The 288,358-nt window shown below is 37.4% G+C and overlaps 12 protein-coding genes and 1 long non-coding RNA gene across 27 annotated transcripts; 7 read left to right on the top strand and 6 right to left on the bottom strand.

Annotated features, from left to right (window-relative positions):
• Positions 1 to 18,643: 18,643 nt before the first annotated feature.
• LOC6049208 (cleavage and polyadenylation specificity factor 73) lies at positions 18,644 to 28,122 on the bottom strand. The gene is made up of 4 exons (XM_001865975.2): positions 27,856 to 28,122; positions 26,337 to 27,790; positions 18,904 to 19,355; positions 18,644 to 18,844 (listed from the first exon to the last, which is right to left on the bottom strand). Exons 1-4 carry the CDS (start codon positions 27,924 to 27,926, stop codon positions 18,755 to 18,757), a joined length of 2,067 nt encoding a protein of 688 aa, XP_001866010.1. The 5' UTR covers positions 27,927 to 28,122; the 3' UTR covers positions 18,644 to 18,754.
• A 5,071-nt stretch (positions 28,123 to 33,193) lies between these two features.
• On the top strand, positions 33,194 to 35,571 carry LOC6049210 (ATP-dependent DNA helicase mph1). Its single transcript, XM_001865976.2, has 3 exons — positions 33,194 to 34,474; positions 34,540 to 34,663; positions 34,773 to 35,571. Exons 1-3 carry the CDS (start codon positions 33,311 to 33,313, stop codon positions 35,411 to 35,413), a joined length of 1,929 nt encoding a protein of 642 aa, XP_001866011.1. The 5' UTR covers positions 33,194 to 33,310; the 3' UTR covers positions 35,414 to 35,571.
• A 2,574-nt stretch (positions 35,572 to 38,145) lies between these two features.
• On the bottom strand, positions 38,146 to 41,322 carry LOC6049206 (cap-specific mRNA (nucleoside-2'-O-)-methyltransferase 1). Its single transcript, XM_038249246.1, has 2 exons — positions 39,601 to 41,322; positions 38,146 to 38,857 (listed from the first exon to the last, which is right to left on the bottom strand). Exons 1-2 carry the CDS (start codon positions 41,173 to 41,175, stop codon positions 38,330 to 38,332), a joined length of 2,103 nt encoding a protein of 700 aa, XP_038105174.1. The 5' UTR covers positions 41,176 to 41,322; the 3' UTR covers positions 38,146 to 38,329.
• Positions 41,323 to 45,361: 4,039 nt separating this feature from the next.
• On the bottom strand, positions 45,362 to 62,262 carry LOC119765349. The gene is made up of 3 exons (XM_038249066.1): positions 62,211 to 62,262; positions 59,730 to 62,154; positions 45,362 to 47,311 (listed from the first exon to the last, which is right to left on the bottom strand). The coding sequence occupies exons 2-3, from the start codon at positions 62,130 to 62,132 to the stop codon at positions 45,464 to 45,466; spliced, it is 4,251 nt and encodes a 1,416-aa protein (XP_038104994.1). The 5' UTR covers positions 62,133 to 62,154; positions 62,211 to 62,262; the 3' UTR covers positions 45,362 to 45,463.
• A 6,086-nt stretch (positions 62,263 to 68,348) lies between these two features.
• On the top strand, positions 68,349 to 69,314 carry LOC119765202. The gene is made up of 2 exons (XR_005276565.1): positions 68,349 to 68,619; positions 68,743 to 69,314. It is a non-coding gene; the product is annotated as an uncharacterized LOC119765202 (long non-coding RNA).
• Positions 69,315 to 73,142: 3,828 nt separating this feature from the next.
• On the top strand, positions 73,143 to 74,012 carry LOC6049213 (probable phosphomevalonate kinase). The gene is made up of 2 exons (XM_001865979.2): positions 73,143 to 73,302; positions 73,368 to 74,012. The coding sequence occupies exons 1-2, from the start codon at positions 73,220 to 73,222 to the stop codon at positions 73,843 to 73,845; spliced, it is 561 nt and encodes a 186-aa protein (XP_001866014.1). The 5' UTR covers positions 73,143 to 73,219; the 3' UTR covers positions 73,846 to 74,012.
• On the bottom strand, positions 73,915 to 81,797 carry LOC6049215 (E3 ubiquitin-protein ligase Hakai). The gene is made up of 2 exons (XM_038248246.1): positions 80,498 to 81,797; positions 73,915 to 74,355 (listed from the first exon to the last, which is right to left on the bottom strand). The coding sequence occupies exons 1-2, from the start codon at positions 81,471 to 81,473 to the stop codon at positions 74,180 to 74,182; spliced, it is 1,152 nt and encodes a 383-aa protein (XP_038104174.1). The 5' UTR covers positions 81,474 to 81,797; the 3' UTR covers positions 73,915 to 74,179.
• A 1,842-nt stretch (positions 81,798 to 83,639) lies between these two features.
• On the top strand, positions 83,640 to 89,163 carry LOC6049217 (splicing factor 3A subunit 1). Its single transcript, XM_001865982.2, has 3 exons — positions 83,640 to 83,865; positions 83,935 to 86,048; positions 88,926 to 89,163. The coding sequence occupies exons 1-3, from the start codon at positions 83,742 to 83,744 to the stop codon at positions 89,025 to 89,027; spliced, it is 2,340 nt and encodes a 779-aa protein (XP_001866017.1). The 5' UTR covers positions 83,640 to 83,741; the 3' UTR covers positions 89,028 to 89,163.
• Positions 89,083 to 96,088, bottom strand: LOC6049218 (xylulose kinase). Its single transcript, XM_001865983.2, has 3 exons — positions 95,701 to 96,088; positions 90,816 to 90,937; positions 89,083 to 90,757 (listed from the first exon to the last, which is right to left on the bottom strand). Exons 1-3 carry the CDS (start codon positions 95,749 to 95,751, stop codon positions 89,296 to 89,298), a joined length of 1,635 nt encoding a protein of 544 aa, XP_001866018.1. The 5' UTR covers positions 95,752 to 96,088; the 3' UTR covers positions 89,083 to 89,295.
• Positions 96,089 to 97,228: 1,140 nt separating this feature from the next.
• Positions 97,229 to 97,980, bottom strand: LOC6049219 (ubiquitin-like-conjugating enzyme ATG10). Its single transcript, XM_001865984.2, has 2 exons — positions 97,594 to 97,980; positions 97,229 to 97,535 (listed from the first exon to the last, which is right to left on the bottom strand). Exons 1-2 carry the CDS (start codon positions 97,925 to 97,927, stop codon positions 97,246 to 97,248), a joined length of 624 nt encoding a protein of 207 aa, XP_001866019.2. The 5' UTR covers positions 97,928 to 97,980; the 3' UTR covers positions 97,229 to 97,245.
• A 605-nt stretch (positions 97,981 to 98,585) lies between these two features.
• Positions 98,586 to 234,988, top strand: LOC6053284 (guanine nucleotide-releasing factor 2). 9 transcript variants are annotated; one of them, XM_038255692.1, is made up of 18 exons: positions 98,586 to 98,790; positions 99,046 to 99,538; positions 195,818 to 196,139; positions 203,347 to 203,594; positions 203,669 to 204,453; positions 208,047 to 208,651; positions 208,719 to 208,879; positions 211,988 to 212,011; positions 212,760 to 212,988; positions 216,900 to 217,680; positions 218,010 to 218,178; positions 226,592 to 226,615; positions 227,458 to 227,626; positions 227,688 to 228,056; positions 228,120 to 228,272; positions 228,332 to 228,457; positions 233,977 to 234,108; positions 234,179 to 234,988. In XM_038255692.1, exons 2-18 carry the CDS (start codon positions 99,448 to 99,450, stop codon positions 234,318 to 234,320), a joined length of 4,530 nt encoding a protein of 1,509 aa, XP_038111620.1. In that variant the 5' UTR covers positions 98,586 to 98,790; positions 99,046 to 99,447; the 3' UTR covers positions 234,321 to 234,988. The 9 variants fall into 9 exon arrangements, with proteins under 9 accessions (XP_038111620.1, XP_038111609.1, XP_038111600.1 ...); XM_038255681.1 differs by having other exon boundaries at positions 98,586 to 98,891; XM_038255672.1 differs by having other exon boundaries at positions 98,586 to 98,915.
• A 10,590-nt stretch (positions 234,989 to 245,578) lies between these two features.
• On the top strand, positions 245,579 to 246,167 carry LOC119765564 (UPF0729 protein AAEL015238). The gene has a single exon (XM_038249677.1). It carries the CDS (start codon positions 245,747 to 245,749, stop codon positions 246,038 to 246,040), a length of 294 nt encoding a protein of 97 aa, XP_038105605.1. The 5' UTR covers positions 245,579 to 245,746; the 3' UTR covers positions 246,041 to 246,167.
• A 10,750-nt stretch (positions 246,168 to 256,917) lies between these two features.
• LOC119767056 (protein Mo25) lies at positions 256,918 to 280,146 on the top strand. Of its 7 annotated transcripts, none has more exons than XM_038254658.1 (7): positions 256,918 to 256,996; positions 263,583 to 263,902; positions 271,343 to 271,459; positions 271,569 to 271,711; positions 271,777 to 272,110; positions 272,173 to 272,277; positions 275,884 to 276,066. In XM_038254658.1, exons 2-7 carry the CDS (start codon positions 263,774 to 263,776, stop codon positions 276,064 to 276,066), a joined length of 1,011 nt encoding a protein of 336 aa, XP_038110586.1. In that variant the 5' UTR covers positions 256,918 to 256,996; positions 263,583 to 263,773. The 7 variants fall into 7 exon arrangements, with proteins under 7 accessions (XP_038110586.1, XP_038110423.1, XP_038110527.1 ...); XM_038254495.1 differs by having other exon boundaries at positions 256,932 to 257,005; XM_038254599.1 differs by having other exon boundaries at positions 256,937 to 257,011.
• The last annotated feature ends 8,212 nt before the right edge of the window (positions 280,147 to 288,358 follow it).

Genomic DNA, 288,358 nt, shown 5'->3' with positions numbered 1-288,358 from the left:
TACGTGGTAAACAACAACACCAACAACCTCAACGTCGCAGGTCGAACAACTTTAGCGTTCGTCGTATGAACATGACGAATCACTTGGCTGGCGACGAAGTAGGCTTCAATTTGTTGTCGCCTCTCGTGATCGTCATGCAAAAAGGAGTAAACATATTCCTTGAGGGTGATTTCAAAAGGTCGTATGTGGACTTTAAAAAAAACGATGTTTTAATCTTAACTTTAATTTGAAAAGGTCCTATAAACGTAGGGAATTAAAAAAAACTCGACCTTCTTCAAAACTCACCCCAGTTATCAACTCAGAGAGGCTCGCATCGTTGTGGGTCAGCGATCTGCGCGAAGAACATTCGAGAGGTTGATTGGGCTGGGGCTGAAGTTTATGCTCTCGCCCGAGATCGCCGAGCTAAACTGGGCTGAGCATACTGCGCAGTAGATAAATGAATTGAACTTGAAGGACGACACGGTCAGGGCATACTTTGTTGTCAACAACAGGCTGTTTTTCGCGGAAATTTTTCGGGGGCTTGGCCTACTTGTAGCATAGACAAGGTAGATCTAAGTTGTTGGTAATTTATGAACAAGAAAATTAAAATTTTCATATTTAGAACTAAAACGTCAAAAAGGCCGAACTGTTTTCCTCGTAAGAACAAAATAACAACAATGCAGTACATTCATGTTGAAAAGAAGCCTCATTGCCATTTACAACAGGGGCAGAGACAACAGCGGACGTCATACCATGTGTGGTGGCAAAAAACCGCGCCAAAGCCAGTCGCTGACGTTCGATTGGAACTTCCACACTTTTTTTTTCCACTTCGTATGATAAGATTGGGAGCATTTCGCCGCTTGCGTGAAATTTTGTGACGCCAAACTGAAGCTGAACAGAAAAACATTCCATGACAAATCGTTGCAAATAGTCCCAATCGTGTTGTTTACTCAGTTTGGTTTGGTGGAAAATTTGGTAAATGAAATGGTTCGAGCCCCTGGATTGCAAAAATAATGATCAGTCTGAAAATAATGTCTTCCTTTTATTTTAGTAGTTTACTGGTTTGACCTTATTTTTCTAATGGTTCCCAAGATATCACAGTTCGAAAACAAAGGGTTTATGCAAAAATTACAAAAAAAAAGAAAAATTTTAGAGTGTTGCCAAAAGATAGGGGGTAATCCGATTTTGATGTAAGACAATTTTATTGCTTATTTGTTGGTTTCACTACCCCATGAATTGGTTTAGAAAAAAATGGTTGGTTTCAATTTTGCACTTTCTGTGTGCGATTGTGGTGAAATGACCCATATATAGCATTACTTTGACAGTTAATTAAATAAAGATGCACATTGATAAAAAAGACAGCTGAGCAATTCTTTATGAAATACACTGATTTCATGAGATAACAAATTTTGTATTTTATGCTAAGAAGATTATTCATGTGCCCATACAAAACTTAATACACATTTGGTAGCTATACATACAATAATTTTGTACTTTGTACAGACTCGATTATCCGAAGGCCTCGGAGCAATTTCTCTTCGGATAATCGAATCTTCAGATAATAGAATCACGAAAAAAATATTTTTTTCGTTGTTAATTTTGAATTGTCGATCTTAAGTATGACCCATAAACATCTCTAGAATCTGGGTGCTCCCTAGTAACATTTTTAAACTTACAGGTTTTATCATGGTTCTGGAAACCTTCATACGGCCTATATGGGCTTTTATGGCCTACTTAAAACCTAAAATGTTACTAGGGCTGAATAGTGGTAGGCAAAATAAATCACATACGATTATGAAACGTTTACGTAAAAAGGTTTTGGGTGACTTCGGACGCCTAGAAATGAGCAGAATCTTGTAACAGAGGCCACAAAAGACCCCGGGGTAATTAAAGTGGATTGCTTTGCTTTTTAACGATTAAAAAACAGCTCATTTCCCAGTAAGAAAAAAGTCATGCTTGTGCTTGAACAGCTTCCTACTTTGTAGATGTAAACAAAGTGGGATCATTCGAAAATCACGTTACGCATTCTCTCTACTCATCACCCAATCTAGAATGATTAAGAATTTTTAAATCCAAGATTGCGACCAAAATTGCGATGCTGAAATATGGCAAAATGCTTTTTATTTTTTAAGGGAAATCAAATTTTCAAATTTGACTAAAATGGGGTTGCAGAACTCGAATTTGATGTTAAAATTAAAAAAAAAATATGTACATGCAAAAAAATATTTTTGGTCATGACTCATGATTCGACTATTCGAAGTCCCATACAAACCTTCTGATAATAGAAACGCCGGATAATCGAGTCTGGACTGTATATGTTCGAAAATATGTACACTCAACCCGGGTGGTTGGTCACTTTTTCGTTTGACATCCCGTTGGTTGGTCAAAGTCAAACCAAAAAGTGACGAACTGCCACTTTTTACACGGCGCTCACGCACACCATCAAAACAAACGTTTGATAATGTGTGTGAACTCCGTGTAAATGGGGTGTCAAACTAATGGCCTATCTACAATCACTTAGCTTAGAAAATTTCACTTAGCTTAGGAATTTGAATCAATGGAAATGAATCTGAGTTTCTACAATGGAAAAGTAATCAAATTAGAAACTGACGTTTGGTTTGGAAAATTTCAAAATCTACGGTAAGTTGACGTTTCCATATCAAAGGTAAACAAACAACTGCATAGCAACGTATATCAGCCCAGCAAGTTTTCTAAGTTGATTGTGGATGACGAACGTAAGTTGCAGACTTTCATAAGTAACTACTTTACTTAGATGTTCTAAGCTAAGTGATTGTAGATAGGCCATAAAACGTGACCCCGTTCGTTTGACAACAGTTGGTGTCAAACCATCGGGGTTTGAGTGTACCTTAGGAAGGAAATTTCTGATCGATTCAATGTCTTCGAGCAAATTGTAAATTGTGTCTTACACTCTCATTGTGTCTGCCTCAACTTTTAAACTGAGTTTTTTGCAGTAAAATTTTAATAATTCCCAAAATCCGTGTTATTACATTTTCGATATTTTTTCATTATTTCACGGATCCGCCATCAAATAAGGCAACTTAAAAGTCATTTTTTTCGTTGTCTTATTTGTTCTACCGAGGGCTTTGGATCTAAGAGACTTTGAATAATCGAACTTCGGATCATCAAAATTTGTATAATCGAGTACGAGTAATTATTTTTACGATAGGCAAACATGAGAATGTAATTAGATCTAGAATTAGATTCATTTATCAACAGTTTTAAGCTAAATGTAAACTACTTTGACAATTGACAACTAGGCCGCCATCACAAGTCGATTTATTTAATCAAAAATCAAATATTGAATATAATCAAAAACAGTACTCTAGAATTAAACAGATGTTAAAATGTATTAAAACCACGATTAAAACGGTCTCATCTCGGCACACTCCCAGTTAAAAATCGCGAGTGTAAACGGAATAAATTGTTTGTAACCGTTTACAGCCACGTGAGGTAATCTTACATCATAAAAGATGATGCAATCGATACACCTACAAATTTTACACCTTCCAAACGGGGAAAAAAATATTGCGAAATTCGTAATTTTTCAAAAAAAAACAAATCTTGGAAACATAGAATGGTAAACATTTGTCCGGAAAATGCTCAAATTTTCACTTTTCTAAAAATCGCTAAATAAAACTGTTTATTTTTAACAGTTGGAAAACCCACTTTACCTTACCTAATCTACATACCTTGGTGAAAGTAAACAAAGCACCCCGACGGTTTGGCAACTAGGGTGGCAAATCAGCGAGGTTCAAGTGTATGTGGTCTCAATGTTCAAAATTAGAAAAAAAACAACATCAAAGTATTTCATATGAAATAAATAAAGAATTAATAAAGGTTTTAAAATGCTTTTTTAAATTGTATACATTCAATTGTACAAGGTTTTCTTAAGTAAAACAATTTCGTTACGTTTTTTACGCTTGCTTTCTTGAAACAAAAGAAAAAAGAAATTAGGATATGAAAATTAGTACTAATCGCGGCATGTTTTTTAAAGTTCCTGAAATTTGAATGAATCGAAATGTCACACTGAAAACAAAGCTGAAAATATTATGCATTTTGTCGCTTACGGAAACAATACTTCCTGTCGCGCCATTTGATATAGCTTGTTGATATTTATTTGCTTTAATCTTGTTTCTTCCACTATCAAACATGTTTATTTTTTCAGATTACTGATTCCATCGCTTTGTTTTTCCCAAGCGCAAGGATAACGACTTATACGTAAATATTTACGTCTGTAATATAGTTTGCGCTTATTTTTACATAACATGATTACTTGCATAAATGAAAACTCGATTTCTGTCAAAGAAAAAAATGGCAATTTAATTTCAGAAATATTTTGATGTCACATTTACCTTTATGGGCTCCTCAGTGCACGAAACAAAACAACTTTATTTTCCAACAGCGTGTAAAGGTTTTCGTCATCTGATTAGGCAAGTTTAGTCTAGTCGCGGCCAGAATTCCCAACCCGTGAACTTGCAACCAGCTGTCCAATTTGCATCATTCTTCAGACGTACGGGTCTGCTCGAACTTGAACTACTAAAGATCGACTCGAAACACTTTCACTATACATTGTGTCATGATCGCATGGTTGTCCGTTGGAGCTTATGTTAAGACAAAAAATCAGAGGTAGAATTTTTGAGACATGTTGACGATTTGTTTGGATCACCTAAAATGGGGGCTATTTCAACTTAAAAGTTAATAAATCTATTTCCGTATGTATTTTTTAAAATAAAATAATTGAAATTAATCTTTTAAAGGTCACATTTGCCATTCTTGATCGCACCTCATCCACTGACTGCATCAGGCGGCAAATTTACGCGAGCAAAAACAACCGAACCAGATTAACCGGGCTGACCGCGTGTTTGACTCTCGCGCGGTTGTTTACCAACAGCCACCGCGCCTTCCGACGAACCACTCGAATTCGGATTCGAACGACCTGAGGGCACGTGCCTCTCAGCAGAGCAACATTTTCTAACGCAACATCTGATTCTAGTTTCGCGAGACCGACCGTCACCCTTTTCGTCTTAAATTTTGTATGAGGCCATTCATAAACCACGTGGACACATTTTTTTTAGACATTTTTGCCCCCAAATGCCAAAGTCGTTGGTCCGTGTAGGGGTTTTCAAAATCTACGGTATGTTGACGTTTCTAGAGATCCCAAATAGGGTATTTAGGGTCTCTAGACGTATTTTTACCATTAGTGGACCCCCTATAGTAGAGTACCGTAATCTGGGGTGAATCGAGACTACAGTCTGAATAGGGACAGCAGTTTTAGAGCACTTAAAGCTTTTAAATTTGGAAATGGATGTACACATTTTGTTGGCCTGAGTCTTTTCTAATCGAAACCAACCAGAAAAATCAAAATATTGTGCTCCAACATGGTAAAAACGGCTGTACCAATTCGCCCCATGTGTCCCGATTGACCCCAGTTTAGGGTACTATAGTAGAGCCGTCAAGCATTTTTCACAATTTTTCAATATTTCAAGCACTATTTCATAACCCTTTGTACAAAACAGTTAAATGTGAAGCTTTTTGAACATTTCTGACGTTTCGCGTACACCACGTACGCACCATTTGATTTTGCTGGCTGACAAAATTTAACCTCACTTAATTTTTGTGTACGTAGGTACACGCAATACATGTGCACGTAGATAACTCTATTGTTTCATCTATTATTTGCTTTTGTGCAGAAAAATACACACCAATTTTTTTTTTTGATGAAATTCAGTAAAGTTTTACTGAATTTTCTTCCACTGAAATTTCAGTAAACGAGTCAGTAATTAAGATTTTACTGAATACTCAGTTACACGCAGAAAAATATTTTGTAAAATCAGCCTGTACGAGGTTTGAATCAACAAAATTTTTGTTGAATATAATCAACGCCGATTTTGCGTTGAAACAAACCTTGATTTTCTTAATTCCACAAAAATATTTTGTTGTTTTGAAAAAGTTGCATTGACGTTTAGCGTTGATTCTACAAAAATATTGATTTTCATATCAACAAAACATTTTGTTGATTCAAATATGCCTTATTTTTCTGCGTGTAATTAATATTTGTCACTTTGACAGATGAGCAATTCTCTGAGATTTCGGTCATTCGATTTTTTTTGTATTTTACAATCCGGCTGAAACTTTTTTGGTGCCTTCGGTATGCCCAAAGAAGCCATTTTGCATCATTAGTTCGTTCATATAATTTTCCATAAAAATTTGGCAGCTGTCCATACAAAAATGATAAGTGAAAATTCAAAAATTGTTTGATCGATTTGGTGTCATCGACAAAATTGTAGGTATGGATATGGACTACACTGAAAAAAAATGATACACGGTAAACAAAAATTGGTGATTTTTAATTTCACTTTTTGTCACTTAAATTTGATTTGCAAAAAAACACTATTTATAGTATTTAAAAAAAATTATATGTTTTAGAAGACATCAAATGCCAACTTTTCAGAAATTTCCAGAATGGGCAAAAAATCTTTGACCGAGTTACGATTTTTTAAATCAATACAGATTTTTTCAAAAAATCGAAATATTGGTCGCAAAAAAATTTCAACTTCATGTTTCGATGTAAAATCGAATTTGCAATCAAAAAGTACATAAGTGATTGTTTGATAAAGAGCACCGTTTTCAAGTAACAGCCATTTTTAGGTAACTTTTTTGAAAATAGTCGAAGTTATTGATCTTTTGAAAATAGTGCCCATGTTTGCACAACTTTGAAAAAATATTTTTGAAGAGCTGAGAAGATACGACCATTAGTTGCTGAGATATTGCCATGCAAAGGTTTAAAAACAGGAAAATTGATGTTTTCTAAGTCTCATCCAAACAACCGACCATTTTATATTCTCAGCAAATAATGGTCCGATTTATAATGTTAAAACATAAACAAACGTAAAAATTTCCGATCTTTTCGAAAACAAAATTTTCAAAAAATTAAAATCAAGACTAATATTTCAAAAGGGCGTAATACTGAATGTTTAGCCCTATTGAAATGTTAGTCTTGATTTTAATTTTTTACAAATTTTGTTTTCAAAAATTATTTTGCTGAAAATTCTGTAATTTTCTTGTGGCAGTTTGACAGAACATTTGCTGAAGATTCAGCAATGGTTGCTGGTATTTCAGCTTTCAAAATTTCGACGCTTTCGTGCTATCATGTCGCACCTGCCATTTCGACGTTCCGAGAAAAAACGCATTGTACGTGCGTCAAACGCATCCTGACCTGAAATCCCTTTGGCCTTTTTTCGCACTTACATCAATTTTCAGGGAGTGACAAGATAGCACGACAAGATTGAAACTACTTTTATATGAAAAGTGACAAAAATCCGCGAAGCTTTTTTGGTTTTTATTGCATATCTCAGGATTGAAATCGAATTTTGGGAATCTGTGAAGGTCAAAAGGTGAGGCATTGTGAGCTGCACAAAATGGCGTTCTTAACTCAATTTGGCCCAAAATGCACGTACGAAAAGTTAGCACGACGGCGATGATTTGATCTTGCTTGTCATTGAAAATGTTTCCAATACTGTTATTTATACAGTATGTAAAAAAAGTATTTACACCCCTTGGGCACTATGCACATTTTGTGATGAAACATGTAAACAATTCAATGTTGACATAAACCTAGTACTACGTTTTGTTCAGAAACTCATGCCGAACATTTTGCTGCAAAAAGCTCATGAAAAGATGTTTTCTATAAAAAGTTATATAACAAATACTATTACAAAAATAAAAAAGGTGCAAAAAAAGTTTGTACACCTTTCGAAAAATTAACATAAATAAAGTTATTTGTTGACAAATCACCATAAATTCAGTCTCCCAACTCCAAATATGCATCCTTGACTGATTAAAAAAATAATTTGGATTGAATATAAAGCTTACTAATTACTTAGTATAAAAGTTTATATAACTCTGGAAATTCTATATAAAACTTAATTTTGCAAACTTTCAATTTAACTAAATGTCAATATATTACCATAGAATTGCTAAATAAACATTTTGGAGTGGGTATAACACCGTTTTGGGGGTCTTTGTATCGCTAGAATAGATTTTTCGTTGGAATTTCGTACCAACCCGGAATTACGTCGTCGAAAAATCCGCCGGCATCGAACCGGTCCACAATTCACAAGTTAACCTATGTGGCATCGGAAAGGGCATAAAATTTCCGATCTTTTGATACCCAGACATCTAGGTTTTCTATAAAACCTACGTTTTTAAATACCTGGGCAAAAAGTAAGTTTGATCCACGAGAACAAAAATTACGAAATTCCATACATTTTTGGCAGATTGCTCAAACGAAACCATAACAACGTTTTTGCCTAGGTATTTAAAAACGTGGGTTTTATAGAAAACCTAGATGTCTGGGTATCAAAAGATCGGAAATTTTATGCCCTTTCCGATGCCACATAGGTTAACTTGTGAATTGTGGACCGGTTCGGATGCCGGCGGATTTTTCGACGACGTAATTCCGGGTTGGTACGAAATTCCAACGAAAAATCTATTCTAGCGATACAAAGACCCCCAAAACGGTGTTATACCCACTCCAAAATGTTTATTTAGCATATCTATGGCAATATATTGACATTTAGTTAAATTGAAAGTTTGCAAAATTAAGTTCAGATAAGTTTTATATAGAATTTCCAGAGTTATATAAACTTTTATACTAAGTAATTAGTAAACTTTATATTCAATCCAAATTATTTTTTAATCAGTCAAGGATGCCTATTTGGAGTTGGGAGACTGGATTTATGGTGATTTGTCAACAAATAACTTTATTCATGTTAATTTTTCGAAAGGTGTACAAACTTTTTTTGCACCTTTTTTATTTTCGTAATAGTATTTGTTATATAACTTTTTATAGAAATCATCTTTTCATGAGCTTTTTGTAGCAAAATGTTTGGCATGAGTTTCTAAACAAAACGTAGTACTAGGTTTATGTCAACATTGAATTGTTTACATGTTTCATCACAAAATGTGCATAGTGCCCAAGGGGTGTAAATACTTTTTTTACATACTGTACATCGATTTCATCAATCGTACCTACAAACCTAAAAAACAGGTTGTTAGCTTAATGGCATTTGTTTTTCACATTTTTCTTACCTGTGTTTCTAAAGATCACAATACAAAATAAAAAAAACAACACATTTGGAAGAGGACAAAATAAAAAATCTTGAAAACTTGCAAATTTCTCGAGAATTATTGTTTTCTTGTTTATCATCTAATGTACGCATCATCTCAATCTTATTTTGACCAAAATTTGAAACATAAATCCGTTAATCACATCGAACATCGTGAACATTTGGACCGCGTTAATTTCGCAGCAATAAAATACGATAAGACGTTACCCAAAATATCACGTGGATTTGCGTATCTTTCAAATTGCAAACCAGGAAAAATCTTCGATAGCGTAAACAAAATGCCCAAATTTCCAATCAAGATAAACAAATTTATCATCCAGCGGCAGCGTAAGTGGCGCAAAAAATGAAGTCAACTTCTTGCGAAGGTGTCACGCGATTGTCTCAGCTCTGGCTGACGCGTGTCACGACGACACGCCACGTCGGTCGGTCCCGACGTCCTAGAACTCTTGTTTACCGCGCGCTTTTTTCCGCAGTAGCATGATTGAGTTTTGGCGAACTTTTTTTTTTTTTTTTTGAACCATGGTCATGTGAGGAAAAATTACCAAACTCCTTCCCTCTTTCTTTGCTGTCCGATCGATAAGGTGATAAGATGTTAACGAGCCCCCACACACTGTGGTCGAAAATAAACGGCGGAAGTTTTCTTGTTGTTGTTGTACTACAGCTTAAGTATACCAGCTTAAGTGAGTGCGTAAAACCAAACTCTGATGGACAGGATGTTGACGTGGGGATGGAATTTTTCGGCAAATAACCTACCCTGAGGTTATTTGGACTAAAAATAAAAGATTTACAACTTAGAAAAGTACTATCAAGGTTCAATATTATAAAGAAAGAACAATTGACTAATTGTTTTTAAACTGTATTAATTAGGCATTGGTAATGCAGTTCAAAGAAGTTTGAGTCACACCCACGAGGCAGGCAATTCCCGAATCAATTAATTTGATACAGTTTTACGGAGAAAAACGCGGGTAAACCCAAAGGCCTTTCCGGTATTGCAAATAGTTCAATCACAGACAGCAGCTAGAACAAAATATTTTGAAAGTCGTGTGAAAAAAAGTGGCGGCTGATACACTAACGCCATCTCGTAGTCTATTGCCACTAACAAGAATAAGCCTGAATGTAGACTGCAGTGCATCACAGCTTTTGCAGGAGCTGCATTCTGATTCTCACCAACTTGATTTTGATGAAGCTATTTTTTTTAAATAAATTTAAATAAAAACTCTCTGATGTTTATACTTGAGAACAGCGCGGGAGAGTTGTCAAATCTCCTCTGCGACGACAGCGCCACAAACGGCATGCCATTCTCGATAAAACCGTTGAATGTTTTTACACAAGGTATTTTTAATCCTATCCAAACATGCTAAATATGATCAATGCAGAAAGATGCGTTTTAGATTTGTTTTTTCGGTTTTTTCAGTTGATTTGACCTTTTTTTTCATTAAAAATTTTATTTGTTTTTTAAAGTATTTGTTTTGCCCCCTAATTTTTCGGACCATTTTTGAAGGGGCTTTTTAAAAATACAGTCAAACCTCTTTTTACGCGACCACTTTTTGCGCGAATTTTTTTTTTACGCGGTTTTTTTTTACGCGAAGAATTCAAAATAACGCGAACTCAATTTACGCGAAAAATTCAAAATAACGCGGTCCGATTTTAAACTGTCGGAAGTCTTAACCATTATGGTCATATCTTCCTGTTCAACGGGGACCACAATCAGGGTTTTTACCATCAGTAGCTTCGGTATACTCTCTGCGATCTGTTAGAATGTACGAGGTCATCCAGGAACTCCCGGATGTCATGACCTGGATATCTACCGGATCAACGGGGGTCTGTATGGCTATATTAACCATCGGTATAGCTTCAGGTAGCTTCAGTGGACCACGATGGACACTCTGCGGCATGTTGGATTGTTTTGGGTCATCCAGGAACTCCCGGAAGTCATGGCCTTGATATCTACCTGATCAACGGGGGTCTGTATGGCTATATTAACCATCGGTATAGCTTCAGGTAGCTTCAGTGGACCACGATGGACACTCTGCGGCATGTTGGATTGTTTTGGGTCATCCAGGAACTCCCGGAAGTCATGGCCTTGATATCTACCTGATCAACGGGGGTCTGTATGGTTATATCAACCATCGGTGTAGCTTCAGATAGCTTCAGTGGACCACGATGGACACTCTGCGGCATGTTGGATTGTTTTAGGTCATCCAGGAACTCCCGGAAGTCATGGCCAGGATATCTACCTGATCAACGGGGGTATGTATGTCTATATTAACCATCGGTATAGCTTCAGGTAGCTTCAGTGAGCCACGATGGACTCACTGCGATCTGTTAGAATGTACGAGGTCATACAGGAACTCCCGGATGTCATGGCCTGGATATCTACCGGATCAACGGGGTTCTGTATGGCTATATTAACCAACGGTATAGCTTTAGGTAGCTTCAGTGGACCACGATGGACACTCTGCGGCATGTTGGATTGTTTTGGGGCCATCCAGGAACTCCCGGAAGTCCTGGCCTGGATATCTAACTGATCCAAGGTAGTATATATGGCTATATTATCCATCGGTATACCTGCAGGTAGCTTCAGTGGCCCTCGATGGAAAATTTGTGACATGTTAGATTGTGTTGAGACATCCAGGAACTCGTCCTCAAATGCGAATGCTAATTCTAATGGAACATTTATGCGCTGATCAGGAAAATATCCAGCCATGCCTTCTGGGAGATCCTGGATGACCTCGTACATTCTAACAGATCGCAGAGAGTCCATCGTGGCTCACTGAAGCTACCTGAAGCTGTACCGATGGTTAATTCACCCATATAGACCCCCGTTGATCCGGTAGATATCCTGGCCATGACTTCCGAGAGTTCCTGGATGACCCAAAACAATCCAATATGCCACAGAATGTCCATCGTGGTCCACTGAAGCTACCTGAAGCTATACCGATGGATAATATAGTTATATTGACCCCCGTTGATCAGGTAGATATCCAGGCCATAACTTCCGGGAGTTCTTGGATGACCTAGTACCAGGGTTGTTACGGACGGCGCGGATCGCGCGGATGGCGCGTTTCGCGCGGATAGCGCGGATTTGGCGCGGATTTGCTGGCTTAATTTGCTCAGGCGCGGATTTCGCGCGGATGACAATTTTGATAAATAAAATAATTAACTTTCAAGTTATAAAGAAAATTAATATCAGGAATTACTGTAATTTTTTTATGTGCAAAAACTTCAATTTCTTAGAAGTTGTTACTGAAACAAAATTGATTTTTTCCGGAAATGTTTGTTTGTAATTTTTTAATAAGAAACGTCGAAATAATCTACAAGAAGAGATAATTTTTGTTAAAGATTTTTTAAATAAATTTATTCTTACACTCAACTCATTATTAACATCTGATACGGGTTCTAAATATTCCATCTCTTATGAGTTTCAGGTTATGTTTTATTAACAATATGTATTGTTTATTTTATACTGGATACATTTTGATTTGATTCTTTTGAACCATATTTCAAGCTTTTCTATAGATATTCGGATTACACAAAAAAAAATATTGGGGGTGCTCTGGTGGACGTATTGTGGTCAAATCCCAAATATGAGCAATATTGGACGGAACAGAAGCTGGCTTTCCGCCTTTGATTTTAGTTAGGATTTAACCCGTAGAAAGGTTTTTTTTTAATTTACATATTTTTGGTGAAAAAATAAAAAGATCTAAATGTTCAAATATGAAAGCTCCAACATTCAAAATTAAAAGTTCAGAAGTTCTAAAATTCTATTTTTATAGTTGTTTAATCCAAAAATTGAAAAATTCTGAATTTTAAATAGCCAACAATAAAAAAATCAAAATTTCTAAATAAAAAAAAAAATCCAAAAAATCAGGAATTCAAAATATTTAAAAATCAAGAATAAATTCTCCAAATTTACAAATTTTTAAAATTGATAATAAAAACAATCAATGGAACAAAAACTTATAAATTCTTAAATAAAGTTCTTAAATTCTTAACCCTCTCCCGCCCATGGTTACTCCAGAGCACCAAAACTTTGAACTCAAATATCTCGGAACTGACACAACTTTTCATGGTGCTTTAAGTTGCAGGTGTTCATGTAGAATGTATTCTAACATCTCCCCAAATTTCATCAAATTTGGTTAAGCACAAGCAAAGTTACAATGTGAAATGTAAACAAAAATGGGCCAATTTTAGGGAAATAAAAAAGACCTGTTTTCAAAAGTCCGTAAAAATTACAAAACACAAAATTTTATGAAACAAAAAATGTTTTGCTCTAATTTGAACCTTGGACAAGAACCCCTGTGAATAACATTGTGAGTTTGGACCGGTTTTAAGTGTTTTTCAACCTTTTTCATTTGGTGCACCAGAGCACCACCTAGGCATATGAGCAACTAAATATTCAGGAGCACTTTTTTCTAAATTACAGAAAAAGCTTTTTTTATCAAAACAAAAGTTTATAATCGTTTTGACTATTCACAAACAAGACAAAACATTGTTATTAGACCGATAGTTTTATTATTTTCCTCATTTTTCATGAAAATGGTTGTTTGTGGGTTTTGAATGAGCCAATCAAAGAAACCTGAAAATGCAGAGATTTTAGAATTTGTAGTTAATACTTCAGAAATATGGTCTTACAGCAAAGAATGTTAACACATTTCGAAGCGTTTTCAAACAAATGAACCAATAGATTTGAAGAAAACGAGATTTTGTGGTTTAAAAAAAAGTTGCTCATCTTCCTGATGGTGCTCTGGTGCACCACTTCAAATTCTACTTTTTTGCCCCAATTCGATGTTTGTGGGTCAAAGTAAAGTATTTCCTGCATTATTGTACCAAAATTAAGCCATTTACTATTTTTACGATAAGCAAACAGCTCTGGGCGTTAGAGGGTTAAATTGTTAAATTCTTAAATTCTTAAATTCTTAAATTCTTAAATTCTTAAATTCTTAAATTCTTAAATTCTTAAATTCTTAAATTCTTAAATTCTTAAATTCTTAAATTCTTAAATTCTTAAATTCTTAAATTCTTAAATTCTTAAATTCTTAAATTCTTAAATTCTTAAATTCTTAAATTTAAATTCTTAAATTCTTAAATTCTTAAATTCTTAAATTCTTAAATTCTTAAATTCTTAAATTCTTAAATTCTTAAATTCTTAAATTCTTAAATTCTTAAATTCTTAAATTCTTAAATTCTTAAATTCTTAAATTTAAATTCTTAAATTCTTAAATTCTTAATTCTTAAATTCTTAAATTCTTAAATTCTTAAATTCTTAAATTCTTAAATTCTTAAATTCTTAAATTCTTAAATTCTTAAATTCTTAAATTCTTAAATTCTTAAATTCTTAATTCTTAAATTCTTAAATTCTTAAATTCTTAAATTCTTAAATTCTTAAATTCTTAAATTCTTAAATTCTTAAATTCTTAAATTCTTAAATTCTTAAATTCTTAAATTCTTAAATTCTTAAATTCTTTAATTCTTTAATTCTTTAATTCTTTAATTCTTAAATTCTTAAATTCTTAAATTCTTAAATTCTTAAATTCTTAAATTCTTAAATTCTTAAATTCTTAAATTCTTAAATTCTTAAATTCTTAAATTCTTAAATTCTTAAATTCTTAAATTCTTAAATTCTTAAATTCTTAAATTCTTGAATTCTTGAATTCTTAAATTCTTAAATTCTCAAACTCTGGATCTTAATAAAAGAACCGCAGAATTCTTAAATGCTACAATTTTTGTCACCATCATAGATTACAGAAAGTCTGATAACTTTGGAGCATTTTTTAAGTAATATTTTAGGATTGAGAATTTTTTAGAAGAATATAATACAAATTTCGTGTCGAGCACGAACTTCATGTTATTTATCTAATCCTTAGATTTATGAATTTTCAAATCTTTAATTTTATTCAATTTATTGATTTTTTAAATTTAAATTTTCAAATCCCTATTTGAATTTCTTTTTTGCTAAATTTATTGTTATGGCTTTTCTCTCTGGTTTAATTCATCCTAGCAAAAATAAATTTGATCATATAATTTTCAGCGTTTCAACATTCTGGGTCTTGAGATTAAGATAAAGCTATTCTGGATTTTAAATTCTATTTATTGAATACAACATAATTTTAACGTTTGTGGTTTTTGCGTTCCTTCCGACGGAACCCTTAATCATAAAACGATTTAAATTTTTGTTCTCAAATACATTCATAAAAATTAAATTGTTGTGAAACTCTGTTGTATATTTGTCGCGCAAAATTATTTTTCTTATTATGGCGCGGATTTCGCGCGGATTGGGATTTTGGGACGGCGCGGATTTGGCGCGGATTTTTTTTCGACTTCTCCGTAACAACCCTGCCTAGTACATTCTAACAAATCACAAGGTAACCATCGTAGGTCACGGAAGCTACCTGCAATTATTACGATGGTGGATACACTGGTACAGACCCTTGTTGAACAGATAGATGTTCAATTCATTAGTGCCGGAAGTTCTTGCATAACCCAGAACATCCCAACCTGCTGTAGAATATACAGCGCAGGTCACTGAAGCTATTTTGAATAACCTGGAATTACATTATTACTATTAAAAAAATATAATACTTTATAAAACTAAAAAATACTGAAAACTCTTTTTACGCGAAAAATTCAAAATAGCGCGAACTTTTTTTACGCGAGAACCAAAATTCGCGTAAAAAGAGGTTTGACCAAGGGGTAGGACAGTGAGTGAGTTTGAGAAATATTGAATAATTTTGAGTAAAATTGAGCCACTCGAGTTACTCAGAATTTCCTAATCTTCACGAACGACGTAACGGATTTTGACACTGACATTTGACAGCGATGACGATCGCCGTTGACAGATGCAAAAAAATAATCGGCGGAAAAAGTACTAAATAAGTAAACGAGACAAATAAGCGACTGAAAAATTCTGGTTCTGATGCTCAATCTATTTTTCTACCATGACTCGGAGAAGGATTAGTCTGTTCTGCTTGAGAACACCAAGGAAACACCGACTAGCCGATTCCGGCCATTCAGGCGGGTGGAAGCCGGTCTGCCTGCGGCTGTTGCTGCCGTGCCGGCCGTCATCGGTGCCACCACCACGCAGATGATCTCGGCCAATGACAGGAACGATGCGAAACCCAGACCATCGGATTGTAGGGCGAAGCAACCGATGGATTTTGAGGAGGCGCGCAAAGGACGGTGTTGAACGGTCGGCTGGTCTTCGATGCGATGGTCATCAATATAAGTTCTTTTTCTCTTTATAATCCGTTTGCTTCGACGGATGCTAAGGCAGGCTTTTTCGGGAGGAGGGTTCCGGTTGCCACATTAGGAGAATCGTTGGAACGAAGGAGGAAACGGGGAAATTGGTATTGATGAGAAGGAATATGAAAGTTGGATTTACTTTATTGCAGAAAATCGGACCCTGTGTCAAACATTTAAGATTTCGTGTCAGATTCCAGCGCCATGGACGTCAACGTGGCCAAAATCTCCGCTGGCCGCTGGCTCCGAAGTTTAAACTATTTTGTTTAAACCACACAATTTTTCAGCTGGGACCGTTCCGACGGCAGCGACAGTGGTATTTATAAAGAGTTGGTTAGAAGAGTCATCCGATGGAACCGTTTTATTCGTGCAGCAGTCTCGCAGCCTGAGATTGTGTTCGCACGGGTAACATTCTGCGGCACCGTAACCAGAAAATTTTTCTTCAACCTAATTGTCACGCTCATCTGTCAATCTATACACATTCAAATATTCCGTAACCTGTCTGAAAATCGTTCTAGAGGAAAATTGAGTAACTTTGAGTAACATTGAGTCATTGTGAGAAATTGAGTCACTCAGTTACTCTCTGTCCTACCCCTTGGGTTTGACTGTATTTGCAAGTGACCATCCATAAACCACGTGGACACTTTAGGGGGTATGGCGATTGTCCACGCTCCATACAAAAAAGTTTTTTTTGTATGGACAATTGTCCACGAAGGGGGGGGGGGTTTGAGATTCCCTAAAAAGTGTCCACGTGGTTTATGGATGGTCCCCAACGACCAAACTATGGACCAAAAAAAACCTCATTTTGAGCAATAATTCAGATGGAATAATCGCAAAAAAAACTTTTCCGCTTGCACACCTTCTTCACCCGCGAAAGAGAGAGGAGGAGCAACAAAAGCAAAAGAGCAAAAGAAAATCGCTCCTGAACTTTTCAATCAATCAGTACAAGATTTTTTGAGAATCTCTTTGTCCAGCACCACTGAAATTAATAGGGGGATGGCGTCGCTATTTTTAGACCACATTTTCCACTTTTTCTCATCGAAACCGACTACTTTATCGACTTCATTTTGCTGGGCGAGATAGGACGCCGTCTATTTTTAGACGATGACTCAGCACTTTTACACTCTTGCGCTTAAAAAAACCAGGTGGCAGCACGATGTAACGCCACGTCCCTATGTATTTAGTAATTTTTCGACAAGTGACGTTACAATAATCCAGGTGATGAGTTTTTGGTTTTCTTCTGCCATCCTTTCATGTGCGAGAGTTGATTTTTTCTCTTGATGTTGATACACATCAAGATTTTTCTTTTGATGAAGATTCTTCCAGCGCAGCGCTCAGTAAAGGCAAAATTTAGATCTTTGGAAAACGTAAAGGACATAGTCGAAACAATCGTTTAGCTCGATTTTGCCAAATGTGGATAACAGCTTTTTGTTTTAATTGTGGGCAGTATAAAAAAAATGTTTTTTTTTTGCATTTTAAGCCATTCTGAAACTGAGATTTCAATCTTTCCACAGCCTGCTGCCTAAGAATGAATCGTTTTTAATTCAACTAAAGTTAAATAAGACTCTTTTCTCGACAACAGCTATGTTGGACTAAAAATTAGAAAAAAAAATATCTCATTTAATTGAAATTATATAAAAATAACAAATCAAAAATTGTCTCGACAACAGCAGCATACCTTGAGAATTATATTTCACTTCGTTAAAATAACTGATTTCACATTACTCAAACGGGAACAGCCAGGTCATCAATGAAGTACGGTAAAAAAAATCTAAGTGTATGGCAACCCTGGTCGGCAGCATCAGAAATTTATTTGGGGAAACCGTGGAGATTCTCCCTTGTCCCTTTAAAAAAAAGTGGAGCTTCAACACTTCTCGTCTTTCAAATCCTTTTCCTTGTCCCTGGTGCGCGGTAGAGATGGAAACGACCGGCAATGGACGGCTGTCAGGAAAACTTAGAAATTAATTTTTATTTGTTTAATTTATTTTTTCATCCACTGTGGATATTTAGACTTTTTAGGTTTTTTTTTAACATGGCAAAATCCAGTCTGCAATCCGCTAAAATCCCCGTCTCCAAGCGAAGCGAATATTATCAGATACGACTACAGCGAATCAAAACAATACCTTCTACAGTCAGAATTTAATTCTCATTCCACATTGGCACGCTCCTTCCCTATTTCGACTGTGATGTTCTCTGGTCAAAGGATCATGTATTTACATAACATTTCAATTCTATACGCAGAGGGACCATTCGGAGTAATAAAGAAACAATCCACACATATTTAAAGAACAAAGTCTCATTTTATTGTTTATTGAATAATGTGTAGTGTTGTGTAAGAATGGTGTAACTCGGATATTCCTCAAGAGGCAAATTTGCGCCCGATCCTTTTAGGATACTTGTACTAAGTTCTGGTGCAGCTTGTTGACCGTTGTTTTCACCGTCTGGTAGAGCCCCTCGTCCTGATCGCACGTTACTTCCTGCAAATTGAAATACTTTTCAGTACAAATCACGCCAAACATCACGAAAAGATTCTTACCAGTGTGGTCAAATTGATGTCCACCTGCTTGCCGTGCACGGTCACGCTCAAACTGTCCCCCTTGAACAGCTTCGGCACCGAGTTCGCCCCGAACATGTCCTGCAGCGTCTCGATGAGGCACTCCTTAAAGTGCATCCGGTCGGGCTTGCTGGCCGTCGCCCCCTTTACCATGCTGCCGCTCAGCTCCGACTGCAGCAGACTGGCCAGCACCGTGTCCGCGTACATGTCGTTGACGGGCGTCGCCTGCCACTCCATGATGACGATCTTGCCGTCGAACGACACGTCCACGCAGTCAAACACCCGGAAGCGCTTCTCGCCGGCATCGGGGGCGTCCGTGGCGACGGTTCCCGGTCCGCCGACCCGGTCCAGCAGCATGCGCAGGCTCGCGATCGAACCCTGCCAGTGGATGCTCTGCCGCTGCGTCACCACCGACATGCTCATGTCGGTGTATTCTGAGGGGGAGAGAGATTGAGGTCAGGTTCATGAAACGATACTTTTTTTAATTACAATACAATCAAGCTAGATCTTTATTGCGGGTAGTAATTTAAATTTGACACTTGTCGATGCCTTCCAAGCAGTAATGCTATCAAAAGGACTTGAATAATCAAGCGTTTGATTATTTTTGTATTCTTCCTTTCGCCTACAAAGCAGCAATGTTGACCATTAAAAAACAAAAAAACAACACAAAATAATAGATTTTGAAAATCCTTCAAACATGCTAAACAAGATAAACATCAAACAAGAGGAGTCACGATTTTGTAGAGAAAAAGTCTCTGCAAAGTGAGCCGGGAACGAATATTTCTAATCGATTTGGTATTTTGGGAAAAGTTGTAGGTTATAAATATAAAAACCCATTTTTTTTTGAATAACCAAAAATGAAAACTTCACAACACGTTTCAGTAAAAAAGCATTCGCTGTTATTATATATTTAAATGTGAGTTTCGATTATCCGAAGTGAAATTTCGCCAAGGCCTTCGGATAATCGAATCTGGACTGTATGAAGAAACATTTCAGGAAAATAAATATTAATTCTTGAAAAAAAAGTCATGAGGGCTTTTGTTAATAATTTGATTTTGGTTAACCGCGGTGGATTTTCTTGAAATAATTCGAACTGTCAAAAATCCACCATTCGAACCACAAAAATCTGTGGTAGAAAAGTATCCACCGGTAGATGCTGTGGTGGATTTTTGACAGTTCGAATTATTTCAAGAAAATCCACCGCGGTTAACCAAATCAAATTAACAAAAGCCCTATGATGTTTTGAGGTTAGGTTCATATTTTTTTTTTTTTTTTTTGGGAGGGTGATCCAGCCGCACATCGTTGATGTCGAAACCTCTAAACTGGGCCCTCGTCCTGTCACGTCCGTCAGTAGTCTTGTCGTACATTACAACTAGAACCAGATCTGCCAATGAATTAGTACACTTCGACCAAATAAACACTGACGCTGTATGGATCTGACTCTAGAATAAATGCACAGTTGTGTGTTATTCATAAGTCCAAAATGTTCAATTATTCATATAAGTCCAAATATTCATTTGCAGATTACTACCTAACTTGAATTGAATACAAGATTTAAAGCAACCTATCCGAAAGCTACTCTTATCTCAAATCCCCGACATTTTAATTATTAACCAAAAAAAACGTTTGTTTTAAAACCTGTCTGGCTTCTTTAAAACAAAAAAAAAAATAATAACAGTTGATATTTTACAAGTCGTGAATTGAAAAAGAGACGACCATTTGTTCGTCAGAATTCCAGTAGATCCTCGATTCGCAACAATGGTCGATACAATCATAATCCGACAACCGTTAGTTCTACAGATCAACGAATTTAGTCCGATATCATTTCACTATTGATTGATCGAGACTCTATGGAAATTTTGACAAATCAGAATGGTTTTTATGCTACTTGAATGAAAATCACCGATTCTGATAGAATTACTAAATTCACTGTTATTAATTTTGTCCCTAAATAACTAAAGGCAAAGTATAAAAAAAGTTGATATTTATACTATAAACTAGGTTAAAATCCTAAATTCTACAAACACTATTTTTTTAAACCCGCATCCTAACCTGACACCCACATTAAGATAGGGAAAAATCACATATGTAGCGGTTCATTGTACAAATGTGATATTTCCACTATCAGAGAACCTCCTTGTCTCAATGACAGCTTACCGGCCATCGATTAAGCCCTGAGACTACGCCAAAGTGGGTTCTCGCAGCATGAAGTGGTGTCCATGTGTAAAAATGGAAGCTTCAGTAATATACTGAACACTTCGATTTTAATTCCACATCGAATCAAATCATACTCTTTGCCAAACAAGCATCAAACCTATGACACTCATTATGACAAAGCCCAGGGATGTTTTGAGGTTAGGTTCATATTGAAAAAAATAAATTATAAGTATCGAGAAATTAAAAGTCTGAGTGTGTGCATGCAACATGGAGTCAAACTTTTCGAAGTGCCATGGAAAACTTCACAGAAAGTTTAACTCCATGTTGCACGCACACATTCACACTTTTAATTTCTTGTTAAGGCTTTCCAGTCAGAAATTTACTAACACATTCAAAGAATGATTACATGGCAGCTGTGATTTTGTTTGCATCAGATCTGCTATCTCTTTCTAGCTAAGGTTTTGGTCATGCAACTTCTAGCTGTTTTTTAACTGACCGCCCGATATTTCATTGTTTGCATCAGGACACTGTGACTGTTGTTTTTTTTTCACTGGACCAAGAGAGTTTTATGACGTTTCGCGTACACACACTAGCGCACCATTTAATTTTGCTGGCCGGACAAAATTTAACCTCACTTTCTTTCGAATATGTACACGCTAGAAAGCCTTATGCACAAATTTTATAATGCCAAAATTCAAAAATTTTAAAAATCTTAATTCTGTGATTTTTTAAGCTAAATTAATTTTTAACTTTTAAATTCTAAAATTTGAAAAATTCTAGAGCTGAATTTCAGAATTTCAAAATTTCATTAGTTCTAAATATTTTAAAATCTCTTAGTTTTTTTTTAAATTTCTAAAATCTCTAAACTCTCCACAATCTCTAAAATCTTCAAAATCTCCAAAATTCTGAAATTCTAAAATCTAAAGACTATAAAAAATTCAAAAACCTGAAAGTTAAAAATAACAACCATCTAAAAATAAAATATTTTAAAATCTTAAAAATCTTAATGAAAAACCTCTAAATTTCAGAAATTTTAAATTTATGCATTTCAAAAATTATCAACTTCTAACAGTTAGAAATTCTATAATCCCAAATTTAAAAAATCATTTTTAAATCTCTAAACTCTCTAAAATCTTTAAAATCTTTAAAATTTCTAAAATTCTGAAAATAAAAAAAAATCAAAAAGTTAAATATAACAAAAATCTAAAAAAATAAAAATTCTTAAATCCTAAAAATCTAAATAAAAAACCCGATTTAATCCCACCAGGGGTGAGATAGAGCCTTTCTTACTAAAGAATATAACTTCTCTCAATTCACAACATCGACTTGATACAAAAAATCTTATGATTAAAGCAAGGTATTATTAATGATGTGTTTTCTAAAAGAAATTGAAAACACAATTTTCACCTATCGAATATTTTTAATCGTACAAATTCTTAGCTTCCAATGCGCAAGTGACGACACACACCGCGGTTTTGGTTTTCTAGTTTTGGTACGAGCCCAAAAACCGAACAAAGCAGGCGCAAAGCAAAACCGAGTTAACCGAACAGTGGAAAGCTTGCCATTCAGCGTCTACGAAAGTGAGAGAGTCAGAGATAGATATTTTTACAACCGCACCACTACACACTCAATCGCAATACCTTAGGTAGATAGCCATTGGCGTCGCGAGCATTGAAAACATTGAAAACGATATAAAGCTTAGAAGCTTCGAATGCTCCTATTGGAATCCAATGAACTCTGTTTAATAAAACGACACGACAAATGAAGCCTACTTAAAGGCGATTTTAGGAGCACACGGGAAACAAATTGATTGTACCCGGTTGAATGTCCTATGTCAAAAAAGTTTTTGCATAAACATTGGACAGTTATGCAAAAACGGACAGAGCAAAAGAAACCGAAAAGCTACGATATCTTACATGTTGAAGGAAACATCGGTAGACAAGCTACTACGAACGAGTATAAGTCGAGCCGAAACATATGCGCCAGCATTCTCGCGCCAGTATTCGAAGCTCAACTTGACGACTTGGCGACTTGGCGACGAAGCGTCGAAAATCGATGCAGTGTGATTTTTTAGCGATTTTTCGGTTTAAAATTCATGCTGAATCGACATATTTACGAAGCTGGAAATGACGTCCTGGCTTAAAGTAAAACCTATACCTTTCTTTAGTAAGAAAGGCAAAAATCTGTAAATTTCGAAAAAATTAATTCTATAAATTTGTAAGAGTATAAAATTCAAACATTTTTTAATTCTGAAATTCTAACAATCTCAAATTTTAAAAATCATCTCTAAAATCTCTAAAATCTCCAAAATCTTTAAAATCTCTAAAATTCTAAAATCCAAAAATTCCAAAATTCTGAATTTATAAAAATTTAAAAAAAATCAGAAAATTAAAAAGAGCAAAAATCTAAAATTAAAATATTCTAAAATCCTAAAAACCTAAATTAAAAAAAACTATAGTTTTCGAAAATTTTAATTTAATGAATTTCAAAAGTTATTAACTTCTAACATTTTTTAATTCTAAAATTCTAACACCCTCAAATTTTGAAAATCATCTCTAAAATCTCTGAAATCTCCAAAATCTTTAAAATCTCTATTATTCTAAAATCCTAAAATTCTAAATTTATGAAAATTTAAAAAAAAATCAGAAAGTTAAAAAGAGTTTGCTCTTCTAAAATCTAAAATTAAAATATTCTAAAATCCTAAAAACCTAAATTAAAAAAAAGCTATTGTTTTCGAAAATTTTAAATTAATGAATTTCAAAAGTTATTAACTTCTAACATTTTTTAATTCTAAAATTCTAACAATCACAAATTTTAAAAATCATCTCTAAAATCTCTGAAATCTCCAAAATCTTTAAAATCTCTAAAATTCTAAAATTCCGAAAATTAAAAAAAAATAAAAAAGGTAAAAAAACAAAAATTTAAAAAAATAAAAAATCTTAAATCCTAAAAAAAAATTGATACTTTTATTAAATTTATAAATTTGTAAAAGTATCAACTTCCAACATTTTTTAATTCTAAAATTCTAATAATCCCAAATTTTAAAAATCATGCATTGCAAAATTCGAAAGTTCAATAATTCGATGCCGGTGTGCTCTTTTGTACTAAGCTTGCTGGGATTCCTATCTAGATAGAACAAGAGAGAACACGGGCATCGAATTGATAAATTCAAAATTCCAAAATTAATGTGTAAAATTGTACTTTTTTAATTGCTATTTAAAACTTCAATAAATTTTTATTATATTTTCATGGTGCAGTAAAATTCTTCTCCGCTGTCAATTTTTTTTTAGATTCTTCGATTAGTAAACAAAAATTGAAATTCTGAATTTCAGAATAAAAGAATAATTCTAATTTTCTGAAATTCAGAAATCAATAATTTTCTACAATTTTGTATTTTTTTTTAGATTGTTTATGTTTTAGAAACCTAGAATTTTAGAATTTGTAAACTTACAAATTTTCGAATTCATCAATCAAAGTTTTTTTTTTATTTTGGAGTTTGTATTTTTTTTTTTTAACTATGAATTATGAATTTTAGGATGTTTAATCTTTGCAATTTAAGTTTTTTTTTTGGTTTTTGAATTCAAGAATTGTTTAACTTTCGAACCTGAGCGTTTGGTACGGTATGTCTACGCATCCTTACTCCCCTGCAGATTCTGTGAAATGTTATCCGTTCATAGAATCCTCTCTGCGGTAAACACAACGCAGTAGGGCTGGCCGCTTTAGTTTGTGTAATGCATTTTCGGGTGCCCTCGGATGTGCTGCAATTATTAATAATGACAAAAAAAGTGCAAGACTTTCCAGCATGCTTTCATCGGACTGGCTGCGTTTGTCTTAAATTAGATTAGATTACTCAAGAACTTTCGAATTTTTAAATTTTGCAATCACAATTTTTTTTTTTGGGTTTTTGTATATCACAATGTGGACAATTTCAAAAATTTCCAAATTAATCATTTTGAATTATAGGATTTTTAAACTTTTAGAATTCTAGAATTTGTGAACATTTGGGCTTTGCAATTTAAGTTTTTTCAATTTTTGAATTTAAAAATTTTACAAGTTTATAATTTCAAAAATAAATAAAATTTTTAAAATTGCGAAATTGTTAATTTCGAAACTATTTGAAATCATAAACTTGTAAAATTCTGAAACTAAAAATGAATTAATTGCAAATTTCTAAAATCCTAAAATTCTAATTCTTAATTTGGAAAAAAAATAATTTTGAAATTTCGTAAAAAGGGTCCTAATTTGGTCCTAATGCTCTATTTTTTTCAATGTAATTTTTTATGTACAACGGTAAAAATCATGACTAAAAACTATTTCAGATCACTTTTTTCATTGTAACGCAAAAAAAATAAATTGACAAGAATCCATTTTAAATCCTTTACGGTCGTACAAAGGGTCATTGTACCCAGAAAAACAAGCTTTATCGTTGTGAACAATAATATGACAAATTTATGCCTAATTTTAGAACCCAATTGTAAACTTTGAACATTTTGTATTTCATTTGAAACTCCAATTTAAAAAAAAACTTTAATTGCAAAATTATAAAATTGAAAAGTTTTCAAATTCTAAATTTCTAGATTTTTAAAGCTAAACTTTTAAATTTTAAACGAAACTTCGGATTGCTGAATTTCCAAATTTTAGAATGTTAGAATTATTGTTTTATTATAAAATTCAGAATTCCAAATTATTGTTTGATTTTATTTTATTAACTAACTTTCTTTTAATAATTTTTCAAGGGGAAGGGGATTAAATAATTTACATCTAATACATCAAAAAATAATAAAATAAATAAAAAAAAGCTTCAAGGAACATTTTAAACTAAAAGATTTTTTGGATTTTGGAGGAGATTTAGATTTTAGATTTTGAATCTTGACGTTTATGTTTTTTTTTTATGTTTGATGAATCAAATTTTCGAATTATTTAATTTGAATGCTGTAGATTTTTAAATTTATGAAGTTTTAAATAAAGGATTAAGATTTTTTTTCGCAGTTTTTAATTTTGTGATGCTTGAGTTGATTTTTTAAAGTTTTGGAAGTTTTTGGGCAGATTTTTGAAGAGGAAAGATCAAACTCGAAATGTAGACTATACATTGGATTAATTTAATATCTTGATAATTATCATTATTTTTATGGATTCCAAGCTAAACCCGTCAAACTTCGTCTTGTTTTTTTTTCGTTTCTGGACAAAAAAAAATTGTTGCGATTTCTGGGAAGGTCCGTACTAAGCTCAAATAGAATATTACAAAAATGACTACTCACTCGACAAATCGGACGCCGCCAGCAGGTGGTACTTAAAGTCCCGCTTCACCAGCACCCCGGACAGCTTCTGGCCCTCTTCGGGACTCTTGACTGCGAGATTGCCCATCACCTTGGCCGTCTTCTCACCGCGGAAGTACAGCTCGACGGCGTGCGTGTTGCGCGGATTGTGCAGCGTAATGTTCGCGTTCGGGTCGTTCTCGTACTCGCGTTGGAGCGCTGACTTCAGGCGGTTCATTTCGTTCTGCTCGCCGTGGACGAGGACGACGTGGGTTGGTTTCAGGAGGCGGATGAACTCGCTCGTTTGCTGGTAGTCGGTGTGGGCGGAGAAGGAGATGTAGTCGACGGACATGTTGAGCCGGAGCTTTTGGCCGGACATGCTGGTGATTTCCTCGGGCTCGGAGAGGACGGTTTTGGCGAGGGTTCCTTCGACGCAGTAACCGGCGATGATGACGCCGTTTTTCGGGTCGGAACACCAGGTTTCGAACAGTTCCCGGGAGAGGCCACTCTGCATCATACCGGGGGAGGCCATTACGACGCAGGGGCCGATGTCCTCGAAGTGGTCGATTCCTTTGAGGTTGGAAATGTGCCGGAACACGAACGGGTTGTTGACGGCGATCTGGCGGCGGATTTTGTCGTTCATGGCGTTGATGTAGGTCTGGTAGACGGCCATGCACTTCTTCGCGAGGGAAGAAGCGTAGTAGATGGGGATCTCCTGCAGTTCGGGGTTCTGGCTCCAGTACTCGTCCAGAATGAGCAGCAGCTCTTGGGCTCGCCCCAGGGCAAACACCGGAATGAGACAGCGGCCACCCTGCTGGACGATCTTCTGCACCAGCGAGGTGAACCGACTCTCGCGATCCTCGCGCTTCTCGTGGATGTGCGTCCCGTACGTTGACTCCGTGATCAGCACGTCCGGCTTCATCGTCGGAATCTCCGCCGCCATCAAGTGACGATCCTCCTGGCGGGAAAAGTCCCCCGTGTAAAGAATCTTCACCCCGGCTATCTCAATCATGAACATGGCCGCTCCCAGCACGTGCCCTGCGTTGTACGCCCAGAACCGCACCCCCATCACGTCCCGCTCCTCGTGGAAGTTGATCGTCTCGATCTTCTCCATGCTCGCCTCCAGGTCCGCCTCCGTGTACAGCATCTGCTCCGTGCTGATGTTGCTCACCTTGATGTAATCCGACAACATCCACCGGTAAATGGCCTTCGTGGCGTGGGTCATAAAGCAGCGACCCTTGAAGCTCGTTTTCTGCAAGAACCACGGCAGCGCCCCGCAGTGGTCCAGATGAAAGTGCGATATAAACAGCAAATCGACCTCGTCCGCCTCGATCAGATCCACAAACGGCAGCGCGTCCATCCCAGACAGCCCCGGATGGATGCCGCAGTCCAGCATGATCTTTTTGCCCTTGAACTCGAGCATGATGCAGGAGCGGCCCACCTCCTGGCCGGCACCCCTGCGAAAAAAATAAATCACACAATCAAAACTCCCAAAAAACCAGGAAACCCGGTTCCAACTTACAGTGGCCGGATCAGAAGTAGGTCATTCTCCTCCGCCGGAACCTGCCCGTCCGCTTTGCGTTTGCTGGCCATCGTGGGTGTGTTACTGATGCATTCACCGGGGTTACAGCTTGCTCACAAAGTTCCGCTTTGAAATAATTGAAAATTTCACCACTAAAAACTGAACTATTTTAGATAAAACGCGAATGCTGAAGAAAATGGATGCAAACTCTTGAGTCTCGCGTGTGCGTGTGTTGTTTTGATCGTTTTCTTCCTCGCGAGGGATGACAGCCGCGGCGGTCGCCGGTCGGAAAACAAAACAAACAGTCCTACACGGTCGAGGGAAGGGGCTCAAGATGTGAGTAAAACAAAAGTGTGACGGTTCGATAGGGTGACCGCAAGTTTTATTTTTGTGAGATGTTTTTTGCAAATATTTTGAAATTTCAGTCTGCTTGGGAATAGAGATATCTACGCCATTTTAAAAAAAACTCGGTCATTCCCACCGCTAGGGTAGCAAATTTGCCAACGAAACAAGTCCTCCGCGGGGGACAAATATGGGTTTCCGTCACGTTTCCGTTTTTTGTCCTCGTTTACCTTCAAAATCAATAATTATGCGTTGATTCATGCCTAGAAATCTAACCCAGCCACGGCGTTCTAGCAGGATTCTAGCAGAGTTCTAACAGAGGTGGATATTCTAACAGCATTCTAGCAGAAACGTTCTATGGTTCTAGCAGGATTCTGACAGAACCAGCTCTGCTCGAATATTTCGTGACTGGGAAAAGCTAGAAATGCTATACCTAAGAAATTAGGAAATTAGGGAATAAGGAAATTTGGAAATTATGATATTTATTAGCAAATTAGTAAAATAAAGAAAATCGACGCCAACATTTCAAAAAGCATCATGTACAAACCATGCGTTTTGAGAAAAACGCATTTGAAAGTTGAGCATCCATTTTCAATTCCCATTTTTATATAAAAGCAAAATAAGATGTTCTAATGATAACAAACGATGAAAAACGTTTTTTTTTTTTTTTTTTTTTTTTTACTTATTTTTATTAGGTCCTTTTAGGTGCTGTGACCAGGTTAGGACCGAGGAACGATAAAACAAAAAATAATAAAAAGAAGATGATCATTTTCCTGCTCCATGTGTCAACAAGTGTGCGATCACATCAATCTGTTCCTCGGGTGTCTTGCACTGCCTCAAGCGAACTCTATAATCTCGATAAATGGTCCACAGCTCGGACTCGCTGTACAGCTTCCGTTCGCCTGGTTGGTCCTTCGGGGTTGCACCGGCGCCGGCGCCAGTATTTTCTCGACTTCTTCCTGCGGGACGAGGATGCTTTTCTTCCGTCCCGATGGACGGCACCGCTCCAGGTAGCGGAGGAAAATCCGCCGCGTTGAACGCGGCTACAGCCGGAGTCTGTTTCTCCTTCTTCCATGCTGGCGGCTTCGGCTTGGACGCCTGCTGCCTCGACTGGATGAACTGCGCACGTTTGGGACAGCTGCGGTCCAGACCCTCGTGAGATCCAGAGCAGTTGACACACTTCTTGGCTTCCGTTTCTTCTGCTTTGCACTTTTCCGTGCTGTGGGCACCCCACAGCTGCTGCACCTGGGCTTGAGATGGCAGTTACTGGTTCCGTGACCGAACTGCAAGCAGTTCTTGCACTGGGTCACGTGCGGTTCTTTGCTCCGGTAGGCCACCCACCGGACGACGACTGGTCCCACTTTCTTTACCTTGCTACTCAACTCCTTCAGACTGGTGTGACCCTTTGGGAAGAGCACGATGAAAGGCGTCTCATCGATGGCGGGAAGCTGCTGCTTCCGCCTGATGGCGTGTACTGCCAAGACGTCCAGCTGATGTTCCGTCTTGAGCAGCTCCTTGACGTAATCCGGTTCCGCGTTCGGGAGACCTCGCATTACTACCCGGTGCGGTCTCGCACTGCGCTTTCCGTGCGTGTAGAACTGCACCTTGTTCTTCACCAGGTGGGCTTGCACCGTGTCGAAGTCGTCGCTCGAGAAGCACGTAATTTTTGTGCCGTACCGCGTCAGTTTGTGTTCCGGCTGGACATCACATGTCGACATCACCTTCGCAAGGCGGGCGAAGCTCGTTTCTTTCACCACCAGCGGCGGCTGCTTCTTCTCCCCGGCCGACTTGCCGGGTGCTGGTACCACGGGGGTGGTTTTTTCTGCTGCTGGGTTCGCATTGTTGTTGTTGTTGCTCTTCTCCGCTAGCGGGCTGAACTTGTTGTTGCTGAGCAGTTTCTCCACTTCCTGGCCATTGCCGTCGTTGATCTCCTCCTTAGCCTTCCTGCGCCGAACCTTGATCACGGGACGAAATTCGCCCCCGTCCTCTCCTCCTCCTTCGGAGTCTTCCACCTCCATGCCCGTCGCCGCCTGCGTTTTGGGTTGGAACCCGTCCGGTTTCTCCCACACACTTTTCTTCATGGCCGCGTTCCAGTAGAACGGCCTTCCATCCTCGGTCCTGTGCTCCGTCCACTCACTCTCCGCCGTCGCGGCCGCCGCCATGGCCGTCGGCGAAAGTTAGAAAAAACACCGTCAAAAACGCGCTAAGCTCCAATCAAAGGACACACGTTTGCTCTGGGCGAGCTGTCAAACTGGAATGGCGATGAAAAACGTGGATCGACAACGGACACCAGGTCGGAGGGCGGTTGGGAGGATGACCGGCAGCTATCGAGCTGCCTCCGTGCGCCGAGACTCCACAACATTATTTCCGTAATTTTGTTTGAGAAAAACAAACATAACTTCTTTTGAAATCACCAACGTCGATATCACCCTGCTGTCATTGAGGGGGGCGCTTTGTTATGATTCGTTTTTCTTCGCCGAATGTACATGGCGCTTTGTTCATGTTGCTTTTTTTTTCGTCACGAGGTTCATGTAGTCTTTTGTTTGACAGGTTGACAGGGCTATATAAACAGGGAAAGCTGATGGCAGAGATTTTGTTTATGTTACTTTATTTAAAATCATGATTAAACGGACTTTACTGAAGTAACTTTTGCTCATTTTTGGTGGTGGAGAGGTAGCTTATTAGGAGTACTTTCAGAATATGCAATAACTCAGAAAGTGTCAAAATGTACATGATGCCTTTTGAAATGTTACCGTCGAATTACCCCGTAAAAAAAATCCGACAATTCGCATAACTTAGTCGGGTCTAGTCGGGTGGTTTCGGCCGATTCGTTGGCCATCGAATCGGCCGACCGGGCAACAGACTTCTGTGTAATCTTTACATAAGCGTCTGGTGGAAAATCGGTTGTCGAAATCGGCCGACGGAATCGGTTATAAAAACAACCGATTTATACCGATTTAGTCTGTGAAAAAAAGAAAATCTGGCTCAACCCAATTTAGTCGGTCTATTCGTACGGCAACTAAAAATCTTACTCCTGACGCATTCCGACTAAATCGGCAACTGGTTGGTTGTTTTTGTTTACCCAATTTCGTAGGGTGTTTCGTCAGGTCGAGAACTGTCAAATTTTTTACGGGGTATGCGTTGATTCATGTCTAAGAATCTAGAAGCTAGAAATGCTCGTAGAAATGCTAAAAATTCATATTGTGGTTTCGGAAATAAATCAAATTTTCGCGATGACTTATCTGACACTACGCTTCGCAAACATATCAACTCTCGAGTCAACTCTATTTCTGAGTGCAACGCTAGGTGCAACGACTTTTTGTGTTGAACGTGAGGTTAAACGTCACTGAAAAAAAACTTTTTGTCACTCTGCAACCACTTTTTCTTTCCGCATTTTCTGTCAAACTTAATAGTACAAGTCCGGCAGATTCTCAATTTGGTTTGTTTTGATTGATGTTATTGTTTAGCCCTTTTGTTTTTTGCTTGTAAAAAACAACGTAGTTAAGGAAATTTGAGATGTTGAAGGGTGTTTTAACAGTTTTGTTCGCTTTACATATCAAGCAAAACAATGTAAATGGGCCAATGTCGAAGTGTAAACAAAGAGTCTATCCTGCTCACGTCAGCTGATGTTTACATTAGAAACGAGCAGGATAGACTCTTTGTTTACACTTCGACATTGGCCCATTTACATTGTTTTGCTAGATATGATTCTGATGAAAACTCAGTTTGTTTACATCTAAGGGTTTCGCACTTTTGAAAAGTTGTTACTGAATTATCGATTCCAGCACGAGCGATTTTGCCAATCGCGGCTAAATCGTGGGCTCATCTCGGGAGTATCATTCCCCTCGATTTTTCCCATAAATTACTGGCTACAAAATATTTACGACAAAGTTTGACTAGGTTTGACTATTTTTGCAATCCCTTAAAATTTAATTGCCATTGAAAATAAAATATATTGATTATTAATAGAGCCATCTACGTGCGCATGTATTGCGTACACTCAAACCCCGATGGTTGTCAAACGAACGGGGTCACTTTTTAGTTTGACACCTCTTTTACACGGAGTTCACACACACTACCAAACGTTTGTTTTGATAGTGTGCGTGAGCGCCGTGTAAAAAGTGACAGTTCGTCACATTTTAGTTTGACTTTGACCAATCAGCAGGGTACAAACTAAAAAAGTGTCACGAAAAGAAAGTGCGGTTAAATTTTGTCCGGCCAGCAGAATCAAATGGTGCGCTAGTGTGTGTACGCGAAACGTCATAAAGCTCTATTCACCCAATTTTGCGTGAAATGCACTAAAATCTGACAGATGCCCTATTTACTCATTTCTGAGAAGATTCGGTTTTGACGAAAACTGAATGATTTTGAACGTGCAGGTGGGATACAAAATTTTTGGTCTTGTGCACGTCTAGAGTCATGGCTTTCTACCTAAGGTACTCGCGATTGAGTGTGTAGTAGTGCGGTTGTCAAAATCGTTATCTCTGACTCTCTCACTCCACTGACACTGACATTGTTTATGTTTTGGTTTTCCTGGCACGGTCCATTGTTCGTTTGTTATTGTTTTGGTTTTAGTGGCACGGAGCCATGCACTCACACTAATGCAAAGCGAGATCGCGAGTACCTATGATATATAGCCTTGGTCTAGAGTTATCTACTTGCGCATTTATTGCGTGTTTGTACACGAAGGGTTTTTAGGTTAAACTTTTCATACGATTTTTTGAGTTCAGGTACTACAACCATAAAAATCGTCATATGGGTTGAACTGAAAAAATCGTATGAAAAGTGGGATTTGGAACTTAAAAAGTCATGATTTTTGGTAAGGATGTGGGAGGGGAGCCGATTAATTGTGCCAAAATGGTTGAACTCTCTTTGTTGTAATTCTGATTTTCAGTGTATACACGTATACGCATGTGTATGCATTTTGAGTTCGATATTTTCGATAACGGATCGATATTTCGACGTTTTTTTTTTGCGCGCGCCATCCATCTGTCAAAACAAAATCAAAACAAAACTGAAATTCCGGCACGTGTCCGCCCGCGGTCTGAGAAATTAAAACAGCCGATTGCGTTGCATTTTGTTCCGTTTGTGAAATCAACTACCGAGAGTAAACATGAGCTCGAATCCATCGCCGGAACAATCACTGGACAAGCAGCCCCCAGCGCCGCAACAACAACCAGTTCCGCCTGCCAACATTCACGCCGGCTTCGATCCGCACTCGGGCCAGAGCTGGCTGTTTCCGGTGGACTTTGTGACGCCGGACTATCTGCCGCTGATCGTGGAGAAGACGCTGTACCACAACTCGCTGGTGATCCTGCCGAACCGGTTCGAGGTTTCGTTCGTGGCGGCGGTCGTAATGCACAACGTTTACCGCTGGTACCCGTTCGGGAAGGTCGTGTTTATCTGTTCGAACCGGAAGGCCACCCAGGACCAGCGGGCGGCCTGCGATCGGTTGATGAAGTTCGTGCCGTCGGATGTGGTGGACATGGCGCTGAAGCCGCATGAACGGGTTCGGAACTGGGCCACGAAGAGGGCGTTTTTTATAACGTCGCACACGATGGCCGGGGAGATGGCCCGCCAGGAGGCGGAACGGGTTGCCATGCGGAAGATTAAGCTGGTTGTGATTGAGGACCCGCAGCTGGACGTGCGAGCGCACTCGGCGATCATTCAGAAGCTGACGGAGATGGGGGCTAACTTCCGGGTGCTTTGCGTGACGACTACGCACGGGAAAACGGTGGAACCGGCTCAGCTAAAGCAGTGGCACATTTCGAACATTGAACTGCAGTGGGGCAATCCGCAGGAGAAGCCTGACGAGTGGCTCATGAACAAGAAGGAGATCAGCAACATTGTGACGGTGCTCGGGACTGTGATGGACGGTTTGCTGGCCGAACTGCAGCTGCTGACCCAGCGGTACCTGGCCAACCTGCACGCCTGCAAGCAGATCGCCAACACGAGCCTCTTCGAGACCATCACGGCGGACCACATCCGGCAGGAACGAACCCGCTACGAGCTGTCCGTGCTGACCGGGGTGGTGCGGAAGAATCACTTCGAAGTCATGCGCAACTTCCACATGGCCGAGAAGCTGGTGCTGGCCCACCGGATCTTGGCCCGGGACGGTGTCGTTGCGCTGATGGACTACTTTCACCTGCAGAACGATGCGCTCGGTCAGGCGGACAGCGAGCTGACGGCGTTCCTGCACAAGGTCCGGCAGGGCGTCTACACCGCGCCGCATCCCAAGTTTACCACGTTGGACAACTTTTTGCGGGAGTTCTTCCAGGTATGGGTTTGTGGTGGCCCCATGAGACTTTCTAATGTTCTTGCTCTCAATCGTTTTCACAACAGCAACGCACGTCTGTGGTGGCGGCGGCCCTCCGAATCCTGATCGTGGTCGAACGCACCGACGCGGTCCTGCTCGTGAACCGCATCCTCAAGAACATTCCGGAATCGAAGCACCGCTGCCTGATTGGTAAGTGTTGCTAGGCTACAGAGAAAGAGACTGTTTATTACGTCCGACTTGTTGGGTGCTGGTAGTTGGCATGGCCTACTACAGTAAACTGATTACTCACACCTTCCAGACAGCAACTACGCCAGCTACGTGGACCAGTTCCGCACCGGCGAACTGAACGTGCTGGTCGTCCCGGTCGAGATCGAACCGTCCATCGAGCTGGGCCACACCGATCTGGTCGTGCTGTTCAACATCACCGATCACCCCCTGGAATTCCTCTGCCACATTGCGCGCACCCGGGGCGGCCAACCGGGCGCCATCGTGACGATGACCACCGAAGGCCCCGAACAGGAGGAAATCACCGAAATCATCAACAACCGGCGGATGCACTACTACGAAAACCGCGACATTCTCCCAATCGGCGTCGACCTGTCCGACAGCATGGTCCGCGGCTCACCGGCACTGATTCCGCCCGGCTTCCAGCCCAAGGGACGCCACGTGCTGTTCAACCGGCAGGCGACGACGGTCGTCGAGGCGACCTCTTCCTGCGCCTCCCCCTCCCCCACCCTGTTGCCCATCTCTCCGCAGCTGGTCGTGGCGGAGAAGCGGCGCGTGCTCGAAGTCCTTTCGGACAGTCCGGCCACGTACGACGCCATCAACGGGTGCACCTACTACCAGGTGATGCAAGTGCCCAGCCAGCCGTCGCTGGTGCGAACGCCCGGGGACAAACAGGAAGCCGAGGAGGCCAAGTCCCCGGGAGGGGGGCAGTGACTGTGTTTCTTTTTTGTTTCTGTTACTATTTTTTAGAGAAAAGTTTCCTGTTAAGTTTTTTTTTGCCGCCCAACCTGACTGTACTCCGAGTTTGGGAGTATTCGATGTCTAAAATTTAAATTAAATAGAAAACACCACGAAGGATGTTTGTTTCGAAACTGCTGACGAGTACTATTTTTTGGACGGTTGTGAAATAAAATAGTAGTTTTTCATGAATACAAGATTATTCTCTACCTTAATATCCGACTTCGTCTTCTTGTCGTACAAGCGGTATGCATTGGTGTCCTCCTCTTCGGTACGTTTGACAAGCCCGGCTTGCGACCTGACCACGCTTCTTCCGGAGTCACCTCGATCAGGCTATTGAATAGGTAGATCGCAACGCCACTGCTTCTCCTTTTTAGCGTCGACGGTCGTGCCTTGAGCTGGTTCAATCACGTCCCACAGGTGATCTGTCTTCAGGTACGTACGTACTTTACTTTGACTGCTCAGACAACCCCCGGATCATGAGCTGTCTCCAGATGCGTTGCCATCTAACTCGGTTTCAATTCCGCTGTAGATCACCCACACTTCCTAGATCTTCCTCCACTTGGTCTAACCTTAAGGTCTTGTGGAGTCCTCAGTAGCACAGTGTCTGTGTTAGTAGGCTCGACTACCGGTGATGATGCGGATCCGAATTTCTCTGCTGCAGCTGTTATCCGACGTTACAACGATCCGAGGTACACAAACTCCTCCACGATCTCGAACTCGTCCCCGTCGAACGAAACGCTCTGCCCTTTGCGAGCCCTTAGAGACACGGTTTCGCCCGACTTGTTTTTTTGCCTTTCTTACTAAAGAAAGGTATAGGTTTTACTTTATGGCCGGACATCATTTTCATCTTCCTAAATATGACGATTCAGCATGGATTTTAATCGAAAAAATCGCTAAAACATCATAATGCATCGATTTTCGACGCTTTATCGATTGACCTTGACAGAACTCGTCTATCTCCAACCTTGTCTCCAACCCTCGAATTTTGAGAAAATAGATTCCGTGGAGATCGAGTGATGTTCGTGTGTGGTAAAATTTTACCAAATTTTGATTCTTCTGAATGCAGATGAAAGCTAGTGTGCTGAACCTGGGCGAGTTGCTGTCAAATTTCGAAATATCAATCTGTTTTCGGATGTGATAAGGCTTCCCATCGAATTACACAGTTTCCAAATGAAAATATGGTCATATTTTTTTTTTATTTTCATATCTTTTATTTGTCTCAAAAATTGCATTTTCGAGCTCTACAACCTCCCAAATTTTCATCGAGATTCAAAATTTGAAAACCTCGAAATTATAACAATCAAAAACTCTATTTCTTTCAAAATTAAAAAAATCTAGAATGAAAAATTAAGAATTTAAGAGTTGAAGAATTTAAGAATTCGAGAATTTAAGAATTCAGGAAAAAAAATAAAACATTTGTACCCAATCTGGTACAAATTAATAATTTCCAAATTTCCTGACTTCCGTATTTCCAAATTTACTAATTTCCTTAACCTTCTAAACTCCTAATTTCCTAGTTTCCTAATTTCCTAACTTCCTTATTTCCTTACGTCCTAATTTCTTAACTTCTTAACTTCCTAATTTCCTAGTTTCCTGATATCCTAATTTCCCAATTTTCTAACTTCCTAACTTCCTTATATCTTAATTTCCTAACTTCCTTACTTCCTAATTTCAAATTTTTCTTATTTCCTAATTTCTTAATTTCCTTGTTTCCTTATTGCCTAATTTTCTTTATTTTACTATTTGTTTACTTATCATAATTTCCAAATTTCCTAATTCCCTGATTTCCTATTTTTTTTTTTTTAATTTCCTTATTTCATAATTAGATACTTTTTTAATTATAGTTTTTCTTGTTTAAGAATTTAAGAATTTCTAATGTTGTTTTTTTTTTAAGAAATGTTCAATTATTGATTTCTTAATTTTGTTTATAAGTTTTGTTAAAAGTTTTTGAATAAACATTTATAATCTATTTAATTTTAACTTTTGAATATTTTTAATCTTTTTATTTTTTCCACGAAACAACCTCAAGCGCGCACACCGTCAATCGCGCTCATACCGAACTGTCAACTTTTCTTGGGGGGGTCACGAAAAGAACGCGCAACATTTCTTGACCGCGTTCCTTCCGATCAGCATACCGTACTTATGGCTGGACATCTTCGTAAATATGACGATTCAGCATGAATTTTAATCGGAAAAATCGCTAAAAAATCACACTGCATCGATTTTCGACGCTTCGTCGCCAGGTTGTCAAGTTGAGTTTCGAATACTGGCGCGAGACTGCTGGCGCATATATGTTGTGGCTCGAGATATACTCGTTTGTAGTAGCTTGTCTACCGATGTTTCCTTCAACATGTAAGATATCGTAGCTTTTCGGTTTCTTTTGCCCTGTCCGTTTTTGCATGACTGTCCAACGTTTATGCAAAAACTTTTGTGGCATATGACATTTATCCTGCTAAAATCAAATTGTTTCTCATGTGCTCCTCTGTTTGTACGACTCCTCGTTCCCACGGGTGTTATGCAGCAGTCACTTGTCCCGCGCTGCTTTCTTCCCAAAATCGGTCGGTCTCGGTCGACGTATTCCAACAAAACTAAAATTAACAAACAAGTAAAAATCCATAGGTTGCTTGATCATCTACAATAGATTACAGGAGAAAACAATACACATCAAAAATAACAATTAGATTTCGGTTTCAAACTACAAATAATACGCAAAATACGTAGCGTAACGTGTCGTTTATTCCTCACGTTCTTAATAGTCATACAACAAAGAAAATTGGTCATATTGCTTTCGGAAATCAACAAATCGCGTACAATCGCGATAACTTAAGAATTCAACTCATGTTTGAAAATGATAAAAAAAAATAAAAAGATCTCGCTTCGTCATCCCCCCTAATCCGCGTCCTCGCTCTCGTCAATAAACTCCTCAAACTCCACCCGGTACACCAGGCCCGGTTCCCGCTCGACGTCCGCGTACTGTCCGGCGGAGTACAGCTGATTCGTCCGGCTCCAGATCCACACCTGCCGGCTCCGGAAGCTGCGCTCGAAGCTCAACACGCGACCCGCCTCCTGCGAGTGCCGCACGAAGAGCAGCGCGCGCGGAATGTAGAAGCGGTGGGTTTCACGCGGGTCGAACCGCTCGACGGCACACCCGATCACCTTGGTTCCGCTTTCGAGCGTGTAGATTGTGACGTTCGCGAAAAAGTGCTCCATCTCGGCGAGCGCGTACAGCTGCTTGGCCCGGACGGGGATCGGCCGGACCGGGTTGGTGCTGAGGTGGCACAGCGGCCGGTTCAGCGCGGTGGCGAACTTGGCGCAGAGGGCGCTGCGCTTGGCCAGCGGCAGGGCGCGGACGTCGACGCCGCCGAGGACGATGGCGTCGATGATGTGGAGCGCGTACACGCGTGTTTCGCGGTTGTTCTGTGGAGGGAACAAGTTTTGGTTGAAGTCCGTAATAGAAGAGAGAGAAATGGATTCTTTTTGTTTAAGATTAACCTGTTGGTGGGTGTCTTTGCTAGATTTGATTTTTTAAACTGATTATTAATATTTGCATTATCACCTAAACGGAAATGCAAATATGTCATTTTCACGTGTATCCAGGTTTTTAAGCGAAGATGGCTTTCGAATGGTGAACGCCCGAAATGTCAAAATCGCGCAGTAGCACCAACATTAGAAAAAAAATGTGGCTGTCATGCCATGGCACACTTTTTCCGTAATGTTGGTACCACTGCGTGATTTTGACATTTCGGGCGTTCACCATTCGAACGCCATCTTCGCTTAAAAACCTCGATACAAGTTTGTCCCCAGGACAAACAAACATACCGATTTAGTCAGACATCACTTTAACCAGGTGTGGCATCGGAAAGTTCATCTCTAATATGGGTTTTCCTAACACGGACGTAAACTTCAAGTATCTTAATTCGCCTCTTGTAATTTATAGATTATTTTGGAAAGAGGCAACAGTTTTGGAATCTTTTTGATTCATAAAGATGAAAGACGATACATCCCATCTTCTATTTCGGAACGTGCTATTCAAGTATCTAAAGTTCTTCGTCATGATGGTTTCCTTGTAGCATAAACCCTGCACCTTTTTTTTAGCAGAGACACCCACCAACACCTTCATCCTCCATTGCAGTGACACAAACCAAAGAAAATAAGACTACCTTGACTTGAATCTCCTCGACGATCTCCCCGTACAGCACCGTTCTCGGCGACAAAATCAGCTGGTACTCCTTGATTTGACGCCACTCGGACTTTTTCTTGTCGTAGAAGAACACATTTCCGTTGCCCTTGCTCACGAACATGGTGCGGATGTTCTTGCCCTTGTCGGCGGACACGTCCAGCGCCACGAAGCTCCAGTCTTGGGGCGATCCGAACGTCTGCCGCAGCGGACGACTGCCGTTCAGGATGTTTCCGGACGAGCGGAACAGTTCGAACGTTTTGGCGTCCACGAATTGGGCGGCGTATTCCGGGGCCGACTTGGTCCGGGCGTCCGCGGTCGGAGCGAGCGCCGATTTGTGGTCCAACTTCCAGAAGCGCCACAGCGTTTCCTGCACAAAGTCGTGGTCGATTGGTTTCGGGCGGTAGCCGGGCTGCAGGGCATCGATGAGCGCTTTCAGACCGTCGATCTGGCGGCTGGCCAGTTTGTCGTTGGAGTTTCGAATAAAGTGACAGAAATCCGCGTCGTTTTGGATGAGATCCTCCGCCACCAGCTGCAGGATGTCGTAGTCCTGGTTGGACTCGCACATGTCCTGGCTGTTCTCCCACATGACCTTGTTGACCGAAAACAGGAACTCGCCCATGTCCGGGCACTTGTTGAGGCGCTTCTGGCACACGACGTAACGCTCGGAATTGGCCGGCCGGGAAGTGCACGGTTTCAGAATCGAAACCCTCGCGTACATCCGGGTCAGGATGAAAATCAAACCCACGCTGAACGGCGTGTACAAATCGAACACCTTGATGATCGCATTTCCCCCGGGACGAATCACGGTCACGGCCAGCATGACCAGCACCAGGTACAGCTGCTTCGAGATGACCTCCTGGCAATTATTCTTCAACAGGAATCCTCCGTCGCACACGAACAGATGAACCCCGTCCTGCCCAGTGTGTGCCATCACGTAATCGATGAACCCCCGGATATTTCCCGGATCGAACAGATTCCCATCATCATTCGCGCCGTAAAACGGATCCAACGTCTCCGGCGAAACCGCCCGAAAGTACTCCGGCTGAAACTCGTAATCACCGTACGTGGTAAATCCGAACCCACGCGCCTTCCAGCCGCCGTTCCGCCACAGAATGTACTCGCTACATCCCCCGGGACCTCCGAAAACGTCCACAAAATACATCAGCTCCTCCTCCTCCTCACCCTTTTCCTCCCCAACCAACTTACACAACTCCCACCCGAAGGCCGCGTCCACGTTCGCAATCTTGACCGCGGCCCGGTTCATAAACTGCCCGGCCTTGAACTCGAAAAAGTTGCTCCGATTGCGCGCCGTCCGAACCTTCCGCGCGTCCTGCTCGTCCAGCGAGCTGCGCAGCGCGAAAACCTCCCGCACCAGCCGCTCGTCGCAGTAGGCCGTCTCGCGCGTCATGTCCCGCGAGTGGACGCCAAACTGCAGCCAGCTGGCGGCGTCCGGCACCGGAAGTGGTTCCGTGCTGGAGGAGGAGCAGTCCGCCTCGTACGTGTCGTAGCTCAGCTCCAGCTGGGTCACCCGGGATGTGACCTCTTCGGTTTCCATTGCTTCTGCGCACTGGGGGACACTCTTTTCGATTTCGTGGTGGACCACGGAGAGCAAAACTTACCGCAAACAAAACTTTTTTCTCACAAAATAATGCGCGTTGTGCGCTTTGCTTTTGTTCTTCGATGTTTTGACAGCTTTAACGGATTTGTATCGACTTTTTGCAGCTGTGTTGCCAGTTGCGTTGTTTGGCACACTGATAATCAACATTACACACTGTTCAGTTCACTTTTACACACTTGTATGGGATTTTTCAGTTCAAGTATGATTACACGAAAGTGTGTAATCATACTTGAACTGAAAAATCCCATGGATACAAGTGTGTAAAAGTGAACTGAAAAAAGTGTAATGCTGTTTACCAGTGCAGCGGGCTGTCGATAAAAGAAAATGTTACACACTCATTCTGTTTTAATGCATGCACTCAAAATCGGAAGTACCCCTCAAAATAGGGTCTCTACTCAAAAAGGGTTTGTTTTCTTGTTTTCCTTGTGTTGGTAGATAAAGGGTAGAATGAACCCTTTTTGACGATTACTTCTGATTTTGAGTGTATATTTTGCTTTCATTAGAGGTTTCTACGTGCGCATGTATTGCGTGTACGTACACGAACAAGATTGAGGTTAAATTTTGTCCGGCCAGCAAAATCCAATGGTGCGCTAGTGTGCGTATACGAAACGTCATAAAGCTCTATGAAAAATAAATTTTAAGGGATTGCAAAAATCCTAGTCAAACTTTGTCGAAAGTATTTTGTAGCCAGTAATTTATGGGATAAATCGAGGGGAATGACACACTCCCGAGATGAGCCCCCGATTTAGCCGCGATTCGCACAATCGCTCGTGCTGGAATCGATATTTATTCTGCATCATCGTCGGCTGCCACAGTGGAATTTTCAGCAGCACCAATTAAGAATGTCAAATTTGATGTCAAATCAGTTTTTAGGTTGATTTGTGTGGAATAAGACGTGTTGTTTTTTTTTTTTTGTTTTTATTATGAAAAGTCCCAGATCACAACAACTTGTGGTTCATAATCCGGACGACAAAAAGAACTCAAAAGTTGTAATTTTTCGCAATTTTCAGTGTAATGTATGGTGTGCTCTTCGGAAGAAACCGGTCAAGAAAAAATTCAAATGGGTGTAGAGAATAAGACGAGGATAGTCAATATAGCAAAATAACTAAATAAAACGAAATATTCGATGCAAAATAAATGCTACATATAAGCATGGCCGTTTGAAATGTTAGAGTCGATACTCGACGCTTGTTGATTGCTGAGTGAACTGGGCCAGCAACGTGTGAGTGACCGTTTGAGTGTGAGTGCCTCACGCTTGTCTGCTGCGCAACGCGAAGCGTCGTTGAGAAAAAAGAGCGACAAGCAAAGTCATCGATTGCTGCGATGCACACGAGAGAGTCGCTTGTGTGTGTGCGCTCTTGGAATGATCGTGGCCGAGCCAGGTCTTCAGTCTGGTTTGTAAATTTGCAGTGGATGGTCGTTTGACGAGTGGGTCTCGTGGCGCAGGGGTAGCGGCTTCGGCTGCCGATCCCGATGATGCTATGAGACGCGGGTTCGATTCCCGCCTTATCCACCGAGCTTCTATCGGATGGTGAAGTAAAACGTCGGTCCCGGTTTCTCCTGTCTCGTCAGAGGCGATGGAGCAGAAATCCCACGTTAGAGGAAGGCCATGCCCCGGGGGGCGTAGTGCCAATAGTTTCGTTTTTTCGGTCGTTTGACGACATTTCAGTTTCCATCTTCAAGATGGCTGAATAAAATAGAAAAAGGACTGTTTACTACAATGGGCAGCAATGGGAGCGAAAGCAAGCCAGAGAGGGTGAAGAAAAGCCCCAAGAAAACGTTCCCTCTCTTTTGTTCTGCCGTTCGTAAAGCTGTTTCTTGACCCCCTTTCTTTCGAAGAGCATACCGGCCCTAAGAACGGGCCTTGGCCGATCTTATGCACCAGGTTCCCGACGAACACGCACTGCCCTTACACCTACATCTCACCCTTGCTCTGAGTCAGTACGAGCAACACGCTAGAACACGTTTTGAGTGTTCGTGCCAGGCATGCACACCTTCTTTTCCGGTTACGCATTTTAACTCGGCCGGGGGTGGTACATTACGTAGGGTTTGATGTAAGTATAAGCGCCTAACCATTTATAGTGTGCCTATCAACTTTCATGTAAGCAAAAACTGTTTTATTTTTAGTTTGAATTTAAAAATTAATTGTTATTTATTGTGTTTTGTTTTCTCCTGAAATCTTTCCTAGTGTTGAATCGTGTTTATATGTTGCTATTTCTTTTGTCGTGGGGTTTTGTTACAATTTTTGGTCCCAAGCATTTTATAAAAGTTTTTCAAAAGTACAATAGTAATATTTGTGTTAATTCTTTGATCATTCCAACAATTGAGTAAGGGCTCGAACCTCACTTGTTTGAAGAAAAAGGTGAAGATTGAAAACAATGGACAGTGAAACAAATATACTATTTGAAGAATCAATAGTAAAAGAAAGATAGTAATTTATGAAGTAGATAAAGAAATTAACATTAGTTAATAAATAGAGGCAACAAACAAGCTTAGATTGTAAATGTTAAGTACAATTTATAGGGCAGATGAAAAATTATTCAAATAGATAAGTAAAGATAAACAAAATTGACATCGCTGCCAAATTAAGGGGTTACATACATGTAAATCGAAAAAACAGTCAGAGGTTGGTGTCAGCACACACTTAGTTTTATTTATAATCTGTTTTCAGAGCATTAAAATATGCATTTTCATCTATTATCAAAACAAATTTGAAGAAATTTGGCTGTATCATTTCCGAGATATAGGTATTTGAAGTTAGCAGTTTCAAAAAACGGGTGCCACGATATCTCAACACTGCATTGACCAAATCAGCTCAAAATTTTGGTAAAGACTCGTTACACCGGTCCTGTCCGAATTTCAAAAAGATTATTGTAGAAAAAGATAAAAATATTTTCGTGTTTTTCATATAAAAATCGTCAATTTTTGATTTTTGTATTTTTTAAAAAAGCAAAATTTTTAAATCGGGCTTCGTCATGCACACGGGATATATCTAGGGAGACTTCACCCTGAATTTCAGCCAATTTGGTCCATCCCATCTCGAGATATCGTGGCACCCATAAATCAAATCGGTGTTTCGAGAAAAACGCTCAGAAAGTTTGACAGTCCGCTTTGCGCACGGCAAAATGTTGAGCTCGTCTCTAACTCTGTTTAATCATGAAATATTGTCCGTTTCTCTGGAAGGTACACGCCGCGCGGCATTTCAGAATGTGCCGCAGACACTGTTGCCAGCGATTTTCTGCACTTTTGGTGCAATAAAAAAGATTCCCGGCAACAATGCCATGCAATTCGAAGAAGAAGATCAACAAAAATAAAACGCACAGTATGGGATTTGACAGCGCGCATTTGCCGAAAGTGCGGCGCGTCGTTTCGAGGCTGGTATGCCGCGTGTCCTTTTCGGGAATACGCTCAATATCTTCATGAAACTTTCAGGATTGATCTAAAATCATCTTTTTAGTGGATTCAATAAATTTTCTGTAATATGAAATTTTACGAGTTTCTACATGTAGCCCCTTAAGGGAAAACAGACAGTTGGTTACACTTACAGCAGCATCAATTAGTAAATAAGGTGCAAAAGCGTTGAGAAATAATAGAATCATGAAAGTAAAATCAAAAACAAATGGACGATAATAAACAGAAGGCGTGTTAGAGAATCAGTGAAACATGGTAGATGGTAGATAAAAACGGAAAGAAGAGAAACCCCGTTCTGCGATGCTCAGGTACATCCACAGCAGTTGACTCAACATACTGCGAATCAAAACAATACCGTCTACGATCACAAATTACTTCCCTGTCCCACATTGGCGCGCCCCTTTCTTTTAGCCGTCTCGATTCTGACCCGCGGCGGTCAAAGCTTTACGAGCTGTTTCCACAGGCCACCAGCTAGGTCATCATGAAAACCAAGCCAACGTGGAGGTAAGAAAATAGGACACTTGCAAGGAACCAGAGCTATACTGTCTTGACCAAGTATGATCTAACAGGACTACGGACGTAGTCAGTGACGCTCCTTCCAGGATGTTCCTCGCCTGAGCGTCAACTGAAGAGGTATCTTCAGCATCATTCGCCCTTGGCCTGCAAATTTGTTTGGTGTAATTTTTAAAAACAAAAACCATTTGAATAAAAATAAGTTTTTAGTCTGTTTTATTTAAATCAAATTATTCAATGATCAACATTTGTTTTGTTTTTATCTATTTTAGATAACATCGTTTTATAGGCTTTCACATCTTCACTCAAAGAACCCCTGCAGATACTGCATCGTGGTCCGATGGTCCTGTCCACGCTGCTCGATCCCCTTCGCAATGCTCCCACCTTCCCGCGCCACCAACTCCGCCCTAGCCACCTCCAACTCCGCGTACGTTTCCCCATCCAGCCCGTTCGCCCTTAAATCCTCCTCGCAAAGCACCAGCTCGTAACTTCCGCGGTTATCCTTCCGGGCGGTTCTCCCCCGGATCTGCCGCTCCTCCTTCACGTCCAGCGAGAAGAACGTCTGCACGACGTGCACGCCACCGGCCTTTTCCACCGCCACACTGGACCGGAAGTCGACGCCCCGTCCCATGGCTCGCGTGGCCAACGTGACCGTGCCGGGAACGCCCGCTTGACCGGTTATTTGCGCCTGCTGGGCGCTGTTTTCCGTGAGCACTTGAAGGCGTGCCAGTTGGCCGCTGAACTGGACGCGAAACTCCTCGAGCGTGGCTTCGTCGCGGAAGAAGACGAGGACGGAGCGGGAGGTTGATTCGCCGAGGGCCACCAGGACGTGCGTGAAGATCTTGGCCAGCCAGTGGGACTTGGTGGACAGTTTGGTGAAGTTGGTTGATGGGTCGTACGCGAGGCGGGAACAGCCGAAGAAGGACGGCATGAGCGAGGTGCGGTTGATGTCGTAGAGTTGGGAGATGGCGGCCTTTTCGTGCGGATGTAACGCGGTCAGGGTTCCGGTGACGCCCAGGATGAGCGGGTAGGCCTTGGGCAGCATCGCGTACGAGAGCGAACCGCAGGCGACGTTCAGGTAGCCGTAGTTGAATCCGCTCGGACTTACGAACGTGGTGTAGCTTCCTTGCTTGAGGCGGAAATAGTGGAAGACGCAGTAGTACTGGATGAACGTACGGTTCTCGTACTTTTCCTTAACTCTGTGCGTGATGACGCCTTCCGGGCTAAGCTTGTAGTCGCGGTGGTTGGCCGTGTTGGTTTCGACCTCGATGGCATTGGACGCCATCGTTTGCAGATGCTCGTCGAACAGTTCTTTGCAGGTGTACGAGCGTCGTACGTGTTTCGTACCGTCGTAGATTAGCAGGTCAAAGGGCGTAGCTTTGTTACGGAATTCAGCGAAATTGGCTCGTTCCGTGAAGAGGGGCGTTCCAATGAACCTTTGAATAGCGGCCGTTACTTTGTGCGTGTCTCGCAAGTCTCGGGCGTGCACTTCGTTCCAAATTCGCACCTGAATCTCGGCCAAACCCGGCACGTACAGAAAGGAGGCCGGGCAGTACACGTTGCCGTAGTACTCTTTGGTGAAGAAGACGTCCACTTCGTCCATCAGCAGAACCGAGTTTGCGCGAACCTGTGGCTTGGGCTTCTTCGGTCGTGAACCTCCGCCATCCGACAGGATCATTTCTTGAACGAAGGTTCGAAGCTCCATCCGCTTCCCATCAACCTCAGGCGCTACGACCGCGTTGGCCATATCTTCGAACGTTCCGTACTTGATGGCATCGCTCACACCCAAGAGCTTGTAAAACTCCTCAAACTCGCCCCCGTCCCGCTTGACCAGGTATTCGTTGTAGCAAGCGATCTGGACGTAATGCCCAGTCAGCGCAAGGACCGCCGCGATCAACGCCAGAATCAGCGACTTTCCCTGGCCGGTGAGAACCTGCGCCAGGTGTTTCGGAACTCCCTTCGCCACCCCGTCTGCGTCCACGCCGAGCAGCTTCAGCACGCACAGGATCTGGACGCAGTGCGGCTTGAAGAACTTGCCGGTGCTGGACACGTCGGTGGAGACCGCGATCGACCAAACGGCCGCCACTCGGGCGAGGATCTGGGGCAGCTCGGTCTGCTTGAACTGCACGGTCCAGTCGCGGAACAGGATCTTTGGGTGGATGAAAAAAAGAATAAGTATGAATTTAGTATGTTTTGTTTAAGTATTGGAAATTTAAGAGTATTTGGAATTTAAGAAATTTTACAAATCATATGTAACTTAGAATGTTTAGAATTTCAGGAATTTAAGATTTTTATGAAATCAAAAATGTTTAGGAATTCCTGAAAATTAAAAAAAAGTAATTTTAGCACCATTCCCAAAAAATAAAAATCTAGAATCCAAAAGTTTTTAAATCATAATAAACTTCTAAAATTCTTAAAATCTTTAAATTTCTTAAAAGTCCTAAAAAAATAAAAATAAACTTAAATTCTAAAGTAGGAAAACAGCATCCAATTCCAGCGTGCCTCTAATGTTGGCAGGTCAGAACTTTCCTAAAACTTTTAAAATTCTTTTAACTTCCAGTATTTAAAAAAAATAATTTCTAATATTTTAATAATTTCACCTTTTTTCAAATTATAAAATTGCCCAAAAAATCTGAAATTTTTATTATTTAAAATTTTCCAATATTTTAATCATAAAAAAAATAAAATTATAAAATTACCGATTTTTTTAAAATTCAAAAGTTTTTAAATTCCTGAAAATTAAAATCTGTAAAATTCTTAAAACTTTTTAAGTAAAAAAATAATCTAAGGTACATAAAAAGGCCTCTTAAAATTTATTAAAATTCCTGATATTTTTAAATTCTAACCTCCAGAAGTTCCTAAACTTCTAAAAATCTCTGAAATTCTTAAAAACAAAAAACTCAAATTTAAAAAATTCAGAAATTTATAAAGTTTTAAAAATACAAGAATTTTTTTTAAATTTTAGAATCAGAAAATTTTACGAATTTAAATTTTTAGAAATTCTTTGAATTTCTATTTTTTATTTATCAGCTTTTAATTTTCGTGAAATTCCAAAAAAAATCAAATTATTCGCTCTACAGCATTGCCTTGGCGTTCTCGATTGCGAGATTCCTACTCGAAACTTGATGTCCGAAGGCTTGATTGTTGAGGCAATTGCAAACCTCTTTTAAGACCCATGCTTCCATCCACCCGGGATTCGAACTGACGACCTTTGGATTGTTAGTCCAACTGCCTACCAGCGACTCCACCAGGACAGGACCCAGGGAGACGACTCCTACACCTGGACTGAGCTAACGCCTTTTTAGGTTAGTCCGGGGCCAACATTTACTTCCCGTCCGACGGAAGGCGTGATCAGACAAATCTCGTCTCAAAATTTGCCACCGGGACCTTCTGGGATCTAACCCAGGCCGACTGGGTGAGAGGCAATCACGCTTACCCCTACACCACGGTCCCGGCTCGTGAAATTCCATATTTTACAATTATTGAAAAAAAAAATCTAAATTTCTAAATACTTAAAATTTAAAAACAAAAGTCAAATTTCCAAAAACTCTTAAAGTTTATAAAATTTATTTTTTTTAAATCTAAAATCCAGTTTTTGAAATCCTGGAAATTCCTATAATTTTAAAATCTCTAAAGTTCCTTAAACTCTTAAAATTCATTAAATTCGAAAAATACAGAAATACTGGACATAATTGAAATTCCTGAATATCCAACAAATCCTGCAACTCTTTTATATTTTCCGATTATTGAGTAAAGTTAAGTTTAAGTTACTGTTTTTATTTTTCTAATATTCTAATAATTCCACTAATTTTTAAAATCATAAAGTTACAAAAACTCTTAAAATTTCTAAAATCTAAGAAATCTTTAGAACTTCAAAATCCAAGTTTTGAAATTCATAAAAAAATATAAATAATTTCGTATATGGCGTATAATTTCGTAGAAAAATACATAATTCCAAAAACTTTTAAAATTGAAAAAAAATTATCTAAAATAACAGAAATAATCGTAAATTTAAAAAAAAGTCCTAAAATAAACTGCCTATTAAATTTTTAAGTTCCTAAAATTCGTAAAACTCTTAAAATTCACAAAATTTATTTAAAAAAAAACTAAAATTCGTTAATTATCGAAATTTATAAAATTTCATTTTTTAACAACTATTGAACAAAATTCTTAGTTTCTAAATACATAAAATTTAAAAACAAAAGTCAAAAATTTAAAAAAAAAACTCTTATTTTTTTTAATTCTAAAATTTAGTTTTTGGAATCCTGGATATTCCTTTACTAAACCCAGATTTTTTTCAGATTTCAAGATTATCAAAATTAATAAAACTCTACAAATTAAAAAAAAAAATTGAAGCAAATCTAAAATTACTGGAATTGAAAAAAAATCTAAAAATACAGTAATTGACATTCCCTGAATTTCTGAATTCCAATAATTCCTAAAACTGTTCAAATTTCTTAAATCCCAAAAAAAAAAATCTAGATTGCAAAATTCCAGCAGTTTTTTTTCATTCTAATTTTTTTGAAATTCCTAGCATTTCTAGATTTTTTGAAATGTTATAAACTTTAACTGTTAATAAAATTCCATACTTTCCAACTTGGAACTTGGCCTTGGAAAAAAATCACATCGGGTAATCGAATCACCCCTAAACTACGCTAAAGTGATTTATCCAAGATGGCGGCTGTGTGATATGAGATTGCGCTGTTACTGTACTCGGCCCACTGTCAACCGTGAGTGCCGTGAGTGCCGTTGCGTACTTTGAGAATGGTGTTGACGGCGGGCCCTTCGATCTGTCAAACTCTCTCGCGTGGCAAACATTCTTTGCTGGGGGCTTCTCGTCGGAGCCGGACGCACAATTGGCGATCCTGCCAGGTTTTCACTGATTGTTTTCAGTTGGAAATAAATTTTCTTGGAAAACCTGTTTTTCTTCAGGTGAAGAAAACGGTTCTGCTCTACGAGAAGCCCCCAACAGTACAAAACAGTGTTAGTTTAAAGTGTTTTGAGCGTCCTTTGACGAGAGGTAACTGGAAAAAGGTTTATTCTTTTATTAAGGAAATGGTGAGTAGAGTGTTGATAGTGCATTTTAGAGCTGTGAAATAGCTCGAGTGCTAAACGGACCTCTGGTGAGAGGCCAGAGGTGGACACTCCTTGAGTGTGCATTCGGAACGGAATGCCGTCAAGGAGGGAACTGTTCCGAGATCAAACGGACCTCTGGTGAGACGCCAGGGGTGGACACTCCTTGAGTGTGCATTCCGGAAGGGAATGCCGTCAAGGAGGGAACTGCTCCGAGATTAAACGGACCTCTGGTGAGACGCCAGGGGTGGACACTCCTTGAGTGTGCATTCGGAACGGAATGCCGTCAAGGAGGGAACTGTTCCGAGATCAAACGGACCCCTGGTGAGACGCCAGGGGTGGACACTCCTTGAGTGTGCATTCCGGAAGGGAATGCCATCAAGGAGGGAACTGCTCCGAGATTAAACGGACCTCTGGTGAGACGCCAGGGGTGGACACTCCTTGAGTGTGCATTCGGAACGGAATGCCGTCAAGGAGGGAACTGTTCCGAGATCAAACGGACCCCTGGTGAGACGCCAGGGGTGGACACTCCTTGAGTGTGCATTCCGGAAGGGAATGCCGTCAAGGAGGGAACTGCTCCGAGATTAAACGGACCTCTGGTGAGACGCCAGGGGTGGACACTCCTTGAGTGTGCATTCGGAACGGAATGCCGTCAAGGAGGGAACTGTTCCGAGATCAAACGGACCCCTGGTGAGACGCCAGGGGTGGACACTCCTTGAGTGTGCATTCCGGAAGGGAATGCCGTCAAGGAGGGAACTGCTTCGAGATCAAACGGACCCCTGGTGAGACGCCAGGGGTGGACACTCCTTGAGTGTGCATTCCGGAAGGGAATGCCGTCAAAGAGGGAACTGCTCCGAGATTAAACGGACCTCTGGTGAGACGCCAGGGGTGGACACTCCTTGAGTGTGCATTCGGAACGGAATGCCGTCAAGGAGGGAACTGTTCCGAGATCAAACGGACCCCTGGTGAGACGCCAGGGGTGGACACTCCTTGAGTGTGCATTCCGGAAGAGAATGCCATCAAGGAGGGAACTGCTCCGAGATTAAACGGACCTCTGGTGAGACGCCAGGGGTGGACACTCCTTGAGTGTGCATTCCGGAAGGGAATGCCGTCAAGGAGGGAACTGCTCCGAGATTAAACGGACCTCTGGTGAGACGCCAGGGGTGGACACTCCTTGAGTGCGCATTCCGGAAGGGAATGCCGTCAAGGAGGGAACTGCTCCGAGATCAAACGGACCTCTGGTGAGACGCCAGGGGTGGACACTCCTTGAGTGTGCATTCCGGAAGGGAATGCCATCAAGGAGGGAACTGCTCCGAGATTAAACGGACCTCTGGTGAGACGCCAGGGGTGGACACTCCTTGAGTGTGCATTCGGAACGGAATGCCGTCAAGGAGGGAACTGTTCCGAGATCAAACGGACCCCTGGTGAGACGCCAGGGGTGGACACTCCTTGAGTGTGCATTCCGGAAGGGAATGCCGTCAAGGAGGGAACTGCTCCGAGATTAAACGGACCTCTGGTGAGACGCCAGGGGTGGACACTCCTTGAGTGTGCATTCCGGAAGGGAATGCCGTCAAAGAGGGAACTGCTCCGAGATTAAACGGACCTCTGGTGAGACGCCAGGGGTGGACACTCCTTGAGTGTGCATTCGGAACGGAATGCCGTCAAGGAGGGAACTGTTCCGAGATCAAACGGACCCCTGGTGAGACGCCAGGTGGACACTCCTTGAGTGTGCATTCCGGAAGGAATGCCGTCAAGGAGGAACTGCTCCGAGATTAAACGGACCTCTGGTGAGACGCCAGGGGTGGACACTCCTTGAGTGCGCATTCCGGAAGGGAATGCCGTCAAGGAGGGAACTGCTCCGAGATCAAACGGACCTCTGGTGAGACGCCAGGGGTGGACACTCCTTGAGTGTGCATTCGGAACGGAATGCCGTCAAGGAGGGAACTGTTCCGAGATCAAACGGACCCCTGGTGAGACGCCAGGGGTGGACACTCCTTGAGTGTGCATTCCGGAAGGGAATGCCGTCAAGGAGGGAACTGCTCCGAGATTAAACGGACCTCTGGTGAGACGCCAGGGGTGGACACTCCTTGAGTGCGCATTCCGGAAGGGAATGCCGTCAAGGAGGGAACTGCTCCGAGATCAAACGGACCCCTGGTGAGACGCCAGGGGTGGACACTCCTTGAGTGTGCATTCCGGAAGGGAATGCCGTCAAGGAGGGAACTGCTCCGAGACCAAACGGACCCCTGGTGAGACGCCAGGGGTGGACACTCCTTGAGTGTGCATTCCGGAAGGGAATGCCGTCAAAGAGGGAACTGCTCCGAGATTAAACGGACCTCTGGTGAGACGCCAGGGGTGGACACTCCTTGAGTGCGCATTCCGGAAGGGAATGCCGTCAAGGAGGGAACTGTTCCGAGATCAAACGGACCCCTGGTGAGACGCCAGGGGTGGACACTCCTTGAGTGTGCATTCCGGAAGGGAATGCCGTCAAGGAGGGAACTGCTCCGAGATTAAACGGACCTCTGGTGAGACGCCAGGGGTGGACACTCCTTGAGTGCGCATTCCGGAAGGGAATGCCGTCAAGGAGGGAACTGCTCCGAGATCAAACGGACCCCTGGTGAGACGCCAGGGGTGGACACTCCTTGAGTGTGCATTCCGGAAGGGAATGCCGTCAAGGAGGGAACTACTCCGAGACCAAACGGACCCCTGGTGAGACGCCAGGGGTGGACACTCCTTGAGTGTGCATTCCGGAAGGGAATGCCGTCAAAGAGGGAACTGCTCCGAGATCAAACGGACCCCTGGTGAGACGCCAGGGGTGGACACTCCTTGAGTGTGCATTCCGGAAGAGAATGCCATCAAGGAGGGAACTGCTCCGAGATTAAACGGACCTTTGTTGGGGCGTCAAAGGTAAACAGTCTTTGAGTGTGCATTCCGGAAGGAGATGCCGTCAAGGAGGGAACTGTTCCGTCTTGGTCGGACCGGAGGTAAGACCCCAGAGGTGAGTGAGCATTCCGGAAAGAAGTGCCATGTTAAATATAACCAGGTCGAGATCTTGTCGATGAGGTAGCGCGACGGAGATGTTCACGGATGCACTTGAAGCTTCTTCTGCCACTTGAAAAGGTTTCTGAGTACTTCGAAGAAGTTAACCTATTATTTAAGTTCTGCAACTTGTCTACAACTGCTTCAGCTGCTAGGGATCTGCTGCTTCTCTGGCTATCTGCTTTGTGGTCAAAAGCGGTGGTGAATACAATTGGTCGCCACTAATTCCGCCTGATACGAGGATTTCCAAACCAGTGTCAGAATGCATGAGGTCTGTCTATGCTAAGCATCAGGAACGTGAGCTTCGGAGTAGAATTGACCCGGTAGGCGGCATATTGGCTATACCCTTCTTCTCCTTCAAGGTCCAGTCGTGTCGAAATGGTTTTTGCCACAGTCCACCAGGGTGATGGTGGTTGGGCTAACTGTCTGTTGTTGAGCTGTTCCCCATCGTCGGTACTGTACTGCTTGACTGCGAACTGAGTTTACCAACTTGTTGTTTCCCACCATGATTATGTCATGCCTGAGATTCTGGAAACGATGACCTTCGGTGATGTGTGAATCCTAAGTGCATGCGTCTTCAGTGGTGACCTCAGGCGTGAACATGAGTTTTGTGCGGATGTTAACGTCTTTTGAAGAGCGCAAACCACCGATGAACTGGTCCGCCATGAGCTTGTTGAGTTCATATTCACGAGGATGCTTTGAGACCACGAAGTTGACTTGGGCTGTCCGTGAAGGAGTCTTCCAGTATTATTTCAAAATCCACTACTCCTCCTTTAAGGGTGTAAGTCTTGAGTTATCCTCGTCGCCATCTGTTACGTTCGGATTAGCAACGACTGAATTCCAAAAAGTGGGCTGAAAGCAAACCTTTTTGACTCGATTGGTTTCGTCGGGTATAGTAAATAATGTATTAAGTTTTACATCAGAGGCCAGGCAGGCCAACCTTGATGTATCATCTCCCATCTTAAATGATCCAGTAGGGTTTGCAACTCCAGTTCGGCTAGTTAAACCATTCTATTACAGCTGTAGTGGGGGGGAAACAGTTAGTGGAAGTAAGATTGAGAACGAAGTCGGTGGTGGTGATGTGCTGAAGTCTGCTACCTGTTGTAACAGCTGTTTCACGTGTGATCTGTTCAAGTGTCGGTGATCGTGGAGCAAGACGTTGTAGCTTGCCGGTCTGCTCGATCACATTGGCCGCTTCCCACCGCCATGAACTGGAACAATGAGCACTGCAAATACCGCATCACCGCGCTTGAAAGTTGGCTTGGTTGGGCAGTTCTTCTCCTCTTATGTGTTTAAGGTAGGAGAATATTGCTTGCTCGCTGACCGCCATTTGTTTCGAGTGGACCTTACCTTGTTGGCTTAGATCGTAGGAGGTTGGAACTGGGCTGGACCAGTTTTCGCTGAGGATACCACGAGTTGCCGAGTTCAACTATGGTTGCTTAGCAACGCGATTGTTGATCGGTTGGCTGGACGTTACTGCCACGTGTTTGACGGAAATCTTCTGAGACTTGGCCGGAGGCTGATTCTCTCCCTCCCTTGTGAGATCAGAATCAAAGAGACTGCTTGAGGGTGTTGTTGTCTGAAGGCGGCAGAAGGAAGCCCTCGTGGACACTGCTACCCGCGCGCTTCAAGCTTGAATGCTGCAAACAATATGATGTCCGCCTAGAAGATTTCCTGCTACTGGCTGTTTGGCATTAGAGAGTCAAAAAAAGGATAGAGAATGGATTGAGTGTTTGGAACGTTTCGGCGAGTTTGCAGTCGCGCGGAAGCTTGGGTAGGATGATGTTCCGGTACTGCTCCTAGCACCGGAAATCGAGATTCCTTACCAACAACCGTTCTCTCGCTCAAAAAGAGCTGCGTTTATTAGCGTGTGAAGTGAAGGGACTACAAACGACTTATAAAGTTTTACATCAATGGCCTGACCGCCTTTGGATGTAACATATCTTGCTTACTTTTTCTAAAGGTCCAATGTAGATATATTACAATAGGGAAATGGCATGTATTGCAACCGGGCTCCTAATGTTTACATCTCAACATAACCGATTGTCAAGGTTGACAGATTAGCCAATGTCGCTGGAAACCAAACACGCTGAAAACCAAGCACCCCTTTTCGCCCAGCAAAACGTGTTGCAAATTCGACACATACGTGGCCAGTGCCTATTTAATTTGCATCGATCAGTCTGTTTTTCTCTAGACAGTCTGTAATCAATACTTTGAAGTTTCAGTAGTGGAAAGCGGGATTGCCTCTTGCTTGGGTTCAATCTCAGTCGACATGGTTAGCGTTTCTTGGGACGAAATGCTTGATATTCCCTTCCGTCGCATGGAAAAGTCTATTTCGGTCCCGGTCTGAATGTTTGGTTGGGTGGTAAGGTCATGTTTCGCCTCCTTGAAGTCGGTAAAGTTTTTTTTGAACTCCTTTTTAGAACTCATTATCATATGAGCGTGGATATATTTTTTAAAAAGCAGAAGGGGGATGTGGGATATGAGATTGCGCTGTTACTGTACTCGGCCCACTGTCAACCGTGAGTGCCGTGAGTGCCGTTGCGTACTTTGAGAATGGTGTTGACGGCGGGCCCTTCGATCTGTCAAACTCTCTCGCGTGGCAAACATTCTTTGCTGGGGGCTTCTCGTCGGAGCCGGACGCACAGCGGCAAATATGGTGGAGATGGAATATTGAAAAAAAAAAAAATACTTTTTATTGTTTAATAGGCGATCAACTTTTCAAATTTAACTAAAATGGGGTCGCAGAACTCGAATTTGAAAAAAAAAAAACAAAAAAAAAAAGTTTTGTTCGTCATTCGATTGTCCGAAGTCCCATACAAACCTTCGGATAATCGAGGCTTCGGATGTCTGGACTGTATTGAACAAACTTCTAAATTCCTAAAATCTCAGAAATTCCAAAGGTTATGAAAATTCCTGAATTTTTAAAATTACCAATCCATAAAAACTTATTAAATTTCTCCAATTCCCAATTTTTTCTAATCTCTATAAGTTAAAAAAAAACTTTTTAAGTTCGCGTTTATTTAAATTATAAATAAGGCCGTTGCAAATATTTTTCAAAGTTTATGTTTTATTGGTCTGAAAAATCAGGAAAAAAATATTTTTCCAAAAAACTTTTATGAATCTAAAATGTATTTTTATGCATTGATAATCATATTTAGCATGTTTGGACATAAACTTCAAAAAATATTTGCAACGGCCTAACAGAAGCTTTTAAAATCCTTGCAATTCCTAAAATTGAAAAAAAAGTCGAAAATTTCAATACAAAATATCGATAATACATAATTCGAAAAAACAGAAATTATTGACATATTACCCTAAAGTAATTTCTTTTTTTTTTAATTTTTAATTTATTTCAGTATTTTAGAAATTTTATGAGTTTCTGAAATTTATAAGATTTTAGGAATTTTAAGAATTTCTACAATTTAAGAATTTGAAGATTTCACAAATTCCTAAAATTTTTGAAAGTCCAGAAATTCCAGAAATACATAAAAAAAGAAATATAGAATTATTATACAAATATAAGTATTTTTTAAATTCACGGAATTTTAAGAATTTCTGTAATTTTAGAAATTTATATAAATGTTTTTTTTTTGAGATTTTTTTGGATTTTATAGAATTTTAGGAATGCTAATTTTAGAAAATTTTAAGAATTTTAGATGTTTAAAAATTTGAGAAACTTTTGGATTTTTATGGGGATTTTTAAGATTTTTTGGAATAATACCAGAAGTTATAAGATATTCAGGAATTTTAAAATTCAAAAAAAAATCTGAATTCCAAAAGCATTTAAAATTCAAGCAATTTCTAAAATTCTCTAAGATTCCAAAAACTACAAAAAAAAACGTTACTTAATCCACCCTTAGGTGGTTGGCGCCTTTAAAGGGTGTTATCCAAAATGAAAAAAGTGCGTAAATAACACTTAAGTGCTTATAACTTTTGATAGGGTTGTCAGATTTTCAATGTTTTGGACGCATTGGAAAGCTCTTTTGAATACCTATCCAACGATAGGTCGCATGAGAGATCCGGACAACGTTTTTATCAACATATCTGAGATCCGGCCTCCAAAAAGCGTATAAATAACACTTAAGTGCTTATAACTTTTGATAGGATAGTCAGATCTTCAATGTCTTGGACGTGTTGGAAAGGTCTTTTAAATACCTTTCTGAAAATGTATAGCATGACGGGTTTTCTTTCAAAAACCACCCTTTTTACAATCTTCCGGACTTTTGCTAAAATCGTTTTTTTAGCATAACTTTTGAAGTACTTAACTAAACTGCATAATTTTTAATAGCGACTTATGGGAACTCAAGACGGATCGAATGACGCCAAAACGGACAAAATCGGTTCAGCCAATGTCGAGATAATCGAGTGACAATTTTTTGATCAACATCCCACCACACACACAGACATTTGCTCAGAATTTGATTCTGAGTCGATAGGTATACATGAAGGTGGGTCTAGGAGGTCTAATTGAGAAGTTCATTTTTCGAGTGATTTTATAGCCTTTCCTCAGTAACGTGAGGAAGGCAAAAACTAAAATTACTAAAAAATGTAGACAATAAAATATTTCTAAAATATAATAATTATTGCACGCAGAAAAATAAGGCATATTTGAATCAACAAAACGGTTTGTTGATTTGAAAATCAAGATTTTTGTTGAAACAACGCTAAACGTCAAAGCAACTTTTTCAAAACAACAAAAGATTTTTGTGGAATTGAGAAAATCAAGGTTTGTTTCAACGCAAAATCGGCGTTGATTATATTCAACAAAAAATTTGTTGAATCAAACCTCGTACAGGCTGATTCTACAAAATATTTTTCTACGTGTGATTTTTTTTTTATTTTAAATTTATATCGGATGAGGAAGTAAAATGTCGGTCCCGGCCTTGGTTGTCATTCCAGGTGTAGGAGTTGTCTCCATGCCATAAGTACAAACAACACACCAAACCAAGCCTACTCCGGTGGAATCGCTGGCGGCGGTTGGACTCGCAATCCAAAGGTCGTCAGTTCAAACACTGGGGTGGAAGGTTCCTTGGAGTAAAAAGAGGTTTGGGTGTTCTCCCCCTTCGGACTCCTAGGTTCGAGCAGAAACTTGCAATAGAGACCACAAAAGACCCGGGGGTCGTTAATGTGGATGGTTTGATTTTTAATTCGGGATTTTAGGAATTTTAGGAGTTTTAGAAATGTCTAAAATTTCAGGAATTTAATGATTTCAGAAATTCCTAAAAATTTGCAATTCCAGAAATTGTAAAAAAAAAGAAATATAAAGTTATAATACAAGTAGAAGAATTTAAATATTTTCTAAAATTCAAGGAATTTCGAAAATTTCTGTTACTTTTGATTTTTTGTTTGTTTTTGGAGCTTGTTAACTTTTGGAAATTTTAGGAATTTCAGATGTTTTAAAATTTTAGGACTTTTGTATTTTTATGGGGATTTTTTTAGATTTTTTCGGAATAATATCAGAACTTACAAGAATTTTCTGAATTCCAAAAGCATTTAAAATTCAAACAATTTCTAAAATTCTCTAAAATTCCAAAAACTAGAAAAAAACGAAAATTAAAAAAAAAACCGTGGTGTAGGGGTAAGCGTGATTGCCTCTCACCCAGTCTGCCTGGGTTCGATCCCAGACGGTCCCGGTGGCATTTTTCGAGTCGAGATTTGTCTGATCACGCCTTCCGTCGGACGGGAAGTAAATGTTGGCCCCGGACTTACCTAAAAAGGTTAGGTCGTTAGCTCAGTCCAGGTGTAGGAGTCGTCTCCCTGGGTCCTGTCCCGGTGGAGTCGCTGGTAGGCAGTTGGACTCACAATCCAAAGGTCGTCAGTTCGAATCCCGGGGTAGATGGAAGCTAAGGTGTAAAAAGAGGTTTGCAATTGCCTCAACAATCAAGCCTTCGAACACCTAGTTTCGAGTAGGAATCTCGCAATCGAGAACGCCAAGGCAATGCTGTAGAGCGAATAATTTGATTTTTTTGATTTAAAAAAAAATATATATAGATTATGAAATATTCTAAGAATACAGAAATTATTGACATTACCTTTAAGAAAGTTCTGGATTTTTTTTTTTAATTTAAATTTATATCGGGACTTAGGAATTTGATGCGTTTTAGAAATGTCTAAGATTTCAGAAATTTTAAGAATTTCTGGAATTTAGAAATTTAAAGATTTCAAAAATTCCTAAAATTTTTCCATTCCAGAAATTATAAAAATAAATAAATATAAAATTATAATACAAGTAGAAGAAATTATTTTTTTTTAAATTCACGAAATTTTGAAAATTTCCGATGCTTTTGATTTTTGTTTGTTTTTGGAGCTTGTTAACTTTTGGAAATTTTAGGAACCTTTGGATTTTTCTTTGGAAATTTCTAGTTTTTTTGGAATAATATCAGAAATCATAATAACTTGAGGATTTTAAAAATTTCGGATGCTTTGGAATTCTAAAACCAATCCCGTAACCGTACCTTCGGGTGGTCCCGCGGCGAGTTGCGTTCCGCCATGTACTGCACGAACCGATCGCAGTACCGCTGGTAGGCGCGCTGGATCGGCTCTTCCGCGGTGGTTCCTCCGTTCAACTTGCCAAACGCCCGCAACGCCTCCGGAAGGCTCATTTCGTTCTGCTTGCGCAGGTAGCAGAACGACTCCTTGATCAGGGAGACCCGTCGGAGGAAGCCGGACAGTGATTGACCGCCGGTCTCGATCAGACTGCTGAACGGTTTGGTGCTCTCCTCGAGGAACACCTCGAACGACACGTACTCGGCCTGCTCGCGTAGATAAATCAGTGAACTGCGCATGGAAGAGATGAGCGCGGCGGTGGATGTGAGCTGATCGGAGTCGGTCCAGCGGGCGCACTCGAGCTGGGCGCAGATGTAGCTGAGAAGGGTTGTGATCGCGTCGATCGTGTAGTGCCGCGGACAGGTCGATCCTTCCGCCATGAGGAACAGCATTTGTTGGAATTTTTGCGGGTTGGTAACGCGGTACGTTTGGTTCGCGGTTCCGCTCCACTTGTTCGCGATCGGTTCGACCAGTTTGAACTCGATCATGCCACTCATCGCCAGCCCCGGAACGGACTTGATCAGCCAGTCGAACGGGACGTCGGTTAACTCGAGAAGGAAGTCGTTCAACGATCGAAACAGCGAGACTAGCAGGTCGGCGCCGACGTTCTTGCTTAAAGCCACGATCACGATCTTCAGCAGGTCTTTCTTTATCCGTTCCATACCTTCGTTCTTGGGGGAAATTCGCTCCACGATCTGACTGCGATTCTTCCAATAGGCGCTGAACACATCGATCAGATCTCGGTAGTAGGTGGTGCACTCCGTCGATCGGAGCATCGTCCTGTTGATGAACTCGAGCTGAGCTTGCAGAATTTGCGCGTCTTCGCCGGAACGTGCCGAGGCCACCAGCGGAAACGTCTGCACGATAAAGCGGGCCGTGTTGAGCGTGATGACTCGAATTGTCTCCAGCTGGGCGTGACTTGCACCGGTCAGGAGCTGGACAAAGTTGCGTACGATTTGCTCGTACAGGGTCAGGTCCCAGTCGGCCGGCAGGGCGTCGTCCAGCAGACAAAACCACGCGTAAAACTCGTCGGCAATTTTGGACGGCTTTTCACCCAGCAATTTAAGCAACCTCCGCGGTTGATAGTCAAATGGTTCTACGTTTTCGACCACCGCCGGATCAAAATGCTTCAGCAGCCGAAAGATGAAGAGATGCTCCCGGTGAAGACACCTGGCAAGATCCGTTTTCAACAGCATTTCCGCGATTATAACCGGATGCCAGCCCTTGGAATCGCTCTCCAGCAAGCTGTAGCCGCCGAAGAGTTCCACCATCACCTCTTCCAACCCACGACACAGCGAGAAGAAGATCGGATTGACCGAGATGACGACCCCAGCATCATCCTCGATCGACTTCAAGCGATTGGTCCATCGCTCGGCCAGATCCTGCAGCGGCTGCCGGAAAATCTCCCCGCTCAGCGCCTTGTCCAGGTCGTAAAACATTTGCACCGCACCGGGATCGACTCGGAACAGCGTTCCCTGCGGGACGTCCTTCAGCCTGAGGCGCAGAAACTCCGGAGCCCTGTCCAGCAGGGCGGTCGCGTGCGTTTCCAACACCTTGGCGCACAGCAGTTGCAGCGTCGAGTTCAACTTGCACGTCGCGTCCTCACCCAGCTCGGTCGGGACGTTGTTCAACCAACGGTTACGCCGCTCGCAGGCCAGCTCGACCTGGAGCAGATTCCTCGCTTGCTCTCGCAGCTCTTCCGACACGCTCACATTTTTGCCAAGTTGCTGACAAAGTCCCACAAAGTCCAATTCCGACGATTTCCGAACAATTCCGTAAATCTCGCTCGTGTCCACCGTGACCGGTTGCTTCCGCAAACCATTAATCAGCTGCAGCAGCTCGGTTCGAGCGCGTTCGCGTGCCACCGTAACGTAATCCAGCAGCACTTGGACGATGCAGAGTTGTCTCAGCAGTGCCATCTTCGCCTGCCGGAAGCTCCGGGCCCGGCCCAGTGCCGCCAAATCCGCCAGCCCGACCTTGGCCACGAAGGTGTCGTCGATGGCCAGCAGGCAGCCCAGATTGTGCACCACGATCTCCATGTCGGCGTGGAAAATCCGCGCCGAACAGCCCAGCTGGCCGACCTTCCACGGGGCCAACGCCTCCACGGCAACGAACTCGTCCTGGCCGTTGGTGTGCCGCACCGTTACGCCCGAGTCGGGTGGTTCCACCTTCAGAACGACGTCCAGGGGGAAGTCTTTCGCTTCCAGGTAATCGTCTTCGATCAGCATCTCGTACTCTTCGACCTCCGCGGCGACCTCGGGTTTTGAGCGTTTTTGGGGCGGTGGTGACGAGGAGGGCCGTTCCGGGTGCATTTTGGAGTAATGCGTCGGTTTTCTGAAAATGTTTTGTGCTATTATTTGTCGGAATAAAGAAGTTTTGGAAGAACTTACCACAGTGATTCGAAAAAGTTGAGAAATTTATTTTAGTCATAAATTAAACGTGATTAAAAAAAAAGACGCACATTTGGCATTTGGTAAACAAAGAATTATTTACCTAGGCGTACACCCTTACCAAAAATCATGATTTTTTAAGTTCCAAATCCCACTTTTCATACGATTTTTTGAGTTCAGGTACTACAACCATAAAAATGGTTATATGGGTTGAACTGAAAAATTCGTATGAAAAGTGGGATTTGGAACTCAAAAAATCATGATTTTTGGTAAGAGTGTACACGATTTTTAAAAGATACCGATCAAAAACAAATCTTGCACGTTTATTCAAAATGGGAGCGCCCAAATCTGGGAGCGAGTTATTGCGCGTATTGAAAAAAAAATCATTTTTGGTTATTTTCTTGTAGGGGTCTCAAAGATATACGAGCGCGAACGTTTTTCAAATTCATCGCAGCAACCGTGTTGATTTTCATTTTCGATTGCTGTCAATTTACAAAGGTTTAGAAAATTATTTTCAGAAATTTTGCCGGATGCAACGGTTCCGTGGCCTTCGCGGCAGGCATCCGCATGGCGATCCTCGGTCTTCGTATCGGGTCGGATGGACGCACTGTGGGTGGTGATGGCTTTGTCGGGCTGAATTGTCCCTCGTTGGTGAATCGGCGGCACTTGCATCCGCCATTTGAGCCCATACCCGGACCACCCAATGCTAAGGCTGCCAATTCAACTCCGAAAATATCTGCCCGAAGAAGCCAGGAACGCAGTGCGTTCATCTAGCCAGGGGCGAAGCTAAAAAAAAACACCAAGCCCACCGCGAAGGCCATAGAAGCCATAGAACCGCTGCATTCAGCCTAGAAGACCGGCCAACCGGTGGCGTTCTTTTATAAGGCCGATGCAAATATTTAAAAAAGTTTTTGTCCCTCGGCCCTGGCCGAGGTCAAGGGGGGGCAAAAAAATAAAAAAATATAAAAATTTAAATAACAAGCCATAGTCTTCACATTTAAAGGAAAAAAGTGTTTTAAAATGCATTTTACACTAGTTCAGTTGTTTTGCAATCATTTGTTTTCAAAAAATCTAAGATCTGACAAAAACAAAAATTGTATCGAAAAAAAAGATTTTGCATCGAAAATTTTCAAAAAAATCTTAAGATTTTTTAATGCACCCAAACATGCTAAAAATGATTTTAAACGCAGAAGAATGTATTTTAATTTGATTTCAGCTGGTTGCACTTGAATTTTCATTGAAATTTTGAAGTTTATTGTAACAATATTTTTTTTGCCCCCTGATTTTTCGGGCCAATTTTGAAGGGGGGGGTGACAAAAACTTTTAAAAATATTTGTACCAGCCTAATGTAACACAGTAAGGGGGTGGGGTGAGGCCGGTTTGGTTAGGGGGTCGAAGACTTTGTTACACTTGAGAAACCGGATGTGGCCACCGGGGAACATGGAAAACTTGTCCAGAAGACGAAATTGCACTAGACTTGCTAGAGACACTCTATATTCAAATTCAAGAAGTTCTATACGTTGCATGACCAGTTTATACTGTTTCTAGGGCCACCCTAGGGGCAGGACACACCCAATCGATTATTTTTTCGCTAATCAATTAGCGCTGATTTGTTGTTGATTAGCTAATTAATTAGTGGCTATTTGACAGAGCATTCACACCTCGTACCAAATGATCTTGACGTGTGACCAAACTCCGTTCTGTCAGTTTAATGTTTTGATTTGTTTTCTCGATGACCGCTGACAAAATTTGTGTGCATTAACTGGTCAATCTGGCCAAGAACTCGTGTCCAGTCTACAGACTGTCGTGAAGGGACCCTCTGGATATCGAAAAGTCGGATGGTGAGTGGAACAGTTGAAATTTAATAAATAGAACAGTAAGGTTATGTTTACGATTCCAGATTCCTCCCAGCTGCGTCCGGGCAACGATCGACAAAAACTCGTTCGAGCTAGCAGCTCCGGCCAGATCGTCGTCACTAGTAGAACCAGCAGCAGTTCCGCGACAAAAGTGCCCCCCAAATATGCGGCAAATCGACACAACGATGACTTGGAACCAAGCTTGGAACTATTGCTGAATGTTTGTTCAATTCAACGAAAAGCAAGCCACTGTCCGCAGCATCCAAGGGCGCTCTCCTAACGTCTCACCGTCCCACCACTTCGTCCGTAAACCTAAGTGATTAAGATTTCGCCTCAAAAGTTGAAGCAATCAGCTAAAATCGGACAAGCCAAACTAGCTGTTAGATTCGGACGACGGGGAACCCACGATGCCCACTTCGACTCACCTGCGCCAGCGGCTGGTACCGAGGTTGTGGTGGTCCGTTAGGGATGTGTCACCAGCCGAACCGAAACAATCCTCGGAAGCCGCGGAGAAGAAACTACAAGATAGTTCCTATCGCCTAGCCAGTGAATCCTTATCGACGCAATCGGACATCTCCTCCGAGGCAGCAAGTGAGTCAGAAAAAAAATTGGCGGACCCGGAAAACTCTTCTCTGTGTACGGTCAGCGACGAAAAACTCGTGACGGTTAACAACGAGCTGCTCTACCTGAACTAGGTGGTGTCCGAGCAGGTTTCGGTCGAGGAAATTGTCCAGCTGTCAGCCGGCCTATGATGCCCAACATTCCAGGTGTCGTGAGTGAACATGAGGCGGTTGACGTGGAATGTGCCTGTCGGAGCGGTTTAACGAAATATTGATCTAGGGGAACCAGACTGTTCGTCGCACTGATTTCTTATAAGAATTTAAATATTTTCACTTGTTTTTAATTTTTCACAATAGTTCTGTAAAACTTTACTCGATGAAATTTAATAAAAACCGTTCTTTTGGTTGTGTTTTACTTAGGTGGGGTGGGGGTGGGGGCTGAATGCTTCCGTTGCGTTGATGATGACATTTTCGATAGGCTTAGCCGTTAGACAAAACGGAATCCGGTTGGCCACAACACCGCGGAACGGCAATATGACCACAGAAAGTGAAGCCGAAGCAGCCGAACACCAAACATTCGGAGTTTTAAGTTGGGATACGCGGATGAGCTTACGTTCTACAAGGTCAGCTTGGACAAGTTGATGGATTTGGTTTCTAATTGGCTGTATTATCCATGAGCAGCTGGAGCTCAAACTTTTCTTTGGCATTTTCATCAAATTGTTGAGAGATGTGGTGCTGGGGCGAGGGAACATTCGTGTAGAGGACGGAGCACCGATTGGCTCGAACGTGAAGGTGCTCACAAACGAGGTGAAAGATTACTACCTGCACCGTCATCTGCTGCAAATAATCTGTCTCCTTGTATCGACGCCGTCGAGGATCGCGTCAGCTACGCCCCCGAGAGGATCTTCATTGGAACGTGTCCTCCGACATAAACTGCTACTCAGAATGCTCAGGAATTGGCGTAAGCTCCTTTGTTCACGGCGACAGAATCTATTTTTAAAAATTTCCACGCCGCAACTTTACCGCCGGATCGGTTTGATTCCGCATAATCTGCTGCCCTGTAAATTCGTCGGTCGTTTGCACACCTCGATAACACCATCGTACTCCAATTGGCAATTCGTGGGCAATAGGTTCCAGAACCAGGTTGGCCACTTTGGACGGTTGCCTTACATTTGTCAAACGGCCGCAAGCACGATGAATTTTGCTATGTTGTGATGTTTTGACGTTTGCTCATCAGCCCAAGATAAAAGTGAAAAGGCAGGAATACACTAATCGATTAGCGATAATTCTAATCAACTAGCTGTAATTTTTAATCAACTAGCTGGTAATTTTTGGTTGATTAGGGCATGTGTCTCACCCCTAGGGCCACCGCACGGAGAAAAATGAGTTCTCAAAATCGTGAACAAGCGTTCATGAAATTCGGAACCACGAACAAAGTGTTCAAATTTCATGGTACGTTTTTCAAAATCGTACCATGGAAATTGAACACTTTGTTCGTGGTTCCGAATTTCATGAACGCTTGTTCACGATTTTGGGAACTCTTTTTTCTCCGTGCGGAGATCTTAAAACCCGTGTTGAAGTTCTATTCTTACGGATTTTTTTTTATTACATGAACTACAAATAGTACCGTAATCTGGGGTGAATCGGGACTACAGTCTGAATAGGGACAGCAGTTTTTAGAGCACTTAAAGCTTTTAAATTTGGAAATGGACGTACACATTATGTTGGCATGAGTCTGTTCTAACCGAAACCAACCAGAAAAATCAAAATATTGTGCTCCAACATGGATAAAACTGCTGTCCCAATTCGCCCCATGTGTCCCGATTGACCCCAGTTTACGGTAACTACAAATATGGATACACCAGCGATGAACCTTCAGTCGAGAACAGAACACTGATGAAGTCTGCAAGTAGTAGACGAAATACGTATCTGTCAAGATATTAAAAATATATAGCGGAATTAAAAGGAACAACTCGTCTCTTTGTAATCACAGTACATGAATCAGTTTTCGTAAAATTAAACTTGATGAAAATTCAACAAATCTGTATCTTCCGGTGGTCCGTTCTCTGGTTGGCTTTTGTAGTTGGCGTGGAACCATGTTTTTGTAAATGTTTGGGTCCATTTTCCCCGTCGTCTTGCGCCTTTTAGTGCCAACAAAATCAGGCGGCTTAACCTCAGGGCAGCAGGTTCTGCAACGAGGGGGAGCCGTCCCGGCAAAGCCAACAACGCCCGCCCGCAGTCCCTCCATTCGACGGTACGGTACAGTTTATCACGAAGTTTGCAGATTCCAGCAACGGTAGGGATGCCACTGAGCCGGCCGCGAAGATCAACTAAACTGAAATCGACAGCAAGCACCAACATTCCCTACGATTTTTTTCAGATTGACAATCAACATGTTTTTAATTTTTTTTGTCTAAGCCTACTCTCTTGCCTTTCCTATAGGTTTTTCCATTGCGACGTTATCTTTCTGCAGCGATTAATTGAAGCGCAGGATTCTAATTTTTCTTGAAATTATTAATATTATTGCGGGCGTTAATAATTAGAGTTCACGCGCGGTGGTATGACCGCAAGATAATGGTCGCATGACAGCCGCATGACAATCGCAGAACAAATTTCTGGCTGTTGTCAAAGGTTGCCTTGAGTTTTCAGCTGACTTTTTGGAAAATATTCAAAACAAACCAAGTTGACAGCCAAATCAATACAGAATTTCAGTTCAACTTGCTGCTTTTTACACTGCGGTAGTTAGGCGGCAATAATCATTCACAGCGATGGAGAAACGTGATTTTATCTCGCAATGTGCGCAATGTGCAATATCTACGTGCGCATGTATTGCGTGTACGTACACGAAAATAAAATGAGGTTGAATTTTGTCAGCCAGCAAAACCAAATGATGCACTTGTGAGCGTACGCGAAACGTCATAAAACTCTATCGAGAAATTAAAAGTGAGAGTGTGTGCAACATCATGGCAATGCCAACATGGAGTTAAACTTTCCGTGAAGTTGTTGTGAAGATTATATACCATAGCACTTTGAATAAGGCTTTCTAGGCCCAGTGAAAAAAATATAACTTAACTCAAAAATGACGAACTCCTCGTCACAGTGTCCTGATGCAAACAATGATCGAGCTGTAGCTGTCACAGCCCTGCGAAGTATGTTGGCTGACATATCGGGCAGTCAGTCAAAAAAACCAGCTAGAAGTCGCCTGACAAAAATTTTTTGCTAGAAAGAGATAGGAAACCTGATGCAAACAAACGTCCAGCTGTCATGTAAACATACTTTTAACGTGTTGGTAAATTTCTGACTAGAAAGCCTTATAGTTTAACTCCATGTTGCACGCACACACTCTCACTTTTAATTTCTGGATAGTTTTATCATAGAATCTTTCTCTATTCTATGATTCCAGATAATGTCCATTCCAGATAACGTCCATTCCGGAAAACGTCCATTCTGGGAAATGGAATTCCGGAAATGTTGAGATGAACAACTCTGTAGTCGTCATCCACACTGTAACTGAAAATCGCACTTTGCTGAGTTCGTTTTCGCACTTTTTCGCATTTTTTCATACGATTTTTTCAGTTCGACTGCGATTACACAAAAAAGTGTAATCGCAGTTGAACTGAAAAAATCGTATGAAAAAGTGCGAAAACGAACTCAGCAAAGTGCGATTTTCAGTTACAGTGCAGTCGACTTAGTCGGCCGAACCCAAGAGTGTGCCACTTCAGGTTTCGGGCGCGGGTCTGGCTCGGCGCCAGAACTTTTGAACCCCGAGCCAACAATTCTGCCAAATTTGAGTATCATTTGTTGAGAGTGTAACGTTAGACGTTTAGAAACGTCATGCTCATCTTGAAGTAGATTGTTTATCTTTTGAACAAATTTCTTTTGGTGGAATGAGCCATCAGAATTACCGATGGTGTTGGAGAAAATTATTTTTTGCGACCATCGTCCCAAGTCGGGCAACACTCGAACGGTTTCCGGTGGAGGACAATCCCTAAGGTAAGAATCCTGTAATTCTGGCTACAGTGGACTTCCACGGATTTGTGCTATCCACTGAAACTCCACTGCAGTTGTTTCCCGCTCAGAATCTGATGTCATCTTGCCTTTTTTCAAAACCCGAAGACAAATTTGTCTCCATATCTTACTCAGCTCCTGCAGCCAGTGGCCAGCAGTTGATTTTGCCGCCGATGTCCTACACTGATCCGGTGGCAGATTGTTCGATTAGCCGGGGTTCGTGGCAACTGCAACAACATAACTTTCGATGCTAATTACAGACATGATGATGCCAATCACGATCATTACCGCTTCTGAAATGCATTGCCTCCTCATCAGAAGGTGGCGTCAACTGATTTCCCGCAGAATCCGGTGCTGAAGACTATGTTCGGCGCTGCCAATCAACACCGGTGTGATTATGATCATGGCCAACAATTCGAATAAAGCCTTAATGGTCTAGATCTGCAGCTTCGCCAGCAACTGGGTGGTCGCTTCCAGCGGAATGTTCTGCACGGCTAGAGGATTCCTCTTTTTAACGCCAATGACCGTTTGCGGGGGATGATTCAAATGAGCCATTGCGTCCCACAAATGTGGCTCAAGAAAAGGCGTTTTATATTCGAATTAGATAAGGGTTTAGTTGGTCGACTCGTGTCGTCTTTTTATAACTGTAAATTTCAATAAAACAATCCCCAACATCCTCAACCATTTTATTCAGACTTATGACTAATTATTAGTCATTGCAATCCAGAATTAACAGTTTATAAGTTTGTATAAGTAATGTATAAGTGTTTTGGCTTGACTAACTACCATCTTTTGGTTTGATTTTCTTTCCATTACTATTACAAATTTCGTATTTTTGATTACTGATAACTTAGTTTACAAAGGTTCTATTCTTCTCCATCACTGGTCAAACTCGAGGTCAATCTTAGCACATTTCCGGTCGTTTAACCTCTGCAAGTGTCACTTCATCTCGAATCACCTTCGTTTTCTTCTACGGGTTTCCAAAAGCCGCGACCTTCTCCTTATCTCTTTCCCCTTGCCCTCACGTACTGGATTCTGGACCAGCCTCATTTTTCCGTTTTTGCTCCATCTTCGCCAGCGGATTTCGCTTCTACCGGTTCAACATCACCGAGACCGGAACATTCCCAAACCTGGGATTGAGACCTGCGAGCCATCATTGTAGCCACTTCGCCTGCCCCGGTTGTTCAAGTCCGGTAGATCAAGCGGAATTCCTCGGTCTCAGTCCAGGTCCATGAGCTCGCGGGACCGAGTTCCACACGCCGAGTTCCCAATGCCGCAGCCTTGCGAGTGATCACTTGGTATGGCTCTTCGGGTTCTTCGAATAAGCGGGCGCTTTTGGCTTGCCGCTGCAACCCGTCGCTCGAAAACGGGAGATGCAAACAGACTTGGGGGTACATCGGTTCGCGATCGGGAGGGAATACCGTTGAGTGGCCATCGAACGGTTCGGTAGCCTGAAACTGGACCACTTTTATTGCTGTTGTTGAAAACCACGTGCAAATTTTCGCAAGAAAAAAACTTGTTGGCCCGTGTTTTGTTTTCGTTGATTGACAGTGACAGCTAGCTGTGCGGTGCACGCTAAACTGATTTAACAAATTTGACTTCTTTTTAATCAAAGTTCCAGACAAGGTTCCAGACCGGTGCTGGCTCCGAGCTCGAGGTTTCAGCCCCGGCAGAACCGAAGTGTCACCCCCCTAGGCCGAACCCCTTATTTCGACCTCACGCGCAGCTGTCAGAGCTGCAAAACAACAACAAGTGTGTTACGACATCCGTTACAAAAGCACGCGGTTCAATCCAAGTTTTTAAGCGAAGATGGCGTTCAAATGGTGAACTCCCAAAATGTCAAAATCACGCAGTGGTACCAACATTGCAAAAAAGTGTGCCATGGCATGACTGCCACATTTGTTTTTCTAATGTTGGTGCTACTGCGCGATTTTGACATTTCGGACGTTCATCATTGGAACGCCATCTTCGCTTAAAAACCTGGATAAAGTCTCCGGTCTAGTTGAAGTAAACTTACGCGTTTTTCTCCGGAATATGTAAATCCGACCAACCTGCCACTTTGCTCATCAGGAAATTGTCATGGAATCGCTAACTTAAAACAAAAAGTAGCATTGAAAATAAACTAATAAGTTATAAATACTTATTAATTAAATTTTTATACAATACGTCATAAAAATGAGAAATGAATAAATAAACGAAATAAACAATCAATAACGTTAAATGAGACATTAGGTCTATTCCCGTACTGCAGAATTCTGCAATTCTGCACAAAAACGGCAGCAGAGCGTTCCCGTACTTTTCTGCAAGCTCTCTTTTCTCTTTCTTGTTGAAAAGTTACTGCAATTTGGTGTGATGGATGTTGAGTACACGCTTACATAAAATTTGCAAGTTGGGTGAAATTAAGCATTTTATTATTAGTTGTATTAATAAATTTTTTTGGGGTAGTTTTTTTTATGTCTGGTTTTATTGAAAACATTTTTTTATGTTAACGATTTCAGGCTTAGTTCATTCATGTTAATGATAAAGCGATTTTTTAAGTGTTTTTTTATCTGATAAAAACGACTAGTACTTCAACAAGACAAAATACACTATAAAAACAAATTGTTTTAAAATCTTTTAAAATACACATTTCTTTTGAGTTTAATAATTTCAAATAAATATTTGTACAGGAATAACTTTTGATCTTAAATTGATTTAGTATATATTTAGTAGTGTTAAAATAATAGGTAAATTTAATTGGCAAACAATTAATTGTACCTTTAACGGTGCTACCAATTTGTATTCTCAATGAACAAAAAAAAAAAAAAAAAAGATGTAATTTTGTCAAAACTAAAATTCTGAAACTCTGAAATTCTTGAATTCTTAAATTCTTAAATTCCTAATTTCTCAAATTATTAAATTCTTAAGTTCCTAAATTCTCAAATTCTTCGCAATCTTGAATCATAAAAAACACACATTTTTTGGAGTCATATTTTAGGTTAGAAACTTAAATTTAGAGGATCTAGAGATTGGAAATTTGGACTGTATCTATTTTATTTATGTTTGAGTTTTAAAATTTTTGTGTAACAGAATTTTTTAGTTTTACTTATTTTTGAAATTATAATTTCTTTAATTTTCAGTCTTATTATTTTTAACTGTTGCTTTTGAATTTTTGGTGTTCTGAACTCAGAAATATTCAAACTTTAGTTTTTTTTATTTCAATTTATTTTTCAACCTTTATTTTTAATCTTGAATTTTCAAAATTAAGATTCTTTTTAAACTATAAACATTTTGAAATATTTAGTTTACAATTATTTGAATGTTTAAGCTTTGAATTTGTGATTTATTGCTCTTTTTATATTTTTCTGATATAATTATTTGCATTTTAATTTTTTTCAAATATCTGATTTATGTTTTTTGAAAGTTTCTCAATTTGAAAATATTAGTTTTTTTTTATATTTTTAATCATGGATTTCTTAATTTCCAGATTTCTTAATTTAAGTTTAAAAAAAATAAGTTTTTGATTCATTTTTCAAATTTGTTCATTTTGCTGCGTCACCGTTGTTCTTTCATGTGACATCTAGTCATAATTTATTTATGTTATTATGAATAATCTTTCAAACATTCTGCAATTAAACCATGTGTTTTTGGTCCCTTCTATATAAATCCTATGTTTGTCTTTTCTTAATCATATTTATTAAACGTACCTGCCACTCTAATTTGTAAAATTGTTTACCTAATGTACAAAATTTAAGTTGTTTCTAATATTAATTTCTAGAGGTTAACTTCTTTTAATTACTTTTTTTGTGAACCATTTTTTTAATATGTTGAAATAATTTTAAAAAAAAACTTTAATACCCAATTTGAGTAAATCCACTCAACTGTGTACAATATTGCAGAAAAAGTACTGGAACGCGCTACCCAGGCAAAAGTTTTGCAGTTTCTCTCCTTGCAGAACTTCTGCAAAAGAGAGAGATGAAGAGAGCGAATTGAAACGTACGGGAACGTGCTGCAAAAAAGTGACTTATGCTGGCTGCAGAATTCTGCAGAAGCTGCAGAAATTCTGCAATTCTGCAAGTACGGGAATAGACCTATAGAGAGTTATCTACGTGCGCATGTATTGTGTGTACGTACACGAAAAAGATTGAGGTTAAATTTTGTACCCGCCAGCAAAACAAATGGGGTGCTAGTGTGCGTGAGAGCGGGCTTAGATAACTCTAGAGCTATCTAAGCCCGATCTCACACACACTAGCACACCATTTGTTTTGCTGGCTGGTACAAATTTTAACCTCACTTTTTTTTGTGTACGTACACGCAATACATGCGCACGTAGATAACTCTATTGAAGGAGTAGAAAATCATAAATAAAATACTAAACAAATTAAAATAAATACTAAAAAAATTAAACCGAAATAACTCTGAAAACAGTAAATGGGGCAGATTTGAGTAATTTGAAATTAGGGTGGAGGATTTGTTTTCTGGAGTAGATGAACCAGATGAACTCATGACCACGCAAGTATGTGTTCATCGCGCACTTTCTCCTGTGACACGCAGAGAAAATTTGCATTTCAAAACAGTAGAAATTCAGGGGAAATTCCTTACAATCATGTCCAACCCCCGAATCGTGCTGCTGTTCTCGGGCAAACGGAAATGTGGCAAAGATTACCTCACGGAACGGCTGCTGCAGAGGTAAGTCCTAGGTGTTTTCGATTGAGAGTTGGCAACGGTAGAATGATTGTGACGACACTTTCCAGACTGACCCCGGCCCGGGCCCAGATCGTGCGCATCTCGGAACCGATCAAGCGCTGCTGGGCGGACAAACTGGGGTTGGACCTGGGCGAGCTTCTCGGCGATGGTCCGTACAAGGAACGCTACCGCCGGGAGATGATCGAGTGGAGTGACGGGCGGCGGGCCGAGGATTACGGGTTCTTTTGCCGGGCGGCCTGTTCCGAGGGGGTTGTGGCTGCGCGGGAGGTTTGCATCGTGAGTGACGTGCGCCGCAAGACGGACGTTCGGTTCTTCCGGGAAACGTTTGGCGAGCGGGTGCGCACGGTACGGATTGTGGCCGGGGAGGAAACGCGGACCGAGCGCGGGTGGAAGTTCCAGCAGGGCGTGGACGACGTGCAGTCCGAGTGCGATCTGGACGACGTGACGGAGTGGGATCTGCTGGTGGAGAACGAGGCAGGGGCGGATGTGGAGGGAATTTTGGCGAGGATCGAAGCGTTGCTTTGAAGTTAGGACAGGAATTTGAGGTGGCGGTTCTTTCAAAGACTGAAATTTGAAAAGATTTCTATTTTTTTCTCGCTAGGTAGGTTAGACTTTTTCTAAAAATTGTATTTATTTTCCACGCTTCTCGTTTTATCTTATAACATAAATACTACAAACTGTATGCAAATGAATTTATTGTAGTCTTATTTATGAAGTTGTTACAATTGTTGTTTCCTACTAAAAACCACGATTTTAGTAGATCTCTCTCGCTCTCTAAGTCTGCTGCACTTGTTCTGTTAATTTTTTCTTAATAATATCGTCGTCTTGCTGTTTCGAAGAGCTACCAAAAACACACAATTTATCGGTAGTACTGCGACGATTGTTGTCCCCACGAGGAGGACAAGGAGGAGGTGCCGGCGGCTGAGGACGAGTTCGAGTGTTGCGGGGACGATTGCTGCTGGGAGTAGCTCGATCTGCTGCTGGACAGGTGCGCCGTCTGCGGGCTGATTGACATGTTGTGGATCAGTTGGGTGGCTGAAAAGGAAAAGGGAGGTGGCTTTGTTAGATTTCGTTTGTTTGTACATTGTAAGGAAACCTAATGTTTCCATCTCTGAATGTTAATATAACATTAAACTTCATTTACAAACTAAACAATTCAAAAACTCTCAAAATTGCTTCTCTTGAAAGCTTCGCGATTTCAAAATTTTGTAGCAAAAAAATTCAGTTAATTGAGGAAACATTATAATGAAATAAAAGTTTGTTTGTAATAGCCAATTACAAGTCTCAATTTGTAATTCAGAGTTACATCAATGTAACAAACGAAGGTGTTATTAAGGATTACGTAATCTTTAATTACAAATATTTGAACTTCTTTATTTGACCTCGTAGACCCACCTTCACGTATACCTATCGACTCAGAATCAAATTCTGAGCAAATGTCTCTGCTTGCGTATGTCTGTAAGTCCGTGCACCGAAAAAAATGCACTCGAATATCTCCGGACTGGCTGAATCGATTTGGACCGTTCTGGTCTCATTCGATCCGTCTTGGGGTCCCACAAGACCTTAAATTTTAGCTAAACTTGGGAAGATTGTAAAAATAGCTTCGTGCTATACATTTTTAGAAAGGTATTTGAAAGACCTTTTCAACGAGCCCAAATCGTTGAAGATCTGATAACCCTATCAAAAGTTATGACCACTTAAGTGTTATTTATACACTTTTTACTAGCCGGGACTCACATATTCTGATGAAAACGTTGTTCAGATCTACCATGCGACCTATCGTTAAGTGGGTAATCAAAAGATTTTTCCAAAGAGTTCAAAAGATTGAACATCTGACAACCCTATCAAAAGTTATAAGTACTTTAGTGTTTTTAATTCACTTTTTTGAGGCCGGATCTCAATTATTTTGAAAAAGCAAGTGTCATTAATACACTTTTCTGAAGCTGTGTAGTGTATTCACTTTATTAATGCGAGGAAGGCACTAACCGCCTAAAGGTGGATAAAGTAATATCATTATTTTTTAAAAATTTGCAGTCTGTTTTTACCTTTTTGAATTTTTAAAATTTGGATGTACCCCATTTGGCATAACGGGTTTTCAAGAAGGACGTTTGGTATAATGGACGTTGGGCATAGGTGTTACTAGATTTTATTTTTGTTTTATTTATTTCTCAATTTCACGAATAAAAATGTATTGTTATTAATTTAACTTTTTTTATATAACTTTAAGAGATTATTATTATTTAATTTTTTTTCGAAAAATTGGGTATCTCTATATTTTTTCCCCAATAGTAAATTGTTTCCTTTTTGAATAATTCACAAGAAATCTTTTTAATGAAATTTTGATATTTTATTGAAAATTTAATTGAAAGAAAGAAATATCTCTTGTTAGCTTTACATTTTTCCCCTTTCAATATAATTAGCAATAATATCTTTTTGAATAAAATTTTCCCTTCTTTTATATGAAATTCAACTTAAAGATGAAAAAACCTCTTCAAATCTTCGACAATTGAGCTGTTATATTTTTTTTTGTTTTGATCATTATTTAACTCGAAAAAGGAAAAATCTCTAAATAAATCCACATTTTTCCCTTCTTTATTTTCGAATTCAATCTAAAGAACACCCAGAACTGGGCAGCACTCGTCCGACACGAGAGTAGCGGTAAGATTTACAGATACAGAGAACACAGTTCTAGATGACCGAGAGAATTGTGCCCTCGAGTCCATGAAAAAAAAGTTCATCCTTCAAAACAAAATGTGTTGTCTACGGGAATTGAACCAGGGACCTTTAATAGAATAACTCAATGACTAAACTGCCTTGGCCATAACAGCTTGGTGACACAAGAGTAGTCAGATGTCGATGTATGACCCTTGTTGAAGATTTACTGTTTTAATTCATTAATGAAATTAATTGTTTTGCAGATTTCGATTTTACTTTTCTTTAAATATTTTACAATTAACTTTTTTCTGCAATTTTCTCTTTAAATGTTTCTATCATTTTCGCAATTTTTTTCTCTGTTGCTTTATTTTTTGCAATAAAGTTATTTATGCAATTTTCCCTTTTTGTATTTATTTAAAACTAATCTTAAAGAAGGGACCGTTGTTAAAAAAATATTGCTAATTAAATTGATTTTTTGAATAGAGGTAGGTGAAAAACATAAAACTAATGCGGTTGTCAAACATTTAAAGAGTGGCAAAATGTGAATCTCTAAAGAGACTTTTCCTTCTAAAAGTTCGCAATTCGCAATTTTCAGTGTAAGAACGGGCCTTGACCGATCTTATGCACTAGGTTCCCGACGAACACGCACTGCCCTTACACCTACATCTCACCCTTGCTCTGAGTCAGTACGAGTAGCACGCTAGAACACGCTTTGAGTGTTCGTGCCAGGCATGCACACCTTCTTTTCCGGTTACGCATTTTAACTCGGCCGGGGGTGGTACATTACGTAGGGTTTGATGTAAGTATAAGCGCCTAACCATTTAAAGTGTGCCTTCATTAAAGCAAAAACTGTTTTATTTTTAGTTTGAATTCAAAAACTTATTGTTATTTACTGTGTATTGTTTTCTCCTGAAAGCTTCCCTATTGTTGAGTCTGTTTATCTGTTGCTATTTCTTTTGTCGCGGTGTTTTGTTACAATTTTTTGGCCCTAAGCATGTTATAAAAGTTTACCAAAAATACAATAGTAATATTTGTGTTAGTTCTTTAACCTTTCCATAAATTGAGTAAGGGCTTCAACCTTGCTTAAGAAAAAGGTGAAGTTTTAAAACAATGGACAGTGAAGGAAATATACTATGTAAAGAATCAATAGTAAAAGGAAGATAGTAATTTATGAAGTAGATATAGAAATTAACAATAGTTAATAAAAAGAGGCAACAAACAAGCTTAGATTGTATTGAGGGCAATTTACAGGGAAGATGAGAAATTATTCAAATAGATAAATAAAAAAAAAAAGACACATTATAAACAAAATTGACATCACTGCCAAATTAAGGGAAAGCAGACAGTTTGTTGCAGCAGCATCAATTGGTAAAATAGAGTGGAAAAGCGTTGAGAAATAAGAGAATCATATGAATAAAATCGAAATCAAATGGAGGATAGTAAACAGAAGCCGCGTTAGAAAATCAGTGAAACAAAATAAACAGAAGATAGGTGGTAGCTGAGAATGAAGAGAAGAGAAACCCCGTTGTGCGATGTTTGAGGTACATCCACAGCAGTTGACTCAACATACTGCGAATCAAAACAATACCGTCTACAATCACAAATTACTTCCTTTTCCCACATTGTCGCGCCCCTTTCTTTTAGCCGTCTCGACTCTGACCCGCGGTGGTCAAAGGTTTACGATCCGTTTCCACAGGCCACCAGCTAGGTCATCATGAAAACCAAGCCAACGTGGAGGTAAGAAAATAGGACACTTGCAATGAACCAGAGCCATGCTGTTTTGTCCAAACAGCACTACGGATGTAGTTGGGCTCCTTCCGGGATGTTCCTCGCCTAGGTGTGTCAACCGACGAGTATCATCAGTATCATGCACCCTTGGCCTGTAATTTCAATATTTTCTTTATGTTTCCAAAACGTAAAAAAGTTTTTCAATTTTGGATTTTATTCGATATTTAGGTTTTCCGAAAACTGAAAAACAAGCTTTATCTATGGTAGGCAGGGTTGTTAAAATATCAAAATATCACCTCTCAGCAACTACAATTATCTCGCCTGAATATTCATGCCTCAAATACAACTGCTCTTCTCTCTTCATTGAAACTCTCAGCGCCGAACATAGCCGAACACGTTTTCGTGTTTACCCACTCGCGATTGACATTTTCCTTTTCTCTCTCATTCTCGCTTCCACGATCATCCTACCGCAACAGTGTTTAACCACAAAAGCCGCCACAAAACCAATTTTGCAAACGCAGTTTGAAGGGGCGTCATGCGTGGTCGGCTCCTAATCGCCATCTCGCGTTCTCTCATTGCAGTTTTCGGAGAGATTGAGAGACTCAGCGGTGAGAGCGCATAGTCGAGGAAAAGGGAAGGAGTGATAGAGAGAGAATGACATCACTGGGAATTACGAGACACAAGAAGAGATCTCACAAGCTATAGTGACGGCCGCTATACTCTCGGATATTTTTGGTGCAGAGATAATCTTTTGATAGCTTTTCTATCACTCTTTTGCAACACTGATGGTAGGTCATTTAGCCATACTCACAAAAAAAGGTCAAGGGCAACATTTGGAAAAAAAAATATTTTAAATTACTAAATGAATTTAGTTAAACCAGGGCTGTGGAGTCGGAGTCGGAGTCGGAGCCGGAGTCGATGGAGTCGGGTCTTTTTGGGGACCTGGAGTCGGAGTCGGAGTTATCAAAACTCGAACAGCTGGAGTCGGAGCCGGAGTCGGCTAAATTTTATGAGCTGGAGTCTGAGTCGGAGTCGGAGCCGGAAATTTCTGATAACCCGGAGTTGGAGTCGGAGTCGGAGTTATCTAAAATTCAACAATTATTTTCTTACCTGTTCAGTATTTGTTATAATGCAGGTTTCGCAGAACTTCTTATATTTTTAAGTTTTTTATTTAGGAGATTTATTAGATGCCATATTACAAAAAAAATGAGCATTTTTATTGTGGTTGGAATGCTCTTATTGTGTTATTTCACTTTGATCACTATATGATACCCTGTTAATCCTCTCTAACCCAAATTTGTAGTATCATAAAAAATTAAATTAATTAAAAAATAATAGACAGTATTAGTTTTGTACTCAGAAATATTCAATTGAGTCTTGACTGCATCCTTTTGCCTGAACCCTTTCAATTCAAATTTGACCAAAGGTGAAGATTCAAGAAGTATCGCGCGCCTTCTTATACATAGAAAATTTTAAAATTAAAATAAATCAAAAATTTCTGGGTTCAATATTTTCTAGGTCACGGATATTTAAAAAAAGCCCTTAAGCGTCCTTTCCACAAATATTTTTTTAAGGTAAATTGATTTGCGATAGTATTCTTCTCCAGCTATGGCGTGATGTCCATGTACGTCTTAAATAAAAATCAATGGAGCTTTAACAATAGTTTCGTTTAAAATTGTTATTTAAAAAACCAAGGTGACTTTGATTGTCACTGTGCTTCTTATAAATGTCAGCCTAAAAGTGAGCAAATTAAATTCCTGACTTTTTCCCGATTTTTGGTGGATTTTGGCAAATTCCCGACTTTTTCCCGACTTTCCCGATTTCCCGACTTGAGTGGCCACCCTGCACCCCGTTTGGAGGAACCTACTTCAAAAGTTTTGTCAAAGTCCGCAATATTGTAAAAGGGTGTTTTTCGGAAGAAACCACATTACGTTCTATATTTTGTTTTGGTATTTTAAAGATCTAAAAGATTGAAAATCTGACAGCTTTATCAAAAGTTGTGAGCCTTTAAGTATTATTTATAGCCGGAACCATAGTTCAGTTCAAATCGACAACCACAATCTTGAAAAACAATTCAAATACATATATATATATTAGGGTGTTTCATCCAAAACCAAAAGTTCTCAGAATCAGGCAAACCGAAGTCCCCCTAGTAGAGGATACCCATAGGGACTCTCATGCCAAATATCAGCCCATTTGGTTGAGAATTGGCCTGTCCCCAGCGGTTCAAAGTTTACATGTAAATTACTATGGGATTTTTGTGCTTTTCGTTCAATCGTTCCTACAGGTCTGGGGACAACATGGATTCACTCGGAATAAAGACAGGTGTGTAGGGGATGGTCCAATGAACACATTCCAGAAGAAATTAGGCTTGTCCATTCTGTCCCCAAGGTGCGCATTGGATCGACGTCCGGTGTCTCCAGAATCACACCTTGGGGACAGAATGGACAACCCCAAACCCTTCTTGAATGTGTTCATTGGACCATCCCCTACACACCTGTCTTTATTCCGAGTGAATCCATGTTGTCCCCAGACCTTTAGGAACGATTGAACGAAAAGCACAAAAATCCCATAGTAATTTCCATGTAAACTTTAAACCGCTGGGGACAGGCCAATTCATAACCAAATGGGCTGATATTTAGCATGAGAGTCCCTATGGGTATCCTCTACTAAGAAAACCTCGGTTTTCCTGGTTTGAGAACTATTGGTTTTGGATGAAACACCCTAATATATATAAAAAGATAAATATGTTTCAGTGAACCAAAAATGCAACGTCTGAGCCACTTCAACTCACCCGAACTGGACGACCCGTACGCGCTCGTAACGTAGTTCAACGGCAGCGGGCCCTGGTCCACGCCGCCCCGTCCTCCGGCGGTCGCCCGCGGTGAGTTCATCTGCTCGCACGAGTTTTTGCGCACCGGCGAACCGACGACGGCGGCCGCATTCTTCGCGTCCAGCACCTGCTGCGACTGCGGCCCGCCCTGGGACGACGCCTGGGGAATCTGCTGCGGCGGCGGTGGCGGAACCGGTTGCGGCGGAACGGTCACGTGACGATGGTTGATGTGCGCTTGCAGGTCCCGCTGGGAGAGGTACGTTCGGCGACATCCGCTGCTGCCGTAGCGGGTTCCACCGTGGGTGCACATGAAGACCGTTCCGAGGCCGGTTTGCTCGACGCGGACCGCCTTCTCCTTGCAGCGCGGACAGATCTTGAGGTTTTCGGAGCGGGCGCACCGCAGACAGAACACATGCTTGCACGGAATCATCCGGCCGTAGATCAGGATCGGCTTGTCGCACTGGTCACAGATGTAGATCATCGGATTGAGCACCTTCTCGCCGATCAGGTTGACCTTGTGGTCCCAGTTTAATCTCAACATTGGTTCCGGTGGACCGCGCGTGATCGTCGTAAACGTCGGTGCCTCAAGCTGGGAAATGTCCGCCTCCATGTCGATCACGATCGGGCCACTGCTGGCCACCGGCGCCGCCGTTGGTTCATCAACCGCCATCTCCTTGTCCGCCGGAGCGGGCTCGCCAACCCCCTCACCCTCCTGGCCCTTCGGAGGCGACGCAATCTCCGCCGGTTCTTCCAGCTCGCGTTCCGGCTCCGGCGAACCCACTTCCTCTTCCTCCTCGTCGGAGGAAATCACACGCGATGCGGCCTTCTTGCCACGACCCCGGCCCCGCCCGCCCCGAGTCCGACCGCGCGTTCCACCCCGGGAACCGCGCCCACGGCCGCGGCCCTTCGTTTTAGTGCTTCCGTCGTCCGAATCCATCTCGCGTTCCGGAGCTTGCCCTTTTCTTCCTTTTTACCCCCGTTCACTACCCGCCGAAGCCGCCACCGTCACCGTCGCTGGTTTGTATTTGCTTACAGCGTCCTCAGAATGCGCATTTTAACCGGAACTTTTACCGATCTCCCTGCGAAACGTCTGCGGCTGATGGACGACACAAAATTTAGCGCAGTTTAAAAACTTTTTCGGCGAAAAATACGCGAAAAACTGTTATTGTAAATACAAAATGACCGAACACCACGAAAGCATCTTTTTTTTTCGTCCTCCTTCTTCTGTTCCGCGAGAGGGGACCGGTTTGACAGCGCGACTGTCAGAAAATGCGCCGCGAGCTGACAGACGTTTTTCGCAAAGGGCCGATGTTTGGTGATCATGGTGTTCATTTAAATTCATTTTGGTTACACGGTTAGGCTAGTACACTGAGAATCAGCATTACACACTGTTCAGTTTTAGGATTTTTGGAGAAACTTGAAAAACCAAAATCCCTTGCTCTCAAATAAACGTGCAAGATTTGTTTTTTGAAAAATATCATGCTACATAAAATCTTCACTTGAAAAAGAAAGGAAAATCATTTGATTTTAATTGTTTTAAAACTTTTGAATCAAAACTAACATTTTCAAAGGGCCAAACATTCAATATTACTAGTCTTGATTTATTTTTTTCAAAATATTTCAAATAAGGCTTTCTAGTCAGAAATTTACCAACACATTCAAAGTATGTTTACATAACAGCTGGACGTTTGTTTGCATCAGGTTTCCTATCTCTTTCTAGCAAATTTTTTTTGTCTAGCGACTTCTAGCTGGTTTATTTGACTGACTGCCCAATATGTCAGCCAACATACTTCGCAGGGCTGTGACAGCTACACTGGTAAACAGCATTACCCACGGTTCAGTTCACTTTTACACACTTGTATGGGATTTTTCAGTTCAAGTATGATTACACGAAAGTGTGTTATCATACTTGAACTGAAAAATCCCATACAAGTGTGTAAAGGTGAACTGAACAGTGTGTAATGTTGATTATCAGTGTACAGCTCGATCATTGTTTGCATTAGGACACTGTGACGAGGAATTCGTCATTTTTGAGTTAAATTATATTTTTTCACTGGGCCTAGAAAGCCTTATGAGCAGCAGCGGTAGCGAAAGCAAGCCAGAGAGGGTGAAGAAAAGCCTCAAGAAAACGTTCCCTCTCTTTTGTTCTGCCGTTCGTAAAGCTGTTTCTTGACCCCTTTCCTTCCGAACTCCGTACTAGCCTTTACATAAAACATGAAACATTCCCCCTTTCTTTCTACCGGCCCTTAACATTGAACATCGGATCATTAGTTGCGGAGATATCTCGGGTAGGCGTGATTGCCTCTCACCCAGTCGGCCTGGATTCGTTCCCAGACGGTCCCGGTGGCATTTTTCGAGACGAGATATGTCTGACCATGCCTTCCGTCGGACGGGGAAGTAAATGTTGGCCCCAGTCTAACCTATAGAGGGTTAGGTCGATAGCTCAGTCCAGGTGTAGGATTCGTCTCCCTGTCTCGGTGGAGTCGCTGGTAGGCAGTTGGACTAAAAATCCAAAGGTCGTCAGTTCGAATCCCGAGATGGATGGAAGCTAAGGTGTAAAAAGAGGTTTGCAATTGCCTCAACAATCAAGCCTTCGGACACCTAATTTCGAGTAGGATTCTCGCAATCGAGAACGCCAAGGCAATGCTGTAGAGCTTATAATTTGATTTTGAACGCAACAGCAGCTGGCGCCTAGGCTGGCGCTCTGCATTTGAATTTTAAATGGGATTTAAATGGGGTCACCGGAGCGTTTATTTTTAACATTACTGGCGTGTAGGCCGGACTAGACTTTAAACAAGATCTCTTTTTATTTTTATTTATGATTTTATTGTTCCTGAATCGAGAAATTAAAAGTGCAACATGGAGTTTATCTTTCATCTAAGCTTCTGTGAAGTTTACCATGACAGTTGCGAAAGTTTAACTCCATGTTACCGGCTCACATCTTTCTTTTTTATTTCTCGATATTCAAAAGACTTTGAGTAATTTTTAACGGGCGTGTAGTACTTGATTTAGATTCGCTGCAGACAATTCACACTCAATGTACAGACAAATTTCGCGTTTACCTTCCCTCTCCTTTCCACCTTGACCCCGCTGTCAAATTTTAATTTTCAATCGACTCGAAGCGTCTTGTTTCTCTCATCCGCGGCTCGTGTTTTCCCTCGGAAACAAATTTATTTCAAGTTACTTTCGCACCCATTTCCGCACCATGACCGACGTGATCGCGAGCCAGGCTTCGCCGGAACCGGAGGACGCCGGCGGGGACAATCCTTCCGCACCGACGCTGTCGGGCCCGATCGTCGGCATCATCTACCCTCCGCCGGAGGTTCGAAGTGAGTTTTCGTGCGACGACGTTTGCAATCGTTCTGTTCGTGGCTTACTTTGGGTTTGTTTACTTGCAGATATCGTGGACAAAACGGCTAGTTTTGTGGCGCGGAACGGGCCCGAGTTTGAGAGTCGCATCCGGCAGAACGAGTTGGGCAATCCGAAGTTTAACTTTTTGAGCGCTGGGGATCCGTACCATGCGTACTACCAGCACAAGGTGCGGGAGATTCGGGAGGGGCGGAACGACGTTAGTACGGCGGTGGTTCCGAGCGGGATTCAGCAGCTGAAGAGTGCGGCCAGTGCGGCGGCCCAGCTGAAGCAGCAGGAGCTGTTGAAGGCGGTGCGGGAGGAGCAGTTTGTGCCGAAGGACGCGCCGGCGGAGTTTGAGTTCATTGCGGATCCGCCGTCGATTTCGGCGCTCGATTTGGACATTGTGAAGCTGACGGCGCAGTTTGTGGCGCGGAACGGGCGGTTGTTTTTGACGAATTTGATGAACCGGGAGCAGCGGAACTATCAGTTTGATTTTTTGAGACCGCAGCACTCGCTGTTTCAGTACTTTACCAAGTTGCTGGAGCAGTACACGAAGATCCTGGTGCCGCCGAAGGATCTGATGAACAAGCTGAAGATTGAGAGTACGTCGGGCAGGAGCAGCATGAACGTGGTCCTGGAGCAGGTCAAGTACCGGGCGAATTGGAACAAGCACCAGGAGATGCAGCGGCGTCGCGAGGAGGAGAAGGTCGAGCGGGAGCGGGTCGCGTACGCCCAGATTGATTGGCACGACTTTGTCGTGGTTGAGGTTGTAGACTATCAGCCGTACGAGTCGGGTAATTTCCCGCCGCCAACGACTCCGGACGAGGTCGGGGCGCGCGTTCTGATGGAGGAACGGCTGAACGAGGAAGATCACGACATTGAGATGCAGATCGAGAGTGACGATGAGGAAAGTGACGACGATCGCCCGAGCGGAAACGTCAAGCTGTCCAAGATGGAGAACCGTATTGGGCAGGGCTCGCGACGGGACAACAACCAAGTTCAGGACATGGACGAGTCGTCATCGTCGAGCGATGACGACGAATCGGAGCGACCTGGGCGTGGCAAGGCGGTTCCGCCGGCGCCGTTGCCTCCGCCGATCGCGCCGCCAACGCACGACAAGGTCATCGTCAAAAAGTACGATCCCAAGCAGGCCCAAAAGATCCAGAAACCCCCAGCTCCAGTCGGGGACGATTATCTTATTTCGCCCATCACCGGCGAGAAGATTCCGGCCTCGAAGGTGTCGGAGCATATGCGCATCGGTCTGCTGGATCCACGCTGGGTCGAGCAACGCGACAAACACATCGAGAAGGTCGCCCAGGAGAACGTCTACGCTCCGGGCGCCGCAATCGAGGCTAGCTTGAAGCAGCTCGCTGAACGTCGTACCGATATCTTCGGTGTCGGTGACGAAGAAGCCGCCATCGGTAAGAAACTGGGCGAGGAGGAAACCAAAAAGGACGATCGCGTCACCTGGGACGGGCACACGTCCAGCGTGGAAGCGGCCACTCGTGCCGCACGCGCCAACATCACGCTGGAAGCGCAGATCCATCAAATCCACAAGAGCAAGGGACTCATCACGGACGAAGAAAAGGAAAAGATCGGCCCAAAACCGATCCCCGGAACTGTGGCCCTCGCCCCACCAAAACCACCCTCCCAACAACCGCAACAACACCAACAATCCTCCCAACAACACGCTCCACCACCCCCAAAACCAATCCAACACCAGCAACCCCAACAACACCACCAACAACCCCCCGTCCCGATGATGATGCAGATGGGCATGGGAATGGGCCCGCCCCCGATGATGCCACCCCCGTTCAACGTCGGCTTCGGCGTCCCCCCGATGCCACCCCACCCATCAATGGCCCAAAACCCGAACCACCCGGAGCAACAACAACCGCCCAACATCGATCTGGACGCCGAACCGCCAAACAAAAAGTCCCGCGAGGATCACCTCATCGAGGAGTCCGTCTTCATGCAGCGCCACAAGGGCCCCGTCACGATCCAGGTGCAGTGCCCCAACCTCACCGAGAAGAGCGAGTGGAAGCTGAGCGGGCAGACCATCTCGATGCAGCTGCAGCTAACGGACAGCGTGACCGTGATGAAGGGCAAACTGCAGGCGGAAACGGGCATGCCACCGGCGAAGCAGAAGATCTTCTACGAGGTACGTTTTGTTGGTTGTTGGCTAATCGATGCACTTTTATTTTTCAAGCCTGGGGTTTGGAGCGGTCTAACGGTTGGAAGCTCGGAACGTGGAACTGCATGTCTCTCAATCTGTTGTACTAGTCCGGAATGTGGAACTGCAAGTCTCTCAAAAACTTCAGATTGTCAAAACAAAAGAGGAAATTCAGGACGGATAAATCGGCATCAGACCAGGCGATGTAAAAAGGACAACGATTGGAATCTCGGTACTTGGAACGTTCGAACTCCACACAGATCCAGCACGTGCTGGCCTTCTTGCCCGGAAGCTGCATAAGCTGAACATTCATGTGGCCGCCATCCAGGAAGTTCGAACGTTCGATCATGGAGAGCGAGAATTCACGGCGGCGGATCCTATCGTCAACACTTCTTTCAAGTACCACATCTACTACAGTGGCGGCGAAAAGGCGATGTACGGAGTCGGTTTCGTAGTGGAAGGTGGTCAATGACCGAAGCTGCGTGTTGAGAATAAAGGGCAAATTCTTCACCTACAGACTGATCAACCGCTACCGAGGCCAGGACTGTGACCGATGCAGTGAGTTGCGAAGAGTCGAGAAACGAACCAACCGCCGAAAAGAACGAAAGTACGTCGAAAGGGCACTGCCGAAGCGCAAGCACGATACAAAGCGAGCGATAATCGAAGGTTTTAAGCGACTGTCAACGGTGTAAGAAAACAAGCGACGAGGATGATGGATTAGCTGTAGAACCGCCTGCGTTGGAGGACGTGGCTAAAGCCTTAAATTAGCTCAAGAATGGGAAATCTGCCGGAAAGGACGGACTTCCGGCTGAACTTTTCAAGCACGGGAGCGCACGGATGATCGAGACTCGGCACCAAATCGTACAGCGCATTTGGTGCGAAGAACAGTGTCCGACCGATTGGTTAGACGGACTCATCACACCAATCTACAAGAAAGGGCAGACTCGATTGTGCCAACTATCGAGGCATCACAATCTTCAACTCAGTGTACAAAGTAATCTTTCAAATTCTGTGGAGCAAGCTGAGAACGATGACCAACCTGTTAATCAATTTCAAGGCGGCGTACGATTCAGTCAAAAGAAACGAACTTTGGAAGATTATCGTGCAAGCTGAAGAACAACAGGGCTTCCGGCAAGGATCGGTTACCCGGTGAGCTTTTTAAATTTAAAGGTAAGAAACTGGCGGGGCGCTTCACTGTGTGATCTCCAAGATCTGGGAGGAGGAGAAGCTACCGGAGGAATGGATGGATGGCGTCGTGTGCCCCATCTACAAAAAGGGCGATAAGCTAGACTGCGGCAACTACATCACGCTTATCAACGCGGCTTATAAAATCCTCTCCCAGATCCTCTGCCGTCGGCTGTCACCCCATGCAAGGAGGTTCGGTGGGGCCCTACCAAGCGGGCTTCACTGGAGCACGCGCTACCACTGACCAAATATTGTGCCTCCGACAAATCCGTGAGTACAACGTGCCCACACATCACATCTTCATCGATTTCAAGGCGGCCTATGATACAGTCGACCTCGAGCAACTATGGCAGATTATGCACGAGAACGGTTTCCCAGATAAACCGGCTAGGTTGATCAAGGCTACCTTGGATCGTGTGATGTGTCACGTGCGTGTTTCTGGGTGATTAGCGGAACCCTTTGGATCACGCCGAGGGCTGCGGCATGGTGTGCGCTATTCAACGTCGCTCTTCAGGGCATTATTTGAAGGGCGAGCATCGAAACGAGTGGCACGATTATGAACAAGTCTTACCAGCTGCTTGCTTTTGCTGATGACATCGACATTGTGGCAAGAAACCTAGAGACGGTGAAGGACGTCTACACCCGACTGAAGGTACAAGCAAGGCGTGTAGGACTTGGCATAAATACGACGAAGACGAAGTACATGAGAGGAGTGGGTTCGAAGGATGTCGGCCCCCCAAGTCTCACCCCTCTAACTGTGGGTGGTGATGAGTTGGAGGAGGTGAACGAGTTCGTGTCATTGGGGTCGCTGGTAATCGCCGAAAACGACACCAGCAAAGAGATCCGGACTCGTATTTTTGCTGGGAATCATACCTACCTGACGGAGAACTTTCACATCGGATCGAGTGCAACGCCGCACGAAGCTGAAGATGTACAAAACACCAGTTAGACCGGTAGTTCTCTATGGCCACGAGACCTGAACGATGCGGCAGGAGGGCGAACGTGTCCTTAGAGTTTTCGAACGGAAGGTGCTAGAACGATCTACGGTGGAGTGCACGTGTCTGACGGAGTGTGGTGAAGACTTATGAACCACGAACTGCACGCGTTTCTTGAAGAACCGACCATCGCCACCAGCCGCCAGCCAGCCTGTCAGACTGCTTTTTGACCGCGCCGAACCAGCTGGCGGAGCAGGCAGGAGAGCAGGGAAACTGCGCACAAGGTGGGGAGATCAAGTGAATGGTGATATCCGGAAAATCTGTAACCATGGAAATTGGAGAGTAGCAGCCCAAGACCGAGAAAGATGGAAGCGTCTTCTTGCTACAGCACGCGTACCTGGTGCGCTTTGCTGATTGGTATGTGTATGTGCAACGCTCGATAGAGCTTAATCAAAGTTGCGTAAAGCTAAAGAGACATCTGAGCGAGTCCAACGCCACTTCCTCCAAAGCCTTTAAAACATCAACAGAAGAAATAACGCAAAATAATGTTAGCATTTAGAACAGGAGAAGGATGAATGTTGCTGAAGGTTCCAGCTTTTGGCGAGAAGTTCAGTCACATAAATTGAGTCTCAATTTTGCATCCGTCCGCATACGCTAGTTTGTAAACAACGTTTTTAGCCGTTAATGAACAAAATATTGTTGCGATTATCGATTTACTATAAATTTGCACCGTTCTTTTTTGCAGGGCATGTTCTTCAAGGACAGCAACACCGTTGCCTATTACAACCTGCTGAGCGGAGCAACCGTGCATCTGCAGCTGAAGGAACGTGGTGGCCGCAAGAAGTAAAAGGTAAATCCCATTTTCCAAACTTATTTTCCTACACAATTCAAGCAAAAAAATGTTTAGGTGTATCGAAAGCATTTTATTACACAATTCTATCGTATCAAAAATATAACATGTCTAACAATTAATAAAAACACAACTAGTTACGAAGTTGTTTGTTACGAATAAAAGAAAGCCCGTAGTATTTAATGCTAAACCTGTCTGTATAGAGACAAAAAATAAAGAATATAAACTGGAATGTTCGTTGCAAGTCTACCCCCTTCCGTAAGCCTCAGTCCTGGTGCTCCTTCAGATATCCCACCATCTGGCGTTGCCGCTCGAGCATCCCATCGTAGATGTCGCTGCTGTCCTGGGCCGGATCGCAAACCCGCGTCACGCTGTGCTCCGGCAGCAGCTGCGTTACGTAATCGTAGTACGACCGCTGCAGGCCGCGCGACTTCTCCAGCACGTACTTGGCGCGGTAGGCCGCCCCGACGAGGGCCGCCTCCGTCGTCTGCTGGATGTAGACCGGGGCGTTGAACACGTCCGAGCAGACCTGCAGGATCGACCGGTTGGCGGAGGCGCCACCGGTGGCCAAGATCCGGGTGTTTTCCCCAAACGAGAAGCCCATTTCCGTTGCGAACGCCTTCCGGGTCAACATTTGACCCTCGACCAGGGCTCGGATTTCGGTTTGGGGCGCGCTGTACTTGAGCACTCCCCGAGCGGACTCGGATGACTCCAGACTGGAGGTTTTGTTCCAGCGGAGCGATCCCTTGACGGGCGGGATGATCTCCTTGGAGATGAAGTGCAGGGCCATGTTGCCGAAGTTGCCACGCGGAGTTGAATCGAGCAGTTCGCTGAAGTTTTCCCAGTTGTCGTTGGCTTCGGCACGCTTGAAGATGTCACGCACGAGGGAACCGTTCCGGAAGCAGAGCAACCCCATGAAACCATCCTCCGTCGGATGAACGAGAACGTGACCTTCCTGGAGATTCGGCGGTTCGTTGAGTTTCATCATGAGCGTGTCGCTGGTTCCCAGCGATAACGCTAGCCAGTCCTGGCCAATGGTCATTCCCGCCAGCGCGGACAGATTATCTCCAGTGAAAGCGACAACCTTGCAGCCCGTGTTGAAGTTGTACCGCTGGACGAAGAACTGCCCGATCGATCCAATCACCGAGTCCGCCCGCACCGGAGTTCCCAGCTTGGCGTCCAAATTGGGAGCACATGCCGTCAAACAAACATCGGACCACGCCCGCTGCCGAATGTCCAGCAGATTCATCCCCGACCCATCGGAAAAGTCAATCGGAGCAACATCCCCCAAAAAGATCGACGCCAAGAAGCTGCTCACCAGCGAAATCCGCTCCGTATTCCGGTACACATCCGGCCGCTGCTGGAACACCTTCCGAATCTGTGGTCCCGTAAACCGCTCGTAACACTTGGATCCCGTAATCTCCACCATCTTGTCCCGACCCCCAACAGCTTCCTCCATCTGCTCGCACTGCTCGCCCGTCGTCCCGTCCATCCAGATTGGCGTCCGGTGCACCGTAAACGCTGAATCGTCAATCTGCGTGTGCAGGAACTTGTCCGCGTCCAGATTCCGCAACGTTTGGAGTCCACTGCGTGACCAGTACAGCGAACCGTGCTGCTGGGCCGACCCGCTAACCGCCATCACCGTACTCAAGTCCCCGCCCTGAACCACCAACCGATCCAGCACCATGTCCAGCGCCTTCACCCACATCACCGGCTGGACGTAGAACCTGGAAGATCGAAATCATGTTAACCTCAAAATATCGCAGAAGAAACCACCAGTCTTACTCATTCTTGGCGGCGCCGGCGTTGACACCGCCGCTGGTGCGGAACTCTGGCAGGTCGGAGTCGAACTTGACCTCGGCGTGGGCCACATTCTCCAGCCGGGTGTTGAGCAGTACGGCTTTTAGCTGAAATGACAAGCAAGGGTTTAGTTTGTTGCGATGAATGTTCGCTGCGGTAGATGTAAGGAGGTGGGGCTGGCCACTGAGAATAGTGTTTAAGGGGAATCGCGACATTTTGGAATTTTTTTTACGGATATCTTTACAAAATATATAAAAGACAAAAGCGTTAAAATTTAGTATTACTATTAAGAAATTACTGTATAAATCAAGGTTAAAATCACCATCATTTTATTGTTTTTAGATTTCGTAGTTTGATAGTACTTTTTTTCTAGTGAAATTATTGAATTATCAGGAGACCTACAATTTTTTTCCCAGAATGTCCCTAGATTTTGATATACCGTTGGGATCGTTAGAATCATTAGCGGGCACAGGGTAGGGCAACATGGGGCAGCTGCCCCACCATCCTCAGAAATTTGGTCTTAATTTGGTCAGGGGGTTTTCTTAAACGACGTAATTGGCAAAACGTCCATATAATTGTCCCACCTTCCTCAAGATGCTGGGCACGCTAGTGGTTAGAATGCAACAAACGGTTTCAAAAATATGATAATGTTTTTTTAAAAGAAATATTGTGATTTTTTTCTCTCCAGAATTTGCAAATTGGATGAGTTTAGATATAATTTGTACTTATGCCTTTTTATATTGTACAGTCCCAACTTGATTATTTGAAGCCTCCGAAGATTTTTTTTTATTTTTTGAAGAAAAAATATCATGAAAAAAGAATTATGAAAGGCAGCGAAAATTTCCTACAATTTTCTCTCTTAAACTGCTGGCCTCACAAAAATTGATTAGCCTGTAATTTTCAACTGATGACATTTTGGAAACCTTTGTGATTTTTTTTGATCTTTTCATTAAAAATAATTTCAAAACTTTAAAATTTAACTCATTTTCATTGATTCACATTCTTTGTGAGGTTGTTTCTCAAAAACTATCTGTCCGATTTCCAAAGTCTCAATTGCTTATTTGCAACTTTTAGTGATAAAAAGTTAATTAAGCAAATTCGGGTTTTTTTCCGTGTACCCAGGGTTGTAAAAATATCACACTTTCAACTCTCAGCGACTACTACTATCCCGCCCAAAATCTCATCTCCCAACTTTCACTGCCCTTCTTTCCGTCACCAGATTCTCAGCATCAAGGACTCTCGGTCTCTATCTCGTGTTTACACAATCCCGCGTGACGTTCTCATTTTGTCTCTCACCAGATGTCACAATCATTTCCCCTCAACAGAGCGTAGCCACAAAAAAGAAAATTGCCAATGCAGTTTAACGGCGATTTACTGAGAAAACAAAAGAATCTTCCGGCGAGTGTATGTGCACGTGGAAAAGAAAATGAGTGATTGAAAGAGAATGCTCTTGCTGGCAATCACGGGATGAAAGAAGAGACTTGAACTGAAACAAGTTTTTTCAATTGGGTACTAAAGCCCTAAGTCAATTTTTATGTACAACGGTAAAGAACACGATTAAAAACCATTTCTGATCACTTTTTTTCATTTTAAAGCAAAATTTTTTTTGACAAGACAACATTTTTTCGATGGATCAACTATGGTCCCCTTGGAACGAACTGTCAAGTAGGAGCTTTCCTGTCAAGAAGGATCGCGAGGTTAATTTTTCAATATTGATTTAAAAATCCATTTTAAACTCTTTGTGGTCGTACAAAGGGTCGGTGTACTCAGAAAAATAAGCTTTATCGCTGGAAACAATAATATCAGCAATCTAAGCTTCATTTTAGGACCCAATTGCGCTTAAAGAAATTGTTGCGTTGGAAATTATTATTAAGAATTCCGAGGTGACTTTTAAGTGATAGTTTATTTTTTTGTTAAATTGGGTACAAAAGCCTTATGTCAATTTAAATGTACAACGGTAAAAAGCACGATTAAAAACCATTTCTGATCACTTTTTTTCATTTTAAGGCAAACAATATATTGGCAAGACAACATTTTTCGATGGATCAACTATGGTCCCCTTGGAACGAGCTATCAAGTAGGAGCTTTTCTGTCAAAAAGGACCGCGAGGTTAATTTTTCAAAATTGATTTAAAAATCCATTTTAAACTCTTTGTGGTCGTACAAAGGGTCATTGTACTCAGAAAAATAAACTTTATTGAGGTTTTGCAGCGCGCCTGTGTTTCAAATGTAGGTGGCGCCAAAATGAGGTTACTTGCCAAAAATCATATTCCTTTCTGACGGATTGAAGAACAAAATCGCTTATTTCTCATGATTCCCTGCATTAATGTTGATGAAAGTGGTTGCAAAAGACGAGGAAAAAATTTTACTTTAAAATAATGTACATCAAGTTTTGGGCGCGCAAAAAATTGTTTACTATTTCTTTAAAAAACATGTTTTGGAACACGAAAAAATTAGTTTCCCCGTATATATCAATGAAATAAACAGTTATATAGTTGATAACAAATGTGTTAATGTATATTCAACCATTTTGATTGATTTTTAACAGACTTTCTTGCCAAATAGTTAAAATTACTATCTTTTACTAAATTTACAGTTTTCTCATAGAAAAATCAAACAAATATTGGAAAGTTGTACTTCGAATTGTTGGAAATAATTTTCTCATCCGAATCCGGTATAAGTTTTATAAAAATGAAGGTTATAAAGGAAAAACACATTTTTTCAAAAAATCATATGTTAACGCTATTGGTTCATAGGTGACGACAGGTGTCTTTTAGCTTTGCTGCAAATCCTCTATCGCTGTAACCAATAATATCAGCAATCTAAGCTTCGTTTTAGGACCCAATTTAAGCTTAATTTTAGGACCCAATTAAGGGTTTAAGGGTTTAAATTTTATTTTTATCGAATTCCTTTGACAATTTTCTATCCAATGCAACCTGTACAAATTGTTTTGCACAAATAGTTACAATGTTATGATTAAAAGAAAAAAAAAGTTTTTTAGAAAATCACCATAAAAGAGGGCGGTACCAAAAATAGAGGGATGGTCCAATCAGCACCAAACTTGGGATTTCTGTTAAATATCGATTGATGAACGTTCCCTCCAAGTTTGGTCCAAATTGGTGAAGGTCGCGTCCAAAAGTGTACCCAGTTGACCTGGAATGACCCACATATGAATTTGAGGTAAAATTGTTTAAAAAAATTTGTCTGAAATTCGTTGAAATCAGTTTTTTTTTAAATTATCGATTCATATTGCATTTTAAACTTAATACGAAGCACGAATCGAAAGTTTTAACATTTTATATTAAATTTGTTCTGCTGAAAATGCCTACAAATTTGGATTTTTTTTATGAATTATGTTTCAAAATCAAATACGTATAATATTTATTATTTACAAATTTATGTTATCTTCTTCTAAAGGAAAATTGTCTAAAGAATCCGAAAATGCATTCCGTTTTCTGATTGAAATTCATGTTCACGGAGAAAATAATGACCCTTTGAGAATATTAAAATAACACTAGTTATCTATTTTTTTAAAGTTATGATTAACTAACTTTTTCAACTTTTAAAAATTTATGATAACTTTTTCTACAAGAACTCTACCACGGTCAGTATGATTCCATACGTATTTAATTTGTACTCTTCCTTTTGCGGAAAAATCTCAAACCTATCAAAGTCACCCCGGTTTCCGTTACCCATATTTTATGACCAGCCCGTAAAATTTTATGGAGACTTGAAGGAAAAAAAATAATGAAAAAAAAAAATGCTTCTTTACATCCAAATAAAAACATACAAAGAAAAGTCTATTTGAGAAATCGAACTCTGAAGAGAGCGAGCCATCACACATGACGAAATCCAGTCTGTAACCCGCTAAGGGTACCATCTCCATGCGAATGCGAATGCGAAATGTAAAAAGTGCCACTGTGCTGGTAAAAATAAGCTTAATCGCTGTGAACCCCTCTTTTGTGACAGAAAGTATCTTGCATGACAGGTCGTTCCAAGGGAAGCACAGTGGATCCATGGTAAAATATTGTCTTGTAAAATTGTTATTATCTTGTTATTAAAAATGATTTTAAGCGTGTTTGGTTCACGTTTGTTATGTTTTTTAAATCATAAATAACAGTTTTTGAATTATGTTCTATTTTCAAATATAAAAAAAGTCTTGTTATCTCATTTTATGGCTTCAATCAAGAACGGGCAATAAAGTACTTAACACATCACACACGCAATTAACTACCCATGACATCATACTTTCACCTTCACCGTGTAACGAGAGTCCACACTTGTCAAGCAGAACACCCGCCTACTACCATTTATTGATCCAACAGGTCGATCGGGGTAAAGAAATTTGCCTTCCCTGGAGGGGTTCGGCCGAGAAGTCGTTTGTTTAGCATTTTGCATTAATTTACTTCCTCTGGCGCTGCCTTCAAAAGCGGAATACAATGGGAAACGTTGATGGTATACAGGTAGATTCCTAATGAGAACGGTTTGAAGAGGTTTCGCTAGCAGAAAGAGTTCATGCTTCCCATTGTGTTGGAGTTCTGCAAACTCCGGTTGAGAATCTCTTCGTGACGATAGTTTATTGCCGCAGCAATTTAGAAATGTGTTTTAAATTTGAAGCCGCTACGTTTCACCGGCTTTGGTTTTATTAACATATTATACAAGATTCTGCCGTTGAACAGCATCAATTGCCACTCCTATGAGCCTGGCAATTCCCGGTGATAAGAACCTCGGTTTATAAACAAAACAGATTACGGCACAGCAAGCCGTGAGATAACACAAATGTTAAATTAAAGTCAAACCCGGTGAAGTGAACACGTAAACAGAAATTTCACTGCAAATCACTTTGCAAGTGACGTCGGAGGGCGCTTTACCTTTTGGGTACTTAGGTCAAACCCAAGATATGTCTCGTTTTCGGACTGCATGGCGATTGGCTGGAAGAGTAGCTGGCAGAGCTTCTGTTTCGGATAACTCAAAATCACAGACACCGGTTTCCTGCTTCGGAAGGTTGAAAATTTTCTAGCGTTTTCGGATAAGGCAATAAATCACAACAAAAACAACAACAACTTTTGCTTAACTGTTAAGATGACCGGCTATGTACTTTTGGTAAGCAAGTAACGGGGCTGACGACGGGGCTGTGACTTGGGACCACGCCACTTTGAGGGTCGAGGGTCCAGGCGCCTGGAGTGTTGTGGAGTGCCGCCGACGAAACGCGATGCTCGCTGGTGAGCAGAAGAACTTGTACTGACATTTCTTGTGCCGTGCGCTTGTGTTGCGGGTTTGTTTTGGCTGGAACGCGCCCTTTAGGCGGCCGGTGTTTTGGGTTTTGCATGATTTCTAACAAATGAAATTAGTTGTTAATATAATAATATTAAGAATAAAATTAATTTAATGTTTTTATTGTGTTCTGCAGATTTTGAATGACAATTAATTGTTTACCTTTTCTATTTCAGGTATTCCCTCGGGGGATTGACAAGGTTTGTTGGAGAACTTTGAACTGTTTAGGTTTTTATTAAATTTAATTTTCTCTTCACAGAACTTATCCAGAAATCAACGTCAAAAGTTGTGGAACCAGTGTGAAGCCTTTACAAGAATTCATTGCATGAATGCACAACACAGATCCAGAAATCAACGTCGAAAGTTGTGGAACCAGTGTGAAGCATTTACAAGAATTCTTTGCAGCAACCTGGAACTCATAAGCAAGTGTGAACCTAACCTAACAATAACTCATTGCATGACTGCACAACATAGATCCAGAAAAAACGTCAAAAGTTGCGGAACTCAGAAACGAGTGTGGACCTAACCTAACAAGAACTCATTGCATGACTGCTTAACACAGATCCAGAATTCAGCGTTAAAATGAACCATTGTGAAGCCTTTACAAGAATTCATTGCATGAATGCACAACACAGATCCAGAAATCAGCGTCGAAAGTTGTGGAACCAGTGTGAAGCCTTTACAAAAACTCATTGCAGCAACCTCAAAGGTTATGGAACTCATAAGCAAGTGTGAACCTAACCTAACAATAACTCATTGCATGACTGCACAACACAGATCCAGAAAGAAACGTCAAAAGTTGCGGAACTCAGAAACGAGTGTGGACCTAACCTAACAAGAACTCATTGCATGACTGAGCAACACAGATCCAGAATTCAGCGTCAAAATGAACCAGTGTGAAGCCTTTACAAGAACTTATTGCAACGACCTTAAAAATTATGGAACTCAGAATCGAGTGTGGACATAACCTAACAAGAACTCATAGCATGACTGCTCAACACAGATCCAGAAATCAACGTCGAATCTTGTGGAATTCAGAAGCGAGTGTGAACCTGACCTAACAAGATCTCATTGCACTACTGCATAACACAGATTCAGAAATCTACTAGGTACTGAAAGTCGACGTCGGTGTTAGGGAAACTTTATTCATTCTCTCCAGATTCATTCTGTTTGTCGCTCGTCAGCCCGTATCGCGGATCCAGCTCCAGGTTTACGTACGGCCCGTAAATCGACAGAAAGGAAACGATGGCGTTCTGACTGTCGGGCAGCGCCCGCAGCACGTTGGCCGTCTTGCACGGGTGCAGTCCCAGGAAGGGCTTGAACAGCGCCGGATGTTCCATCTGCGTGAGCGTCTGGCGCAACTGCTCACTGCTTTCGCCGGCAAGTTCCGTAAAGCCGGACCACGCTTCCTCTAGCCGCAACAGGGTCCCGTCTGTAAGATTAGGGCGTGTTAGATTCGGTTAGGATTTGTACCTCGAGTCGTTTATTACCCGACTTGAACACGTTAAAGTACAGCACCGGCACCTGATAGCTTATGCTGTACACCACGTGGTACTCGAACCGGTACAGGTCCGTCGTAACGGTGTCCACCTGCGCCGCAGACGGATCTTCCTCTAGTTCAACTTCTTCGAATTCTGCGAAATCATCGTCGACGTCGGTCGTTTCGGTTAGTCGCGTCAGCTGCTGTTGCACCGATTTTCGCAAATACGGGGGCCAGGTGGGGGATTGAACCAGCTCCCAGCTGTCCTGGTATTTGTTGGACAGCTCCAGGAACTGTTTCGCCGCGGTGGCGAAGGTCGCCTGCGTTAGCGTGCCGTCGGTCATCGTTGTTTGTTTACTTTTCTCGGTTGCGGGAGTGCCGGTTTGACAGCTGTTGTTGTGTTTTGATAGGAAGTCTGTGCAGGTTGTGTTCGGAGTGCTGCGAGTTTTCAGTAGTTTGCAGAGATTTGGATTTGTTTGTAAATGGCATTTGATAGATTGACTTATAATGCTTGTTGAGGGGTAAATTCGAGTGTTTATTTTTATTTTAGGTAAATGTCGAATAATTGTTAGTAACAATACAACAGTAGTGCGTATCCTAAGAAAGGTTTGTTAAGGGACCTCTACTATTTAGTTTCAATAGTTCTGTATACTTAACCAAAATTGCTGCATTAGGAACTTGTTGACGTTTCGCGTTGCTTCAAGGGACAAGTCGCTTCTCCGGTTTCTCTCGCTCTCCTTATTTGGTAGGTTTTCCTCTCTCTTGGTCGATTTTTTGCGTCATCGAGCTACCAGAACAAGTAAGAATGGGTGTTTATAAAACAGTTTTGTAAGAATAATAGTTCTTGAATTAAGTTTAGCTTTAAAAGTAATGTCAAGCATGTTTTAAGGATAGTTTTTATTAGGAATTCAGTCGTTGATGTTTCTTTCTTAGTAATTTATCAAAGTAGATAAATCCGTCGTTTAGAACCCACCTCGAGTAAACACCCGTCCTCTCTTGGCATAGTTTGTATTCGAGAAGATGAAAATAATTTACATACAAGATTTTTCGGTCGGTTCGCCAGGAAAAAGTTGAAAAGTCCTCCCAAAGTGCGGTCGCGTTCGGTTGAAAAGTGCGTCAAAATGATCGCCGGACTGGGCGGAAGTGCCACCAACTGGAGATCGCGCCGGATAGGCCCGGTTGGATGCTGAACGGGAATCGCTGTCTGGTTAGAATTCCAGCCAACAAAAAAAAAGTGGACCCCGAAACCCCTTGGCGGAGAAAAAGTGCGTGTGTGCGCGCGCCCTTCTCGGAGAGCTCCGGTCTGGAGTGAGTGTGTCTCGGTGTGTCAGGGTGTGTGTGTTGTGCCAGCTTAAAGTCATACACAGATATAGTGCTAGAATATCCACCGCTCCGGGTAGTGCACTTGCTTCCGAAAGGGGTTGGCCAGGGCGGAAGCTGAGATTTCCGTTTTTCTTTGCAGAAAAGGTCACACGGTCGTCCGCAGATTTATTGCACGGGAATAAAGCTCTCGAAAAGTCCAAGTCTTGTGAGAGTGTGAGTTTTGGGCAGGAAGCTTGGCTGGCGGCTTCTTCCCCGGGGGCCCTCAACGAGTTACGAGTCAGAGTCAGCGGGGGTGTGCGATGCCCAGATGTGAAGCAATGAATGGCGAACGACATGTGTAAGAGAGTTGTATGATTCGCAGAAAAGAGTGCTGAGAGTTTCCACAACGGAAGTGATAGTGAAGAAGTTTGTACCAAAAGTGAGAAAAAAGAAGAAGTCAAAGTTCTACTACATCCAGGAACGGATACACCTATGTAGCTAGAACGAGTATCGGCGTAGAATCAGCAAACCACTTTCAACACCGGATATAAAACCGACCGTCATGGCCACTCCAAAGGGTGAGCGGTCCAGCGCTCCGGCGTCGACGACCACGGGACCAGGCGGAACCACCCCCAGCAGCACCAACCTAAATGGTGAGTGATTTACAATCCTCTACATAAGTTTTGAAAATCTCAAGAGCGCCCCCTACTCGTTGTTTGGTAATCTCTACAGGCAAATCATCAGCTGCTACATAGATGCGGGCCGCGTCCACTTGAGAGAAGGTTCTAAAGTTCGGCTGTGCTGAAATTATGCTACTGTGAAACGTTGAGTTTTATGTTGATGGGTCAGTGTTGGGCAAACAAGCTTATCGCGCGTTGAGATATGTTTTAGTTATGATGCGCTAGACAGCGATGAGTTCTGGGGTTACGGATTTTGGTGATTTAGTTTTCAACCCACACATCAATTTTTTTCGCTTGAATTCAGTAAAGTTTTACTGAATTTTCATCAACTTCATTTTTAATAAACGATTCAGTAATTGAGATTTTACTGAATTCTCAGTTAACTGACATTTGCCACATTGACTGATAGTTTAATGTAATTTCAGTAAAATGGTATCCAAATAAAATGAAATTTCAGCAAAAGAAACGTCAAATTATTTTGACAGACCCTTTGCTGAGGATTCAGCAATCGCTGCTATTATTTCAGTAATAAAAATTTGATTTTGCGTGCCATAAAAAGTGTTTCCAGTACACAGCAAAAAATCCGATGGTAAAATCGCATGCAAAAGCATGCACATCACCTTCGTCAAAAAAGACACTTAATATTACACGCTGCATGTACAATTTTTGTATACACAAAAAAAAGTTGCAACCGATGAGACTCAAACCCAGCACCTACAGTAAGGACTGGCGTCTTAGTCCGCTCGGCCATCAGACCGATGAAAAATGGAAAGGATAAACGTATATGTGAGCTTGACATTTTGATCAAGTAGGTTTCCCATACTGATGGGCTACATATTTTAGGGTGTAATATTACACAGAATTTCATAAAATAATGCAAACTTTATTTTACACCCAGGCCTTTTACACGCAGCTGGATTACTACTTTATTTGCTGTGTACTGTTATTTATACATTTATTTCATCAATCTACACATTTGAAAGAGAATCTTCTCTCAGCAGCATCCAAACAATATGTCAAAAGTGACATTTCAGTTTGACAGATATGCAGTTACTGATTTTTCAGCAATGTTTTTTGTTCATTGCCGAATTTCAGCAAAAGTGATAATTACTGAATCGCATTCGCACCCGACTGACGACGTCCACAGGATGGCGAAGATGGAGTTGATCGACGATTGGCTCCAGCGAGTGCTACCGAAGTTCTGGATGGGGTGCGCCACCTCAGTCAATCCCCTCTCTGAAAAAAAAAATCAGGAATCTATAATTTAGAAATTATTTTATTGAAAAAAGCGTAAAATTTCGCTAAAGTTTCATTTAAAAAAAATTGTAAATCGAAACACCAGTTTCCAAGATATCGCTAGTTGAAACAACCAGCAGTTCGATTTACAAAGCCTTACATTGAAATTGTAGGACATTTTCTCAGTTTTTCGAAAATATTTTATAAAGTGTTTTAAAATTGCAAAAAAGATCGAAAAAATATCTTAAAATGGCTAATTTGAAAACCCAACAAATTTAAATTGGCATCTAGAAAAACTTTTTGAATTTTGATTGATGAGCAATTCTCTACGAAATCGGTCTTTTTTCTTCAATTTTAATTTTTGTATTTTTTAATCCGGCTGAAACTTTTTTGGTGCCTTCGGTATGCCCAAAGAAGCCATTTTGCATCATTAGTTTGTCCATATAATTTTCCATACAAATTCGGCAGCTGTCCATACAAAAATGATGTATGAAAATTCAAAAATCTGTATCTTTTGAAGGAATTTTTTGATCGATTTGATGTCTTCGGCAAAGTTGTAGGTATGGATACGGACTAATACACGGTAAAAAAAATTAGGTGATTTTTTTATTTAACTTTTTATCACTAAAACTTGATTTACAAAAAAACACTATTTTTAATTTTTTTTATTTTTTGATATGTTTTAGAAGACATAAAATGCCAACTTTTCAGAAATTTCCAGGTTGTGCAAAAAATCACTGACCGAGTTATGAATTTTTTAATCAATACTGATTTTTTCAAAAATCGAAATTTTGGTCGTAAAATTTTTCAACTTCATTTTCGATGTAAAATCAAATTTGCAATCAAAAAGTACTTTACTAAAATTTTGATAAAGTGCACCGTTTTCAAGTTATAGCCATATTTAAGTGACTTTTTGAAAATAGTCGCAGTTTTCATTTTTAAATTAGTGCACATGTTTGCCCAGTTTTGAAAAAATATTTTGAAAAGCTGAGAAAATTTTCTATATTTTGCTTATTCGGACTATGTTGATACGACCTTTAGTTGCTGAGATATTGCAATGCAAAGGTTTAAAAACAGGAAAATTGATGTTTTCTAAGTTTCACCCAAACAACCCACCATTTTCTATCGTCAATATCTCAGCAACTAATGGTCCGATTTTCAATGTTAATATATGAAACAATTGTGAAATTTTCCGATCTTTTCGAAAAAATATTTTGGAATTTTCAAATCAAGACAAACATTTTAAAAGGGCGTAATATTGAATGTTTGGCCTTTGTGAAATGTTAGTCTTGATTTGAAAATTCCAAAATATTTTTTCGAAGAGATCGGAAAATTTCACAAATGTTTCATATATTAACATTGAAAATCGGACCATTAGTTGCTGAGATATTGACGATAGAAAATGGTGGGTTGTTTGGGTGAAACTTAGAAAACATCAATTTCCTGTTTTTAAACCTTTGCATTGCAATATCTCAGCAACTAAAGGTCGTATCAACAATGTCCAAATAAGCAAAATATAGAGAATTTTCTCAGCTTTTCAAAAATTTTTTCAAAACTGGGCAAACATGTGCACTAATTTAAAAATGAAAACTGCGACTATTTTCAAAAAGTCACTTAAATATGGCTATAACTTGAAAACGGTGCACTTTATCAAAATTTCAGTAAAGTACTTTTGATTGCAAATTTGATTTTACATCGAAAAATGAAGTTGAAAATTTTACGACAAAATTTCGATTTTTGAAAAATCAGTATTGATTAAAAATTCATAACTCGGTCAGTGATTTTTGCACAACCTGAAATTTCTGAAAAGTTGGCATTTTATGCCTTCTAAAACATATCAAATAAAAAAATTAAAAATAGTGTTTTTTGTAAATCAAGTTTTAGTGATAAAAGTTAAAAAAAATCACCAAATTTTTTTACCGTGTATTATTTTTTCCAGTGTAGTCCGTATCCATACCTACAACTTTGCCGAAGACACCAAATCGATCAAAAATTCCTTCAAAAGATACAGATTTTGAATTTTCATACATCATTTTTGTATGGACAGCTGCCGAATTTGTATGGAAAATTATATGGACAAACTAATGATGCAAAATGGCTTCTTTGGGCATACCGAAGGCACCAAAAAAGTTTCAGTCGGATTAAAAAATACAAAAAAAATCGAATGACCGAAATCCTAGAGAACTGCTCTGATAATATTTTTTACACAATTTTTCCAAAAAATCATATCTCTGGTTCAAGGATTTTCAATTTCTAAAACTCTAAAGTAAAAGATATAACTCACAATCACATAAAAAAATAAACATTTTTTTTAGGAATTAAACTTTCAGTGACGTCATATAAAAACAATGGAAAATTTATTTGTCCGTATACCTATTTTTTCTGAAAAGTTCTAGTCAAAACCTGCAACTTTACAGAAGACACCAAATCGATCAGAAGATCCCTTCTAAAGATACCAATTTTCCATTACACAGGTGCCCATTTTGTATGACAAGTCCGACAAAAAGTATGGAATAACATTTTTCTTCAAAATGTCTTCTTTTGGCATAGAGCATAGTTTCATAAATCAAATTCTCTTTTCCTCGAAAATAATATTTTAATCTCTTAAAAAAATAAGTCAATGCGAAGTATTTTTTCAGATTTTTTTCCGACAATGGCGATGGCCAATGTCGAAGTGTAAACAAAGAGTCTATCCTGCTCACGACATTTGATTTTTACATTAGAAATGAGCAGAATATACCCTTTGTTTACACTTTGACATTGACCCATTTACATTTTTTTGATAGAAATATATTTTTTTCATAAAATCAGCAACACGGCCATATAAATTTTGACCGCCTTTTCATAGCACGAAAAAAGTATTTTTCATTTTCATCGGTATCTAAAACAAACTTAATAAATGTATTCTTACGGTGTATTTTTGGATATTAAGACCATTTACTATCTAAAAAATAGTTTATAATAAGACAATTTAAGTGCCTTAATTTAAAATAATCAAATAGTCGAAAATTATAAAAAAAATATTTTGAAAAAGAAAATCATTAAATTTTAGAGTTAAACAATTTTATAATTTAAGAATTTAAGAATTTTGGAGTATTAAAATATTAGATTTTTAGAATGTTAAAGTTTTAGAAACTTAGAATTTGAAAAACTTTTCTTGAATGGAATCACGAAAAAAGTGTGAAACCGCGTTCTTTCCAAGTTCCATACTCAGCTTATACAGTCCAGACTCGATTATCCGAAGTTTCGATTATTCGAAGTTTCGTTTATTCCAAGTTTGATTATCCGAAGATTTGTATGGGACTTAATCAAATCTTGTACAAACAAATGTTTTGGATTTTTTTTTATTTTCTTGCTTTTAACGCTTAATTCGAGATCTGCATCCACGTTTTAGCCAAATAGTGATTGTTTTTTTGAATTACAAACTGCATTTTCTCAAAATTTGCATAGTTTATGGGCTCAACAATCATATGTAAGAAACAAAAATGTGATTCGATTATGTAAAGTGATTTTTTCCAAGGCCTTTGGATAATCGAGTCTGGACTGTATTAAAAAAAAAACTTAGCTAAACAAACATTGAAGTGTGATTTTTTTTAAATGAAATTTATGCTGCAACCCTAAAAAGTAATGCTGATTTGACCATCAAAGATATTGGAATGGAACTATGGTAGGGCGAAAGGATACCTATGCTGCAAACAGTGCAAAGACAGTGAGTAAACGAGCAATTCTCTTTCCCACGTGATTTCTGCCCTTTTCTCTGCTCCGTTCCCGCTAGCTCAATTTACTCTTTCTTCGGAGCAAAGCAAAGAAAACGAGAAAGCATACGGAGGCAAGAGAGTTGCTCTCTTGCTCACTGTCTTGCCTTGCCACGAGACTTAGTCTGTAGTTGTCGGGCTTCGGGCAAAAATATACAATAACAAAAAAGGGCATTCTCTTAAAAAAAGTAAATAAAAGTCGACTCTACGTTAGTTGTTGGCTAGCCCTATGAGGCGCTTCGATCATGTAAATGTTCAACCTTGACGTAAGAACTACAAGTCACATTAGATAATGTGTACCATTTAGCAAAAACAGCGTTGTTTATTAAAACACACAACACACCCCCCAACATGACCAAGTGCAACGCATTTCCTTCTAATATAACTCTAAACAACAACAAAAAGAAACAAACGAAAGTAAAAAAATAACACAGGAAGAAAAAATGGATCACGAAAAAAGCCGCCGCCCCCGGGAATTCGCTCCGGTGAATGTGGTTCGGCGTTATGCGCACCGCTTTGATTCAATTTTCAACGTTTTTCTTTGGCTACGCACTGGTGGTTACTTTTTTTTGTTGGTCGTCGTTCAGTTAACTTGCTGCCACACAAAGTTACATGAAAGACTAAGCCCATAACACTTTGTTGGTTTCTTGGTTTGGACGAAAAATTGTTAGTTTAAGAGTTTAAGAATGCATGAATGCATGATTCATGGAAAGTTGCCCTAAAAATGGCAAACGTGACTAACCAGAACAAGACGACTGCATGTGGGATGATAGGTGGACCTGATACAAGCCCCAATATGGAGCAGGGAAAACACAACGACCAGAAACCCTACACCTGATTCGATGTCGTCGACCGAAACGAAGAAACAGGACACCTCTCTCCGGGAGGAGCTTGTTCAAACCATGAATCATCGTCGCAGTCTGAACAACCTCCGCACTTAATCCGCTAGGGTGTGTAATGACAACAGACTTGGTGGTACTTGGGCTGGACTAGACCGGTCAGGTCGACTTCCAACAGTGGAGAAGAAGAAGACGACGAGGACGACGCACTGATTCACGTGTAATCGGACCAGTTTAGCACACCTCTCCGTATCTCACCAGGGTGAGGCTCGGCGTGTGTGTGTGGGATGATAAATGGTGAGAGGATTCGGTTACCAGTTGATTGCGGTTTCATTCGTACTGAAGCTGAGCGGGGATCTGCTGTAATCAGTTGGTACCACTTTCATTGTTAAAGGCTTTTGAAGGAGATAACAGAGGAGGAGTTTTCATTTGTGTTTTCGCAAGCGACTTGGTCCAGGAACACATGTGAGCGCTAGGTGAACAATTCGATTATCTTTTACTCCGTAATCTGTACACCCACGTGCGTAAGTTTTTTTTGCACGAATTTTAATACTACAAATACCGGCGTATAGATAAAAAGGTTCCCTCTTCCCTCCCCAAGCGCCGGAAATTTGTAGCGGGTGTAGGGACACTTCGCATAGACGCCCTTGCTCCTATCACGTCACTGAGGGTATGGAGCGACGAGAAATTAATAAGCATGCCCCCTTAGTCGAACCTTCATTAGAGAAGCAGGCACTCCACAACTCACAGCGAACTACCGAGGGAACACCCTACCGCGTATACAATAAGATTGGCGTGGTTTGTATTCAATGAATTGTAAATATATCAGAATGAGTAAAAGAGTTACCTGTATTAAAAAGGAAAGGTCTCACCAAACAACGGAGTGTTCCGAAAATTTTCATATCTTCAATTTTGATGATCATGGAAAACATTGAAAAGCTTCATTCTTGAGTTGTTCCGACAGCTCCATGAACTTGTACAAGTTGGCCAGCTTCTACTGGGCCTCCTCGAGGGTCGAGACGATCTTGGACCAGAACTTGATGGCTATCCACGGTGCTCAAAATACCGTTATTATGAAAAAAAAAAATGCAATCCGAAATTTTGGAGTCTATCGATTCCTTACACCATACCGCATCTCTGTGCAAAAAATAAAAATATTCGCTGGTGTAGTTTTTGAGATACAGCCCTTTTAAGATGTTACATCCGATTTTCAATAAGAAAACCAAAACAATCAATACAATTTTAGCATTTCAAAGAATATGCATTTCGAGATAATGATATTTTTTGCTTCATTTGACTGTCAAGTATCTCTGGGCCAAGTTTCAGAAGGTTTGCTGATGTAGTTCTCGAGATACAGCCATTTAAAAATGTTATTTCCGATTTTTTCAAAGAAAATCCATAATATCAATACAATTTCAGCACTTTCATCAGCAAACCTTCTGAAACTTGGCCCAGAGATACTTGACAGTCATATGAAGCAAAAAACATCATTATCTCGAAATGCATATTCTTTGAAATGCTAAAATTGTATTGATTGTTTTGGTTTTCTTATTGAAAATCGGATGTAACATCTTAAAAGGGCTATATCTCGAAACAAAAATCAGCGAATGTTTTTATTTTTTGCACAGAGATGCGCTATGGTGTAAGGAATCAATAGACCCCAAAATCTCGGATTGCTTTTTTTTCATAATAACGGCATCCGGCAGAAAGCTGCTCTAAACGCGAACGTAGACAATCCCCTTCCGGCGCAGACAAAGTACTTTTCTTCTCTTCCAACGGGCGCGCACCGGGTTCCGCAACATCCACAAACCGTCCGAATTACTATGTTTTTACTCAAACAGATAGAAAGAAAAAAACCCGAAAATGTTCATAAAAATAACACGAGTCGAAAAATTTGCGTCCGACCGGCCGCGCAACCTACTTCGATCTTCGGAAGAACTCAAAGTATTGAAGTCTTCAAATAATGGAAAGGCTGATGCAAATATTTTCCATAGTTTTGTTTCCTTGACTCAAGCCAAAATTTCAAAATTTTAATTAAAAAAAGTGATAGAAAAATGCATTATATATTACACAGTAAAAAAATGATACTCGTACATGTTTGAAGGAGTACACCTTTTATGTCACAAAAAAAGCTTTAACATTACCTCTGATATGGAGTAAATTTACCTCTGGCATATGCAATGCAAAAAAAAACATGCAATTTCAAAAATGACATCAAACTGGGTACAATCATATCCAGCTTACCAAGTCCGCGCCTCAACTCGCACGGCCACCTCGACGCTAAGAATACAAAACTGCCCCCAACTTTCGACAATATGTTCTTTTGCACATTAGTTAGTCACTCACTTGAAAAATAATCCCAAAACATGTAAATAATTAGCAAGCGCCATAAAAAAAAACAAACGCGCCAAGCCTTTTGACGTTTGACTTTTGACTACCCATTCCAATCGAAGGCTGAAGAAAACCGAGCGAGATGCGAAGGCAAATAAAGAACAAAGGGGCGCCACCAACACCACCAGCAGCGCCTGTTGGAGTGAGCCAGTGATGCCAGGAAACTTTCGCTATAAACGCAACTTTTCGTAGTGTTTGTTTAAAATGTCATCACAGCGTCACAGCGCTGGAAGAAAGAAAAAATCAAGCTGAAAATAGGAAAATGGGCGTGGACCAATGCACTCGACTGATTAGAATGCATTTTGAAAATATTTTTTTTCAAATGCTTGTGAAAGCAATAGAATAACTTTTAGTAAAAGTGAAAATAAACAGAAATGTTTACAAAAAGTTGCTCTACTCGTTGGTGCACTTGGTATTAGTAAATATCAAGGAACACTCCAGATTATCCAGCATCACTCATACACGACCGCTTATAAAGCTTAAAATGGGTATATTTCCCCTACGGTACATAACGATGTACGAGATACGTGGAGGAGGTATATCGGCGTTAACCGTCCTATTGTTACAGTGTCAAGATGGTTTGCAATCATTAGTTTTCAAAATCTATGTTTTAACAAAAAAAAAAAAAAATCTCGCAAAAAAAAAATTAGATTCACTTATATTGTAAATACTTTTAAACAAACTTAAACATGTCGAAAATTTAAATAAACGCATGGGAATGCATTTGAAATTGTTTTTAGCTGGTTGCACTCAAAAACTCGTTAAAATTTTCAAGTATTTTGAAAAATATGTTTTTTTTTGTCATTATTCGGGCCTTTGACTAATACTTGCAACAGCCTAAGTTAGGGTAGCAACTCATGTCGGGAAAAAGTCGGGAATTCGCCAATATACGAGAAAGATCGGGAAAATGCCGGGAAAACTAATCAAAGATATTCATTTACTTATGACTATTTATGACTGCTATGTTTTATCACTTTGCTTATTAAATATTTGATAAATAAACCGATTTAATCAAAAGTTTGGCAGTGTTTTTTTTGTGATAAATATTTTCGAATTTAAAATGAAATTCATTCAATCCTTGCCAAAATAATTTTACAAATGTTTGATTTCATCAAAAGAATTCTGAGTATGAGTCAATTACTAGAGATTAAGATTAATTTCTAATTATCGATTTATCGAGAAAAAAAATTCAAATGACAAATAAAATTGCATTGCATGAGCAATTTTTGATTCGAAAATATTCTTCAGATAAGAATTGCCTAAGGTTCTGGAAAAGTCGTGAATTTTAAAATGCAAAAAAAAAGTGCATAACATAAAGTTTTCCATAGAACGAAACTTGCTCACGGTAAAAATAAATAAAAAACAACAAAAAAATGGCTGTAGAGGGTTCAAGGGATTTTATGTTTCAAATTTTAAGTCGACTCAAAAATACGGGTGAGCAGTTCTCTCAAATTTCGGTCATTCGATTTTTTTTTATATTATTTAATCCGACTGAAACTTTTTTGGTGCTTTCGGTATGCCCAAAGAAGCCATTTTGCATCATTAGTTTGTCCATATAATTTTCCATACAAATTTGGCAGCTGTTCATACAAAAATGAAGTATGAAAATTCAAAAATCTGTATCTTTTGAAGGAATTTTTTGATCGATTTGGTGTCTTCGGCAAAATTGTAGGTATGGATATGGACCACAGAAAAAAAATGATACACGGTAAAAAAAAATTTGGTGATTTTTTATTTAACTTTTTGTCACTAAAACTTGATTTGCAAAAAAACACTATTTTTAATTTTTATAATTTTTTGATATGTTTCAGAGGACATCAAATGCCAACTTTTCAGAAATTTCCAGGCTGTGCAAAAAATCTTTGAGCGAGTTAAGAATTTTTGAATCAATACTGATTTTTTCAAAAAATTGAAAAATTGGTCGCAAACATTTTTCAACTTTATTTTTCGATGTAAAATCAAATTTGCAATCAAGAAGTAATTTTGTGAAATTTTGATAAAGTGCACCGTTTTCAAGTTAAATCCATATTTAGGTGACTTTTTTGAAAAAAGTCGAAGTTTTTTAATTTTTTTTAAACTAGTGCTTACGATTTTCAATGTTAAAATATGAAACATTCGTGAAATTTTCCGATCTTATCGAAAAAAATATTTTCAAATTTTTTAAACCAAGACTAACATTTCAAAAGGGCCAAACATTTAATATTACGCTTTTTGAAATGGTTAGTCTTGGTTTAAAAATTTTGAAAATATTTTTTTCTAAAAGATCGGAAAATTTCACGAATGTTTCATAGTTTAACATTGAAAATCGGACCATAAGTTGCTGAGATATAGACATTAGAAAATGGTGTGTTGTTTGGGTGGGACTTAGAAAACATCAATTTTCCTGTTTTTAAACCTTTGCATGGCAATATCTCAGCAACTAAAGGTCGTATGAACAAAGTTCAAAAAAGTAAAATATAGAGAATTTTCTCAGCTTTTCAAAATTATTTTTTTCAATAGTGGGCAAACATGGGCATTAATTTAAAAAAATTTCAAACTTCGACTATTTAAAAAAAAAACTCACCTAAAAATGGATTCAACTTGAAAACGATGCACTTTATCAAAATTTCACTGAAGCACTTTTTGATTGCAAATTTGATTTAAGATCGAAAAATGAAGTTGAAAAATTATTGCGACCAATTTTTCGATTTTGTGAAAAAATCAGTATTGATTCAAAAATTCATAACTCGCTCGAAGATTTTTTGCACAACCTGGAAATTTCTGAAAAGTTGGCATTCGATGTCCTCTAAAACATATAAAAAAAAATTAAAAATAGTGTTTTTTTGCAAATCAAGTTTTAGTGACAAAAAGTTAAATAAAAAATCACTATATTTTTTTACCGTGTATCATTTTTTTTCATTATAGTCCATATCCATACCTACAACTTTGCCGAAGACACCAAATCGATCAAAAAATTCCTTCAAAAGATACAGATTTTTGAATTTTCATTCTTCATTTTTGTATGAACAGCTGCCAAATTTGTATGGAAAATTATATGGACAAACTTATTATGCAAAATGGCTTCTTTGGGCATATCGAAGGCACCAAAAAAGTTTCAGTCGGATTAAAAATTACAAAAATTAAAATTTAAGAAAAAATACCGATTTCGTAGAGAATCGCTATGTTTGGCCATTAGGGTGACCTACGTCGTTTTAGGGTGGTCCTAAAAAAGGGTAATTTTCGTCGGTTTTCGCATTAAAAAAACTTCCTAATCCGCTGCACTGAGGGCATTTATCATTTTGAAGACTCTCATTGAATCTGCCATTGAACGGTACAAACCCCTTTTCGAATACGATCGACCTGTCATTTTAACGCAACCGAAAAATACCCACGATATTTTCACCATTTCAACACGTTGTGATCTGAGCTTCTCGCGCCCAAACCTCTAAACTGACGTTGTTGACCTTCTTTCCGATATGCGCGCGCGACGACGACGACGACTTCAATCGCAAACGCAGCAACCGGTCAAACGCTGGTTGGCATGTGCGCGACGCGACGCACACTCTGGCGCGATGTTGACAAAGCTTACTAAATACCTCCCAATAGTAACGCAATACTGGCGGTGGCGATCGATTAGTCGTCTCAATGGGCGATTTGTTTACTAAACAAATTATGTTGCCACCACACCGGCCGAGACGGGCTTGGGAGATTTAAACGCGGTTTCACACCGAGTCGTGGTGGTTTCGAAAATTGCCTTTGAAAAGTGAACGAACAAAAGGTACGAACACCAATAACATAAATTTGCTTGCAGTAGCCTTCACAATCTACACTTTTTTTTTATTGAAAAGGGTTTTTTTTAATTAGCTTTTTCCTAATTATTGTTATTTTGATTTATAATCGACGGTGCCTTCCGAGGCACGTTGCTACTAGAATAGAATTGTTTCTTGATTATTTTGTTGAACTGATTTCATCTGGATTTTGACATTCCATGCTTATCTTAAGCTACACTTTTAATTGATTTTTGTTATTCGCCGACGTGCCACCCAAGCGACAATGTTATGCAGTGGACTATATTTTTCAAACCTTTTTTAATTCGTTTTGAAACGTATCTAAGATATCAGGAATCGCTCAAACCAATTCAACGCTTCAAATCAATTGCATTTCGTTTCCAATTACTACCGGTCAAAAAACGACAACAAAATCCTTAACTTGCCCCCTGCACTACGATTCATGATTTGATTGACAACGGCGAGCAGCGGCCTCTCCAATCAAGCTCAAGTTGTCGGTTAAGCTGATGGTTTGGTAACATTGTGTAACTTTTGCCTGACTATTTTCTTCCATTTCTTCCACTCCGAGCTGGTTCAGACACACTTTTATAGGTCAAGTTTGTACGAATAACAAGCGTCATCGCCATCCCGCCTGGTTTGGCCACGGTTGCAATTAGTAGAGTGAGTTCAGTTCTGGAAATAAAATTCCAATGCAGGACTTCGAAATCCGTTTTGCAGCCGTTCCCCATTCGTCAGCAATTTTTCACGTTCCGTTTCCGGTAGGAGGGGAAAAACGAAACGTGGGTGGCAAATGGTCGCAATTAGGATTTCATGTCAAATCCGTCATCGGTGGAACAGCAGCGCCATTCAGCACCTTTATATAGTATATATACTGTACAAAGTTGGATCAGGCCAGACAGGCATGCTCGGAATATGCTTGACAACGTCGTTTGCAACGGATTTATCCCATGATATGTGTATAGAGCGGCAAGAGGGTGCCGGGACCGTGTTGTCAGTCAGTCGACGACGACGACGCTTTTGTGTTCGATTTAGTTGTTCTGCTTCAAGCCGGGGAGGCGGCATTAGAGTGTGGCCAAAGAGTCAGATTACACAGTCCAACAAGATTTTGTCTCTGAGACGAGTATATGTGTTCCTAGTAGAATTTTGCCTGCTAAATCCGAATCCGGGTCCAGAATTGCTCCAATTGGTCCCAATTTTGAGATACACCCGTTTGAAATGTTAGTTTAGGCCAAAATTAGCTACTTTGTCGACTATTTTACAAAAGAACTATTGAATAAACAACTAAACCAATACATGTATCTTAAAGTTCACGTTTTCCCCTTTCTGAAACACCCCTGGTTTTTAAAATTTGATTGTTTCTACGCATATTTATAACCATTTTAAAATTATATTTTCAGTTGGTACTCATTCAAGTTTTTCCAACTTGCATGCAAGTCAAATTTTATTTTTAAAATGGCTATAAATATGCGTAAAAACAATCAAATTTTAAAAACCAGGGGTGTTTCAGAAAGGGAAAACGTGAACTTTAAGATACACGTATTGGTTTAGTTGTTTATTCAATAGTTCTTTGTAAAATAGTCGACAAAGTAGCTAATTTTGGCCTAAACTAACATTTCAAACGGGTGTATCTCAAAATTGGGACCATTTGGAGCAATTCTGGACCCGGATTCGGATTCAGCAGGAAAAATTCTACTAGGAACACATATTCTCGTCTCATAGACAAGAAATATTTGATTTTTTGTTGAACTGTGTTATTAAAAAGAAGTAAAAATTATAATAAATAACTACGACGAGTTTTCGAGTAAAGCATTTTTAAAATAAAAAAGACTATGAAATTTGAAGACTGGAAGACAATAGTTTTGAATTTAAATCAAAAGTGGTTAACATTTCTTGATTCGGTGGGGTTTCTTCGGTTGACACCGAATAGATGTTTTTATGCTCGTAAAATTTGCTTAGGGCAGATCCTGTCCACTTTCTTTGCTCAATTGGCTTTAAGGTCATAGACGGTGTCTTTCACTTTTGGGTCAATGACTGTCAATGATGGTTCTGAATTCAGGTTTCAGAAAAAGTAAATTGAAATGAAAAAAATATCACTAAATGTAAAATGCTTCTACAAACAACACAAAGAAATCGATTTTTTTACTGAAACATTCTGAATCACGATTTGAATGTTCCCTGGGCTTTGTCATAATGAGTGTCATAGGTTTGATGCTTGTTTGGCAAAGAGTATGATTTGATTCGATGTGGAATTAAAATCGAAGTGTTCAGTATATTGCTGAAGCTTCCATTTTTACACATGGACACCACTTCATGCTGCGAGAACCCACTTTGGCGTAGTCTCAGGGCTTAATCGATGGCCGGTAAGCTGTCATCGAGACAAGGAGGTTCTCTGATAGTGGAAATATCACATTTGTACAATGAACCGCTACATATGTGATTTTTCCCTATCTTAATGTGGGTGTCAGTTTAGGATGCGGGTTTAAAAAAATAGTGATTGTAGAATTTAGGATTTTAACTATAAATATCAACTTTTTATACTTTGCCTTTAGTTATTTAGGGACAAAATCGAATGTAGTAATTCTATCAGAATCGGTGATTTTCATTCAAGTAGCATAAAAACCATTCTAATTTGTCAAAATTTTCATAGAGTCTCGATCAATCAATAGTGAAATGATATCGGACTAAATTCGTTGATCTGTTGAACTAACGGTTGTCGGATTATGATTGTATCGACCATTGTTGCGAATCGAGGATCTACTGGAATTCTGACGAACAAATGGTCGTCTCTTTTTCAATTCACGACTTGTAAAATATCAACTGTTATTTTTTTTTTTTTTTTTTTTTTTTTAAAAGAAGCCAGACAGGTTTTAAAAGAAACGTTTTTTTTGGTTAATAATTAAAATGTCGGGGATTTGAGATAAGAGTAGCTTTCGGATAGGTTTCTTTAAATCTTGTATTCAATTCAAGTTAGGTAGTTATCCGCAAATGAATATTTGGACTTATATGAATAATTGAACATTTTGGACTTATGAATAACACACAACTGTGCATTTATTCTAGAGTCAGATCCATACAGCGTCAGTGTTTATTTGGTCGAAGTGTACTAATTCATTGGCAGATCTGATTCTAGTTGTAATGTACGACAAGACTACTGACGGACGTGACAGGACGAGGGCCCAGTTTAGAGGTTTCGACATCAACGATGTGCGGCTGGATCACCCTCCCAAAAAAAAAAAAAAAGAAACATTCTGAATCACGATTTGAATGTTTTTTTCTAAAACAAACATGGCCGCCAAATGGCCGAACGGGAATGATGCCTTTTAGAGCCTTAAGGATACGCCTTAATCAAGTGATATGACCATTGACATATTTTAAAATGAAATTAAATAGAAATTAAGATGTATGGTATTTTTTAAATTAACTATTTCCACCATTGACATATTTTAAAATGAAATTAAATAGAAATTAAGATGTATGGTATTTTTTAAATTAACTATTTCCAATAATGGTAATGTTATCATGAATTAAATCTAAAATTCGCATTTGAATGTATTGTACTTCCCGAAAAATAAAATTCTTCAAGAAAATTGAAGATGTCATATTGCAACTACAAATAAATACAAGATAGATTAGTTGACATTAACGTAATATTTGAATCGAATATAAGGCACTGCATAGTGCTCCAGCTAGCGAAACTAAAGGACGTATTAGACTACGACAAACAAACAAATTTTTTGACAGTTTGTCAGTTTGCCTGCTCTGTGTTTTTGCATGTTTTCGTTAGCAGAAATGTCAGCCTGCATACATTTGGGTTTGTTTGTGAGTTTGCCACAAATAAGTTTGTGTGTGTGGCAAACTGTCAAACACAAAAAAGTAAGTTTGTTTGTTTGCCACAGTCTAATAGCTCCTTAACCAGAACTTCTAAATTTTCAACAACCCTTCCGAAGATTGGTGATGGTTCCAAAACTGCAAAAGTTTTCGGAAAAAAAATATTCCTTCCACTCCATTTTGTGACCTGGACCACTGTGCAATGGTCATAACTCCTGATACTTTTACTGTACTTAATTAGAGTTCTTGCTCAATTTTCGTGTGGTATCGAGATAAGAACACAATCTGAAGAATAATTATATATTCTTGTTGAGGATACGCCCTATGCAAGTGCTACGATCATAATAATTTATTAAGGTTAAATTTAAACAAAATTGATTTTGAATGAGCGAAACTGAAGATTTATTTTAAAGGGATTGAGTTTTTTTTATTAAAGCTCAAAAAGTGCTCAGAACTGAATTGCCACGTAGAAAAAAAAACATTTTGAGGGTTTGTTCTAATGCTTTTGATAAAATTTGTCTTAGAAGGCGTAGACTGTGAGATAAAATGTTGATGTCTTCAGGAAAGTTACTCTGACTGGCAAGCCCCTCTGCTTTTAGAAAAGGAAAGAGTTCCCAAAAGTTAGATTTTCTTAAACACCCTAATCGTGAAACACCCTATTTTCAATCAAACCAAAAGTTGTAATCCTTCATTTGCAATAATCTTCCAAAGACAACAAAGTGCTCAAAATGATCTCAATTTTGAGATCTGGACCACTGTGCAGTGGTCGTAACACGTGCTTAGGGCAGATCCTGTAGCTTTTACTGCACTCAAGTAGATTACCTGCTCAATTCTAAATCTTTTTGTTAAGGATACGCCCTCTGCAAGCGCTATGTTCATAATGATTTATTTAGATTAAATAATGAAGGTAAAGCCATGATATTTTTTAAAAGTTCTGTTGTAGATAAGAGTAGATAAAGGCAAATTATTAAACTAAAATAAATCAATTAATTGCATAAATTTTCACCCCAAATTGGGAAACAAATAGTGTGTTCTCAAGCACGTCCAGATAATTTGTTGGTTGAGGCCCATAAAAGCAAGTACTCCGGCAAAGTTCAAGATGAAACAGAAGTTTTGAACCACCTTAACCGCCTAACGTACATTTGCGCGTTTGCCCCCGACGGAGGGGGCAGGGGGTCTGCCCCGAAGGTGCGCGGGGTGCAATGTTTGTTGTGTTGTTCATCGATTTTTACTCATCGCTGCTGTTGGGCTGCTGATGCGCCCCGACTTGTTACTATTATCCGGTCTGTTGTGTTGTGTACTATATGCTATGAATAAAATCGAGTACACAGAAGTATACTGACTGAACAGTAGGAGCGCAATGTGCTGACAGATAAGGCCGCCGCCGTCACCGCCACCGCGGCGTTGACATGGTTAAAATGTGTTGCATGTAGCTGGAGAATGTCCAGAATGGTTGGATTTATTGAATTGGTTTTTATGTTTGAACATTTTTCAAATATTGGGTTTTACTGTATTTTTTTATTTCTTTGAGGTTTATATCATTTGAAATTATTTTGCACTTATTTTTATTAAAAAAATACTTTTCCTTATAGGGGAAATATATCCTTTCTAATCAAACACCTATTTTCGTCATATGGAGAGTTTGATGCTCGATTAAAGCTCCAAAAATACTATTAAATTTTAGGCTATAAACTTACCAGCAAAAGCACCGCCTCAAGTAAGTACGAAAATTTATGCCACTTACTGGCCAAAAAGATCAAATATAATGCACTTTTGATAATAATTTCCATTTTGCGAGACCATTTTCCATCATTTTGTTGGCACACACATACACACGCAAGATGAGAGCTTAACTGCTTAACGAAAGTCGCCACCAATATCTTTTCACTTGCGCTAACGTTTTCAAAGCGTTTAAGATATGAAATTGCTTCCAACTACCGGCAACATGTTCTTTTGAACCTCAGTTAGTCACTCACTTGAAAAATATTCCCGAAACATGTAAATAATTAGCAAGCACCATCAAAAAACCAAACGCGCCAAGTCTTTTGACGTTTGACTTTTGACGACCCATTCCAATCGAAGGCGGTAGAAAACCGAGCGAGAAGTGAAGGCAAATAAAGAACAAAGGGTGGCCACCAGCTCCACCAGCAGCGCCTGTTGGAGTGAGCTAGAGATGCCAGGAAACTTTTTCTATAAATGCAACTTTTCGTGAGTGTTTGTTTAAAATTTCATCACAATTGGCAGCACTAAGCAAATCCAAAAGAGCGCTGGAAGAAAAAAAAACTCTGCTGAAAATAGAAAAATGGGCGTGGCCCAATGCATTCTCGTTTGATTAGAATACATTTGGGAAATATTTTTATGCTTGTAAAAGAGCAATTTCAGCTCAAATCAGGAATTTTTCTGGTACTTTTGTACCCGACCCTCTCCGATTTCAATGAAACTTTGTAGACATGTTATCCTAGGCCTATATAAGCCATTTTTGTGTATATGGAGTAGAGTGTAACAAAATTGACTTTTTGGCGGGCATTCAGGGGTTTGTTCCGGTGGGCATACTGAGCCCAAATCCCAAATATGAGCTTGTTTGGACGTAACAGGAGCTGGCGCTCCGACCTTCAATTTTAAATGGGATTTAACCCGTAAAAAAAGATTTTTTCAAAAATGTCACTTTTTGAGGCATTTTGGCCACCAATGCGTTTACCAAAAACATCACTGGCGTGTAGGCCAGATCCTTGCGCATCTTTTGGTGTATATAACATTGAAGTTTGGAGCACCCTGGAGCTCGGTACAGACCTTCAAAGTTTGGCATTTTTTCGAAAAATCGTCCCCGGCAAAAAAGATATGCGTCGCACCTCGCGACGCCCGAGACGCCATTTGATTTTGCTGGGGCCGATTTTTCGAAAAAATGTCAAACTTTGAAGGTCTGTACCGAGCTCCAGGGTGCTCCAAACTTCAATGTTATATATACCAAAAGATGCGCAAGGATCTGGCCTACACGCCAGTGATGTTTTTGGTAAACGCATTGGTGGCCAAAATGCCTCAAAAAGTGACATTTTTGAAAAAATCTTTTTTTACGGGTTAAATCCCATTTAAAATTGAAGGTCGGAGCGCCAGCTCCTGTTACGTCCAAACAAGCTCATATTTGGGATTTGGGCTCAGTATGCCCACCGGAACAAACCCCTGAATGCCCGCCAAAAAGTCAATTTTGTTACATCCTAATATGGAGCCAAAAGTACTCGAAAATAACATTTGAGAAGGGCGTAAGGGTTTTAAATATTTTTGTATTTTGTAATTTAAAAATTACTGTATCTCAAAGCCGTTGCGTCGTATCCAAAAAGTGGTCAAAGACAAACTTGTAGGAAATTTGACGGGCTTTCTGAAAAAAATACACTGAAACAAAAATACACGCCCCACCTATGAAATTTTTGGATTTTTGAGTCTAAAACTTAAATTTAAAGGTGATGTCACATTTTTTTTTCCTTCTAAATTTTTAAGGAAATAGCCTAAAATGTTACCAAAAGACAGACGAAAAATGCAGGATGGTTTGTCTCTCCTAAAAAAATACAAAAATCAATTACTAAAACAGTTTTTTTGAAAAGTGGTCTAAACGTCAAAATTTTTAAAAACCGGTAATGGCAATCGATTCTCCAGACAATTTTATATAAAAGTCTCCATATTGACCAGGGTCCTATGTCCAATCCTTGGGAAGAAACAGCGGTTTTAATAATAAAAATGTTGAAAAAACGTGTTTTTTGGTGGTTTTTGGCAATTTCTATATGACAGACTTGGTTTTTCAGTCTCGTAAATATTTTTAACGGAAAGCTCGTCCAATTTCCCATAAGTTTGTCTTTGACAGCATTTCAATTGGATGTAAGGGCTTACAGATATAAGCTTAACTACATTGCTAATAACTGAAAATAGAATATTTTTTTCAGTGTGGTAGAAAGCTGGATAGTAAATAAGCTTAAAAACCAAGTCTGTCATATAGAAATTGCCAAAAACCACAAAAAACACGTTTTTCAACATTTTTATAATTAAAACCGCTGTATCTTCCCAAGGATTGGACATAGGACCATGGTCAATATGGAGACTTTTATGTAAAATTGTCTGAAGAATCGATTGCCATTACCGGTTTTTAAAAATTTTGACGTTTAGACCACTTTTCAAAAAAAATGTTTTAGTAATTGATTTTTGTATTTTTTTAGGAGAGACATACCATCCTGCATTTTTCGTCAGTCTTTTGGTAACATTTTAGGCTATTTCCTCAAAAATTTTGAACGAAAAAAAATCGTGACATCACCTTTAAATTTTAGTTTTAGACTTAAAAATCAAAAAATCTCATAGATGTGGCGTGTATTTTGTTTCAGTGTATTTTTTTCAGAAAGCCCATCCAATTTCCTACAAGTTTGTCTTTGACCACTTTTTGATACGACGCAACGGCTTTGAGATACAGTAATTTTTAAATTACAAAATACAAAAATATTTAAAACCCTTACGCCCTTCTCAAATGTTATTTACGAGTACTTTTGGCTCCATATACACAAAACTGGCTTATATAGGCCTAGGATAACATGTCTACAAAGTTTCATTGAAATCGGAGAGGGTCGGGTACAAAAGTACCAGAAAAATTCCTGATTTGAGCTGGAATTGCTCAAAAGGAATAGCATAACTTTTAGTAAAAATGAAAATAATCAGAAACGTTCACAAAAAGTTGCTCTACTCGTTGGTGTATGGTTTTAGTAAATTACAAGGAACAGTCCAGCATCATTCAAACACGACCGCTTATTAGGCTTAAAATGGGTATATTTCTCCTACTTCTGTAAATTTAGTTTAACTTTGGGGTATGATTTCGATATATCGTAACAATAAACCGTCTTTTTTATATTTTTTGTTATGGAGCAACACGGGCGGATGGAGCTACAAGGGCGGATAAGCATTTTTGAGACTATCCATAAACAACGTGGAAACTTTTTTTGGAAATCCCAACCCTCTCCACCCCCCATCGTGGACAATTTCCATACAAATAAAACCTTTTATATATGGAGCGTGGACACTCGCCAGCCCCCCTCCCCCTACCGTGTCCACGTGGTTTATTGTGGTTTATTGTGCCCTTAATTGTTTTTTTTTTTAACTCGAATATCTGGCCTCCACGGTTACAGTTTAAAAAATCTTATTTTGTCAAATCATTACCTGTAGTCTTGGAATTTGCAAAAAAAAAGTCCTAGCTGTTAAAATGCTTATGCGCCCTATTCAAATGTTGCTTCATTTTGCAAAGTTCTTAAGCAACAAATTGCAACAAAAAAAAAAGATAAAAAGACAAAAAGGATAAACAAGACAATCAAGACAATCAAGGCAATCAAGACAATCTAGACAAACAAGACATTCAAGACAATCGAGGCAATCAAGACAATCAAGACAATCAAGACAATCAAGACAATCAAGACAATCAAGACATTCAAGACAATCAAGACAATCAAGACAATCAAGACAATCAAGACAATCAAGACAATCAAGACAATCAAGATAATCAAAACAATCAAGACAATCAAGACAATCAAGACAATCAAGACATTCAAGACAATCAAGACAATCAAGACAATCAAGACAATCAAGACAATCAAGACAATCAAGACAATTAAGACAATCAAGACAATCAAGACAATCAAGACAATCAAGACAATCAAGACATTCAAGACAATCAAGACAATCAAGACAATCAAATAAAATGTATATTCGTCTGAAATAATCAAAAAATCATTACTTCAGTACGAAATGTTGAACTGTTTGGCATACTTCATAAGCCAACAGTTTTAAGTAATCGGGTTTTTTTCTATGAGAAAATATATTCGATTTCTCGTTGCGAGTACCGTTACCGTCCTGATCGCCTTTGTCGTCGTCTTCATGCTGTTATGAAAGCCCAAGCATCTGTTGATTCCCCCTCAATACGGTGTTAACAGAATTAACCTCAATTTGTTGCCACTGGGGAGCACGTGTATCATCTACGGTTTGGGGACCAAGGTTCGATATGATCCGTGGTCTTGGCATCGATTGTCTTTTAGAAGTTGATTTTGTGCAATTATAACATTCAGTCAGAGTTCGTCGATTTGGGATGCAGCTATTCCATCAAATTATTCAAATCAACTTTCGATTGCCATAAACCTTCGCTCGGAATGCAGTCAAGGGATAATATTATCATCGCTCAAATTGATGCAATAAACTCTTAAAATATGCCATCCAGGGGGGTGATCAATCAAATGCCGAGACCATTTTCGCAAAACGTGTGCAAAACGAGTGAAATGCTCATCCATTTCATCATAAAACGATGATGAGTGGTTTCTTTTTGCCTCCTTGTGTTGGTTGTGTTTTTGTGTCACGCTGCCGTGATTTCAATAGTGAAAAGAACAAATCACTCTCGCTTTTTATTTCTGTATATCTGCGGAGTGCCCTGCCCCCGGGGAGTGCTGTATCGGTTGCAACTCTCTGCTCCATGCTGTTCATCACATAGAGCAACAATAGCCCGTGATGATGCTCTGCTACCGATGTTGATGTTGCGAAAACATAACTTGATGGTGATGCTGCAGTTGAAAACAACTGGACCGAATCGGATTTGCAATCAATGCAGAAAAAATAAAAATCGATGCGTGCAAAGTACTAACAAATTGAACAAGCTAAAGTACATCGATCATACACACCTACCAGCTGGTACGAGGAGAACTTCATCGAAGAAGTGCATTACCAATGCCATTTCGTATGAAGAGACGCACACGCTATACTTCGTGTCGTAGACATATCTTCAATCATACACGGTGTTTTGCTTCGGAAAGTTAATCATTTACGTTTTATGGGACCGCCGATTAAGATATAAGACTTTCCGTTTGATCTGCGTGGTCAAATTCCAACTTTTATCCGACGCAAAGAATTCTCTTCGCGGTAAACACAAAACGTGGTGGGGCTGGCCCAATCTGCGTCCTCAGGCTCCGATTGGTACAATGTTTTCAAATACGTTGAGATTTTCACTGATTACGTTTCCAATCCTCGTCAATCGCTCATTAGGGGCAGAATGATAACCAAACAAACCGGGCAAGTGTATTAATTTTTAAGTGGTGCAAATTAAAATATTCGAACGCATTCCGCGCTGCTCTTCTGGTGTTCGGTTGGTTTCCCTCAAGGAGAAAGAAACGAAAGAAATAGTAAAGAAAGAAAGAAAACACTCCATTACACGCAAAGCGTTTTGTTCCGTTCCGTCGCGGGTTGGCCACGTGAAGGGTGGCCGATCGACGTCGCCGCCGCCACTCGCACCGTTCGCTAATCATGTTTTGCGCGGGGGACTAAAGCTTCACTTTTCCACGTGCCGTCCACGGAAGGCCCCGAGGGTCCGAGCGGGTTGGTAGACAGTCAGAGCTGGAGTTGTACGGTTTGGCTAAATAACTGCTTGAATTTGAGATTTGAGTCGGAAAAGCAATTTTCTGCCTTTTTGCCAGTACCAGCGCCCTCCCAGCCTTAATGTAGTATCTACACGGATAAAAAAGTGTTCCAAAAATCGTGAACAAGTGTTCATGAAAATGGGAACCTCGAACAAAGTGTTCAAATTTCATGGTACGATTTTGAAAAACGTACCATGAAATTTGAACGCTTTGTTCGTGGTTCCCAATTTCATGAACGCTTGTTCACGATTTTGGGAACTTTTTTTTCTCCCTGTACTTATTTTTTAGAATTTTGATTATTCGAATTTTTCAAACGATTTTATACTAAAAAATTTAAAAATAACTTATTTTTTTATTTCGGTAAATGGTGACTGCATACACCTAGCACTCGTAACATTATTCTCATACAAAACTAAGGTTTGCCACCAACCTTTAAGTTCCTACCCAACCCCTTTTTTACGAAGTCTTTTAGTTGGACCATCAATAAACACTTTTTTAAGACCACGACCACGTCCTCCTCTTGTGAACATTTGTCCATACAAAAAAAAATGTGCATGGAGTGTGGACAATCGTCAGGACGAATCACTTAAATGTCGAAAGCTAAAAAAGTCGAAACCAGAATAGGTCGTAAATGGAAAAAAATCTATTTTTAAGATTTGAGACAGAAGGTCGAAAGTGGAAAGACATAAGGTTGAATGGACGAAATGTTGAATGCCAAAAGATCGAAAGACAAAAGGTCGAAAGAGTCTCCGCCAACTCACACAGCGGTTGCCTCGACCCCTCTTAGATTTGCGTGAAACTTTGTCCTAAGGGGTAACTTTTGTCCCTGATCACGAATCTGAGGTACGTTTTTCGATATCTCATTACGGTGGGGCGGTACGACCCCTTCCATTTTTGAACACGCGAAAAAGAGGTGTTTTTCAATAATTTGCAGCCTGCAACGGTGATGAGATAGAAATTTGGTGTCAAAGGGACTTTTAGGTTAAAATTAGACGCCCGATTTGATTGCGTACTCAGAATTCCGAAAAACATATTTTTTATCGAAAAAAAAAAACACTAAAAAAGTTAAGTTTAGTAAAAAATGGAACAAGTCATTTTATGTGAAATTTAATGTTCTTTTCGAATCTACATTGACCCAGAAGGTTCATTTTTACATTTAGAACAAAATTTTTCATTTTAAAATTTTGTTTTTTTTCTAACTTTGCTGGGTTATTTTTTTTAGAGTGTAACAATGTTCTATAAAGTTGTTGAGCAGACAGTTAGGGTATATGACCCTATTTTGGACCTAGTACCTATTTTGGACCTATTTTTATTAATCGAAGTATTTCAGGCTTTTTAAGTACGAATATACTGAATCCAACAAACAGAAAGTGTAAGCAGGATCGTTTTGTAGCTTACCTCTTCCAAAAATGTTAACATTTTTGATTATTTCCGCTTTTTCAGCCACTTTTTCGAATGCCACTCGCATTTCCTATAATTTTCCTAGCACATCGATTAGGTCCAAAAATTTCGGCCTCGTTGCTTATCACTTTTGGCTCGGAACACCTTGTTTAACTTTCTGTTTTTCACTAGCATTAAGCTATTTTCAGCCGGTTTCCGAGTAATGTAAGTGTTATTTATTTAATACTTTTATGTTTTTAGTCACTAAACCGTTGAAATTACTGATCTATAGTTAAAAAAAAAACTCAATTGAAAAAATATTTTCAAATCAGCCGCGTTGGATCATTTTTTGGAGCTACTTTTCCTCCATTCAAGGCTATCACCAATACATGTATAACTAGGTGTTGCCAGATTTGTTTATGAGTTTATTTCGATACTTAATTGAAATTTAATGCCAAGTTTTTACTTAATAACTTGGACTAGTTTTTCCGACTGTAATTATTTCAAATAAAACTATGCTTTAAAAAGCAAATGATAAACATAAACCATGAAAATATGATTTTTTAATGATAACAATGCAAATTAATTATAAAGATAGGGATGATTTTTAAGACTAATTGCAATCTGGCCTAAAATTTAAACTGATGTTGATATATTTTTCTCGCAACCTCATTTTCACCAATTTAGCTGCACCTATTAATAATTGTTTGCTTCAAAAATGCAATCTGGCTACCCTGCTGGAATTGAACTGGAAACGATTGAAAAACCAAAAGGGCCTAGTTCATTCATTCGTAAGCAGTCACCGCGACATGCGCTGTCAACTTTGCTCAAGAGTGGTTTTGATAAGGTCGTATGAATTTATTTAAAATAATCTTGGGTTAGTTTTAAAAAGATCCTAAGTGCTAGTCGATCAGTTTTCGATAAATTTACGAATTATAAAACTTAAAAATGCATTGAATTGTCATCTGCACGTCTTTTAAATGCTCTCTACTAGAAAACAATAAAAAAAACACATCAGGGATACCCTCTGACTCGATTCCTTGAGCAAAAATAAGTATTCAGGTGGCTAATAATAAATTACACTTTTAGATGACTGCGTCATTCATGTTAGAAACACAAATAAACCATAAATTTGATCAAAATATTTCGATGATTGTTCCAACATTCAATATTACGCCCTTTTAAAATGTTAGTCTTGATTTGAAAATTTTGAAAATAATGTTTTCGAAAAGATCGGAAAATTTCACAAATGTTTCATATATTAACATTGAAAATCGGACCATTAGTTGCTGAGATATCGACATTAAAAAATGGTGGGCTGTTTGGGTGAGACTTAGAAAACATCAATTTTCCTGTTTTTAAACCTTTGCATTGCAATATCTCAGCAACTAAAGGTCGTATCAACAAAGTCCGAAGAAGCAAAATATAGAGAATTTTCTCACCTTTTCAAAAATATTTTTTCCAAAAGTGTGCAAACATGTGCACTAATTTAAAAAAATGAAAAACTGCGACTATTTTCAAAAAAGTCACCTAAATATGGATTTATCTTGAAAACGGTGCACTTTATCAAAAATTCACTAAAGTACTTTTTGATTGCAAATTTGATTTTACATCTAAATATGAAGTTGAAAAAATTTTGCGGCCAATTTTTCAATTTTTTGAAAAAATCAGTTCTGATTAAAAAATTCATAACTCGGTCGATGATTTTTTGCACAACCTGGAAATTTCTGAAAAGTTGGCATTTTATGTCCTCTAAAACATATCAAAAAAAAAAATAAAAAATAAAAATAGTGTTTTTTGCAAATCAAGTTTTAGTGATAAAAAGTTAAATAAAAAAATCACCAATTTTTTTTTTACCGTGTATCATTTTTTTCCAGTGTAGTCCGTATCCATACCTACAACTTTGCCGAAGACACCAAGTCGATCAAAAAATTCCTTCAAAAGATACAGATTTTTGAATTTTCATACATCATTTTTATATGGACAGCTGCGAAATTTGTATGGAAAATTATATGGACAAACTAATGATGCAAAATGGCTTCTTTGGGCATACCGAAGGCACCAAAAAAGTTTCAGTCGGATTAAAAAATACAAAAATTAAAATTGAAGAAAAAGGACGGATTTCGTTGAGAATTGCTCTACTATATTATTTTTTAGTATTCTGCTAAATGATTTATCCTATGTTAATGTCCTATGTTAATGTCCTGCTGTTAATGTCAATGTCCTGCTTACAAAAACTTGTTCTAAGATTTTAATCCGAATGAAACAACATTTTAAATAGTTTTTTTCTTTGCTAGGTCAACTTTAAATTTTCAGTGAATAAATATTTACACAGAATGCATATAATTTTTTTATCGTATTTAATTCAGGTGTCAAGGTAAAGTAAAAATGATTTATGGCCTTAATAACATACTTTATTTACTTTAGATTTAGAACATTATCTTATATGGTAAACTCTTGGGTACAATTATTGGGATTTTCAACAAGTTTTATTTTACTTTTTCTGAATCACCAAATTACTGAAGCATTTATACAATCGGACATCAAAATGGCTAAATATTTTTCCTCTTTATAGAATAGGGCAGCGAATGACCAAGAAGTTTAACCTTCAGTCAGAAATAAATGAATTAACTACAATAATAATATGTAAAGAAAATAAGTCACCTAGCGTTTCTGACTGTCTGAATTTTTCACTTCAATATTTATAAGTTTAAAAATTCCCGGGAGTCTCGACCAAATTTCCCGGGAATCGAGAGTTGCAAAAATGACCAATTTCCCGGGAATTCCCGCTCGTCACCCTCTACTTGTTTTATTTCGAACACAAACTTACATGAAATCTATAATTTTGGTGAATAAGAAACATGTTACTTAAGATTTCTTCAAAATTTTAAAGGGGGAACAAATTATCCCTAATATTTTAAAAATACCAGTTTAAAATATTTCTTTTATAACTTCTGGCATGATTAAAAAACTCAGCTTTATCAGTCAAACATAGTTCATTGTTTAAGCTTTGAACTCATGCAAAAAGTTCATGGGTTTGTGATAAATTGAGAGAGCTATGTGCGATACAAAAAAGGGATCAAGCCTCGCCACTCTCCCCAACACCTTTCGTTAGCTTTCTTTACATTTAACGTACAATGATAGAGAAAGCCAACATCAAAATTGTTATGCGGTGCATAACTCCATAATATTCATTTTAGATATTTGGTTAAAAAGTTACTTTTTCAAGTTAATAAAGATGGGAGTGATATCCACTAATATTGACACATTATGAATCTTAGGGTGGATTTTCATGGATTTTTCGATGACCGACATCGAAAGCGGCTTTCGATGCTCGTGGTCAAATTTGGTCGAAAACTCATATTTTTCGACCAAGTTAAGTGGTAAAATAGTTTAGATTGATTGTTCATGGCAGTACGAACAATAAAAACAAATACTAATTGCCGGAAAGCCCCGAAAATGTGATTTTCCGACTTTTGATTTTCGATGCACGAGCATCGTAAGATGACCGACATCGAAAGCATAGTCACTACCATGCTTTGCTAAAATGTCAGTGCATCGTAGTTCGATGCCTGTCCTGTCAGCCATATTGCTGCCCCGACACCATGGACACAAACCAAATAACGCTGTGAAATATTTCCGTGAATATTTCAAGCAGACAAGCGTTTCAAGCGTTTTGTGGCAAACACATGAGATTTTTCCGATGCCAAAATGGCAACAATGGAATCGGCTGATGTTGATGTCGACAAAGTTTTGAAAAGAGGCGATAGGCTACCTCAAATTATTTTAAAGTGGGTTTTTACGTATTCAAATAACAAGAAAGAATTTTGATTTTATTTCACAGCATGAAATGTATGTCATTCAAGGAAAATGTTGATTGCCACCTATGATACGAGTGTTTCCCATAAACATAGAACATTTTTAAACAGTACGCTAGATCAAAGTGTGCACGGAAAGTTGAAAACATGGAAAAAAAATAGATTTTTTTCATATTTATTTTTATGGAATAAATATTTGATAATTGCATCATAGTTCTGGCTGAAGGTTAGAAGAGAGGGAGAAATTAAGAAGAAAAGCAAGTTAAGAAAAAAAAATAAAGAAATAAAGAAATAAAGTAATAAAGAAATAAAGAAATAAAGAAATAAAGAAATAAAGAAATAAAGAAATAAAGAAATAAAGAAATAAAGAAATAAAGAAATAAAGAAATAAAGAAATAAAGAAATAAAGAAATAAAGAAATAAAGAAATAAAGAAATAAAGAAATAAAGAAATAAAGAAATAAAGAAATAAAGAAATAAAGCAATAAAGAAATAAAGAAATAAAGAAATAAAGAAATAAAGAAATAAAGAAATAAAAAAATAAAGAAATAAAGAAATAAAGAAATAAAGAAATAAAGAAATAAAGAAATAAAGAAATAAAGAAATTAAGAAATAAAGAAATAAAGAAATAAAGAAATAAAGAAATAAAGAAATAAAGAAATAAAGAAATAAAGAAATAAAGAAATAAAGAAATAAAGAAATGAAGAAATAAAGAAATAAAGAAATAAAGAAACAAAGAAATAAAGAAATAAAGAAATAAAGAATTAAAGAAATAAAGAAATAAAGAAATAAAGAAATAAATAAATAAAGAAATAAAGAAATAAAGAAATAAAGAAATAAAGAAATAAAGAAATAAAGAAATAAAGAAATAAAGAAATAAAGAAATAAAGAAATAAAGAAATAAAGAAATAAAGAAATAAAGAAATAAAGAAATAAAGAAATTAAGAAATTAAGAAATCAAGAAATTAAGAAATTAAGAAATTAAGAAATTAAGAAATTAAGAAATTAAGAAATTAAGAAATTAAGAAATTAAGAAATTAAGAAATTAAGAAATTAAGAAATTAAGAAATTAAGAAATTAAGAAATTAAGAAATTAAGAAATTAAGAAATTAAGAAATTAAGAAATTAAGAAATTAAGAAATTAAGAAATTAAGAAATTAAGAAATTAAGAAATTAAGAAATTAAGAAATTAAGAAATTAAGAAATTAAGAAATTAAGAAATTAAGAAATTAAGAAATTAAGAAATTAAGAAATTAAGAAATTAAGAAATTAAGAAATTAAGAAATTAAGAAATTAAGAAATTAAGAAATTAAGAAATTAAGAAATAAAGAAATAAAGAAATAAAGAAATAAAGAAATAAAGAAATAAAGAAATAAAGAAATAAAGAAATAAAGAAATAAAGAAATAAAGAAATAAAGAAATAAAGAAATAAAGAAATAAAGAAATAATGAAATAAAGAAATAAAGAAATTAAGAAATTAAGAAATTAAGAAATTAAGAAATTAAGAAATTAAGAAATTAAGAAATTAAGAAATTAAGAAATTAAGAAATTAAGAAATTAAGAAATTAAGAAATTAAGAAATTAAGAAATTAAGAAATAAAGAAATTAAGAAATTAAGAAATTAAGAAATTAAGAAATAAAGAAATAAAGAAATTAAGAAACAAAGAAATAAAGAAATAAAGAAATAAAGAAATAAAGAAATAAAGAAATAAAGAAATAAAGAAATAAAGAAATAAAGAAATAAAGAAATAAAGAAATAAAGAAATAAAGAAATAAAGAAATAAAGAAATAAAGAAATAAAGAAATAAAGAAATAAAGAAATAAAGAAATAAAGAATTAAAGAAATAAAGAAATAAAGAAATAAAGAAATAAAGAAATAAAGAAATAAAGAAATAAAGAAATAAAGAAATAAAGAAATAAAGAAATAAAGAAATAAAGAAATAAAGAAATAAAGAAATAAAGAAATAAAGAAATAAAGAAATAAAGAAATAAAGAAATTAAGAAATTAAGAAATTAAAAAATTAAGAAATTAAGAAATTAAGAAATTAAGAAATTAAGAAATTAAGAAATTAAGAAATTAAGAAATTAAAAAATTAAGAAATTAAGAAATTAAGAAATTCAGAAATTCAGAAATTCAGAAATTCAGAAATTCAGAAATTCAGAAATTCAGAAATTCAGAAATTCAGAAATTCAGAAATTCAGAAATTCAGAAATTCAGAAATTCCGAAATTAAGAAAGAATTTCAGAATTTCTCAATTTCTTAATTTCTTAATTTCATATTTTCAGAATTTCTTAATTTCATAATTTAAGAAATTCAGAATTTCAGAATTTCAGTATTTCAGTATTTCAGAATTTCAGAATTTCAGGATTTCTGAATTTCTGAATTTCTGAATTTCTGAATGTCTGAATTTCTAAATTTCTGAATTTCTGAATTTCTGAATTTCTGAATTTCTGAATTTCTGAATTTCTGAATTTCTGAATTTCTGAATTTCTGAATTTCTGAATTTCAAAATTTCATAATTTCATAATTTCATAATTTCATAATTTCATAATTTCAGAATTTCAGAATTTCATAATTTCATAATTTCAGAATTTCAGAATTTCAGAATTTCAGAAATTCAGAATTTCTGAATTTCTGAATTTAAGAAATTTCAGAATTTCAGAATTTCAGATTTTCAGAATTTCAGAATTTTAGAATTTCAGAATTTCAGAATTTCAGAATTTCAGAATTTCAGAATTTCAGAATTTCAGAATTTCAGAGTTTCAGAATTTCAGAATTTCAGAATTTCAGAATTTCAGAATTTCAGAATTTCATAATTTCAGAATTTCAGAATTTCAGAATTTCAGAATTTCAGAATTTCAGAATTTCAGAATTTCAGAATTTCAGAATTTCAGAATTTCAGAATTTTTGAATTTCTGAATTTCTGAATTTCTGAATTTCTGAATTTCTGAGTTTCTGAGTTTCTGAGTTTCTGAATTTCTGAATTTCTGAATTTCTGAATTTCTAAATTTCTGAATTTCTGAATGTCTGAATTTTTGAATTTCTGAATTTCTGAATTTCTGAATTTCTGAATTTCTGAATTTCTGAATTTCTGAATTTCTGAATTTCTGAATTTCTGAATTTCTGAATTTCTGAATTTTTTTGTTGTGCTCTTCTAAATGCTGCCAAACATTGTTAATATTAATGTTATTTTGTTCTATCCGGAAATAAATTTTGAATGGGTCTAAATTAAAAGTTCTCCTGCATTTGTCTAAAATTTTTATCTTTGGTTTTTCCGTGCACGTGTTGCTTTGTGTTGACGTTTCCCCAAGCGTTTCTCTCCCATTTTCTACCGTTCCTTCTTGAAACGCTTGCGGGAAAAATGGCGGTCTGCCCGTTATTTAGGTTTGAGTCATAGCTAAGTCATAACGCCATCCAAGAGCATCGTAAAAATTTCGATGCTCGTGCTTACGATGTCGTTGCATGATCCATGAAAATCCAGCCTTAGAGTAAAATGCTCGCGACCTGAACTCTCCTCAGTCACTGTTGCAAATGAATGAAAGAAAAAGCTATCATTGGATGATTCTTGCACTAAAATATCAGACAGTATCAGACATCTCTCACTCTTTCTCTTTTCTTCGACTACGCGCTCTCACCGCGCTGAGTCTCTCGTTCTCTCCGGAAACCGCAATTTGGAAGATGGTTGTGACTGCGACAATGAGAGCGAAAGGGAGAATGTCAAACGCGAGTGTTCAAACACAAAAACGTGGTCGGCTATGCTCGGTGTATCAAAACAGAAAGAAGAGCCGTGCTATTTGAGGCGTGAGTATTCAGGCACGCTTAGAACTAAAAGTTTGATGTTTTTACAACCCTGTCCTCAGTCAGTGCCCTATATTACTAACAGATCTAGAACCTTTTCCTCTCAGTTTTGTTTGTATTAGTCAGTTACGTGGGTTGTGTTGTGTTTCAGAAGAATAATTCGTAATTATGAGGGAAATGCTCCTAATTATGTTCAGATGCCGTATAAGGCTTTCTAGGCCCAGTGAAAAAAATATAATTTAACTCAAAAATGACGAACTCCTCGTCACAGTGTCCTGATGCAAACAATGATCGAGCTGTAGCTGTCACAGCCCTGCGAAGTATGTTGGCTGACATATCGGGAAGTCAGTCAAAAAAACTAGCTAGAAGTCGCCTGACAAAAAAACTTTTGCTAGAAAGAGATAGGAAACCTGATGCAAACAAACGTCCAGCTGTCATGTAAACATACTTTGAATGTGTTGGTAAATTTCTGACTAGAAAGCCTTATGCGTTGATCGAGTTCAAATCTGTTCAACCGCACTAAACGTCACACCACTGTAGAACACGTGCGTGAAGGGTGAGTACGCCGCGATGGACGCGTGCTGCACTCGCCGCACTATCGGAATAATCGATCGGCATCTTTGTGCAAAACAGAGTGCGATGTGTTTAGCTAGTAGATAGGTTGGTTGGTACGTTCCGTTGTGATTATCGCCGCTGCGATCTTTTGCGCTGCACAACAACGCGTCCGGACGTTTTCCCTTTCGATACGCTGCTCCAGATAAGGGCGTTGTGTGTGCGTTACGCCTTTTAATGACCCGTCCGTAAATACGCCTCAGGCCGCCATTGTGCGTTCCGGACTCCAATAAGTCATATAATCAGGCGCTTAATTTGAATTCAAGTTAAGGTGTTCAATAAGGAGCTGTTTGGTGTAGCGAATTAACAAGCTTTGGGTTCGATGGATAGTTTTAGGTTAGGAATTTTGACTTATTTATAATAAATTTGGGGGTACTGCACCCATAGCACAGATCGCTGACATTTGATGTGACTACACTAATTGGGTCCTAAAATGGAGCTTAGATTGCTGATATTATTGTTTACAGTGATAAAGCTTTTTGTTTTCTGAGTACAATGACACTTTGTACGATCACAAAGAGTTTAAAATGGATTTTTAAATCAATTTTGAAAAATTAACATCGCGGTCTTTCTTGTCAGAAAAGCTCCTACTTGACAGCTTATTCCAAGGGGACCATAGTTGATGCATCGAAAAAATGTTGTCTAGTCAATTTTTTGCATTAAAATGAAAAAAGTGATTAAATCCCGCTCAAAGCAAATGTTTTTTAGTGTCGGCATGATATCTATACATAAACCTTGTTTGGGTGCAATATGACGCCATGAATACATCCAAAAGTTGTCTTTTTCCCCATCACAACATGAGTTCGTAATAGACGAATCACCAAAAATGGACCTTTTACCTCCAAGTTTTTTTTTTGCAATCCTATCACGCAGACCTCGAGCGGCTGCTGCTGCACTACACTCAATCGAGCACTTTTTATTTAGCGTGTCACCCCCCGAAAAAGGCGGAATGACACAACCAAATTAGAGTGTGCTGTGCGTTGATGTAAATTGTCCACCACACAACAAAAAAAGTCACGAGTGTCCCCTCCAAACTATACTCTTCCAAGTGAGGGGCTGCGTGGCGCATTTCGAGTGTTACATTAGCATATATGCGAGGATGTCGCAAAAATACTTACCAAAAATGGGTTAACTTGTTTGGTGATGATGATACTTTGGGGGTAGGTGAGGTGATTGTTGAATTAGCTATTTTTTGTGATTTTAATTTCTAAGTTCACTCTTAAGGTGAAACGCCTCATCATTTCCAGTGCAAATGTATTAGTGCAATGTAAAAGTATTGGTTTAATGATGATCATTGAAATTTGCTTGTATTAGTGTCATGTCGATATTGTTTATTTGTGGTGGTGCTATCATTATTATTTCAAGCGTAATTTCTCAAAAGGTCCTATCTTCATTTCAAATCCGTAGCACATGGATGGTTATAAAAAATAACTCTTGTTTTTATTTCCTTTAGTCTACTTAAAAAAAATCATTTGTAAATTTTGGACAAAGTAAAAATTTATTCTAAATGATGATTAAGATGCATTAAACAATAAAAGGAATCCTCTAAAAACATGTAAAATCACGAAAAAAAAGGTTGTAATAATAGATAGCCGCTAGAATGCTGTCATTTGCTGTTAAATCCACACTTTCCAAAAGATATCACACATCTGATAAGAATATTATTTAACGGATTTTGTAGAATTGGTTTACTTTTTGAGAATGTTTTATATTATTTATTATTTTCATTATTTTTTAAGTACAATACTAAACTACCACTAACAAAATACATGTCAGCATATGGCCATGGTTAGAATGAATTCGAATAGAATGAATGACTTCGAACTTGAAGTCGGTTCTTGGCAGTCTGGACTTGGTCGGATGTGGCACGGCGACTCAAGTAGTGGGTTCCGAGTATGACATATTGATAGACGAGCTCGCGTCGTGATTATCATCGTCAACGCCGTAGGACTAAAAGCCGGAACACCTCGTAAATATCTGGGGCCACCGGAGTGCTAACCTTGACCCTCTTGCAATCGACAACAGTCAGCATGCTAATCAGCGGGTTGATATCGAGACGACCAGCGATCGAGAGGATTGTCTGCGGCATTGAGCTGCAACAAAATATTTTTTATGAGACGAGCGAACTTATTTTAGGTTTATGAACTATTTACCTCTTCAGGGAAAGTGACGATTCTAGCTAGCCAACACGATGTCGCGTTACTTCTTGAAAATGTGTCGGCACCGATCCGCCGATCGCGCGTTGCTCTGGACGGATTTTTCGACTTGTGTCCGACCCACATCCTTGTAATGCGGACAACCCCATCTGGTCCGGGAAAGGCAATCTTGTCCCAGATGGGTGCTTATTTGTGCAGCACACAAACGTCACCCGGCCGGTTTTTGCCGCCACTTCTTACTTCTGTTGTGGTAAACTGGGGTCTCCACCGTAACCGACCGTAAAATGGCCAGCACCGTGCTGGTTAGGCGAGTCTCCGGACACGGCTAGGGCATGTTCCTGGTAAGCCTTAGAACGGTTGAAGGACATTTTGGCGTTGATTCTCTCGTACCTCCACTCTAGCAACTTCCACAACCGTGCTGTGGAAACTCTTCTGGGATTTTGGTGCGGCAGAATCTGCGTCTTCAGGAGGAAAGTGGATAATCGTCGTCGAAAGTGGCCGCGGGCTGGAATCCTTTTTTCACCGTAAACACTTTTCACAAGTGAAAAAATTTGGACGAATGACAGAAACCAAACAAACAAAAAAAAAGAACTGTCATGACTGTCATCTGCAGATTCGTGGTTGACTGTCAAAGTGAAGTGTTGCCAAATTTGTTGAAGTATTGGAAATTTACTGATGAACAATATAATGAACTGTTGATTTTTCATTGATTTTTTATTTAAAATTTACTGATGAATAATAATCAAAATAAAACTATTACAATGTATAATTTTGCTTTGATAAACTAAAGGGAAAAAGGGAATAAAAAGTATTTTGAATAAACAGCTCCATCTAAATTTCTGGCAACAACCTAGGATTCCAAATTCGATGATTACCAATACAAATGTAGCACAAGCTCGTTTTGGTGGTGTTGATACGTGTCGGAACAAAAGCGAAATTTCTCGCGGAAATTTCCACTTCGCAAGTTTCGGACGACGATTTCCACAAATTCGGAAGTTTAGTGATAATTCTTGGCAATCGACGGATTCCCCTGGCTGCAGCACGTCGAATGATTACCGGGTCATTAAGGTAAAGTGAACTCAACGGCTTTTTGGAGGTGTTGTTTCTGAGACTCATTTTTGTATGGGGAAAACGGGGTACTGAAAAATAGGCAAAATTTATGATCAAAAAAGTTATTTTCGAACTTTTGGTCTAATTTACTAGATTCCCGTGAATGTTTACTGTATGATGATGTAATTTTCTTTTGTGTTGCAAATCTCATAAGTGGAAAAATGACAATATTTAGAAAGCGTTGGTATTTTTTACGGAATAAGGTGGAACAAAAAACATCATCGATAAGGTGATACAGGACGATTCAGTAGCCATGTTTAATCGCCATATTTGATGATGGCACGTTACACCTTAAATGTATCAATTTTAATATCTGTTTACTTTACTCATCTAATTTATCATTATTTTGAACTGAATGTCTGAGTCTACGGTATCTCCTTAAGACTTGATTATTTCTTTTAAAAATCCTTTATATTTGTCACAAGATAGCACACAGGTGACGATATGTTGAATAGGAATTCCTCGATTCAGTGTATTTATAATAAAATGCTTTGACACTAGGTAATTTTCATCACCAAAAATAAAAATGCTGAAAGTTCATTTTAGCACTCATTTGAGTTCTAGAAAGTTCAACTGTCATAGATAACAGTATCGAATCGTTTTTATTCATGTTTTCAATGCATTTTTTCGAGATAATGTTGTTTTTTGCTTCATATGACTGTCAAGTATCTCTGGGCCAAGTTTCAGAAGGTTTGCTGATGAAGAACAGCCATTTTAAAAAGTTATTCCCGATGTTGTCAAAGAAAATCCATAAAATCAATACAATTTCAGCACTTTAAAGAATATGCATTTCGCGAGTGAGGAAGGCAAAAAGTATACTTTAAATCCACGCTCAGCTAAATACAAAATAAATATCTATACGTACTGTATTGTATTGACCAATTCATAGAACTAAATGATTTTTTTCTTTCTTTTTTCAGGTAAGTTAACATGATTTAGTAGCAGTTCTCTCAGATTGGAGACGGTAAGCTTATATTGCAAACTTGCAAATAAAAAGAAAGGCTAAACACAGATGAAGTCAATGAAGTGAGTTCAAAACATGACAATTTTAATTATAACTCATTTAACCAACTTGTTCCTGTAACGCTTTTACGCCTGCAAGATTATCGATCTCCGTTCGGTTCGTCATCGGGGGCCACACGCGCACAAAGTGTTGTGCACCATGGCGTCATGCTTTAATTTTGCTTTGTGATGATGCATTTACACGCGCCACGAATAGAATCTCAAAACAACACCACGAGAACAACACTAAAAAAAACAGGCGAACGAAAAAAAAAAACACAAATAAAAACAGGAGCGCGCAAAATCGCGCAAAATAAAACTGTAATCTTTATCTCGCTGCTCTCTCTTTCACTCTCTCGCTCCTCAACTCTTCCCCGTTGCACATACCACGATGCGTCGTCGCCTCTTTTTGAGCCACATTCAAAGGTCTCACCTCCTCCGCCAAATGGGGCAATCGACCTGATAATGGTGCACTGCTGAAAAAGTTAGATTTGTTTGAAATTTGAAATTTTGATTTCGCAATACACTCTGTCGTGATCGGGGACTTTCTTTTATAATAAAAACACAGATATTTTGCAATTAACAAACAACACGTCTTATTCCACACAAATTAACCAAAAAACTGATTTGACAATCTTAATTCGCTCTTTCGCCGGCCGCGCGCACCTCGTTGTTTTCTCGCTCGTTGTTCTCTCTCGCAGCTCGCTAGCGCGCTCTCGCACTCAATCCGCAATCTGTCTGCTAACAAGGCAATATTCATGAAGGTGCGCACTATTTGTTGCGCTCTTAAATCTTATTTATGAATTATATCAATCTTATAATAAATACTCATTTCATAATTTATTACATATTCAATCCTGCAACCCATAATCCCTACACACTCCAAACTCGATTATCCGAAGCTACGAATATCTGAAGGTTTGTGTTGGACTTTGGATAATCGAATCATGACCAAAAAATTGTTTTCATTATGTTTTCATCGCCATTTTGGCCGCCATCTCAGATTTAAAAATTCAAAATTATTTTAGAGTAGTTTATGGGTCATAGCACGACCATCAAAAATCAGACAACGAAAAAAATTACTTTCTTGATTCGATTATCCGAAGTGATTTTTTTCCGAGGCCTTCGGATAATCGAGTCTGGACTAGAGCGGCCAATTTTCCGGGGTTACAAAATTTCCGGGAAACGGGAAATTTTCAAAGAATTTCCCGGGAAATCCCGGGAATTCCCGGGAAATGTCAAATTTATTGAAACTGTTTCTAATCCTGGTTTTGACTAATATTATTAATATTTTGCAATAAAGTTTTATGGAATAGCAAACCGATTTAAAAAAAAAAAAAACAGTGTTTGTTGATCAAATAAAGAAATAAATTGAATTGAAAATAAATTTGACTTTTTTGAATTTATTGAAACATGTTTTCAAGTTGCGGTAAAAACACCATATTTTTTTACAAATCTTTAAAACTTTTTTCAAACTCGAGACTGTTTCTTTGATGAGTAATTATAAAAATATATTTTTTATCATTTGAAATAGTTTGTTACACTGATGTTTACATTCTCAAATAATTGTTTATGTTACTCATCACCTTTCTACAACTCAACCCGGTCTATAAAGAGGCATAAATTAAAAAAAAAAACGAAAACTTCAAATTCTTCAACCTAGCGATGGAATCTTTTGACGCTCATTCAAGAGAAAACATCGGAAGGGAACATGGCTCTCCTCTCTCGCGCACGAAAGCTCGGTAAATGGAAGCTCAACAAATCATCGCCTTGGTTATTCGGCGGCACATCTATTGCAGGTGTAACGTTACACGTCGAAAAATGATCTGTAACTTCTTTCTCTCTTTTTCACTGGTGAAGAAAGTTCGCAAGCGAAATGATTTTTTTTACGATTATTCCATTCCTGCTTTAACCAAAGTCGAGACTCCTAAAAGCGTCGTAAAAAAAAACTTCGATTTTTTTTTGTATCGCCATCAGGGGTGACATTGGCTCTTACAAAATGCTGAAATTTGTATGACCAAATGTTGCCCCTGACGATGGTATTTTAGATTGTTTTATTCTTAATTTGCCAATGCTTTTCAAAGTTTCCAAAATAATTTCATAGCGTAACGTCAATACCTCCTAATAAGAGTCGTAATGGCAGCTGTAAAAAGTCCACAAATAGTTTAGGAATATTTACTTCTTCCATCCAAATGTTTTATTTAGTTTTTAGCAATAGATTAAGCTATATTCTAGTGTTTTTCTCCATTTTTAGTCAAAATTATATTTATATAATATATATATTTTTTTTGTGTGTGGATTAGAAACAGAAATGTAACATAAAAATAGTTGGTAAAATTAAGTTAGATGTAAATTGTGGCAACCAAAAAATTGCAAAAAAAAATTTAAAATATGGAAACAAGATATATAGTAAAAAATAATGTAAATTTGGAAGGTGTAATTTTGCAAGGATGAATATTACCTCTTTAATATTGTAACTTTACCTCAATTTAGACTGAAAAAGTGGCATTACACCAGAAAAATGATAAAATTACACATTTCCAGAGGTAAAATTACACATTTTTTCTGACATGAAAGATGTACATCTTCCCAGATGTAATATTACCATGGTTTTTTTTTACTGTGTATCCAAACAATCTCATTGTGTGTTATTTTGTGAGATCAAAAAAAAAATGAATTAAACTTAAACTTCGGTTTATGTTTTACCTTCAAGCTTGCTGTTGTTCAAACTTGTCACTTCAAGCAAAACATTGTAAAACGGCCATTGTCATTTTTCAAAACATTGAGAAAACCGAAAATGAAATTTGCAACTAGTAATTCAATTCCTATTTTAAGAAAAATGAGCAATTTACTATGATTATTCACTCAAATAGCGTAAAACTAGTGTGCTTATGCTTCGCTAAATTCAAATTCACGGGAAAAGTTTTTTTCCCCAAGAAAATCAATGAAAAAAATAATTAGGCCTCGTGCGAAAGTTTTACCAGTGCGGGATCGAGCTGGGCCCTTTGCGTGATAGCACCTTTGTAAACAGTGACAGTTTCGTTTTCCAGTTGGACCCTAGGCCAAACACGATGACGGTTTGTTTATGTTGTTCTTTTGTTTTGGCCTGGCAGGCCAAACCAAAACAGAGTCTGCTTTCGTATTGGGGCCTTTTCAATCAAACTTTTGTTTTAATTTTGAAAGGGGTTTTTTATTTTATTTTCGCGGCCAATTCGATAGAATTCTGAGTAATTGAGGGCAAATCGTGATATTGTGATGTGAAAAATAGAATTTTACAGTGGAAAATGTTGCTTATTCTGCAATAAGGTTGGGAAGTTGCCGTGGCTGCCGTGTTATGTTCCAACGGAGAGTTTCATCGGAACGAGATGGCGACGGTAAGACACGGGAATGCAAACTAATGTGAGAAATGGCTTCAGGAAAGATCGAAAATCCGATAGCCAATGTTCCACGATGGAGTTTCTATCATTATCCAACCGAAGATTGGATCCGAAGACTGCCGATCGAAGGAAAAATGAAGTTACAGAATAAATAAAATCTATTTGCAAACATTGTTCGGTTACATTTATTTCAGTTGTGACGAATATTACTATTATCACGTCTTATGTTGTATGAAGTGTCTCTTCCGCGAATGGCCATTTACCAAGCCGCTCCCTTTCCTGGAGCGGACACTCCCGACACAGGTACCAATGAGCTCGTTCCTACAGCAGACTTCTCACCGCCGCCGAACGCTCTCCGCCACTTTATCGCTGCAAGTTGCATCACGTCGGAGCTGCTTCGTACCGTGTAAATTAACGAGATTTGTAAAAATGACCGGGATTTTCTTTTATATGAAGCAGAAATCGATATAAAAAACATAATTTGAAGCAAAGGGCCAAATTGATTTCAATTTTGTTTATAAACAACATCTTGTTTGTCCCTTGAGCTAACACGATTTCAAAACAAAACATCTCCAGTTTTCACATTGGTCCTTTATAGTAAAGGGGCTATGTGGATGTTGAAAACAAACCCAATCTAAATTACTTTGGCCCTTAGTAAAATTAGGATTTATTAATAAAAAAAATCAACTTTTTGAACTTTTCTCGATATATAGCGATAGTTGAAGACTTAGTGCATCATTTGCATGAAAAATCTCGTTTGTTTTGATTTTCGACTTAGGTCCTTTTACATTGTTTTGCTTGACTTCAAAGAATGTTGGTTTTGTTATTGTTTACCTTTTTTTACACCACAACCATGTAACTTTTCAACTGTGTGCAACCTTGCTCCCTGGCTGTAAAAGCATGAACCAGCTGAGCTGAGCCTGAGCTAAGCTAAACCTGGCGAGAGCAGTCAGCAGCTGAGTTTTGTGCTGAGTTTGCAGCCTTTTCACTCTCGGCTCCCGACGACGACAACGACGCTTCCATCGTTGGCGGGCGACCCGATCGTAGTTGGCTTATTTCTCGCAGTTTGATTTTTCCTCTGCGAACGGTTAGTCGACGGTAAACAAACGTGTGCGAGAGTCGGCTGAAAGCGCGCGGGCTTTTTTCGTGATTAATTTTTGTAAACTTTTTTTCGCGCGGGGGTTGACAAGGGGCAAGTGTCAACCTGTGCGTGCACTTGTGGGTGTGTGTGTGTTTGTTGGAGGGGGAAGGTGTGCATTACATCACCGGAGGTTGGTCCCTTTCTCAGTTGTGGCAGAAAAAAGGAAGAAAAAATAACGAGATCATGGGGGCAATCCAGTGAAGGTAGTTTTTTTGGGTTGAACGTGGGAAAGGAGTGCTCTGCGTATTGGAGGATTCGTGTGGAACGTGTGAAACTTTGTGTTTTTTGGGAGCGTGATATTGTCCTGCGAGAAGTAATCGTGGGTCTTATGTTTTTAATAATATAGGAAAAAAAATATGTATTTTCAAAAGTTAATGAATAGTGATTGTCAGTTCTACAATATTGAAGGAAAAAACTAGGATTACAAGCTGTTGAAAAGGAAAACAAAAAGCTACAATCAGTAAACAAGAGAGATATTAAAATATTGCTACACGGTAAAGTGCTCACACGTCAAAACAAAAAGCTTCGAATGGTGATGTTTACCCACTCATTTATGATTTATCAGTAACAATAATGTTATGAAAACTAAACAGTTTGGAATATTTTATTTATGGTTCTATTCCATTCCTCAGAATTCTAATCCCCAGAATACCATTCCAGGGTCTAAGAATTCCATTCCGGAACTTCAGGAATGCGTATGGTTGTTGTTTTATCAAAAGACCAATTAGGCTAAAGCTGCCAGAAATAAATGAATTAACAAAAACAATATTGGTATACAGTCAAGACTCGATTATTCGTGGAGCAGCCGTAGCTGACTGGTTTCGGTGTTCGCTTTGTAAGCGAATGATCCTGGGTTCGACTCCCATCTGCTCCAACCGAGAAAGTTCAGGAAATATGATTTTTCAAAACACTAAACATGAACAAAAAATCAAAGTCGGGGTTCGATCCCCCGTCCTTTGGATTGGTAGAATTAGGAATACTATTACTACAAACTATATACGTGCTGGGTCTTTGTCCATTTGACAAGGACTCGGAAGTTCTTAATAACGTTTAAATCCGATTGACGGAAACGTTCTTTAGAGTGGGGCTTGTCGATTCAAGCTGAGATACCTGCGTAGAAATGGGTCACCGAAGCTCGGCAGAGCTATCACTTGCCAAATGCCTATGGGAGTTATTTGCATGTATAGAATGTAAAATCTAAAATACATGGAAACAACTCAATTTGTAAGAAGTGACCGCGTGGTCTCGTTTGGTTGGTTGCACTCACATACACACACAGTCAAGACTCAATTATTCGAAGCCTCGATTATCCGAAGTCCGATTATCCGAAGGTTTGTATGGGACTTCGGATACATGAATCAGGAACAACATTTTTTTCTATTTTTTTTTGTTTTCTTATTTCGAACATCAAATTCGAGTTCTCCGACCCCATTTTAGTCAAATTTGAACCGTCCATTCCATTCCAGTCTAGAAGCATTTTGGATTTTAAAATTCTAAATCATTTAGAGTAGTTTATGGGTCATACTTAAGCTCGTCCATAAAAAATATGACTGCGAATAAACAAAATTTCGTGATTCGATTATCCAATGTGAAAATTTTTCCGAGGCTTTCGGATAATCGAGTCTGGACGATAATTCAATTTCGGAACTGTGTAGGCTATTTCGAATGTTATTCAAATTTTTTGTCACCCCCCGCCCATCTTTCAAATTTGTCCCGAAAAATTCGCTGGACAAAAACAATATTTTTTCAAAACACTTTACAATTTTAATGGAAGTTTAAGTGCAATCATGTGAAATCAATTTAAAATGCATTTCCCTGCATTAAGAATTATGTTTAGCATGTTCGGGTTGATTTAAAAATCTCTAGACTTTTAAAAATATTCGATTTTTGCGCTAAAGTTTTTGTTTTCGTCAAATCTTACGTTTTTTGAAAACTAATGATTTAAAAAAAACTGAACTAGTGTAAAATGCATTTTAAAACACTTTTCCCATGCAAATGTCGATACTATAGCTTGTTATTTCAATATTTATATTTTCCCCCTTCCCCTCGACACCGGCCAGAGCCGAGGAATAAAAATTTTGGCAAATATTTGCATCGGTCTTAATTACATGCAAGCGAAATTTTGTATGCCTTTTCACTTAACTAAAGTTTTGTTTTGAAAAATGCTAAAATTTTCACAAAAAAAAAGATTTTTAACAAAATACTAAAATTTCTAAATTAATTATCAAGCTAAGCTAAATTTTGTATGCTTTTTCACTTCATTTGAGTTTTTTTGTTTTTAAAAAGACTAAATTTTTCACAAAATATCTTATTTTTTCGAAAATACATAAATTTTCAAAATTTGCAATATGGGTATCAAACGAAGTGAAATTGTGTATGCTTTTTCACCTTATTAATATTTTTGTAACAAACTAAAATTTTCACAAAATACCGTATTTTTTCGAAAGCACTAATTTTTTTAAATTTGCAATATGGTTATTAAACGAAGCGAATTTTTATATGCTTTTTAAATATTTTGCAAAGTTTATGTCGCTCAAAATTGGTCTGAAAAATCAGGGGGCAAAAAAACTTTTTTTCCAAAAAACTTCAAAATTTCCATGAAAATAGAAGTCTAATCAACTGAAAAAATCTAAAATGCATTTTTCTGCATTGATAATCATATTCAGCATGTTTGGGTTTGATTCAAAAATGTTTTGAATTTTTATGATATTCCAATGCACAGCACCGCAAAAATTTTATTTATCACAAAAAAGAAAATTTTCGTCAATACTTAGAAACTAATGATGGCAAAACAACTGGACAGAGTTAGAATGCATTTTAAAACATTTCTTTCATTAAAACGTTGAAACCATGGCTCGTAATTTCAATTTTCATGCTGTTTTATTTTTTTGCCTGTTTTCAAAAAATATTTGCAGGCTGGTGCAAATTTTATTTCAAGTTTTTCGCGTTCTTTGCAAGTTTAGAAAATTTTAGTATTTTTGAAAAGTGATTTTTGAGTATCTCGTAAAAATTTGACTGTTTCAAAAAAGAAAAAAAAAAACAAACTCAAATAAACTAAAAATGCATGCAAAATTTTGCTTCGTTTGATACCCATATTGTAAATGATGAAAATTTTAGTAGTTTCGAAAAAATACGGTATTTTTGTGAAAATTCTAGTATTTTCATAAAAAAAACTCCAATAATGTGAAAATGCATAAAAAAATCGCTTCGATTGATATTTTTTTTAAATTTTAGTTTTTTCGGAAAAAAATCAGTATTTTGTGAAAATTTTAGTATTTGCGAAAAAACTCAAACAATACAAAATTAAAAAAAAATATTTTCGGAAAAATCCGGTATTTTGCGAATAATTTTGATTATTTATACATTGGAACTTATTACATTTTCAAAAACTATATTCTTAGTGAAAGCATTGAAAGTTGATTTGGTCGAATTTAGTCGAGTTTAGAAAGATTATAAAAATTAGTTAAGACTATCGCCGACAGAATTTTCGAAACAACGATAACGATAACGATAGATTATCGTTATCAAGCATTTCACTAAAAACAATTCAATTTAGAGGGTGTTTTCCAGAACTGCAAAATAAATATTAAAATCGTTTGCAAAATTTGATTTTTAAAGCAATCAACTCGGTAAACCTTTTCGAAAATTGCTAAATAAACTAATATTCATATCATTTTTTGAAAAATATTACTGATCATCAAAGGCATCAACGCCGCTGTGAAATCCCTACCGGTGCCATGTTTTTGCCCGCGTGTACCGGCCAATAATATCCGGTCACGAACATGTGTGGTGTCGATATTCCTGGGCTGGCGTTTTTTTTTTGCTTTCTTGAGTGAATCGCCGCCCCAGTTTAGATCATTTCTTATTTTCGGTGCGCACTTGAGTCACGCAATCCATTATTACAAATTTGAAATCTCACAATCTCTGGCTGTCGATTTTTTGAACGCTTTGATGCTGCTGAATTATGTTGTCATTACGTAACGGAATTGGTATAATGATCCTCATCATTTCTGGTGATATACCGCTCTGGTGTCACGCAGCTCTTAAGGGTACTTTCAATTTCAACAGACCCCTTGCTTATTATGCCGGACCTGCGCCAGCAACCGGCTTAAAATTGAACAACTTTTACCTTGGTTTATCCACCTTGCCTTTTCATTACCAATGCATTGATTCAGCGGTGGCATTTACATACCGCGCGAATGTGAATGAATATTCAAATTTTTCTCGTAAAATCCTAATCGCTTCGCAGGTGAAACTCAAGTTGTTCATACTCCGAAAAAAGTGGTAACACCTCTCGCCCCGGAAGACTCTCCTCGACCTCGTAACGGACCTCGTAATGACTTCTAAAATTACGCTTCCGGGATATCTTGGTTGACTATCGTGAACCGTCAGATCTTCCACGATGTGCAGCAGTTAGAGTGCAATTGTGCGGAATTGTTTGGCCACCACCCGGTTCGACACAGCGCCCGGGAACTCGGGATTTCACAGATTAGACACGTCCGTGGGTCGTTACGGGGGAACCTTCTTTTGAAAATTGCGCACACTGCCGATGCCGCGTAAAAGATCATCGGAATGTGAAAGGTGCGCCTTCTAACCAGCGAGAAGGTACACTCAGTTGCATTGGAAATATGTCAGGTTGGTCAGTGAAGTCGCGAATTCGCCAAGATCCGCAAGAATCGGAAATATAAGTTGGGAATTTGTTAAAAGTAAGGAAAAGTCGGGAATTCCGTGCATACTTGTTTGAAAATATTGTCTAACGATTGAAATTTTTTGAAATATTGTTTCATTCTATTCGAATTAGTTTCATTCAAATCGTTATGAGCATCTAACATAAAATTTAAGGCTCATTTCACTAATTTAATCGATTTAAGAATTAAAAGGCTATTTTAGGAATTAAATTTCCAACCCATTTTTTGATATTATTGATGGCATGCATTTGACGCAGATGGATGTTATAATTTTTAGAAATGATTTTTTTTTGTAGATTTATTTTTGACTTTGTTTATTTGAATAAAAAGGTATCAGTAATCTTCAAACAGCAACAAGTTGTTATTCTGTTTCATTTTGTCACATTGCTCAAATATTTGAAATTGACTCCACCTTGAAAAAAATCATTTCTAAAAATTATTACACCAATCTGCGTCAAATGCATGCCAATATTTTTTCCAGGTATTTGATTCCTGTAACCTTGTTTCACGAGTTTAAAAAAATGTAGATAAAGAATGATTTTCACTTTTTCGAAAAACTAAAGTACCAGTTGAAATCCAAAAGTTTTTCTTGTTAACATTCCAACGCCCAAGGCTTCAAAAAAGTTGGAACGGTGACTTCAACTCGCTGGTTCTCGGGCATAACTCAACCAATCAAGATGATTCTTCTTTCCAGTGATTTGTTAGGATGTCTAGATGATTCTAGAACTTTGCAGAACTTAATTTGATCAAATCTGTAATTTTTGCGATCAAAAACATCGTTCCACCTTTTTTTTCGCGTGTAAAAAAAAATTCGCCGAAGATTCCGCGGAGGCAGTCTTTTAAAAAAAGGTGGAACGATGTTTCGGTCGCAGAAATTACAGTTTTGTTCAAATCAAGTTCTGAGAAATTTTAGAATCATCTAGACATTCTTACAAATCACTCGAAACAAGAATCGTCCCGATTGGTTGAGTTATGTCCGAGAACCAGCGAGTTGAAGTTACCGTTCCACCTTTTTTTGGAGGCTTGGGCGTCCGTGTAAGTTGGACATGCGTTGGGCGTTCCAGTGTTAAATGGACAAATTTTAAATTTTCTGAAAAAAATAAGCCTAAAAAATGTCAATTTAATTCAAGAATTTTTCGTTTAGGTCTTTACAAATATGTTTATATAATTGGCTTCTTCAATAATTTCGCATAAAATGAGAGATGAAGCATGTAGGGGCAGGGGTAGAAAAAGTTTGTTAAATGTTTATAATGTTACCAGGAGCTATTACGAAGGTAATCAAACAACAACGGAACCTTTAAATCATTTGGAGGCTTGGTGGTGGAAGTGTTAAATTAAAATCCTTTTGGGGTAGAATGGACCACCCTTTTCCTGCCTTATAAAAACAATCAAAAGTTATGATTTTTTCTTTACATGGACTATGTCAGTCCTGGTAGGTTCACAAATCACGTTTTATGCAACATTAGTTGATGTTTTAGTTGCTTTGATGCTTATTTGAAAAAAATAAGTGTCTTATTTCAACATATTAAAACTATTTTCAAAAATGTATGTTTTGGTAAGTGACTTTTCTCGTAAAAGCGGTCTAACATTTTTTTTAAATTGCATCAAAAAAAGTTTTAAGCTAAAAAAATCATCAACCAAGTATACAACCTTGAAGGGAATATCTCAATGCATAAGGCTACTACACTGAATTAGAAATTTGTATGTTTTTCTATGGTTTTTGGCGCATTTTACTTAGCCCCCCTGCCCCTATCCTTATTAAACTGGTTGCTGCAATGATAAAAAAATATAAATGAAAAAACATGAATATACTGACAATAAATTAACATTGATATTCATTATCATGTTGCAACCTTTTTTTATTTAAAAATAAGTTTAGAACAAAATTCAAAATTTACTTTTTTTAAACTGTTTGTTATCCTTATTGGTTGGATATTGAATGATGAATGATGTTTAATTGTTTAGAAATTTTTAAAAAAGAAACTTATTTTTTGTAATAATTAGTTTTTTAGATTGATTTTTAAGATATCTCTCTTAGTCAAAATTTTGAGTGCTTTGGATGCTTTTTTTACAATTTGCTATTCATTAATGTAAAATTGCCAAGAAGTTTTTTTTTAAATTTATTTAGAAATTTTTTTCGATGTTTGATGTGAATATTGACATTTTATAGACGGTTTCAGATTTGCAATCATTTTTGGGTAAGAAATGCCGATTATTTGAAAGGAATTGATGATAATAGGTCCTAACGCCAGCAAGGCAGCGGAATTCAGAGAGAAAGATAAAGAGAGGAAAATTCTCGACATTTCCGAGAGCGTAATTCTCATATCTGGAGTTTTTTTTTTGAAAAGGTCCAATAAACCAAATTTTCAGATTTTGCTTTTTGGGTGTTTTTGAAACCGCCTTGAGTCAGGGGTATTAAAAAACACCCAAAAAGGAAAAACTGAAAATTTGGTTTATTGGACCTTTTCAAAAAAACTCCAGATATGTCCATTGAAACAAAAACTCACCTATAAAAATAAGTGCCGATATCAAGAATCGAGCCCAAGTCCTTTGAAATATCGGCCACCAGTGTTGCAAAAGAGTGATAGAAAAGCTATCAATAGATTATCTCTGCACCAAAAATATCCGAGAGTATAGCGACCGTCACTATAACTTGTGAGATCTCTTCTTGTGTCTCGTGATTCCCAGTGATGTCATTCTCTCTCTATCACTCCTTCCCTTTTCCTCGACTATGCGCTCTCACCGCTGAGTCTCTCAATCTCTCCGAAAACTGCAATGAGAGAACGCGAGATGGCGATTAGGAGCCGACCACGCATGACGCCCCTTCAAACTGCGTTTGCAAAATTGGTTTTGTGGCGGCTTTTGTGGTTAAACACTGTTGCGGTAGGATGATCGTGGAAGCGAGAATGAGAGAGAAAAGGAAAATGTCAATCGCGAGTGGGTAAACACGAAAACGTGTTCGGCTATGTTCGGCGCTGAGAGTTTCAATGAAGAGAGAAGAGCAGTTGTATTTGAGGCATGAATATTCAGGCGAGATAATTGTAGTTGCTGAGAGCTGATATTTTGATATTTTAACAACCCTGTCGGCCACCAAGGTTCGATGAACTGTTTCAAAGAACGAATGAACACAATTTTTTGGTTTGCGTGCGAGAAGAATGTTCACAAGACAATGCGCACCATTCTCTCAATTCTATTTGATAGAGTTATCCTCAGGCCTTTATTTTGAGTACCTATAGAAATAAAAATTTAATTCGAAATCGATTTTTTTAGAGATTTGATGATCTCCAAATTAAGAATTAATTTGTTAGATGAATCAATCAAATCAGAATAATTCAAAAATATTAAAATTCAGGCAAGACATGTTTGCGATTATAGACGCTAAACATTCGACAAATTCACAAGTACAATCAGAAAGGAGTATTTTTTTGAATAATCTGTTAACAACAAAAAAATAGCAGGCCAAGGATTGATACCTAAGAGCATGCAATGGCACTGACCTTGTTGCGTGCTCTTCGGTTGACGTCCACGTAAGGAACATCCTGGAAGGAGCGTAACTAACTACATCCGTAGTTCTGTTAGATCATCCGAATTATCTTGATCAGAACAGTATAGCTCTGGTTCCTTGCGAGTGTCCTATTTTCTTACCTCCACGTTGGCTTGGTTTTCATGATGACCTAGCTGGTGGCCTGTGGAAACGGATCGTAAACCTTTGACCACCGCGGGTCAGAGTCGAGACGGCTAAAAGAAAGGGGCGCGACAATGTGGGAAAGGGAAGTAATTTGTGATTGTAGACGGTATTGTTTTGATTCGCAGTATGTTGAGTCAACTGCTGTGGATGTACCTGAAACATCGCACAACTCTTCGTTCTCAGCTACCGCCTATCTCCTATTTTTATTTTGCTCTTCTGATTCCCAATTCTTCACTGATTCTTCTATTTAATATCCAACATTTGATTTTAATTTTACTAACTTTTGATTCTCTTATCTCTCAAAGCTTTTCCACTCTTTTCTATCAATTGATACTGCTGTAACAAACTTTGTTTTGTTTTTTTTTTTCCTTAAAAATATATTTTTCCTTAATGTACTAGTAATATCAAGTCTATTTATCATTGCACAGTGGTCCAGATCGCAAAATTAAGTGGAAAATGGATTTTCCGAAAAATGGTGACGTTTTGGAGCTTTGGTGTCTTCAGAAGATATGTTGCAAATGGAAAGGGGCAACTTTTGGTTTGGTTTAAAATTAGGGTGGTTCACGATTAGGGTGATTTTGAAAATCTAACTTTTCAGGAATATTTTTGGGAATTTTTATGTCTTCTAAAAAGTTGTTGGGCTGGCCAATTCAAGCAACTTTGTCGAAGACACCAAAATTTTATCTCGTAATCTACGCCTTCTATGACCTAATTTATAGAAAGCATCTGAGCAAACCTTCAAAAATCAGTTTTTGAACGTGGCAATTCAGGGTTAATTTTTAGAGAAAGTGATATTCGGAGCACTTTTAGAGCTCTACAAAACAAACATTTTCATTTTTGACATGTCAATTTGGACTTAAGGGTCAAAGTTACAGCCATTTTAAGGTAAAAAGATGCAAATTTAAAACTTAAATATCTCAAAATGGCGCAAGCCAAATTTTAAGCACTAGGTTGCATTTGAAAGGAGATCCAGCACTACAAACGCTGAAAAAATCTCAGGGTGTTTTCTTTAAACTTGAGATATCTTCATTTGAAAAGTCTAATTTTCAAGGAAAACCATATGGGACCACCTAACGAAATTCGAAAATTGTCCAAATATATTTTTCCATGTAATTTTGCCCGCTAAATCTGAATCTGCCCTCAGAATTGAGCTAAAATGTCAACAAATCGATTTTGGTCATATTTTGGGTTTCCATGTAAAATTATCATTTAAACCCAAAATATGACCAAAATCGATTTGTTGACATTTTGGCTCAATTCTGAGGGCAGATTCAGATTCAGCGGGCAAAATTACATGGAAAACATATATTTGGACAATTTTAGAATTTCGTTAGGTGGTCCCATATGGTTTTCCCTTGATAATTAGACTTTTTCAAATGAAGATATCTCAAGTTTAAAGAAAACATCCTGAGATTTTTTCAGCGTTTGTAGTGCTAGATCTCCTCTTTCAAATGCAACCTAGTGCTTAAAATTTGGCTTGCGCCATTTTGAGATATTTAAGTTTTAAATTTGCATCTTTACCTTAAAATGGCTGTAACTTTTGACCCTTAAGTCCAAATTGACATGTCAAAAATGAAAATGTTCGTTTTGTAGAGCTCTAAAAGTGCTCGAATATCTCTTTCTAAAAGTTAACCCTGAATTGCCACGTTCAAAACTGATTTTTGAAGGTTTGCTCAGATGCTTTCTATAAATTTGGTCATAGAAGGCGTAGATTACGAGATAAAATTTTGTGTCTTCGACAAAGTTGCTTGAATTGGCCAGCCCAACTTTTAGAAGACATAAAATTCCCAAAATATTCCTGAAAAGTTAGATTTTCAAAATCACCCTAATCGTGAACCACCCTAATTTTCAACCAAACCAAAAGTTGCCCCTTTCCATTTGCAACATATCTTCTGAAGACACCAAAGCTCCAAAACGTCACCATTTTTCGGAAAATCCATTTTCCACTTAATTTTGCGATCTGGACCACTGTGCATTGGCCTAATCTTTTTTGATTTTATTGCGAATTTATTTATTTGAATAATTCTTCATCTGTCCTATAAATTATCATTACTATAATCTAAGCTTGTTTTGTATCTCTATTTATTAACTATTGTCTAATTTTACATCTAATATAATAATAATAAAGCTTCTCATTTTTATTCTTCAAAATACGCTCATCATTCTCTTACTATTGTATTTGATACTTATTTTTATAAAATAAATTCTCTTTTACTGTCAATTGTTTTCAATCTGCACCCTTTTTTTCAAACAAGTGAGGTTCGAGCCCTTGCTCAATTTATGGAATGATTAAAGGATTAACACAAATATTACTATTGTACTTTTGAAAAACTTTTCTAAGATGCTTAGGACCAAAATATTGTAACAAAACACCGCGACAAAAGAAATAGCAACAGATAAACACGACTCAACAATAGGGAAGATTTCAGGAGAAAACAATACACAGTAAAATAACAACTAGTTTTTGAATTCAAACTAAAAATAAAACAGTTTTTGCTTTAAAGAAAGTTGATAGGCACACTTTAAATGGTTAGGCGCTTATACTTACATCAAACCCTACGTAATGTACCACCCCCGGCCGAGTTAAAATGCGTAACCGGAAAAGAAGGTGTGCATGCCTGGCACGAACACTCAAAGCGTGTTCTAGCGTGCTGCTCGTACTGACTCAGAGCAAGGGTGAGATGTAGGTGTAAGGGCAGTGCGTGTTCGTCGGGAACCTAGTGCATAAGATCGGTCAAGGCCCGTTCTTACACTGAAAATTGCGAATTGCGAATTGCGAATCTGTTAACAACAAAAAAATATTTTGACAGACTTTAAATTCGAAATCATCAACATGGCGTTGATATTAATAAATTTCATCCGAAATTAATAAAAATTCGACATTAATCTTTCAGAAGGGCGTAACATTGCCGGTTTTTGCACATTATTTCGGAATCATTATTATAACTTCAGCCAAAGTATTCAATCCTTTCAAACGAACTAAATTTGGCATTTGATGCCACTGAGTGTACTGACACAACCCCTTCAAACCGTTTCGCGTAAACGGGATCTCCTTTGATGAGATCGCTCGCGGTTGTTTGAACCCGACACTCTCCGGATGACGACAATTTCTGCGAAATCACTGCTGAGCTTGGGGTTAGACCAAAACAATCACACAATGTTTAATGTACCATAGCCCTTCAGTTTATCTTTCTTCAGTTCATGGAATTTTGCAATATCTCAGTTGCTTTAGTTTTCAATTACTTGCAACTTCTTCTAACCATTCCATCATTAGAACTATCTCCTCTATCCCATTATAGGAGAAGAAAACCCCCGGACAGCTGAACTTTAAAAAGGAAGACAAACCCCATTAAAGCCTAATGTGAGTGCGCGCTCCAGTGAAAATTAGCAGTACTAAAAACCTTCATAAAGCAGCTTGTCATCAGTCCACAATAGATTCGCTGCACCCCACCGTGTGTGTGGTCATTAAAGTCGTATAGGAGCGCGCGCTGAAACAGTTATACCTGACTCAAAATTAAGATTTCCCACGGTTTGCCCGGCGCACACAGAATCTCGCCGTCCCCGTTCCTTTGGAGGTGGAGGGGGGGTCATAAAAACTTAACGCTCTGTGTCGAATAACCATATAAAGAAAAATTATTTCTGCAAAAAATATCTTCTAGCGTAGCGGATTCCAAGCATCACTGCGCGCGTTCCGGAACTAAGGTCGGCAGCGCAATCTTCCCAAGCCGTCTTCCTAGTCGTCACTGGGGCAGAAGCTCTAGAACCTGTCTTGAAGTTGGCTAAAATTAACCAGCAAATAATTTGCGCTCAATTAGAGATCACGCAGATGTGCGAGCGAGCATCCACGTCGTCGTCATCATCCGGTAGTTTTTGTTTGTTTGTTTGGATTTCGGTCTTTCATCCCGCGCCAAATCGACGGCGACGTAAACAACGATTTTGACCTCTGCTGGTTACGTCCGGTCGCGGGGCCAGAAGGCCAGCCAGCTGCCATGCTGAGCGGGTGCGGGCACATCTGTTTCGGGGACGGGTAGGCCGGTTGGGGTTTGGGTAGTTTGATGGTAGTCTTAATTGAGGTAAAATTACATAACAAAAGATGTAATATTCAACCTTCCAAATTTGCACAATTTTTTACTGTGTAGCTATATGTGTGAGACAAACTTGCCTAGCCTTTTTTTCTCAGCGAACTGTTTTTTTTTTCATATGCGACATTTCTGTAAACATGGACGGTGCTTTTGTTAGAACAATCAATATTTATTTGGTCATGATTCGATTATTCGAAAGTCCCATTCAAACCTTCTCATAATCGAAATTCAGATAATCGAAACATCGGATAATCAATGATTCGGATAATGGAGTCTGACCTGTATTTGAAAGATGATTTTTTTTTCATTATTTTCAGTATTAAATAAATAGATTGGCTCATAAAAATCTCTTTCTTTTGCATTTTTTCAATAATATAAGTTTCATATTATTTTAAACATGATGAGACAAAAAAAAAATGTTCCAAAAAACTTCAAAATTTCCATGAAAATAGAAGTCAAATCAACTGAAAACAATCTAAAGTGCATTTTTCTGCATTGATAATCATTAGGAATAGTGAAATTTCACGATTTCGCGGACAGCGTGAAATCCGTGAAATTTTGCGTTTTCCGTGAAATCCCGTGAAATTTTTGTTTGTGTGAAACAGTAACAATTTTTCTCCAAATTATTTTATCATACTCAAATAGGAATACAAATATTCTTAGGAACTACTGTAGAATTAAGCGAGTAAATAAACTCGTTTAATTACAAATATAGGGTTAGTAAATTTTGATTTCGTGGACGGTGTGAAATTCTTGAAATTTATCAATTTTCTCTAAACATCTTTTGTTTTCAAATAAGATCATAATAAATATTTTTACCATAAAGACTATTTAAGTAAATTTTATTAGTTTTCAATTGAAAAGTTGATTGATATTGATATGAACCATTTAAAGAATTGTTCAGATTTTGTAGTTTTTTAGAAATCAACTAAATTTAGTAATATTTTCAGTCGCTGTAACAAAACTTTTATTTAATTTTTATTTGATAGGTATAATTTCAAAAGAAATTGAAAGAATCAAGCTTTGTTTTATTCAAAACAAAATGAAGAGTATTTCAGATTTTTTTCTGAGTCCAGTTTAATTTTAACGATATTTGATTATTTGGGTAAATGATTCCAGAAAAAGTATTTGATATTTAAGTGGAGTTTGGGTGGATGATTCCCGTGAAAGTTTAAAAAAATACCACCTTTTTTTGTTTTTTTTTTTTATTTCGAATAAAAATTTCGATTTCGTTATTAAATTATATTATTGTTGTCTATTGATTTTAAATTTAGTTTTTGAAAAGAGAGATGAATTGATATGAACTTGAATAAAATGTAGAGTGATAAAACAGAAGCAAATCAGCGAAAACTTTTTAGCTTAATTAGTCGAACATTTAAAAAAGCAGTTCAATAAATTAGAATACGCTTGCCCTACATTTTATTTCAAAATATAAATAGAGTCCATCCATAAACCAGGTGGAAACTTTTTTGAAAATTAAGAGATTTTTTTGTGTCTTTTCAAATTTAGTGAAGATTTTTTTTAAGTTTATTTAGGAATAATATATAATAAAGCATAAAAAGTAGTTTCTATGATTTAAACAAAAGATTTTCAGAGTTCTTTTAACATTTCTCACGTTCCGCGAAATTTGCGTGAAATTTTTTTGTTTTGAAATTGAGGTCCCCGTGAAATTTGCTATTTTTAAACGTGAAAAATCACTAAGCCTAATAGTCATATTTAGCATGTTTGGACTTGTTTAAAAATGTTTTGCATTTTTATGAAAATCCAATGTACAGCACCGCAAAAAAACATATTTTTCGCAAAAAAAAATTTTCGTCAATACTTAGATATTTTGGAAACTAATGATGGCAAAACAACTGGACAGGCGTATGATGCATTTTAAAACACTTTTTTCATTAAAACGTTGAAACCATGACTCGTAATTTAAATTTTTATACTTTTTTATTTTTTTGCCCCCCTCTCGACTTTGGTCGGTAAATTTGTATTTTTTTTTCAACAAGAGAGCAGTTCTCTACAATTTCGCAATTTTTTATCACGATTTTTTCAATTTTATTTTTTGATAAGGATAAATCATGTACCTATGTAAAAAAACAATTTTGCATCATTAATTCTTTCATACAAGTATTCATACAATTACAGAGTGGGTATATAAATGTACATTCTGAGAAATAGTTTTTGGGTTAGTTTGGTGTCTTCGGCAAGGTATCAGGTTATGATTAGGACTTTTCGGGAAAAATAGGTACACACAAAGAAATCCGATTTATTATTTAACTTTTTAATAAAAAGTATTTATCACGAAAAGTTAAATTCTCAAAATATGTTTTTTAAGTTTTCGCTTTTTTCATATTTTTAAGGATCTTTTGAGCCATAGTGTGTAATTGTGCAAAATCTGATTTATGATTTACGATTTTTTGAAAAAAAAAAACTTGCCATCGAAAAGTACTTTAAATATTTTTTTTATTAAATGTACCGCAATTTATTGCTACTTCCAGGTATACATTTTCCATTTCTTTTCGTTTTTTTTACATTCTAAAAATATTTCTTGAAAGATAAGCACACCTGAAAAAAAAAATTAAGAGAAGTTTAGATAATTTCCTACTCTTTGAAAATCGGGCAATAAGTTTCTGAGAGTTTTTTTTTGAAAGGTCCTATCAGCTATTGTGTTTAAAATGTCTATAGAACCTAACGTCATGATTCGAAATCCGGACACTTAGTAGCATATCATTTTCGTTATAGCTGACAAAAAAACATGTAATAAGTTGGAAATGAAGAAATATCATCAGGATGTAGTATTAAAAGTCAGTTTTAAGAGAATGCATGCAAAATATGTCTTTTCTAACAATTTTTCATCAGAATTTTCAAATTAAAATGGCTTGTTGTGCTTCGAATCCCGGACACTGATAAAAGCTGATTCGAAATCCGGACACTTTTGTTTCGAATTCCGGACACTCGTTTTTGCTAATGAATCGCACAAATTAGGACTGAAATGTTAGTGAATGGCATTCTTTAGGTCTCAAATAAGCTGTTAACATCAAAACAATAGATATTTTATATAAAAAATTGCTAGAATTTAAGGAAATCGAACCCATGAGTTTTTGCTTTGCCTTCCCGGTGCTTCGAACGCCTATGAAATATTTCACGTGAAATGTTTCGCATTTTTGGTCATCTTAAAATTTTATTTTATTTAATTGTTTTGACATTTACTACAGCGTTCGAACAAACTTTAAATGAAAGTTGATGTTAGAATTCATCAAATAACACAGTTTTGACATTCATAATACGAACTTATATCCAAATAATTGATAAAACAAGATGAGGTGTCCGGGTTTCGAAGCGTCCGGGAATTCGAATCATGACGTTATTGAAAAAAAAATCTCTAGATTTTTTCTAAGTGTCACATAATTAGCCTTTTATTTTTATCTGATGATATCTAGGAAGCTATTGGTTCGACTTTCAATTCATAAAAATATTTTAAAAATTTCAATGACTTTTTATTCTTAATTCTAAAAAAATATCTCCCAAACCATATTTTGCACCACCACGCACTATGGCTCAGAAGGTGTCTTTTATAGTACCCTGAAGAAAAAAATATCGAAAAAAAAAATAAATAAGTGAGAAAAAGTTAAATAAAAAAAACTCAGATTTTGCCGTAAAGTTCTTATCATAACCTACTTTTTTGGAATTGAAAGTGTAAAAACTGCCACACATCTACATTTTTCAAACAGTATTTTTTTTTATTAATAACTGTGATGTTTGGTTTTTTTTCAAACACGAGCAGTGCTTTGGAATCTAAGTTTCAGGAATTTCCTTTTTTTCAAAACGTTGACAGATTGATTAATGATGATTTTTATCATTATTTCCAACAAGATTTTTTTTTAAATTATTTCGTTGTTAAAACATGATTCTTTGGGAATATTTTATCTGTGGTAATTTGCATTGTATTAAACATGCGTTAAAAGCTTAAAGAAAATAAATTTTGAATAGATTTTTGAGTGCAAAAAGCATTCTTTTGAAGGAAAGCAATCAATACATTATTTACTTATCGATTTTGTAGTTTTTCTCAGCAAAAAAAAAATATTTAGGAGCTTTTCCCATTATTTTTAAAATTAAAAATAAAACATTCTGAAAATTTGTCCACTTTCTGATTTTTACTATTTAAACAACTTATTTTGTAAAACTGTTGATAGAAGCTTTCTTGCTTACTTCCTATTGAGCTACTTGTCACTCGATTTCAGTTGAAAACGCTTTTTAATGAGATGTCATTGAACGTCAAAGTGCTGATATGGCAACATTAAAGGCACGATGGAGTTAGATGCTGTTGGCCTTAGTGCTTCAACATAAGCATGATTTACTCAGTAAAAACTTCAATAAAATTAGTTTTTACGAAACATTTGTAAAAAAATTGTTGAAAAGTCAAAATTAGCATCTCTAAAAGGCGTCATGCAGTTATTAGGCGTTCACGTTGCAAAGCTGAATTTTTAAAAAAGTTTTCATACTTCCATTTTTATAGGATGTGACTGAAAAAAACTTGACCGACAATTATATCCATGTTTCAATATATTAATATTTAATTTTTTTTTTGTCAAAACCATCCTGACTTTAAAAATTGAATTTTCACTCCGTTTTAGGAAAATCTGTGTATATCTGTGTCCAATTTAAAAAAAAAAGTCTGTGTTTGTCTGTGCATGACCAAATGTCTGGACACAACTTCAAAAGTTTGTGAAACACAGACAAATCTGTGTACCTGGCATCCCTGGTGCTGAGTGTTACGTTATTAGTCAGTATTTACTAGTTTGCTTGAACAAAAATGACGAACACTTTGAAGTGAAATGTACAACGAACTGAAATTTGTTTTTTTTTTCAGTTTTAGGGTAGAGTAGTCATCAATGAGACACGGGGAACAATGATAAAATGGCTCTCACAAGTCGTAGTTTCAACCAATCAGGCTCATATTTGGGGGAAAGGTGTGTCTACTGGATACACGTCTGCCATTATAGTGGCTTTGGTTATGGACGCTCCCTTGAAAAGTTATTCATAAATGTTTGATTCTGGGGTGTAAAAGTAAATTATGGACAAAAATTACTTTTTCGCTCGTAGGCTGCCATTAACACCAAAACTAATATTTCTTCAAATTTCTTTCGACGTTCTATAGAGATTTAGTTGGGCTACAATGTCCTTTTGTTAGGTTTGACCAAAATTTAAAATATACCCAGAATCCAGGGCTGTCTCATTGTACCCCACTCTTTTCGGCCCATGGGTAACAATGGGACACTTTGATTTTTCTTCATTAAACTTTTCAAAATCTATGGAAATCTTTCAAAACATGAATTAAAAGTGATTTTTTGCATATTTATAAAGTTTTAACTTCATTTAACCAAAAATACAAAGTTTTTGGTATAAATATACGGATTTTACAAAATTTAAATACTTTTTAGTATAACTTTTGTTAATTAAAGTTTCATGTTGGCAAAATTGCTCTAAAATGTTCAAGGCAAGTTACCTGCAATGGAACAATACAAAAACATGATGTTTTACTAGAAAAATCTTGATTTTCGTAGAGTGTCTCATTGTTCCCCAGCTGTCTCATTGTTCCTGCCAAGTGCGTCTACAATGAGACAGTTGAATAACTCTGGTTGTAGATGTCGGATCGATCTCATATTTTGGTGAATGTTAGAACACATTAAAAGAAAGATAATGCAACAAAAAGCTCATTAAAACATGCTGATGAAAAAATGAGAAAAATCTTTGAAAGTTGAAAACCAAAAGTGTCTCATTGATGACTACCCTACCCTACCTACCGGGTTATGGATAGAAACGGTTCAGATTAATTTCAATTACTCGTTCCTGGATCCAATATACCGAGACCATTTTGATAAGCTGTTGAAGTCATGATTCATTGCAATGCTTTCTCCTTGCCCGGTTTCGCTGAATGCAACATATCGCATCGTCTTTCGCATTCTAAGCATTCCGGCAGAGGAAAACTAAATCCACCAACATCTGGCAAGCCTTAGTGCCGACGACGACGGGTTTGTCCTGTTGGCTGTTTTCTATTTCGTTGCGCTGGATTTGGGTCAAACTGGGAACGGGTTAATCTGGGTTAATCGGCAACGAACCTTGGAGCTGTTGCACTCTCTGGCAATGGTCGCAGCATGCAACAGATGCAGCAGCACCACCAACGGTACCGACTTACACTCAAACGAGGAAAGTTTGTCAGTACTTCTGACTTTGAATGTCAGAATATTCAGTCCAATACACCACAAGATATTGATAGTAGGAGAGAGGCAAAACTCATATATGCTCTTCATTTTGGCTCTCTCATCTTGTCTCTCATGGTTTATCCAGCTATCAGCCTACTGCGCCTTTGTACTCAACTGCAAGAATAAGCGGTTACGATTTCGAGATCACACTGAATGTCAGAGCTCCTCCGTTTGGGTGTAGCAACTGTAAAAATGGTTCGTGCTAAATCTTGACGAATCTCCGCAAAGTCACGCGGCTTTGCTCTAGTGCTTTCCTGTAGATGTTCTGCAAATTTAGCAGCGCGTGGTCACGGGTCACCTGTTCGTTTCTTCTTCCGGGAAGCTCTTGGTTCCAGTGCCGGAACCGAAATTGTTCTTAGTCAAGTCAAGCCGCGCACAGGTGATGAAAATATGGCCCGTGTCGTAAAAATAACAATCTCTACTCACGGGGTGCAATTTTCCCACTTTTTTTTAACTTGAACTATATTTCGTCTTCGCTTGTTTTCCACGTCGCCATTTTCCGCGCAAATGTTTTGTTTCTGTTATTCTGCGGTCGGGGGGCGCGAAGCACGACGGGATGCAGATATTTAATTGAATAATTTCCTGTCTGTTTGTGTGGATCTGGTGTGCGCAAACAATGAAGCAACTGTACGTGGCGTATTGGAAAAACAGCGAAATATATGGACCGGTACGGATTGTTTTTTAAATAGACACTGCCGTAGCACGTCTAAACAGATTGTCGAAAGGTGTTGTGTTGTGATGTGGAGTTCTGGTTGTACCTGTTTATGCCAGTTTGGAACAACTTGACAGTAATTCGACAATAAACAAAGTGATTTGAGAACATGTATAGTATATATCTACTAAGATGGCGCGCAATATGGCGGTGGTTGAGCACACTCAAACCCCGATGGTTTGACAACAACTGTTGTCAAACGAACGGGGTCACTTTTTAGTTTGACACCCCTTTTACACGGAGTTTACACACACTATAAAACGTTTGTTTTGATAGTGTGCGTGAGCGCCGTGTAAAAAGTGACAGTTCTCCACTTTTTAGTTTGACCAACCAACGGGGTACATACTAGGAAAGGTGTCAAACGAAAAAGTAACCAACCAGGAGGGGTTGAGTGTATTGAGAAAATTAATTTGGTAATGCATCATGTAATCAACCATCCGAATGTAACTAATTTGAGGTCACCTAACTATGTTGTTTTGTTTGAAATATGCGTGTTTATTAGATTTTTTTTTTTTTTGTTGCCCAATGGGCATTGGGTTAAGTTCACTGCGACCACCTGAGAAGGCTATCTTTTGTGATGTACCCTGGTTACTGTCCATACTACAAATTACTCGTATCCATTGGATCGGAAGACGAGGGGTTATTTTGCAGACATGGTTTATCCCAATTCGGCGCAATACAGTCGATAAACTGTATGACCTTCTTGGGATGGGTGTGGTGCCATACATCGTACGGCGTAAGAAGGTGCGATCCAAAGAACCGCAGCCTTCGAGACACAAGTGCTCCGCAGAAGCAGAGTAAATGTGCCGAGCTTTCCAGCTCAGTTAAACAAAAACGACAGAGGTTGTTAGGCCACCTGCCGATTTTGTGCAGGTGATATCTGGCAGGACAATGTCCTGTTAGAAGCCCTGCGAGTATTCGTAGTTTCCTACGGTTTAAGCCAAGAAGTTTCCTGGCAATTGAAGGACTTGGAGTGATAAAAGTTTTAGCTTGTCTCAATCCTCGCATCTCGCCCCAGATTGAAGCGATTTGCAATTGTCCCCAATTAGTTATTTCTTGCTTCACGGCACTTTTGAGATTCCAAGGAACGGCTCGGGACCCACGAAGATGTTTGATGAGCCTTGTCTAGCAAGTTCATCAGCCATTTCGTTGCCTTCAATGCCGCAGTGCCCTGGGACCCAAAACAACATGACTCTGTTATGCCGAGAAGCAAGTTCCCTGAGGGAAGCGACGCACTCCCAAACAAGTTTGGATTCGCATTTAGAGGATTTTAATGCCAATAGTGCAGCTTGGCTATCCGAGAAAATACCGATTTTTGCGTGTCTATAATTTCTCATAATACACGTCCTCGCACAGATGTGTATGGCATACACTTCTGCTTGAAAAACGGTAGGCCACTTTCCCATAGATATGGTTTCCCTGGTTCGAGGACCGAAGACTCCAGCTCCAGTAGAAGTGCCCATTTTTGAACCATCCGTAAAGAAACGAATAGTTCCTTCTGGAAGTGTAGGTCCTCCATTACTCCACATTTGGCGATTTGTTTCAATCACCTCATATGGAATGTCCATGTTGAGCCTCACCTCCATGCAGTCCGAGACTGAAGTTGCAAGGGGAAATGTCAAAAGCCTTCACGATCCGCGAGTGACCCGTTCCATCTCCTTCCACCCAGTTGTTACACCGTTGTAGTCGTAGAGCGCCAAGCGCTGCCTCCTGCTTCACATGTAAATGTAAAGGCAGAATGCATAGCATGGCTTCCATGGCCGCGGTGGGGGTTGTTTTCATTGCACTCGTTACAGAGAGACATGCCAGTCGTTGGAGCTTGGTCAGCTTCGACTGACATGTCTTCTGTTCAGTCTTCGGCCACCAAACGGTCGACGCATAGGTTACCCTAGGTCGGGCGATGGTGGTGTAAGACCAGAATGCAAGTTTCGGTTTAAGGCCCCAGGTTTTGCCGAGCATTTTGTTGCACGCCCAGATAGCAGTAGTTGCCTTCTTTACCGCATAGTCCAGATGTGCATTCCAGTTCAGCTTTTTGTCAAGGATTACTCCTAAATATTTGACCTCAGAACTGAAGGTCAGTTGGGTTCCTTTCAAGGTAGGCGGCCTAAGGTCGTGTTTCCTCCTGTTAGTAAACGGGATTATCACGGTTTTGTTGGGGTTTATTGTCAGCCCTTCCTGCTCACACCACGACATGGTGCAGTTTAGAGCTGACTGTAGACGGTCCGATAACGTTCCGTCATACTTCCCCCGGATGATTAAGACTACGTCGTCAGCATATCCAATGACTTCGTAGCCGAGTAGTGTAAGTTTTCTTAGAAGACTATCTACCACCAGCAGCCAAAGCAAAGGAGAGAGTACTCCCCCTTGCGGACAGCCTTTGGCTGCTGTTATTGTGATAGATGTGTCTCCTAGCGATGCTGAAATCTCTCTGCTCGTAAGCATAGCATGAATCCAGCTCGCAGTTGTTCCATCGACGTTCCTCGACCGGAGCGCTTCGTTGATGGCTGTGTACGAAGTGTTATCGAAGGCACCCTGAATATCAAGAAAAGCACAAAGTGCAGATTCTTTATATTTCAGTGCGTTCTCGATACGTGACACTAACGCGTGTAGGGCAGTTTCGGTCGATTTGCCCGCTTGGTATGCATATTGGTGTTTATGCAAAGGGAAGTCCTTCAAGAACTCCGCCCGGATGTGGTTATCCGTGATTTTCTCCATAAGCTTGAGCAGCGTCACTGTCAGACTTATGGGTCTGAAGGCTTTTGGCATCGTGGGGTCACTTCTGCCGGCCTTAGGTATGAAGATCACCTTAACTTTGCGCCAGCTTAATTTAAGGACCCCATTTTGTGAACAGTCGAATTAAAAATAGAGTAGATGTTTTTTATAAGACTGTTTTTTTTTATTGCTAAGGAATCCTGAGCAATACCTACAACTTTGCCGAAGACACCAAATCAATCAGAAAATCCGTTTTCAAGATACAGATTTTTGGCTTCCTCTCCGAGGAATGCCATATAAAATCACTTGAAAATTGGCCAAAAAATTGCACTTCGATTTCTCGGAAATGGCTGAACGGATTTGGACACTTCCGGTTGCATTCGATCCCTCTTAGCTTCCGATAAGTCGCTATTGAAAATCTTCCCCGTAGCCCTTTCCTGTCAAAAGATATTTACGAAAAACGATTTGCAAAACTAAAATGGAAAAACAAAAACGATGAAAAATTTTCAAAATTGCTTCATTTTTGCACAACTAGGTAGTCTGGAATGTCCTCCATCCACGGCTGAAACGGGACAAAAATCCATTGAAATTAGCCAAAGTTACAGCCACTTTAAGAAAACTGTTTGCATTCAGCCGCCTCCAAATCGACTAAAACGTGGCCAAAATTAACCAAAATTTCGGCATGTTGCACATTTTTGTAAAGCTTTTTCAAAACCCAATCCAATGAGATACATATCTCGACGAATTATTAGGCTTAGTCGCTAATATCTGCACTAAACTGCTATTTTTGACGATACCAATGCATTATCACATGCTGGTTCGCCCATCCGGCTAAAAACCCAGAACTATTATACTTCACTCGAAAGCATTTTTCATCGTGCTTCGAATGTCATTTTAGGAAATAAAATTCCCTTTGTGAATCGCGTCCAGCATGCTAAGATTCTGTCGTCCCTAAATCAGGACCAGAATAGCCTCAAAACGTCTTCGCCAAGCCAAGACAAGTCAAGTCATTTCGGGAAATGACAATATGTAATGTGTTCTTAGATACCTATCCATGAGCCATCGATCGACTCCGTTAGCGATACACTTTTTACCCTTTCTTAAATTTTCGCTTTAGCTGTAGAAGGTGAGAGCGGAATGCAAGGCGAGAGAAGGAGAGAGTTTACGGAAATTTTGACTCGTTCGAGCACTGCATAGGGACGTGGCGTTACATCGTGCTGCCATCTGGTTTTTTTAAGTGCAAAAGTGCTGAGTCATCGTCTAAAAATAGACGGCGTCCTATCTCGCCCAGCAAAATGAAGTCGATAAAGTAGTCGGTTTCGATAAGAAAAAGTGGAAAACGTGGTCTAAAAATAGTGACGCCATCCCCCTATGCCGTCACGGTGTAAAAACTCGCGTGCATTGCTTACATGGATTTTCGTCGACGAACATGGGCGTATTTTACTTCTACTCGGATTGAATAGCATTCGATTTAGTAAGTCTCTAGACTATATACTAAGTATTCTGCTTTCAGTCAAAAAGGATCGCAAAGTTATTATTTTAAATTGTTTTAAAAATCCATTTTAAATCCTTTGCGGTCGTACAAAGGGTCATTGTACCCAGAAAATTAAGCTTTATCATTGTGAACAATAATATTACCAATTTAGTTGAATTTTAGAACTCAATCAACGAATCGCCTCTATATATACATGTACATTCTCAATACATTTATTTGTGTATGAACCGAGAAGAGGAAGCCCCCATTCACCTAGGTGGATTAAGTAACGTTTTTTTTTAATATTTTAATAGCCTTTATGTATGGATAGAGTGGCTCAAATTTGAGTTGAGATTTGTATAGACGAACATCTGATGATTTTTTTTTTTAGTGGTCAAAGGCCATACAAAGTTTCATCCCAATAATTAAAGAAATATTTCCAATGAATTTGCTTATTTTTTGGGAGAATTACTCTGAATTTTCTAATTTCCTGAGGCCATTGAAAAATTTATTTCACGTTTATATCCCCCCCCCCGCATCTATATGCCTCAGCTAATTGTAAAATCGATCGTAATCGATTAATCATTAATTCATTGATATTTTTTCTAATTTTTGTTAGTAGCTAAATGTAATGATGTACACAGAAAAAAATTTATGGTAATATTCATCAGGAAATGATGACAAATTTTATGTCAAAATAATTGTGTAATATCATATCAAGAACTGGTAAATTTTCATCAGTTTCTGTTGAAATTTCATTAGGTTTACATTTTTGCACATTTTTTAGGCAAAATTACTCAAAAAAGAGATAATATTCAACCAACCAAATTTTCAACCTTTCAAAATTCAACATTTTTTCTGCGTAGAAAGCTTTTTGTGATACTTTGGGTGCTGAAAAGACAGAATGCGTAACGTGAATTCCGAATGATCTCCACTGCTCTTCACTAATACAACTGCACTACAGCTGTAAACATAAACAAAATAGAAGGCTTTGTTCAAGCTCAAGCGTGACATATTTTTTGCTGCTGAAGTGACTCGTTTTGAAACATTTTGGAGGATCATATTGAAGTTTTCGCTGAAAAATTAAGTTCTTCGTGCTTTTTTTGTTCGTAGACTAAACGATGGGCGGTTAAAAGAGTCCTTTGTTTTTAACGTGATGAAATATTGCGTCTTTGAAGCGTAGTGATAATACAGGAGTTAGATTATACAATGTTATTTGGCAGGTGCAATTCACAGTTACTGATAATTCATTTTAAACAATTTGTAAACATAGGTTTTGAGTGAGACATAGCGCTTATGGAAATGTTGGCAACGAATTAAGACAATCTCGATTTTATCCCTTTTCTTAAGACTGACTCAAAAGCTCGACGCCCTCGACTTTTTTATTTCTGACAAAATAAATTATAGATGGGTAATTCTCTACCAACTCACACGAAATCGGGAAAAGTTGCCCCGACCCCTCTTCGATTTGCGTGAAACTTTGTCCTAAGGGGTAACTTTTGTCCCTGATCACGAATCCGAGGTCCGTTTTTTGATATCTCGTGGCGGAGGGGCGGTACGACCCCTTCCATTTTTGAACATGCGAAAAAAGAGGTGTTTTTTTTAATAATTTGCAGCCTGAAACGGTGATGAGATAGAAATTTGGTGTCAAAGAGACTTTTATGGCGTGCTCAGAATTCCGAAAAAACGTATTTTTCATCGAAAAAAACACTAAAAAGTTTAAAAAATTCTTCCATTTTCCGTTACTTGACTGTAAAATTTTTTGGAATATGTCATTTTATGGGAAATTTGATGTACTTCTTGAATCTACATTGACCCAGAAGGGTAATTTTTTCATTTAGAAAAAAAAATCATTTTAAAATTTCGTGTTTTTTCTAACTTTGCAGGGTTATTTTTTAGAGTGTAACAATGTTCTACAAAGTTGTAGAGAAGACAATTACAAAAATTTTGATATATAGACATAAGGGGTTTGCTTATAAACATCACGAGTTTACGAAAAAAAGTTTTGAAAAAGTTACTTTTTGCGTTTCTCTTAGTTTCGTCGTCCATGTCTGTCGCGGGTGACTATGAACGATGATGACCAACTTTTTCAAAACTTTTTTTTTCATAAAATCGCTGTAACTCGTGATGTTTATAGGCAAACCCCTTATGTCTATACATCGATTTTTTTTAATTGTCTGCTCTACAACTTTGTAGAACATTGTTATATACTCTAAAAATTTATCCTGCAAAGTTAGAAAAAAACACGAAATTTTAAAATGAAAATTTTTGTTCTAAATGAAAAAATGACCCTTCTGGGTCAATGTAGATTCGAAAAGTACATTAAATTTCAGATAAAATGACGTGTTCCAAAAAATTTTATAGTCAAGTAACGGAAAATGGGAGAATTTTTAAAACTTTTTTATTGTTTTTTTTCGATGAAAAATACGTTTTTTCGGAATTCTGAGTACGCCATCAAATCGGGCGTCTAATTTTTCATGAAAGTCCCTTTGACACCAAATTACTATCTCATCACCGTTGCAGACTGCAAATTATTGAAAACACCTCTTTTTTCGCATGTTCAAAAATGGAAGGGGTCGTACCGCCCCTCCGTCACGAGATATCAAAAAATGGACCTCGGATTCGTGATCAGGGACAAAAGTTACCCTTCAGGACAAAGTTTCTCGCAAATCGAAGAGGGGTCGGGGCATCTGCTGTGTGAGTTGGCGGAGAATTACCCAGATCGATTACAATACTTGCCAATTCTTGGCATCATTTTTAAAACAGTAAATTGGTTCCGCTTTGCCAGTTCCAAATTGAGGCCGCTTTGCGGACAACTATTCTGCACCCGGGTGATACTTATCGCCATTTTTTTTTTGAAAATTAGACATTAAATAAGAAATTTAGCTTATTTGATTATTTTTTTGCTTTCTGATAGATGTCAAAAATTTCAAACCACGTGTGTGAAAATCATCGAACAATGGGGTTTAAATGTCAACATCAGTTTGACAACTTGTTTTGACGTTTAGTTTAGACGCTATTGTTTTCAAACACGTTCGAATTACGAATTCGGTCTGTAACGTCCAGATTCGAATTCCCGGACGTTTCGAAACCCGGACACTTCATCTTGTTTTATCAATTATTTGAATATAAGTTCGCATTATGAATATCAAAACTGTTCTATTTGAAGAATTCCAACATCAACTTTCATTTAAAGTTTGTTTAAACGCTGTAGTTAATGCTAAAACAATTAAATATAATAAAATTATAAGTTTACCAAAAATGTGAAATATTTCACTTGAAATATTTCAAAGGCGTTCGAAGCACCGGGAAGGCAAAGCAGAAATTTATGGTTTCGATTTTCTTTAATTCTAGCATTTTTTTTATATAAACTATCGATTGCTTTAATGTTAACAGCTCATTTGAGACCTAAAGAATGCCATTCACTAACATTTCAGTCCAACTTTTAGCGATTCATAAGTAAAATCGAGTGTCCGGAATTCGAAGCAAAAGTATCCGGATTTCGAATCAGTTTTTATCAGTGTCCGGGATTCGAAGCACAACAAGTCATTTTAATTTTAAAATTCTGATGAAAAATTGTTAGAAAAGACATATTTTGCATGCATTTTCTTGAAACTGACTGTTCATACTACGTCCTGATGATATTTCTACATTTCCAACTTATAACATGATTTTTTGCCAGCTATAACAAAAATGATATGCTACTAAGTGTCCGGATTTCGAATCATGACGTTACCTGTGATGAATCGCGAATGGGGACCAAAAATTAAATGCCAGTGTTCCCCTTGTTCGAAGCGGAAAGTAGATGATTTCGTAATTCAATCACAGAAGACCTCTGCCTTCACGGAATTGCAGTGGACTTTGGTGTGGTGGGGCCAAAGGGCAAATTCATATTAACCTTCAAAATGAAACCGCAGGCCAGAATTAGGCTGCCTCTGTTCAAATGTTTTTTATTTATTTATTTTTGATTTGACAAATTGGTGCACAAAGTTACGAAATTTATTCTCGTGATGACTACAAATCGAATTTTAAGATAAAACCTATATCGAAGTTTAAAACAATTTGGTAACGCGTTTGATTAAATTTGAACTTTGTAAAATTCGAAAACCTTTAAAAAAAATCAATGTGTATTGTATTAATAACATTTTTTTAAGACTTGCTGTTAAACCAAAAAAAAAACAGCAAATGACAAGTTTAAATCATTAAAAAAACATAATCAACAAATCAAACTCGGTCATTGGACCCTTGCACAAATGTCACCAAAAGGGAAAATCGTTCAAACTGGTCGCTAGCCGCCCCTAGTCCAAACAGAAGAGTGAGAGGTGCATAAGTCTCAACATTCCTGGCCAGATCTACCACCACCGCCACTCTCCAAGTAACAACCAGTGTTGAGTGTAACTTGTTGGCCAGCCAGGTGCAAGTGCAGCATTCGAGTGGAATAGGTGGAATGTGCAAACTGCACTTGCTCTGCACCTCGTGGACACTGTAGGAAAAACCGAGTGGGGTTAAGTGGGTACCTTTTTGTATCTGTAATTGATCATGATTTACTTGCAGTGCTTGAAATGAAAAAAGGGGGAAAAAACAACTGTGTATTTCTAATTCTAATGGCTTGTCGCGTCGCCGTTGATTGCAGAGAGCCCCAAGGTTGTTAGGACAGACCTTTCGCAGAGCCTTGCTGAAGAAGTGAGTGGGGATAATATCTTGGCGGGCACGATTTCATCGCGATTTCTACAATCTCCCGAGAGAAGATGGATTTCAAGTGAACTGCTTGGCTGTGATACAAGTGATTTCGGTGCGGTGATCCACGATGCCGGAGTTCGACGATACGTTCCTGTTTGATTGTGCCAAATTTGAGCGGAAAAAGTGGAAGTCCTACAACATCAGCTTGAGGCCCAGCAGCATAGTGCTGAAAAGTGTTGGCAGCTTTAGCCCGAATGTCAACAACAACAACAACAACTACCTTGAAGAGGGCGAGGTTATTGGGGGTGGCCTGCGGCCCATCGCCGATCCGCCGGTCGTGAAGAAACGTGACTATCTGCAGAACCAACGAACCGGGGTGGTCAACTCGCTGTACGGTGGCGTAAGTCCCATCCGCGAGCGGATCCTCGGGTACAACTTCAAGCGGCACTCGTACAGCTGCAGTTCGGCGCCGCCTTCGCCGGCAGTGTTGCCATCGTTTTTTGGAGGAGTTGAAGGAGGAGGATGTAAGTAGCTCACCATCAACCGTAGTTGGCCACATCTGGCAATATCTATATGCAAACATGGAAAACTTATTAACACCTCGTGTAACGAAACACGACTCTCCCTTGGACCCGGGAGGGGGAGTCACGTTTGTGCGTTGATCCGCGGGACCAGTTTCTAGTTTTAACCCTTAACAGCTTAAAAATAATGAATTCGTAGACAAAAAGTATAAAAAAGTAACATTTGTACACTAGAAGGTTATAATGCCGCGATCGCGATCGCCATCGATCGGTCGTGACGCCATGGGAAAGTTAAATATTGCCACCTGTTTGGGGCCTAAACCAACATTAGGTCCATAAGCGTTCGTTGAGTTGAATCACGACAGAGGGGCTAATAAACTATTGCCACCACTCTCGGTTATTGAAAGTGGTCCTAGGTTGTGGATTTCAAATTCAAAACATGGCCTGTTTGGTGTTGATCTACTCTGAGGTGTGCGCGCGACAACCTTGGCGGCTTACCTTGTGGGAAAGTTGAATGGATAGAAAAAATAAGGAGGTTGGCTCGAAATGGATCTGGTCGTTGGTTGTGATAAGTTTGGGTTATTGCACTGATATTACGGTTTGTTTTTATGTATTGTCAACTTGATTTCCGTAGTCTTTTACTTTCAATTCAGGCTAGTTAAAAAAAAAAAAATTAAATACTTTATTATTTTTCATGTTGGGGAAATATACCGTTTCTAATCAAACACCTATCTTCGTCATATGGAGAGTTTGATGCTCGTTTAAAGCTCCAAAAATACTATTTAGGCTATAAACTTACCAGCAACAGCACCGCCTCGAGTAGGCACGCAAGTGTATGCCACTTACTGGCCGAAAAGATCAAATTTAAGGCACTTTTGATCATAATTTCTATTTTGCGAGACCACTTCTCATCATTTTGTTGGTACACACATCCACACGCAAGCTTAACTGCTCAACGAAAGTCGCCATCAACATCTTTTCACTTGCGCTAACGTTTTCAAAGCGCTTAAGATATGAAATTGCTTCCAACTACCGGCAACATGTTCTGTAGAACATTAGTTAGTCACTCACTTGAAAAATATTCCCGAAACATGTAAATAATTAGCATGCGCCATCAAAAAAACAAACGCGCCAAGTCTTTTGACGTTTGACTTTTGGCGACCCATTCCAATCGAAGGCTGAAGCAAACCGAGCGAGAAGCGAAGGCAAATAAAGAACAAAGGATGGCCACCAACACCACCAGCAGCGCCTGTTGGAGTGAGCCAGTGATGCCAGGAAACTTTCTCTATAAATGCTACTTTTCGTGAGTGTACGCTTGAAAAACAACACAATTGGCAGCACTAAGCAGACCCAAAAGAGCGCTGGGAGAAAAAAGAACTAAGCTGAAAATAGAAAAATGAGCGTGGCCCAATGCAGTCTCGTCTGATTAGAATACATTTGAGATTTTTTAAATGTAAAAGTGAAAATAAACAGAAATGTTCACAAAAAGCTGCTCTACTCGTTGGTGTACTTGATTTTAGTAATTTTCAAAGAACACTCCAGAATCAATCCAGAATCCGGCATGATTTGAACACGACCGCTTATTAGGCTTAAAATGGGTATATTTCCCCTAATCCGAATTAAGCCAGATCGTCAAAATTGTAATAATTTATGTATATTCATGACTATCCCAATGAAAATTTTCAATTAATTTAAAAATAAGAAAAACACTATCAAATTTAAATTAAATAAAAATAAAGAAAAAATTCAATACCAGATCCCACTTTTTAAAATTTGAAAATAGAGAAATTTATTTTTAATTGATTTAAGTTTGTTTCATTTCTATTTCTATTGGATTTTTGAGGCTATATAAACTGAGTAATTCTCAACTTTCGCGAAGCGATTTTTTTTTCGTTTTTTTTATCCTGGTACAAATTTTATTACAGTTTTTGTCACGCTCCCATCAAGGTCGGCCTGAAATATAAGGGGGGCAAAACGATTTTTTTAAATGGAAATTGAAGTGCAATCCACTGAAATCAAATTAAAATGCATTCCCTTGCATTTAGAAACATTTTTAAGCATGTTGGAGTTAGTTCTAAGATTGATAGAATTTTAGTAATTTTTCGATGTACAAAATCTCAATAAAACAAAATTTGATAGTTTTTTCATTGTAACAAAGTTAAAATCAACAAAATCAGAAAAAGGGGAAAATCCCGCCGCTTTTTGACAAAAAACCTTGGTGTTTTTCCTTCGAAAAGTAATTTTTAACTGCAAAAAAACTAAGCATTTTTTTTCTAAAAATAACTTGAAAGCAGTGAACTTTATCAAAAAATGTGTAAAGTTATTTTAAGAGGCAAATTTATGTTTTGAACCTGAAAAGGGTCATCCTCCGCCAACTCACACAGCAGTTGCCCCCCGACCCCTCTTCGATTTGCGTGAAACTTTGCTCTAAGGGGTTATTTTGGTTCCTGATCACGAATCCGAGGTCCATTTTTCGATATTTCGTGACGGTGGGGTGGTACGACCCCTTTAATTTTTCTGGTTTTTTACTAAGACACGTTTTTCAGTGATTTGTAGCTCGCAACCGTGAAGAGATAGAAATTTGGTGTCAAAGGGACTTTTGTGTAATATTAGACGCCCGATTTGATGGCGTACTCAAAATTCCGAAAAAAACGTATTTTTCATCAACAAAAAGTTAGAAAACAGTTTTAAAATCGCTGCCATTTCCCGTTACTCAACTGTCAGAAATCGTGAGACATGTCATTTTATGGGAAATTTAATGTACTTTTCAAATCTGAAATAACCCAGAAGGGTCATTTTTTCATTTAGAACACAAATTTTCATTTTAAAATTACGTGTTTTTTTCTAACTTTGCAGGGTTACATTTTAGAGTTAACAATGTTCTACAAAGTTGTAGAGCAGACAAAAACAAAAATTTGGATAAATAGACATAAGGGGTTTGCATATATTCTTCACAAGTTATCAGAATTTTACAAAAAAAAAAATTGAAAAAGTTATCATTTTGACCATTTTTGACCAGTTTTTCGAATTTTTCAACCCCAAAAAATCAATCGTGTGCTTTTGCATGTATTTTTTTTCGAAAAGTTCAGCAAATTCTGCATAAGAATGACCCCTTTGATGATTGTTGTGACCCGTGCATTGCGAGAATCAGATTTTTTTTTCAAAAAAAATATTTTTGTGATGAGTGAGTGTTTGTTTTTTTATTTTAGAAAAAATCCCACATAAAAGCAGTGCACAAGCCACAACAATCGTCCAAGGGGTCATTCTTATGCAAAATTAGCTGAACATTCCGAGTTTTTGGGGTTAAATCGAAAAACTGGTCAAAAATGGTCAAAATCATAACTTAAAAAAAAACTTTTTTGTAAAATTCTGATAACTCGCGAAGAATACATGCAAACCCCTTATGTCGATATATCAAAATTTTTGTTTTTGTCTGCTCTACAATTTTGTGGAACATTGTTACACTCTAAAATGTAACCCAGCAAAGTTAGAAAAAACACGTAATTATAAAATAAAAAATTGCTTTCTAAATGAAAAAATGACCCTTCTGGGTTATATGACATTCGAAAAATACATAAAATGACATGTCTCAGGATTTTTTATAGTTGAGTAACGGGAAATGGCAGTGAATTTAAAACTATTTTTTAACTTTTTTTGATCAAAAATACGTTTTTTCGGAATTTTGAGTACGCTATCAAATCGGGCGCCTAATTTTACACAAAAGTCCCTTTGACACCAAATATCTATCAATTCACGGTTGCGAGCTACAAATCACTGAAAAACGTGTCTTAGTAAAAAAACAGAAAAATGAAAGGGGTCGTACCGCCCCACCGTCACGAAATATCGAAAAATGGACCTCGGATTCGTGATCAGGAATCAAAATAACCCCTTAGAGCAAAGTTTCACGCAAATCGAAGTAGAGGTCGGGGGGCAACATTTTCTGATTTCGTGTTAGTTGGTGGAGAATTACCCTAAAGTATTTTGAAATTTTGTTTGACAGTATTTTACATAAAAAAAACATGGCATCGACACCAGATTTTACACCATCCTAAACTTAATCGACTCCTAATTAAATTCTTGCAAAAGTGATTTTTTTTTCGGTTGTAGTATTCCAAGATTAATGATTTTTTTGTTAAATGGCAACACTGCCAAATATGTTTTGCCTTTGCTGGGCATACCTCAGAAATTTGTATTACCATCGGGGTTTGAGTGTACACACAAAAAAATGTTCTAGACTGTTGGAGTATTCATTCCTAAAAATTATAGCTCAATAATTTAAAAATCGTGATACTCACGTTTTCTCGGATTCATACGTGTACACGGAGAAAAACGAGTTCCCAAAATCGCGAACAAGCTTTCATGATATTCGGAACAACGAACAAAGTGTTAAAATTTCATGGCACGTTTTTCAAAACAGGTTTGTTTATTTTTTTACTCTTTGGTTTGACAGTTTAATCTTGGATTTTTGTTTTTTGAAAAAAAAAATCTTCTTAAGGTTTGACCTATTTTCTGCAAAAGTTCACAAAATCGCACATTTATCCACACAGTGTCGAAATTACGTGGTCCCTCTTGATGATCTCCTCGTCTGCCTTGGGGCCAAAAACAATGTCACTGGTGTTTACTCACCAGTTCAAACGTGTTCCGCTCGTTTGACTTAACAAGCAGCAGTCTCAGCCTCACACATAAATTCGCAACCAGAAGAGCAAAAATTTCAAACCTCGGTGTGTCGTGCTCATTTTAATATCTGCATAAAACGTGACATTTGGTTCGCAAACCACATACGCGGCTATTAGAGGGGTTGTGTTCGCGCACGAAACTTTCTCCAGGATCATGGTGGACGGTTTCTGTGGACAAATTTAGCCATTTTATATGTTTATGGTTGCAGTAAAGTGAGGACTGCAAATTTGGTGACCTGTGCTCTTAATTTGGTTTAATTTATCAAGTTAAGATCTTATAACATAATTTTGAAAGACTGATCTCACTCTGAGTTAAACCAGACGTAATCGCATTTTGTATAGTTACGCGATTGCATTTCTCGGCGTGTCGCAATCGTACAGATTTTCGATCACGGTGGGCCCCCGGTTAATCACATTTCTACCGGTCGATCAAAACCGCATAAAACAGTTCCAAACAAAGCCCACAGATTCGCGTCGGAGCGTGCCCCGCAAGGTGACAGATCAATTTCTCGCGCGCACTTTATTGCCACTCATTGTTGGCCATTGCCGGCCATTACTTCATTTTGACGTACTTTTCCTTTTCCTTTCCTTTCCGTTTTCCTACTCAAACCATTCAGCTATTATTAGGGGGGGGGGGGTCTTTGTGTTTTGTTTCGCGCTCCTCCTTCCCCTGTTTCTGCGGAGAAATTGTACAACCTTGGCGCAATTGGCATCGCGCGGTTGACACTTTTGTCGCCAAAAGCGCGCGCGCACACACTTTACGTCACCGTATGCCAATCAGAGTAGGCGATTCCATGACTCTTTCAACAATGTTCTTTGTCACGCTGGTCATGCCTGTAACATAACCACCTGCATTTTTTTTTTCGTCATTTGCCATGGAACGCCGTCCCGCCACTGGATTGCGATGTCGTCTTTGCGCTCTGATGGTCACGTCGCACCCAGAAGATGATTGTCTCGTCACATCAACCCACCGTGTAACGCCTAACCGGCCTTGTTTGCCTAAATGTTCAGTGAAACACATGTAAACACACACGGCGGCGTCCTAGTAGGCAAGCAAGTTTTTTTTTCCTGCTGTGCAAAGACGACCCCCTGGCAATCTGCAAATTGCACAACAGCGCCTTCTACGATACTGCCAGTGCTGCCATCTGCACGTGATAACCTCTTCACGAATGCGTCAAAAGTGTTGTAAAAAGCGCGTGCAAGGGACGTTCATTAACCTCGGCAAGGTGACACTGTTGACAGTTGAGAGAGTAAAGCCCTTTCGGTTCCGCATGATTGTACAGTACAACCTCGATAGATTGACAACAATTGTTGTTCGTTCAAAGTTTGACAGTTCCTCACCCTCCATTTTGATGTTGTCAAATTGACGTTTCCATGCATTCACGTATGAGGTGATTGTCGAATGACGACGAACCCGAACATCGCTAAAAGGTCTTCAATCACTTTTCCCCCGATCCTGATGGAGATCTTATCTTTATTTTGATCACGTTTCCTTGGCCATTCAAAGTGCGCCGGAGAGTCGTTTTGTCTTGCATGCAATCAACGCTGGCGAATGTCGCTTTGGTCGTCAAAGTATATTGTTTGTCCTATACGGCGATTCCCCGTCCCATGTGTGTGCATTCCCCGATTGACGGTGGACAGAGTTTTGAAATGGCGGGGTTAGTAAATAAAGGTACGATTTTTAGCGATGATGATGTAAACAATGACAAGCAAAACTTTGTTTCTACAATTGGGTCCTAAAATGAAGCTTAGATTGCTGATATTGTTGTTTACAGCGATAAAGCTTATTTTTCTGAGTTCAATGACCCTTTGTACGACCACAAAGAGTTTAAAATGGATTTTTAAATCAATTTTGAAAAATTAATCTCGCGGTCCTTCTTGACAGAAAAGCTCCTACTTGACAGCTCGTTCCAAGGGGACCATAGTTGATCCATCGAAAAAATGTTGTCTTGTCAAATTTTTTTTTGAATTAAAATGAAAAAAAAAAGATCAGAAATGGTTTTTTAATCGTGTTTTTTACCGTTGTACATAAAAATTGACACAGGGCTTTAGTACCCAATTGGTTTCATTTAAATGGTGGACATAATGATATTATGTCACACCCTTTGCAAAAGTCGGTAACGGGTAAACTTGTTGACTTCAGAGTTGTAGAAAAACGCATAAAACTGATTGCATTGAGGAAAGACTAAAAAATCATGTAAAATTACATCAATTTCATGAAGTTTCCAGTTGGGTGCAGCGTTTTTTACTTTTTATTGTTGATTTGCTGATATTATCTTCAAGTCGGTAACGGGTAAATTTGGTTGCATCAGAGTTGCAGAAAAACGCATAAAATTAATTACATTGATGAAAGACGACAAAAGCATGTAAAATTACATCGACTCCATGAAGTTTCCAGTTGGGTGCAGCGTTTTTTTTAAACTTTTTAATGTTTGATTACAGAAATTACCTTCAACGGGTAAATTTGTTCGCTTCAGAGTTGCAGAAAAAACGCATAAAACTCATTGCATTGAGTAAGAACGACAAAATCATGCAAAATTACATCAATTCCATGAAGTTACAAGTTGGGTGTAACGTTTTTTGTATACTTTTGAATGTTTAATTACTGAAGTTATCTTCAATTGAGAAAAATCATGGAATTAATCACAAAAATCTGTCAATTTTAATAAAATATCACAGCAGCAACGACTGCAACTTGAGTGCAATACCGGTTTTACTCCGCAAAGTGCATTGGCGCCAGAGAATGGCGTAGGCTAAGGCCTACAGGTCCTCCCCTCGATAAACCCGTCAATAGGAATCAAAACAGAGTGTTGACTAGTTTCTTTCTTCAAATCATTCGTCACCTCACAGACAAAACTGTGAAAATATGCTCTGTGACATCTTCATCTCAGGATGTCAATCGACACTTGAAATTCCAAAATGTATTTTCTATATTTTCAATTGTATTGCGAATTGACTTTGAAAAGCAACTTAGTAAGACAACTTTTGCCTCATTATTCGAGATAACTGTTCAAACAATTAATCAAGCTAATAATACTCAAAGCAAATCAGATAAAAATAATCATACTCTCAAATTTCGCTCTAGCCTCAAATTAGACGAAGGCGACGAGAGTTGAAGAGAAAAAAAATAAGCGGAAAAGCCATGGAAGAGCGACTCGTCTCGCAGTATGATTCAAGTTTCTTGTATTCCATTTATAGAATTCTTTTTTTTTTTTGTTTCCCTCAATCACCCAGACTCAGACTTGCTTGCACATTGGAATGGATGGACGCGAAAAAAAAGCACGCGACTTTGGTTGGGGACGACCAGCCGCATACATACGAGCAAACGTAAACAACTACGCACATGTGAGAGAGAGAGCGGGAGGGGGGAATGTGGGGTGGGATGGGAATTTAGAGAAGATCTGCATCGAGTTATTTTTTCTAATTTATTGTTAAAGAAATTTGATGATTGATAACATTGATGTACAATTTTTGTAATCACAGAAAAAAAAAAGTTTCAACCGATAAGGTTTAAACTCAGCACCAACAATAAAGACTGGCGCCTTAGCCCGCTCGGCTATCAGACCGATGAAAAATGGAAAGGATAAACACACATTTCGAGCTTGACATTTCGGTCAAGTAGGTTTCCCATACCTACATATTTCTGGGTGTAATATTACATAAAATGTCATAAAATAATGCAAAATTTATTTTATAATTGGTCTTTTACACGCAGTTTGATTACTACTTTATTTTCTGAGAAGAATTTTGCAAAATTGGGATCGGAGCTATGAATTTTCTTTTTAGTTAAAATGTTGTAAAACAAAATTTCATAAATCATTTTTAGATAATAAATCAAATTTGAAATTGAAAATTACCTTAATCATTTTGTTGATTAAGTGCATCGTTTTTAACCTATTAGGAAATTTATTTCATGAAGGAAATTACCTAAATTTTTTTCTAAGTGTCATCTAACTAACTCTCATTTTTCAGTTTGCAATATCACGAAAACTATTGATTTTATATTCAATGTTAAACGTTGGACTTTTAAGAAATTTTCTGCTCTTAATAATAAAAATTTAAAAAAACCTAGGTCTCGAGATGACACGCAGAAAAATATTTTTTACAATTTTTTACAAAACTTTTTTTCATGTGCATTTTTATTTCAATATTAGGCCGTTGCAAATATTTTTCAAAGTTTTGTCGCCCCCCCCCCCCCTTCTAAATTGGTCCGAAAAATTTTCAAAAAAATATCAAAATTTCAATGGAATTAGAAGTTTAATCAACTGAGAACAATCTTCAATGCCTCTTTCTGCATTGATAATCATATTTAACATGTTTGGACTCGTTTAAAAATATTTTGAACTTTTATGAAGTTACAATGTACAGCACTGCAAAAACCTTTTTTTCTCGCAAAAATAAAATTTTCCTCAGTATTTAGAAATATTGGAAATCAATGATTGCAAAACAACTGGACAAGTGTATGATGCATTTTAAAATACTTTTTTATTCAAATGTTGACACCATGGTCTGTAATTTCAATTTTCAGCTTTTTTTTTCAACGTTCAAAGCTCGGCGTTTAAAATGATTATTTCAACACAGTCAAAGAAAATTGGCATACAATTTTCAATATAAAGACGACTCACAAAATTTGAAACAAAATTTACTACTTGTATTCAAATTCAAATGACAAAATAAAAACAAAAAAAGATATTTGAAAATAAAAGTTTAAGGATTTAAAAATTCTTGACAATTAAAAAAATCAATATATTCAAGAAGTTCATGCAATTTAAGCAAAAATATTTTTTTATACATTTAAGAAATTTTACAAATTTAAAAAATTTAAGAAATCGAAAAAAAAAATCAAGAAATTTGAAAAAAATCCAAAATTAAAATAATTTAAGAAATCTGAAAAAATTAAAAAACAATATTAATTTTTTTTAATTTAAGAAATTTCAAAAATTAAAGAAATTATAATTAAATTATAAAAAACCAGAATTTCAAAAAATTCAAGAAATTCAAAAAATTCAAAAAAATTAAGACATTTTAGGAATTTCAAAAATTTAAAAAATTTAAAAAAAATAAAAAATTTAAAAATATCAAAAAATTTAAAAAAATTGAAAAAAATTAAAAAAATTTAAGAAATATAAGAAATTTAAGAAATTTAAGAAATTTAAGAAATTTAAGAAATTTAAGAAATTTAAGAAATTTAAGAAATTTAAGAAATTTAAGAAATTTAAGAAATTTAAGAAATTCAAGAAATTCAAGAAATTTAAGAAATATAAGAAATTTAAGAAATTTAAGAAATTTAAGAAATTTAAGAAATTTAAGAAACTTAAGAAATTTAAGAAATTTAAGAAATTTAAAAAATTTAAGAAATTTAAGAAATTTAAGAAATTATAATTAAATTATAAAAAACCAGAATTTCAAAAAATTCAAGAAATTCAAAAAATTCAAAAAAATTAAGACATTTTAGGAATTTCAAAAATTTAAAAAATTTAAAAAAAATAAAAAATTTAAAAATATCAAAAAATTTAAAAAAATTGAAAAAAATTAAAAAAATTTAAGAAATATAAGAAATTTAAGAAATTTAAGAAATTTAAGAAATTTAAGAAATTTAAGAAATTTAAGAAATTTAAGAAATTTAAGAAATTTAAGAAATTTAAGAAATTTAAGAAACTTAAGAAATTTAAGAAATTTAAGAAATTTAAAAATTTAAGAAATTTAAGAAATTTAAGAAATTTAAGAAATTTAAGAAATTTAAGAAATTTAAGAAATTTAAGAAATTTAAGAAATTTAAGAAATTTAAGAAATTTAAGAAATTTAAGAAATTTAAGAAATTTAAGAAATTTAAGAAATTTAAGAAATTTAAGAAATTTAAGAAATTTAAGAAATTTAAGAAATTTAAGAAAATCAAGAAATTTGAGAAATTCAAGAAATTTGAGAAATTCAAGAAATTCGAGAAATTTAAGAAATTTATAAAATGCAAGAAATTTAAGAAATTTAAAAATATCAAGAAATTCAAGAAATTTAAGAAATTCAAGAAATTCAAGAAATTCAAGAAATTCAAGAAAATTAAGAAATTCGAGAAATTCTAGAAATTCGAGAAAATCAAGAAATTCAAGAAATTTAAGAAATTCAATAAATTCAAGGAATTCAAAAAAATAAAAAAATCAAGAATTTCAAGAATTTCAAAAAAATCATGAAATTAAAAAAATCATGAAGTTCAAGATATTTAAGATTTTCAAGAAATTCAAGAAATTGAAGAAAGATCAAGGAGTTCAAAAAATTGTTTAACCTAGCAAACCGTCGACGTGCCACCCAAGCTAAGTTGTTACAGAAAGATCTATCAAATTTTGCTATTTAAATCCAATCAGTGCGTCCTCGTTACCCCAATCACCCCTTCGTTAGTACCGCTCACTACGTCATTCTTCGGCGTCGCGTCATCGTCGTCGCGATCGCGCCTTCCTTGGTAGACTCGACTTGTGAGTGCCAAGTTCGTTTCTTCCTCTCGCCCCGGTATACGATTCGTTCTATATGGTCGCGGTTTTTCGCCGCCTCAACTCCTCCTGCCCTCATCTCGTTGGTCCGTCAATACCCGCAAGACCCGCGGAGAGCCTGAGCCGAACTAGTCACTGTTGCTCGGTCTCGCCGTAAAGTTGTGTGAAGTTGCGAACTGAACTGGATAGAACGCGCCAAGTTTGTGTTTTTTTTGGGCCGTTGAAACTTGATCTCACGATCGCAGTGTTTGAGGTTTTTTTTTTGCTGTGCAAATTACACCCGGAAGTGGTACGACCTTAGCGGTCGATCTTACGGTGAGAATCTTCCGGCTGTGGGAACAACAAATCTCCAGAAATTCTTCGGTCGGTTTTTTCTCGGAGTTCACGGGGCAAGAAGCGTGTCTGAATTCGATTCTCAACGCGAGGAGGCGAAAGGGCGTCGTGGGTGCGCTATTTTTGGACTTCCCCCAAATTTGGAAGAAAAACTGTGAAAGATTCGCTCCGGCGGCGGCGGTGGGGTCTTTCCCCTCACTGAAGGCGACGACGACGACATCAACGCCTCGGTGTGATTCAGCGTCGCGTAGAAGTTTAGAAGGCTGGCTGGAAGTTGTCGATCAAGAGGGCGAGATCAAATGAGATCACTTTTAATTAAGATCGGGCAGCGAAAATTGTAGTGCCCCTTCGCCGTCTAACGAAGCAAACGTGTTCAGCGGATGAGGAGGATTTGTTCTGCGAGGCGGCTTTTCTACACTCAGTTGGATAGGTGAGGTGAAATCGAAGAAAACAGTCAGTAGAATTTGGACAAACGATAATTCATGCTCTGAGAAGATTCTGATGACTAATTTTCGGCTCACTTCAGCAGCTTCCAAGCACTTCACCATCGATGAAAAGATCTTTGATGATTTTCACATATTTTTAATTACCAACTGCAAGATTCTTTGTATTAAGACATTTTTAAGCTTAAAAAAACAAATTTAATGCCCGATTTTTATTTTTTAACAATAAGTATCACAAAATGCTTAATTTACTGTAACAACTACTCAAGTAAAATTTTAAGCTTTATCAAAGCTGTCACAACCGCTATAAAACCTATCAGTCAAAACCAACATTAATACCACTTAGTAGTAACAGCCTCCCCAGAACCCCGATAAACCTCTCTTAAAACCCATAAGGACCTCCCCAAAAGTTTGTCACGGCCTATTTGTAAAACCTTCTTAGGAGTTCAAGGCTTCACAATTGAATCCTAACAACCTCCTCAAATCTTTAATAAAACCTTTGTTAAAACCCAGTCAGGAATTATGGAAAAATGACGTTTCATACGTCTTCATACGTCTTACGCCAAATAGGTTTTATTCTGGCAACAAATAAGTCTTCGTCTTGCCAAATGATACAATTGAGATGGTTTGCAAAAAAGGCGATGATGAAATACATACATGTAATTTGTATTGGAAGTGATTAAAATAATTTGAAAGAATATTTCTCGCTGTTGGTGGTTTAATTTCACCATATTTTTGAAATTCAATGATTATACTATAGTTATTTTTTTTTCTACCAAGATGACGGTCAATCACATCCAATCAGACCACGCGTTTAGTGCCATATTTCTGCATTGCTATTTGGCCACTCTTAATGCTTCTTTAGGAGATTATGGTTTTAAGCAAGCTTTTTTCATGCCTAATGGCACTTGACAGCTACAACACCCCTGGTTTAAAAGAAGCATACCAAATGGGTTTATATTTGGCATGAAATTGCCATCGGGTTTTCAAGACCCTCTTAAAACTTTCACAAAAACCTTATAGCAAACCATTTGGCTTTTATTGGCACTGGGTTCTTAGAACCTTTAAATCAGCCCTCGCTTAATGGCTGCTGTGAATGCCAACATAAAACTTCTAAGCAATCAAGATGCTGCCATAAAACCTTAATAAAACTAGTTGGTCTAAAAATGTTTATGGGGATAAGCTGAAGTAATTTCAAAATGTCATGTGTTTTTTTGTTGTTTTTATGTGTTTGTAAACATGCATAAATTTACACTTTTTTGTGAAATTACACATTTTTCTTAAATCTAGATTACTTTTTCAAAACCACCAATGCGCCATGGGTTTCCTATTTACATAGGACCTTTTGAAAAATTAAACGAGAAATAAAAGATTTAACCTTTTCCAAATATAGCAATTTTTACTGTTAAAATAAATCTTTAAAAGGATTTTTTTAAGTTTTCACTATTTTTTATAGATCTATTTTTAATAAAGGGGTTGCTCAAGTTATACTTTTCAGCTTTTATTGACAACATTAGAGGCACGGTGGAGTTAGATACTGTTGCTCTATACTGGAAAAGAGATTAATTTTCACATTGTTAGAGGTAAACTAAAATATTTTCTGTCATGAATAAAGTGCACTTTCCCAGAGTGTTTTTTTTTTACTTTTAAGAATTATTTTTTAAATTCAGTTTTTTTTTCGGATTATTGGACAAATACAAATATATCAAAAGTTTTAGTTTTTCCTCTATTCAAAGTTTCCTTAAAAAACATAAAATAAATAAAAATTAAAAAAACCTTTATTGTTTTGTGATTTGTGTTAAAAAAACGAAGTTGACTTTATAGCTGTCGGCCACCATTGCTAGTACCAACCACTAGTGTCTTCCTTTTATCTACAAGGACTTCGCCGCCCTGGGCTTCTAAGTGTATGAAAGTATGGCACGGAGCGACGGCGCCGAATACCCATATTTACACAAAGAATTTTAGAGCGCCCGCCGCGGGATTCGAACCGGCGACCTCTGGATTGTGAGTCCAGTGCGCGGTCCGATTGATCCACACGGGCGGGATGTGTTAAAAGTTAAGCCTAATATTGATTCTAAAGTCAATTTTTTTTCTGCCCAATTTTTTTTCGAAACTTTTAATTTTTCCCGTGTTCAGGAGGTCATTTTGAGCAACTTTTGTTCTACGAAAAACTTTACTTGTCTTGTTTTATGTTTTTCTTGTTTTATTTATGAGTATTTTAATTTGCATTTATCTAATTTAGTTTGTATTTGGTAGTACAGTCATCCCACATATTCGGAACACCCACAAATTCGGAACACTTTTATAATAATTTGTCAATAGCATGCCAAAAGTAGCTTTTCTGTCGACCTTACTATTTTTAGAACCTTCATTTGGACATTATCTTGCTATTTCACTAGTAAAAGTAGTACTTTTTGAACAAAAAACTTCATTCCAAGACTATTTTGTCCAGAGCAGCAAAACACTGCCTCCAAATGGCCTGTTTCATAATTGTGGGATGTTATTGTGCCTCCCACAATTGTGGAACACCTGAATTTAACTGATATTTTCACAAAAAAAAAAATCAAACCATGTATAAAACATCACTAAGCTTGAGTTTCATTGGTTTCAGTGTGTCAAGTCATTATTTGGTAATAAATATGTACTCCTGGAGAGATCCAAAGTTTGTTTACATTCGTAAGAAAAAAGTGTTCCGAATTTGTGGATTTCAAGGGTCAAAGTAATTCTTCAAAAACTTCATATAAAAGTTAAAATTGGCAGATGTTCGATACAGCATTCGAAAGATCGCAAGAAAATCTTTCAAATGAAGATAAAAGCGAATCATTAAGTTCAATTATCGATTTGCTATGATTTTTTGAACATTGACCGATCTGGAAACCGTTCCGAATATGTGGGATGACTGTATTTAGATTATTTACCACCTATTATAATTACATTTTGCCTTTCTAATTTGTTCACGCTTTTACAGTCACTTTTCAATTTTTTGCTTGTTTTTAAGATTTTCTGCTTCAGAATGGCACCATCATCAATTCAATTGTAAAAAAATGCGTAGAGACATAGTCTGGGACACTACAAAAATTACTGCATACTTCTTTTTACTGAAAATATAGGAAATATTAGAAAAAAAACACAGCCAAAGTTGACCCCTAAAAAAATGGCATATTAAAAAAACATTGGCAAAGTCACATAAAACAAGTTAAACTTCCAACCCATAAATTTTAAAAAATTTTAAGAGTTCTTCTTTGCAATTCTTTTTAAAGATTAAAAATTGGTTTAAAAATTCGATTTTTTAGATTGAAGCCCGCCTAAAGGCGGGGTTTGGTTGTAGATGGTTAATTAACAACTTTTACATGAACTTTCGCATATTCCAAATAACTTGAATTTAATTCACATGGAAAAATATGTAAAACTCAACCATCAAGTTTTTAACGTTTCACATTAGGGGCAAAAAGTGTATTTAAAAAAAAAAACTTCTAAATTATAATGAAAATGCAAGTCTAATAAACTGTAAACTGTTTGAAATGCTTTCTCCTGCGTGAATAATAATATTTAGGATGCATGGACGTGTTCAAAATTTATTGGAAATTTCTAAAGTTCCAAAGTAAAGTAACACACTTTTTTATTTTGTTAATATTTAGAGTTTAGATTTTGCTAATATTTGGGTATTTTAAAAATATATGATTGCAAAAAAAACCGGACAGGTGTGAAAAGCATTTGAAACAATTTCATCAAAATAAGAAAATTTTAAAACCTGTTAAACCTATAACAAACTACGTTTCCATTTGATTTGTTTTTTTTTATTCTGCCTAGTCCAGGGCTTATGACACGACCATTCTACATTTTTTTTGTGATTGGTGACAGAGCGCTTCGTTTGCTTTCAATATGAAAACCTGATTTCGATATTCTGCTTTTCGTTCACAAACGAATGAGCATCGCACCGCGCGATACGCAAAAAGCGAAAAAAAGAGAGAAAGAGAAAAAGCATGCGGCTTCGTGTCGGGTGGCTGCTTGAGTGCTTGAGCTCGGGTTCCGTTCGTTGCAACTTCGTGTGCGTTCACTGATGTTCGCTGTGTAATGACGATCAAGACAGAGGAAATCGCTCACGATTTGTTGACAATTCAGATGATTCGATCAGCGCTGAGTGAGTGATTAGTGATAATTTCCTCAAAATTTAAGTTTAGATGCAAAAATCTTAACTTTTCAACGCAACTGAGTGTAAACACACCCAAAACAGAACAAGAAGAAGCTGCACGAACAGCTGAGAGGCAGATTTGTTGAGAGAAGAATAGTGAAGAGAAGGTGGTGAGCCGGAATCTTTGTGCGAACTCCCTAGCTGGATGGCTGGATGACGAATCGGTGAGGTATTTCTCGTGTGTTCGCCGAAGGAATTCGTCGTGGACGGGAAGAAACGTGTGTGTTCTGAGCACTTTCGGAGACGTACTTTGGCGTCATTTCAATTGAGCTGTGTGAAGTGTTGTGTAGTGTGTGCTGGTGCTGATAAGTGAAGGTTGAGTACACAGTTGACCTCATGTGCCAAAGAAGGGGTGTGCTGTTTGTGTGACTTGCGTGTAGGGTTTTGCGCAGAAGTGGTTCAATGTTGGGGAAATTCGTGCACAGCCGTGTTTGCCGTTGTTAAACAGTTATGAGTAACAATGTTTGTGGAGAATTCCCTGAAATGATTGTGAACTAAGTTTTTGTTTTCTTCAGTGAATTCAGAAAATCTTACTAAAAATCTCACAGAATATTTGGGTCAACCGAGAGATAAACTTCACCCCGAATGAAATACGCTAATTAAACATTCCAAATCTTCCTAACCCGGTCGGTAATTTACGATCAAAGCGAGAACCAAGCCAAGCAGCTGCTGCTGGAAGTAGGTTCCGGTGCATGGGTTTAAACTAAACACCAATTCTGACCGCACACATACACACGTGATTCCGAGAACGTAAAAATGTTGTTATTTATAAATTCCGCGTAATTAAATGCTGCTGGACGCGAGTTAAGATAAAACGTATGCTACCCCGACCGGCACATATAAACATAGAAAACTCATTATGGAATTGCTGGTGCGAGCATAGAACTCGAGCAGGAATAACTTCCAAAGAGTTGCTAGTCGATTCCCATTTAGTAATGACTCGGATTGACCGACATAGGATCTACCGACCCGTCAGTAAGCAAGGGTTGAGCAATCATAAATATTTATAAAAATCATAGCACCGAGTTACAATAAACAACGATTAGCACACAGAACCCAATGCGTCTGGCGAGGTAGGCTTTGCAATTTATAAAACACAACTTTGACAACTTGTTACCTTGTTGCTTCGAATCAAATCGCGCAAAAGCGTCCTGGCGTCATTCATCGTGACTTCAAACCTTGTTTATGATGTCGCTATACATTGCGTGTGATAGTTGTTCTTGTCTGTCAATTTATGTCGTGCGGAGTCGTGTCTGTTTTCTTACTAATTGGACTGCAAAAGTGCCTCAGTAACCTCCACCGAGTTGTGTTCTTGAACAGGCACACATTTGCACGAAATTAGACTTAAGATCTGGCAACCCTGTTTACTGTTATGAGCGCTTCACTGGAGTCAATATTAACTTCAAGGTTGGATGTTGTACAATTTAATAACTCCCAGAACAATGTTATGCATACTACATCATTAGATAATTGTACTAAAATAATCTTCATCTTTAATCATCATTTTTAAAATCATCAATCAACCGTTTCAAAAGGTTCCTGCGCTTTAATTTAATTTTTCATTTCATTTAATGATTTTTAAGACTTGATAATGTAATGTAAAGATAATGATAATGTATTTTTAATAATCGTTGCAAAAGGTTTCTGCGCTTAATATTTTTTTATTGGTGGGCTAAATTTGAGGCTCGCATAAGCTTGCGGAAAATTATTTAAACAAAAATGAAATACCACAATTTTCATCTGTGAGACTAGACCACTAAACTAGACAGACTAGACTGCTGATGTTTTTTGAAATTCCAATATTTGTTGGACATTTACATCCTTCAAATATTAGAATATAGAAATTTACAGCAAAGAAAATTAAAAATTTTCAACAGTTTTATAAGCTCGAATTAACTGGTTGAAACTCAATAAAAAAAACCTAACCAAAAAAATCGGGTTGAAAAATGGGTTTGTAACACATTTTTCGCTCGCTTTGGTCATGGTGGAATAGTAGTTTTAATTTTTGCGATTGAAGCTGTTTTTTTTTTTGACAAATGTCATGAATTAAAAAAAAATGTTTTGCAGTTGAGTTTTTGATGAAATTTTTTAGTTTTTTTTATTGTTTGATAGCGGTGACCTTTATTTATTTTAGAATAATATTGTTCAACTATTATTTCTTTAATTTTAATAAATTAGTATACATTTTGTCAGTCAGACTCGTAATCCAAATTTCATCAGTTCAAATTAAAAAAAAAAAAAAAAAAAAAACAAAAGTATAAAAATGATCTGGAAACACTGTCTGTTAAGTAAATAAACGAAATAAGTTTTTTTTAACCCATTCAATGAGCCGTCAATAATCAACCATTCTAGGAACCCTGTCAGGTCTCATCGAAGATTATTTTAAAAATAATTGTGGAGATGTGTTTGGGAATGACAAAGGCGAAATTTAAAATGGACCGAAAATGCAATACTAGGGCCATTTAAAAAGTTAGTCTTGAGTTTATAATTTTTAAATGATTTAACGTAATTTAACGAATGATTATTTTTTGGTATCAAAAAATGACGGAAATTAAGTGTAGTTTGTAACACATAAACAAATTTAATTTTATTATTTATTTCATTCAAGTGGCTGTATTTCAGGAAGAAAAAGACCTATCTAAATGTTTCTTAGACATATTTTTTGAAAGTTTTCTCAGGTTTATTAGATTCTTTTTTTAATTTGACACTCATAGGCACACTATTTTTAAATTGTGGACTTTTTTTTGTGAAGGTGGCTAAATCCGAAAACTGCGCAGTTTTTTGAAATGTTTACAGAACTTTTCGATTTCAAATTTGACTTTACATTAAAAATGTTGTGACAAGCATAACAACATATTTTTTTGCAAAATTCAATAAATTTTTCTAAATAATCGGCCAATTTCCTGGAAAACTGTTCAATATATTAATTCAAATTAAGCCACGTGGACACTTTTTGGGAAATTCAAACCCCCCCCCCCCCCTCCCCTCCGTCCTCTCTTTATGTGTTCACGTGGTTTATGATTGGCCCCAAAGCAAATGACCTTTCTAGATTAAAGTCACGTTAATAAAATATACAACAACAACTTTCGTTAAAAAAAAACTCAAGGCAAAGTATAATCACCAGAAATTGTTGATATAATCTAAAAACCTAAAAAAATCATTAAAACTTGGTACTTCCTGTCATTCTTAAGAAACTTAAGTATTCTTAAGAAACTTAAGTATTTTTTTCTTCAAAATAAAAAAAACCGTCTGAAAAATATTTGACAAAAATCCTAAAAAACAGACTGTTCATAAAGATGCCTAAATATGGTGATCTTTTCAGGGCAATTCGAATTCCATTTTATTTTGTTATTGAAATTTGGCAAACACAATTTATGTTTCTAAATTTGGTTTTCGAATATATTTTTCAAACCAGTGTGATTTGAAACGCGATGCGCGAGCAAATTTTTAGATTTTAGGTCAGTTTAGAGGACGCTCTATCTTTTAACAGGAGCTAGATGGCACAATAATTCTCCTGGTAAATTCTAAACATGTCATGTTTATCGATTTCAACATTTGTAAATTAATCGCTTCAAAATTTAGGACAAAGAACCTTGATCAGTTTAGATTTAACCCTCTACTGCCCCATTGTTATCCGAGCATTCGTTGGTGAAGGTTGTCTGAATCAACATGACTCGTCGCGTCCCGGCGCAAAACGCCGGCAATATTGCCCTACCTGCGGCTCAAGCAGGCAAAAAATTGGGAATTTCCAAAAGGAAGGTTGAGGCCTCAACTGATGGCCAAAAACCGGGAATTTCCAAAAGGAAGGTGCTTTTGGAAGTGACATCGAACAGCAAAAAGACGAAAAAGAGCGACGGTACTGTACCGATGGATGAGGAGGAGGAGAACTCTTCATCGCACGAGGAGCAGCTTTTGAAGAACAACAAGTTCGCTGGACTGCCTGACGAGGACCAGGTAGCGGAAGCAAAGGAGAATGAAGTGAAACAGCGAAAGGAGAAACTGCCTCCTTTTATGTGAGGCAATCAGCAGCAACGATCGACTTTCGTGCGGGGCTTGTTGAACTCATCAAGTCTGGGAAAGTCCAAGGCAACATTCGTCTGTGTCAGGACGGATTTAAGGTGCTGGTGCAATCCAGGCAGCACTATCAACTGGTCAAGGATTACTTGACCGAAAACGAGGCGGAGTACTTTACCCATGATGTCGTCATGGATAAGCCGTACAAAATCGTCGTCAGAGGTCTGTACGACATGCCAGTGGAGGAATTAGCTGCCGAGCTAAAAGTTTTGAAACTGGATGTGTTGGCCGTGCACAAAATGAGCCGACGCAACAAAGACATCAAGTACCGTGACCAGCTCTACCTGCTGCATTTGGCTAAGGGATCGACGACGCTTCCTGAGCTGAAGGCAATCCGAGCGGTTTTCAACATTATCGTGTCGTGGGAGCGATACCGACCAGTGCATCGTGACGTCACACAATGCTTCAACTGCCTGGGCTTCGGGCACGGAGGTAAGAACTGCCACCTGAAGCGTCGTTGCGCCAAATGTGGTACTGATGCGCACATCACGTCCCAGTGCATCCAAGATTCGCTGGTGAAGTGCCTCAACTGCAACGGTGAGCACTCGTCAACCGACCGAAAGTGCCCCAAGAGAGCTGAGTTCGTGAAAATTCGGCAGCAAGCATCGACGAAGAATCAGCCTCAGCGTCGTAGAACTCCTCCAGCCCTGGTGGAGCAAAATTTTCCACCTCTTCAACCGCGACGCCAGGTCCCGAACTTGGCACCGTTGCCGTTGGATCCCAGGAAGAGAGCTGAGATGAATCATCCACGGCCGGGTTCCAGCCAGGAGCCGAGACCGCCACCACCGGGCTTCAGCCAGGAGCCAAGACCAACCCAAGAACCAGCAGTTGAGGAAAATGGTAATGATCTTTACACCTCAACCGAACTCCTCAATATTTTCAAACAGATGTCCGCTGCACTGCGTGGATGCAAAACCAAGACCCAGCAGATTGAAGTGCTGACCTCGTTCGTCATCCAGTATGGATCGTAGGTCCCTCAAGCTGCTGAATTGGAACGCTTGCTCCATTAGGAGGAAGAACTTAGAGCTGGTGGATTTTCTTCGCGAGAAGGAGATCGACGTAGCTGCCATCACGGAAACTCATCTGAAGCCCGGTGAAAAAGTTTATCTGCAAAACTACAAGATTGCGACGCAGCTCGACAGGACCACGTCTGGAGGAGGAGGTGTGCTTGTCGCTGTTCATCGTGATCTCAAGCCACGCCGGCTGCCACACTTTAAGCTGGACATCATCGAGGCCGTTGGAGTGGAAATTCCCACTTCGGTTGGCCCAGTACTCTTCATTGCTGCATACTGCCCACGTCAGGTGAATGCCAGAGATGGTTCAGCAGCAAAACTGAAGGGCGATATCCAGAAGCTGACACGGCGGAGCGCAAAGTACATCATCGCTGGTGACCTCAACGCGAAGCATGAAGTTTGGGGCAACAGCAGGAGGAATCGGAACGGAGTGATTCTGCACAACGATCTGCAAAACGGATACTACAACGTTGTGAGTCCGGATCGTCCAACGAGGGTGGCTCGGTCTGGGAATCACTCAATCATCGATTTCTTCATTACCAATATGGCTGAGAACGTGGCTCATCCTGAGGTGTTTGAAGAGTTGAGTTCTGATCACTATCCGGTGGTTGTGGAGGTTGGAGCTTCCGTTACTCCGCAGCGGCAACCAACCCGGAAAGATTACCACAACGTTGACTGGCAGCAGTTTCAGCAAGTGGTAGACAGCAACATCGACTATGATCAACACCCGGAAACTTCTGCTGATATTGATCGTTCGCTGGAGGTGATCCAGCAGGCTATCAACCAAGCAGAGGCTGCCAACGTTCGGGAGGTTCCTGTTAATTTTAAGGTAACTGATATTGACGTAGATACTAAACACTTGATTAGACTTAGGAATGTTTATAGGAGACAATATCAACGGACTGGGGACTATGACAAAAGATTTCAGTTAACAATTTGAACAAAATCATACAAGACCGACTTGACAATATTAGAAATCAAGAATTTTCAAAACATGTAAGCCAGCTTGGGAATTATTCAAAACCATTTTGGAAACTTTCAAAAGTTCTTAAAAACAAACCAAAGCCTATTCCTCCTCTTATTGTTGAGGATTCTCCTTTGATTACATCCGAGGAAAAGGCAAATGCACTTGGGCTTCATTTTGTTAGTTCACATAATCTTGGCGCTTCCATGACCAGCCGTAAAGAAACATCAGTTGCCAATAGTATTTCAACAATCAATGACTCTACCTTTGAATTTCCTGCAGATTCCCATGTTTCTGGTGAGGAAGTCAAAGTTGCAGTTAAACAAATGAAAATATGAAAGCTCCTGGCTTTGATAACATTTTAATCTAGTGTTGAAAAACAGAGTGATCAGTTCTTTCAACATCTAGCCAATATTTTCAATAAATGTTTGCAACTTGGTTACTTCCCCACCAATTGGAAGCTGGGCAAAGTCATACCAATTTTGAAGCCTCAAAAGATCCAACATCGCCAACAAGTTATCGTCCCATTAGTCTTTTGAGTAGTCTGTCCAAACTCTTTGAGAAGGTCATCTATTCAAGGCTTTTGGATTTTACCAACGATAATAATATAATTTTGAATGAGCAGTTTGGCTTCCGAAAGGGGCATAATACTGCTCATCAGCTTACGAGAGTAACTAAAATCATCAAGCAGAACAAGCTTGAGTCTAAATCAACTGCTATGGCTTTGTTGGATGTTGAGAAGGCTTTTGACAATGTTTGGCATGATGGTTTGATACATAAACTGTATTTATACGGTTTTCCAATGTATCTTATCAAAATTATCCAGCACTATCTTTCGGAGAGATCGTTCAGGGTTTTTCTGAATGGGATTGCTTCTGGATTATTCAACATTGATGCTGGTGTTCCCAAGGAAGTATTCTTGGCCCACTTCTGTACAATATTTTTACATCTGATTTGCCTACTCTTCCTGGTAATGGTGTGTTGTCACTTTTGCTGATGACACTGCCGTTATTTATAAGGGTAAAATAACCAGATATTTAGTCGGCCGTCTTCAGAAGGGTCTTGACGTTCTTTCCGAATACTTTGGCGACTGGAAAATTCGCATAAATGCAGCCAAAACTCAAACCATCATTTTTCCACTTTCCAAATCGGCCCGATTTGTCCCAAAGGATGATGTTTTGATTAAAATGAATGATGTTTCAATACCCTGGTCAAAGGAAGTTGTATATTTAGGTCTCATACTTGACTCGAAACTATTGTTTCGACAGCATGTAGATAAAATATTGAACAAGTGCAGCATTCTCATCAGGTGTTTGTATCCTTTAATTAACAGAAAATCAAAGTTATCTTTGAAAAATAAGCTAGCAGTTTACAAACAAATAATTTACCCCGTTATTGAGTATGCAGTACCTGTTTGGGAGTGTTGCGCTAGAACTCATAAATTGAAGCTCCAGCGTGTCCAAAACAAGGTACTCAAAATGGTTTTGAATGTTCCTGGCTGGACTAGATCAAGTGAGGTTCATGAATTAGCAGAAGTAAAAATGTTGGATCAGAAGATTCAAGAAAAATGTTTGAAATTCAGGGAAAAATGTGCTATATCTGAATACCCCTTGATTCAAGGATTGGTTTAGTTTATGGTAAGATTAAGTTAGTTTTAGGTTAGGTTATGTTTTCTTTATAATTTTTTTTTTTCTCTTCATTGTACCTAGTGTTACAAAAATGATAAATCATATACTTTTAAAGTTATGAATATGAACAGTGTTTAAATCACGAAAAGCAAACTAAAGCTGAAGAGCCACAGCTGAACACTTATTATGTAAACCAAATGTAATTATTATAAGAAAGATTCAATAGAGTATATTTAATTCAAAAAAAAAAAAAAAAAACCCTCTACTGCCCAAATTATTTTGCGAAATTTTTAAATTTTTCCGTGTTTAGGTGGTCATTTTGGGCAAATTTTGACTTCTCTTGTTTTATGTTTTAGTTTGTTTTTTTTTTTTTTGTATTTTAATTTGCATTTGTCTTGTTTTGTTTATGTTTGTTTTTGGTAGTATTTGGCCTTTTCTACCACCTCCTATCATTACATTTTGCCTTTCTAATTTTGTCATGTTTTTACAGTAATTTCATTTAAATTATTTTTTCGAACTCGCTAGGGTTTTTAGCCAAATTTTCCCTAGTTTTGGCTTAATTGCATTTGAAGAACCTTCTGTTACCAAGTGGTTAATGAAAAGGAAATAGTTGCAAGGAACAGCAAATCTCTATGAACCAGCCATTCACACAAGTTGTAAAATTGTTATTTCGGTAAATAAAATGAATTGAATTGAATTTAAATTATTTAAAAAGCGTAGAGGCATAGTTTTTTTTTACTTATATTAAAGGAAAAGTTAGTAAAAAACACAGCCAAAGTTGAACCCTAAAACATGACATTTTTGAAAATATTGAAAGAGTCACATAAAACAAGTCAAACTTCCCCCCTAAAATTTTCCAAAATTTTAAAAGTTCTTATTTGCCTTGCTTTTTAAAGATCAAAAATTGGTTGAAAAATGGATTTTTGGTGATTTTTTTTTAAAAATCGAAGCCCATCTAGAGACATCCAAATTTAAAATACTACAAAAAACCAAAGAGATCAAAAACGCATAGAGTTATTCATTTGACAAAATCAAAATTCCTCAACTAGTAGAGTGGAAAATTCGCTGTCAATTCCAGAAGCATTCGTCGAATGAGTTTAACCAATCTCTAACATTCCTCGGCCAAACCCCAATGCTTCGTGTACGTACACATTCCTGCGTTGCGTATAATTGATCTATTTGCCATCATTTAGCGACGGTTGTCAACATTCATCAGCTGGCGACCAAATACCTCAGTAGCCCGTCGTCACTCGAAACCAATCACTGCACGATTACAATTTGAACCAGCCCAGGTGACTGGAAACCCGATGAAGTTGAACCATTTGCAGCTGCAAATTTTAACTCCACGAAGATGCTCAATCATGTGGAACGACGCGCGTAGAGCAATGGCCACAACGCCGTGCGGATCGGCGGATTTGGCACGGCAAAAATTCATGCTCCAGCGGGCAGTTGTGCGACAGTTTTTGAATCAAATCCGTGCTGGTTTGAAGCTTTGGAAGTTGATTCCAGGGCTTTATTTAAATTCAAAATCTTTTTTTTATTTTTGCAATCCAAGCAAAACTTAGTTGAGGATATCATGGAGATTTTCCCTTATCCCCTTAAAAAAGTGAAGCATCAAATAACTTCTTAGTGTCCCTGAGTATACTTCGTCCGTCTAGCATTCTACAAAACACAATAAAACATAAAACCACGACCTCGAGTCATTAAGCGATCGATCGGATAGATCGAATTGCCAGCAGCAGCGTTTGCGGTATGAAGCAATTAAAGTGATACAAACCGATTCTCACAGGTGTTTTGCCACCTCCCTCCTCACGATTCGTCATTGTTCTTCGGTGGATGGGCTGATGGGAAAAGAATTCCTAGTTCTCCGGTAGTGGTAGAATGGAATGCATGAGTAAGCACTAGCAGTCTACCAGATGTCTTCTTCCAGCTCTATTAAACTTCTCCAATGATTGATCGATCAACATCACTAACCGAACCTTCCCCTCCCTTCTCAACCTTCCAGATTGCGACAGTGCCACGTCCGGCTCGAGCGTCACCATTTCAACGTCCACCCACACCACACCCCGGAACAGTGCGTCCAGCATAACGAGCAATACTGGCGGAAATTGTACCGCGGCGGCGGCCACCCCCAACAACTCACCGGCCGGAGGACCCACCGAGAACGGGGGCGGTGACAAGTCCCAGGTGACACCCGGGGCGCCCGGATCGTCCGGCCACAAGGGCAGCATCCGCGGGAATAAGCTGGCCCGGCGGGCGCGCTCCTTCAAGGACGACTTCCTGGAGAAGATCTCCCAGATTCGGACGCCCACCAGCACGATGACGAGGTGAGTTAGATGTCAACTATCTGTTTCGCAAAGGATTTTTTTTAAATATCCCAGAAATATGAACTTGTTTGTTGTTATATATTGAATAAAAAAAAAAAAGAATAAGACATCGCTAAAATTTTAGAGTTATTACACTCTTAGATTTTATTTCAATTTCTTTTCGTTTCAATGTCGCAAACTACTTGTTTTGATATACTTTATTTCACTTGAAAGTTGTCGTAACGTCATGATTCGAAATCCGGACACTTAGTAGCATATATTTTTTGTTATAGCTGAGCAATTCTCTCAAATTTCAGTCATTCGATTTCTTTTGTATTTTTTAATCCGAATGAAACTTTTTTGGTGCCTTCGGTATGCCCAAAGAACCAATTTGCATCATTAGTTTGTCCATTAATTTTCCATACAAATTTGGCAGCTGGCCATACAAAAATGATGTATGAAAATTCAAAAATCTGTATCTTTTGAAGGATTTTTTTGATCGATTTGGTGTCTTCGGCAAAGTTGTAGGTATGGATATGGACTACACTGAAAAAAAATTATACACGGTAAAAAAAATTTGGTGATTTTTTATTTAACTTTTTGTCACTTAAACTTGATTTGCAAAAAACACTATTTTTATTTTTTTTATTTTTTGATATGTTTTAGAGGACATCAAATGCCAACTTTTCAGAAATTTTCAGGTTGTGCAAAAAATCTTTGAGCGAGTTATGAATTTTTGATCAATACTGATTTTTTTTCAAAAAATCGAAAAATTGGTCGCAAAATTTTTTCAACTTTATTTTTTGATGTAAAATCAAATTTGGAATCAAAAAGTACTTAAGTGAAATTTTGATAAAGTGCACCGTTTTCAAGTTAAATCCATTATTAGGTGCCTTTTTAGAAAATAGTCGAAGTTTTTTTTTTTTTAAAATTAGTGCACATGTTTGCCCACTTTTGAAAATAGTAGTTTTTGCAATTCCACTGTGAAACTGTCAACTTTTCCTGCCCTTCTGGAGAAACGAAACGGCCTGCTTTTCCCTAGCAAAAATAACAGAATGGAAAATTAATACCTTTCAATAACAGTGCTGAAAAGTAGAACTTGGGTATCGAAAAGTAACATTTTTCAATATTGTTTTGTTTTGAACGATGAATTTACTAAACACATGAATGTTTGACATAAAATTCCATTAAATAAGCGTTTTTCGGAATTGCAAATAGTAGTTTATGCAACAAGTTGCAAAAAGAGGATTTTTTCAGCACGAGTCGTACATTTATCCAACGAGGTTCACCGAGTTGGATAAATACGAAGAGTGCTGAAAAAATCAAGTTTTGCAACGAGTTCCATACAACATTTTTTGCAATTCCGAAAAACACCCATTGAGTGAAATTTTATGTCAAATTTTCATGTTTTTGTCAATAAATCGCTTGAATAAAAAAAATGTTGAAAAGTGTTACTTTTCGAAACAAGTGCTGAAAAGTTCAACTTTTCAGCACCCATTTCAGTGCTGAAAAGTAGAACTTTTCAGCATTTATTTTGAAAAGTGTTGCTATTCGATTCTGTTATTTTTGGTACAGAAAAGTAGGCTATTTCGTCGTTCCAGAATGACAGGAAAAGTAAGTAGTTTCACGACGGAATTGCAAAACAAATTTGTAAGCAACTCGTTGCGAAACTTGATTTTTTCAACTCTCGTCGTATTTATCCAACTCGGTAAACCTCGTTGGATAAATGTACAACTCGTGCTGAAAAAAACTTCTTTTTGCAACTTGTTGCATAAACTACTATTATGCAACAAGTTGCAAATAGAGGATTTTTTCAGAACGAGTCGTACATTTATCCAACTAGGTTCACCAAGTTGGATAAATACGAAGAGTGCTGAAAAATTCAAGTTTTGCAACGAGTTCCATACAACATTTTTTGCAATTCCAAAAAACACACACTGAGTGAAATTTTATGTCAAATTAGTATTTTGTCAATAAATCGTTTAAATTATAAAAAAATGTTGAAAAGTTTTACTTTTCGAAACAAGTGCTAATAAGTTCAACTTTTCAGCACACATTTGAGTGCTGAAAAGTAGAACTTTTCAGCATTTATTTTGAAAAGTGTTGCTATTAGATTCTGTTATTTTTGGTACAGAAAAGTAGGCTATTTCGTCGTTCAAGAATGACAGGAAAAGTAAGTAGTTTCACGACGGAATTGCAAAAAGTTAAATAAAAAATCACCAAATTTTTTAAACCGTGTATAATTTTTTTCCAGTGTAGTCCATATCCATACCTACAACTTTGCCCAAGACACCAAATCGATCAAAAAAATCCTTCAAAAGATACAGATTTTTGAATTTTCATACATCATTTTTCTATGGCCAGCTGCCAAATTTGTATGGAAAATTATATGGACAAACTAATGATGAGCAACTCTCTACGAAATCGGCCGATTTCGACCATTTTTATTTTTTGTATTTTTTGATTTGACTCAAACTTTGTGGGGCCCATTTTAAATGGGCGTAATAATCAATGTTTGGCCCTTTTAAAATGTTAGTCTTGATTTTAAAATTTTCAAAATATTTTTTTCGAAGAGATCGGAAAATTTCACGATTGTTTCATGTATTAACATTGAAAATCGGACCATTAATTGCTGAGATATCGTCATTAGAAAATGGTGGGCTGTTTGGGTGAGACTTAGAAAACTTCAATTTTCGTGTTTCTTTTTCTTTAAGCCGCTGTATCTCAGCAACCAGAGGTCCAATCTTCAATGTCTCTTAGACAATTTTATAGCAAATTTTCTGAACTTTTCAAAAAAAAATATTTTTAGAAATGGTCACTCATGGTCACTATTTTTAAAAATTAAAAAACTGCAAATATTTCGCTAAAATCAAACGTTCGGTGGCTATATTTAGAAAACGGAGCCCTTTATCAAAAAATATGTAAAGTACTTTTCGATTGCAAATTCATAACTCGGCGGCAGATTTTTTGACCATGTTTCTCTATGGCTCAAAAGTTGCGGATTTTTGTCCCCTAAAACATATCAAAACATCTCGAAAATCAAAAAATACGTATTTTGGGAAATTGAGTTTTAGTAAAAAAAAAAGTTGATAAAAAAATCCTCGAATTTTTTTTCCGTGTACCTATTTTTTTCTCAAAAGTCCTCAACAATACCTACAACTTTGCCGAAGACACCAAATTGATCAAAAAATTCACTCAAAAGTTACAGCTGTTTGAATATTTACATACCATTTTTGTATGGACAGCTGCCAAAATTGTATGGAGACTTGTATGGGTGAACCAATTACACAAAATAGCATATTTGGGTATAGGGAAGGCCCCCACAAAGTTTGAGCCAAATCCAAAAATACAAATAAAATCCATTTCCGGTTTTGGTAGAGAATTGCTCTGATGCAAAATGGCTTCTTTGGGCATACCGAAGGCACCAAAAAAGTTTCAGTCGGATTAAAAAATACAAAAATTAAAATTAAAGAAAAAAGACCGATTTCGTAGAGAACTGCTCAAGTTACTTAAGGTAATATTTGGGCTCATTAACGACAGGAAACAAGTTAACGAAAAAAAACCTTTATTTTATGTAATTTGATTACTCTTAGTGGTTTTTTTTTCGAGTACATCGGATAATCGATTGTATATTGTAAATTCGGAATATATTTTCTTTTCTTTTATTTTGAATAAGGACAGTTCAAAAAAATCTGCTTGTGCAAATAATTTCCAAGAGAAGCAGCATTCTTTGAACATTAAGCATTTCAAAACAAATTTTGAATAAAATAATATTTGTGGTTTTTGTCTTGTTAGAAATTAGAAGTTCTATTGTAAAAAGTTTTTGGGATTTTCATTTTGTATTGTAATTAAAAATTCCTTTGATTTTAGGTCCAGTCATTATTTAAAACTTAAACATTATAAATATAAACTTGAAATAGGTAATGCATTTTAACCAGGGCGACAAAAAAAATTAACTTAAAATGAAAAATCAGTTATTTTTTAACATTTCTTACTATTTAGTAGAAATTGCCATGAAATTATCTGTAGTTTTTAGATAATCCTTAATTGATGAAACAATTTTTTACGAATATTTTATTTTGAAAATCAATCACATTTAAGTTTGTTTTACTTTTTAAATGTCTCAATTATTTGGTATTTGAAATAGTTATTTTAGGAATTTTCAAAAAAAAAAAATACGTTCTAAAAGTGTTTAGTATTTTGATTTTTTTATGTAAAAAATATGAAAAATAATCCTAATAAAAAAATGTCTCCAGTTGATAGTACTTTAAAATTTCATTAAAAATTTTCAGGACTTTTTTTATTTTCAATAAATCTATTTTTGAAGTTGGTCAAGCATGATCATAAGTTCTACAGGTAAAAAAGTCACTTTTTATAAAAACTATACCTTTTCGGTTGGTACATCATGAAAGGAAAATGAAAATTAGGTTAAAACATTGCTTAATCCACCTTTAGGTGGTTGGTGCCTTCCTAACATTCATATAGTGAATATCTTAATTCAGAATTGCATCATTCTCCCTTAACATCATTTCTTTCGATAGGGTTTTCAGATCTTCAATCTTTTTGGCTCATCGGTAAGGTCTTTTGATAACCTATCCAACGATAGTTCGTATGATAGATCCGGACTCTGATAAGTGTTTTAATTACACTTAAGTGCTCATAACTTTTGATAGCGTTGTCATATCTTCAATTTTTTGGACGCATTGGAATGGTCTTTTGATTACCCATCTATCGATGGGTCGCATGATAGATCCGGACAGCGATTTTATCAAAATATCTGAGAACCGGCCTCTAAAAAGTGTATAAATAACACTTAAGTGGTCATAACATTTGATAGGGTTATCAGATCATCGATGTTTTATGCTCATTTGAAAGGTGTTTCAATCATCAAACTGATGATAGGTTGCGTGATGGATCCGGACATCATTTTAATCTAAATATTTGAGATCCGGCCTTTGAAAAGCGTATAAATACCACTTAAGTGCTTATAACTTTTGATAGAGTTATCAGATAGGTTAGGCTCGTTGGAAAGGTCTTTTAAAAACCTTTCTAAAAATCCATAACATGACGGGTTTTCTTACAAAAACCACCCTTTTTACAATCTTCCGGACTTTTGCTTAAATCGTTTTTTTAGGATAACTTTTGAAGTACTCGGTCCAAATCGGTTCGGCCATTCCGGAGATTGTATGCATTTTTTGAGGAAGGCAAAAATGGTTTGTAACTGAAAATATCAAAAATATGATTATTTTGCACATTTAAAGTTAAATGTGAAAAAATGTATAATGCTGGATGTTTTTTTATGATTGCTTCTTTTTTAACTTTTTTCCTAAGATATAAAATCGGTCATGTAAGTTTTTTTTACTGTAAGTTTTTTTTATGTAAGTTTTTTTTATTGTAAGTTTTTTTTATAGTTTTTTCTTACTCTTGCTAGTGCCTTAGTTAAAGAAATAATTGTTCCTAAATGGATTTTGATGCAACACACAGCTGTAAGGAACTCCAAAACTCTGTTATGCACTTCAAAATAACTCATTGTATCTTGATTATTCACCAATAAAACCGAATTGAATTGAATTGAATTAAAATCAGAAAAAATTGTATCGACTTTTGATTTTTTGAAGCATTTTTTAAGGACGGCTTCCAAAATGACGTACAAGTTTGTATGGAAAGACTAAGGATGCAAACGGCTTTTTTGGTATTGTTTTGTCCTGGTTTTAATTGTTAATGAATAATTATTTAGATTGGAAATAATTTCAAAAACATTCGAAAACAACACAGTTTTATTGATTTTTAATGTGGAAAAATTTTATGGCATAAAGATGAAAAATCTCAAGCTTCATCGATTTGGACTTTGCATTAAAACTCTAACAAAAACGGATTCATTTACAACTAGTGTACGACCTTTTTCAAGCTATCCTGAAAAATTTAAATATTATTTAAAAATTTAAATGATATTACCAGTTCCAAATTTATGCACTTAAAAAATATTTCGATACTCGTAAAGTAAATCTTTCCCTGTTCCTGAGGGGAAGACCCGTGAAGAGTGTCGGGAACGTAATTTACAAAGCGGATCCAGCTGGGATTTGAACTCGATCAGCCGTTTACGAGGCGGAAGCGTTTCATTATTTTTTTATACCCAATTTTTGATCTTTGTGTATTGGAAAAAAGAACTCATCAAATTTAAGAAAATTCTAGGGTCATGGCTTGATTTGTTTTAAGTGACTTTGCTAATGTTAAAAAAAATCTGGGATCAACTTTGGCAGTGTTTTTTTTAATGTACCAAACTATGCCTTTAAGCATTTTTTATAGTCGAATAAAAGCAATAAGCAAAATAAGCAAAAAAATGATTAAGTTACAGTAAAAACATGAAACAACAAGAAAGGTAAAAGATAATGATAGGAGGTGTTAGAATAAGCCAGATACTATCAGAATCAAACAACAACTTAATAAGATAAATGCAAATTAAAATACTTAAAATGGAACAAGAAAACATGAAACAAGACAAGCAAAGCTTTTCGTAGAACAAGAGTTGCTCAAAATGATCTCCTGAAATCTTCGAAGAAATAGATCCTGCTGTTTTATGCGGTATTGCTGTGTAGAGCCCAAGGGCGTACTGTAAACTTGACCAAGCATTCACACCGCCCATAACATTACTGATAACAACCCGTTCCGCTGCAATGATTTGATAAGATAAAAGAATACTGTCTATGTCTTGTTGTGGGTTTGAGCTTGGATACCTTGAACTGTTCAAAATTTCTTCCTCTTTCTGCAATCAATAATGTTAATAGAGAGTGCATTTTGAGTTTGTTCTGAAGATCTGCAACACTTCCACTTTGCTCCGCCAAGTTTATTCAATCAAACGGCGTGGGGAAGATGTGCAGCAGCACGTTGATGATGATGATGATAAAATTGCTCACAACGACGACACACACATGTCGTCTTAATTTGTTCTCACACATATCGGGGGGCGCTCTTCCAAGTTCGCTTACCTATAGAGACTTACCGCGACACAAGGTAGATTGACAAATATCGCGATGTGTGTGCGAGCAAGAAACTGAACTCTCGCGCTCGCCCGCCACACAACAAGACTTAGTCATCGCCGTCGTATCGTCCGACGAAGAAGAACTTTTTTTTTTCTATCTTTTTGCTAAACTATGTACAATTTTCTTTCCAAACGGCCCAAATCGCTGACATCCTCCGGACGACGGTGCAAATCCCAACGCATCCGCAGGTCACACTCGCCAAACAGTCCCCGGAGTGGCAGCGCCGGAGGTGGGGGCGCAGGCGGCGGCGTCGGCGGCAATCGCAAGTCCGATGATCTGCTGGCCTCGAGCAAGCCGGTGCAGGACCTGAACTATCACGTGCGCCAGGTCAAGAACGCGCTCACGCACTTTAAGGATGTGATACTGAAGAACAAGCTGGAGATGCTGCCGGGCAACGGGACGGTCGTGCTGGAGCTGGTCGCCAATGTGCACACAGGTGAGAGGGGTATTTGAGGAGTACTTTGATACAGTAGATAAAATGTGGTTGTGTTTTTCCTTCCGTTTTTGCAGCTCTCCAGTCGTACACGTTGAACGAAAACAGCAGCGCCCTGATCAACGCCACCAACCACGTGTACATGTCGCTCGGGAACCTGCTGAAGCTGTGCGACGAGGTCCTGCTGACCGCCGACAACGAAAACTGTCCCTCGCTGAGCAAGGAGAACGTCAAGGAGATCGTCGAGCTGGTCGAGAACGCCGTCAACAATCTGGTCAACCTGGCGAACGAAAAGATTTCCGACAAAGCTGCGGGCAGCGGTTCGGGCAATCACCACTCTTCAAACACCCTGCAGCGACCCGCGGTGGACATCGCCGGCCAGCGAACCTCCCTCCCAGATATTCCGCTCACACCCCGCGAACGGGACATCCTCGAGCAGACGTCCCTCAAAACGGTGCGAGCCTCGCACAGTACCGAAAGTATTCTCCGCGACTCTAGTCCTCCCCCGAAGCCCCCACTCCCGGACCGGGCCCAGGATCCGCCCCCGCTCCCCCCAAAACGGAAAAGTCAACACTCGAAGAACCACTCGTTCCACGAAACGTCCGACGCGGACTCGACCTTTCTGGGCGGTGGCTGCGGCGGGGCCCTGGACCGGATGTCGCTCCGGTCCCGGTCGCCCGAAGATAACTCTAGTCTGCTGAGTGCCAGCGCGGGTTCGCTGGACTCGGCCCTGAACCACTCGCGCGAGGAGGACGAACTCCGGGCGCTCACCAACACCAGCTCCAGCGCCATCACCACCGCCACCATCCATGACAAGGCGTCGCTGCTCGGGCTCGGGCCGGCCTGCAGGAACAACAGCAATGTGAGTAGAACGTAGAGGTATTTGGGTGTTAGCTCTTGCCCTGCTTCCATTCCAGAATGAACAGGGACGTTGCCAATCTTTTCGGCTCTCCAAATATGCTGCCGGATCTTTTCCCGGAGCTATTCCGGATCATCAACTTTGTACTGGTTTGACGAAGGGCGCCGCCAAATTCCGCTATTTTCTCAGCCCGAAGAATATGTAACTGGAATCTTAGCTCCCGTTTCGGACAAAGCAACAACCGAATAAAAAAAAGTCACCCTGGCAGGTTTCGGACTTTTTTATAGAATTAGCTAATTTTAAAGCAAGATCATTAAAAAGCTGCCAAATTTCTAATCTAATCTAATCTAATCTAACCCTAGCGCAGCCAGTCTTTCGAGGGCATCCTGGAAAATGCCTTAGGTTGATTAACGCCTAGCATCCTCTTGTCATTATTAACAATTGCAGTGCCCAATGCAATAAATTGCTTTGAAACATCACAAACGTTAAAGCGGCCAGGCCAACTGCGTAAAGTTTACCGCAAAGATGATTCGTTGAATTGGATTGAGTTTGAGCACGAATGTTCAAACAACAACACATTTCTGAATCTACAGGGGAGGAAGAAACGTGGGGATCCCCCGCTCACGTTCCTGTTTGTTTAGGCAATTCGTTGGGAGCCACCATGCTAAGAAGTTTTGGTGCTCCGGGACCCTCTAGGGATGGGACACTGTATTTCCACAAATGCCCTGGACACTACTTGCCGTGGTTATAGCGCCACAACTCGCTTCCTGTGAATAGAAAAATATATGGGTAATTTATAACAAATAAAAACATGAGTAATATTGGCAACCCATTTAACCCCACTCTGAATTTTTATGTTCTCTGTTTTTTAATGAATGAAGTATATCTTAGCTTACCTTTTGATGTAGTCGAACACCTGCAAAAGCAGGAACGGACTTACCTAGCACCACAAACCTTGTTTCACCAACACCGACTCACCAAAGTCGGTCGACACTAGAGTACCGTTGAGACGTTGAGAGAGAAGCAAATACATGTAGATCTCGATGTAGATCCTCGTGAATGACTAAACGACCATCTTCCTGTCGTTGTATGCGTATGCGTGTGCTGCTATCAGTAGTGGCAACCAGCTATCGTTGAAGCACGCGGTAGCAGGATTACAGATGGAGTGATCTTCGCGATGATGGCAGCCGATTTTCCCAAAATTTTAACTCCGGAAATCATGCGCACGAAACCCGTTTATTTTCACCATTGAAGAAACCAAAAATTCGATCACGAAATGTAAACAATAACAAACACGTTTTGTTTGGCTGACCGTTCTGTGCATTGTTCCGAGGTTTGGTTGAATTTGGTTGCCGGAGTAACGAGCTAGTATTCAAAATGCTTACAGCAGTCGGGCATGTACGTGTGTCAAACGCGTTCTGACTAAAATCCCTTTGGTCAATATGTCGCACCTGCAGCACTTTTCAGGGTTTTGTTGAATATCTCAGGATTGAAATCTCATTTTAGGGATCTGTGAAGGTCAAAAAGTGAGGCATTGAGAGCTGCACTAAATATCGTCATGAACTCAATTTGGCCCAAAATCGACTGGCGACAAGATAGCACGATCACGATGATTTTTACTCTTTATTCTGAACGTTTCTTGTTTTTGGCCACCAAAAACCGGTTCTTGAGTAACGAACTGACCTCAATATGTAACATCTTCTCAAGAAGATTCAAAGAACATTAGTCTGACCATAGATTGTCATATCTATCTACAGTCATGCCCGGTTTTGCACTGCCCCGGTTTTGATTCGCTTAACTGAAGCACAGAGCTTATGGGATTTTGGCTATATGGGAGGCATTGGCTGTAATCGAATGATAAATCTACCAACATCAAAAAATTATAGTGTTTTGGAATCGGGATGATGTCAGCTATCGATTGCACTTATAATTACATGAACATTTTCACATAAATACGTATTTTTCCTGTATTTTGAAAATGCAATGTTTCTGGAAAAAAACACTCAAAATTATTGTTATTGCAATATGGGTTTCAAAAAATCGGGATTTTTCATACAATTCGAATGTAATATTGTTTTTTGAAAATACTAGAAAATTTCACAAACCTACGCATTTTTTGAAAAAAATACTCCAAATTTTAGTTTTCAACAATATGAGTATCAAACGATCGGAAGTTTTTCATACATTTCGAATGTTATTACAAACATTTTAGAAAGTACTAAAATTTTCACAAAACTACGTATTATCTTTATTTATACAATGATCATTTGATGTACTCTAACCTAATTTGTAGTTAGTTTTAAGTTTTTTTGTTTGTAGTTTTATCATATTCGAACTTAATGATGTCTCTGTATACGATAAAAGGCTTGCCCTTATGTATATTTTTGAAATAAAGATACAAATACAAATATTTTTGAAAAATACTCAAAATTTCATTTTTTCACAATATTTTTTTTTATACATTTCGAATAAACAACAAATTATTTGAAGATTCAAAAAAATCTCAAAACTACGTATTTTCGAAAAATATACTCAAAGTTATGATTGAGATTTTTTCATACATTTCGAATATTTTTTTTTTTTTGAAGTACTAAAATTTTCTAGAAACTACATATTTTCGATAAAAAACACTCAAAAATTTCAGTTTTTTTAAATTTAGATATCAAACTATCGGGATTTTTTTCAAACATTTAGAAAGTTGCATCACATTTTTTTAAATACTTAATTTTTTCACACACTACGTTTTTTTGAAAAAATGCTCAAAATTTCAGTTTTTTTTCACAATAATCGCAGATATTTTAATAAATTTCGAAAGCTACAACATTTTTTTTAATACTCAAAGTTTTCAAAAAACTACGTTTTTTCTGAAAAATACTCAAAATTTACTAAATTCGAAATGTTTGAAAAAAAAATACGATCATCTTTTACCCAACTGAAATTTTTATTGTTTTTTTTTTCTAAAATACGTAGTTTTGTCAAAATTTTGAGTATTTTTCAAAAAAGGTGTTATTACATTCGAAATGTATGAAAAATCCGATCATTTGTTATTCATAGGGTTTGTTGAAATATTACGTCCAGAGATTTTCGGGATTTGAGAACAAGTGAACCGGATTTGGCCAAACAGTTTTTGGCGATTTTTTAATGTTTGGGATCTAAAAGGACCCCATTAAGCAAAAGTGCCCACCTGCAGTTGCTACTCGGTTATTGACCAGGACCTCTAAAAGTTACATCTTCCCTTGTTTCGCACCTTTTCAAAGGCCTCGTATCATGCTGATCAATACCGGCGCCGGCTACGACCAGAGGTAGAGCCACTGCACAGTGGTCCAAATCGCAAAATTTAGAGTATAGATTTTCCGAAAAATTGTAGATTTTTGGAGCTTGGGTGTCTTCAGAAGAGTTAGCAACTTTTGGTTTGGTTGAAAATTAGGGTGGTTCACGATTAGGGTGATTTTCAAAATCTAACCTTTCAAGAATATTTTTGGGATTTTTTCTTGTCTTCTAGGAAGTTGTTGGGCTAAAAAACTAACGGTTAATTCCATCCAGAACAAAAACCCTAGCTAAACATTTTTCTCTATTCTCCTTCTCGCCTTTTCAAGATTTGGGACGAAGCGGACTGCAGCGGCATGCAGCTGCTGAGCGGTGGCGGGCCCATCCCGACCGACATCGCCGCCCTGAACAACCGCAACTCGAACGAGTCCGGCTTCGAGTCGATGTACTCGCTGCGCATCAGCCGGGACCACCAAACCAGCAGCAGCACGTCGTACAAGTCGTCAAACACGTACAGCAGCAGCAGCACGACCAACTCCCAACTCCACAAGTCAGAATCTATCCTGGATGCCATGGGATCGTTGGGGGGCGGTGGCAAGCTCATCTCGATGATCACGACCGGGCAGCAACATCTCCAACAGCAGCAGCAACAACACCAAAAGATCGATACCTTCGTGACGCAGGCCAGCGGCGAAAGCGGGGACATTGTGCTGACGACGGCGACCACCGAGGTGTGCTCGTCGCGGGTACAAAAGGCCAGCCTGTCCAAAGTGATACAGTACGGTAGCATCGAAGCGAACGACGAGGTGTTTAGCGGCATAGAGTTGAACGACAAACCGCCGGCGCTTCCGGTGAAGACGCGATCGCACAGTATTAGACGGGAACGGCACCCGTCTCAGTATGACAACGTGGACGACGCGGAACTGGAGCGCGGGTAAGACTTTATTCAGCATCACCCGCAATATCCCCCTCTCTAATACCGTTTGCATAACTCTTTTTAGCTCCCAGGACACGTTCAACTGCGCGCTCCATCAGACGGGCTACCAGAGCCGGCAGCAGATGATCAACAATCTACCCAGCAAACACATCAGCTTGATCGAGCCCCGCCACATGAACCACTTTAGCGAGGAGCCGCCGCCTCTGCCGATGAAGAAAAAGCACAGTAAGTACTACACAGCTTCCAAATGACAGAGTTCCTCCCCGCCCCCCCTTCGGTATTGTTTGGTTAACCCCCGCCATCACCTCGTCCACCCGAGATTCCTCCGAATTTGTGGTATCATTTGCTCCCGTAACTTGAAAATTATGGAAACGGATTGGTCATTTGCACATCCCTTAAGTTCAACTTGTACCTTGACATCACCACATTTGGTCGTAATTACCATTCTTGTATAACCAGCTTAGAGCGGATCCTAGAAATAAATATCCCGGTTCCCATTCCCCGTTGTCGTATTTTCTTCTAACGTTATTCCTTGATCAAAGATTGAAAAGTTTGCTATCATGCCAATGTAAGGGCATCTCCACCGCACGGACCTAAGCTGAGAGCCAAAGCTAGATAATTTTCGCCAGCACGTGATTTTTTTTCTTCCTAAATGCTTGTTGGATGAAAAAATATGCTATGTTCTAGAAAGTTGTACGGAATTTAATATTTGATCATTTTGAAATGTTTATCTTGATTCCACAATTTTAAAAATATTTTTTTCGAAAGGATCAGAAAATGCCAAAAATGATAATTTTTTTTATATTGAAAATAGAACCATTAATTTTTCAATTAAAGAAAAGGAGGTTGCTTGGAAAAAATACTACAAATGTTAAAATTTTCTTATTTCCTTTTTTTATTCACTGTATTTTAGCAACTCTTGGGCAATTTTATTGGAACTTTTCGATAAAAAAATATTTTCAAGAATGGACAATCCTGGACACTTTTTTTATAAAAAAATAATACTGAATTTTCAGTTAAATTAAACTTTAAGGGTCTTAAAGTACTTTTCGATTGTAAATTTAATTTTGTATACAACACCGCATGCACCAAAAACATTTGAGTCAAATTTCCATTTTTTTTTAAATCATAACTCTGCGGCAAAATGTGTGTCCATACTTTTCTATGGCTCAGAAGTTGCGGTAATTTGTCCCCTAAAACATATAAAAGAAAACAAAAATTCAAAAAAAAAAATATTTCGAGAATTTAAATTTTTGTTACAAATTGGCGTCTACCATTTCTTTTCTCAATGGTCCTTATTAGGTACTTGAAACAAATAAAAAAAATTTTAGTCGAACAAATTTATATGTAAATGTCAAACCATTTCTATTGAAGTTTGGTTTGCTGACAACAGATATAAAAAATGGGTTTCTAATGATTTTTTAGCTTAAGTTTTTTTTTGGTAATTTTGTAAAATTCACTAAAAATTATACTGAATACTGAATATACTGAAAATATTACTAACCTAAGTTAAACAAACATTAAATTGAGATTCATCGTCTACCATTTCTTTTCTCAATGGTCCTTATTAGGTACTTGAAACAAATAAAAAAAAATTTAGTCCAACAAATTTATATGTAAATGTCAAACCATTTCTATTGAAGATTGGTTTGCTGACAACAGATATAAAAAATGGATTTCTAATGATTTTTTAGCTTGAGTTTTTTTTTGGTAATTTTGTAAAATTCACTAAAAATTATACTGAATACTGATTATACTGAAAATATTACTAACCTGAGTTAAACAAACATTAAATTGAGATTTATACACATAAAGCAACCTTACCAATTTGTGATCTGATTTTCTTTAAGAAACACAAAGACTTATCAATCACCTTGGATTTAAAATAATAATTTCCTATGCAACTAATAAAGCATTATTTTTAATTTTAATTGCAAAATGCTTGTTTCACAATCCCAGTTTATTCTTATTTTTTATTTTTTAATAATTCCTTTTCAATGTTTTTTTTTTTGTTTGAAATGAGTATTTGGATGTAATTTGATAATTATTTTAAGTTTGCTTAATTTGATTTCGCTACCTTTTCAATATATTTTTTTAATAATGTCCTGTCCTGGTAGTTCCTTTAAAGGCTGGTACAAATTTTATATAAAGTTTTTGTCTCTCTCCCCCCCCCTTTCAAAATTGGCCCAAAAAATTAAGGAGGCAAAAAAATATTTTTTCAAAAAACTTTAAAATTTCATGAAACTTTTCGATGTTTAAATTTGTTTTTGGCTTAAATTTTTGTTTTTGTCAAATCTTTCATTTTTTTGAAAATTGATGATTGCAAAACAACTGAACTAGTGTAAAAACACTTTTTCCATGCAAATGCTAAAACTATGGCTTGTTATTTCAATAACAATGTCCCGCCCAGAGCCGAGGGACAAAAATTTTCAAAAATATTTGCAACGGCCTAATCAATTTCTAAGCAACCTAGATCGAACAATCAACAATTATTTCAATAACAATGTCCCGCCCAGAGCCGAGGGACAAAAATTTTCAAAAATATTTGCAACGGCCTAATCAATTTCTAAGCAACCTAGATCGAACAATCATAGTTTATATATGACGAAATCCAGTAAAAAGTTAACAAATGAAATAACGAGCCATGGTTTCAATATTTCAACGAAAAAAGTATTTTTTTGCGAAAAAGTTTTGAAATTCGAATTTGTTTATTTAACCTTATATTAGATTTTTGATTAAGTATAAATTTATCTATAAACGAATTAGTCTTTCATTTGAGGTGTATTTAAACTTTGCTAAAATATTTATTTACTAAGTAAACACAGTTAAGGAACGGAGATAAGCAAAAACGAAGTCTGATACAAATTATACTTTCCCATAATTTCGCTGCCGGTCAGCGCATATTTGATTGAAAACAAACACTTTACTAGATTATAAGTTTAGAACTTTGTGGTGGAGATGCCCTAATATCATTGACCAAAACTCGATTTATGTTCAATATATTTCAGTTGTTGGCAATTTTTATCGGGTTTCGTCTTTTTGATGAACAATTTAACTAAATAATCCTTATCCTTAACGTTTAAACAACGGAAAATAATACTATTTACTGTTTCTTTGTAACTACGTGTCCAATTGTTTTGGGTTTCTCCAACATATTTTCCGTCACGTGTGTTCTAATTTCCCATTTTTGGATCCCCACTCCTTGGCTCATCATTCCTTCGTAAATCTAAAACATCTGATTAAAAAATAAATTGTAATAATCATCCCGCAAAAGCCGACATCCCTCACACTCAGTATCTAATCCACTTTTGTATGTGTTGTTACACACTTTAGTGTTTCAAAGTGTGGCCTATTCAGGTAAGTCGCCGCGTGTATCAGTCCTGGTAAAGGCAAGAGAGTGTCTGCGTGTGTGTGTGTGCAAAGCCGAGTGTCTTGAATCTGTGTTGTTTTACTCTTTTTTCTGGCTGGTGTAATAGTTTTGTCTATTTTTTTTTTTTGCTGATCTATAAACGAGGGATAATCTTCTTTTTTCTTCATTCTTGGGGGTTCCACACGAATACCATATGCTCATCACAGTTACAAACTTATACTGAACAACAAACAACACAGATACAAACCATGTGCACATACACTAGAAGAAACTTGTTTTACTCGTAGGATGCTAATCTGTGAACGAACTGATACAATCTATAGAGATGCCTGTCTGAACAAACAACAACAAACAATTCGGCCACACTTACCCCTTAAAAAAAACTTATCGATCTAAACAAAAAGTACCTACCACAATCATAAATGTTTTAGTTCTCCTCCTCGACTGTGTATTCTTTCCGTGTTCCTCTAACTCTCTCTCTCTCTCTGTATCTCTCTGCTACCAAAACCTACCAAACTCCGTTGCGTTGCTTTTGGACCGCTTCCGACCCTCCTCGCGCTGCTATTTTGCGTTTTGTGACCAACTCTTCTCTCTTCCTTCCTGTTTATTCGTTCGAGGTTGCGTCACAAAACCTGTTTGAAATCCTTCTACCGTATCTAGATCCGATACTATCCCCAACTCTCTAATTAAAAAAAAAATACTCAAAAAATCTCGATCCTTCTTTCCCTCCCACAGTTATGGCTTACATGGAGATCTTCGGCAGTGCCACCCAGAACCACCAGGAGTTTATGCGCCACTCGGTGCACACGTACAACCTGTCACATCACAGCAGCGGCGGGGAGCAGCACCTGTCGCAGCAGACGCTCCATCACCACCATCAGCAGCAGCAGCAGCAGCAGCATACGACGATGTCCATGACGAGTGGGTCCAGCAATCACAGCATCAGCCACAGTCAAACGATGAGGTAAGATTCAGTTCCCCTCGAAATAACACATTCAATGGAAACTGCGGTTTAAACGGCATGGTGGCATTTTTAGACACCAGGTTTGCACCTTGCGGTGGTGATGCTCTTAATGATTGTTATAGTTTTTTTTTGTTGTACGGTCAGTTCTTTACTGGATCACCGCCCAACGACCGTCGTAATAGGCGGCGGGTCAGATTCGGGATTACAAATGTCAAACCCTAATATTAAAAAAAAATTAAATTAATCAATTGAATGTCAAAAAACTTAAAAAAATGAAAAAATGCTCATTTCTGCTACTAAAAATTCTGACATGTTACAACACTGTTACATACATATCTTTTTCCCAAACAGAGTTGAATAGAAAAAAAAAAACAAATTGAAATCAGTAAGTTTTTTTTTGTCTAATGTTGAGGCAGATTGTATCGAAGCATTTTTTGTATATTAATTATTAAACTGTTTCAAACTTCCAAACTAATTTAACATGTTGAAACATGAAATTTCAGAGATTTTTTATATGTTATGAATTTTTGAAAATATGAATTAAAGGAATTTCTGGTGTTTCAGCATTAAAAGAATTTTAAGTTAAAACATTCCAAAGTAAAATTCTTTAATTTTTTGTTCCTTTTCATAAAATTTAATTTATTCTAATAATTCAACAAAATCCAATAGTTTCAAATTTCTTTTAGGCAATTGGATGAGCTTTCTAGTAAAAATATTTTCGATACTGAAAAACAAGTCTGTCATTTAGAAATTGCAAAAAACAAAAAAACATCAAAAAACCTATTTTTTCAGCATTTTTTTTTAAACCGCTGTATCTTCAAAAGAATTGGACATAGGACAATGGTCAATATGGAGACTTTTATGTAAAATTGTCTGGGGATTCGATTCCCACTATCGGTTTTTGAAAATTTTGACGCTTAGACCACTTTTCAATAAAATAGTTTTAGTAAATGATTTTTGTATTCTTTGTAGGAGAGTTGCTCCATCCTGCATTTTTCGTGCATTTAGGCTTTTTTCACAAAAAAGCTTTAAGCTTAAAAATTGAAAAATCACATGGAAGTGGCCCGTATTTTTCTATCAGTGTATTTTTTCAGAAAGTCCGTCCAATTTCCTACAAGTTTGCCTTTGACCACTTGTTTATACGATGCAACGGCTTCGAGATACAGTAATTTTAAATTACAAAATACAAAAATATTTAAATAACTTACGCTCTTCTCAAATGTCATTATCGAGTACAATTGGCTCCATATATGCAAAGCACAACAGTACCAGAAAAATTCCTGATTTGAGGTGGAATGGCTCTATGTAATAGTTTTTAAAATTACAGAAATTTCTAAATTTTAAAAATTCCAGATTTTTTTCCAGATTCCAGATTCTCAATTTCCATGAATTTCTAAATTTCCAATACCCTAAAATCTTTCAAATTTCATAAACTATGAAAAATCCACAAAATAATATTAAAATCCATGAATTTTAGAGACTCTTAAATTCCATAAACCTGAACTGCCGTTCTACGCATAATTGTCCCATGTCAGTTTTGGACGAATTTGACTTTATTACATTTCTATGTTTAGTTTGATGTGTACTTTAAGAAAAACACATAAAATCTGGTACTTTGTTCGCAAACTCATTAAAAACAACACCAAGTCTGTTTGTCCCATCGTTAAACTTCTACGCATAGTTATCCCACCAAGTATTTTCTAACACGGAATCATCAGTTTTACTAAGCATTATGTCTTGTTTACCAGTTGTATAGCAAGATAATCTCAAATAAGGGTGATAAATTGCTAACTGGGGCAATTAGGGACACATAGGGCGAATAGGAACCCACGGGACAATTATGCGTAGAAAGACAGAAATCGATCGAAAAATTTCAATCGCGTTTTTATCAGTTCCACTTTTTTGAACATGGGACAATTATGCGTAGAACGGCAGTGAAGTTCTTCAAATATTCTTAAAATAATAAAATAAAAAAATAAGTATTATAGAATTTTAAAAGAAAATGATTTTCTATTGATTGGTATTTAAAGAAAATAAAGGTAATTGACAAATTTTAGAATCTGAGGAATTTCTGTAAATTTAGACTTTTATTGAATTTTAACAGTGGAAATTCATATTTTTATGAAAATTTGTTTTTCTTTTGATTTTTTTTTAATTCTTCAATTAAAGAACTTTAAAAATCCGGGATTTCAGAAATTTTAAAAGCATTAGAAATTTCAAAATATTTAAGGATTTTTTGTTATTTTAAAAACTTTAAGAATTCATGAAATTTTAGGATTTTTGTTTTAATTCCTGGAATATAATAATTTTTAGAATTTGAGGATTTCAGAAATCGCCAAAATTTTAAAATTCCAGAAATTCCCAAAATAATCAAATTTCAGAAATTCATTAAATTCCAAAAATTTCTAAATTTACAAAAATACCTTAAACTTTTAAAATTTGAAAATCTGTAATTCTTTAAATATTTGAAATTCCAATTTCTTTAAATCACAGATTTTTTAAATATAAAAACAAATCCAAAAAACCATTGAAATTTCCAAAAGGTTTAAATTCTTGAAAAAAAAAATAAAATTAAAAAAATACCGCAAAGATATTTAGCAAAGTACTTAAGTACAAACATTCTAAAATTACAGAATTTTTTAACATTTCTGGAGTTTTTTTTTTTTTTGAATGGTCCAATAAACCAAATTTTCAGTTTTTGCTTTTTGGGTGTTTTTTAATACCCCTGACTCAAGGCGGTTTCAAAAACACCCAAAAAGCATAAACTGGAAATTTGGTTTATTGGACCTTTAAAAAAAACTCCAGATTTCTTTCTAAAATTTTCAAAATTCCAGAAGTTTTCAAAAAAAATCTCGAATCCCAGTTTTTTAAGGTATTTCTGGAAATCATAGTTTTTTTTAAATATCAGGTATTTTAACATTTTGATTATTTTTGGAATATCATAATTATAAGAGTTTAATTCAATTTCAGGATTTTTTGTATTAGTTTGAGAATTTGAGGAATTTCTGGAGTTTTTGGAGTTCTAGGAATTTTAGGAAATCTAGACATTTAAGAAATATGAAGAATTTCACCTATTTCTTAATATAGGTATTTGAATAGGTTAAGGAATTAAAATAATTTCTGTTATTTTAGAATTTCATTTTTTTTTTTGTTTTTGGTATTGGGTTTCATTTAAGAAATTTTTAGGATTTATAAATAACTAGAAGCTTTACCTTTTTTTAAATTCAAGGAATTTTAAAAGTTTAAAGAATTTTAGATATTGTAGGAATTTTAAAAACCTAAATAATTCAGATTTTTTGGAAATTATGGAATTTCAGAAATATTAAGAAACTGAAATTTTTGAGATTTTTTTGGACACTTTTTGTTTTAATTATAAAAATATTATAATATATTATTGAAGTATTTTTACGCATCTTCACCGAGAGGAACAAATATGTCATTCTTGAACGACGAAACAGCCTACTTTTCTGTACCAAAAATCACAGAATCGAATAGTAACGCTTTTCAAAACAAATGTTCTACTTTTCAACACTGAAATGGATGCTGAAAAGTTGAACTTTTCAGCACTTGTTACGAAAAGTTGAACTTTTCAGCACTTGTTACGAAAAGTTGGACTTTTCAGCACTTGTTACGAAAAGTTATACTTTTCAACATTTTTTTTTGAATCAATGCATGGGCATTTGTCTAATCATCCTGTTCAAAGGGTGTTTTTTCGGAATTGCAAAAACGTTGTATGGAACTCGTTGCAAAACTTGATTTTTTCATCACTCGTCGTATTTATCCAACTCGGTGAACCTCGTTTGATAAATGTATGACTCATGCCGAAAAAAAACCTCTTCCAACTTGTTGCATTAACTACTATTTAAATTTGATCAATTCCTAACCATTTATCGCCCCAAATCTCCTTCCAGCCTATCTCCCTCGCGCATCACGCCCCTCCCGGTGTCACCCCCGAGCTCACCGGGTCTCAGCGTGAAACCACCGGCGCTCCCCCCGAAGCGCCAACGCATCAACAGCAAAACCCCGAGCATCACATCGACACCGCCCGCCAGCCCCAAAGTGTTTGGCAACAACGGTGACCCACAGCTGCCGTCTTCACCGTCGCCGGTCCAGCACCACAGCTGTTCGTCCCCCTCCCCGTCGTCGACGTCCTCGGTCGGAACGTTACTTGCGACGCCCCCACCAAAGAATCACCCCCACTCGGCGGCCGAAGCAGGGTTGGCGACCGCGACGACCACCAAAATCAAGGTATCGCCCGTGGCCGGAGATGAGCGGAACCACCACCACCTTCTAGCGTCTAACTCTAGTACTTCCCTGAACGCCTCTACTACTTCTCCCAACTCTCCGCATCACCACAACACGCAGTTTAACAACAGTTTCAACAGTAGTAGCGCTAACAACAATAATCTCGAGCAGGAGAGGCCCTCCGACGAGGACTACCTGCACCTGTGTGACGCCACGACGACGACGACGATCTTGGGCAGCGATGGCCAAAAGCAGCATTCGCGGACTCCCTCGGACGTGGGAGCTCCGACGACGACGACGAATCTCAATAGTCCTAGTATTAATAATGTTCTAGTCAACAACAACAACAACAGCAATAACAGTAGCGGATCGAAAGCCGGACCGAACGCTTCCAGCCGGATATCGGACGACGACGAGGTTGAAGTGGTTCTTAGGCGCAATAATAAGGTGCTTAACGTTTAGCGTTGATCTCTAACACAGTTTGAAGGGTGTTTTACTAGCAATTGGTTGAGGTTTCTTTGAGTGGTTTCTTGAAAAAAATGAGTTAAACATCACGCGTCTCCACGGAGACACAGTGTTTGCGGTGGAGACGCCTGATGTTTCACTACTATTTTTTCATGAAACCACTCGATTGCTTGTGCTTGCATGCATGTTCTAACAGATTTCTTAACTTTTTCCATGCATGTTTAAAAAAACGCGTTTGTGTTCCAATTACTTCTATTTCAACACCTTAAGCAAAATTCTAACCTCAAAATGTATTCTTAAAAAAACATCAGAACGGCATCACCGCCCTCGAGCAGCAGCAGTCGATCAACCTGATGGAGGAGCTGGACGTGGGCAGCTTTCTGGTACTCAAGAAGGAAAACGAGGACGGGCCGGACGTCAAGGGGGGCCACACGGACGCGCTCATCATTCACGCCACCCGCGTGCAGAAGATTTCAGACGGTAAGTTGGCTTGAGGGGAGTTATCTTTTGTTTTTTTTTTCCACTCCACAATTGTATAAAAATATGTTTTTGTTTTACGTCTCACACACGTTCGCAAACGAATAACCCTTTGGCTCGTTTCTGAGTTGCGCATAGCGTTCAATATCCACTGACAGTTTTGGGGGAGTTTCGTGAAGCTTTGAATTTCGTACTTACAGAGAAAAAAGCTTTAAAGTCATGTGAATTGATGTGAAAATCAACTTTTTTTTGCTGTGTAACTTCAACTCGCTGGTTCTCGGCCACAACTATACCAATCGGGACATTTTTTTTTCGAGTGAATTGTAAGGCTGTCTGGATGATTCCAGAATTTTGCAGAACGCAACTTGATCAAATCTGTTATTTTTGCGAAAAAAAATCTTTTTTAGTTTTGTTTGCGAGTTTGCCGCTAACAAGTTTGCGATTTTTTTTGTCATAGTCTAATACCTCCTTAAGTTTACAATACGTCGTAATAGCCATCTCGACCTCTCGACACTTATGTGGTGTTTTCTCTGAATCAAACCAAATTTCATTAAGAAGCATTTAAAAGTTGAACAGTTCAAGCTTTTTTTTAATTAGGTAATTCGTAAACTCGAAGAAAACACTTTTTTTGTAAAAAGTTAAGCATTTTATTTAAAAAAAACATGACATTACCTTTGTAAAAGTCGTTGTCAAAATTCATGGGCTTTACTTTTTTTTTATTGTGAAAACAAAATTTTGTGAAAGTATATAATTTTGGGATAAAAAACATAATGCAAATTTTTTATCAAATTACATCACCATTGCAACAATTAATGCAACATTAGGCTCCATTTTAAACCCCTTATAATTGTTTTTTTTTTTAAATACACTATTTTATAAAAAAAATACATAATTTGGTAAAAATACATACATTTTGTGAAAAATAACAAAATATTAAAAAAGTATCTTAAAAAATAACATTACCGTTGTTAAAATTCATGGGCTTGTTTTGAGAAAACAAAATCTTGTGAAAGTACATAATTTTGTAAAAACACATAATTTTGTAAAAAAAAAAAAAAAAACATAATATAGTGAAAAAATAAAAAATATTTACATCAGCGTTGCAACAATTCATGTAATTTTAGACTTTATTTGAAATCCAAATTGCAAATACCATAAATTTAAGTATTTTCCATTGAAATTTTTTTTTTAAATTAGAGTGCTTTGGTAAAGAAAACTTCATTGTTGAATAAATTCATGCATTCTTTGGCTTCGTTGAATTCCATATAATAAACAACAAAAAAAATTGTTTTTTTTTTAATTTGAGTACTTTTTAAAAAATATAGTAAATCTAAAAACCTTGCACAAAAAAATTATAGTAAACAAATTTATGCAAATCAGGATTTGTTGACACCCAAATTAAAAAAAAAAAAATCTATAAAATATGGTATTTTCAGAAAATAAGACTACTTCGTAAAAAAACATCACTGTTTAAGGGGTTACATACATGTAGAAAATCACAAAGTTTCATATTACAGAAAATTTATTAAATCCACTTAAAAGATGATTTTCAACCACTCCTGAAAGTTTCATGAAGATATTTCATGATTTAACTGAGTTAGAGACGATTTAAGCTCAGAATTTTGCGCAAAGCAAACTGTCTAACTTTCTGAGCGTTTTTCTCTGATCACCAAGTTGATTTACAATAATATCTCGAGATGGGACAGACCAAATTGGCGTTGACCAAATTTTGGATGAAGACTACCAAGACATATCCCGTGTGAATAACGAAGCCCGATTTTGAAATTTGAAATTTAAAAAAAAATACAAAAATTTAAAAAAAAAACTGCCGTTTTTTATATGAAAAACAGAAAAATATTTTTGTCTTTTTTTTAAATAAACTTTTTGAAAATTCGCCTCCGTCATGCATACGGGACCGGTTTAACGAGTCCTCACCATAATTTTGAGCCGATTTGGTCAAAGCAATGTTGAGAAATCGTGGCACTCGTTTTGTTAAACTGCTAATTTCAAATAGCTATAGCTCGGCAATGATACAACCAAATGTCTTCAAATTTGTTTTGTCAATAGATGAAAATGTACAAAATGCCCTGAAAACAGATTTTGAAAAAAGTTTTATTGTGTGCTCAAACCAACCTCTGACATTTTTGCCGATTTACATGTATGTAACCCCTTAACATATTTATGTGAAATTTTCCACAGTTGACACTCATATTATTTTTTTTTTATTTTGTTAAATGGGTGTTTGAAAAAATCGTGGAAAAAAAACAATTTTGGAAGAAATACATAATTTTGTAAAACAAATATCATCTTAAAAAACAAATCAACGTTTTAAAAAATCTGTAAATGTTTAAAATAACTAGTAAATGTCTAAACTGAATATTTTTTTTTTTGTTTTTCTGTTTACATTTTTGACCAAGGGCAATTTGGCATTTTTTCTAATCCTATTGCAAATCTTTCTGTAAAAACAAAACAAAAATCGGTCAAGACAAACGTGTAGGAAATTTGACGAACTTTCTGAAAAATACACTGAACGAAAATAACACGCCATTTCTATAAGATTTTTAGATTTTTTAAGGTAAAATGTAAGGGTGATTTTTCTATAATAGATTCTATTATGTTTTAATCACTTAGGTAATAAGACTATCCGGATATTAAATTAAAAGACGTTGGTTTGGCTCCGTTCAATGTGACGGCTTAAACTCGAAAGAGACGTTTTATTATATCGTAACAAGCTCGAACCCTCAGGTAGTTCGGCTCTGACATCGGCATTCGGCTTCGGCTTTTAACCCTTGATAGAACACATCAGTTCTCCTTCCTAAAGCTAATTCTTTAGAGAATTATTAATTCAAAAATACACAACATATGATTAAATTTAGAACACAAACATAATCGATTGCACTAGGAATGCTTATTCATTACTCTTTATATAATTCAATTCTTTTCTGTATCCAGACAATTTCTTCTCATTGATCTTGTAACTATAGTTCGTTTAAAACTTTCGGAACGCGCCTTTTTAACATGTTGATGGCTCGTATCAGGTAAAATCTGCTGCTCTGCGAACCCGCGAAACTCATCCTCTTCGTCTAACGAGTCTCGTTTTCGTTTGTTGCTGCCAAAGGTAAACATCACCTTCGACTTATGCTGCGGCACATGCACCATTTTTAGCTGATGACGATGTGCGGTCAAAACATGACCTCTCAGGGAAATCTGAAAAACATTGGTAGAAAGTTTTTTGATAAATATAGCTTCTAACCAATTCGGAAAATCATGCTTTAATTTATTATTTTTATAGAACAGTTTATCCCCTGTCACTAACTTGTCAAATAAATCTGGCTCAAAACTTTCACCTTTGTCTGGTATAACTATCCTTTCAGGAGTTTTGTCAATGAAATTTTTATAACTTTTATTTGGATTAATCAAATCCAAAAGCATTTTAGGTTGATAAGCAAAAATCCTTTCCGATGGATACATTCCTTCAGCACTAAGACAACTATTCCTATAATTAATAAGAAATAAATTTAAGCGATCCTCTATTTCCAGGGATTTTGTCTGATCGTCAAGTAAAAACTTTTTGAAAACCTCCTTCACAACTCTAACCATTCTTTCTGCTTGCCCATTACTCGCCGGATTGTATGGCGGACTTTTCATAACATTTATACCGTGAGATTTCAAAAATGTGATAAATTCATTTGAATTGAAGGGCGGTCCGCCATCAGCAACTACTACATCGGGCAGCCCAAAACGTGCAAACGTTGTTGCAAACTTTCTGTTAACTAACTTTGCAGTAGTACCAAAACGCATATATTCTATTTCTAACCATTTAGAAAAACTATCAACAATCAAAAGAAAAGTTTTTCCCTCAAAATAAAAAAAATCAGCATGCAATCTACTGAAGGGTCGATTTGTAGGCAGCCAACTACCCAAATTCTCTGGCTTTTTATTATTTCCATTTGTGCACAAGAGTTACAACTTTTAACGTAATCCTCTATTTGCTTATTCATACCTTCCCAGTAAACCGTTTTCCTAGCCAACTGTTTCATTTTTACCATACCACTGTGATTAATATGAAGAAGTTTCAAAACTGCCTTTCTTAGTTTATCTGGAATAATAACCCGGTTTTCTAGTAATAAAACTCCTTCAACAAATTGCAGCGATTCTTTTTGTGAGTACAAATTTTTAAACTGTTTTGGAATATTACTAGGCCAACCTTTATCTAAAAAATGAATAATTTCGATCAAAATGTTATCAGTTTTTGTTTCTGTAGAAATAATGTTGAAATCCAGCGGCAATTCATCTGAATAATTCAAACTGTTTACACATTCGTAATCAAACTTGCTTGGCACCTTTTGTTCAATTGGAAAACGACTGCAAAATCCGCATTTCCAAGCTTAGATGCTGGACGATATTCAATATCAAAATCATATATTGAAAGTTCCAATACATAACGCTGTAATCTAGTTACATAAATAGAATTTCTGCCTTCCTTTCCAAAAATACCCAAGAGTGGCTTGTGATCTGTAAAGACTTTAAATTTCTGTCCAAATAAAAATTTGTGAAATTTTTTAATAACACAAACTAGTGCCAGCGCCTCCAAATGTAAAATGGGATATTTCCTTTGTGCTGAATTTAATGAAAACGATGTGAAACACACTGGCTTTTCCACATCATTCTCTACTTGTGTTAGAACACCTCCCAATCCATAAGATGAAGCATCTGTAACTACTACTAAGGGTTTCTTGGGATCATAATATGTTAAAATGTTAGCATTCAATAAACAATTTTTGCTATTAATAAAAGCTTCATTGCACTCATCAGTCCAGTCAAAACGAACATTTTTCTTCAACAAACCATATAAACAACGTAATTTTGTAGATAAACTTGGGATGAATTTGTTGTAATAGTTTATAAGCCCAAGAAAAGCTTTTAACTCACTTACGTTTTTAGGTACTTTAGCATTATTAATTGTGGAAAGCTTTTCTGGTGCTGGTAGTAAACCATCTTGGGTAATAACATGTCCCAAATATTGTAAGGAAGAAACAAAAAATTTGCACTTTTTAAAATTTACTCTAACATTAGCAATTGTCAATTTTTCTAGCACCATTTCTAATTTGCACAAACATTCCTCGTATGTCTCTCCCGCAATTAAGACATCATCTAAATAACAACAAACCCTGTCCAAACCTCCAAGAATTTGCTCCATAATTTGCTGAAACACAGCAGCACTAGATGATGCACCTTGCGGCAACCTGTTGTAAATAAACAACCCTTTTAATGTGTTTATCACAACGTATTTTCTAGAACGTTTTGAAAGTAATAGCTGAGTGTATGCACCAGCCAAATCAAGTGAACAGAAAAATTTACAACCAGACAAAGAAGCAAATATGTCTTGCGCAAGTGGAAGAGGATAAGTGTTCGGTATTAAAATTTTGTTCAATGAAACCTTACAGTCTATTACCATTCTAATTTCATCATCCTTCTTTACCACTGCAATCACTGGGGAAGCCCATTCACTCGCTTTCACAGGTGTAATGACTCCTTGCTTTTCCAACATGTCTAAATGCTCCACAAACTTTTCCTTCAATTTATACGGTATCTGATATGGACGCTTGAATATGGGTTGTTCCGGTTTGAAAACTAAATCAGCTTCGTAGCCTAAAATTGGTTCAGAAAAGTCTTTGCTAAATATCTTACTGTACTTGTTTTTCATTTGACTTACTATGTCACTAGGCACAACATCAACGGCCAAATTATTTATCTCGTGTTTGTTAGCAAAATTGTTTTTCCAATCCGGGAAAAAGAATTCCAACCAATTGCGCCCAATTAATGGTATGAAATCCTGACCTGTCTTCAACACTATCAAGTCCACTTTCCTTTTGAACCCATTCAAAAGAACCTCAACAGAAATTCTACCAGCTACGGAGAGTTTATCACCATTAACAACCATCAATCTCTTATTACAAGTTAAAACAGGAACGTGACGAAAAAGGTTATTGTAAAGCATCTCACTTATAACAGAAACTGCTGATCCTGTATCGATTTCCATTGATAATTCTCTACTTTGTACGATTGCCTCAACAAAACAAGGTTCACTTATGTTGTTTAAATTTGATAAGCTTGAAATCATCATGCATTCAACATCAGACTCATCCTTGGAATCGTTAATTCTCAGTCTATCAAATTTACTCACTGGTCGCTCATTTTGATCTTCTTCTTCCTGCTCAAGCTTAACAAACTTAACCGATCTTGTATTATTTAAGAACCAACATTCCCTACGTATGTGACCAACACGCTTGCAGTAATTACAAATGGCGGTACTGTGCATGCTACGATCTTGTCCGCCATTGTAGTTTTCACGTCTACCGCGCCTTTCCCACTCGCGACTTCTACTTCTAGATCTATACCGATTAAATTGGCCTCCCCCTCTGTTAACCACACGACTGCTACGTTCTCCCAAACGATGTTTAATCGAAAGCACTTCACCATTATTTGGCACTTCACCCACTAAAAATCTGACCCTTTCTCCAGCTAATTCTGTGTTGATTATTAGTTTCTGTAGTTCTTCCAACGAAATATCATCCTCCAAAAGAATCTTTTTCTTTAGCGTCTGGTCATATAAACCGAAAATCAAATGATCTCTTATCGCCTCGTCTTTGAACGTTTTGAAATTACAGCTTTCAGCCAATAAATTTATAGCAAGCACAAAATTTTCGCCCGTTTCATTAGGCCCTTGCGATCTCTTATAAAATTTGTAACGATGCATCAAGATAGGCTCGGTTCTATCAAAACGCAATTTTAATTTAGCCACAATATCCTCATATTTTAGTTTGTCCACGTCTTGGTTGGGAAATAGCAACATGATTTCGTCAAACACCGCATCCCCACACAGCGAAATGAATAAATCTTTCTTCGTATCCTCAGTAACCTTATTGAGTTTGCAAAGAATCTCAAAGCGTTTAATATAATTAGCGAAAGATTTACCCGCGTGGTAATGGTCTATTGTTCCAATCATTCCAGGGGTCGACATCGTCGAACAATAGAAGAGTTAAAACTACTCACGTACGCTGCTTCAATATATCACCCAGAACGGCACTTCTCACCTCGGTCCTAATCGAAGCTCACCAAAGGATCTCACTTCTCACGTGCAAACGCGACCTCGCCGCGCAATCAGCTCACCAGCTCAATTCCCTTCAACGAACTAGCGTTCGTCTGGGTCTTCCACGTGCTGAACCACGCTGGCGTCGTTTTGAAGAAATTACGGCTAGTTTATCGCCCCGGCACCGGCTTTTCACCAAGATGAGATGCTTCCAAATAAGAGCTGCACCGTCGAGAAAAAGAAGCTGCAGCAGATGTAGAACAAAAGGCCTGTCGAATAAAACAAAATGGTGTGAATACCGCTTACAAAGTACTTAACAAAAGACTCTTTTTTTATATACTTTTACGCCAAAATGGGTTTCTTTTTGTATTTTTGCACAACCTTGTTTTTTTTTTTCACCTGCGATTACTCTACCTTATCTCAGGCCCAAGTTAATCACTATCAATCAAAAAAAAAAAAAAATTTTTGATCTACCAAGATTCTTTGCTTATCAAGGAATCTCTTTTTTTTTTTTTTTTATTTACGGTTTTGCTCACGCTGGACAATAAAATCCGTCTGAGCTCCTTTTCCTCGTCGCCAGTTATTATGTTTTAATCACTTAGGTAATAAGACTATCCGGATATTAAATTAAAAGACGTTGGTTTGGCTCCGTTCAATGTGACGGCTTAAACTCGAAAGAGACGTTTTATTATATCGTAACAAGCTCGAACCCTCAGGTAGTTCGGCTCTGACATCGGCATTCGGCTTCGGCTTTTAACCCTTGATAGAACACATCAGATTCATGTTCATGACAGCTTTAAAAAAAACGTTTTGATAAGTGATTTTTGTATTTTTTGTGAGACATTCCATCCTGCATTTTTCGTGAGGCTATGGCTATTTTCACACAAAAAATGAAAAACAGAAAATCGTGGCATCACCTTTAAATGATACCTATAAAAATCATAGAAGTGGCGTATTTTTTTTTAATGGGGTCATGCTTAGAATGTGTGTGTTTCTGTCCTGAATTCGTCGCTTAAAAAATAATACTTTTTTTGTCAGTGCGAAACGCAAATCTTCACGAAACCCCCAATGCAATCGTTTTATTTTCACCTTTTTTTCAAATCTAATTGGATTCCACATGATTGTTTTTTCCCTTTTCTCTCTCGTTTCTCCCCGTTGTTTTGTCGCTCACACCTCGTTAATGTCACCAAAACCTTAACGCGAACACCACCACCACCATCACCACCCAAAATACAAAAATTTAACACCACTTGGCGCACTTTTAAATGTTTTTAAATTTAAAAAAAAAATCGGCACATTCTGTAATAAAAATAAATAAAACAGTAACTGATGAGTTTTTAGAAGATGGTAAGAGCTCCACGATTAACATCAGTCAGTGTCGTTGTTTTCAGAAGAAGAAAAATGCCAGTGCAATTTTCACTGAAATCGATAGTGTTGATCATATTGTAGAATGTTTCAGTTTTCATTTAATCATGGTTTTTAGTTAAGCTTAAAAATGTTTATTTTTTGTTGAAGTTAGGTTTGAATTTGCTTTGAACATATTTAATTTGCAAACTATCGCCTTTGACAATTTGTTTTTTTTTTTGCTTTTTATTGCAATTGTTAACTTTATGAGTAAGCTTTGCCACTAATATAAGCTAAATAATTATTCATTTCAATTGTTTTTCGGCGATTGCTTTTGCGGCAAATAACGATAATTCTCTTCATCAGAATTGCTCTCCTGTACTCTTCGGTTCTGTTTTAAACTCTCTTTTGAGAAAACTCTCTCGTTCTCCTTCTTTTTTTGGTTTTACTCTCTCGCCGTAATCTTATGTAAAGAAAATTAAAGAGAGATTTGTAAAGAGAGCGCCTAACACGTTTCTGATTCAATATTTTTTCATTATTTTTGTTACAAATGGTAAAAATTTATTTTGATTTTTTGAGCTTTGGTAGCTTAGATAATTTTATTTTCATCGACACATTACGCCGCAACAGTTAAGCATGAACTATTTTTCGATGAATTCGTATTTTTGACGGTAAAAACGCTAAAATTTTTACGCTTCGTTTCAAAACTCTGCACGCTCCTAAAATAAATGGTGTTAGTTATAAAAAATATTCAGGGATAACCTTTGCATTTTAATAATCATTCTCATTTTACTACTTTCCATAAATAACCAACTCAACAAAAATAATCAACGTAACACACCCAGCATACGGAGAGGCTTTCATCACGACGTTCCGCACGTTCATCTCGCCGCTGGAGCTGATCCAGAAGCTGACCCACCGGTACTCGCTGTTCCACTGTCAGATGATCGACGCCAAGCAAAAGGCCGCGAAGGAGTCCTTCTCGCTGCTGGTACGCGTGGTCAACGATCTGACGTAAGTACCAGTTCCATTTTCTCGAGGTTACCGAACCTAATCCTACCGTGAACCTTCGCAGGAGTCCCGACCTGTCGCTCCGGCTGCTCGAAATCCTGATGAACTTTGTGTACCAGCTGGTCTGCGCCGGCCACCTCACGATGGCCAAGCTGCTGCGCGTAAAGTACATCGAGAAGGTGCGCCTGTACAAGGCGAAACACCTGAAGGAGCCCAGCCTGGTGACGCTGTCGTCGCGGGCCGTCATGACGTCGCTCCCCACGCTGCTGGACCTCAAGTCGGCGGAGATCGCCGAACAGATGACGCTGCTGGACGCCGAGCTGTTCCACAAGATCGAGATCCCCGAGGTGCTGATCTGGGCCCAGGAACAGAACGAGGAGCGCTCGCCCAATCTGACGACCTTCACCGAGCATTTCAACAAGATGTCGTACTGGTGAGAGGACTTATTTTTCTGAACTTCAAACTAGAATCCTAAAGTTTGGTTTTTTTCCGACAGGGCTCGATCGCAAATTTTAAGACAAGAGGATGCCAAAGATAGGGAAAAGCATGTGATCAAATTTATTAAGATAATGAAGCATTTACGGAAGATCAACAACTACAACTCGTATCTGGCACTGTTGTCGGCGCTGGATTCCGCACCGATTAGGAGGTAAGATTAATCTCTAAAACTTCTTGAAGCTGAGAAAATTAATATGTTTCTGTCAACAGGCTCGAATGGCACCGGACGATAACCGAGGGGTTGAAGGAGTACTGCGCACTCATTGACTCCAGCTCCAGCTTCCGGGCGTACCGGCAGGCACTGGGCGAAACGAATCCGCCGTGCATACCGTACATGTGAGTAAATCATAGTTTTTTAAGGTCCAGGGCAAGATGAGAAGTCGCCATCAATATCTTTTCACTTGTGCTAACGTTTTCTAAGCGCTTAAGATATGCAATTGCTTCCAACTACCGGCAACGTGCTCTTTTGGACATTAGTTAGTCACTTACTAAAAAAAATAATCCCGAAACAGGTAAATAATTAGCAAGCGCCATCAAAAAAACAAACGCGTTAAGTCTTTTGACGTTTCAATTTTGACTACCCATTCCAATCGAAGGCTGAAGAAAACCGAACGAGAAGCGAAGGCAAATCAAGAACAAAGGGTGGCCACCAACACCACCAGCAGCAGCGCCTGATTAAGTTGCCAGTGTTGCCAGGAAACTTTCTCTATAAATGCTACTTTTCGTGAGTGTTCGCTTACAATTTCATCAATTTTGGCAACACTAAGCAGTCCCAAAAGAGCGCTGGAAGAAAAAAAGAACTAAGCTGAAAATAGAAAAATGGGCGTTGCCCAATGCACTCGACTGATTAGAATGTATTTTGGAAATATGTTTTTAAAATGCTTGTAATAAGGCTTTCTAGGCCCAGTGAAAAAAAATAATTTAACTCAAAAATGACGAACTCCTCGTCACAGTGTCCTGATGCAAACAATAGAGTTATTTACGTGCGCATGTATTGCGTATACATACACGAAAAAAAGTGAGGTTAAATTTTGTCCGGCCAGCAAAATCAAATGGTGCGCTAGTGTGTGTACGCGAAACGTCATAAAGCTCTATGATCGAGCTGTAGCTGTCACAGCCCTGCGAGTATGTTGTCTGACATATCGGGCAGCCAGTCAAAAAACCCAGCTAGAAGTCGCCTGACAAAAAACTTTTGCTAGAAAGAGATAGGAAACCTGATGCAAACAAACGTCCAGCTGTCATGTAAACATACTTTGAATGTGTTGGTAAATTTGTGACTAGAAAGCCTTATAGGAATAGCATAACTATTATTGAAAGTGAAAAAAAACAGAAATGTTCACAAAAACTTGCTCTACTCGTTGGTGTACTTGGTTTAGTAAATTTCAAGGAACACTCCAGATTATCCAGCATTATTTAAACACGACCGCTTATTAGGCTTAAAATGGGCATATTTCCCCTACTTTTTTCTTCTCTCTCGCGCTCGCATTTTCGTTCGCGTTCTCGCTCTCGCTGCGAGCGCCTCGTGCTCCATTCCAATCGAAGGCTGAAGAAAACCGAGCGAGAAGCGAAGGCAAATCAAGAACAAAGGGTGGACACCAACACCACCAGCAGCGCCTGATTAAGTTGCCAGTGTTGTCAGGAAACTTTCTCTATAAATGCTACTTTTCGTGAGTGTTCGCTTACAATTTCATCAATTTTGGCAACACTAAGCAGTCCCAAAAGAGCGCTGGAAGAAAAAAAAGAATTAAGCTGAAAATAGAAAAATGGGCGTTGCCCAATGCACTCGACTGATTAGAATGCATTCTGGAAATATGTTTTTAAAATGCTTGTCATAGGAATAGCATAACTATTATTGAAAGTTAAAAAAAAAAACAGAAATGTTCACAAAAACTTGCTCTACTCGTTGGTGTACTTGGTTTAGTAAATTTCAAGGAACACTCCAGATTATTAGGCTTAAAATGGACATATTTCCTCTACTTTTTTCTTCTCTCTCGCGCTCGCATTTTCGTTTGCGCCTCGTGCTAGCCGTTCGTCCCAAGCTAGCAACTTGTTTATTAGGCTTATTAATGCGAACCAGGCGATGGTATAGAGGTGTAACTTCAATCGCTGTGTTGTTTTTTGTTCGTTTCTAACACGTTCAACGTCTCGCGAACGGGAAATTCTGGCTCGCGAGAAAGCCCGTTCGCGAGAGGAGGAGAGCACGGGCAATCGGTGAGTTTCTCTCGGCAGCTCGAGACTCGTGGCGAGAAAGAGAGAGGAATTTTTCTCGCGAGAGCGCGAAAAAACCAACACTGGTTATGTTACAGTCATGACCAGAATGACAAACAATTGTTATTTCGGTTTAATAACGCAAATTGTTATTTGACACTCAAACGCTCGGGATGTCATTTGACCCCTATTATTTTTCTTTAAAAAATGTTATAACTTTGGGTAGAATAAACCAAATTAGATGCTTCCGGTTGCAAAAGATCCAGATTTGTCTATTTGTTCAACTGTCAGATGGGTGACAAATATGGCCCATTTTTACCGTAGACATTCCGGATTCCGTCGGCCACCCAATATGGGCATTTGGTCAATATAACAAAAAATGTTCGATGCCACTTGATTTTTTAAAATGTCTGTAAAAAAGTCTGTCTATGTCTGTGCATTTGTCTGAAATTCAAATATATCAATTTACAGAAGAAGAAATCCATCAGAAATTGCGTTTTAAGCATTTGAAGACTAACAAGGTATGTTTCGATAGATATTTTTACAAAATAATTATTTAATGACGTTTGTTAAAAGTCTGGGCATGTCAAAAAATGTCTGACACACGCTCAAATGTCTGTGAAACACAGACAAATCTGTGCATCTGTCATCATTGAAAACAATGTCGGAAATGTTACAAAACTTCAAGGAATCATCCTGATACATCATCCTGCAAAAATAATAGGCATGGTCCAGACCTTCGGAACATCTGAACAGGTTTCCAACAGGAAACGGTGCACCGAGCTCAATTGGTGGCAAAAAAACTACATTCGATTATAATCGTTCATTTTAATCATATTTTTTCTGAACTGGTAGAAAATGAAAAATCTGGCAAAATTTGTTAAAATATGACTGTCAATGATGGTTCTGAATTCGGGGTCCAGAAATAGTAAATTGAAATGAAAAAATAAATCTAAAGCAAGATTTTAATGTTTTTCTAAAACAAACATGGCCGCCAAATGGCCGATCGGGAATGATGCCTTTGAGAGTTTTAATCTGGCTGAAACTTTAAAAAATCTGGGATTTCCAGATTTGTCTGGCAACTTGGCAACTCTGGTCATTACTCACAAATCTAGAGTTTGTTTTAATACGTCCTATAAGGCTTTCTAGGCCCAGTGAAAAAAATATAATTTAACTCAAAAATGACGAACTCCTCGTCACAGTGTCCTGATGCAAACAATGATCGAGCTGTAGCTGATGTTATAGTATTGGTGCCATGTGATTGTTTACATCTAGGGCGTCCAATTTTCCCGGGTTTTGAATTTCCCGGGATTTTTTTTTATTTTGGAATCCCGGGAAAATGTTCAAACAGGTATAAAATCTATCTTTTCATTATTTTTGTTATGTTTTTGAAAGTTAAATCATAGTATTAACTTAATAGATCAGTAGTGCGGTGCCTGTGGGGACGCGCAGTCCTGTTTTTTTACCTTCTTCTTATTTCATTGTTTTTTTTCCGCGTTCGTTGGCCGATGAGTTTTTTTTGTGTTGTTCTCTTTTTATAGTTTCTATAAAAACGTACCTATTTTTTTTAGACTAGCAAGTCGTTTTGCTGGATCAAGTCCATTCCATATCATCGATGATCGAAAGGCACGCCGTCGAATATGTTTTAAGGCCTTTGATATAAAATCATTTTAATAAATGAAGCCCATCTTACTAACCCCTCAAAACTCATGTGATACTTTGTCGGAGACGCAGCCGATTTAGCGGTCCCATCACTCAAGTATCGGCTAACATTCCCATCCACTTCCCCGTGTCTTACCTCTGGTCGTGGCCGGCGTCGGTATTGATCAGCACGATGGGGACCTTTGAAAATTGCGAAAGGGTGATGATTGGTTCCTTCTTTTCATCTGTGGTTCACGGAGCAATGTTTGGGGGTCCTGGTCAATAACGAAGTAGCAGCTACGGGTAGACACCAATGCTATGCTATGCTATGCTATGCTAAATCAAGGACGACAGTTGTTAAATAACTTACTAGAAATTAAAATGGATTTTTGTTGTTCTTTGTTGTGCTTTGGATTTTAAATGAACTACAACTTTTTACCCAATGTGATTCAAGTTTAATAAGTCTTTTATAAATATTTTTCTCCTATATATTTTTGTATGTGACATGACTAGAAAAGCTTGCATTATTTTTTGAAAATTAAAAAAAAACAAGAAGTGACAACAAATGGAATAATACTAGTAAAACTTTAAATAATTCTAGTGTTAGGGGGCTGAGAAAAAATCTTCTAAACCGAGAAAATGTCGGGAATGTGATTCATACCCATTTCATGATTTAACTTTTTTCCAGTAAAGCTTAGATTTCCAAAATACATGTTTTTAACAATTTTTTATGGAACTCAAAACGAAATACTTTAAGCCATAGTGTATGATGGTGCAAAAAGCGTTGCAGGGATATGATTTTTTTAAACTATCGAAACTGTAGTCAATAAATTCGAAACTAAATCAAATTCTTTCTATGAAAATGAGTTTTCTAAAGGAGGTATTAGACTATGGGAAACAAACAAACAATCTTGCATTTTTTGCCGCAAACAAGTTTGCGCGTTTGACAAACAAATGGACAAATTTATATGGAGCTGTCAAAGTTTGCTGAAATTTCAGCAAGTTTTCATTTACTGAAAAATTCAGTAGTGCAGATTTCAGTAAATTTAACTGAATTCAGTAATGAGAAATTGGTGTGTATGATCATAGTTAAATACCTTCTTAAGTGTCACCCAATCAGCCTTAAATTTTCAACGGACGTTATCTCGAAAGCTATTGTTTCGGTTTTCAATGTAAAAAATTACTGACTTTTGTGAAAGTTTCTGATCTTTTCAATAAAAAAGTTTGGTATACAATATGAAATGAGGAATTTATTTTTATATTTGTGGATCTTTTAAAAATTATGCTATATTTATTTAGTATTGGAAAGTATCATAAATTATTTATTGTTAAACTTTTGCTGACATTAAAAAAATAATTAATTACAAAGGAAATTAATAGACTAACTACAATGCAAATTTAGTTACCATCTTGTATTATAACATCAATACAAATCATTTTGCTGGAGATACATTAAGCTCAAAAAATTCGGAAACGATTTTGAATAGTTTATTGTATTTTTTAAGTAAAAAATAGTCAATTTGAGAAAATAAATTAAATGCTATTTCTTGGAAGAATAATTATATGAAATTATGTTCAAATAATTGATAAAACAATATAAGATGTCTGGATTTGGAAGCGACCCGAAATTCGAAGCATGACATCGTTTGTCCTTTACACACATTGCATGCCATTTGCTTACCAATATTTGTCCGAAAGTGTTACTTCTGAATGCGATCATTTGTCCAATATACTTAATTTATAAAAGTGCCCCATCTGATCAATCAATTGTGATTTGAAAATTACTCTTACAAAAAAACCAGGTTTGGATTTGGAAGCCGGAAACAGTTGATACTTCGCTTTTTTCAGGGGATAAGGGAAATTCTCCCCGATATCTCCAAGTTGATTTCGCTCGTATTTGGATGGTTTTTTTTGGGAAGGTGTGTTATAATTTCTGATAAAAAGTTCTAAAATTCATTTTGAAATAAAAAAAAAACTAATTTTCCTCAACTTTTTCGTTGCAACAGTGGCCTGGTGCTGCAGGATCTCACGTTTGTCCACATTGGCAACCCGGACACGCTGCAGGACGGCTCGATAAACTTCTCCAAACGCTGGCAGCAGTACCACATCGTGGTAAACATGAAGCGTTTCAAGAAGGGGTAAGTTTTTTTTTTTTTGCTTAGAATCAGAGTAGAAACATTTTAGTAAATTTTCCCCTCCCCCTCACAGGTCGTACCAGTTCAAGAAGAACGAGAAAATCATCGGCTTTTTCGACAACTTTGAAAACTACCTGGACGAGGACGCCATGTGGCAGATTTCGGAGAGCATAAAGCCGCGGGGCGGTCGCAAACCGAACGTCACCAGCAATTAGTATAAGCTGAACTGTCTCAAGGGCAGCGACGAGCACGAGCAGGTGATGCTTCAGCAGCTGGAGCAGCAAAAGAGAAGTCAGCAGCAGTAGACGGAGGACGCACTGCCGCTGAGGTATCACACTCAAATACCAAAAATTCTTTTATCACAGTTAAGTTAGATTGTTTTTAGTTACATTTTTTTTCTGTTTCCCCCCTCATTTCTTCCTCTTTGCGAGAGGGACAATTTGTTGGTTGACTTTGCTTTCTGAATTTGGCGTGAAATGGAGAACGAAATTCTCAACTGTGGCAAATGTGTTTTATTTTAGCAAGCAAAATATCAAAAAATTACATTTTACCGAGATTAGAGAGCCGTTGAGCTGTGTTATTAAATTTATTTTTTAGCGGCGTAAAATGTTAGCACACTTTTGCATCGAGAGGAGCGGTGGTGATTGCTTTATTTATAACGAAAGATACAACTTCTGCAAGTTGAATTTCAATGCAAATTGTACATAAATTAAACAAGCAAAAAATACGTGTTTTAAGTTAGGAAAAAAACAAGCAAGCAAGTGAAATAACCAAAATATCAAACAATAATAGAAGATAGCAAAAGCAACACATACAACTTATTCACAGTCCGACGGAACTGTCAAAGAATCTAAATAAATTTCATTTCAAGCGTATTACTCTATTCTCAGTTTTATGGTTTTTCTTTATTTCATATCAGAAATTTCCCTTTCTTCTCCTTAGTTTCCTTCTAGGTCTAATTTTCCTGTTCTTTTTCAATTTTGTTTCTTCTATAATATTTCCACTTTTTTGAAATAACAATAAAATAAAGTTTTTGAGAAAGCCGTCTTTACATGAAAACATGAGCACTACAACGAATAAACAGAATCAAACTGCAAACATTTTTATTTTTATATCTTGAAAAAGTGTCAAAAAGTTATACATACAAAACCATACTGCTGTAATATTACTTGGTAGTGTGTACTACTAGTGCAGTAATCTGTTATTGTGGTTTTTGAAATAAATCGAAATAACAGCGCGAGTGTTTTTCATCTCGCGAAGCAATTTTCTGTTGTTTCTTTTCTGAGTGTACCTCAAATGTCACACGCGAAACCAAAACAAAATTTCGCCGCGGCACCAAACTGAAATGTCGCCAGTTGAGTTGCGATAAGACTCGCGCCGCGTCTTACACGGATCATGGAATCGATCACGAAAATCTACCGGAAATCGTTCTGTGAGCGTGGATTCGATCATCCGGATGGACCATTTTATGATGTCTAGCTTGGAGAGTACAATTACGGCGCTTTTGATTTTCAAATTGGTGGCTGGGTCTTCCCATTTTGACGCTATAGAGCTTATTCAATCGACACCCGCAACATCCCGCATCGGCAAAACTCTCCCGGTGAGAGGACACAACAGGGGGCTGGAAACTCTAATATTTCTTTAAAATACTGAGTATATTAACGATATTCCAGTATACTTGTTAGTATACTAACCGAAAAGCAATAAACTGTTAGTATATTAAGATACTCTCAGTATATTGGTAAGTATACTGGCGATATGTAAAGGAAATAATAAGTATACTAACATATATTTTGATATACTGGTTGACATAATAATTATAGCTCTAAGAGTTTCCAACCCCTTGGGACACAACGGACCGGATTGAGGTCCCTCGACAATGAGGCCACTTATTTTTGTTTTATTCAGACGGTAATCGATCCGTAATCAGCAACTTAACCAAGACTTTTTCCCTTTTGCGTCTTTTCCTGGAGCTGGAAACTGACTGAACTTCATAAATTACCCCAAATGAAACAGTTCTAGTGGTAGTAGAACTAAAAACCAAGATTTTAAACAATAATTTAATCTAAAGCATTCCATTTCCTTCGCAGACCAGAAAAGATCAGCCACGTTTTTCTCATCATCAAAAGCCGTCAAAACAAAAAAAGCAAACACACTGATTCAAAATCACTTAAACATGCTTGACAGATATTTCGCGACAGAAAATCGTCGCGAGAGTTAAACTTGCTCAATTCGGTTTAGTGCCGCGGCGACAATATTAAACCATTAAAAGTTATTATTGCAGTTTTTGTACCTTTTTCAAAAATATATCCTTTTTCTCGTTAATTAAATACTTCTATTATTGAGTGTCCTGTCTGGTCTGGTTCGATGGTTTCTTCCAGTCCCTTCAAGTTGCATACTTTCATGCTCTTCCCGCCTCGAAATTATTCCTAGCTCGTTGAATCCCTCCCTCCTGATGTCTCTCCATTTGTCAATATTTTCTCTTTCTCATGGCTTGCCTGGACATTTTTTGAAGCTTTTGGAAGGAGTTTGTCAATCATTTGATTTGTTCTCTGATCGTTGCCATGATTCTCTCCCATAGCTGCAGGTCAGACAAATAAATATTTTGAATTTATTTTTCAATTTGCATCGTTCTGTAAACACCCGCGATTGTCCCTTTGATATTGACAGTTGTAGAAAAAAAAATCCCGACGAGACAAAATATTTGCCTCGATGATTTTTTCTGGGATTTCAATTTTTCATCAAAGGAGGTGATTTTGGGGGTTAAAATATGGCCCTGGTTAAAGTTTCAGCGAAATTGGGGTGTTATTCATAACAAAATGATTTTTTGGTTGTGATTTCCCAAAAAAAAATCGGTTTAAATCAAAAATTTTATTTAAAAAAAACCATCACAAAACTGTACCGGATTCGCTGAAATTTGTTTCACCACGTCACCATCTTCACGGATGATTTTACAACGGTTCGATGGTTCCCAGTTTGTTTCCATAGAAAAGAAGCTCAGTATGGAGCTCGGAAGGAACGCCCCTGCGAAGTATGTTGGCTGACATATCGAGCGGTCAGTCAAAGAATCCAACTAGAAGTCGCCTGACAAAAAAACTTTTGCTTGAAAGAGATATGACACCTGACGCAAACAAACCTCCAGCTGCCATGTAAACATACTTTGAATGTGTTGGTAAATTTCTGACTAGAAAGCCTCATGTACAAAAAATTTTTTTTAGGAAATTTAAAAAATTATGATTGAGTTTCAAAACTTGCTTTAACTCTTAAATTTTCAATTTCAATTCGGTTTTATTGGTGAATAGTCAAGATCAGGGATGGAATAATCGCAAAAAAATCATTTCTTCACCCGCGAAAGAGAGAGGAGGCAAATCACGCAAAAGAAAATTGCTCCCGAACTTCTCCGAAAAATCATTCTGTGGATGATTTTTTGTGATTTCCCTTGTTAGCATCACTTAAAATTATTTATTTCGCTTTGTTTACACTAATTGCCCAACTACAAAAAGTGACAGTTTATTTTTCGACCTGTGACGTACCACATGCAAGTGTAGTAGTGAAAAAGATGTTCCGCCGAATAATCAAGATGATGATTTTTTTAGATTCCTTTTACCGATCTTTTGTGCGCGAGAGAGGAGAGCCATGCTCCTTTTGGATTTTTTCTCTTGATGAACGTCAAAAGATTTTCTTTTGATGATGATTATTCCATCGCTGGCCAAGATACAAGTTTTTTTGCAGTTCATAACAAATTTTTGCTGTGTGTTGCATCATAATCCATTTTGGGACAATTATTTCTTTAACGAAGGCACTAACAAAAATAAGAAAAGTTTTACAAAAAACTTACAAAATTCTAAAATTTTTAGATTCTTAAATGCCTCAATATTTGCCGCCAATAAATTACAGAAATTCAAATAACTTTGGAGCATTTTGGAGTAAAAACATTTCCGTGAATGGTTGACCCGGAGTGAAATTTTGTCACGGACTTCAGAAAATCAAGTACGAACAGCATTTAAAGTTTCGAATCCCCGGATATTTAAACTTCTGATTTATTAAACTTTTATATTCCAGATTATAAGTTTTTTTAAATCAATTGAATTTTTGCCGTAATCTTTAATTACACAAAATCAAATAACTTCGGAGCATTTTTGGAGTCATATTTCAGGACCCAAAATTTGAGAAAAATGAAAATTACGTGATTTGATTATCCGGAGAGCAATTTTGGCGAGGACTTCGGTAAATCGTGTACGATATGTATTAATTAGTCTAGATCTCTAATTTTTTTTTAATCATATTTCAGTATTCTTGATATTGCTTTGATTTTTGGCTTTTTTTTTATTTTTAAATTTTTAATTTTGGAAGTCTGTTTTTTAATTTTTGAATTTTATTTTTCGAAATTTTTGAATTCATGACTAATTTAATTTAGAAATTTCAGATTTTTTAATTTTGAAATTGTCGATTTTTTTTTAATTTTTGGATTCATAAACTTATGAATTTCTTAAATCTTCAATTAATTGTTGTTCGGTAACTGGGCTGAGAACGTAATCCAGTCACCGAATGTTGCTCGTTAACTGGGCTGAACATAAAATAACGAGGGGACCACCGATTTATAATATTTTCCAGATGAAATATAAAAATAAAAGTTACTCAAATTTATTTACAATGCTTATTTTTCATATTTCTTTAATTGTAACTTGAAATTTAACAAAAGTTTGAAAAAAGTTTTTTTATTTATTGAATATGATTTTTGCATCCATTAACCCCTCGGTCATTTTGGTTTTTTGACGTTTGTCTGCTTTTTAACTGGGTTACGGCCCAGTTATCGAGCGCCCAGTTAAAAAGCAGCCCAGTTAAACAACGCCCAGTTACCGAACAACTACTGTATTTGTATTTAAATTTCTGGCCAGTGCAATTATTTTTCAAAGTTTATGTCGCTCTCCAAAATCGTCCCGAAAAATCAGGGGGCAAAATTGATGTTTAAAAAAATAATTCACTGAAAACAGTCTCAAATTTATTTTCCAGCGTCATTATTTTTAATATGTTTGAACTAGTTGAAAAAAATATTTTGAATTTTTGTGAAATCTTTTTAATAGATTACCAGTGTAGTATAATAATTTTTTCGCTTTTTTTCGTTTATACTTCGATATTTTCAAGACACTCAAACCGTATGGAAAATTAAAACCTTTCAATAAATTTCAAAAATGGGTGCCGAAAAGTTGAACTTTTCAACACTAGTGAGCAGTTCTCTAGGATTTCGGTCATTCGTTTTTTTTTGTATTTTTTAATCCGACTGAAACTTTTTTGGTGCCTTCTGTATGCCCAAAGAAGCCATTTTGCATCATTAGTTTGTCCATATAATTTTCCATACAAATTTCGCAGCTGTCCATACAAAAATGATGTATGATAATTCAAAAATCTGTATTTTTTGAAGGAATTTTTGATCGATTTGGTGTCTTCGGCAAAGTTGTAGGTATGGATACGGACTACACTGGAAAAAAATGATGCACGGAAAAAAAAATTTGATGATTTTTTTTATTTAACTTTTTATTACTAAAATTTGATTTGCAAAAAAACACTATTTTTATTTCTTTTTTGATATGTTTTAGAGGACATCAAATGCCAATTTTTCAGAAATTTCCAGGTTGTGCGATTGCATTTCAAAAGGGCCAAACATTCAATATTACGCCCTTTTAAAATTTTAGTCTTGATTTAAAAAATTTGAAAATATTGTTTTTGAAAAGATCTGAAAATTTCACAAATGTTTCATACATTAACATTGAAAATCGGACCATTAGTTGCTGAGATATCGACATTAAAAAATGGTGGGCTGTTTGGGTGAGACTTAGAAGACATCAATTTTCCTGTTTTTAAACCTTTGCATTGCAATATCTCAGCAACTAAGGGTCGTATCAACAAAGTCCAAAAAAGCAAAATATAGAGAATTTTCTCAACTTTTCAAAAATATTTTTTTCAAAAGTGTGCAAACATGTGCACTAATTAAAAAAAAATTGAAAACTGCGACTATTTTCAAAAAAGTCACCTTAATATGGATTTAATTTAAAAACGGTGCACTTTATCAAAATTTTACTAAAGTACTTTTTGATTGCAAATTCGATTTTACATCAAAAAATGAAGTTGAAAAAATTTTGCGACCAATATTTCGATTTTTTTTTAAATCAGTATTGATTAAAAAATTCATAACTCGGTCAATGATTTTTTGCACAACCTGGAAATTTCTGAAAAGTTGGCATTTGATGTCCTCTAAAACATATAAAAAATAAAAAAAATTAAAAATAGGGTTTTTTTGCAAATCAAATTTTAGTGATAAAAAGTTAAATAAAAAAATCACCAATTTTTTTTTACGGTGTATCATTTTTTTCCATTGTAGTCCGTATCCATACCTACAACTTTGCCGAAGACACCAAATCGATCAAAAAATTCCTTTAAAAGATACAGATTTTTGAATTTTCATACATCATTTTTGTATGGACAGCTGCGAAATTTGTATGGAAAATTATATGGACAAACTAATGATGCAAAATGGCTTTTTTGGGCATACCGAAGGCACCAAAAAAGTTTCAGTCGGATTAAAAAATACAAAAATTAAAATTGAAGAAAAAAGACCGATCTCGTAGAGAATTGCTCTAGTATCGAAAAGTAACATTTTTCAATATTTTTTGTTTTGTTTTGAAATTCCGTTCAAGAAGCGTTTTTCGGAAACTTGATTTTTTCAGCACTCGTCGTATTTATCCAACTCGGTAAACCTCGTTGAATAAATGTACGACTCCTGCTGAAAAAATCTTCTTTTTTCAACTTGTTGCAAAAACAACAAAATCGAATAGAAACCCCTTTTAAAACAAATGCTGAAACGTTCTACTACTTGTTTCACAAATTTCGGAATCGCAAAAAAAAATTGTATGGAACTCGTTGCAAAACTTGTTTTTTTTTTAGCTCTCGACGTATTTATTCATAAATGCACGATTTGTGCTGAAAAACTTTTTGTTTTGCAACTTGTTGCATAAACGACTGTTTTCATTCAAATGTTGTCCATTACAATGCATTGTTTGGGCGTTTTTTATGGAGTATTCGTTTTTTCCGAGCTCCGTACTAGCCTAAAAGGAGGCTGTTCAAGCACTAGCATGACATTTTTGTTGTGCTTGAGTGAACTTTTTTTCTTCTAGGTTTTGACACAAAATTAAGTTTATTGCGAGTACATGGTCAAAAGAGCTCGAAAGGAAAAAAAAAACTGGAAATGGAAATCTTATCTTCAAAGCAATGAATCATAATTTGTTGAGTATTGTATTGTCAAATTTTACCTTTTATTTGCAGATATGGTTTTGAATCAGTTTTTAATTTTTCAAATAGTGTTTTTTTAGCCTTGAACACCATTTTGTTTTTGAAAATATCTGCTTCTCTTCCTCTCAACCACTCTAATAAAACAAATAGTAACATATAGCACAGCAAAAATAAATACAAACACAAGAGCAACGATTTAGTACGTGTCTACTGGCTAGAGCAAACTGTGGGTGATGTGATGTGTGTGTGTGTGTGAAGTAAACCAAACAAAAATGAGACTAAGTAGAATTCTTATTGGTGCGCTGGACCAAATACGTGTTACCAACAAGCATTACTAAGATTAGCACACACAACAACAACAAACAAAAAAAAAGCAAATAAGCAAACAAACAAACTAACAAGCTATTTAGGCGTGTAGCGTTTCTATACGAGCAAAAGTTGCCATTTTTACCTTTAAACACAAGCCACGAGCAACAACAAATCGACTAACTTTAAACACACATATCAAAAGCTAATCGAGAGAACCCGCGGCGCTGCTGTCTAGCATACTTCCTAGCAAATAGAACAATATTATGGGAGTGGATTGCGATCGATCTATCCTGGTGTGACGTTGGGCGCAAGAGCATGATTAGAACGCAGACTTCATACGATATTTTTAACCCGCGATAGTTCATTCTCTTGAGCGTTAAGCAGTAACATTTTAAAGGCCCAAATTTGCGAATATTCCAAACAGTAGCTGCTTTCGACATAATCAATGTGAATGTGCTAACCAAAACAAAACAAAAAAACAAGCTTAAATCGTGATTAGAGCAAGGAATAGATGAAATTGTAAGTTTAACCAAAATACACACGATTGACTCGTATGGTGGGCGAGCAGCCTGTTTAACAGTGAGATTAAATGCAATTAACTATTTATAAACTTAACTAATTTAAAAAAAAGAAAACGAACGAATAATTAAAGGGTGAAGTCGACAAAACTCGAGGGAATGAGAACACATGACATGTGGTGGGAAAAAATTTATTATTTTTTTTTTCAATTTTAGGAAAAGAATACACATACAATTTATAAATAAGTATTTAAATGTGACAAACCTATAATAAAATAAAATAAAAGTTTGGCGAGAAACAATGCTGCAACAAACATGTGATGGTGGACTTCAAAATGGAAAGGTTTTCCCAGTTTTCTGCGAAAATGATGTGAGCTAGTGTAACACAATATTATTGAAAAATTATAAATAAAGTGTACTATCGAAAAACTCCTACACTATACTCACAAACAAATATTTATGAAGACCTTTGATAAGTATGAATTGATGTGATACAATACTTTTACTGTAACGACGTGTACTAAAACGTAAAACATCTATTAATGAATAAAACGTACATACTTATAGTCCTACAAAACATTGTTTTTAAAATTTCAATTCGGATGACCAACTCCTACAATGAAGTCAATTTTTGCCCACAACAAAAAAAAATCAAAAACGCAACAACAGAAAAAAAAATCTCAAAACAATTTTATCTTGAGTATCTACTTTTGGTTGCTTTTTTTGGCATTTTTGTCATTTTTTGTCATTTTTTGTCATTTTTGTCATTTTTGTCATGTTTGTCATGTTTGTCATTTTTGTCATGTTTGTCATTTTTGTCAATTTTGTCATGTTTGTCATTTTTGTCATTTTTGTCATTTTTGTCATTTTTTGTCATTTTTGTCATTTTTGTCATTTTTGTCATTTTTGTCATTTTTGTCATTTTTGTCATTTTTGTCATTTTTGTCATTTTTGTCATTTTTGTCATTTTTGTAATTTTTGTAATTTTTGTAATTTTTGTCATTTTTGTAATTTTTGTCATTTTTGTCATTTTTGTCATTTTGTCATTTTTGTTTTTTGTCATTTTTGTCATTTTTGTCATTTTGTCATCATTTTGTCATTTTTGTCATTTTGTCATTTTGTCATTTTTGTCATTTTTGTCATTTTTGTCATTTTGTCATTTTGTCATTTTTGTCATTTTGTCATTTTGTCATTTTTGTCATTTTTGTTTTTGTCATTTTTGTCATTTTTGTCATTTTTGTCATTTTTGTCATTTTGTCATTTTGTTATTTTTGTCATTTTGTCATTTTTGTCATTTTTGTCATTTTTGTCATTTTTATCATTTTTGTCTTTTTTGTCATTTTTGTAATTTTTATAATTTTTATCATTTTTGTCATTTTGGTCATTTTTGTAATTTTTGTAATTTTTGTCATTTTTGTCATTTTTGTATTTTTGAAATGACAAAAATGACAAAAATGACAAAAATGACAAAAATTACAAAAATTACAAAAATGACCAAAATGACAAAAATGATAAAAATTATAAAAATTATAAAAATGACAAAAAAGACAAAAATGATAAAAATGACAAAAATACAAAAATGACAAAAATGACAAAAATGACAAAAATGACAAAAATGACAAAAATGACAAAAATGACAAAAATGACAAAAATGACAAAAATGACAAAAATGACAAAAATGACAAAAATGACAAAAATGACAAAAATGACAAAAATGACAAAAATGACAAAATGACAAAAATGACAAAAATGACAAAATGACAAAATGACAAAATGACAAAAATTACAAAAATTACAAAAATGACAAAAATGACAAAAATGACAAAAATGACAAAAAAGACAAAAAAGACAAAAATGACAAAAATGACAAAAATGACAAAAATGACAAAAATGACAAAAATGACGAACATGACAAAAATGACAAAAATATTTTTTTTTTTTTTTTTCATTTCACACAGCTAAAAAAAAGGTTTCATTTTGGTAGGTTTAAAATCTGGTTGGACGAGGAATTTGAGTAATTCCTTCTATGAGCAATTCAACCTAAAATAATGTATAATAATTTTAATTTCAGCAGACAATTCTGAAAATAGGGTCCTTAAGCCCTATGTAAATTTTGATGTAACGATTAAACCACCAACCACCAAATAATTTCTGATCACTTTTCAACAATTTTTTCGATGGATCAAATATGGTCCCCTCGAAACGAGCTGTCAATTAGGACCTTTTCTGTCAAGAAGGGTGTAGGGTTGTCGTCCATCAAAATGATGTAAACAATAAGGCTTTCTAGTCAGAAATTTACCAACACATTTAAAGTATGTTTACATGACAGCTGGACGTTTGTTTGCATCAGGTTTCCTATCTCTTTCTAGCAAAAGTTTTTTGTCATGCGACTTCTAGCTGGTTTTTTTGACTGACCGCCCGATATGCCATCCAGCATACTTCGCAGGGTTGTGACAGCTACAGCTCGATCATTGTTTGCATCAGGGCACTGTGACGAGGAGTTCATCATTTTTGAGTTAAATTATATTTTTTTCACTGGGTCTAGAAAGCCTTATATAAATATATTGACCGGGTAATAATAACCCGAAACAGACTATTCCTTACTGAACTTACTGAAGCGTGTACTTGGTTTTGACAGCGCATGTTTGTGCTTACGCTGTGGACAGTTGAGTGTGAACGTTTGGCGCGGAAGTGTGAGTGTGATTGAATTGTGCTGGAACCGGTTGGAGGAATCCGGAGCAGGACACGACGGAAGCGGACATGAGGTCAGTGGGTGGTTGGGAGGTTAATGATCGGCAGCGTTGGTGCTGCGTCCGGAACGTCGTGTCTCAAGGAGTCCCGGTTGGGACTCTACAAAGGGCCGCTAAGTTAAATTTTCAAAATTGATTTAAAAATCCATTTTAAATCCTTTGCGGTCGTACAAAGGTGTTCCGTAAAATAAACTTTATCGTTCTGGTTCTAGGACCCAATTCACAATAAGTTGAACAAATGAAATCACAAAGATTGAACTTAGGACAATGGTCAATATGGAGATTTTCGATTATGTACCACTGTTAAGAACACCATCCTGCATGTTTCGTGAGGCTTTTTGCAACATCTTAAGCAATCCTCACATTTTTATTTTTAAATCGAAAAATCTCATAGAAGTGGCTTGAATTTTCTTATTTTTGGTGTATTTTTTTTTTTTTTCAGAATACCCATCCAAACAAAATTCCTGTGTTGGGCTCAAATTGAACATAAAAAAAAGTAAAGTAAAATAATAAATCTAATATCGACCCACGTGCATCGTCCACATCGTCCCATGCTTCCCCTACGCATCGAACCTGCGCGCGTGACGTTGGTGACTGTTGTGAAGTTTGTGAATGAATACGGAAGAAAACGTCAGAAGTCAGAAGAACCTTGAACTATCGAGAAAAACACAGTCACTAATCATTGAGGGAATACATTCAACTAAATCGGATAAGGAAGAGTAGTTTCGAGTTCGCAACCCCCGAAACCACAATCGTCGTAACTTAACTTCCTCCGCCATGGTTTGCGTGCCTTGCTTCATCATTCCGGTGCTGCTGTACCTGTGGCACAAGTTTATCCAGCCGATTGTTCTGCGGTACTGGAACCCGTGGGAGAAAAAGGACAAGGACGGAAACGTAATCAAGGCCGGGCCGGAGTTCCCGTTCCAGTGCAAGGGCGGTGTTTGTCCGTTCCCCGGCAAGAGCAACAAGGGTCAGCAGGAAGGAGGTACGACAGGAGAAGAAGTTCCAGCTGCGGCGGCAGCAGCCGTGGCAGAAACATCAGCTGATGGGGAAACCAAAAAGAGTCTGTGAAGAAGGACGGGCAGCAGAGAGCTTACAAGAAGAGTATTCCGGTTTGGTTTGTAATATTTAATAAAAATTGTATCTTGAAAATTTAATCATGTATAAATAAAGTAAATTCTGACTCAACAACCTCAAAGCATTTATTTTTTGTGATTTCTGGAGTTTTATAAAGAACCAATAAGCAAAGTTAATATGGAACTTTTAAAAATTTACTATCAGTATTTATCACTTTTTAACTCTGCTTAGAGAAAGTTTCACAAAACGCTATTATTTTTCCTATTCTTGAGTTTTTTTTTTATAGATTTTGATTCGGAGAACAATTTTGTAAAACATAGCAAAGCGCTAGGATATAGGTAATTTTTTAGAGCACGTTATATTTTTTTCCATACTCCAAAAAATATTTACCTATAAGAAGCTCTAATTTGTGAAAATGTCATTAAGTGTAGGAAAACTTTCTCGAAGAAAAGTTAAAAAGAGATTTTTTCAAATTGTAGTTCCATTATATCTTTAGGCCAAGGGTGGAACAACAAAACCTTAACCAAATGCGCTCAAATTTTCAGGCTAGCTTCTGGGGTAATGATTCTTGAAAATTTGGGTTGAAGCACTCGGAATCAAACACTTTTTTATTTTTCCTATTATATCCGTGATCCACGCTACCCTACACTCAGAAAGCAAAGATTTAAAATTTTGTTTATGCAGATTTGTTTTATATTTTCAAGTTAACGCTTGAAGACAACCGAGTGTCCGAGTAATCCGAATGTTCATTCACTTGAGCTTCCCAAAACAGAAAAGACAGAAAGGCGGTCGAAGACAACATTACGCGAAAATTGACGATCTTACCGTTATCAATATTTTCAAGACTGAAGAATCAAGTAAGTAAAAAATATTAAAAACCACCAAAAATGGCCACGACAACTGTTTTTCAACATTTTCAAAAATGTGGTTGCAACAAAGTTGTCTTAGAATAGGTTACGTTATCCATTAGTGGACCCTTTTCCTATTGTGGACCCTCTGAAGGGTTTTTGATGAAAAAATCAATAAAATCCCAATTTCAAGAGTGTTTTTGCCTGCAAATCTATTATTTGGCATGTTCAGCCTCATTTAAAACAATTTTGACTGACATTGAATTGTCCTTTTTGCCAAAATAAGAGCTTTACGTTCGACTTCTGAAATCAGCCATGGCCATTAGCAGTTTCACAACAAAACTGCATTTATATTTTATAATTGAATTAACTATCCAACCATTTTTGACTGGTTATTTAACTTCAGTAAGTCGAAATAATGTAAGTTTAATTAACTATACTAAAATAAAGCGAAGAACTGCTCATTTTCAAGCAAAAATTAGGGGGGTCCAATACAGGACAACGAAAATCCTAACTTTTCCAAAAGTTGACCCCTGTTAATTTAACCTTCAAAAATGAAGAAAACTGTGTATTTAAGCAAAAGTTTCTCCTAAACATACAATAAATGATTGTTGTAATCAACCAAATTGCATATTTTTTCAATTATGAGTATAAATATGACTGTTTTCATGTTAAAAGTATCATAAATGCTGAAGCCGTAAGAATTTATAATTAATAAAAAACTATAGTTAATGGTACTTAACTGAAGCATCATAATCAAAGTTTTAAATGATATTTTATAATAATTAATCAATAACAAAATATTTTTTTTAAATAAATATGCGTAGTGAAGTGCGTAGTTTTATCAGCAGCTGTAAACAATTATATTCTTTTGTTTTGGTCAACTCGACGCCAACATTTCAAAAAGCATCATGTACAAACCATGCGTTTTGAGAAAAACGCATTTGAATGTTGAGCATCCATTTTCAATTCCCATTTTAATATAAAAGCAAAATAAGATGTTCTAATGATAACAAACGATGAAAAATGTTGCTTTTATTGATACTTGATCATCCAAATTCAATAAAACATTATTTCCGAAATTTTATTTGAGAAAAACAAACATAACTTCTTTTGAAATCACCAACATCGATATCACCCTGCTGGAGAGCGGCCGTGGCTGACTGGTTACGGTGTTCGCTTTGTAAGCGAATGGTCCTGGGTTCGATGCCCATCTGCTCCCAACGATAAAGTTTAAGACTTAGAAATACTTCAAATACTGAATATGAACGAAAAATCAAAGTCGCTCGAGTCGGGGTTCGATCCCCCGTCCTTTGGATTGGTAAGCAAAAATGCTAACCACTACGCCATCACGGCTTGGTGAGCTAAGACTGGAATTAGGAATACTGTTACTATCGACTATATACGCGCTGGGTCCTTGTCCATTTGACAAGGGTTCGGAAGTTCTAAATAACGTTTGAACCCGATTGGTGCAAACGTTCTTCAGGGCGGGCTTGTCGAAAAAAGCTGAGGAACCTCGCGCTCGGCTAGCCAGCGTAGAAATGGGTCACCGAAGCTCGGCAGAGCTAACACCTTCCAAATGCCTATGCGAGTTATTTGCATGTATAGAATGAAGATCTAAAAATACATGGAAACAACTCAATTTGTAAGAAGTGGCCGCGTGGTCCCGTTTGGTTGTTGCACACACACACACACACACACCAACATCGATATCACCCTGCTGTCACTGAGGGGGGCGCTTTGTTATGATTCGCTTTTCTTCGCCGAATGTACATGTAGCTTTTTTCATGTTGCTTTTTTTTCGTCGCGAGGTTCATGTAGCCTTTTGTTTGACAGGTTGACAGGGCTATATAAACAGGGACTGCTGATGGCAGAGATTTTGTTTATGTTACTTTATTTAAAATCATGATTAAACAGACTTTACTGAAGTAACTTTTGCTCATTTTTTGGTGGAGAGGTAGCTTATTAGGAGTACTTTCAGAATATGCAATAACCCAGAAAGTGTTAAAATGTACATGATGTCTTTTGAAATGTTACCGTCGAACTGTTTATTTATGTAATGTATATGGAAAAATGTGCATCAAAATTACTTTTTTTAATCTTTTTAATGTTTACAGTTGTTTTTGAAACGTTTTCTTTGATCTTTTTCCGAAATAGGGGAAATATGCCCATTTTAATCACTCTAAGCCGTTCGACCAATTCTCATCACTTTTGCCGTTTTCCGCTATAAAATCAACATTTTCAGATGTATCAACAATGGAGAGTTGCTTGCTCACTTTTGTTTGAGCTATTTATTGCTTTGGAACCGTCAAAACACTTTATGAAAGCTGTAATTCATGATCAAAGTGCTGATAGGCCGATAATAGAAATAGGCTGAGAAAGGGTATAGTTCCCCTAAATGTGTTTAAATGTCTGTTAGGTTTTACGTTTTTTTTTTTTTTTTTTTTTTTAATTTATATTTATTCAAATTTCTTTTCCATGTACATTCATTCAGTTAAAATATTATTGAGTGTCCAATCACAAACGATGACTTTTCACCTCAATTTTAAATACTAGCAACTTTCATTTATTCATGAAATATTGTAGCTTTCGCTATTCAGTGATTTCAAATGTAGGAGGTCCTACATGTACAAAAGGGAAAAGGGATACCTTAAAACTAACTTATAAACTATATAAAGAGCGGATCAATGCAGCTGAAGACTGCAATGATTTTTGTCGAAATGCATCAATTATCTTATTGGACATAACATCCAAAGTGTCAACTTCGGCTAATTGATGAAGTTCACTGGTGCTGAACCAGGAGGAAGTTTCAGAATCATTTTCAGAATTTTGTTCTGAATCCTCTGAAGTTTTTTCTTCCTGGTTAAGCAACAGCTTGTCCAGATCGGCACAGCATAAAGCATGGCAGGTCTGAAAATTTGTTTATAAATTAACAGTTTATTCTTGAGACAAAGTCTAGAATTCCTGTTTATAAGTGGATACAAACATTTAATATATTTGTTACATTTAACCTGGATACTTTCAATGTGATCCTTGTAAGTAAGGTTTTTGTCAAAACCAAGTCCAAGATATTTCACTTGATCCTCCCACTTTAAATTTACCTCATTCATCTTTATAATGTGATGACTTTTGGTTTAAGAAAATCAGCCCTTGGTTTGTGAGGGAAAATAATAAGTTGAGTTTTGCAGCATTTGGAGTAATTTTCCATTCTTTCAAATAAGAATTGAAAATATCCAAGCTTTTTTGTAATCTTCTTGTGATGACACGAAGGCTTCTGCCTTTGGCGGAGATGCTTGTGTCATCAGCAAAAAGTGATTTCTGACATCCTGGGGGCAAATCAGGCAAGTCAGAAGTAAAAATATTGTATAAAATTGGACCCAAAATGCTTCCTTGAGGGACGCCAGCACGTACAGGTAGTTGATCAGATTTGCTATTCTGATAACATACCTGCAGAGTACGATCCGTCAAATAATTTTGAATAATTTTCACGATATAAATCGGAAAATTAAACCTTTTCAATTTCGCAATCAAACCTTTATGCCAAACACTGTCAAATGCCTTTTCTATGTCTAGAAGAGCAGCGCCAGTAGAATAGCCCTCAGATTTGTTGCTTCGAATTAAATTTGAAACTCTCAACAACTGATGAGTAGTTGAATGCCCAAGGCGAAATCCAAACTGCTCATCAGCGAAAATTGAATTTTCATTAATGTGCGTCATCATTCTATTAAGAATTATTCTTTCGAATAATTTACTAATAGATGAAAGCAAACTAATGGGCCGATAGCTTGAGGCTTCAGCAGGATTTTTATCCGGTTTCAAAATCGGAATTACTTTGGCATTTTTCCAACTACTGGGAAAATATGCCAAATCAAAACATTTGTTGAAAATTTTGACCAAGCAACTTAAAGTTGCTTCTGGTAATTTTTAATTAAAATGTAAAAATGCCATCCTCACCAGGGGCTTTCATATTTTTAAATTTTTTGATAATAGATTTTATTTCATTCAGATCCGTATTAAAAACTTCATCTGATGAAAATTCTTGTTCAACAATATTCTGAAATTCTATTGAAATTTGATTTTCAATAGGACTCAAAACATTCAAGTTGAAATTATGAGCACTCTCAAACTGCTGAGCAAGTTTTTGAGCTTTTCCCCATTAGTTAATAGAATATTATCACCATCTTTTAAAGAAGGGATGGGTTTTGAGGTTTCTTAAGAACCTTTGAAAGTTTCAAAAAGGTTTGGAATAAGGTTTAATTTGTTCGACATCTCTTGCGAACTTTTCATTTCGCAGGAGAGTGAATCTGTGGTCAATAACCTTTTGCAAATCTTTTGAATTCGCTTCAGTGCAGGATCACGAGAACGTTGATACTGTCTTCGGCGAACATTTTTCAGACGAATCAGAAGCTGAAGATCGTCATCAATAATGGGAGAATCAAATTTGACTTGGACTTTAGGAATAGCAATATTCCTAGCATCCAAAATTGCATTAGTTAAAGATTCCAAGGCTGAATCAATATCAGCTTTGGTTTCTAAAACAAAATCATGATTTAAATTATTCTCAATATGATGCTGATACCTGTCCCAATTAGCTTTGTGGTAATTAAACACAGAACTATTGGGTCTGGTAACTGCTTCATGAGAAAGTGAAAAAGTTACTGGAAGATGATCAGAATCAAAATCAGCATGAGTCACTAAAGGACCACAATACTGACTTTGATTTGTCAACACCAAATCAATTGTTGATGGATTTCTAACAGAAGAAAAGCAAGTTGGCCCATTCGGGTATAAAACCGAATAAAGACCAGAAGTGCAATCTCTGAACAGAATTTTACCATTGGAATTTACTTTTGAATTATTCCAAGATTGGTGTTTGGCATTAAAATCACCGATGATCAAAAATCGAGATCTATGCCGAGTAAGTTTATTCAAATCCCCTTTGAAATAATTTTTATTTTCTCCAGTGCATTGGAATGGCAAATATGCAGCTGCAATCATAATTTTCCCAAAAGAAGTTTCAAGTTCAATGCCCAAACTTTCAATAACTTTTAACTTAAAGTCACGTAACGTGCTATAAGTCATACTACGGTGGATAACTATTGCAACTCCACCGCCATTTCGATTCATTCGGTTATTAGTTATAACTTTATAATCTGGATCACTTTTCAAATAAGTGCCAGTTTTTAAAAATGTTTCGGTTATAACAGCAACATGCACGTTATGAACTCGTAAAAGTTGAAAAATTCATTTTCTTTCGCTTTTAAAGAGCGAGCATTAAAATTCATAATATTGATGGAATTACTTAGATCCATGATTAAACTTCAGGGTAAGAACAACATCATTCGCAAATTTTAATCCAATCTGGATTGCTTCCATCATGGATGTAGCATTACTCATTGTTTGAATCAAACCAAACAGTGAGTTTTGCAAAAAGTCATTTTTCAAACGTAACATCGCCGAGATCAGAAGATCCCAAAGCGTTGCCAGCAGAAAAATTTTCAAATGAAATTTGAGGTACCTGCCCAATTTCAGGAAGATTGGTAGAGGATTTAAAATTCGTGGATGAACCCGAACCCGAAACGACGTTAGCATAAGAAATGCCATTGTTGTTACCTAACTTTTCCACGGTAGGGGTATTTCTAGCATTGTTCGAGTGAGACAGCACGAACGTTTGATTTAAAGATGCAGGTACAACCTGACTTTGAGAAAATTTCGGTTTGGATTTCGGCTGATGCTTAGCACGAGAATCCAAAACCTTTTTCTGATGGGGCAATCCCAGAAATTTGATTTGTGATTTCCACCACAATTTGCACATTTAAATTGGGTGACTTCTTTCACGGGACAATTGTCCTTGTCGTGAGAAGAATCCCCGCAAACCATGCATTTTGGAACCATGGCGCAATGATCAGTACCGTGACCGAATGCCTGGCAACGCCGGCACTGGGTCAGATTCTGGCCATTACCGCCATGTTTCTTAAAATGCTCCCACTTTACCCGTACATGGAACAAAAACTGTACTTTGTCCAAAAGTTTCAAATTGTTGATTTCATTTCTGTTGAAATGAATCAGATAAAATTGTGAAGTCAAACCAAAGCGAGAAATATTCCCGTTTGATTTTTTCTTCATTGGTATTACTTGGGATGGGGCAAAGCCAAGCAACACCTTAAGTTCGTTTTTGATCTCATCCACCGACAAGTCGTTGGAGAGACCTTTCAAGACCGCCTTGAATGGCCGAGCATTCTTGGTCTCATACGTGTAGAAATTGTGTTTGTGGTTTTTCAAATAACCAACAAAAGTTTGGTGATCTTGTAAAGATTCCGTCAACAAGCGACATTCTCCTCTTCGACCAAGCTGGAACGAAACTTTCAAATTGCAAGTTTCCTTGCAATTCTTCAGTTGCGTTCGAAAGCTGGCCAAATCGGAGACGGAAGTCACAACAATTGGCGGAGCCTTTACTCGTTTCTCGACGGCAGAAGGCTCAGTACGAGGAGAAGGTTCCTTGTCATCAGTTTCGGATAAAACACCGAAACTGTTTGTCAATGGAATTGGAGGATTGACCTCACATTCAGAATCAGAATCAGACCTCAGAAGAGGCTGTTTTCTTTTTCTGTTTCCGTTAGCCGGTTTAGCGTTCAAACGCTTCACCGACGTAACGACCAAATCTTCAGAAGATTTGCGTTTACCTTTGTTTTGACGCATTTTGCAAGCAAAGTTCTCTAAAAAGATGAATTCGTTTGTAAAATACAACAAAATTTCAGGTGGGGTTAGTCTTGAAAAGACTGTTTAGAATTTTGGAAAATAACTCAGGTAGTCTTTAAAAAGACTGTGAATTTTGTTTTGAAATAACTCTGAGCTTAGGTAGTAAAAAATACCGCAGCTCTAGTGTCCGTTCACCACGAAGGTTCGCAAGACACTGTAGGTTTTACGTTGTTTTAAGCCATTTCGACGCCAACATTTCAAAAAGCATCATGTACAAACCATGCGTTTTGAGAAAAACGCATTTGAATGTTGAGCATCCATTTTCAATTCCCATTTTAATATAAAAGCAAAATAAGATGTTCTAATGATAACAAACGATGGAATACGTTGCTTTTATTGATACTTGATCATCCAAATTCAATAAAACATCAGTTCCGTAATTTTATTTGAGAAAAACAAACATAACTTCTTTTGAAATCACCAACGTCTATATCACCCTGCTGTCATTGAGGGGAGCGGTTTGTTATGATTCGTTTTTCTTCGCCGAATGTACATGGCGCTTTGTTCATGTTGCTTTTTTTCGTCACGAGGTTCATGTAGTCTTTTGTTTGACAGATTGACAGGGCTATATAAACAGGGACTGCTGATGGCAGAGATTTTGTTTATGTTACTTTATGTAAAATCATGATTAAACTGACTTTACTGAAATATTTTGCTCATTTTTGGTGGAGAGGTAGCTTATTAGGAGTACTTTCAGAATGTGCAATAACCCAGAAAGTGTCAAAATGTACATGATGCCTTTTGAAATGTTACCGTCGATTTAAGCCATTATTTTTTCTAATGTTGGTGCTACAGCGCGATTTTGACATTTCGGACGTTCAACATTTGAACGCCATCTTCGCTTAAAAACCTGGATATATTATTTAACATTAGATAATTAGTGAAATAAACACATTTTCCCAAGAATTTACAAAAATAAAATAGTTCAGAGAGCTTCTCAGCATCAGCAGCTGAGCATCTGTCAAACTGTGTGTTTGACAATCGCTGTTCGCTGAGGGTGAGTGAGAAGGAAGATGGGAATACACTCAAACCCCGATGGTTTGACATCAACTGTTGTCAAACGAACGGGGTCACTTTTTAGTTTGACACCTCTTTCACACGGAGTTCACACACACTACTGAACGTTTGTTTTGATAGTGTGCGTGAGCGCCTTGTAAAAAGTGACAGTTCGTCACTTTTTAGTTTGACTTTGACCAACCAACGGGGTACAAACTAAAAATGTGTCAAACGAAAAAGTGACCAACCACCGGGGGTTGAGTGTAGAGTAATCTACGTGCGTATGTATTGCGTGTACGTACACGAAAAAAAGTGAGGTTAAATTTTGTCCGGCCAGCAAAATCAAATGGTGCGCTAGTGTGCGTAAGTTAAACGTCATAAAGCTCTATGTGCGCTCAAATTTGAACTCTTGGTGGCACGTCAGTTCGTCAGTGTTTATAGGGTAAAGGCTAGTCTGCAGCTCGGAAGGAAAGGGGTCAAGAAACAGCTTTACGAACAGCAGCACAAAGGAGAAGGAGCGATTTCTTGGGGCTTTTCTTCACCCTCTCTGACTTGCTTACGCTGCCGCTGCTGCCCATTTAATTTTTTTCTTGACCGGTTCCTTCCGAAGTGCGTATACCGCTTAAGATGGTATTCTCATGGCAGGCAATCTATTGCTGCTGTTGACACGTTTTGAACTTAATTAGCGGGCTTTGAAACTGGCTCAAAGAAATTCTTTTTACGTTTTCGCAAAACCACCTTCGGAGATCCGAAATATCTCCGGTGGTCAGGAACCATTTTTCCAAAGCTGATCATATCCTGAAAAAAGGATAAATTTCACTTTGCATTCAACTTAGTAGATCGAAATTGGTCAATTTTTCGCAAAGATACCGCATTAAGAATTTCCGTGGCGTTACAACGCAAGCAGATTACACTTTTTGTAAAAATCTGCCTTGGTAAACTTAACTCTTTTTAAGAATCAATGATGGCATTCAATTCAGCAATCAATTTTACGGTAAAAAACATAAAAGTCTAGTCTACCCAATTTTGTTATTTTTGGTACAGAAAAGTAGGCTGTTTCGTCGCTCAAGAATGACAGGAAAAGTAAATAGTTTCACGACGGAATTGCAAAAAATATTGTCATTCTTGAACGACGAAATCGAGAAATTCAAAAGAGAGATGTGAGCCGGTAACATGGAGTTAAACTTTCGCAACTGTCATGGTAAACTTCACAGAAGCTTGACAGAAAGTTTAACTCCATGTTGCACTTTTAATTTCTCGATAGCCTACTTTTCTGTACCAAAAATAACAGAATCGAATAGCAACACTTTTCAAAATAAATGCTAAAAAGTTCTACTTTTCAGCACTCAAATGGGTGCTGAAAAGTTAAACTTTTCAGCACTTGTTTTGAAATGTAACACTTTTCAACATTTTTTTTTGATTTAAACGATTTATTGACAAAATACATTAAATTTGACATAAAATTTCAATTTTGTAAATTTTTATGAACAACGGTAAAAAAACAAGATTGAAAACCATTTCTTATCACTTTTTTTTATTTAAACATAAAAAAAAAATGATTGACAAGACAACATTTTTTCGATGGATCAATTATGGTCCCCTTGGAACGAACTGTCAAGTAGAACCTTTTCTGTCAAGAAGGGTCGTGAAGTAATTTTTTCAAAATTATGTACGACTCGTGCTGAAAAAATCCTCTTTTTGCAACATGTTACATAAACTACTATTTTCATACTCTTTCAATTTACCACACTCCCAAATTCACAACAAAATCATAATAATTGGGTCCTAAAATGAAGCTTAGATTGCTGATATTATTGTTTACAGCGATAAAGCTTATTTTTCTGAGTACAATGACCCTTTGTACGACCACAAAGAGTTTAAAATGGATTTTTAAATTAATTTTGAAAAATTAACCTCGCGGTCCTTCTTGACAGAAAAGCTCCTACTTGACAGCTCGTTCCAAGGAGACCATAGTTAATCCATCAAAAAAATGTTGTCTTGTCAAAAAAAAATTTTGCATTAAAATGAAAAAAATTGATCAGAAATGGTTTTTAATCGTGTTTTTTTTCGTTGTACATAAAAATTTACATAGGGCTTTAGTACCCAATTCGAACCAAAAATATTTGTTGTTAAAAAAATCTCGTCTGTATTTCGCCCTTAATCTACCCAATCGCAACGCCCCTCGTCCCACACATTGAAGATATTTTACCGATTTTACCTCTCCACCCATTTTACCGCCCATACGAACCAGCACCCCAAAAGCGAACTGTCAAAATTTGAAAATCGGATCGGCCGTCGTCGTCGCAGCGCAGCAGACAGACGGAGAGTGAGTGCGAGTGTTGTGTTGGTTGGTCATGTTGGTGTAATTTTCCATTTTAAAGAAAATTTAATTGTAATTTCTACGCGATTTTCGGGCGCTACGTTTTACGTGTTTTTGCGCGATTTCGTGCGATTGTGGTGACGATTGGGGAAACAGTGACATTTGTGCGGGTGGGGAATTTGGAAGAATCGGAAGTTTTTTTTAGTGGGTTTCTCTACGCCTCTTGGCCTCTCCACTTCGTAGCGCCAGCAAATAAAATTTGTGCCAATTTCGCAAGGCACAGGCCCCACGACGACGACGACGTCCACGGTTGGTGGTGGCCCCCCTCTTCGACCAGCAGCAGAGGAAAAGAAAAGGAAAAGACCAGCGGTGGCAGTAGTGTGGAGAAGAAAATAAATTACGTTTTACACAAATATAATAAGGCTAAGGAAGGAGAAGAGAAGTGCAGCGATTCCGAAGGTTGAGGTTGTTCCGAACGGAAGGACGTCACACCGAAGCAGTCGTCGTCATCCGCGCTGGAGAGTGGTCAGCAGGTTGCTTACCGAAAACGGGGCCAAGGCAAAGGCCACCACAGTCTTGAACGACAAGAAACGACAGGGCAGGAAACAAATTCGTAAATATTTGTTCGATTTGCGTACGAAAAGCCAATCAAAGATCAATTTCTTGGAAGTCTGTGCTGTGGCACACTGCAGTAAAATGCCCCCACACCTACACACAGCAAAAAAAAAAAACAAAGATTTGAAGACGTCGTCGAAACCCTCCCTACTCCCCATCCAAAGATCCCATAAACACCTTCTTCTTTGATTATCCCCACAAAAGGGGGGAGAGCCCAAAAGAGCGACGTCCGACGTCATCATTACAGCATTGGCTGGCTGGTTTTATAACAGAACTTTGAACACAATCCCGTAAAGATTGTTCTTCTGTTCCGTCGGGCGATAATGACGACACCCGTCCCCCCAAGAGTCGGTGCAAAAGCCGTAATCTATCACCCATTTCATGTGACTTTCCCCTTATCAATATTAGCTGTGTGAAGGCTTTTATTGTGTGTGCCAAGGAGATGTGTTACCTGGCCGCTGATGGTCTTGTCTGAGGGAGGAGGGTGATGATGCAGTCATTGATGACTCAGTGCTTGCGCTTCGCGCAATTTTTTATTTTCTTTGATCTCTTGTTGTTGTGTGTTCACTGCTTGGGCTCGGGAGATGGACGTGGAAGTCTTGTGAACAGGATTACGTTTATTGCCTTTGAAATGTCTAATTGCAGAATGTTATAATTGTAAACCCAATTAAAAAAAAGTTCTATAGTTACACAAAAAAAATCGATTCATTCCACGAGTAGAGGTGAGATTAATCCTTTCCAGCTAAAATATCTCTGCTATATTCGAGCAGAATAATTTATTTCACCTATTTAATTATATATTTTGGTAACAAAACCAAAATACAGTATAGTTTGAAGTTGAAACAGTGTGATTTTTCTGCAAACATATAAGATATTAGCATACACACACTAGTGGCCGACAGCTATAAAGTCAACTTCGTTTTTTTTTAAGATCTGGCGTTAAAGCTGCAACATGCAAAGAAGACCTAAATGGAAATAATTGCAAATATAATAAATAAAAGTCTGAAACGGCTTTAGGAATGTTTTGAATTTGAGTTCCTTGACTAAAACATGTTTTTATCAGAAGCAGGGATGCCATATGATTTTTTAAAATGTCTGTGAAAAAGTCTGTGTATGTCTGTGTCTTTGTCTAAAATTCAAATAAATCAATTTACAGTCATAGAAATCTATCAAAAATTGTGTTTTAAGCATTTGAAGACTAACGAAATAAGTTTCGATTGATATTTTAACAAAATAACAATTTAATGAAGTTTTTAAAAAGTCTGTGTGCCTCAAAAAATTTCTGACACGAGCTCAAATGTCTGTGAAACACAGACAAATCTGTGTATCTGGCATCCCTGATCAGAAGACCAAATTAAAAATCTGAAAAAAACGCTAAGCAAATCGTATCTGCACAAAATTGTGAGCTCAAACTAAACCTAAGAAATGGAAATACACAAAAAATATTAGGTTTTCTGTTCTTGGGCGACATTTTACCCAACAACGAATTCCAAAGCCGACCTGTAATACTTTAAAACGAAAAACAAAAAGCCAGTTTTTATAAATATGAAAAATCATTGAAAACGTTGGTACACTCTTTGAAACTTTAAACAATGCCAAGACAATGCTTACTTCTTAACAGTTTGCTTTGTTTGCTGATTTTCTAATCAGATTTAGGTTTTCAACAAAAATGTCAATATTTTTGATAATTTTTAAGTTTTCAGAAATAGCAAGCTAGATAAAAAAATATAATGATAATAATTTTAGTAAGCATTCTTTTATTACATTATTACGTTCACTACAAAGTTTGATTAAACCGTGTCCCAAATTAAGTGCTCTGAATATGGATTATTAGTTTAAAATCACGTTAGTACATTATTTTAAAAAAATAATAATTTTAAATTAGAAACTATGTACTCATCAATACTGCATAGCAGCGGAGTTTTTTCTCTCTCTCTCTCTCTCTTCGAACTTTGCTCTCTCCCTGCTCGCGTCTCGGCTCGCGCGCTTTCATGTCGGCTGTCCAAAAGCTTTCATGCACACCCTGAACTACCACATTCATACCGTCCAGCGTGTACAAATGGGGGTGCTTTCAGTGTATTTTTTGGAGGCGTTGTATGGAGAAATCCGGACATTAGATTTTCATTGAGAGCGAATTGCACTTGTCTGGTCCATGCTTCCAAGACAATTTGGCGTGTTCGCTCAAAAATGTTTGTAAAACCTTTTTAATTGTAATAAATAGTAGAACGGCACGTTACTTCCAAAAAGCCTTTTTAACTGAAATGAAGTAATAAAAAGCTCAGTTAAAAGTGAGCAAGCAAGTTCATCGACAGATTTGCAAAATAGTTTGGAAGAAAATAGAACAAATTTTATTACCTACCAAGCATACAATAATTTCCTTAACATGTTTTTTTTTGTATACAAAAATAGCAAAATTAAGCTTAAATAAGCTGTCGTAACAATGTCTACTTGGTTTGAATTGCTTTTATGAACAACTGCTGAATTCTAGAGTTCAGATCGTTAAAAATTTCTTTTGAGAAATGTTGTTTTTTATTTTATTTTATGGATTTATATTGAAATATGAGATGCAGTAAAATAACAATTTTTTTTAGATTTTTTGTACTTAGCTATGGCTATTATTATTTTTTGTTGCTATCAAATTCAAATTTAATTTACGCTTAAAATGCCCATCTTGAAAATAAATGAAAAAATAAACGTTAAACAACGTCCAATCGATTGCACGAGTTCATTATTTATATTAAATTTTGAAGAGATATGTAAAATACAATTTTTCAGGTCAGGAAATTACAGCACGCGATTTTAGGATTAGAATGGTCAATATCCGGAATGTTTGCCTAGTGAGAATTCATTCTAAAGAAAATTCCCAGAGAAAAACTTGTGGTTGGATTACGCCTCAAGTTTGTTTTGATTTAGTTATTTTTTTACAAAACAAGCTAATTATACTAAATTACAATGTAAAAAGCATTTCAATTTTACACTTCTTAAAGAATGGTCATTGCTGTAATTTCAAAAAGTTGCTATTTAAATAAAAATCAAGTGACCAACAATTCTCACATCAATATTGCTAAAATCATCTAATTTCTCTTTATTATGTATAAAAGTTTTTTTTTTAATAAAATAAAGCTAAAAAACATAAAAATTACTGAAGAGCAGTGTTGCAAATGATTGATAGAAAAGCTATCAATTGATTATCTCTGCCCCAAAAACATCCGAGAGTATAGCGGCCGTCACTATAACTTGGGAGATCTCTTCTTGTATCTCGTGATTCCTAGCGATGGCATTCTCTCTCTACCACTCCTCCCCTTTTCCTCGACTATGCGCTCTCACCACTGAGTCTCTCAATCTCTCCGAAAACTGCATGAGAGAACGCAATTAGGAGCCGACCAGGCATGACGTCCCGTTAAACTGCGTTTGCGAAATTGGTTTTGTGGCTGCTTTTGTGGTTAAACGCTGTTGCGGTAGGATGATCGTGAAAGTGGGAATGAGAGAGAAAAGGAATATGTCGATCGCGAGTGTGTAAACACCAAAACACGTTCGGCTAAGTTCGGCGCTGAGAGTTTCAATAAGAAGAGAAGAGCTCTTGTATTTGAGGCATGGATATTCAGGCGGAATAATTGTAGTTGCTGATAGCTGATTTTTTGATATTTTAACATTTTTTTTTTATTTGAATCATTTTGGTAATTTTTTCCAATGTTATGAGTTTTTTTTTATTTTTGCAAAGTTTGTATCTGAACCATTCACAACAGTAACGAAAATACAGATCTCTATACAAACTCAAAAGAAATAACATTGTTATATGTAATCTAGAAAAATAAAATTATATAGAAATCTAGAGTTTTTTTTAATAAATAAACATATGAAAGACAATAGCTTATAGGACCATTAAAAAGTGGAAATGGCCATTTTTTACTATGGGACCAACCATAAACCACCATGGACACTTTTCTGAAATCTCACCAAGAAATGCCGGTCTCTGTCTCGTATTTACACAATCCCTTGCGACATTCTGACCGAGCCACGTAGCCCAGTGGTAACGCTTCCGCCTCGTAAGCGGTAGATCGGGGTTCGAATCCCGGCTCGGACCAACACAACTGGTGATCTTTTCCCTTCTGGAATCGATTGCTTAGTAAAGGGAAGGTAGTGTATCGTCACAAACTGGACCTTATCACGACACCTTAGGGAGGTGACCTATGGAATGTTAACATTAACCTTAACATGTTAACATTAAGTTGAGAATGAAATTGCCACTGAATCCGCTTTGTAAATACCGGCCCCGATACTCTTCAAGGGTGTTCCCCTCAGGAACTGGGAAAGATTTACTTTTTTACTTGCGACATTCTCTCTTTCCCTTTCATTTCCACATTCAAAATCCTACACCCTCAATAGAGCGTAGCCGATTTCCAATCCCCCAAAAAAGAATCTTCGGTGAGTGTGCATTAACGAGAATAAGAGAAGAAGTGATGGAAAGAGAATGCTCATGCTGGCAATCAGGAATAAAGAAGAAGGACAATTACAAGCTTTGATATTTTGGTGCAGGAATCATCAAATGATAGCTTTTTTTCTATCACTCATTTGCAACACTTTGAAGTATGGCGATAATTTGGGCAGCTATCCATACAAATTGGAATGGATATTCGAAAATCTGCATCTTGGAAAAGAATTTTGTGATTTAGGGACTTCGACAAAGTTGTAGTTTTTGGTTAGGGCTATTCAGAAAAAATAGTAAAAAAAATTAAAAAAATTGCAACTAATTTTTTATTGCTAAAAGTTGAAATTTTAAAATCCGAATTTTAAGATTCACAATCAGTCAGAATCAGGGAGTAAAACAAATATTTTTCAGGAAACTTTAAAACTTAAAATGGAAATGGAAGTCCTTTCCTGCATTGAAAATCTCGTTTAAAAATAATAAGTTTTTTTGCTTTTTTCGCGAAAATAAAATTTGCCAATACTTAAATATTTTTTTAAAAATAAGATTTTTTAAACTCTAGATTACTTTTATAAAACAACCAATGCGCTGTGGGTTTCCTATGTACATAGGACCATTTAAAAAAGCCATCAAGAACTAAACTATTCGCTTGAAAATGTGTCAACTAAAATTTATGATTTTCTGATTCGATATCAATACAGAAAATTATTATGTGGACCAACAGATGTGATTTGACGTGAAACAGAGTTGGTTTTATCTTTTTTGTTAGAACACAATTTAATATTTTCTCTCAAAACATGCTATTTTTCAGTAAATCGCAAATTTTGAGCACTTAACGATTTATGGGCTATTTATATTTGAAAACATTGTTCCTGATAAAAAAAAAACAAATTTCGGGTGAGCCCAGAGGTTTTCGCGACCTCGCGTTTTTTTTTTTTTTGAACGTCTTATTGTAAGCTCAGTTCTTAACTGGACTCGGTCGACTCGGGCGGGCCAGATTCGGGCATAAAAATGTCAAAACCTCTCCCCTCTCACTTCGTCTCACCATCCAGCTGCAGCTTTGTTGATAAACAAACGGAGCAGGCGGTCGCATGATGGCGGCATCGAGCCAGAATTACTGTTGTTCATGTGGTTAGAAATGAAACTTTTTTCAAGAAAAATTATATTTTTTTCCGACTGAATAAAAAAAATTGCCAACATGTTCAAACAATTATTCCTGATGTCAGAGAAGTGACTGAAAATCAAATTTTTAATCCATTTTTCTGGAATGGAACTTTTTTACACCATTTGGGAATCCCTAGGTCTATCCACGACCGTTTCCAATGACCGTGAGAAGATGTTTGAAAATCCAGCTACCAGCTGAATCCACAATACTAATTATGTCTTAGAGCCGCTCACAATTTACGTAGTTTTTTCAACAAGGCATTAGCCATAAGTAGCATTTGTAAAGGAAAAAGTATATAAAAAACGTTTCCCAAACCGTCACCACAAACTTTAAAGGCAAATTTCCCGTGAATGGAAATGTGTCACTTTTTCAATAATGTGAATCGAATACATCCCACACAAAAAAAGATACACCGAAGAAAAACGCAGCTAGCAAAAACAACAACAACAACAACAAAAGAGTGCACGTGAAGAAATTTTCCGAGGCTGAACAGTGTGATCGAGCAATCAAAATCGAGAGTAATTTGTGAACAGTGTTTGCTCACAGAGCCACAGTGGGAAGAAGTGAAACCAGCCAGCAGCATCAGCAACGTGTCAGAATGCCTCTTTTTGGCAAATCACAGAAAAGCCCCCAGGAGCTGGTGAAGGCCCTGAAGGAGGCGGTCAACTCGCTGGAACGGGGCGACAAAAAAGCGGAAAAAGCGCAGGAGGATGTCAGCAAAAACTTGGTGAGTGTTTCATGTTTTGCAACTTGTTAAGGTGCAAAGTGCACCTCATTTGACAGTTTGGGAATTGACGTTTTCGTTACCTCTTTGTTGATTGACATTGAACGTGAAGTGTCACTCTCAAACTGTCAAAATTAGATTAGATAAGAACATTCAAACACAAATTTTCCATCACGTTCTCATAGAAATTAGCATTTATGGCTCATCCGCCAAATTAGCGCTTTGGGCCAAAATTCACCCATGTTTGAGCAAACATTTATTCTGCAGAAAAAACCTTCATTCATTTCATCACTTCGATGACGATGATGACGATTAACGATGGATGGTGCAGCGCGTGGAACCGAAACCCGTGAAATGAAGAAAGCGAACAGATTTGACCGAACGGTACACTGCGTCCGCTGCCGCTTCCACCTTGGTTTTTTTTTCTCTCTCTGTACGAAAATTCGCGTTGAACCGTGCTGTGCTGCGGGTGAATGAAAGGAAATTCGGCTGGAAATGGAGCTGCTGTTGGTTCAGTTTTCGGATTTATTGCATCTCGACGTCGTCGTGCTATCTTGTCGCACCCGCCATTTCGACGTTCCGAGAAAAACGCGTTTTAATGTTTGACCTTAAATATACAAAAACGAGAGCACGCAATGTAAACAATAACAAACACGTTTTGTTTGGCTCACCATTCTGTGCATTGTCCCAAAGTTTGGTTGAAGTTGGTTGCTGGAGTCCCGAGTTATGATTACAAATGTTTACGGTAGTCTAGCTTGTACGTGCGACAAACGCATCCTGACTTTCCTGGCCTGAAATCCCTTTGGCCTTTTGTCGCACTTACATCAATTTTCATGGAGTGACAAGATAGCACGACAAGATTGAAACTACTTTCATATATAAAGTGACAAAAATGCACGGAGTTTTTTCGGTTTTTGTTGAATATCTCAGGATTGAAATAGAATTTTGGAGATCTGTGACGGTCAAAAGGTGAGGCATTGTGAGCTGCACAAAATGGCGTTCTTAACTCAATTTGGCCCAAAATGCACGTACGACAAGTTAGCACGATGGCGACGATCTGCTGCTGCTGAGAAGAATCGGGGGCGTTGCTGCGATTTTGGAGTTTTTTTTTTGTAGGTGTGTGTCGTTCAATGACAAATTTTCTGAAAGTATTGGAATGTGCACACATTTGGCACCAAATAAGGATCATACACGGAGAAAAAAGAGTTCCCAAAATCGTGAACAAACGTTCATGACAATGGAAACCTCGAACAAAGTGTTCAAATCCCATGGTACGATTTTGAAAAACGTACCATGAAATTTGAACACTTTGTTCGTGGTTCCCATTTTCATGAACGCTTGTTTACGATTTTGGGAACTTTTTTTTTCTCCGTGTAGCATTACAATTATGCCAAAATTTGAGTTACTTTTACTTTTTTTCTTTTACCAAAACATTGTTTTCAACACTGTAATAAAACAGAATCATTTAGTTTAATTTTAATTTATCAAGATCTGCAAAAAAAAATCGAGAATAAGTCGGGAATTTCTTACTTTTCAATAATTTTGCAGGGTGGCCACTCAAGTCGAAAAAAAAGTCGGGAATTCGCCAAAATCCACGAAAAATCGGAAAAAAGTCGGAAATTTGAGATTTTCTGTCCAAAAGTAAGGAATTCCGAGCACGCTTGTTTGAAAAAATAATCTATTAATTGAATAATTTTGAAATATTTAGTACAACTTTCAAATTAATTTAACTCAATTCGTCTTTTGCATCTAACTTTAAATTTAAGGTTACTTTCACTATTACAATCTATTCGAGAATGAAAAAGCTATTTAAACATAAGACATTAAAAATCCTAATAAATATTGAACAATTATTTTATTAAAAAAAAGTTATGAGTCAAAAGATTGTTATTTATTTTTGACTAAGTTTATCAAACAAATGGTAAAATCTAACATTAAACAACAACAAAGCCAATTAAACCAATATGAATATAAAACTTAATGTCAACAATTACATCAGCGTAAAGTTATAATTCTGTTTCATTTTGTCACATTGCTTGAATATTTGAAACACGGTTCCAACTTTCAGTTGCATTTATTTAATGTAAAACTAAATTCATTAAGGCTGGCAACCATTTTCACACAAAATTGATCACCACTCTAAAAATTTAATGCTCTTTTAAAATCTCAATTTTGCGAATTTTTACACCAAAATGAATCAGTGTATGCCGGTTGAACCCTTCTTTGAGGCCCTGAAGTCAAATGTGACCACTAGCGTGCACAGGGTGGGGCAACTGCCCCACCATCCTCAGAAATTTGTTCTTAATTTGGTCAGGGGATGTCCACAAATGACGTATTTTTCAAAACGTCCGTATTATTGCCCCACCTTCCTCAAAGAGCTGGGCACGCTAGTGAATGTGACTCAAAAGTTATATAATTTTGTGAGGCAATCGTTGACTTCCTGGTTGACAATCATTTATTACCGATGATTTTGATATCTTTACAAAGAAGAGGAAAATCGTTACCAAAAAGTATCAACACGCGCAGGGTACCTACTATTCTATAGAACTTGTAGAAGGGATTTTGTGAAAATATAGCATGGAGAAAAATAAAAGTGCTCGGATCGGGATCAACATTTTTCTGGGGGTTCCCTGGCCGAAATAATTAGACCCGTATTTTTTTTTGTTTGGCCATTAGGGTGACCTACACCGTGTTAGAGTAGTTTTGAAAAATAGCCATTTTCGTCGATTTTCGCAAAAACCACTTTTTTCAAAAAGTCATAAAAGCGCACCATTTCAACCGATTTAACTGTCTTCCTATACGCAAATGAGAGGTGATAATAAGTTCAAAAATATAGTATAATATAAAAAATGTCGAATGAATCTTTAAAATGCCGTTTTGACGGTGTCTGGACCAAAGAGCCCAAATCTGGAAATAGTTTTATTGGATTCCTCGGACATTTTTACGTAACTTACTAAAAAATGGAAGGAGTTTATTTACAGGATTTCGAGATATGATTTTTTGAAAATAAAATCCGTGTTTTTCGACGCACCGCGCGCAAAAACGAGAAAAATGGCGAAATCGACAAAAAATCAACTTTTTCACTAAAACTGCGATAACTTTTAAATTTCAGCGATGACCTGTACATGTCTGGGTACCAAAATTTTCGTAATTGAAAGACGCAACTTTTGGTACCCAAAAAATCATGGCAATTACGGAAGTCGACACCTTATGTCATTTCAAATATTATTTCCAAATGTTTGATTTTCTTAAACTTTTTTGTGATTATGGGTACATAACTATAGATAAAGTTTGATTTTTATTTATCGGGAAACTTAAATATGGAGCAAAATCTAAACGTTTTTCATTCTTTGTGAAAAAAATTATAAAAAATTTTTACGCTTTGAAAATATTTTTAAAAAATATTAAAATTGCACATAAGCTTGGAACAAATTTTAATTAAAGTTTTTGTCCCTCAGCTATGGCCAGAATATTGATGAATTTACGAAAATATGTTTTATCTGAAGTTTTACGTCTCACGTTTTGTGCTCTCACATTATTTTTTCTAGGAAAAGCCCTCATTTGATTAGACGCTATACAATACGTTCTAAATAGCTTTTAAAAGATTTTACATGTTTTTTTTTATAACGGGACAAATTTAATCAAATTTTGCATTGACTTGATTAAATTTAAAAAAAATAGTTATTATATAGTAGTTTATACAACAAGTTGCAAAAAGAGGATTTTTTCAGCACGAGTCGTACATTTATCCAACGAGGTTCACCGAGTTGGATAAATACGAAGAGTGCTGAAAAAATCAAGTTTTGCAACGAGTTCCATACAACATTTTTTGCAATTACAAAAAAAAACACACTGAGTGAAATTTTATGTCAAATTTTCATTTTTTTTGTCAATAAATCGTTTAAATCAAAAAAATGTTGAAAAGTGTTACTTTTCGAAACAAGTGCTGAAAAGTTCAACTTTTCAGCACCCATATGAGTGCTGAAAAGTAGAACTTTTCAGCATTTATTTTGAAAAGTTTTGCTATTCGATTCTGTTATTTTTGGTACAGAAAAGTAGGCTATTTCGTCGTTCAAGAATGGCAGGAGAAGTAAGTAGTTTCACGACGGAATTGCAAAAATAAAACTTAAAATTGTGTTGTCTTTGACTTTTTTCATCGCCTTTTCATTTTCAGTTGAAAATTTCAAAAAACTTCATGGAATGTTTTTACTATGAATCAAAATAATGCTTACATTCTTGAAGTGTTAGTTTTGAGGAACTTATTGTTAATTTTTTTTCTGAGACTGTTAGTAGTTTGTTTCTTTAGAAATTTTGTCCGATGGTTTATATTGACTTTTCTTATAAAGATTTTTTTATTTGAAATCATTCTTCAGGTAAGAAATGCCTACTGAAGTACTGGATAGGTCGGAAAAAGCTGGGAATTTAAAAATGGGATTTGAGTGGTCACCCTGATTTAGTAATAAGCCGCCGGTTGAAAAACTCTATGAGAAAGGATGATTTTTTTTAATATTTTGTACAATTTTCAATTCAACTACAGTCAATTCGTTTTGAGCATGATTTACGTGGTGAGTCAGATTTCGATTGAAAATTGCAACAGAAATTTCAAAAATCTTAAAAATATTTTTTTTTAGTTGTAGAAAAAATTATAAATCAATAAAAAGGTTAGAACACAATTTAAAAAGTTTTGTTCATTTCAAAAATAAAAAAATGTATAAAGAAATCTAAAAAAAATTAGGCAAAATTTAGTAAAATCTTAAAAAAAATTGAATGGCAAAAAAAATTATAGAAATTAAAAAGCTTTAAAAATACTTTTTTCAATCAAAAAATTAAATTAAAATATTAAAAACAAAAGATTAAAAATTTCAAAAAAGAATAAAGCTTCAAAAATAAAAAAAGGTTAAATAAAATTCAATATTTCTCAAATCTAAAAACACAGAACGATTTACGTGGTATTAGTCAGATTTTGCTCTACTATCGACAAATGCGATTGAAAATTGTAATTGAACTTTCATAGTCTAAATAAAATTATCTATTTGATTTTAAATTTGAAGAAAACTAAAAAATCGATAAACAAATTAGAACACAGTTTTTAAAAAATTAAGCATTTCAAAAGTAAAAAAAATATAAATGGTTGATGTACACACGAATTTCTCACTCCTGAATTCAGCTAAATTTACTGAAATTTTCAGTAAATGAAAACTTTCTGAAATTTTAGCAAACTTTGACAGCTCCATACCAATTTTAACTGAAGTTCAGTGAAAAACTAACTGAAAATTTCAGTAGTGCAGTTTTCAGTAAATACTAACTGAAAACGAACGTCAGAAATTGTTGTGTATGAATAAAAAAATCTGAAAATTTAGGCAATTTAAAAATATCAAGTTTTTAAAATCTAATCTAATCTAAACTAATCAGACCCTAGCGCAACCAATCTTTCGAAGGGATCCTGGAGAGTGCCTTAGGTTAGATGACGCCTAGCACTCTTCTTGTCATTTATTAACATTTGTAGTGCGCCATTGCATCGGAATGCATTGAGACATCACAAGCGTTAAAGCGGCCAGGCCTACTGCGTAAAGCCGTATCGCAGAGATGACTCGTAATTGGATTGAGTTTGAGCACTGAGTGTTCGAACAACAACACAATTCTGAATCGACAGGGGAGGAAGAAGCGTGGGGACACACCACCATACGCTCCGAGATTTGGTTGTATTCGTTGGGAGCACCATGCTAAGAAGGTTTGGTACTCCGGGATCCTCTGGGATGGGACATTGTATTTCCACGAATGCCCTGGACACTATTTTGCCGTGGTTATAGCGCCACAACTCGCTCTTTAAAAAAATATCAAGTTTTTAAAATGTTAAAAAAATAAAATAAAGCAAAAAAATATACCGATTAAAAAGTTTTTTTTAACATTAAAAAATTTAAAGAAAAATATGGAAAATAAGTGATTTATTTTATTTTAACAAAGGCTTCAAAAAAAAAAAAGGTTAAATAAAATTCAATTTTTATAATATATATGAACAATAAACAGCATGACAAAAAATAAATAAAAATAAATCTTAAAATTTTATTAGGTCCTTTTCGGTAAAAAAATTATAGAGCCTAAACAAACATAAAGTTATTTTAAAACAGGCCACAGAACTTATCCCAAGATTTCTTTTTATATCATTTCGTATGGGTAATTCTCTACCAACTCACACGAAATCGGGAAAAGTTGCCCCGACCCCTCTTCGATTTGCATGAAACTTTGTCCTTAGGGATAACTTTTGTTTTTTCGAATCTACATTGACCCAGAAGGGTCATTTTTTCATTTAGAACAAAAATTTTTCATTTTAAAATTTCGTGTTTTTTTCTAACTTTCCAGGTTATTTTTTAGAGTGCAATAATGTTCTAAAAGTTGTAGAGCAGACAATTACAAAAATTTTGATGCACAAAGATAAGGGATTTGCTTGTAAACATCACGAGTTATCGCGATTTATAAAAAAAAAAGTTTTGAAAAAGTTACATTTTGCGTTTCTTTTTGTTTCGTCGTCCGTGTCTGTCGCGGGTGACCATGAACGGCGACCAATGAACGGCGATGATCAACGACGACCAACTTTTTCAAAACCTTTTTTCCTAAAATCGCGATAACTCGCGAAATTGCCTGCTCAACTGCCCACCATTGAAAAAACGGCTAATATCCACTTTTGGCAAAAACGAGATATTAGCACCAGGTGGTAGAGGATGTTCCAACGCATCTTCTGGAACTTGAATTTTACTGAAATAGTGTTTAGACTTGGCTGCCGATGCGAAAAACCAAACGACTAATATGCCACTCTTATGGGAAATTGCCTTGACGGAGATTTTGTGACAAACACTAAAACGCGTTTTTCTCGGAATACTTGATTTGGCATAATAGCCGAATTTTCAATTATGGGCAGTCAACAACTTTGTAAAACATTTTTACACTCTAAAAAATAACTCTGCAAAGTTAGAAAAAACACGAAATTTTAAAATGAAAATTTTTGTTCTAAATGAAAAAATGACCCAACGTAGATTCAAACAGTACCTTAAATTTCCCATAAAATGACATGTTCCAAAAAAATTTACAGTCGAGTAACAGAAAATGGGAGAGTTTAAAAAAATAGTGCTTTTTCGATGAAAAATACGTTTTTTTCGGAATTTTACATAAAAGTCCCTTTGACACCAAATTTCTATCTCATCACCGTTTCAGGCTGCAAATTATTGAAAAACACCTCTTTTTTCACATGTTCGAAAATGGAAGGGGTCGTACCGCCCCTCCGTCACGAGATATCAACAAACGGACCTCGGATTCGTGATCAGGGACAAAAGTTGCCTCTCAGGACAAAGTTTCGCGCAAATCGAAGAGGGGTCGGGGCAATGACTAAAATACTAAAATGAAACGTGCCCATACCAAAAACTGAATTGCATTTCTGCATTGTTCCAGGTTCTCATCAAAAATATGCTTTACGGCACGTCAGATGCTGAGCCACAGACCGAGATTGTCGTCTCGCAACTTGCACAGGAACTGTACAACAGTAATTTACTCCTGCTGCTGATACAGGTGAGTTGTTTTCTAAATGCCGTTTTTTTTTGGTCAATTGTCCAACAATTTGGAATTCTGTTTTATGTTTTTTTTCTGTCATTTTTGTGTGCGTGTAAAAAAAATTCAGAACTTGAGCCGTATCGACTTTGAGGGCAAAAAGGACGTTGCACAGGTGTTTAACAACGTGCTCAGACGACAAATCGGGACCCGATCGCCGACGGTGGAGTACATCTGCACGAAGCCGGAGATCCTGTTCACACTGATGGCCGGGTAAGAAGTTATTCGTTATTATTAGTTATTATTAACCAAAAATTGTTGGCCCTCCCTTTCCACAGCTACGAACACCAGGAGATTGCGCTGAACTGTGGCACGATGCTGCGCGAGTGCGCCCGCTACGAGGCCCTGGCCAAGATCATGCTCCACTCGGACGAGTTCTTTAACTTTTTCCGCTACGTCGAAGTGTCCACCTTTGACATCGCCTCCGATGCCTTCTCCACGTTCAAAGAGCTGCTGACCCGGCACAAACTGCTGTGCGCCGAATTCCTCGAGCAGAACTACGACAAAGTGTTCAGCCACTACCAGCACCTGCTCAACTCGGAGAACTACGTCACGCGGAGGCAGAGCCTGAAGCTGCTCGGCGAGCTGCTGCTCGATCGGCACAACTTTACGGTATGAGGGGGGGAGAACGATTTGTTCTTGATCTTGTTTTTTACCATATTTTCCCCTTTTAGGTTATGACGAAATATATTTCTAACCCGGATAACCTGAAGCTGATGATGAACATGCTGAAGGAGAAATCACGAAATATTCAATTTGAGGCCTTCCACGTATTCAAGGTACGATTCTCTTTTGGTTAGCGATGTGCGACAGTTGTCAGAAAACCGATTCTAAAAATATTTACATTATCAGAAAAATTTATATATATATTTATTTTGTTTCGGAATAACAGATTCCAAAATGTACATTTTTTCTGATTTTTACTAAGCAGAATTTAAAAAAGCTAAAACTTTCCATATGTTATTGTTATTTTCCACTATTTACATTTTTAATAGAAAAGAAATTAAATTCAAACAAAACTTCAGTAAAATTCATTTGAAACTGCAAACTTTTTTTTGTTTTGAATTTTAGAATTTTTAGAATTTAAGATGTTGAGAATTAAGATTTTTTTGTTTTTTTTTTAATTACAGGAATTTTGAGAGTTTTAAAAACATTAAAGAAATTTAAAAACAAATAAAAAATTTTGATATTAAGAATTTTGAAATTTTAAAGTAAAAATAAGAATTTTATGACTTTTAAAATTTTTAGAATTTGTAATTTTTTTTTTTAATTTTTAGAATTTGAAGAATTTTAAAAAATAATTAAATTTTAACAGTTTTAGAATTTTTGCATTTTTTAATAATTTAAAAATTCTAATATTTTTTGGAATTTCTATTTTTTTAAATTTTATTTTTTTAGAAGTTTCAAAATTATTAGAATTTTAATAATTTCAACCGAGAATTTCGAAAGTTTTAAAAACTTTCAGAATTTTAAAAGTTTTAAAAATTTTAAAAATTATATAATATTTGAGATTTTTGAATTTTTTTTATATTTTTAAGATTTTTAAAATGTTTGAGATTTTTAAGATTTTACGATTTTCAATTTTTTTTCTTTAATGGCCGTTGCAAATATTTTTCAAAGTTTATGTCGCTCTCAAATGGGTGCTGAAAAGTTGAACTTTTCAGAACTTGTTTCGAAAAGTAACACTTTTCAACATTTTTTTTTTGATTTGAACGATTTATTGACAAAATACATGAAAATTTGACATAAAATTTTACTCAGTGTGTGTTTTTTTGGAATTGCAAAAAATGTTGTATGGAACTCGTTGCAAAACTTGATTTTTTCAGCACTCTTCGTATTTATCCAACTCGGTGAACCTCGTTGGATAAATGTACGACTCGTGCTGAAAAAATTCTCTTTTTGCAACTTGTTGCATAAACTACCATTTTTTGCGAAAAAAAATCCGACAATGCCTCGATATTTTCAAAACTAATGATTGAAAAGCAACTGTACGCCTGTAAAATGCATTTTAAAACACTTTTTTCATCCAAATGTTGAAACCTAGGCTTGAAATTTAAATTTTTATATTTTTTTTATTTTTTTGACCCCGCCCCCCCCTCGACTTTTGTCAGAGCCGAGGGACATAAACTTCAAAAAATATTTGCAACGGCCTTAGAGATTTTTGAAAACGTTAAAAAATTTGATATTTTTATTTTTTAAAGATTTTAAAGATATTTAAGATTTTTAAGATTTTAACATTTTTGAGATTTATAAGATTTTAAGATTTTTAAGATTTTTAAGATTTTTAAGATTTTTAAGATTTTTAAGATTTTTAAGATTTTAAAGATTTTGAAGACTTTTAAAGTTTTTAAGATTTTTAAGTTTTGAAGATTTTAAAGATTTTTACGATTTTTTAGATTTTTTAGAATTTTTAGAATTATTACATTGTTTGAGATTTTTTTGAATTTTTTTAATGACTTTTAGATATGTAAGATTTTTATGATTTTTAAGATTTTTAAGCTTTTGAAGATTTTAGAGATTCTTAAGCTTTGAAGGTTTTAAAGATTTTAACAATTTTTAAGATAATTAAGATTTTTGATATTTTTAAAATGTTTGAGATTTTTTTAGATTTGTAAGATTTTTATGATTCTTAAGATTTTTAAAATATTTGAGATTTTTTTGAAGATTTTTAGATTTTAATGATTTTTTAAGAATTCTAAGAATTTTAAAACATTTAAAACTTTTAATAATTTTAAAACTTTTAAGAATTTTAAAACTTTTAAGAATTTTAGGAATTTTTAGAATTTTTAGAATTTTTAGAATTTTAAGATTTTTTAGAATTTTTAGAATTTTAAGATTTTTAATTTTTTAAGATTTTTAAGAATTTTAAGAATTTTAAATACTTATGATTTTTAAGAATTTTATAAATTTTAAGAATTTTAAAAATTTTGAGAATTTTTAAAAATTTTAAAAATTTATTTTTTTTTAATAATTTTAATAATTTCAAGACGTTTTAAAATTTTAAGAATTTTTAAAAAATTTAAGAATTTTAAGAATTTTAAGAATTTTAAGAATTTTAAGAATTTTAAGAATTTTAAGAATTTTAAAAATTTTAAGAATTTTAAGAATTTTAAGAATTTTAAGAATTTTAAGAATTTTAAGAATTTTAAGAATTTTAAGAATTTTAAGAATTTTAAGAATTTTAAGAATTTTAAGAATTTTAAGAATTTTAAGAATTTTAAGAATTTTAAGAATTTTAAGAATTTTAAGAATTTTAAGAATTTTAAGAATTTTAAGAATTTTAAGAATTTTAAGAATTTTAAGAATTTTAAGAATTTTAAGAATTTTAAGAATTTTAATAATTTTAAGAATTTTAAGAATTTTAAGAATTTTAAGAATTTTAAGAATTTTAAGAATTTTAAGAATTTTAAGAATTTTAAGAATTTTAATAATTTTAAGAATTTTAAGAATTTTAAGAATTTTAAGAATTTTAAAAATTTAAAGAATTTAAAGAATTTAAAGAATTCAAAGAATTTAAAGAATTTAAAGAATTTTAAAATTTTTAAGAATTTTCAGAATTTTCAGAATTTTCAGAATTTTCTGAATTTTCAGAATTTTCAGAATTTTAAGATTTTAAGAATTTTAAGAATTTTAAGAATTTTCAGAATTTCAAGAATTTAAATAAGAATTTTAAAAATTTAAATAAGAATTTTAAAAATTTAAAAAAATTAAAAAAATTTAGAATTTAAAAAAAAATTAAGAATTTTTAAAAATTTAAGTAATTTTAAGAATTTTAAGAATTTGAAAAAAAAATAAGAATTTTAAGAATTTTAAGAATTTGAATAATTTTTAGACGTTTAAAAATTTAAAAAAATTTAAGAGTCTTAAGTATTTTAATACTTGCAAGGATTTGAAGAATTTGAAATTTTTTAAGAATTTTATGAATTTTTTGAATTTTAAAAATTAAAAAAAAATACGAATTTTATGAATTTTGTGAATTTTATAAATTTTAAAATTTTTAAGAATTTTAAGAATTTTAAGAATTATAAGAATTTGAAGAATTTGAAGAATTTTAAGAATTTTAAGAATTTTAAGAATTTTAAGATTTTTAAGAATTTTCAGAATTTTCAGAACTTTTAAAATGCTTAGAATGTTTAGAATTTTAAAAATTTTAAGAAACTTAATTTTATTTTAATTTTATAATTTTTGAATTATAGGACTTGGACATTTTGGATTTTTCAGAATTTTTCAATTATTTGAATTTTGAATTCTGGATTTTTTAGAATTTTTGAATGTTTTGATTTATGAATTTAAGGATTAAAAAAAAATAGATTTCCATCATTTTTCCAAATTGATTTTTTGAATTTTAGATTTTGATTTTTTAATGTGTTTCCTATTACTCCCAGGTATTTGTAGCGAATCCGAACAAACCGAAACCAATTCTCGACATCCTGCTGCGGAACCAGGACAAGCTGGTGGACTTCCTGACCCGGTTTCACACGGACCGGTCCGAGGACGAGCAGTTCAACGACGAAAAGGCGTACCTTATCAAGCAGATAAAGGAGCTCAAACCGGCCCCCGATCAATAGTAATAATCGACACTGCTGGGTAGTCGTGTGCGCGTGCATGGTCTCATGGTAGAGGTGGTCTCTTCTCTTTTACTCTCCCCCTTGTTTGCATCCCCCGTTGAATCGAAATACACAATAGCAGAAAGAAAAAAAAAACACTTCTATTTTCCCCTCCTTTCCAAAAACAAAAAACTGCAGCAAACATCCCGCTACATTATTCTCCCTCCCCCCACGCACTAGTATTTTGTAAAGGCGCGAGATAAAGCAAAAAGAAAAACACACACACATATAATTAAAATAAATTTAATTTAGATTAACTATTATAAATTTCACCGCAGAGGAAAGGTTACAAAATAATGTTTCAAAGTTGAAACCCACTTACATTACACACATATTCCGATGATGTTGCAGCAACCATCGAAGGAGGACGTTAAATAGTCGTTCTAAAAATAAGAGCCGAACCTTGTAAACACCGCAACACACTGGTTCAAGCGTTGAAATCTCTTTTTGCGTTGCTTTGGGAAAGTAAAGATTGGTCTCACCTAATTTAGAATTTCTTTATTTTTCAAATTACAAAGAAGTTGAACAGTTGTTCCTAGTACCAAGTAAAGCAGAACATTGTTTTACAATGGTTTCTGCATCCACAGACATAACACGGCGCTGAAATTTTAGCCCAGGGGGGTCCTTTTTAGTTTGCAAAAAAGCTTCCCGTAATGGAATATCTCCTTAACTTTTTTACGCAAAAATTAAATGTGTTACCCAACCTAAACCGCAGGTTGAAATACTTCCAAAAAATAATCAAGAAATCTATTTTCTTGAGTGAGTTTTACGCAGATGAAGAGGAAACAGAAAACAACTTGACAGTTCGTGTGTTTTCGCTACACAGAAAAAAAATGATGTTAATATTCATCAGGAAATGATGACAGATTTTGTGTTAAAAAAATATTTTTTTATTGCATAAGGAATTGGCGAATTTCAATCAGTTTCTTATAATTTATTAAAATAATTTTCTAAGTAATATTACCCAAAGAAGAAGTAATATTCAAACCTTCCAAAATTCACCCTTTTTTCAGTTTAGTGGTGTTTTTTGTCGACATTTTCAATCTGTCAAAGCTTTTGACAAGGCAGTTGGTCAAGCGTAAACAAATCACAACAGCGTTGCGGGCTACTTAGCGACACATCAGAGAAACGTCATGATTCAAGTTTTCTTGAGAAGATAGAAACAGTGTTTCAATTTTCGAACCGATTTCTTCCCATCTGCGAATTTTCAAAAGAAAAAAAAGGTAAACAAAAACAACAATTTTCCGTTACCAATTTTCGTGGATTTTTCGACCCGATTTCACCCGATCCTAAAAGAAAATGCAACTTCTACCACTAGAGCTATGAGTTATCCGATGATTTTGTGTTTAAATCACAAATAATTTCAAAAATAAAATTTAAATTCTGCTTTTCAAAGGCTACTACCATTTATGTCGACATAAATAATTTGAAAGAGGATCGAATTATTTTGACAACCAACCGAGAACTTTGAGGAAAAATAAAATCTAAGATGCCTGGATTTCTGCAAAATATTTGATAAGAATATTAAGATATTTTCAATAAATAATGATTAAATCAATATCAATTTTGAGCAAATTTGGACATGGATTTGTTGTTTACCTTTGAATTCATTTTTTTTGCAAGCAGTAACATAACCAAACTTTTCGGCACCCGTCAAATCAGTACAAATTGCTGCCGGATCTCTTTCCGGATCTCTTCCGGAAAAGATTCGGCATCAATTTTGTATGGTTTTACGTTTACGGGAAGAGTCGAAAAGTGAAAAAAAATCATTTCAAGGAGGAAGAAATTCTTAAATTGTAAACCAAATGAAATTTTCTGCAAAATATTTGATTGGAATATTACGATATTTTCAATGAATAATTCACTAATCAATGTCAATGATTGCGACCGTTTTAAGCAAATTTTTACAAAAATTAAAATTTAGCCTGATTTTTTTGTATTCTATTATTTTACTTTTGTATGTATGAATCAGAACAAAACGGACTAGAATGGCAAACAGGAAAATGCGAAGAAACTTATTTGATATTCAATTTAGAAATGTAAGTTATACCGTTTGGTAAAATTTTGTTTTTTCAAACACACTCTTTAATGCTTTAATAAAACCTGTAATAAATGATATAAAAATAAAAATGCGAAAATTTATGTTTGTAAACAAACGAGTCAAATTTATTCGGAATCAAACTTCTTTGGTCGCGAAAACCCAGCATCAAAACGGTAGCGCCATCAGCACCACCTAGCGGCTCATTGCTGAACTACGCAAACAACTGTCATGCGGCAGTAATTTCGCTCTTGCGAAAGGGGCCGAAAGTTTGTAAATGTGTTTTTTTTTTTGTTCAAAAAACTGACGGAGTGCAACAACATTACTTGGACTTCGTGGTAGATTTATCTATATTCTCGGAAAGAAATTCGAAAAAGGGGGTTTCTCCGCTTGATCCAAATAAAAAAGAATCACATCAGAACCAGAGTATAATATATTTATTGAGCGATACACACAAAAGCATGGCAATCGGCAGTTTTTAAAACAGTGAAAAACGCTTGCAAGTTTATTCTGTAAAAAAAAAAAAAAATAGACAAGCAAAGTCAGCCGCATTGTTGTGGTAGAAAAAAAGGGGATTCTTATAGAATGAAGTGCGTAGAAAAAATAACACACAAATTTGCTACATCTTTTCTGTTTTCTTTCAAAGAAACCTTTCTTTGTTGTTGTTTGTGGCGAGTTTGGCACAGACTCAGGTATCGAAGAGGATATAAAAACGAAGCATATTATTGTCTTTCTTTTTAGTGTTATTGCTATGCATATTTTTTTTAAGTTTGGTCCTAAATTGTGTCTTGTTTCTTTTTTTTTTACTGAGTTTTGAGTCATTTTTTGCAAGTAACGTCCACTTCGTTAGAAAAAAAACCACCTTCATACCTCATTAGTTTCCGGAGATAAACAAAATGTACTTTTTTCCTTAAAATAACAAGAAAAAAGCAACATTAAAAAACCATCACAGCCCTGAGCAATTAGATTGTAAAGAAGATGTAAAAACAAATGTGGGCTCTTCTCTGATCTGATGCGCGTACTTTTGGTATTCACAAGCAAACAAAAAAAAACATAAGAAGAAATAAAAACTCACTCACACAAGCAGTCAGTGTTAATCCTTGCGAACCTTGTTGCCGGAAAATGTCAGTTATAGATAATAGCGAGATAAAAAAAAAACAACAGCAAGAAGAAGTTATATCTTAAGTCATCGATTAAGGTAATAAAACAAGTAAATAAAACTGTTCCTAAAACAACAAGAAAATATCTTCTTGAGTAGCTACACACACACACACAAACCACACCAGAACCCACACAAACACATACCAACACACTCTGTAACGTAGTGGAAAGAAGAAAGAAGACAACAGATACTGATGGTTGGCCAAAAAATCAGCCGTTGCGCGAAATGCAATATCGAGACCGATTGTTTTAAGTAGAAAAGACACGGGAATAAAAAAGTTAATTAAAAAAAAAAACGTTTAAGTGTGTTAATTAGCAAAGAGGGGAAATTCAGGATTGAAAGATGTTCGGAAAACTTCTTTTACCTTTTTTGTTCCACACTGTTACAGCCTAGGCGCGCAGAGTCATCCTATCGTGCGTATTAGTTTTATAACCACCGTTTCCAGCCGAAAAACAAAACAAGAAATAAAAATGTGTATTCCGGCTCATAGTGCGTAGACTACGAAACCACGTTCACAATCCAGCTAGCAAAGTTTAGTGACTGATCCCGAAACTTAGAAATCCACACAAAACTCAATATTAAAAATAAATACAAAAAAAACGATAGCGAAATATTTGTTGTAATTTTTTGTGTACAATAGAAACGAAAAACAAGCAAACAAAACAAACATCAGCCAGCCAGCCAGTTATAGCCACAGCATGCAAACATAATATAAATATTATTAGTATGGAACTGAAAAAAAAATTGTTTTAAAACCGGCCAAGCGAGAAAATAGTAAAACAAAATTGGAACGAACTGGGTAACGAAAAATAAAAAGAGCAAAACGAGCCTCAAAGCTAAAGTATTACATGTTTTATTTTTGCTTGAAAAAATCATTAGTTTAAAGGAAGGCTCATATCATTGTTTGGATTATATTTTTTGCAAATTAAATCATCAATATTATGCGTTATTTTCACAATTTCGCATTTTTAAATTTTTGATTTGGTTGAAAACTTGTATATGAGCAGTAGCCTGTCCCATTTTGAGGTCATGTCGAGGAATTTCAGGTGCTCACTTCTTAAATGATAGATTATGATGTTAGGAACAATGTTTTCTTAGACAAGAAAAAATAATAAAATACTTTCTCGCACCCCCTAGTCGATTTACTGAAAAAAGTCACTTTTTTGAACAAATTTTCTAAAATCGCTTGGAATCAATACAAAAACTGTTTCGATCAGGTGTGTATTATCTTCAAACGATAGGTTTTTGTCCATAGATTAAGATGCACTATCAATATTGGACCAAAATTTAAGTTTTGGACTTTCCCAGGCGGATTTGTGTCGAAAAAATCGCTTTTTTCGAAACTTTTTCAGAAATGTTCATTTAATTTAGGGTAGCATATTTTTCCCAGTAAAACCAATACATGCAGCTTGTAGGAAATTTCATGGCGAACATTTTCCCTCTGAGAAAATGCAATTTCGACACTCCAGAGCCGAGATATTTGAGTTTTAGTGAGGAAAAAGTGCCAATTTTCAAAATTTCTCAGAATTCAGAAGCAAGGCCTACTAATTACACGATGTAGCAAGCATATGTCTCAAAGGTCAGGGTATGCTTTTTATAGTAATTTTGGCCGCTGAATCCGAATCTGAAATCAAATTTCGTGTAAACAGTGATGTTTTGGAGCTACACCCTTTTGGAATGCTATTTGCGTGTTTAAGAGGCAGTTTTTGTAAATGCTCGGTTTGTTCTAGAGGTCGTATCGAGGTGCTCCGATTTGGATGAAACTTTCAGCGTTTGTTTGTCTATACATGAGATGAACTCATGCCAAATATGAGCCCTCTACAACAAAGGGAAGTGGGGTAAAACGGGCTTTGAAGTTTGAGGTCGAAAAAAACATAAAAAATCTTAAAATTGCTCGCATTTCCGTAAAACTTCATCAATTCCAACTCTCTTAGATGCATTCGAAAGGTCTTTTGAAGCACTTCAAAATGAGCCATAGACATCCAGGATTGGTTTGACTTTTTCTCATAGCTTTTGCAAATTACTGTAAAAAATGGTTTTTTAAACCTCAATATCTTTTTGCAACAGCCAGCAACACCAAGTTAGGGAATTTCGTGGACTATAAGCCTACGGTAATAACTTTTTGGCCAATCGCAGTTTTTCGCATAGTTTTTCGATTTTTCTATAATAAACATTTTACAACGTTAGTTATTGTCCTGTAGGCATCCATAGCGGCACTTTTAGTCTCCCCTTTGTCATATTCGAAATCCTCGGAAAATTCAAACTTCAATGCCCGTTTTACCCCACTTCCCTTTGTTGTAGAGGGCTCATATTTGGCATGAGTTCATCTCATGTATAGACAAACAAACGCTGAAAGTTTCATCCAAATCGGAGCACCTCGATACGACCTCTAGAACAAACCGAGCATTTACAAAAACTGCCTCTTAAACACGCAAATAGCATTCCAAAAGGGTGTAGCTCCAAAACATCACTGTTTACACGAAATTTGATTTCAGATTCGGATTCAGCGGCCTATAAAAAAGCATACCCTGACCTTTGAGACATATGCTTGCTACATCGTGTAATTAGTAGGCCTTGCTTCTGAATTCTGAGAAATTTTGAAAATTGGCACTTTTTTCCTCACTAAAACTCAAATATCTCGGCTCTGGAGTGTCGAAATTGCATTTTCTCAGAGGGAAAAATGTTCGCCATGAAATTTCCTACAAGCTGCATGTATTGGTTTTACTGGGAAAAATATGCTACCCTAAATTAAATGAACATTTCTGAAAAAAGTTTCGAAAAAATGCGATTTTTTCGACACAAATCCGCCTGGGAAAGTCCAAAAACTTAAATTTTGGTCCAATATTGATAGTGCATCTTAATCTATGGACAAAAACCTATCGTTTGAAGATAATACACACCTGATCGAAACAGTTTTTGTATTGATTCCAAGCGATTTTAGAAAATTTGTTCAAAAAAGTGACTTTTTTCAGTAAATCGACTAGGGGGTGCGAGAAAGTATTTTATTATTTTTTCTTGTCTAAGAAAACATTGTTCCTAACATCATAATCTATCATTTAAGAAGTGAGCACCTGAAATTCCTCGACATGACCTCAAAATGGGACAGGCTAATGAGCAGTTCTCTACAACATCGATTTTTTAAATTTTAATTTTTGTATTTTTTAATCCGGCTGAAACTTTTAAGGTGCTTTCGGTATGCCCAAAGAAGCCATTTTGCATCATTAGTTGGTCCATATAATTTTCCATACAAATTTGGCAGCTGTCCATACAAAAATGATGTATGGAAATTCAAAAATCTTTATCTTTTAAGGTATCTTTTGTCGATTTGGTGTATTCGTCAAAGTTGTAGGTATGGATAAGGACTAAAAAATGATACAAGGTTATTTTTTTTTTTTGTTTTTTTTTTTATAACTGTCTTTATTTATTTAGGCTCATCTACCAAAGTTTTACGGAGCCGGATATCATTTTTACATAATTACTTAAAGCTAGGGTTAGTAAAGGGGGAAAGCCGAATACTCGCGGCTGTTTCGAGGTTAATAATACATTATGTTTAAGGACGGACTTTTGCTTCTGTGCGGGCTAAGGTTCTAGTTTTTATCAGATGTTACTATTGCTAGGTTGCAGGGTGGCGATGCTTGCGAGATTGATGCTGTTACAGGTGCACTTTAATTGACTTTAGAAAGCGGTACAAGCAGAGAAGATATGGCACATCTTGACTTGCCAAAATGTCACGAACAGGGAAGTCTGATTGTCTTCCTTGGGCCCTAAGGGAGTCTAAGAGTTGAGATCTAGCGTGAAGGTTCTCTGGACAGTTCCAAACAATATGTTCGATATCGTGATAACCCTCTCCACAACCGCAGAGATTGTCATCTTTTAAGTTAATCCGATATAAGTGAGCGTTGAGTAGGTAGTGGTTTGACATTAATCTTGATATTACGCGTATGAAATCCCTTTCAACATTCATGTGTTTGAACCACGAAGTTGTAGAAACTTTTGGCCTGATAGAGTAAAGCCATCGACCCATTTCGCTTTTGTCCCATTTGGTTTGCCAGCTTACAAGAGATTCTTGACGAGGGATTGTAAAATATTCGTCATAAGTGATAATACGATCGTAAGTGGATCCTTCCAAGGCACCTTGCTTTGCCAACTAGTCCGCTTTCTCATTTCCTAATACAGAACAATGAGAAGGGATCCAAACAAGAGTAATTTTGTATTTTTTCTCTACCAGTAAACTCATGATTTCTTTAATTTTATGAAAAAAGAACGACGATGAATTGGGTGATTTCAACGACCGGAGAGCCTCAATTGTACTAAGGCTGTCAGAAAATATGTAGTAGTGATCTTGTGGCTGCAGGTTAATGATCCCTAGTGCATAATGAATTGCAGCTTGTTCTGCTACGTATACTGTAGCAGGATTTTGAAGTTTGTGGAAGGCACTTACTTTCGTATTAAATACCCCGAAGCCTGTGGACCCTTCGATTAGCGATCCGTCTGTGTAGAACATGTTTTCCGCCTTAATATGGTTATATTTAGACAAAAAATATGCGGTACTAATTGCGAAAGTTGACTTGCTGGTATCATCTTGATTTCTTGTTGCATAGATAAATCAAATAAAACTGATGGGTTATGCGTGCTGCTTATTGTGCTGCGGTTGGGAGTAAAGTTTGAAGGTGAGATTTCCTTGGTTATGTGGTTGTGATAGATAGTCATAAACCTAGTCTGAGGATTTTTGTCGAGAAGAAGATCGAAGTTCTGGATCACTAATGGATTCCTAATCTCACAACGAATCAACGTTCTGTGAGCGAGCTGATACAATCTGGTTTTCAGCGGAAGAACGCCTGCAAGTACCTCTAGGCTCAGCGTATGAGTTGAGTGCATGCATCCTAAGGCAATGCGCAGACAACGATACTGTATTCTTTCAAGTTTGATCATGTGGATTTTCGCGGCGGATTGAAAGCAAAAACATCCATATTCCAATACTGAACGTATCGTCGTTTGGTATAGCCTAATGAGGTCCGTGGGATGTGCGCCCCACCACGTACCCGTGATTGTTCGGAGGAAGTTTATTCTCTGTTGGCATTTCTGTTTCAGGTATCTTATTTGACAAGCCCAAGTACCTTTCGAGTCAAACCAAATACCGAGATATTTGAAAACCAGGGACTGTATTATAAGTTTTCCCAGTAGGTACAGCTTCAGTGAGGGGGGGTTGTGCTTTCTGGAGAAGACGACCATTTCCGTTTTCTCAGTTGAGAACTCGATTCCTAATTCCATAGCCCAGCGAGATAAATTGTTTAAAGTGTTCTGCAGAGGTTCAGAAAGATGGTTGGCCGACTGACCAGTAACTGATACAACGCAATCATCTGCCAATTGTCTTATTGTGCACCCGTTATCGAGGCAAGAGTCAATTGCATTTACATAGAAATTGTACAAGAGAGGGCTTAAACATGATCCTTGAGGAAGGCCCATAAAGCTAGATCTTGTGATTGTCACGTTACCATGAATGAAATTCATGTGTTTTTCCGAGAGTAAGTTATACAAAAATTGTTCAATAAAGGTGGGAGTCCACTTTTGTGGAGTTTATCTGCTAGCACCTCGATGCACACTGAATCAAATGCTCCCTTTACATCTAAGAAAATTGAAGCCATTTGTTCTTTTTAGCGAAAGCTAGTTGAATTTCGGTTGAAAGCAGCGCTAAACAATCCTGCGTTCCCTTGCCCCTACGAAATCCAAACTGAGTATCTGATAATAATCCGTTTGATTCCATCCATTTATCCAATCTGAAAAGTATCATTTTTCCAATAACTTTCGCACGCACGATAGCATACAAATGGGCCTATATGAATGGTGATCGGTGGCCGGCTTACCCGGTTTTTGAATAGCTATAACTCTGACTTGTCTCCAGACTTCTGGGACGATGTTTTGTTCAAGGAAAATATTGAATAAGTTTAATAGTCGACATTTTGCAACGGAAGGCAAATTTTTCAGGAGATTAAATTTAATTCCATCCATTCCAGAGGCAGTGTTATTGCATGAAAGGAGAGCGACCGAGAATTCTATCATCGAGAACGCGGATGATAGTTCCGGGAATACAAGATCATTCGAATACCTTTTCTGTTTGGGAATCGTGGAGTCGGGGCACACTTTTCTGGCAAAATTATGCAACCACCGATCAGAATACTCTTCACTAGCGTTTTTGGGAGCTCGGTTTCTCATTCTTCTTGCTGTAGTCCAAAGAGTACGCATGGAGGTTTCGCGTGAAAGCCCATCAACAAACGTTCGCCAATAGTTTCGTTTTTTACATTTTACTAAATTTTGGAACTTAATCTCCAAAAGGAGGTACTGTTCGTAAGACTCAATTTGACCCGTTCGTCTGTAAATTTTGAAAGAATTTGATTTCTCAGAGTACACTTCCGAGCACTCCTTGTCCCACCATAAAGATGGAGGTCGCATTCGGGAAGAAGCTGATGGTATTGGTTTTGTTTGAGCTTGGATCGCGCTACTGTGGATGAGATTTGCAAGGAAGGTGTATTCTTCTTGGGGGGTAAGAGGATCTATTGATTCAATCGCCTCGGTGATAATGAGAGCATATCTTTTCCAATCTATATTTTTCGTAAGATCGTATGTATAGCTGACTGGTTCTACAGGTTGATTTCCTGTCGCAATTGAAATCAAAATAGGAAGGTGATCGCTACCATGGGGATCTTGAATTACGTTCCAGGTGCAATCTATTGAGAGTGTTCTTGAGCAAATTGACAAATCCAATCTACTTTCCCTTGCAGGAGGTCTAGCAATTCGAGTTATTTCACCACTGTTCTTAATAGTTAGATTAAATTCATCGCATAAGTCATATATAAGATTTGCTCGATTGTCGTCGTACAATTCACCCCATCCTGTCCCATGAGAATTGAAGTCGCCGAGAATAAGTCTTGGCTCAGGCATCATTTCAACGATGTTTTTTAACTGTTGACGATTAACACTTGTTTTGGGCGGGATATATACAGAAGCTATTGAAAAACATTTATTCTTAATTTGAACCTGAATCGCAACTACTTCAATTCCAGGCTGAGAAGGAAGATTCAATCTTTGGAATGTTAAACCGTGTCTTATGCCTAACAAAACCCCTCCGTAGGAGTCGTCTCTATTTTTGGTAATGATATTAAAATTGGGAAAATTCAGACCATCATCGTTGGGTGGAAGCCATGTCTCACAGAGAGCAAATACTTCACATTTAGTTTCGTGAGCTAATATTTTAAGAGAATCTAATTTTGGAACAATGCTCCTGCAGTTCCACTGGAGAACAGAAATTTCTTCATTCATCTTCGACGTTGAATTATCCATCGAAGGATATGATTGTTGAAATAAGGGGCCATTGTTCAGATAATTTGATCAAAAATGTCCGAACGAAAGGGATCAGAGTGATTACCACGGTTCGAACACCGGTGGAAATCTGGAGCGCATCGAGAATTTGGTTAATCAACACTGTGAAACCGATTAATCCCTGCTTAGGTTTGTTAGGATTTGGTTTGGGGGTCAGAGGTGGGGGCCTTGGCAATGGGGGGAAACCGGGGGGGTTGATTCCAGGGGGAGTTGGCTGAAAATTAGGGATCCTGTCTTGTTGTGGGGATAGCTTTATTTCTTTCCGGCGGATGCTTGGTGATCCATTGTTCCTTTTCCTCGAGTTACCCGTCGCGGACGTTGACGCGCCCGCATTGATCGAGTCGGCGACCGTCTCGTCGGAAGGCAGTATATTGTAGATGTTTCCAGAATTGAGTGGTTCGGTGGCTTGTTTGAGCATTTCCGCAAAAGTACGATTCGATCGTTGCTTCAGAGAAAGCTTAAGTTTCTCCTGACGCTGCTTATACGTCGGACAATCCGAGAGTTTGTGAAGGGCATCCTCGTCGCAGTAGAGGCACTTGGTAGCAGCTTGCGTACAGCTACTATCATCGTGCTCTTCACCGCATTTGATGCATCTAGCCTTGTTGCAACAGTAAGCTGTGGTATGGCCGAGTTGTTTGCATTTTTGGCAGTTCATTACCTTGGGGACAAAAAGTCGAACAGGTAGACGAGCCTTGTCTATCTCAATGTATTTTGGCAGAGCGGATCCTTCAAAGGTCACTCGGAAAGAGTTCGAAGGGGAGTAAACCGTTTTGCCATCCTGTGTGGAGGAGGAGAACAGTTGTTTAACCTCAATGATCTTCACGGGGTTCACGGCAGGGTTTCTGAAGTAACCACGGCACTCATACAGCTCATCTAGGGTTAAGCCCTCTTCTGTGACAACACCATCACACTCAACGATGCGTGAAGGGATGTAAACTCGATATTCGAGCGTGAAAAGCTCGCAGGTGACAATTTCATTGGCGTGAGAGATGTTATTCACAACTACGCGGATCTTGTTAGCATGGACACGTTTTATTTCGGATACGCCAGAAAACTTTCTCGTTAGATCTCGGGTGATGCTGATCAGGTTTAGGGGTTTCAATTTGGGCCGAAAGAAGACAATAAACGGCCCTGTTGAGCCATTAGGGTAGATCTTTGTGCGCACATTGGAAGCCTCGTCATCTTCGCCATCGCTTTCCATGCCGCCTTCGCCCCCAGACATGGGGGGAGGGGGGAGATGATTTTCTACTTAACTCTAGATTTTGCCACGCCGAGTTGATGAGGATGAAACAAACCGTCCGTTTGCTATTGTATTCGGTGGTGCTCCTTTGTCTAGCTCTCGCGGTTAGACAATGCCTTGTGTAAACGTTTTCGAAAACTCCAAAACACGCTTCGCGGTTTGGAGGGTTGCCTTTGTGGTTCGGCTGCTGATGGTGAACTTGACCGGCGATAATTGGCTTACACGCACTATTCACGTTCACGAACTGTCACGCGTGTCACGTACGCACTCGTAAGGTCAACCTTCGAGAAGTCGGTGGTGGATCCCTTGATCCGTTGAACGATTAGAAGCTTCGGTGCTCTAGCGAAAACAAACACGTCTTGCTTGTACCTCGATCAGATACCGACGATTTTTTTTTTGTTGATAATTTTTAATTTCACTTTTTGTCACTAAATCA

Source organism: Culex quinquefasciatus, chromosome 1, assembly GCF_015732765.1.
Source record: "Culex quinquefasciatus strain JHB chromosome 1, VPISU_Cqui_1.0_pri_paternal, whole genome shotgun sequence".
In the NCBI taxonomy this organism is placed as follows: Eukaryota; Metazoa; Arthropoda; class Insecta; order Diptera; family Culicidae; genus Culex; species Culex quinquefasciatus.
The sequence above is the reverse complement of the archived record's forward strand: the minus strand, read 5'-3'. Positions and strand labels throughout refer to the sequence as shown.

Bases quoted from the DNA above. Each gene is read 5' to 3' on its own strand.
- LOC6049208 (XM_001865975.2), bottom strand. From the start codon at position 27,926: ATGGCCAGCAAACGCAAAGCGGACGGGCAGGTTCCGGCGGAGGAGAAT. The intron at 19,356-26,336 runs GTGAGTAGTCAT...TCTCCCCCTCAG, and splicing joins GGCGGCGTCCGATTTGTCGA to AATACACCGACATGAGCATG. The intron at 18,845-18,903 runs GTAAGAATCTTT...TTCAATTTGCAG, and splicing joins ACATCAATTTGACCACACTG to GAAGTAACGTGCGATCAGGA.
- LOC6049210 (XM_001865976.2), top strand. From the start codon at position 33,311: ATGAGCTCGAATCCATCGCCGGAACAATCACTGGACAAGCAGCCCCCA. The intron at 34,475-34,539 runs GTATGGGTTTGT...TTTTCACAACAG, and splicing joins TTTTGCGGGAGTTCTTCCAG to CAACGCACGTCTGTGGTGGC. The intron at 34,664-34,772 runs GTAAGTGTTGCT...CACACCTTCCAG, and splicing joins GAAGCACCGCTGCCTGATTG to ACAGCAACTACGCCAGCTAC.
- LOC6049206 (XM_038249246.1), bottom strand. From the start codon at position 41,175: ATGGAAACCGAAGAGGTCACATCCCGGGTGACCCAGCTGGAGCTGAGC. The intron at 38,858-39,600 runs GTAGTCTTATTT...TTCCCTCCACAG, and splicing joins TCGAGGAGATTCAAGTCAAG to AACAACCGCGAAACACGCGT.
- LOC119765349 (XM_038249066.1), bottom strand. From the start codon at position 62,132: ATGCACCCGGAACGGCCCTCCTCGTCACCACCGCCCCAAAAACGCTCA. The intron at 47,312-59,729 runs GTACGGTTACGG...ATCCACCCAAAG, and splicing joins CGCCGCGGGACCACCCGAAG to ATCCTGTTCCGCGACTGGAC.
- LOC6049213 (XM_001865979.2), top strand. From the start codon at position 73,220: ATGTCCAACCCCCGAATCGTGCTGCTGTTCTCGGGCAAACGGAAATGT. The intron at 73,303-73,367 runs GTAAGTCCTAGG...GACACTTTCCAG, and splicing joins ACGGAACGGCTGCTGCAGAG to ACTGACCCCGGCCCGGGCCC.
- LOC6049215 (XM_038248246.1), bottom strand. From the start codon at position 81,473: ATGGATTCGGACGACGGAAGCACTAAAACGAAGGGCCGCGGCCGTGGG. The intron at 74,356-80,497 runs GTGAGTTGAAGT...TTTCCTTTTCAG, and splicing joins GTACGGGTCGTCCAGTTCGG to CCACCCAACTGATCCACAAC.
- LOC6049217 (XM_001865982.2), top strand. From the start codon at position 83,742: ATGACCGACGTGATCGCGAGCCAGGCTTCGCCGGAACCGGAGGACGCC. The intron at 83,866-83,934 runs GTGAGTTTTCGT...GTTTACTTGCAG, and splicing joins CCCTCCGCCGGAGGTTCGAA to ATATCGTGGACAAAACGGCT. The intron at 86,049-88,925 runs GTACGTTTTGTT...TCTTTTTTGCAG, and splicing joins AGCAGAAGATCTTCTACGAG to GGCATGTTCTTCAAGGACAG.
- LOC6049218 (XM_001865983.2), bottom strand. From the start codon at position 95,751: ATGCAGTCCGAAAACGAGACATATCTTGGGTTTGACCTAAGTACCCAA. The intron at 90,938-95,700 runs GTAAAGCGCCCT...TTGTCATTTCAG, and splicing joins TTGACCTAAGTACCCAAAAG to CTAAAAGCCGTACTGCTCAA. The intron at 90,758-90,815 runs GTAAGACTGGTG...TCGATCTTCCAG, and splicing joins GCCGGCGCCGCCAAGAATGA to GTTCTACGTCCAGCCGGTGA.
- LOC6049219 (XM_001865984.2), bottom strand. From the start codon at position 97,927: ATGACCGACGGCACGCTAACGCAGGCGACCTTCGCCACCGCGGCGAAA. The intron at 97,536-97,593 runs GTAATAAACGAC...CTAATCTTACAG, and splicing joins CTTTAACGTGTTCAAGTCGG to ACGGGACCCTGTTGCGGCTA.
- LOC6053284 (XM_038255652.1), top strand. From the start codon at position 169,617: ATGCCGGAGTTCGACGATACGTTCCTGTTTGATTGTGCCAAATTTGAG. The intron at 228,057-228,119 runs GTGAGAGGACTT...TTTTTCCGACAG, and splicing joins TTCAACAAGATGTCGTACTG to GGCTCGATCGCAAATTTTAA. The intron at 228,458-233,976 runs GTGAGTAAATCA...TCGTTGCAACAG, and splicing joins CCGCCGTGCATACCGTACAT to TGGCCTGGTGCTGCAGGATC.
- LOC119765564 (XM_038249677.1), top strand. From the start codon at position 245,747: ATGGTTTGCGTGCCTTGCTTCATCATTCCGGTGCTGCTGTACCTGTGG.
- LOC119767056 (XM_038254825.1), top strand. From the start codon at position 263,774: ATGCCTCTTTTTGGCAAATCACAGAAAAGCCCCCAGGAGCTGGTGAAG. The intron at 272,111-272,172 runs GTATGAGGGGGG...TTCCCCTTTTAG, and splicing joins TCGATCGGCACAACTTTACG to GTTATGACGAAATATATTTC. The intron at 272,278-275,883 runs GTACGATTCTCT...TATTACTCCCAG, and splicing joins AGGCCTTCCACGTATTCAAG to GTATTTGTAGCGAATCCGAA.